Here is a 288,358-nt window from a genome sequence, read left to right as displayed (position 1 = left end):
AAAGCTGTCTTGTGCACATCCTCGTCCACGATCCGAATCTGGTGGTATCCTGATCGCAGATCAACCTTAGTGAAGTATTTTGCCCCTGCCAACCTGTCTGTTAGATCATCCATGTGCGGCAGAGGGTACCTGTTCCGGATAGTTATTTTATTCAGGGCTCTGTAGTCGACGCAGAGCCTGGATGAGCCGTCCTTCTTTGTGACAAAAAGCACCGGGGCCCCGTAAGGGGACTTGCTGGGCCTGATAAAACCTGCTTCAAGTAGTTCTCCTAGTTGCTTCTTCAGTTCTTGTAGTTGTGTGGCATCCATTCGGTAGGGTGGACGGGCTGGCGGCGAATGGCCAAGCACTAGTTCGATCTTGTGGTCCACTGCTCGTTTAGGTGGGAGCCCAGCAGGAAGCTGCGGCGGTACCACGTCCTTGAATTCTTCAACCACCTTGATGATGCGACTATCCCCGATAGTGCACTCTTCGTCTGAATCTGCTAGTGTTACCTTCATCACACAGCAGTGAACCTGGGCCCCTTGTTTGAGAGCCTTCTCTGCTTGCTTTGGCGAGATCCACATTGAGTCAGGGACTAGGTCATCCCAGCTAACTCGAGTCTTCCATTTTTCCGTTTTCGTCGGCGTCGGTGTCTTAGTCTGAGCTGCGTTCACCTGCCCTCGGGCTTGAGGCGGTACGTAAGGTTGTGGCTTAGGCGGAGCTTTTTCTTGAGTGATCTTGCGGGCAGGAGGCGTGTCCATAGGTCGGATGATTGGAACAATCACCCCCTTTCCATTCATATCCAGCATCAGTTGATTCATGCCCTTGGCGTACAATCCCATCACATAGGCGTCATACCAGGCCAAGCCAAACATCATGTCGTAAGAATCCATGGGTACGACGATGAAATCCACTTTGGCTCGCCATTCACCTACTTGGACCGCCACGTCGTATGCCATTGCGGTGTTCGAGTCTTCACCTTGTACGAAGCCTACTGAGATGCTGCGTCCTCCTCCGGGCTTGCAGGTTTTTACTCCTAATCGTTTGGCGCATGATGGTGAGATGAAGTTGTGACTCGCTCCCGAGTCGAGCATCGCCAATTGTGATTGCCCGTTGATAACCGTCTTGACATACATATTTGGGATTGGTTTGATACGAGCTGCCAGGCAGTGTAGGGAAGCTTTGATGGCTCCTACACGGACCGTCGGTAGACTCTTTGTTTCCGCTTTCAGACTCTTGCTCCGTGATTTCAGTGATCTGCACTTGTGACGTTCCTGTCCTGTCAGTGTTGGTCTCATTGGCCCAAGCGAAGTGAGCTCGAGACTGAGAGCCAGCTTTGTGACAATCATTATCCCAGTGAGGACCCCCACAGTTACGGCATGGGCGGGACGGGTTCGCCCTCCAAGGCAGCGTCCGCTGAAGAGCCCCTCCAGGTTGGTTCACTGAGAAGTTCCTACTACTCGACGAGCTGCTATAGCTGCTTGGCGCATTATTGCGAAAGTTCCCGTACAGTCGGGGCTGGTTTGACAAGCTGCCTGCGGGCTCACTTCTTTGAGGCCCTGCTGAAGACTGATTTTTGTTTGAGTTGGAAGGGGTATTCCCACTTCCCCCAGACTTCGTGTTGGTGGCCCCCTTTCGGCGCAAGTCGGAGTCCACTAGCCTTTCTGCCATGGCCAGCGCTGCCATGTAGTCGACCGGATTCTGCTTTTCGATCTCCCTACGGGCCCAGTCTTTGAGCCCATAGAGGAAACCATGGAGTCTCACTCTCTCCCAAGTCATCTGTTCCACTTTCAGCATGGACTGCCTGTATTTGGACACATACTCCTGCAGCTTGCTTTCGCCTTGGGTGATGGCCCTCCATTCGTCTAAGTGTCTGAAGTCTTCATTCTTCGGAACGAAGTAGTCCCGCATCTCAGACTTGAGGAGGGTCCATGACATGTAGGGGTTTTTTCTCTCTTCTAGAAGGAACCAACTGTAGTCATCCTTTGCTAAGAAATGAGACACCACGGATGTCCATAAGTGTTCTTCCATTTTGCTTGTGCGGTAGAAACTCTCTGTGTCTCGGATCCATTTCTCCAGTATCAGTGAGTCTCGTTGGCCCGAGTAGGGAGTGGGCTTGATAGGTTTGAAGCTTCCCATCCCATCACCCCCACTCGCGGGAGCTCCTGACGTGCTTGCCGGTCCTTTTCCCTTGTCTGCTGTGGCATTCTGAGCATTCAGCAGACTTACCTATACGAGCTGTTGGACTAGCGCGGCTTGAGACTCTAGTATGGCCTCCCACCTGTCCATTCTGTCATCGCGGGGAGGGTCGTTCCTCTCCCCATGAAATGAGTCTCCATCTGCGTGACTCATCGTGTTGGGTGACAAAGGCGCGGACTCAAACTCTAGCCCGGCTTCGCTGATAGGGTCTAGGCGTTGTAGTCTCCCTTGCGAACGTATCCACCTGGAATACTCCCAAGAGTCAATTACACCGTCCGCTGCGATTTCTTCTAATCTTGCAGCGGGTAGGGGAGTGCTGCTGGAGTCACTTTCGGCGGGTCTTTGTGCCCCTCTATTAGGCATAGACCAGCTTTGATTTTCTAGCTCTGATACCAAGTGTTACGGGACCCTGGAGAACGGCCCGTAAATGGGACTTAGGGGCCGCGCGCGTTCGCCGATCCTTCACCTGAACACAAGTTAGCCGACTTCACAACAAGTTGAGCAAGTATTTCAAAGGGACGCGCGAGACAAGATTGTAGAAACAAGCCCGTGACGGGCGCTTTGTATTGATTCAAAAAGTTGATTACAAAAGGGACGGAGGCCCCTCCGGCGCCTCTGAAGACTGGGTTGACCTAACTCCAACCTAGAAAGGGTAGATGGTTTTATGGACGTGAGGACTGCCACCCCGGCTCCGGTTGAACAACCGGCCCCCTCTTAGCTACCCGGCAGGATGCGCACGGTTCACCAAGAGTGGAGTACTACTCCCATATAAGTCCTTTAATTCGGGGCGCTCAGGCATACCACCCAAGCCCCATGGCCTTGAGGTAGAAATCCCTCTCAAGTAATCACCGTCGGTCCCGTCAAGGAGCCGCGGTTCCAAAAACTGATCAAAATGCCGAAACGGCCCCGCGGGTGCGTCCCGGGCCGTTTTGGACCACGGGACCCCCGGGGACCCGGCCGTGGCCCAGGCGGGGCTCTCACTTGCATAAAGTCTTTCGGGGGCTCCCGGAGTCGTGTTTTGTCCACGGGAGCGACGGGTCCACGAGTCGTCATTTTGGCCCGCGGGGAGCATGGCCGCGGAGAGGGCAATTCACCAAACGGGGCCTCGGTCCCCCTCAAGTGCCGTCCACGGAGGGAAGTTAGGTTAGCGGGAGTTAGGTTAGAAATGGGAACGTGGACCGCCGGGCCGCATGAGGGACAGCCCATGTGGGGGCGCTAGGGGCAAGGAGGGACCGCCGGCGCACGCGAAAAAGCTCCCTCTCACGAGGATCCCAACAGAACGGATGTATGTCATGATGTAAAAGAAGCAAAAGATTCACGAGTCGGTGGCGAAATGACCATCTCAACGGCTAACTTTTAAACTGCAAGCGCTCCCTTCGCACAAAGCACGGAGCTGCAGACTCTCTCTCTCTCTCTCTCTCTCTCTGCCTCTGCGAGAAAAGGGCTGTATTCTGTTGCAAAGATGCTGAAGGACTCTATGTGACCGCACTCTGCGACCACGTCGTCCATGCTTGCCAAACAAACATACAGGATTGCCATAATTGAGAGAGAGAGAGAGAGAGAGAGAGAGAGAGAGAGAGAGAGAGAGAGAGTGTACACACGCAATTATGACAATCATGTATGTTTGCTTGGCACACATGAGCGACCTATGTGGTGATGTAGAGTCCTTCATCATCTTTGCAAGAGAATACCTCGCTCTTCAAACTCAATGTCCTAAATTAAGAAGGTTTTACTTGCCCATGCCCTAGAGGACAACACACATTGACATATCCTACTCAGATTAATGCCGGTAAGCCTCACATCAATATGGTAATATTCATTCACGATTTGAGTGCTTCACTCAGTCCATGTGTGAAAACAACACAGAACGTGATCCCACAACAGATACCATGTGAGAAGAGTGCAGAAGTGTGGAAAAGGGGGGGGGGGGGGGGGGGGGATTTAAGGGGGGGAGGAGATGAAATGGACTATTAATTATTGTCTTCAGAAGGCCAAAGTGACCTATGAGAGCAAAAGGACATAAGGGGAGGCGCACAATCAAATGAGGGCTAATGAGGTGTAGAATGGAGAAATTCTCGCATGGTGATCATTCCATGAGCGAGAAATGAAATGAAATGAAATGCAATGTTATATTAACGTCTTCAAAAGGCCAAAGTGACCTATGAGACCTAAAAGTTACAATGTGGTGGATCTGATACAAAGTCCGAGTAACAAAGGTAACAAAATGAAATGAAAATGACAATGACTAAATGACTACTATGGAATCCTAAACTCCAAGGTGTGAACTAATCAGCTAGCTGGGATAGCTAAAATCACAAGAGATCCAGCATCGGCCGCTAGCGGATCTCATCAATCTCCTCCATGGTCAGTAGTCTGACCGGGCGTCGTGCATGTCAGGCCAAAGTGATCCGAATCCTCTGATGCAGCCTTCGTCAGTGTTGTGTAGTCCTCCGTAGTTGCTGGTGTCTGGATCTCCCCAGCTCGGTCGCCCGGTCGATCAGTGTGCCTCTGGCGTGAGGCGGCAAGCTCTGCTGTGGTAGTAACTCCTCCGGGTGTCCAGTGTATGCTCTAAAGAAGTCTGTGATCTGTCTCTGATGCTGGCTATCCTCTCCTCTCATCAGGCTCTCTCTGTGTCTGCGCAGCTCGAGCAAAAACAAACCCAAGTATCTTTGATCCTTGTACCGCATGACTCAGGAGAGTGGTCCAAAGCCCTCTCTGAACAAGCAGTGGAAGCGGCCTCGTATCTCGTAGTAGACGGGGCAGTGGCATGTGTAGTGCAACTCTGTCTCAGGCTCTATGTCACATAGGGGGCATGTCCTGGCCTTTGCTGGTACTCCGCTGTATCTCCTAGTCTCGATCCGCAGCTTGTGTGAAGATGTGCGTATCTGGCCAATAGCACATCGTACCCCATGAGACAAGTGGGTGTCCATGTACCTCGGCCTCGTCACAAAACCGTCCTCCATAAGCTGGAGAAGATGCTCTCTGTAGAAAGCCATCTTTGTGTCCAACTCCTGTGCTGGCTGTATCCATGTCCTCCTTGTGTCTAGCTGAGTCAGGTCCTGGCGGATGAGCCTGGTGATCTCGGACTGTGTAAGAGTCAGAGAGGGTGCATCCAGTGAGTACTGGAAAGGAGGCAATCTGTCTATGATGAACCCATGTGCCTGAAACCATGATGTCATCTCCCCATACCAGCATGCTGTATCTCCCTGCATGGCTAACTGTTGAGAGGACTCAAGTGCAAGGCGGGCATATCTGTCTCTGGGAAGTTCCCATACGCGGTGTATGAAGGAGACAGATCTGGTGAGCGCCTCAACCACTAGTGGGGGGGCAGCTAGCTCTTCTCGGACAATGGCACCTGGTACTAAAGCCTTGGCTCTAATGAGCCGCGAGATCATAGGGACCAAAGGCTTCTCCATGTCCCCCCATCCATCAGTGCGGCCTGTCCTCCCGTGATGATCCAATGAAGGTCCCCAAAATTCAAATCTCAGCTCCATAAAGCAATGTAGAAGCCACCAAAGTGTCAAAGAGCCAGAGCTTCGTCCGAGGCTCCTGAAACTGAACCTGTGAACACATCCTTTCCAATCTACCCAGTGCTTCCTGGGCTCTGGTCAATCTAGTCTCTGCTGCCCTCCTCAGTGAAAATGATGGCCCACTAAAAACCACTCCAAGGTAAGTATAACCATCTGTATACTCCACCGTCTCCTGGCCGTATGTGAATGCGGGCCCTGACCTCCTGATCCACGTTGGGGTGGTATTAAATACCATGACCTTGGTTTTACCAAGGTTGACGGACAAACCACTTTCCTGGGCAAACCTATGCAAAGCATCCAAGTGACGTTGCATCCCCTCCGGAGAGTCGCAGATCAACACAATATCATCAGCATATAACAATAGTAGAATCCATGTCCCTGCCAGTTGTGCACCTCTATCACCATCTCTCTCAATGTAGTCAGAAACCTCATCCACATACATACCAAATAGAGTAGGAGAGAGCGGGCAACCCTGCTTCACCCCAATAGTGGAGTGAACCGGTGTGGATAGACCCTCTGAGGTGCGTACATGCCCCGCTACTGACCTGTATAATGCCATGACCCTGCAAATGAGCTCTGTGGGTACTCCCATCTCCTATAATCTGCGCATCAATCTAGCTCTGGGTACTGTGTCAAATGCTTTGCGGAAATCCACAAAGCTACAATAGATCTGTCTCCCATGTGATCTTCCCTCCTCAATGATGGCTCTGAGTGTCAAGATATGGTCAAGAGTAGAAAAACCCCTCCTGAACCCTGCCTACCCGGCTGCGCGTATCCCCTTTCTCTCTGCCCATCTACTCAATTGCTGCTCAAGAATAGATGCGTACAACCGTGCCAATGTGTGTCCAATCATGATAGTGCGATAATTCCCAGGCTCCATAGGGTCTCCCGACTTGAAGATAGGTACAATAGTAGATAGGCTCCAAGTATCAGGCAAGCCCTCACACATGGCACGGTTAAACATCACTGCTAGAAGCTGTGCTAATAGATCTCTGGCATGCGTGAAATACTCAGCCACTAAGCCATCAGGATCATAAGCTCTCCCAGTCCTCATCCTGTCAATGGCCTTCCTCACCATCTCAGCGGTGAAAAAAGCACATGTGTGTGGGCATGGATCGGGGGGGTCAGGAAGGGAGGGCTCCTCAGGAACTGTGTATAGAGATGATGCGTATTGGCCCAAGGCCTCTGTGGAAGTAATGGTAGGGGGGGGGGAGTGCTCATGAAAGAGCCGCCATGCCTCCCGCGAGTCCTGACTCAAGAATAGCTGGTATAGATCCTGCTCTAGGCGAGCCAAAAATGCCCTCTTCTTCCGCCGCACTAGGCGTCGGAAGTCAATCTGTGACTGTCTGTGAGTGATGTCCCCCATAAGTACCTCCCTCTGAAGTTTGGCTCTAGTGTCCCGGCATTCCTCATCATACCAACTGTTCTAGGGCATGCTCCCCGAACGGCGTCTATGCTCAGACTGGGTATGTGGGTATGCCTCTGCTGCTGCACCATGTAGTGTCTGTGTCAATATAGTAATAAGCTCCTCCAGAGGTCACCCTGGCTCCTCTGTGCACAGGCGTCTGTAGATCCCATCTATGTATACAGAGTCCGTCTCCCGCGTGAAGGTGTAGCGAGTAGGGGCTACTGCCCGTGGCCTGTGTGCTATACTAAACTGAAAAGAGATGGTAAACGACACAAGAGCATGATCTACTACCACACCCACAGGTCTGGGTCCAACCGTGAGATCTTGGATATGAGAGATGAGGCTTGGTTGTGCCATGATATAATCCATTGTGATGACTCCATGTCTGTGTGGAAAGCATGTAAAACCCCCCGCAGCGGGAAATCTCTGTAGGCCATTCAAGATGGCCAATCCATGTGCAGTCCCCATGTCTATCAAGTGTCATCCATACTCAGTGTGTTCCCCATCCTGTGATAGTCTGGATAGGCCCGTCTCTGCAACATCTAGCTCTCTCAGCATCTCCTTTGGAGTATCATAAAATACTGTCTGATGATCGGCAGTCCTAGCATTGAAGTCCCCTAGAATGATGATGTCACCATCTCTAGAGAACTCCCAAATGTCATCATCCAAAATAGAGAAGGGGGACTGTCCTCTGGGTGGTACATAAACTGACGTGTTCGGGGGAAAGTAGCAAATAGCAATGTAAAGATATCTGCCTGTCTCTGCTCTCAATCTCACCCACATGTACCTAGCTTGCTCATCCCTGCGAGCTATATGTATCGATGGTTGCAACTCCTCCCTGAATAGCACTGCCACTCCTCCTGAGCCCCGCCCTCTATGCTCTGATCATGTCTCGTCTACAAGCTGTCTCCCATCTATATCCACTAATGTGAGGCATAGACTGCCCAGGGGCCTGATGTGTCTTAGAGTAGAAGACGATGTCTCTTCCCATAAAACTATCTTCAAAAGCACCCACATCAAGGCGCATAGATCCATTACAATTCCAAGTGGCAACTTTGAGTGTCGTCCCATAGGTCTCGCACCGTCATGTGGAGTGCCGCTCTACAATCACCACCCGACCATCTCTGTAGAAGGCTGTCTTTCCCTTCTCTCTCGCCGATTGAATCTCTAGCATTACCTCTCTCATATGCACAGGTTGTGTGAGAGTGAGGTCATCTCCAAGGAATATACCCGTTTTCTTAAGTGTAGGACGCCTCTTCAAGAAATCCTCCTTTGCCTCCATGGATGGGAAACGCATGATTAAAGCTCTCTCCTTGGAAGTCTCCCCATTTCCTTGCGTCTTCTTCCCTACCCTCCATGCCTTTGTATGAGTAGCCTCACTCCCCATCATGCGGAGAAGTTCTTCGACTTCCCTCTCTACATCATCTCGGTCTTTTAGACCGGTTACTCGTATATGCAAAGCTCTAGTTTTCCTTTGCTGCTCTTCTTCTAGAGTCATGTTGATGATTGTAGGAGTGGGGACAGATGTGGTTTCTTTCCCTTTCCCTTTCTTAGCTACTTCTATCCATTTCTCGGCTTCATCCGGCTTCTTCTGTGTCTTCGTGATCACATCCAACCACGAAGACGTCTTTGCCACATTCAGTTTCTCCTCCTCTTTGATCATCCGCACCTGCTCCCGGATGACCTTGATTTCCTCTATCACTGAGGGCTGGAATTCCCCTTCCTCTATTCCACTGCTTGCTCTATCAGCAAGCTCTCGCTTGAGGGCTGAGACCTCTTCTTTGAGTGCAGAGAGAGAAACTTTTTACGTCCATTAGAAGTTGAAATCGTCCTATGAGAGGCCTAGAGCCCATACCGCAGCAGTGTACATCATAGCCAGCGTCACCAAAGTGTCAAAAAGGCACCGCTTGGTGCGGGGCTCTTGAAGCGTGATGAGTGACATCTCCGCTCTAGAATGGCCAATGCTGCATATACTCTAGTGAGCCTGTCTATGGCAGCCCGAGCCATGGTGAAATGCCTCAATGGGCTGGCAAAGGTAACCCCCAGATACACATATGACTCTACCTCCTCCACTCTCCCTATAGTTGATGTGAAGAGTGAGTTGTGTCTGAATCCTCTGGATGTGTCAAAGATCATGACCTTCGTCTTACCAAAGTTCATTGTCATGCCCCACTGTGCATTGTGTACAAAAATCATCAAGAGTGCCGAGATAGCACTCTAGCCCCTCCTACGACTCAGAGATCAAGACAATGTCATCAGCTATGTATATGGAGTACCTGCTAGATCTTTTCCCTATCCTCCTACTCTTAAGTACGAAGTCAAAGATCTCGTCGATGTATAGTCTGAATAGTGTGGGTGAAAGGGGACACCCTTGCTTCACACTAATGGTGCTAGCAATGGTATCTCTGAAAGTCCTCCTGTGCATCTAACTCGCCCTGTTACCTACTCATACCTTGCATACATGGCCGGAAATCCACAAATCACCAATATAATCTCTCCTTTCGCGCCTTGGCCCCATCAATCAAGCATCGCAGGTTGAACATGTGATCTATGATAGAGAAGGCTCTTAGTCCCTAACCCTCTGCATATAAGCTCAACTTTGCCTCCAATACTAATCCGTAAATTTTGCCCATTGTGTGGCCAATCATGATGGTCCTGTAGTTCCTTGGATCCAGGGTGTCCCCATATTTGTGGAAAGGCACAATGGTGTGTCTCGTCCACTCCTTTGGGAATTCTTCCACCATAGCCCTATTGAAAATATGTGAAATCAATGGAGCTAAGGTGTCGGCTGCATAAATGAGGTGCTCACTCCGTAAACTTGCATGATCCATAGATCTCCGATGCTGTTGTCTATGGATGGTCTGCCCTACCATCTCTGCTGTGAAGAAAGTGGATGGCGTGGGTCGTGGCTCTGCTATGGGTGGCTGCCTGGGAATCTCCTAGAGGTGCTCTACATAGGCTTGCCATGCCTGGGAATTGGTCCCCAATGATGATGGTAGGGGGAGGCTCTTTGAGTGTGCGCCATGCTCATAAGTAGATGGTATAACTCAAGCTCTTGGGCCTCCTCAAACACTCGCCATTTTCGGCGAGTGAGGGCTCTCATCTAGTGTTTGGGATCTCTCTATGTGAGCTCCTCTAGTGCTCTCTGTGAAGGTAGCCTGCGATATAGCTCTCTACACTCATCATCATACCATCTGTTCTCATGAGTCCCAGGTGAGGTGTGCGGCTAGTGTGGGTGGTGTCTGGGAACCAACTGACGGCGGATGTGTGAAGGATGGATGATATCTGAGAGGTGAGGGTGGATAAGGGGGTATCAAGGTCACGAACATGCTCGCTGCTCACCCTCGCATTGTCGGGGGATATGCGTTCGAAACGTGAGCCAGGAAGGCACCGGGCCTGTGGCTGTGAGAGGTGTTTGAGAGAATAAGAACAACAGGTGCATATGGCTTTAGCAATCACCATAATCTTCAATTAATCAATTCAAGCTCTGAGTACAATGTAATCGGTCACCAAGGCGGCCAACACCAACACTTGGATTAATTGGTAAATAGGAGTTTAAGCTCCCTTTACGATTAATCGGATCGTTAACGACACTCGGGTTTCATAAAACAATTAATTAATCTTCAAACTGATGATGGTGAAGGAAACTTTTGCATGTCGCTTTACCTGCTTCAACTACCTTCAAGAGCTCTCTGCACTACTGTTCCTTTGATGTCTAACTTCTTTGAGTGCCTTCCTTAGCCTGCTCTTACGCTCCGTCCATTGCTCCAATTGTTCTCCACTTGCTTTACTAGCTTCACTCTCCACAATATATATATATATATATATAGAGAGAGAGAGAGAGAGAGAGCATGGTCAGCATGCCCTATATCTCCTTGATAATCCCTCTTCTCGAGCTCGAGAGAGAGAGAGACTTTAGCACCTTGCTTAGATCTGAGAACGAGAGAGGGAGTAGCTTTCTTCCAATAGCCTATGTCTGAGAGCAAGAGAGCAAGTGTCTTCTTCCAATAGCCTCTCCGACTCCTTTGCTCCCCCTTGTCTCCTTGCTTGAGCATGAGAGCGAGCAAGAGAACGACTTCTTGTTGCTTCGGTCGAGAGAGCCCGAGAGCCCGTGAGAGACTTCTCTCTTATGCCTCCTTCACCTTTGCTGTCTTTCCTCCCTTCCTTTTGATAACCGAGGAAGAGAGAGAGAGCCTTGCTTGCTCCTTCTTCGAGTCCTTCCTTTACTGTGTTGCCCGTGTATATCTTCCTCCCTTTCTTCGCTATCCCTTACTCTCTACAATTTCCCTTTTTCCCCTAACCCTTACTCGCCATGCCCCCCCTTTTCGTTGTCACGCCGCCGTGACAAGGCGCCAGAAGTCCCCCCTGGTGACGTGGCAGCCCGGATGACGACCTGCATAAAAACGAACGCCGTTTGAGCCAAATAGTGGCGCCACGGCTTGCTTATCAACATTTGCTTCTGCTCCAAAGTCATCCAAGCATCGTGGAGCCCACTGCGAGCGCAAACAACCCTGCGCTCCCTTCTGCCCGCTGCCGTCTCCCCATGCTTTTATTTTTCTTCTCCCTTTTTCACATTAAAGTGCCTTCCTCTTTATTCAATGGGTGGCCACCCTTTTGAGGTCATGGTCGGGTGACCTCTAACCCCTTTGCTTTGGGCGGGTGGCCCTTAAAGGGCACCCCATTTGGCATACATATCGACTAAATCATTGCCAAACACAACATCTTTCTCCAACAGCCCCTGTCAAACAATCTCATCAGGAATTCTCTCACCCTGTCGGGTAAATCCGCAATCATTGCATTCCAAGAGACGACATTCCGGACACAGAGATCATCAAGAACTTTTTGTGCTTTTGACTGGGCCAAGGCATAGCTCATTTTCTGTAACCCTTGATTTGACAATATTATCGTGAATTTAACTGCCCATATCAGCATCTCGTATAATGCCACATGCCTTTAAGATGCATGTATAGGTGATTCCCTTCGTCGGAAGGCATTCCCTTCGCATTCGGTTAGAACTTCACTGAGCTTCTTTGCCACAACCTTATCAACATCCGGCAGCCCTTAAATGACAATATCATCTCGAATTTCATTGCTCATATCAGTGTCTTGAATAATGCCAAAAATTCATCCAGCTCAGGAGTGCCAACAACTGACACCGGCCTAAAGCCGTATTATCTCATCAACCCGGACTCTATCTGACGAGCCGTAAATTCCTGTAGACTTCTCAAGCTACAGAGAACGCATACAAACCCTGCTAAGGCTACAAAATTACCAGAGGGCACATCGATCGAGGCGGCCGCGACCTGGCACGGAACTGGCCCCCGAGGAAACTTAAACTGGTAATAACTTGGCAATCAGAACTCCGATTGTTGATTTGAAAAGACCGACGCACTCCACAAAGTGAGTACTTCAAGACCATGCATTCACTTCCTTTCTATCCCCTCAGCTGCAGTTGCCCAATCCGGTACGGATTTGCATCAACTCAAACCTTAAACTGATATAACTTTCTCAACGTAGCTCTAATCGACAAGCCGTAAAGACAGGCCAATAGAGCACTTCAAGCACTGCAGTTCAAGACCATAAATTCCCATCTGTGCTCACTTTAAGCATACTCCTATTTAGCATCATCAAGGCATCTGTTGGCCCTTTAAAGCTGCATCTGGCATACATTAGTCGTAAAAACTTTCCCCGGCCTAAGGCAGGAATACCTACTACTTCTTTTGAGGATTGGTTCCGAGATCATGACAATCTAGGAGACCCTGAGCACGGAATCTTCAGTTGCAGCCAAGGTGGCCGGTGTGCCTTCAATACGCATTCTGGTTTGTGACACTCATACTCTTCCGAAGGTGATCCTTCTACCTAAGGTGAGTGGGGGATGGTTACGCCATAGGATGGAGTATTCGAGATTCCACAACCAATGCTTCATTTGCAGGCAAATGGGCCACTTAGAGAAGGCATGTGCTCGCAGGAGATCTCGACCCACAACGTATGCACAACCCCCCAAGGTTGAACATGCCAACAGACAGGTACCCAGGACACACAAGCTGGCACTTCGACAAAGGCCAGCGCGACAGGGACAGGCTCGTGACACTACCCCCCCCCCCCCCCCCCCCTTCCCCGCAGGTGGCCGACCTCCTCCAGCTTAGCAGCAACAGGTTCTGATAGGGAACCGTTTTGACCCTTTCCAACAAGAGCCCCCCTCTACCTCATCTCCACCACCTCCACCATCTCTCCCCCATCCACCTTCAGACTCCTCTGTTCCGCCCCTCCTCCTCCCTAGCCTCCCCCACCCCCACCCCCACCTCCTGTTCCTCCTCTCTCCCTAGTGGGGCCTTTAGACTATCACCCGACCCATCCCACACTCCTTCTCAGACAAGCAGGGTACTGGACACACATCTAAAGCAAGACGATCTCTTGGTAGTGCTTTCGCTACGAGTGGCATGGCTCGAGAGGGGCAGCCCTACCTGAGGACGTCACTTTTTGGTTCATACCTCTCCTTTTGCAACAGTCCCTCGTGGTTTGACCATCTTTGATATTTACAGACGATGGGACTTCTGTGACTATAGTCTCATACGCTTCCTTAGTGACCCTTCTCCTGACCTAGAGGAAGCTTGCCCTCTTTCTAGCAGCACTGAGGCTCTGGACACGATGGTAGGTTTCTCCTTTCCGCTATGTGGCAGGGATCATACAGAGTGACCTTGCACACAATTCTTGACTTGGAGGTATCCAGGGAGGGTTATGTATATCTATTGCGGACCCATGAGAGCACGCATTGTGGACAAACGTATTATTGTGCCAGGCAAGTCTCAGTTGATTACTATGCATGTTCAAGGTTGCCTCATGGGTTTCTTGAATATATATGCATCCAATGTAGCAAGTGCACGACGAGAGTTTTGGTCTCATATTGTAGAGTCTTTGCCGCATGCAGAGCAGTGGTGCGTTGCGGGAGACTTCAACTTGTTGGAGGACCCCTCTGATAGGATTGGAGGTGGCCATGCTACTGTGCACGAGGCTGAGTTAGCAGCTTGGGAGCATGTATGTATGGCATTGAGGTTTTCTGATGTTTGGTAGCACTTAGGCTTTGTGAGGCCCCCAGACAGCTTGTCTTTCTCTCGTTCTGACCGCAGAGTAGGAGTGAAGTGAATCTATCTCGGATAGATCACTTCTATGCCACTGAACACATCTGTGACATGGGGGGTTCTGTTTGCATCCTGATAGGGAGTTCTTTTTCCGACCATGCGCCGGTGATTGTCACTGTGACAGACAAACTAAGGAGGGGGGTGCGATGCTACGCATCCCTAACATAATCTTGTTGGATTCAGAGCTTAGAGAGCGAGTGCAGGCACTTTGGACAGAGAACTTGGACACGCTTGACACCCCTACCGGTACAGTGGTCTCTGGACTGGCTGAGCTTAGTCGCCTCTTCCTCCAAGAGTCTGCAGCTCGCTTGGCTGTAGCCAGGGAGGAGGAGAAGCGCCTGCGATGGGCCATTTTTTCCTTGTAGAGGATGCAGAAGCAGCATCCAGAAAGTCCTTGGTTGGAGGAGCAGACGCAGCAGGCTAGACACGAGTTGGCTAGCATTGAGGAGCGGCGTCATGAGTTTGCCTTCCATTGGCATGCATCTTAGTGGACCCAAGTGGGTGAGAGAGTTACTGGGAATTTCTTTCAGACGGTGGGGCCCCGCCATGCGCACACCAGTGTCAGCCACTTGAGAAGACCCGATGGGTCAATTGCTTCAGAGCCTGAGGATATCCGTGCAGTGCGACTGACTTTTACCGTGATCTGTTGTCAGTTGAGCCTTATTCAGAGCATCTAGATGCATACGGAGAGCAGGTTTGGGAACAGATGCCTTGCCTTCTTACTAAGGAGATGCGGCAGAAACTTGAGCTTCGCCTCCAGCTAGAAGAGCTCCATAAGGCCCTCAATGCACTCCCCCGAACGTTGTTGTCCAGGGGAGGATGGTTTGACTTCCAACTTTTGCTTGGATTACTGGGACTTGCTTGGTTTAGATCTTTGCAGCGCATTCTTGTACGTTTTGCACACAAGCGAGATGCTTGATAGCATGAGTGAGAACATGATTTACCTTATTCCCAAGGAGCCTAGAGGGAGGCTCCTTGTATGAGATTCGACAATGGCAACCCATCACTATTCTCAACTCTCCCTACAAAATTCTAGTAAAGGCAGAGACCTATGTGATGATACTGAGTCCTTCAACATCTTTGCAAGAGAATACCTCGCTACTCTTCAAACTCAATGTCCTAAATCATGAAGGTTTTACTTGCCCATGCCCTAGAGGACAACACACATTGACATATCCTATTCAGATTAATGCCGGTAAGCCTCACATCAATATGGTAATATTCATTCAATTCATAGGGGATTCTAAGGTATATTTGGATATGGAATTCAAAAAATTATGTTCACGATTTGAGTGCTTTACTCGGTCCATGTGTGAAAACAACACAGAATGTGATCCCACAACAGATACCATGTGAGAAGAGTGCAAAAGTGTGGAAAAGGGGGAATGGAAGGGGGGGGGGGAGATGAAATGGATTGTTATTTATTGTCTTCAAAAGGCTAAAGTGACCTATGAGAGCAAAAGGTTACATTTATGTCTGACTCTAGTACAATGCAAGAGATGAAAATAAAAATAAATAAGGGTACTTATACTCCTCATCATTGTCACCGGCATCATCAACAGCATCACTTATCACACCATCTCAAAACATAAGGGGAAGGTCACAATCAAATGAGGGCTAATAATGTGTAGAATGGAGAAATTCTCGCATGGTGATCATCCCATGAGCACGAGAGAGAGAGAGAGAGAGAGAGAGAGAGAGAGAGAGAGAGAGAGAGAAATGAAATGTTATATTAACGTCTTCAAAAGGCCAAAGTGACCTATGAGACCAAAAAAGTTACAATGTGGTGGATCTGATACAAAGTCAGAGTAACAAAAGTAACAAAATGACAAAATGAAAATACTATGCTATCGAATCCTAAACTGCTAGGTATGAACTAAGCAGCTAGCTAGGATATCTAAATCACAAGAGAGATCACAAAAGATCCAGCATCGGTCGTTGGCGGGTCTCATCAATCTCCTCCATGGTTAGTAGTCTGACCGGGCATCGTGCATGTCGGGCCAAAGTGATCCGGATCCTCTGATGCAGCCTCCGTCAATGCTGTGTGGTCCTCCGCAGTCGTGGGCGTCTGGATCTCCCCATCTCGGTCGCTCGATCGATCATTGTGCCTCTGGTGTGAGGCAACAAAATCTGCTGTGGTGGTAGCTCCTCTGGGTGTCCAGTGTGTGCTCTAAAGAAGTCTGTGATTTGTCTCTGAGACTGCCTAGCTTGTCCTCTCGTCAGGCTCTCTCTGTGTCTGCGCAGCTCGAGCAAAAACAAACACAGGCATCTTTGATCCTCGTACTGCATGACTTTGGAGAGTGGTCCAAATCCCTCTCTGAACAAGCAGTGGAAGCGGCCTCGTATCTCGTAGTAGACGGGGCAGTGGCATGTCTAGTGCAACTCTGTCTCAGGCTCCATGTCACACATGGGGAATGTCCTGACCTCTGCCAGTACTCCGTTGTATCTCCCAATCTCGATCTGCAGGCTGGTGTGAAGATGTGCGTATCTGGCCAATAGCACATCGTATCCCATGAGACAAGTGGGTGTCCATGTATTTGGGCCTCGTCACAAAACCGCCCTTCGTAAGCTAGAGAAAATGCTATCTGTAAAAAGCCATCTTCGTGCCCAGCTCCTGTACTCGTTGTATCCATGTCCTCCTCGTGTCTAGCTGAGTCAAGTCCTGGCGGATGAGCCTAGTGATTTCCGACTGTGTAAGAGTCAGAGAGGGCGCATCCAGTCAGTACTGGAAGGGGGGCGATCTGTCTATGCTGAACCCATGCACCTGAAACCATGATGTCATTTCCCCATACCAGCATGTTGTATCTCCCTGCATGGCTAACTGTCGAGAGGCCTCAAGTGCAAGGCGGGCATTCTATCTCTGGGAAGTTCCCACATGCGGTGTATGAAGGAGACAGTTCTGATGAGTGCCTCAACCACTAGTGGGGGGCAGCTAGCTCTGCTCGGATAATGGCACGTGGTATTGGAGCCTTGGCTCTAATGAGCAACGAGATCATAGAGATCAGAGGCTTCTCCATGTCTCCCCATCCATCAATGCGACCAGTCCTCCCGTGATGATCCAATGAAGGTCCCCATATCTCAGCTCCATAGAGCAATGCAGAAGCCACCAAAGTGTCAAAGAGCCAAAGCTTGGCCCGAGGTTCCTCAAACTGAACCTGTGAACACATCCTCTCCAATCTACCCAATGCTGCATGGGCTTTGGTCAATCTAGTCTCTACTGCTCTCCTCAATGAAAATGCTGGTCCACTAAAAACCACTCCAAGGTAAGTGTAAGAATTTGTATACTCCACTGTCTCCTGGCCGTATGTGAATGCGGGTGATGACCTCCTGATCCACTGGTGGGTGGTGTTAAATACCATGACCTTGGTTTTACCAAGGTTTACAGACAAACCACTTTCATGGGCAAACCTATGCAAAGCATCCAAGTGACGTTGCATCCCCTCTGGAGAGTTAGAGATCAACACAATATCATCATCATATAACAATAGTGGAATCCATGTCCCTGCCAGCTGTGCACCTCTATCACCATCTCTCTCAATGTAGTCAGAAACCTCATCCACATACATACCAAATTGAGTAGGAGAGAGCGGCCAGCCCTGCTTCATCCCAATAGTGGAGTAAACCGGTGTAGATAGACCCTCCAAGGTGTGTACATGCCCCACTACTGACCTGTATAATGCCATGACCCCCCAAATGAGCTCTGTGGGTACTCCCATCTCCTGTAATCTACCCATCAGTCTAGCTCTGGGTACTGTGTCAAATGCTTTGCGGAAGTAGACAAACCTACAATAGATCCGTCTCCCATGTAATCTGCCCTCCTCAATGATGGCTCTGAGTGTCAAGATATGGTCAAGAGTAGAAAAACCTCTCCTAAACCTTGCCTCCCTCTCTGCCCATCTACTCAGTTGCTGCTCAAGAATGGATGCGTACAACCGTGCCAATGTGTGTCCAATCATGATAGTGCGATAATTCCCAAGCTCCATAGCGTCTCCTGACTTGAAGATAGGTACAATAGTAGACAGGCTCCAAGTGTCAGGCAAGCCCTCACACATGACACGGTTAAACATAACTGCTAGAAGCTCTGCTAGTAGATCTCTGGCATGCATAAAATGCTCAGCCACTAAGCCATTATGATCATATGCTCTCCCAGTCCTCATCTTGTCAATGGCCTTCTTCACCATCTCAGCGGTGAAAAAAGCACATGTATGTGGGCATGGATCGGGGGGGTCGAAAAGGGGCGTTTATCCAGGAACTGTGTACAGAGATGATGCGTACTGGACCCAGGCCTCTGTAGAGGTAATGACAAGGGAGGGGGGGAGTGCTCAGGAAAGAGCCACCATGCCTCACGTGCATCCTGACTCAAAAATAGCTGCTATAGATCTTGTTCTAGGTGAGCCAAAAATGTCCTCTTCTTCCGCCACACTAGGCGTCGGAAGTCAATCTGTGACTGTCTGTGAGTGATGTCCCCCAAAAGCACCTCTCTCTGAAGTCTAGCTCTAGTCTAGTGGCATTCCTCATCATACTAGCTATTCTGGGGCATGCTCCAAGAACGACGTCTCTGCTCAGGAGTCAGGCTGGGTGTGGTGGTATGCCTTTGATGCTACACCATGTAATGTCTGCGTCAGTATAGTAGTAAGCTCCTCCAGAGGTCGCCCTGGCTCCTCTATGCACAGGCGTCTGTAGATCCCATCTATGTATACAGAGTACGTATCCCGCATGAAGGTGTAGCGAGTAGGGGTTGCTGCCCATAGCCTGTGTGCTACACTAAACTGGAAAGAGATGGTCAACGACACAAGAGCATGATCCACTGCCACACCAACAGGTCTGGGTCCAATCGTGAGATCCTGGATACTAGAGATGAGGCTCGGCTGTGTCATGACATAATCCACTGTGCTGGCTCCATGTCTCTATGGAAAGCATGTAAAACCCCCCGTAGTCGGAAATCTCTATAGGCCATTCAAGATGTCCAATCCATCTGCAGTCCCCATATCTATCAAATGTCGTCCATACTCATTATATTCCCCATCCTCTGACAGCCTGGATAGGCCCATCTCTGCAACATCTAGCTCTCTCAGCATCTCCTCTTAAGTATCATAAAATATTGTCTGATGATAGGCAGCCCTAGCATTGAAGTCCCCTAGAATGATGTCACCATCTCTAGGGAACTCCCATATGTTATCATCCAAAATAGAAAAGGGGGAATGTCCTCTGGGTGGTGCATATACTGACGTACTTGGGGTAAGTAGCAAATAGTGATGTAAAGATATCTGTCTATCTCTGCTCTCAATCTCACCCACATGTACCTAGCTTGCTCATCCCTCGGGCTATATGTATCAATGGCTGCAACTCCTCCCTGAATAACACTGCCACTCCTCCTGAGCCCTGGCCTCTGTGCTCTGAACATGTCTCCTTTCTACAAGCTATCTCTCATCTGTATCCACTAATGTGAGGCATAGACTGCCCAGGGGCCTGATGTGTCTTAGAGTAGAAGACGATGTCTCTTCCTGTAAAACTATCCTCAAAAGCACCCACATCAAGGCGCATAGATCCATTACAATTCTAGGTGGCAACTTTGAGTGTGGTCCCATAGGTCTCACACCGTCATGTGGAGCGCCGCTCGACAATCACCACCCGACCATCTCTGTAGAAGGCCTTCTTTCCCTTCTCCCCTGCCGCTTGAATCTCTGGCATTACCTCTCTCATATGCGCAAGCTGCGTAAGAGTGAGGTCATCTCCAAGGAATATGCTTGTTTTCTTTAGTGTAGGATGCCTCTTCAAGAAGTCCTTCTTTGCCTCCATGGATGAAAAACGCATGATTAAAGCTCTCTCCTTTGAAGTCTCCCCATTTCCTAGTGTCTTCTTCCCTACCCTCCATGCCTTTGTATGAGTGGCTGAAACCGGCCTGTTCAATCCAAAAAGGGCGGTAGACTTTACTTCAAACCTTGATTTAGCTTTCACCCATTATTAGTCGTCTATTATACCTGCGCTATAGTGACACAAGAGAGGGGAATGGGATACAGATGCTAGAATGCACCTGTGTGAAAAGACCGACACCAGATTGGCCCCTAACGTAGGCGCCCCTTTCGATATTTCTTTATTGTTCAAAAGAGAGAATAAACGTTGTGGTTCTTTCCAAGCTGCCCCGCACAACCTTGGCTGAATTTTGACTGTTCTGGCCTGATTTCGGCAACATAACTGTACTAGAACCCTTCACAGTCAGTGTTCCCACGCATTGACTGACCTTCCCGACGCATACGGGCACTTTGCAAAACCTGGCGAGAATCTGCAGCACGTTGAGTTCTCTGTTTTCAGCCCTGAAAATGCGCCAGATCACCTGTACAGCGGTCCCCTTGCGTCCCTGAACCTCCTAGGGGTATTAGGGTCCGTTTAGGGCCAAAACCCTAAACCTGCAAAAATACACAGCAGGCTGTAATTTACTGTTTTGGGCTCCGTTTCGTGTGCCGGTCGCATCCTTAGCAAGTCCTCGAGCTCCCGCACCTGTAGGGCTACTTGCCCTTTGAATCGGACGAGATTTATGGCGTGAAACCTCTCCGAATTCACCTGTACCTGCGGGGGGATTAGCCGCTAGCTAATCCAATACGTGTGCAAGAGGCTCTTGCCTCGGCAATCGCGCATGAACCCACACAACTGTACATTGGTCAAATGAAGAGCCCACTAGTGGGGCATAACATACTTCCAAAGGGGAGAGAGAGGGTAGTGCGTAGCGTGCAGGGCATCACTCCTGGCACCGCACTGTGCATAAGAGGGAAAGCAAGCACTCCATAGCTCTTAACCTGTGACAAAAACTGAAAATGAGCCTCTCCCAGCTTAAAAATCAGCGCCCATTTTTTTGCATGAGGAAAGTGCACCAGAATGTGCCACTTGGCGCATTTACAAGCATTTTCCCGTTTCGGGGTTGCCGCCTAAAAATCTCCCAACCGATTGCCCAGTTGACTTCACGGCAGAGTAAGAAAATGTTCCCCTTGTCATTCCGGAGGTAATGACGCAAACACATTTTCAGGTCTCAAAATAGCAGTTCCCTAAATTTTAGGAGATACTGCCATTGTATCTTTCTAGGTCATCCGACCCTCTTTGTCCACTGCGGCCACACCCAGAACTGAAATGTAGCCTCTGTAGCAAAGGATTCCACTTTGGCTAGTCAATGACCCCACTTTGGCTAACCATAGTCCTTGTCCAACCTTAGTGCTCTCTTGCCCTCAGGCCTGGACTCCCTCTGGACAGTTCCACACTAGCTATGCAATGCAGGGCAGTTAGATTTCCCGAGGGGTGTTTCCAAAAAGTGAAAGTAAATCAATAATAAGAAAGAAATCAGCAAAAAGGATAGATAGTAGTCACACGCTGGTGACATACCCCCCTCTTGAAATCTCAAACGTCCTCGTTTGCATCTATGTCGTACATGCTCCTAGTCAACACTGATGTATTCAACACCTGTCGACACATGTACGACACATACATGCTCATTGTCAACCCTGGTGTATTCAACACCTCGTCGACTCATGTATTGCCTGCGTGTGAACCCTGTCTCAATGACATAGTGGTAGCTGCGCACTCTGCCATTGCTTTGAGTCACTAACTTTCCAATGACAAAATGGTAGATGCACATTTTGCCACTGTCTTATAGTACACGTTGGATCCCATAACACTTTTGAGCATACCCAAACCGACAGTTTAAGAATGCAGTTACACATGTACTCTTTAATAGAAGCAACTACTGTATCCTTGAAAAATTGACAAGAAATACTCACTTCTATAGCACTAACCAAACTTTTAGACATTCCATAAGAGCAATTGCCAAACTGACAATCTGTACAGCTCTAACATTCATGTAACATGTATTTCATTTGAGCTCACTTTAAATACCATGTACATCATTTGTTTCAAAAGCCATTGTCACACTGACAATCCATGTAGCTATGAAACTCAAGGGGTCAAGGTAGGTTGCAAACCGAAGGCTTCAAGGTAAAGTGATAACACAGTTGGTGACTCTGCAAGTTCACCTTCTTCCATCCACTTAGCATCCATTGGTGGATAGTTTCTAAACTTTACCAAGTAACGCCTAGCAACCTTGCCTTTCACTTTCCTTTCTTTGTGTACCAAAACCTGTTCAGGGACCAAGATCTCGTCAAGTTCCTCGACTTCCGGTTGATCTTCAATTGGCATATCTTCTGGCACATCACCCACATAGGGTCTGAGAAGACTCACATGAAACGCATTGTGAATCTTCCAACTGTCAGGCAATTTCAGCCTGTATGCAACATCACTGATTATGTCGCACACTTGAAAAGGCCCATAGTAACGCATGCTGCGATTTGGAAACAGTCTTTCCTTGCCCTTCATCTTCTTTAACCTTGCCTTTTCAAAGCGTAAAAGCACCCAATCACCAAGTGAATATAATACTTCACGACGGTGACGATCAGCTGCTTTCTTTTGCTTTGCCTGAGTCTTTTCTAAGGCCACTTTGACCTTCTTGTACATTTCATCCATGTCCTGAACATACTTATCTGCTTCAAATATCTTGTCCTTTGTATGCACTATGGGAGGAACTTTCTTGCCACCTTCAACTATCTCAAAAGGTGCCTTGCCAGTTGATGAATGCACTGTATTATTGTATGCATACTCCACCAATGGCAAATACTGCTCCCACTTTCCTTTATGCTCTGACACATAGCACTTCAGCAGATGTAGGACAGTAGAATTTTCCTCTTCTGGCTGCCCATCTGTTTGAGTATGAAATGACGAAGAGAATTTGAGCGTGGTGCCCATATTCTCAAACAAGCCTCTCCAGAACAAACTTGTCATGCATGGATCACGGTCGCTAACAATCGACTGTGGCATGCCATGATACTTGAAAATATTGCTCATAAACAAACGTGCCATCTGATCTGGCTTTATCTTCTTCCTGACAGGAATAAAATGAGCCTGTTTGCTGAATCTGCAAATAATGGTCCAAATACCATCGTTTCCTGTCTGCGTTCTCGGAAGACCAAAGATAAAATCCATAGCAATACTTTCCCATGGTTTATCTGGAATAGGTAGTGGTTGCAATAATCCTGGTGCCTTTTGCCTGTCAAACTTGACCTTCTGGCAAATTAGGCATTCTCGCACAAAGGCATCCACATCCCTTCTCAATGTAGGCCAATAGAAGAATGTCTCAACCGCTTTAACTGTAGCATCGATGCCACGATGCCCTACATACGGTGGGACATGACTCTCTTCCATAACTTTGCGTCGCAATGGCTTTGTGACACACAATCTGCCATGCATCATCATGAACCCATCTTTAAGAAGATATTGTTCATGACGTTGTCCATGCATTAGCTGCTCGAAGACCCTTGCAAAATCTTCATCATTTTCATACTGTTCCCTCATATCATCAAGTTCATGATGATAAGGAATTGACACAGCTGAAATTTGTGGCTTCCTTGACAAGGCATCAGCCACAACGTTCTTCTTGCCTTCCACATGCACAATCTGAAAATGAAACATGGACAAGATATTTGCCCATCGCATATGCTTCTCAGATAACTTTGTCTGTGTCAAGAAGTATCGCAAGGTCTGATGGTCCGTTTGGACAACAAAGTCTGCACCTAGCAGGTAGTGTTTCCAACTTAAGAGCGCATGAATCACAGCCAGTAACTCTTTCTTATAGACCTGCATGGTCATCTCTGGCCCTTGCAAAATTCTGCTCTCATAGGCTACTACCCTGCCATCTTGCATTAGCACTGCACCAATGCTACTACCACAGGCGTCACACTGGACCACAAATGACTTCCTAATATCTGGCAACACAATGACTGGATCTGAAGTCATCTTTTCCTTTAAGAGATTAAAAGCTGAAATCTCTTTCTGTGTCCATCTAAAGGTGACTGCCTTCTTTTGAAGAGCATGTAAAGGTGAAGCAATCTCAGCGAAATTTCGGATAAACCTTCTGTAATAGGAACATAGTCCCAAGAAGCTTCGGACATCGTGCACTGTCTTCAAATCTGGCCATGACTTGATCGCTTCAACTTTTGCAGGATCCATTTTGACACCATCCTTTGAGACAATGTGTCCCAGAAAGTGAATCTCTTCCAGAAAAAACTCACTTTTGTTTGCATTGATGAGCAACCTATGACTGCGTAACTCTTTGAACGCAATGGCCAAGTGATGCCTATGCTCCTCTTCATTCTTTGAGTAGACTATCATGTCATCAAAGAATATACCAACAAACTGCTGGTGTGGACGGAAAATTCTGTCCATCATCCGATTAAACGTAGCAGGAGCATTTGTGAGACCAAAGGGCATCACTAAAAATTCGTAAAGGCCAAACGTTGTTCTAAAAGCAGTCTTGTGCACATCCTCTGATCTAATGCGGATCTGATGGTACCCACTCTTTAGATCTATCCTGCTAAACATAGCTGCTCCTTCTAATTTGTCCATAATATCATCAATTCTAGGTATAGGGAACCTATTCTTGATGGTATTCTTGTTCAGTGCACGGTAGTTGATGCACATACGCCATGAGCCATCCTTTTTCTGCACCAACAACACTGGAGAACAGAATGGAGATGAACTGGGCTGAATCAGCCCCTTTTCTAACAGCTCCTGTACGTGGCCCATTATCTCTTTCTGCTGAGTCGCACTAACCCTGTACGGAGGCTTATTTGGTGGGCTACTTCCTGGCACCAAATCTATCGCATGGTCCTCGGGTCTTTCTGGCGGTAATGGACACGGTAATGAATCGGAAAAACAGTCACTATACTGTTGTAAAAACATTGACCTTTCTTTATCTAGCACAGATAAATTTGACACTTCACGTGCAAAAACCAAGTACACAGAAAGATGCTTTTTCATTACAGAAGTAATAGCAGAAGCTGATACAGTGGGAATAGACTCCCCTTTAAGCTTTACATCCAGAATGTGAGTCTTTCCCCTGCTCTGTACAGTGATATTTTTGTTGTAGGCATCCATGATCCCTGTACACGAAACAACCAAGGAATACCTAACAACACATCACATCCGTCCAGTGGCATGATGTAAAATTATTCAGCATCTACATAGGACTGGATATGTAGGCGCAACTTTCCAATGATGGGTGTCACAGCCTCTGTATGGCCAGGACATGCCAAACCTGCCTCTGCTATATACCCGATCTCTTCAGGTCTGATTCCCAACTTCGAAGCCAATTCTGGGGAAATAAAGTTGGCTTTGGCACCTGGATCAAAGAAGATAAGCACTGTTTGATCCCTGACCTTTCCCCATGCTCTGCAAAGCTCACTTGCATCTGAATTTGGCTTGTCGCCCACCATATCTGGCACTAGACCAGCCATGGGCTTCTTTCCTTTCCTGTCCTTGTCATCAGAATCAGCTGGCCTTTTCTTTGTAGGACAATTGTAAGCAATGTGGCCAGGCTGCTCACATATAAAGCATTTGTTCTCTGTCCTCAAGACCTTCTTTTGCTCTTCTGACTTGCGAGGAAAACGTCTTTTCCATTTCTTTGCTGGTCCCTTTTCTGATTCAGCCGTAGCTTTATCTTTCCCTGCGTTGGCTGATTCCTGAGTCCCTTTAGGAGCCTCATTGGGAACGTGCTTCTTGGCTGAATTTTTCTTGCTTGATCCTGCCTTGATGCCAGTGTTAAATTCACAATCTTCTCCCTTGAGCAAACCATTTCCAGTGTTTGCTACCTCGATGAGCTGCATCAAAGTAGTGACTTTTGTCTTCGTACAGTACTTTCTCAATCCCTTAGGTGGGCCACAACAGTATTTTTCAATCTGTTCTGTCAATGGCACAAACCTATAGGAAGTTACTGGAAGTAGAGCTTTCCAAAACTTCCGATTGTAATCATCCAGATTCTTGCAAGTGGCAGCATTAAGCTGGTGCCATTCTGTCATGACATCTACTTCGAAGTCATCAGATAACCATGCTGCTGCAAAAATCTGCCTGAAGTAAATCCATGTGGACGGAGCTTGCCCTTGAAGCAATAAGGTTGTCCACCACTGTCCCGCATTCCCTGTCAAGAAAGTGGCTGCCTTGCGGACCTTTGAAGCCTCTATAAAGTTTCCCCCTGCATAAGCCTTGTCAAACTGCTGGAGGAATGAGAGAGCCTTCTTCCTGTCATCAAACCCTGTAAAGGTCGTGAAAGTCACACCTTTGCCACCTTCTTTGTACGGATTTGGCCTCTCCAACGGCGTTAAATTGTCATATGGAAGTGACTGAAACATGGGAACACTGTTAGGGTTCATTTGTGTTCCCTGACCGCTATTAACTTGACCTGGAAATGTCATATTTGGCTGCTGATTTGTAATTCCAGCCATACCAAAATTTGCCTGTGGCGTCCCAAATTGGCCCTGAGTGCTCTGAAACCCTAGGTGCATACCCATGACACTGTACATGGGGTTAGGCATCATCATTTGAGCACCCCCAAACACTGTTCCTGGTGTGTAAAACTGATTTCCAGGTGCATGACCAGCCATGCTCTGGAATACCGATCCACCTCCAAAATAGCCAGGGTGTACTGAAGGTGGTGGGAAGACCTGTTGCATAGCCTGTAGGTTTCTTCCCTGCCCATTAGAACCAGCTATAGGCTGCTGAAAGGTGGCGGGCTGAACTGGTACAGCTTGAAAGACTGGCATCTCAGCCACCTGTTCCTGCACCTTAGTCATAGGTTGTGGAGACTACATGTTCTCCGTCAAGTGTACAGGTGTTTCCATTGACTATGCGGTATGAATCACCTGTGCTCGAGCCTTAACAGGCTTTTGAATATGATCCAGTGACCCAACTTGCTGAGACGGAACAGGAGGTTGCAGAAAGGCTAAAAACCTCGGGTTCTGCATTACTTCTGTGAACATAGCCACAGCAGTAGCCAACTAGGTCCTGAATATATCATCATCCGTCTATGGTGGTCTTGAGGACTCACCCACTTCATGTGTCTATTGACCCTGTGAAGAGGAAACCTCTTCAGTCACATCATCTGGTCTGTCAGCCATAATTGCAATTCCCTGTGTCTGGTCAATGATCCCCTGTGTCTTCAAGCCCAAAACTGACCAAGGCTCACTTCTATGGGAAAAATTGATTTAATCCCATCGATGGAACCATGAAACCGGCCTGTTCAATCCAAAAAGGGCGGTAGACTTTACTTCAAACCTTGATTTAGCTTTCACCCATTATTAGTCGTCTATTATACATGCGCTATAGTGACACAAGAGAGGGGAATGGGATACAGATTCTAGAATGCACCTATATGAAAAGACCGACACCAGATTGGCCCCTAACTTAGGCGCCCCTTTCGGTATTTCTTTATTGTTCAAAAGAGGGAATAAACGTTGTGGTTCTTTCCAAGCTGCCCCGCACAACCTTGGTTGAATTTTGACTGTTCTGGCCTGATTTCGGCAGCATAATTGTACTAGAACCCTTCACAGTCAGTCTTCCCACGCATTGACTGACCTTCCCGACGCATACGGGCACTTTGCAAAACCTGGCGAGAATCTGCAGCACGCTGAATTCTCTGTTTTCAGCCCTGAAAAATGCGCCCGATCACCTGTACAGCGGTCCCCTTGCATCCCCGAACCTCCTGGGGGTATTAGGATCCGTTTAGGGCCAAAACCCTAAACCTGCAAAAATACACAGCAAGCTGTAATTTACTATTTTGGGCTCCGTTTCGCGTGCCGGTCGCATCCTTAGCAAGTCCTCGAGCTCCCGCACTTGTAGGGCTACTTGCCCTTTGAATCGGACGAGATTTATGGCGTGAAACCTCTCCGAATTCACCTGTACCTGCGGGGGGATTAGTCGCTAGCTAATCCAATACCTGTGCAAGAGGCTCTTGCCTCGGCAATCGCGCATGAACCCACACAACTGTACATTGGTCAAATGAAGAGCCCACTAGTGGGGCATAACATACTGCCAAAGGGGAGAGAGAGGGCAGTGCGTAGCATGCAGGGCATCACTTCTGGCACCGCACTGTGCATAAGAGGGAAAGCAAGCACTCCATAGCTCTTAACCTGTGACAAAAACTGAAAATGAGCCTCTCCCATGTTAAAAATCAGTGCCCATTTTTCTGCATGAGGAAAGTGCACCAGAATATGCCACTTGGCGCATTTACAAGCATTTTCCCGTTTCGGGGTTGCCGCCTAAAAATCTCCCAACCGGTTGCCCAGTCGACTTCACGGCAGAGTAAGAAAATGTTCCCCTTGTCATTCCGGAGGTAATGACGCAAACACATTTTCAGGTCCCAAAATAGCAGTTCCCTAAATTTTAGGAGATACTGCCATTGTATCTTTCTAGGTCATCCGACCCTCTTTGTACACTGCGGCCACACCCAGAACTGAAATGTAGCCTCTGTAGCAAAGGATTCCACTTTGGCTAGTCAATGACCCCACTTTGGCTAACCATAGTCCTTGTCCAACCTTAGTGCTCTCTTGCCCTCAGGCCTGGACTCCCTCTGGACAGTTGCACACTAGCTATGCAATGCAAGGCAGTTAGATTTCCCGAGGGGTGTTTCCAAAAAGTGAAAGTAAATCAATAATAAGAAAGAAATCAGCAAAAAGGATAGATAGTAGTCACACGCTGGTGACAGTGGCCTCAATACCACATTCTGTTTCTCCTCTTTGATCATCCGTACCTGCTCCTTTATGACCTTGATTTCCTCTATCACTACCGAGGACTTGAATTCGCCTTCCTCTAGTCCACTGCTTGCTCTATTAACCAGCTCTCGTTTGAGGGTTGAGACCTCTTCTTTGAGTGCTTGTGGATCCGCCTCAAGTGCTTGTAGCTCTGCCTGCAGGTCTTCTTTCTCCTTCTTCCATTACGCGCCCTCGTTGAGGAAAATTTGAAGAAGGTTGGCCTTCTCTTTCCACCATCCTACCGTATCTGCTTTCCATTCTTTCATCTCCCTTTCGATTTGTGTTATCCGCTTGTTTGTACGCATGAAGGTTGCCATTGTATGGGGCTTGCAAGCTGGTGAAGTGCTTATGACCTCCATTTGTATTCGAGTTATGCATACAAAGAGAGAGAGAGAGAGAGAGAGAGAGAGAGAGAGAGAGAGAGAGAGAGAGAGAGAGAGAGAGAGAGAGAGAGAGAGGGAGAGAGAGAAATGAAATGAGATGATATATTAACGTCTTCGAAAGGCCAAAATGACCTATGAGACCAAGCCGTTACAACATAGTGAATCTAATACCATGTCCAGAATAAAAAAGAACTGAAACAAAACACACTGTGTAGTACAATGAAAGAAGGGAGGAAGATATGGTGGAGATCCATCGTCATCTGCACTCTCGACGTCGAGAAAGTATGGCTCGAATCCTCTGTTGTAGTCTCCGTCGATGTTGTGTAGCTCCTCTCCTCAATCGCGGGCATCTAGATCTCCCTAGCTCCAATGCTTGGTCTATGAGAATGCCAGTAGCGGTAGTATGAGTGCGGACAGAGCTCTGCAATGGTGTCTGCTCCTCTAGCTGCTCCTCTGGGGGTCCAATATCTAGTGTAAAGAAATCTGTAATTTATCTCTGGGACCGTCTCTCTCCAGCTCTTCTCGATAAAGTGTCTCTATGCCTGTGTAACTCAAGTAGATATAGTCCAAGACATCTCTGATCCTCATAGTTGATGACCTTAGATAGAGGCCCAAAACCCTCTCTAAATAGACAATGAAAACGGCCTCGTATCTCATAGTACAGTGTGCAATGACATATGTAATGTAACTCTGTCTCTGGCTCTAGATGACATAAGCGGCATATCCTTCTACCTGCTGGTATCCCTGTGAATCTGCCAGTCTCAATCTCGAGCTGATGTGAGGATGTGCGTATCTAGTCAATGGCACAACGCAAGCCATGAGAAAGATGTGTGTCCATATAGCTAGGTCGAATCACAAACCCATCCCCAGTGAGGTGGAGAAGATGCTCTCTATAGAAATCCATCTTCACCCAACTCCTGTACCGGCTCTATCCATGTCCTCCTCGTGTCCAGCTTGATCGGATCCTGACGAATGACTCTAGTAATCTCTACCTGTGTCAGAGACATCAAGGGTGCCTATAGAGAGTACTGAAAAGGAGGCAACCTGTCCATGGTGAAGCCATGTGTCTGAAACCATGATGTCATTTGTGCATACCAGCATGATGTATCCCCCTGTAGAGCTAGCTGTCTAGAGGACTCTAGGGCCAGCTTGACATATCTGTCTCTGGTAGTATCCCATAGGCTGTGTACATAGGAGACTGATCTCGTAAGCGCTCATAGGGGGGGCAGCTAACTCTGCTCGAATAATATCATGTGGTACATACGCCTTGGCTCTAATCAACCAAGAGATCATAGATACCAAGGGCCTCTCCATACATCTCCAACCATCTTGACCTATAGAGGGCCCCAAACCTGCACCCCATATAGCATAGTAGATGCAACCAAAGTATCAAAGAGCCATAGCTTTGTCCTAGGTTCCTGAAACTGAACCTGCAAACACATCCTCTCTAGTCCTCCCAAAGCCGTATAAGCTCTAGTCAGTCTAGTCTCTGCTGCTCTTCTCAAAGAAAATCTCGGCCCAATGAAGACTGCCCCTAGGTAAGTGTACGCATCTGTATACTCCACAATCTCTTGACCATATGTGAAAGTAGGTGCTGATTTTTCGGCTTGGACGGCACATACTAGCAACACACAGAGAGGCCCTCCCCGCTGCAGCACGTCATTGGCAGGAGGAGGGTCTCACCGTCAAGTTCTTGGCAGACTTTTGGGAGAGGTTGTGGGACTCCAGACAACCGATGCGAGTCACCTTGTTTCAATGGCTGGTCGCACATAGAGCCACAGCAGTAGGGAACTGGCTAGTACATAGTGGTCTCTCGGCCACATGTGCAGCTTGTGACCATTGGGTGGAGAGTCAGCGTCACTGTCTTTGGGATTGTCCCTCGGCCCAGCAGGTGTGGCTACGAGTTCTTCGGCTGATGCCTGCTCTCTCCACGGCTCGACAATACACTTAGGGGGCAGCAGCTTGGTCCACCCTCACGGGCCCAACACTTCAGTTTGAGCTATCTTTCACCAGCAAGATGATAGTGATGCAAGGGGGACGTCCTACACTCCAGCCTACTACAGAGCTTACTCCACAGGAGTGGTGCAGTGAGAGAGAGGAGTGTTGGGAGCTTATCAGTGGCCTGAAACTTTGGTTCATCTGGCGGGCCCGTTGTTTCCGCATCTTTGAGGCTCGCCCGGTGCCACCAGCAGAGACTGTTCATGACTTTTGGCTAGAGCTGATCCATACTCTCAGAGGACAGCTTGAGGGACTACAGGGTAGCTCCGACCGCATGCGGGAGCGCCACGAGGCTTTCCTTCGACTTTGGCGCCCTGGGCCTTTCTACACCATAGTCCAGGGGGTGCTCAGATGGCACTACTGTCGACCTGTATGGCTCTTCCCTCCTCCCATCTCTTGATTTAGCCTCATTGTATATATGCTATTTTTTCATTGGGAGAGTCTCCCCATCATGCTTGTTGTAGCCCTCTCTTGCAGAGGAGGTTGTAGCCCTATGGGCAGTTTTCATTAACTAATAGAAAGATCTTTTTCTCCGAAAAAAAAAGTAGGTGTTGATTTCCTGATCCACTGTGGTGTGCTGTTAAACACCATAACCTTGGTTTTACCAAGGTTTACACACAATCCACTATCCTCTGAAAAATTGTGTAGTGCATCCAATGTCCCTGCATATCCTCTTGTGAGTCAGACATCAACACAATATCCTCATCATATAACAACAATGGGATCCATGTCTCTGCCAGCTGGGCACCTCTGTCACCCTCTCTATCAATGTAATCAGACACCTCATCAACATACATACCAAATAGAGTAGGGACAATGGGCAGCCCTGTTTCACTCCAATAGTAGAGTGAACTAAATCAGATACCCCTTTCTGAGTGTGTACATGTCTCATCACTGATCTCTACGAATCCATAATCCTCCATATCAACTCTATGGGCATCCCCATCTCCTGTAGTCTGCGCATCAATCGAGCTCTTGGTACCATGTCAAATGCTTTGCGGAAATCCACAAAGCTACAATAAATCCATCTCCCATGTGACCTGCCCTCCTCAATGATGGCTCTCAGTGTCAAAAGATGATCAAGTGTGAAGAAACCCCTCCCTTTGCTTGTACCCCCTCATCCTCTGCCCAAATACTCAAGCGCTGCTCAAGAATGGATGCATACAAACGTGCCAATGTGTGTCCAACCATAATAGTGTGGTAGTTCCCAGGCTCTGTAGGATCCCTAGCCTTGAAGATAGGCACAATAGTAGACAACCTCCAAGTCTCAGGTAACCCCTCACACACGGCACGATTGAACAACACTGCAAGAACCTCCATCAGCATATCCCTAGCATGTATAAAGTGCTCCGCTACTAGACCGTCATGATCATATGCCCTCTCGGTCCTCATCCTGTCAATGGCCCTCTTTACCATCCCAGTGGTAAAGAAGGTGCTCGTAGCTGGGCATGGCTCTGTAGGGTCTGGAAGGGGTTCCTGTCCGGGAACCGTATATAACAATGTCGCATACTGGCCCCACACATAAGGTGAAGTAATCACTGGGGGAGTGGAGTGCTCATGAAAGAGTCGCCATGACTCTCGTGAATCCCTAGGGACTCAAGAACATCTGATATAATTCTCGTTCCATCTAAGCCAGGTAATCTCACTTCTTCCGTTGCACAAGGCGCCGGGAAGCAATCAGAGACTCTCTGTAAGTGATGACTCCTAAAAGGAGATCCCTCTGAAGCTGGGCTCTCATCTCTCTGCACTCTTCATCGTAACAACTATTCTGGGGCATGCCCCCAGAATGTGGTCTCTTGCACGGCTAGGTGTGTGGGTATGCCACTGATGCAGCACCATGCAGTGTGTCAGTCAGTAAAGTGGTGCACTCCTCCACTGAGAGGCTTGTACCAGCTGTGCCTTTCCATAGACGGTCCCGGATCTCCTCTGTATAAACAGAATCAGTCTCTGGTGTAAACGTATAACGAGTGTGTGACCTGCCTCCTGATGTCTGGGTTGTACTATACTGGAATGAAACAAATAGTGTCAAGAGAGCATGATCTACTGCTACACCCACTGGCCTTGCTCCCACTGTGAAAGCCTCTGACTGTGAGGGATAAAGCTCGATTGTGTCATAACATAGTCCACTGTACTGGCCCGCACTGTCTTGGTGCATAACACAAAGGGGATTCAGAGCAGAGAATTACAGAAATTCAGAAAATTCAAAAATTCAAAAATTCAGAGCAGAAAATTCAGAAATTCACAGAAACTGCAGGGGGGGAATTTGTATGCGAAATGTATGCTTGATGCGGGAGAAAATGTATGCATAAGTGTGGAAAGTTCTGGAAACAGCTTCGTGTTTAGTGTGGCCGTCTTGTGATGGAGGTGATGAGCACAAACCCAACACTTTTCGAGAGCTCTAGCCCCTCCCACTTGAGTGGTTTGCATGCAATGGAATCACCAGCAATGAAGAAATCAACTTTTGTGGCTACCAGCAAGAGGTTAGCAAACATGGAAAAGGAGATGAAGGCGTATAAGAGAGAGATGGAAGATGGAGAAGACGGTCTTTCTTCAGTGGAAAATCAGCGAGGCCGAGCTTCAAATTGTGGAGAAAATGGAGCATCGGGCGGAAATTGAAGACCTCAAGAATCAGATTTCAGCCCTCAAGAGAGACCTAGCCGAGGCAAGAGCCAATGGTGGACTAGAAGAGGGAGAAATCCAGCCCTCATTGATAGAAGAACTTAAGGTAATTAAAGAGCAAATGCAAGCCATTAAGGAAGAGGAGAAACAACAGGAAGCAAAAATATTTTCATGGACAGATATGATTACCAAAACCCATAAGAAAGAGGAAGCGGAGAAGTGGATTTCGGTCGCAAAGAAGGGCAAAGGCAAGGAGGTATCAATCCCCACTCCCACCATCATCAACATGACACTTGAGGAGGAACAACGAAGACGTATGAGGGCTTTGCATGTGAGGTTTACCGGCCTCAACGATCGGGACAAAATTGATGAGGAAGTACACGAGCTCATGGTACTAATGGGGATGCAAAAAGCGACACACACAAGAGCATGGAGAGTTGGTAAGAAAAGTGGAGGAATGGGAGAAACATCGAGAGGAAGAGCTCTCATATTGCGCTTCCCCTCTATTGAGGAGAATAAGGAATTTTTGAGAAGGAGGCCCACTCTCAAAAAGACTAGTATCTTCCTTGGTGACGATCTCACCCTCTCACAACTTGCCCACATGCAGGAAGTCATGCCAGAGATTAGGGTCGCAAGAGAAAAAGGGAAGACAGCTTTTTAAGAGAAGGAAGAGTAGTCATTATGGAGAGACGCCCTACATGACGGTGCGAGCCCTATGGGACCACACTGAAGATGGCTACTTGGAATTGTAATGGGTCTATGAGGTTGGATGTTGGGGCCTTTGAGGACAATTTCTGAGACACGGACATTGTGTTCTTCTCGAAGACTCACCAAACGCCTGGACAGGTGATGCCACATGTGGGGGGATATAGATGGGAGATAGCCCACAGGACAGTCACGAGATCTGAGCATGGGAGTAGAGGTTCAGGAGGAGTAACAATGCTATTTAGAGAGGAGCTACAGCCACTACTACATATTGTACGGAGAGATGAGCATGCTACATACATGTGGGTGAGGTTGAGAGCTGACACAGGTCGATTTCTATACATTGCCATATGTTACTTCCCTCCTAGTATGCTAGTATATGCTGCATCCAAAGGGCAGTCGCCTTTCTCTATACTGGACGATGATATATGGGAGTTTTCTAGGGATGGTGATATCATCCTCCTAGGGACTTCAATGCCCAAACGGGCAACTCTCAGACAGTCTTCTACGACACTTCAAATGAGATACATAGAGAGCTGGATGTAGGGGAGTTGGGGCTTGACAGACGCTCACATGATAGAGAGCAGACGGAGTATGGGAGATACCTCACAGAGATGACGACTACACATGGGTTAGCCATACTTAACGGCTTACAGCGATTTCCTGGAGCAGCCGGCATCACATGTTTTCCACACAGACATGGAGCCACTCTTGCCTCAAGCAAGGCCCTTGCTTATCATTAAATTAAATCGAAGTGCCATGGTACTCAACCTAATCGTTTCGAGAAAATCTACTTACGGCAGCTGGGTTTTTATGGTTCCGAAGCTTACGCGACCTGCACTGAGCCCAGTCTCTGTCGCAAGGAGGGCAGCCTGTCGTGAAGAGCCACTGCCCAACGCACCCGTGCCCTGCTTACTCACTGTTGCAAACCCTAACTGCGCATTGGCATGCTGCAAACTTTTGACTTCTGCTACTCGCGCTTGTGCCTTGCTGCTGCCTCGCGTGAACTACTAGCACATTAGAGCACCACCACCCTACAACCTGCACAGCCCTCGCACTGCCCTAAACACGCCTGTTCCCTAGAGAGAGAGAGAGAGAGAGAGAGAGAGAGAGAGAGAGAGAGAGAATTTTTACGTCCATTAGAAGTTAAACGCTGGCTATGATGTGCGCTTGTGCTATGGTATGGGCTCTTGAAAGTGTGATGAGTGACATCTCCGCTCTAGAATGGCCAATGCTGCATATTCTCTAGTGATCAGTCTCCTGGCCGTATGTGAATGTAGGTGTTGATCTCCTGATCCACTGTGGGGTGGTATTAAACACCATAACCTTGGTTTTACCAAGGTTGACAGACAAACCACTTTCGTGGGCAAAAGTATGCAAAGCATCCAATTGACGTTGCATTCCCTCTGGGGATTCGGAGATCAACACAATATCATCCGCATATAACAAAAGTGGAATCCATGTCCCTGCCAGCTGTGCACCTTTATCCCCATCGCTCTCAATGAAGTCAGAAACCTCATCCACACACATACCGAAAAGAGTAGGAGAGAGCAGGCAACCCTGCTTCACCCCAATGGTAGAGTGAACCGGTATTGAGAGTCCCTCTGGGGTGCGTACATGCCTTACTACTAATCTGTACAATGCCATGATCCCCCAAATGAGCTCTGTGGGTACTCTCATTTCCTGTAATCTACGCATCAATCTAGCTTTGGGTACTATGTCAAAAGCTTTGCGGAAGTCCACAAAGCTACAATAGATCCGTCTCCCATGAGATTTGCCTTCCTCGATGATGGCCCTGAGTGTCAAGATGTGGTCAAGATTAGAGAAGCCTCTCCTGAACCCTGCCTGCCAAGTTGCACGCATTCCTTCCCTCTCTGCCCATCTACTCAGCTGTTTCTCAAGAATGGATGCATACAATTGTGCCAGTGTGTGCCCTATCATAATAGTGCGATAATTCCCAGGCTCCATGGGGTCTCCTAACTTGAAGATAGGTACTATCGTAGATAGGCTCCAAGTGTTCGGTAGGCCCTCACACATGGCACGGTTAAACATAACTGCTAGAAGCTCTGCTAGTAGGTCTTTGGCATGCATGAAATGCTCAGCGACTAAGCCATCATGATCATATGCTCTCCCAGTCCTCATCCTATCAATAGCTTTCTTCACCATCTCAGCGGTGAAAAAAGCACATGTGTGTCGGCATGGGTCGGGGGGGTTAGGGAGAGGCGGCTGTCCAGGTACTGTGTACAAATATGATGCGTACTGACCCCAAGTCTCTGTGGAGGAAATAGCAGGGGGGGGGGGACTGCTCATGAAAGAGCCGCAACGCCTCACGCGAGTCTTGACTCAAGAATAGCTGATATAGATCCTGTTCGAGTCGAGCCAAAAAAGCCCTCTTCTTCTGCCGTACCAGGCGTCAGAAGTAATTCTGTGAGTGACGTCCCCCAAAAGCACCTCCCTCTGAAGTCTGGCTCTAGTCTCGCGGCACTCCTCATCATACTAGCTGTTCTGAGGCATGCTCCCTGATCGGCGGCTCTGCTCAGGCTGGGTGTGTGGGTATGCTTCTGCTGCTGCCTCATGTAATGTCTGTGTCAATATAGTAGTTAGATCCTCCAGAGGTCGCCCCGGGTCCTCAGTGCATAGGCGTCTGTAGATCCCGTCCATGTATACAGAATCCGTCTCCCGTGTGAATGTGTAGCAAGTAGGGACTGCTACCCGTGGCCTGTGTGCTACACTGAACTGGAAAGAGATGGTCATTGACACCAGAGCATGATCTACTGCTACCCCGACCGGTCCTGGCCCAACTGTGAGATCCTGGATACTAGAGATGAGATTCGGTTGTGCCATGACATAGTCCACTGTGCTGGCTCCATGCCTTTGAGGGAAACATGTAAAACCTCCCGCAGCAGGAAATCTCTGTAGGCCGTTCAAGATAGCCAATCCATGTGCAGTGCCCATGTCTATCTGGTTTCGCCCATACTCGGTATATTCCACATCGTGTGATAGTCTGGAGAGGCCCGTCTCCACAACATCTAGCTCTCTTAGCATCTCTTCTGAAGTATCATAAAACACTGCCTGGTGATGGGCAGTCCTAGCATTGAAGTCCCCTAGGATGATAATGTCACCATCCCTATAGAACTCCCATACGTCATCATCTAGAATAGAGAAAGGGGACTGTCCTCTGGGTGATGCATAAACTGATGTACTCGGGGGAAAGTAGCAAATAGCTAGGTAGAGATATCTGCCTGTCTCTGCTTTCAATCTCACCCACATGTACCTAGCCTACTCATCCCTACGGGCTATATGTATCAGTGGCTGCAGATCCTCTCTAAATAACACTGCCACTCCCCCCGAGCCCCACCCTCTGTGTTCTGAGCGTGTCTCCTGTCTGTAAGCTGTCTCCCACCTGTATCCACTGATGTGAGGCATGGATTGCCCAGGGGCCTGGTGTGTCTCAGAGTAAAAGATGATGTCTCTTCCAGTAAAGCTATCCTCAAAAGCACCTATATCAAGACACATAGATCCATTACAGTTCCAAGCAGCCACTTTGAGTGTGGTCCCATAAGTCTCGCACCGTCATGTGGAGCGTCGCTCTAGTATTACCACTTTTCCATCTCGGTAGAAGGCAATCTTGCCTTTTCCCCTTGCCGCTCTAATCTCCGGCATTTCTTCCTGCATATGAGCGATCTGCGAGAGGGTGAGATCGTCCTCGAGAAAGATGCCAGTCTTTTTAAGAGTTGGTCTTTTCTTCAAGAAGGACTTCTTCGCTTCCATGTAGGGAAAATGGAGGATGAGTGCTCTTTCTTTTGAGGTTTCTCCACTGCTTCCATTTTTCTTTATGTTGCCCACTCTCCATGCCCTTGTGTGCGTCGGCTCATGAACCCCCATCAAGGCTGTGAGTTCTTTTACTTCTTCGTCCACATTGCCTTTGTCTTTAAGATCGCAAATTCTCACATGCAAAGCGCGCACCCGTCTCCTTTGCTCCTCCTCTAGAGTCTGATTAATGATAGTGGGTGTGGACGTGTGCGTTATCTCCTTGCCTTTTCCTTTCTTGGCCACCTTGATCCATTTCTCGGCTTCATCCGCCTTCTGTTGAGTTTTGGTAAGAACATCCACCCAAGAAGTCGTCATTTCTTTGTGTTGCTCTTCTCCCTCTTTGATGGCCCGTACTTGCTCCTTGATTGTATTGATTTCTTTGATTACTGAGGGTTGCAGTTCGCCCTCTTCCAGTGTGTTTCTTGATCGTGCTTTGGGGAGATCTTTCTTGAGCGACACAATCTCTTCCTCTTGAGTTGTCACTCGGTCTTCCAGCATACTTATCTTGCTCTCTTGGATCAGCATGCGTCCTTCGAGCATGTTTATTGTGCCAAAAAAATTGCGGTTCATCTTGGTAATGATCTCCGTCATTTCCTCTTTGCACTTTTGAATGGCATTCTCTAGGGGGTCGGCTTTATCATTTAGCTTCCTCATGCTTGATCACCGTACGCCAAGGAGGCACTAAACGTGCGTGTGCACCCACACTATCGGCGGGCGCGGTAGCTGGGCGAGTGGGAGAGCGTGGGGCGGTATGGCAGGGGAGGGGGAGCGATAGAGTGCAGACGGGAGAGAGAGAGAGAGAGAGGGAAGAAAAGGGGGGGGGGGGGGGGGGGGGGAGTATAAAAAAGAAAAGAAATAAAATGGTATACTAACGTCTTCGAAAGGCCAAATTGACCTATGAGACCGAGTGATATATACAACATAGCGAATCTGAAACCATGTCGAATTTTTTTTTTATAAAAAATTTACTTCCAACGCATAGAAGAAGGGGGGGGGGGGGGGGGGGGGACATCCTACGCGTTAAAAATTGGGGGGGGGGGGGGGGGGCACCCTACGCGTAGAGAAAGGGGGGGGGACATCCTACACATAGCATGCGGGGCTGCAAGCGAAACGAGGGGGGGTGGGCTTGCAGAGGCAGCGCGAGGGGAGGCGGCAGCGCAGGGGTTGCAGAGGCTCAGCAGCGCGCGGGGATGCAGGCGGGCACAACAGCGCGCGGGCAGGAGCAGGCGCGGGGGGGCAGTGAGCAAGACGAGGGGGGCGCAAGGGGGCAGCGAGCAGAGGAGAGAGAGAGAGAGAGAGAGAGAGAGAGAGAGAGAGAGAGAGAGAGAGAGAGAGAGAGAGAGAGAGAGAGAGAGAGAGAGAGAGAGAGAGAGAGAGAGAGAGAGAGAGAGAGAGAGAGAGAGAGAGAGAGAGAGAGAGAGAGAGATGAAATGAAATGAAATTAAATGTTATATTAACGTCTTCAAAAGGCCAAAATGACCTATGAGACCAAACTGATACAAAAGTGGTGAATCTGTTACAACGTCTGGGTACCTTAGTACTAAAGTACTAAGTGTGAAAAGTGTGAAAGTGTGAAAATAAATGTGAAAAACTAAATACAAAGTGTTGAATATGCTTCTTAGGAGCATTCTGGGTGTCTGGCTAGAATGCTTCTAATCATTTGTTGTAGTCTCCTCCAGTGAAGTGTGCTTCTGCATCTTGGTCGTGGTCGTCTCGATTTCCTAAGCTCAATCGATTTGTCAATTAGGGTGCCTTTGGTATGAAGTGGGTACTCCTTTGTGCTGGTTGCACGCCTCTTGCTTCTCCTTCCACTCCTGCTTCTCTCGATCCGAAGAAATCTGTGATCTGCCTCTGAGGCTGTAGTGCTCTTTGTCTTCTCATTAGATTATCCATGTGCCGATGTAGTTCTAGTAGGTACAAGCCTAAGCATCTTTGATATTGGTATTGCATGATTCTATCTAGAGGTCCAAAGCCTTCTTTAAAGAGGCAATGAAAATGCCCAGGTATCTCATAGTATACTGTGCAGTGGCATATATAGTGTAATTCTCTCTCCGGCTCCATTCTGCATAACTTGCAAATTCTACTCTCAGGTGGGATTCCCCTAATTATGCCAAATTCAATTTCCAACTGGTGTGAGGATGTACGAATCTGACCAATAGCACATCTCAAACCATGAGACAGGTGGGTATCCATGTAACTCGGGCGAATCACAAATCCATCTTCAAATAGTTGTAGGAAGTTTTCTTTGGAGTCGGCCATCTTCGTGCCCAATTCTTGTGTAGGGTCTACCCATGTCCTTTTAGTATCCAGCTGTATAAGATCCTGTCAGATGATTTTATTAATCTCCATTCGTGTATTGCCAATGATGGAGCCTCAAGAGAGTATTGGAAGGGGGGTAATCTTTCCATACTGAACCCGTGTCTCTGAAACCACGAGGACAGTTGCGCATACCAGCATGATGTATCCCCTTTCATTCCTCGAGAGGATTCGAGGGCCAGTGTAGTATATCGGCAATTATTTGTATCCCACAAACCATGTATAAAGGACACTGATCTGGTAAGAGCTTCAATTTCTATCGGAGGGGCCGCTAGTTCCGCTCGGGTAATCGCGTGTGGTACGGAGGCCTTGGCTCTAATCATTCAGGAAATCATAGATACCAAAGGTCTCTCCATTGACTTCCAATTATCCTGATCCACAGATGGTCCCCAAATTTGGACCCCATAAAGCACAGCCAAAGCCACCATAGTATCAAAGAGCCAAAGTTTTTTTCGTGGTTCCTGAAACTGCACTTGTGAACACATCCTCTCCAACCCTCCCAAGGCCGCAGAGGCTCTAGATAATCTAGCATCCGCTGCATTCTTAAGAGTAAACTTTGGTCCTGCAAATACCACACCAAGGTATGTGTATGCATCTGTATAATCTACTGTATCCTGGCCATATGCAAATGTAGGTGTCGATCTCCTAACCCACTGCGGTGTGGTGCTAAACACCATAACTTTGGTTTTACCCAAGTTTACCGACAGTCCACTATCCTCCGCGAATTTATGTAATGCATCTAGCTGCCTCTGCATTCCATCTGGTGATTCTGCTATCAATACAATATCATCTGCATACAACAACAAAGGGATCCATGACCCTGCAAGTTGAGCACCTCTGTCACCCTCTCTATCAATGTAATCTGATACCTCATCTATGTACATACCAAATAAAGTAGGGGACAGTGGGCATCCCTACTTTACTCCAAACGGTGGAATGAACAATGTCGGAATCCCCTTCTGGAGTACGTACATAACCAGTTAATGACCCGTATAAGGCCATGATCCCCCAAATAATCTCCTTGGGGACCCCTAACTCTTGCATCCTGCGCATCAATCTAGCCCTTGGTACTGTATCAAAAGCTTTCCGAAAATCCACAAAGCAACAATACATCCTTCTCTCGTTTGCTCTTCCTTCCTCAATAATGGCTCTGAGCGTAAGAATATGATTAAAGTGGAATAACTCCTTCTGAATCCAGCTTGTCCTGTTGCCCTTATGCCCTCATTCTCTGCCCATCTACTCAATTTTTGTTCAAGAATGGATGCGTACAATCCGGTCAAAGTGTGACCTACCATAATGGTACGGTAGTTCGCAGGTATCATAGGATCCCCTGACTTGAAAATAGGAACGATAGTAGATAATTTCCAAGATTCAGGTAATCCTTCACACATGACCCGATTAAACAGACGAGCAAGGACTTCTGAAAGTAGATCCCTGGCATGGATTAGATGTTCTGCTACTAAACCATCATGATCATATGCTCTTCTTGTCTTCATCTTATCAATGGCTTTTTCCACCATTTCCGTAGTAAAGAAAGTACTAGTAGTAGGGCATGGCTCTAGCGGATTTGGTAATGGAGGCTGTCCAAATACCATGTATAATGATGTTACATATTGACCTCAAATCTCGGGAGAAGTAATCGTCGGAGGCGGTGAGTGCTCGTGAAATAAGCGCTAGGCCTCATGTGAGTCCTCACTCAAGAAGAGCTTATATAAATCCTTCTCCACATTGGCTAAAAATGCCCTTTTCTTGCGACGTACTATACGCCGAAGAGCAATCCGAGACTGCTTATATGTGACGATCCCAAGTGTAAGCTCTTTCTGGACCTGGGTTCTCGTCTCTCTGCATTCCTCGTCATACCAACTGTTTTGAGGCATGTTCCCAGATCCTCTCTCTGATCAGGTTGAGTATGTGGGTATGCCTCTTGTGCTGCTCCATGTAGTATCTCTGTTAACTGAGAAGTAATCTCCTCTATAGTATATACTGGCTCATCTGCCCACATCCTATTATAGATCTTTTCCACATAGACTGAATCAGTCTCTGGCGTGAAAGTATACCTTGTGTGTGTCTTCTTCCTTTGTACTTGAGAGGCATTGTATTGGAAGGAGATTGATAAGGTCAAGAGAGCATGATCCACTGCAATCCCAACCGGTCTGGGTCCCACCTTAAAGTCCTCGATACTAGAAATAAATCTTGGTGAAGTCATGACATAATCCACTATACTGGCCCCATGCCTGTGCGGGAAGCATGTGAATCCGCCAGATAACGGGAAATTCTCTAGACCATTAAGTATGGCCAAACCATGTATAGTTGCCATTTCCATGAGATGTCTCCCATATTCAGTGTGTTCTTTATCCTATGAGTTTCTAGTAAGCCCCCTCTGTGATAAATCCACTTCTCTGAGCATTTCCTCAGAAGTATCATAGAATACTGCTTGAGAGTTGGCCGTTCTGGCATTAAAGTCTCCTAGGAGAACGATGTCTCCATCTCTAGAGAACTCCCATATGTCATTATTCAATATGGAGAAAGGGGACCGTCCTTTAGGTGAGGAGTAGACTGAGGTACTTGGAGGGAAGTAGCATATAGCGATATATAGAAATCTACCTGTCTCGGCTCTCATTCTCACCCACATATACCTTGCTTGCTCATCTTTCCTGATAATGTGTAGTAGTGGTTTCAGCTCCTCTTTAAATAAGATTTCTACTCCTCCTGAACCCTGACTACCCTGTAAAGATCTCTTGTCTGGTCGACCAGCTGTTTCCCATAAATAACCCTTCACATGTGGCATACGCTGTCCCAGTATCTGGTGTGTCTCTGAGTAGAAAACTATGTCTTTGTCCCTAAAGCTGTCTTCAAAGGCACCTACATCTAGCCTATATGATCCATTACAATTCCACGCCGCTATCCGGAGAGTCTCCCCATAGGTCTCGCACCGTCATGCTGAGCGCTTTTCCAGAACCACTACTTTCCCTCCTCTATAAAAGGAGATTTTCCCCTTTTCTCTTGCTGCCCTGATCTCTGGCATCAACTCTTGCATGTGTGCCACTTGTGCCAATGTAAGGTCATCTCCCAAGAAAATACCGGTTTTCTTAAGAGTTGGCCTCTTCTTTAGAAATTCTTTCCTTATTTCTATATTCGGGAAGCGGAGAATAAGTGCCCTATCCTTTACGTTTCCCTTCTCATCAATTCCTTTCTTGCCCACTCTCCATGCACTTGTGTGAGTAGGCTCTGTGATGCCCATGCGTTGTAGCAATTCCTTCACTTCTTCATCTACATTCTCTTTGTCTTTGACTCTTGTGACCCGCACATGCAGAGCCCGATTCTTCCTTTTCTGCTCTTCCTCAATGGTCATATTAATAACGATAGAAGTAGGTGTGGTCTCGAGCATCTGGGACTTCCCTTTCTTCGCATCCTCAATCCATTTCTCTGGTTCATCAACCTTTTCTTGTGTCTTAACAAGACGTTCCGCCCATGAAGATGCCGTTTTCGATTTCTGTTCGTCTCCTTCCCGTAGAGCTTTCATCTAATCTTTCATGTCCTCGAGCTCCTTCAGCACCGAAGGTTGGTCGTCTCCCTTCTCCTTAGTTGCAGATTTGCAAGCCACAAGTTCTCCTTTTAACTCCTCAATTATTGCATCTTTTTCCCCCATGTGCTTTTCCATATTTGTTCTCCATGCTTCAAAACTTGCTACTGCCTCATCGAGTTTCTTTTGCATAACGCATTCTATTACCTTTACTTCGGCCTTGATTAGGTTTCGTAATTCCATTTTCAAGATCTGAATCTCCTCATTCTCTATCCCCCGGATCTCTCTCCTTAGTTCTCTCATCATGTCTCCACACATGGATTTCCTGTAGCTCTCAGTGCTCGCGTGCATTTCCTTCCTGATGTCATCTCTCATATAGTTTAGCTCTAATTTGAGCATCACCTAGACCTTCTCCATCATTAGTTCATCATGTATCCCGGAGGTTTTCCCCACTCGTAAGGATCTTGGTGATAGTACAGTATCTCTGTTTCTTCGTTTAAATGTAGCTGTTTTTTTTTTGGGGTGGTGTAGCTATCTACACCCGGCCCTTCCCCTTCGGTAGGCGGATCCATCGAACCCGAGCCACAACTCTGGGGTAGGGTACTAGGGTACTAGGGTGAGGAACTAAGAATAGGGAAAACTTAAAAAATTTACCTTAAGGCTTAAAAATCTCTCTAAACTTGAACGTAAGAGCTTTGACTTCCTATGCGTAGATGAAGGGGGGGTGCCGGGGCGCGTAGGCTGGGACTTGCTACGCGTAGGGATGTTGGGACTTGCTATGCGTAGGACTCAATAGCAGCGTGTGCAGGTCTCAGGGAAGTGCGAGCAGGAGCCGACAGAGGCAGCGCGAGCAAGAGCATGAGGGCAGCGCGTGCGCAAGCATCAGGGCAGCGCGTTTTCGAGCAACAGGTCAGCGTGAGCATCACCAGGGTAGGCAGGTCACCACCGAGAGAGAGAGAGAGAGAGAGAGAGAGAGAGAGAGAGAGAGAGAGAGAGAGAGAGAGAGAGAGAGAGAGAGAGAGAGAGAGAGAGAGAGAGAGAGAGAGAGAGAGAGAGAGAGAGAGAGAGAGAGAGAGAGAGAGAGAGAGAGAGAGAGAGAGAGAGAGAGAGATCACCTGCTTTATTTTTACAAAGCTTTTGAGCTTTTGATTTCCAGCTTTTGGGGCTCTGCTTTTGGCATCCCTTGTACTCTTTAAATAAGTGGGTAGGCCCCTCACAACTCAGAGCATATGGATGCAGAGTCTGAGTGTGAGCACTTGCCCGCACTCTTGTACTTTGAACTCAGATTAATACAAAAAGAAAAACCGAAAGGGGAGCCAGTCTTTGGGGCCAATATCTCTAGGCACGGAACTCCGCCGGGCCAGTTTCGAATAAATTGTGAGCTGTGAACTGTTTTGAAGTGGTTATTTGGTGCTGTCGTAGTAGATTCTTGACTTCGAGTGTCGAGTGACATACAGATAGAGGAGGTGGGGTGCGATGCTATGCATCCTTGACAGGATCTTGCTAGATCCAGAGCTTAGAGAGCGAGTACATGCACTTTGGACAGAGAACTTGGACACGCATGACACCCCTGCTGGTAGAGTGGTCTCTGGACCTGGCTGAGCTTAGTCGTTTCTTCCTCCAAGAGTCTGCAGCTTGCTTGGCTGCAACTAGGAAGGAGGAGAAGCGCCTTCGACGGGGCATTGTTTTCTTGCAGAGGATGCAGGAGCAGCATCCAAGCAGTCCTTGGTTGGAGGAGCAGATGCACCAGGCTAGACATGAGTTTGCTAGTATTAAGGAGCAGCGTCATGAGCTTGCCTTCCATCGATAGGCATCTTAGTGGACCCAAGTGGGTGATAGAGTTACTAGGAAGTTCTTTGAGACGGTGGGGCCCCGCCATGCGCACACCAGTGTCAGCGAGTTGAGGAGACTCGACTGGTTAGTTGCTTTAGAGTCTGAGGATATCCGTGCAGTTGCGGCTGACTTTTACCATGATCTGTTGTTAGCTAAGCCTTAGTCAGAGTGTCAGATACATACAGAGAGCAGGTTTGGGCACAGATGCCTTGCCTTCTTACCGAGGAGATTCGGCAGAGACTTGAGCTTCCCCTTCAGCTAGAGGAGCTCCATGAGGCCCTCAAAGCACTCCCCCAAGGTAGTTGTCCAGGGGAGATTGGTTTGAATCCCAGATTTTTCTTGGAGTACTGGGACTTGCTTGGTTTAGATCTTTGCAGCGCATATCAATATGTTTTGCACACTGGTGAGATGCCTCACAGCATGAGTGAGGGCATGATATATCTTATTCCCAAGGAGGGAGGCTCCTTGGATGAGATTTGACAGTGGCAACCCATCACCATCCTCAACTCTACGTACAAAATTCTAGAAAAGGCTTTGAGCTTGAGGATTCAACCACTACTAGAGAGCATTATACATGAGACCCAGTCAGGTTGTCAAGGAGTGTAGTATCCTTGACAACATCTTCACTTTTTGGGAGGCATATGCCTTGGAGGAGAGGATTGGGTGATCCTTCTTCTTGATTTTGAGAAGGCTTACCACAGAGTTGACTAGGACTTCCTAGATGGCAGTCTACACAGGATGGGTTTATCATATGCTTGGATCAGAGGTGTGTTAGCTCTCTACAGGCGTGCACACAGTCAAGTGCTCTTGGCAGGGGGAAGAGGGGAACGCTTCATGCTCACGCGTTAGTTCAGACACGGTTGCCCTCTTGTCCCCTTCCTCTTTCTATTCTATGATGAGGCCATGAGCAGATTCTTGACATCTGAGCAGGTTGGTTTGCGTGGTCTCGAGCTACCTATTAGGGCAAAGGAGCTACTTGACGCTGAGTTTTCCGACGACTCAGCCTTGTACTTGGAGGGCCAGGAGGCCAATCTGCACAGGTGTGGGCAGGCTCTTGAGGCGTTTTGTTGTGCATCAGGAGCACTGATCTACTCGAGGAAGACAATAGCTTTCTGGGTTGGCAGTGCTCTTACTCTTGATTGGTTGCCAGGTGAGGGTTTTAAATGGATTCCCCAAGGGACTGCAATTTACTCGCAATTCATTATTTGGTTTGTCAAGTTGGCGTAGACTTGTCCCCTGGCGTAGACTTGCTCCCCTCCTCCTGTCCATTAGGAGGAAGTTGCTACATTGGAGCGCGACACGGCTCTCTTTGGCAGGCAGAGTTGTAGTGGCCAACCAAGTGGTGTTGGCTACTCTGTGGTACATCATGTCTTGTTTATCTTCTCGAGCTCTTGTATCAGCTAGCTAGAGGCTGATCAAGAACTTTCTTTGGTCACAGTCTGACACCCAGTTAGTCCAGGCCAAAGTAGCCTCGTAGTCATCACCTTACCATGTTCTCAGGGGGAGATGGGGATTGTCACGAGGACGTGGCAGCTATTAACTATGTCACGAGGACGTGGCACCTGCTAACCTTAGTTGTTGGTTTCTTTCCAATGATTTTCGTTTTATTTTTGAGACCCTCTTTTTGAAGTTCCAAATAGTCGGACATTGTATGGCCAATGTGAACGGTAGTTTCACCCGCAGATGGGAAGTTGGTCGGCACTAGAATTCGTATAGTAAGAGGATGTCTAGGCTCAGTGCAAGATCATGTAGATCCCCCCGTCGCACTTAGCAAGTTGGTGGATACTAGGAAGTTAACTAGATAAAGGCACAAAGTCAAGGTGGGACCACCAACAGAAAGTATCCAACAATTGGGCCACATTGCACTTTTGGATGCGTCCCAATGAGGATAGATGGTCAGATGACCAGTGGCCCAATGGAATCATTTCCTAAAATTTAAGGAACTGCTATTTGGGTAGTGAAATGTGTTCGCGTCATTACCTTCGGTACGACCAAGGAAACACTTAACAACTCTACCACGACGTCAATTGGGCAACCAGTCGGGAGATTCTTAGGCGGCAACCCCGAAACGGGCAAATGCTTGTAAATGCGCCAAGTGACACATTTCTGTGCACTTTCCTTGCAGCACGTTGAATTTACTGATTTTTGCCCTGTTCTCAGTCCCAAACAGCCCCCTAACAGTCCTCTACCAATGGGGCACTATTCTCTAAGGTTCTGGCGTCCGTATGGCTGCAAAACAGTCAATTTACAGCGTATGCACATCGCTGAAAACGCACCTGTACGGTGAGGTTATGACCCTCACCAGTGCCTGCTTTGGAGTAGCAACTAGATACCCCTGTTCCTGCTCAAGGAGGCTCTTGCCTTAGCAAAAAAGCATGAAACCACTCAGTTATACATCAGTCAAATGAAGAGCCCTCTTGTGGGGCATCACATAACTGCACATAGGGGGGGGGGGGGGGAGAGAGAGAGAGAGAGAGAGAGAGAGAGAGAGAGAGAGAGAGAGAGAGAGAGAGAGAGAGCAGTGTGTAGTGTGCAGGGCATCACTCCTAGCACCACATTGTACATGAGAGGGAAAGAAAGCACTCCATAGCTCTTAACCTGTGACAATTTGCAAATGAGGCCTCTCCCAGCATAAAATTCAGCGCCACTTCTTGATGGAGAAGGAAAGTGCACAAAAATGTGCCATTTGGCGCATTTACAAGTATTTGCCCGTTTCGGGGTTGCCGCCTAAAAATCTCCTGACTGGTTGCCGAGTTGACTTTGCGGTAGAGTTGTAAAGTGTTCCCCTGGTCATAGCGATTCATGGCCCAAAATAGCAGTTCCCTAAATTTTAGGAAATAATTCCATTGGGCTCCCACTGGTAATCTGACCATCTGTCCTCATTGGGACCGCATCCAAAAGTGCAATGTGGCCCAACTGTCAGATACTTTCTGTTGGTGATCCCACCTTGACTTTATGCCTTTATTGAGTTCACTTCCTAGTAACCACCAACTTGCTAAGTGCGACAGGGGGACCTACATGATCTTGCGTTGAGCCTACATATCCTCTTACTATACGAATTCCAGTGCAGACCAACTTCCCGTCTGCGGGTGAAACTACCGTTCACATTGGCCATACAATGTCCGACCATTTTCAACTTCAAAAAGAGGGTCTCAAAAATAAAACAAAAATCATTGGAAAGAAACCAACAACTAAGGTTAGCAGCTGCCATGTCCTCGTGACATACCCCCCTCTTGAAATAGAAAATGTCCTCGATTGCATACCATAAATACACGTCACTGATGATCTTGTGTTGTTAGCACTCATTTATCATCGCATGTATCCGCACGAAATGTCGTACACATAGATACAAATGACTTAATGAGACCTTCATACTTTTGTCATTCCATCTATTACACTGAATTCATATGTACATTTGATGTGCTAGCTCTATCATTACCCGTCCTTTGCACACGTTAAGTTGGGGCATAAGTAGCTTGTAACCCAAAGGCTTCAAGGTAAAGCTGCAATACATTTGGTGACTCTGACAGTTCATGCTCTTCCATCCACTTTGCATCCATAGGTGGATAGTTCTTGAACTTCACCAAATAGCGTCTTGCAACCTGTCCTTTAACTTTTCTATTCTTATGTGCCAAAACTTGCTCAGGTACCAGGATCTCATCAAGTTACTCAGCTTCTGGTTGATCCTCATATGGCATATCTTCTGGCACATCACCCACGAAGGGTCTTAGAAGACTCACGTGAAACGCATTATGAATCTTCCACGCATCAAGCAATTTCAGCCTACAAGCCACATCGTTGACCTTGTCAAGCACTTGAAAAGGCCCATAGTAACGCATACTGAGCTTAGGAAACAGCTTTCCTTGTCCTTCATCTTCTTTAACCTTGCCTTTTCGAACCTTAACAGAACCCAATCACCAGGTGATAACAGTGATAGCCGTTTTTCGGCTCTCCATAATTGCCATAGTAAGTTACTCCACCCTACCAAATTCACCCAAACGCTATGGCTATCCCTACCATTTCATTGTACATAGGCGTGTGTGAGTTAGGGGGCTTTTCCCATATCTTCTTAAAAACCCTCAGCTAGCTAGTCACTGGGCTAGTTGAGCCAAAAAAAAATAAAACTAAAAAAATAAAAGTATATTATGGCCTCTTTGTGTGTAAATATTTCATTGTATATATGGCCTAAATATAGGGATTTTTTATAATTATTTTGGTATTTTATTTAAATATTTCTACTTAGGTGTGTGTTTTATTAAACCTATGTACACCTTCTTTCATCCTCTTATACCATAATTATATTTTTTGCCAATATGTACATACTCTAACCTCATATTTTTCCTTTATACAAATCACTCCCACATTTTCACCCTCACCCTCGTGAAAACAAAAAATTGATTTCTACTCATTGGTTACGTTTATTATATTATTTACTTGCATACCTTTTCCTCTTTCACCCAAAATAATTCAAGGAGGGACCATATCATATGATTCCAATATCTTTCCATATCCATAACTCCTCCATATTTTTATTATTATTTTTACTCATTATTCTAACACCATGTGCTCATTGAGCTAAAGTCCATGAATAGTCTATACACTAGTCCCACCATGTATATATTTCTTTATTCACCAATAATCCTCCTCCATGCATGGGTCAAGGGCAACTTGGATGCTTTGTATTATAATATGACAAAGGAGGGGCTCACTCTTGGATGCATTGTACAAATTCAACAAAGGAGGGGGCCACTAAAAGACTTTTACAGGCATAAAAACAGGCTTTTTGGTGAGAATTTTGGCACCTATCTCCACTCCGAATTTGGAGCAGTGGTCAAAAGAGAAAATATCACCCACGCTCTGAATAATCACCTCAAAGTTTTTCATGATTTTTGGAGCTACCAGCGGTGAGCTATGATTTTTTGAGTGGACCCCAGTCTGCCCACTTTTCTCACAAGTAGCCCTTAGTCTTCTCTCACCCTTCCACACACCTACTCACTCTTACACATCCCTCCCTCTCCTTCCCTCACTCGAACCTGCAATTTCCATGGCTTCTCCCACCCTCTTCACCATTACCCTTCTCTCTCATCCCTATAGTTCTTTTATGAACCTCTACATACATACACCCTCTCCATGTCTCTCTCTATTGCTTCTATGTTACAATTTCATTTACCTCTCCTAAAAATATCTAAAATTCAGCATCTTAACCATGATAACTTCTGCAAATTGAGGATTTTTCATCAACAAATCCTCTTTTCATCGTGGTGGTCAATCGTGGTGGCGGCGTAAAGAAGCGAAGAAGAAGAAGAAGACCAACGGTCATTTTTTCCACAATCTACACAAGGGTGAGTTCAAGCTTCTTCAAAGCTTCACCATCTCAATGATTCTCTTTTAATTCACCCCTCTTCCTTCATAAAATCAACTCATCCTACCCATTGTAAATGTATCACTAACAATTCTAGTGATTATTACCACTAACAACTAACTTCTCTTGTAAAAATGCACCCACACTATCAACATATGGAGTAGGCAACCGCACAAGTAGAACAAATTCACTCACTCCCATGGAAGTTTCTCTCCTTTCACCACATCAATAATTCTCTTAATTGAGCCCACATCCATGTGACTCAAGAGAAAAGAGAGACCCCATTCTTATTTGAAATTCATAAAAATTCATAATCCTTGATCTTTCCTAATAAAATTGATTACGCTTAATCCTAATCAAGGCTTCTAAAACCTATAAATAGAACCCATTCCTCTTTGTAAAAGAGATCACTATACCATTGCACACTAGATTGAGCGTACCACACGCCAATTCTATCTTGGTTATAAAGAGAGAGTAAGCTTTCTATACACCATCACCTTGGTGCATAGAAAAGCTTGAGCTAGTTTGAGTGAGTGCGAGTAGAATATATTCTTCCTACCATTGTTGTATCTACCCCAACATCAATGAATTGGTAGTTTTGGGTGTAATTCATGTCCAAAGGCTCACGCTTCTCCTCCAATTTGGCTTGGCAAACTCATTCAGCTTCATAAGGTGACTTGTTTCATTGAAGGTTGTTGTTTTGTTGCTTGTGATTCATTGGCTATTGTTTGGCTACCATTGTAAGAGGGTGGATGGTGAGAGGGCTCCCATAACCCTAAGACAATGTGCTAGTGATGCTATAACCAAATCTTGTCACTTGATTCCACAAGCTCTAAGTTCATTTTTGTGCAAAATATAAAGTTGAAGCTAAGTTTTACACCATCTCTCTCTCTCTCTCGTGTTTTAGTGTGTGAGAGTGTTCCATTGGTGTTAGGGTTAGTGTAAATTCCTTGCTTGTTTGTGGGTTGCCCTAACGATTCTCCTCTTTTGCATCCTAGTTCGCTCTTAAACTAGGTGGTGCCCCTTGTGTAGTTGGGATTTGGCTGTGGGTTTGTTGTTTTGGTTTGTGTTGTGTTGTGTCCCAGTCCCATTGAGCAGCACGGGAGCTTTGAAGGGTGTCTAGAGGTTGCTCTTCTTGTTGCCCGCTGCGGACCGCCTCAATTTTGGTGCCCCCACTGAGGGACGGCTTGTGTATGTTTGTGAAGGCTCAACCTTTGTCATAATCAAGTAGCTTGAATGAATCACGAGAATTTGTATGATCCCTTCATTCCCATTGCAAGGCAAAAGGTACACATAATTGTTAGTACTAAGTTGCAATTTCAACGGGTAATTCGTAGGATTTTAGGTCCTCTTAGGTTAGCCGAGATAAACACTTCGGTAAATCCTTTTATTTTGCCTCTCATTAGGTACGATATTAGCTTGGACGTCTATATTTTTGTGTTATTTTAAGAATAAGGACATGCATAGGCCATGGATAATGGCCCGGGAATAGAGATTTTTCCCTTTCATTTTACTCCACACATTAGAATAAACGTTGCAATTAGTAGAAAGATCCATTTTCAACAACGAATGGTGTTCATGTTTGGTGCCCAAAGAGTAGGAGAAATTCTTGCATCACCAAACCATGTCATTCTACCTCTCATCAACTACCACACTTCTTTTGATGTACATGTGTTCATTTTATTTTAAAATGAAGTGCAGCCCAGCAAAATAGTGTGTATGTTTGTTTTTTCTTTGTCCAAGTTGTTACAAGAAACAAAAAACGATCATTTGTTCTAACAGGGAATGTGTGTGCAGTGAAAGTTCAATCCTTAGAGATCTAGCTCTATTACCAATTGAGTTGCAGGAGCAAGTAGTAAGGCGTCTCCCTCATAACAAGAGGGTGGTGAAGTTAAGACAAAAGGTCCTACGCGTGGATTCCATTTTCCTCTTGTTGTTGGGCACTAAGGAAGACCGCGCATTCATCCAACTAGTGTGTGCCCTAAGATTGGTAAATAGAGTGAAATTTGGCGTTTGGCGAGTGCATTTCACCATTGAAGAAGACTCTTCAGGAAACTTGCGGCCAGAGTTCATGCTTCATAGACTCACATTTGGTGAATTTTTCCCTCATTTGCATCTTATTAATAGTCTTCCTTTCGCTTTCAACAAAGGAGATAGGGAGCTATTTAGAGCTTGTCTTAATAAAGAGAGCATAGAGAAGATTGCAAATTTGTATAAATTCTCATCCTTCTCTACTTTCTATGACACTTTGTTCATAGAGACATTGTAAATCTCTTTATGCTTTTGAATGATTTAACCATAATCCTAAGGAGTTTTTGTCTAGGAATTTTGTAGCACAAGTGGAGTCTTTAAATCTTGCAAACTTGATTGGACTTGATGAGGATGTTCTTTATGAAATTGTGAGAAGGTTGCCTCACTCCGACTGTGTGGAACTCGAAGGAAAGGAGCTCCTAGTCAATTGCTACTTTCTCACAGCCTTCGACGAGCATGAAGATCTAGTTTTTATACAAACCGCTTGTGCGTTGGGAATTGTAGAGCAAGTGCAATTTATCACTTGGGACGTGGTTGCTCTTTTGGATCCAGAAAATGAAGTTCTAGAGATTTCTGTTTATCGCCTTAGCTTTGAAGAATTTCAACCCTTCTTAGAGCTCATCAATAGTCTACCTTTTTGTTTTGATCAAACAAATCGAGACCTCATTGAAGCTTGGATAGTTGAAGAAGAAAACCTAGAGTGGTATTTTCTTACTTCTTCATTTGCAGGCGAGTGGTTCTAAATATCTATTGTACCCCTTATTGTAACTCGTGTTGTAATCTTTCATAATAATGGAGAGCCAACGCCAAATGTCTGGATATCCTCTTTTCTTTGGAGAGCCTGGAGAGGATGCAGAATTATTTTTAGCAAATTTCAAGATGTCTTGCCGTATCAAGAGGATAGTAACCGATCAAGAACGTGTAGAAATTTTTGAGGTGGTCCTTACGAAAGATGCTAGTACTTGGTTTGACTCTTTTCCTGAGGAAGTTAAGGGGAATTACACAGAAGTTTTGAATCGTTTTAAGAGATACTTCTTTGATCCCCAAAACACTCAAAAACTATGGCAAGACATTGTTTCTCATAAGCAAAAAGACTTAGATGACTACTACTTGTACAAGCAAGAGTTTCTACGTCTTTGGGCTCTATGGATACGAAATGTTGCTAACCCTGGTGATGGTGCAGAATTTTTAAAGAAGGAGAGGTTCACAGCCGGACTCTTTCTTGACCTTAAGGTAAAAGTTGAGGCGGGTGCACCTGCTACTTTTGATGCAGCGGAAACTAGGGCTGCTGAGAAGTATAGGAAACTCAAGTGCTTAAGGGGAGAGGTTCCAATAGAAGGTCTTAGACCCAAAGGTAAGTCACAAGCATCAACATCTAGGGAGGTTCCCGAGGTAACGACTGAAGTGATTGAGAAGTTAAATGAATCTTTAAGCAGCCTGTCAATTCACCTTGCACAAGCTGTAGGTCCAAAGGGACAAGCAAAGAAGTCAGAAGAGAGAGAGCCACGAACTAGGAGAGTCTTGCAATGTTGGAATTGCGGTGAGTCTGGACATGGGATGTATAATTGTCCTTGGCCCCGTGGGGAGCCAGGGAGACCTAACTTGAATTACTCAGTGATGAATGCAGGTGAAGGAACTAGTCAGCAACCACGGCTTATACCAAGGCCAAATGGAGCAAGACCACCTCCACAAGGAGTGGAAGGAGTTCCACCTTTGCCAGACCCAAACGTGCATGTGGTAGAGGTGACAGATTCAAGAGAGGTTGACATGGAAGCAAATGGCATTAAGCGTGGCCGAGGGAAAGGTAAGGAGAAAGAAGGAGTTACATCACAAAGTGACCATGGACGAGAAAAGAAGGCAAAGGAGACCAAGGAGGCTAAGAGGACTCGACGTCGTATCAACCTCCAAGACTTCCCTCTTGGACATGGAATGGCTCCATACAGCCTGTTGGAAGACATGAGAGGTAAGGGTCCTGATATCTCACGGACTCAATTTCTTGCATTATGTCCACAAGTTAGGAGGGATTTAACAAGGGCAATTAGCACTAGGAGAAAGGTGAAAGAGAGTGTGCCTGTTGTAAAAATTGCACAAGCTGAAATGAATGAGGACATTACACCTGTGCTAGATTGTTACATAAAAGGGAGATTGGTTAGGAAAGGTCTAGTGGATGGGGGTGCACAAATTTGCATCATGACAGAGGGACTCATGCAAAAACTAGGCATGCACATCCATGAGACACCTGAAATTAAGATCAAGATGGCAAACAATAGCAAGGCTAGGCGCGTAGGCATTTGTAAAAATGTTTTTGTGGAGGCCTTTGGCATTAAGAAGGCAGTGGATTTCTATGTCATGTCTACCAAAGGAAATGGTTACCCATTTATCCTAGGGAGACCATGGCTAATGAAAATGCGAGCTTTGCAGGATTGGGAGAGTGGAAAGCTAATTTGCAGGGAAAGACAATCATAAGAAGGTTGTCTTTGACATGAAGGAGCAACGCCAAGAGGAGCTCCATGAAGAATCATCTCAAAGTGAGACGGAAGAAGGTTGGACCGATAGCACTTCAGAAGAAGAAAGTAGCGGCAGCATTACTGAAGAGGAGTCTTCCATCGAAGTCATGGGGGTAAGGTTTAAGCCAAGCAACCAAGAGACCTCTTGTCAAGGCTTGGAGGAGGTATGTCTTCAAGAGAACGAAGGTGTTCAAGATGAAGGGATGCTGGAAGGTATGCTATCAAAAACACTTACAAAGGATGAAAGAGAGGAGTTCAAATGTGTGCTAAGGAATTTTCTTAGGCTTTTTGCTAAAGACTACACCGACGTGCATGGGGTAGATGTTGTTCAACACAAGATTGAGTTAAAGCCTGAGGCCACACCTAAAGCTCAGAAGCTACGAAGGTTAGGAGTTATAAAGGAGCAGGCTCTACTCAAGGAGGTAAGAAAGCTTCTAGCAGCAGGTTTCATTTATCCAGTGGAGAATTCAGAGTGGGTCTCTCCTGTTGTTGTCACTCCTAAGAAAAATGGCAAGTGGAGGGTGTGTGTGGATTACCGTCCCCTCAATGAGGCAACAAAAAGAGATCACTTTCCCCTCCCATTCCAGGATGAGATACTAAATGAGGTAGCTGGTCATGAGAAGTACACTGTGTGCGATGGTTACTCAGGTTACTTTCAAATAGGGATTGCATTGGAGGATCAATTGAAAACAACCTTTATCACTCCTTGGGGTTGTTATGCTTTTAGAGTCATGCCATTTGGTCTGACAAATGCTCCTGCAACATTCCAACGTTTCATGAATATGGTGTTTCAAGCATTCTTTGGAAAGTCAATTAGGGTGTTCATTGATGATTTCTGTATTTATAGCTCATAATCATTGCATCTACAAAGGGTAGAAGAAGGTTTAAAGAAGCTCTACGACATGGGAGGTCAACTCAACCCCGACAAGTGCCATATAGGTGAGGATGAAGTAATCTTGCTTGGTCATAAAGTTTCTTACAAAGGCATTGAAGTGGATCCTTCAAAGGCAAAGGCTCTTATTGAGCTACCATCACCCAAGAGTCTTAAGGAGGTCATCTCATTCATTCAAAAGGTGAAGTATATGTCACGCTTCATTCACTTAGCCTCGAAGTTACTTCACCCTTTGCAAAAGTTGACACAACAAGTAGAATTTGCATGGTCTGATGAGCTTGAAGAGTACTTTTGTAACATTAAATCCATTTTGTCAGATCTACCAACACTCATGCCTCCTTGTTGGGAGTACACATTCTTTGTTAGCTCTAGTGCTGGGAAAGAAACAATTGGTGCAGTTTTGTTATAACAAGATCCCTATAGTACCAGGATGCGGCCCATCTACTTTGCTAGTAGGGTCGTGAATGCTTTAGAGAGAGGCTACACGGAGGCAGAACTCATGATGCTTTCTCTCATGTTTGCGATAAGGAAGTTTAGATCCTACTTGCTCCCAAAACCTTTTGTAATCCTCACCGCAGAGAATTTGTTCCCTTGGGTGTCATCTCAAATGAATCTTAGTACTAGGATCTCAAAGTGGATTATGGAGTTGCAAGAGTTTCAATACTCTTTCAAGGTAGAAGATAGTGTGCGTGCACAATTGGCAGGGATTCTCACTTATAGGGTGCATGAAAAGGAGATTAAGGTGCCTGAAGTAAAGACCCTACCATTGCCACCACCAAAAAGTGTTCCTAATGCTTTTACCTTGTTCTTTGATGGAGCTTTTCGTCGAGCCACAGGAAAAGCAGGGGGAGGGCTAGTGTTGCTCAACCCAAGTGGAGAGGTGGTCATGAAAGAGAAGTTCAATCTACCAAGTTCAGCTAGCAACAATGAAGCAGAATATGACACACTACTTCATGGTTTAAAAATATGCATTGGCCATGGTATACAACGTCTCATGGTAAAAGGGGATGCACTTCTCATTGTGAAGTAGATTTTAGGCATTTGGGCATGCAAAAATGAAAGACTAAGGGCCAAAGTTCATACCATCTGTAGGCTATTTAATCAATTTGAGGAGGTGCAATTATATCATATTCCTAGGAAACAAAATGAAGATGCTGATTTACTTGCACAACAAGCCGTTTCAAGTGTAGAGAAAGAAGTGCAAGTCATCATGGTGGCAGCTGCTGTGAAGCAACCGAGGTACTAGGGATTGGAGTCATTGGCTCCCATCATTGGCTACATTTTGGAGGGTGAGTTTCCACAAGACTTCACGAAGGCTCAGAAGAGGAGACTCATGAAGAAGGCAAGTTTCTATCTCTTCCTAGAAGGCTCCCTCTATCAAAGAGGGAAGGATCAAGTGTGCAGAAGAGTACCAACTATCGAGGAAATTCCAGCCATTCTAAAAGGTTTGCATGAAGAGGCATGTGGTGGTCATTTTGCCCAAGAATCAACTGTGAAGAAGATTTTGCTTGCAGGGTATGTTTGGACAAGCTTGCATGTGGATGTTCAACATTGGTGTAAAAGCTGTCACAATTGTCAGATAAATGGAAATAGAAGGTTGGTGCATGGCCCGAGGCAAATAGTGCTTGCAAATGGACCCTTTGAAAAGTGGGGCATTGATGCTATGGGTCCTCTGCCTAGGACAAAAAATGGTAAACTCTACATTCTAGTGGCTGTAGACTATATGACAAGGTGGGTGGAAGCTCAAAGTGTGGCAAGAGTGAATGAGAGGACAGTTACCAAGTTTGTGTACAATCACATTTGTTGCAGATTTGGCACACCTTTGGAGATTGTTTCTTATAATGGTCCAGGGTTTAGGAAGGGCTTGCTCATAGAAGTTTGTGAAGAGCTTCACATTCTACATCGTCATAGCACACCATACTACCCACAGTCAAATGGTTTGGTGGAGAAGGCTAATGGTGTCATTGCAGGAATCATTAGAAAGATGGTGCAAAACAAAAAAAAATTATGGGATGACTTCTTGGATGGTGCCTTGTGGGCATATCGAACCACATATAGGGAAGCCACGGAGTTCACACCATTTCACTTGGTCTATGGTCAAGAGGCTTTGCAGCCTATCGAGCTCAACATTCCAACAATGCGACTTCATGGCAAAGGAGCACAAGATGATCAAGAGGTATGGATGGATCGACTTCTTACGTTAGTGGAGCTTGAGTGGAAAAGAGAAGCAGCATATGAGTGCTACAAGAGGAAAACCACACAAGCGAAAGAAACGCATGACAAGAAACTGAAGGACAAAGGCATCAAGGAAGGAGAGCTTGTGCTAAGGTATGACAATCGACTTGACAATCGTTTTGATGCCAAGTTTGAAACTAGATGGCAAGGGCCATACATAGTCAAGAAGGCTTTCAATCCTAATTACTATCAGCTTATGGACTTGAATGGTAAAGAGCACTCCAGGAAGGTAAACGGGTATCGCTTGAAGCCCTATTTGAGTCGCCTTCTACCAAAGGATCTACCAAAGATCTTTCCAAAGGCCGCTGTCTCATGTAAGTATTGTTACATGAAGCATGAGTGTAACTCCAGCCAAAATTTTGAGGGGCCAAACAATGAAGATCTCGTCAAGGACTTTGAAGCACTCTCTTTGGAAAAGATGCTCTATGATGGTACATGAATATACCATCATCCTGGGGGAGGGCTAATGATAGCCGTTTTTCGTCTCTCCATAATTGCCATAGTAAGTTACTCCACCCTACCAAATTCACCCAAACGCTATGGCTATCCCTACCATTTCACTGTACATAGGCGTGTATGAGTTAGGGGGCTTTTCCCATATCTTCTTAAAAACCCTCAGCTAGCTAGTCACTGGGCTAGTTGAGCCAAAAAAATAAAAAAAATAAAAAAATAAAAAAATAAAACTATATTATGGACTCTTTGTGTGTAAATATTTCATTGTATATATGGCCTAAATATAGGGATTTTTTATAATTATTTTGGTATTTTATTTAAATATTTCTACTTAGGTGTGTGTTTTATTAAACCTATGTACACCTTCTTTCATCCTCTTATACCATAATTATATTTTTTGCCAATATGTACATACTCTAACCTCATATTTTTCCTTTATACAAATCACTCACACATTTTCACCCTCACCCTCGTGAAAACAAAAAATTGATTTTTACTATTTGGTTACGTTTATTATATTATTTACTTGCATACCTTTTCCTCTTTCACCCAAAATAATTCAAGGAGGGACCATATCATATGATTCCAATATCTTTACATATCCATAACTCCTCCATATTTTTATTATTATTTTTACTCATTATTCTAACACCATGTGCTCATTGAGCTAAAGTCCATGAATAGTCTATACACTAGTCCCACCATGTATATATTTCTTTATTCACCAATAATCCTCCTCCATGCATGGGTCAAGGGCAACTTGGATGCTTTGTATTATAATATGACAAAGGAGGGGCTCAATCTTGGATGCATTGTACAAATTCAACAAAGGAGGGGGCCACTAAAAGACTTTTGCAGGCATAAAAACAGGCTTTTTGGTGAGAATTTTGGCACCTATCTCCACTCCAAATTTGGAGCGGTGGTCAAAAGAGAAAATGTAGCCCACGCTCTGAATAATCACCTCAAAGTTTTTCATGATTTTTGGAGCTACTAGCGGTGAGCTATGATTTTTTGAGTGGACCCCAGTCTGCCCACTTTTCTCACAAGTAGCCCTTAGTCTTCTCTCACCCTTCCACACACCTACTCACTCTTACACACCCCTCCCTCTCCTTCCCTCACTCAAACCTGCAATTTCCATGGCTTCTCCCACCCTCTTCACCATTACCCTTCTCTCTCATTCCTATAGTTCTTTTATGAACCTCTACATACATACACCCTCTCCATGTCTCTCTCTATTGCTTCTATGTTACAATTTCATTTACCTCTCCTTAAAATATCTAAAATTCAACATCTTAACCATGATAATTTCTGCAAATTGAGGATTTTTCATCAACAAATCCTCTTTTCATCGTGGTGGTCAACCGTGGCGGCGGCGTAAAGAAGCGAAGAAGAAGAAGAAGATCAGCGGTCATTTTTTCCACAATCTACACAAGGGTGAGTTCAAGCTTCTTCAAAGCTTCACCATCTCAATGATTCTCTTTTAATTCACCCCTCTTCCTTCATAAAATCAACTCATCCTACCCATTGTAAATGTATCACTAACAATTCTAGTGATTATTACCACTAACAACTAACTTCTCTTGTAAAAATGCACCCACACTATCAACATATGGAGTAGGCAACCGCACAAGTAGAACAAATTCACTAACTCCCAATGAGGTTTCTCTCCTTTCACCACATCAATAATTCTCTTAATTGAGCCCACATCCATGTGACTAAAGAGAAAAGAGAGACCCCATTCTCATTTGAAATTCATAAAAATTCATAATCCTTGATCTTTCCTAATAAAATTGAGTAGTCTTAATCCTAATCAAAGCTTCTAAAACCTATAAATAGAACCCATTCCTCCTTGTAAAAGAGATCACTATACCATTGCACACTAGATTGAGTGTACCACATGCCAGTTCTATCTTGGTTTTAAAGAGAGAGTAAGCTTTCTATACACCATCACCTTGGTGCATAGAAAAGCTTGAGTAGAATATATTCTTCCTACCATTGTTGTATCTACCCCAACATCAATGAATTGGTAGTTTTGGATGCAATTCATGTCCAAAGGCTCACGCTTCTCCTCCAATTTGGCTTGGCAAACTCATTCAGCTTCATAAGGTGACTTGTTTCATTGAAGGTTGTTGTTTTGCTGCTTGTGATTCATTGGCTATTGTTTGGCTACCATTGTAAGAGGGTGGATGGTGAGAGGGCTCCCATAGCCCTAAGACAATGTGCTAGTGATGCTATAACCAAATCTTGTCACTTGATTCCGCAAGCTCTAAGTTCATTTTTGTGCAAAATATAAAGTTGAAACTATGTTTTACACCATCTCTCTCTCTCTCTCTCGTGTTTTAGTGTGTGAGAGTGTTCCATTGGTGTTAGGGTTAGTGTAAATTCCTTGCTTGTTTGTGGGTTGCCCTAACGATTCTCCTCTTTTGCATCCTAGTTCGCTCTTAAACTAGGTGGTGCCCCTTGTGTAGTTGGGATTTGGCTGTGGGTTTGCTGTTTTGGTTTGTGTTGTGTTGTGCCCCAGTCCCATTGAGCAGCACGGGAGCCTTGAAGGGTGTCTAGAGGTTGCTCTTCTTGTTGCCCGCCCCGGACTGCCTCAACAGCAATTCACGACAGTGATGATCAGCATTCATTTTCTGGTTTGCCCGAGTCTTCTCCAAGGCAACTTTAATTTTCTTATAAAGTTCATCCACGTTGTCAACATATCGATCTGCCTCAAAGATTTTTTCCTTTGTATGCAAAATGGGAGGAATCTTTTTGCCGCCTTCAACAATCTCAAAACTAGGCGAATGCACCGTATTATTGTACGCATATTCAAACATAGGAAAATACTGTTCCCACTTGCCCTTCTTATCTGACACATAGCATTTCAGCAGCTCTAAGACAGTAGAATTAGCCTCTTCTGACTGTCCATCAGTTTGTGGATGAAACGAAGACGAGAACTTGAGCGGAGTGCCTATGTTCTCAAACAATCCTCTCCAGAACAAACTGGTCATGTGAGGATCACGATGACTGACAATCGATTGTGGCATACCATGTTACTTAAACACATTGTACATGAACAAGCGTGCCATCTGATCAAATTCTATCTTCTTCCTGACACGGATTAAATAGGCTTGCTTGCTAAACGTGCAGATAATGGTCCATATACTATCATGCCCTGTTGGTGTTCTTGAAAGATCAAAGATAAAGTCCATAGCAATGCTTTCCCATGGCTTATCCGGAATCGGCAATGGTTGTAACAACCCTGGTGCTTTTTGCCTGTCAAACTCGACCTTTTGGCAAATTATCCATGATCGCACAAAGGCATCCACATCTCTCCTCAAGGTAGGCCAATAGAAGAATGTCTCTACCGCTGTTAGGAGTTTTTTTGAGCAAGGGATTGCGCATATGTTCATACCCATGCATGGTGCATCGAATAAAGGATTGACCATTTGTAGGACACCATGTACATAGTGCATCTATTTTCACTATTACCAGTATCAGCGTGTTTTTTCTACAATAAGGAGGAGTTGGTAGCACGTAAAACTTCTCGAGGAAGCTATCTACGGGCCGACGACATGAGGTAAGCAGGTGCGTCAGATGGCATCTAGTGGCGTCAGGAGGGCGAATGGGGTCAATACGTGCATGCAGAGAAGTATGGACACGACGTGGGTGTTTTCTTGTGATACTTATGCAGAAAGGTCATCATGAGAACCACTTTTTGGGGCCACTTCACGTGGTTGAGGGATGCATTATTTGGAAAAACTGAGTGCCAGGTGTGCGGATGATGCAAAAAGGTGACAACTATGCACTGCGAGGTAAGTTTTTGGCTTGTTCGGGGTTCGTTTGAGGTCATCTAAAAGGCCACGGGTGCCCAAATAATAAAGCTAAGTGTGGGAACTCAGAAAACAAAGAGAAGACCAAAAAAAACGTGGAGAAGAGAGGAGGAACAACCGCAAGTGTGTTTTTGCTGTTTTTGGAGCATTTTTTGGCCCTAAACTGCTCATCCGAGGTCGGATTTGAGCACTTTGACATTATAGATTGGGAATTTGGGCCGTTCCGAACGCAATGGCGGTGTCCATTTTGCCAAATTACTCATAGATTTTCTGCTGTTTTTCTGTGTAATCTTCTCCGGTGAGTGAAGCCTCTGCTTAACTTTGTGGTTGTATCTGGTGTATTTCCTCAATACTGTGTAAACTATTTGCCCCATTGGTGTTGGGCTGAGCTTCATTGAGTCTATACAACAGCAATTTTCCTCCTTTGAGCTGAATTGAGAGTGTGTGTGTGAGTGTGTATGTGTGAGTATTGAGTGGGCAAGTGGGAAATCTCTCTCTTCTCACTCCGTCTGTGTGTTTCCTGTCTCGGCCAGGCTGGTTGTGTAAGCCGAGTGGTGCCCCATAATGTGTGTGTGTATCATCCCAAGAGTATATGTCGGGTCATTATAGAGGCGTTGTGTGTGTTTCCATCCCGCTCACATTCTTTTGGCGCCCCCACGGAGGATCTTCTTCGAGTACCTTCTGCTTCGAGCTTCAAGCTTCGAGATTCGGGGCTACAGGTTACAGGTTATAGGTTACAGGGACAGGTACAGGTACAGGTATAGGTACAGGTGATTCACACAGGTATAGGTAGCTGGAGTACAGTGATATACTAGCAGTGGTGTCACTTGAAGTTGTTGTGGGGATGCATCACTTGGCGCCTGTTTGAGCGCATTGTCTGTTGGATTGTACGTTACTTGTGGAAACTGCCATGGTACGCCTTTGTGGAGCCATATTTGGTTTTATTTGGCAGTCCCAGCCATTTCTGAGACTTGGTCTGGAAGATAGTCATTTCTGAGACTTGATTATACGCGATTTGCATTAGCCTTCGTGTGAGGGTTGATAGCGTGATGTTTTTATTGAGCTGGGGGATTCTCAAATGTGGAGATCCTTTCGGTGATACAGGTAGCTGGAGCACCCTTTTCGTGACCTCACCATAGGCTATGTACTAGTGAGTCCTACTTGATGCTCGGGTTCTATTGTTGACAGTTTATGCATACATATACAGTCTATATTTTGGGTTCCTACTGCTCTATTTCTGGGGAAACTTTGCCAAAATTTTTCCAAGTTATGATGGCTGGTTTTTTGGTCTTTTGAGCCATTTATGCTGTTATGCTGCTGAAATTTTGGCAAAATCTGAGGTTAAGTCAGGTGTGCCTTCTTGGGAGCTTCATGGTTGGCTTTAATGGATGATCAAAATGGCCCTCAATTCACTCCATTTCATTTAACTCAAAGAATCCAGATAAATGTTCATGTGTCCAGGAAGATTTTTTTCCAGCAACGCATATTCTTTATGTTCGGGCCAAGAAGATTACGAGAGATCTTGGAATGTCCTTTGCCTGTTGTAATTCCAATGATCAACTATGAAAACTCATTTGATGTGCATGTGTTTGTCCTTATCTAAAGTTGAGCTCCATTGAAGTTTCTGGGGATTGGGTAGTCAAAAGTTTTGGGTTCTTGCACGTGTGTTCAAAGGGGTTCTCAAAGCATTGTAACTTGGGTAGCCATGGCTTTCTCTTATCCGGAGTTTCATGGAAGAAGTGATGAAGATGTGGAAGATTTTTTGGAAAAGATGGAGGTTGCCTGATTAACAACCAGATTCATGACCCTGCGCAGATGTTACGTCTTCTCCAAATTTGTTTCAAGAGTGATGCACGAGTCTGGTCCAAAACATTTGAAGAGGAGTTGCGTGCAGCGGATCCACCTGTAAGATTGAGTTGGGACAATCTAAGGCATGGGTTGGAAGTGGAGTTTGTAAAGATAGAAGTACAAGGTTTGGTGCAAAAGGAAGGTGAGCCAGTAGATGCGTACATACGTAAGTTCTCATTGGCATGGGAGCGGATGTGCAAGAGCTTAGCACCACAGGTACCCCCGCCTGACATGATGAAGAAGGACAGGTTCTTGGCTGGTCTTTGGGAGAATATACGTTGGAGAGTGGAGCTAAAGAAGCCTAGGACATATGAAGATGCTCTAGAGGTAGCAAGGAACAAAGAGTGGAAGTTGAGGAAAATGAGCCAGTTAAGGGTGGAGTCTTTGCCCATGAGGTCTGAATTTCAGCCTATAGAGTCTTTACAAGGTCGCATGTCAGGGGTTCATCATGAACCAGTGGTTCCTGTTACTACTCTGGTTATGCTAGCAGTGGTCACTACATTGGTGCAAGATGATGGGCTAAGGCAAGACATGAGGCAAGTGGTAGATTTGATGAAGAATCTCAGCCTAAACATGCTAGGTCAAGTGGGAAATAATCGAGGTTGAGGGAGGTTTGCAAATCAGCCAGGAGGTGAAAAAAGGCCTAGGAATGGTGTTGGACAAAGCAATGGTAGGTTCTGGAGGCAGACGCCCACATGTTACAATTGTGGAGAGTTGGGTCACATCAGCCCGCAATGTGATAAGCCACCAAGGATGGGGGGAGACATGTATCCATTGCCAAGACAGGTGTTAACTAGGTCAAATGATTATGGAATCGAAGTTAAGGGAGATGAAGGAACCAGTGGATTAACCCAAGAGGAAAAGGGAAATACAAACGTGCTAAGTGTAGTCACTCTGGAGAAGGCATCAAAGCTAGAGGATACATTAGTGATGCATATTGGGAAGAGGACCACAGAGGATAAGGAAGGAAGAAGTGCCCCAGGTCCTAGAAGGCATCAAAGCTCGAGGATACATTAGTGATGCATATTGGGAAGAGGACCACAGAGGATAAGCCATGAAGGCAAGGATATCAAGGCCAAGAGGAAAAGGAGAGCTCGTCGAAAGTTTTATGTTTCAGATTTTCCAGTAGGGGATGGGCAATTAAGCTATGACTTGAAGGAGGATCTGACAAGCAGGAAGACAGATGTTACTTTTGGGCAGCTTATAGAAATGGTGCTTAAGCTAAAGCGACAGTGGAAGAGGATGGTTAACCCAACGGAGAAAGAGCCAGAGAGAGGTTCAGTAAAGGTGTTGGCAATGGATGAGCTACCAGACATTTTTCCAATAGTAGATGTGTGGCATAAAAGGAAAAATTTGGGACAAGGTTATGTGGATGGCGGAGCCCAAATATGAGTCATAACACACTCATGCGTTGAGAAGATGGGTCTCACAGTGGCTAGGGTGTCAGGTTTTCGGATCAGATTGGCAAACCATCAAAAAGTAAAATGCTTGGGTGTTGTAAAGAGCTTAGAAGTGGAGGCATATGATGCAAAGGCAGTGGTTGATTTTCATGTGATGCCAGCAGGGTTGGGAGCATATCCTATTATACTGGGCAGACCATGGTTACGTACAGTGGGAGCTATTCAAGATTGGCGACATGGTACGATTAGCCTCTATGGAAAGACAGGTACCAAGAAGCTTTATAATATGGACACAAGGAAACGATTAGAGGAGCTTTATGAAGATGAGGATGAGTCTAGTGATGAAGACTCTTCCACGATGACAGATGAGGACAGTGATAGCACTACCAGCAGTGATGAGGATGGTGATGTTGCATTTCTTTTGATGGACAAAGAAATCCAGGAGTTTGGTTTAGTTGCATTTGCGAATGAGGTTGAAGATGAAAGTGAAGGGCCTTATGAAGTGATTGAAGGGCTGATGCAAACCAAGGTTGAGTTGTCAAAGAAGCAGGAATTGATGACACAAATGATCAGTGGAGACCTCTCAGCTATGGAGAAGGATATATATTTGCACATGCTCGCTAGTTTTCCTGATTTGTTCATTACTTCATATGAAGAGATCAGAGGGTTCAAGGGCGAAGAGATGCATATAGAGCTGAAAGAAGGTGCTAAGCCAGTGCGGCAAAGGCTAAGAAGGATGGGTCAAGAGCAAATGGAAGCCTTGCGAGAAGAGGTGGACAAGTTGTTGAAAGCAGGGTTCATAGTCCCTGTGGAGACCACAGAATGGGTGAGTCCAGTTGTAGTTAGTCCAAAGAAGGATGGGAAGTGGAGAATTTGTGTAGATTTTAAACCCTTAAACACAGCCACTAAGAAGAACCCATATCCTCTTCCATTCATCGATCAGATCTTGGATTCAGTGGCAGGTTATGAGAGGTACAGTGTGTGTGATGGTTTTTCAGGCTATTTTCAATTGAAGATTGCTCTTAAAGACCGCACAAAGACCACTTTATTACGCCATGGGGTTGCTATTGCTACACAGTATTGACATTTGGGTTGTCAAATGGACCTTCCTTCTATCAAGAGAGAGCAAATTGGGTGTTGGAACCATTCATTGGTAGTTGTGTTAAAGCTTTTATGGATGACTTCTGTGTTTATAGCAGTAGGGCTGAACACCATGAGAAGCTGCAGATGGTATTGGCTCGATATGATGAATGTGGAGGACAACTAAATCCAAAGAAATGTCATCTAGCATAGCCAAGGGTGAAGCTATTGGGCCATATGGTGTCAGAAAATGGCATTGAGGCTGATCCAGAAAAGGTTAAGTCTATTATTCTTCTTCCATCACCTACGAGTACGAAGCAATTGGCAACTTTTATACACAAAGTGAAGTACATGGCACGGTTTATTCCATTCTCTTCGTAGCTTCTTTATCCATTACAGCAAGTGGCAAAGCATGATCCATTGCAATGGGATGACAAGTGTGAAGAAGTGTTTCAAGAGGTGAAAGAGGTGTTAGGGGGGTTGTCAGCCATGCAGGCTCCTGATTGGGAGAAAGTGTTTTATGTAAATCCATCAGTAGGGGATGATGCCATTGGAGCCATGCTATTGCAAAAGGGGAAGGGCATCCATTATATGAGGCCAGTGTATTGTGCAAGCCGAGTGAATTTGGTAGCGGAGAGAAAGTTCTTGGAAGTAGAGCTACTAATGGCCAGTGTAATATTGGCTTGTCGACGATTTTGTCATTACTTGCTACCACGACCTTTTGTTTTCTTGATGAGTTATGCCTTTTTGCCACAGTTAATTAATGGTACTAACATGTCAAATGTGGTGAAGAAATGGGTAATTGAGTTGCAAGAGTTTGAGTTCTCTTTTCTAGTGGAAGATAGTACAAGGGCTACCCTAGCTGATTTGTTGACCTACAAGGAGAATCCCCTTATTGTTAAGGAAGAGGTGGTGAGAAAGGTAGTTGAAGAAGTGCCACAAATCAGCAATGCACATGTGTTGTTCTTTGATGGTTCATACAGAAAGAGCCATGATGCAGTGAGGCGGTCCGGGGTGGGCAACAAGAAGAGCAACCTCTAGACACCCTTCAAGGCTCCCGTGCTGCTCAATTGGGTTGGGGTTGGAAAAAAACAACAAACACACACACAAACCCGCAACCTAACCCTACACAAATTTGGGGCACCACCTAGTTTGGATGCGAACTAGGACGCGTAAAGAGAGAGAGAGAGAGAGAGAGAGAGAGAGAGAGAGAGAGAGAGAGAGAGAGAGAGAGAGAGAGAGAGAGAGAGAGAGATAGTGCTCGGGCTGCTTTGAAACGTATCCGCAATGATCAAGCAAACACAATTATATATGTAAGAAAGAGAGAGAAGGGGGAGGGGGTGTTTGTTGCACTAATACCTTCTTACAAATCTGTCATGACCAATCAAAGTGATATTAGTATTTGTTCATCATAGCTTGAGTAAATTACCCCACAACACATCACAAGAAAAGCCACCCCACTCATTGTCTTAAGGCCAGGGGAGTCCTCTCCACCCTGTCGCCCTCTTACAGTATGTGGGATTTATGGCTAAATTGATGACAACACTAGAGACAAGTTATAAAGAACTTAACCAAAAAACAAAAACACCAAGACACTTACACATCATTGTTGTCCATTACTTCACGTGGGAAGAGAGACAAAGTATCCAAGCTTAGTCCAAATCCACCCTCCTTTATTCAGCAAATGTTGAGCTTACACTAGTAGGAGAAATGATAGATTTCCTAGTCTCAATTGAGTGATCACTCTCTCTCTTACAATGGCATAGAGTTCCCTTGCTAATCTCCTATTACAACACATGCACATGCATAAGACAATGAGCTTCCACTCAAGAGCTCCTTCTAGAGAGGTTGAGCTTGGCTTCTCAAGCTATAGCATAGTGCTCTTGCTTATGGCTCCCCCTTTTGTGCTAGCTACACCCTCCTTTTATAGCAATTTTGAAGGCTAGGGTTACTCCTCTAACCATGGTTGGGTTAGATTTTCAGCAATTTATCTAATTTCTTTTGCTTGGAATTATCAAGAAGTTGGTGGGGAAAGAGAGAGGAGAGAAATGGAGGTGATAGGACTTTTCATAGTGGGTTAGTGTTAGTAGAGTTAGTATTAATTTACAAATGGAATTGGATATTTACAATGGGAGTATCCATGTAGGATACAAATAAGGAAGAAAAACTCTTAAGAGGTAAGAAAAGGTGGATTTCTTACAAGGTTGATGCTCCAAGTGTCTTGAGTAGGGCCAATTTTGACGCTTGTTGACGGTCCACTAGCTTTGACGGTACATTTTTTCTCCACTCTTGACCTTCCTTGAGAGACAAGGTAATTGAAGCTGAGTAATCAACCACCATGATGCTGTCTTTTAAGAGAAGAGGCTGAATTTTGTGGTTTTTTTATAGATATGGGTAATTTGGAGGAGGAAAAATGAGACTAAGTGGTCAATTTTGGAATGGAATTGTGTGTGGGAGGTATGAGTTCACCATGGTATCTCTTATTCTTCAAGGTTGAGGAGAAGGTGAGTAGGGTGCAGAGAGGAGTGGTGAGAGAGGTGGGGATGATGAGTGGAGAAGTGTGTGTGAAAGAGGAAAGTGATAAAGTGGAAGAGAGAGTGTGGCTGCATAGCATGGGAAAACTAGGGTCCATTAATAAAATCATAGCTCACAGTTCGTAGCTCAAAAAAATATGAAAAAATTTGAGGCAAAAGTTCAGCCCACGAACTACAACGTTTGTTTGTATCACCTTTTCAAATTCGGAGAGCAAGTGAACTTTAAAAATTCAACAAAACCGACCGTTTTTTTCCACTGCACAAAGGTCCTTGCGGGGTCCTTCTTTGGATGATTCTTTTGAATACCTCCAAGAGTGAGCCCTCCATAGTGCATGTATGCATGCCACCTACCCTTGACCTTATTTGGTAGGTCTATAATTGAAGATATTGTTGAGATTATGATATAAGTGAATAGTACAACTAAGAAAATCAAATATTGAGGGGTCTAAAAAATATGTACATGTCAAATATAAATAATATAAGTGGAAAAAATATAAAGGGGTCAAAAGAAATCTCTCTCATTATGAGGCTACCATAAAAAGATAAATATTTTTGGTGTTCTAATTTTTTAGAAAAAAAACAAAATAGATGTAGGAAGGGAAAAATCACAATAGTGAAAAAATATACACATAAATAAAACTAGTTTTTTTGGATTTTTGTTGGGGTGGAGTTACACCAAATATAAGAGAAGCTTACATGAAAATATTTCTATATGGAATAAAGAGTATGAAAAATGGTAAGAAAAAATTGTGGTAATGGTGAGGCAATGTACAGAGCATAAATAACACACACCTAGGTAGAAATATTTAAATAAATACCAAAATAATTATGAAAAAATCTTTTATTTAGGCCCTATATACAAAGAAATATTTACATACGCATGGGCCATAATATAATTATATTTTTTATATTTTTTAATTTTTTTGGCTGAACTAGCCCAATGACTAGCTAATTGAGGGTTTTTTAAGAAGATATGGGAAAAGTCCCGTGACTCACGCACGCCTATGTACAGTGAAATGGTAGGGATAGCCACAGTGTTTGGGTGATTTTGGTAGGGTGAGATAACTCACTGTGGCAATTACAAAGAGCCGAAAAACGGCTATCATTAGCCCTCCCCCTGGATGATGGTATATTCATGTACCATCATAAAGCATCTTTTCCAAAGAGAGTGCTTCAGAGTCCTTGACGAGATCTTCATTGTTTGGCCCCTCAGAATTTTGGCTGGAGTTACACTCATGCTTCATGTAACAATACTTACATGAGACAGCGGCCTTTGGACAGATCTTTGGTAGATCCTTTGGTAGAAGGCGACTCAAATAGGGCTTCAAGCGATACCCATTTACCTTCCTGGAGTGCTCTTTACCATTCAAGTCCATAAGCTGATAGTAACTAGAATTGAAAGCCTTCTTGACTATGTATGGCCCCTGCCATCTTGTTTCAAATTTGGCATCAAAACGATTATCGAGTCGATTGTCATACCTTAGCACAAGATCTCCTTCATTGATGCCTTTGTCTTTCAGTTTCTTGTCAAGCTTCTCCTTTGTCTGTGTGGCTTTCCTCTTATAGCACTCGTATGCTGCTTCTCTTTTCCACTCAAGCTCAGCTAAGGTAAGAAGTCGATCCATCCATGCTTCTTGATCATCTTGTGCTGATTTGCCATGAAGTCGCATTGTTGGAATGTTTAGCTCAATTGGCTGTAAAGCCTCTTGACCATAGACCAAGTGAAATGGTGTGAACTCCGTGGCTTCCCTATATGTGGTTCGATACGCCCACAAGGCACCATCCAAGAAGTCATCCCACAACATTGTCTTGTTTTTCACCACCTTTCTAATGATGCCTGCAATGACACCATTAGCTTTTTCTACCAAACCATTTGATTGGGGATAGTAGGGTGTACTGTGACGATGTAGAATGCGAAGTTCTTCACAGACTTTTGTGAGCAATCCCTTTCTAAACCCTGGACCATTATCAGAAACAATCTCCAAAGGTGTGCCAAATCTACAACAAATGTGAGTGTAGACGAATTTGCTCACTGTCCTCTCATTTACCTTTGCCACACTTTGTGCTTCCACCCACCTAGTCATATAGTCTACAGCCACTAGAATGTAGAGTTTACCATTTTTTGTCCTAGGCAGAGGACCCATAGCATCAATGCCCCACTTTTCAAAGGGTCCATTTGCAAGCACTATTTGCCTCGGGCCATGCACCAACCTTCTATTTCCATTTATCTGACAAGTGTGACAGCTTTTACACCAATGTTGAACATCCACATGCAAACTTGGCCAAACATACCCCGAAAGCAAAATCTTCTTCACAGTTAATTCTTGGGCAAAATGACCACCACATGCCTCTTCATGCAAACCTTTTAGAATGGCTGGAATTTCCTCGATAGTTGGTACTCATCTGCACACTTGATCCTTCCCTCTTTGATAGAGGGAGCCTTCTAGGAAGAGATACATGCTTGCCTTCTTCATGAGTCTCCTCTTCTGAGCTTTTGTGAAGTCTAGTGGAAACTCACCCTCCAAAATGTAACCAATGATGGGAGCCAATGACTCCAATCCCTGGTACCTCGGTTGCTTCACAGCAGCCGCCACCATGATGACCTGCACTTCTTTCTTTACACATGCAACGGCTTGTTGTGCAAGTAAATCAGCATCTTCATTTTGTTTCCTAGGAATATGATATAATTGCACCTCCTCAAATTGATTAAATAGCCTACAGATGGTATGAACTTTGACCCTTAGTCTTTCATTTTTGCATGCCCAAATGCCTAAAATCTGCTTCACAATGAGAAGTGCATCTCCTTTTACCATGAGACGTTGTATACCATGGCCAATGCATATTTTTAAACCATGAAGTAGTGTGTCATATTCTGCTTCATTGTTGCTAGCTGAACTTGGTAGATTGAACTTCTCTTTCATGACCACCTCTCCACTTGGGTTGAGCAACACTAGCCCTCCCCCTGCTTTTCCTGTGGCTCGACGAAAAGCTCCATCAAAGAACAAGGTAAAAGCATTAGGAATACTTTTTGGTGGTGGCAATGGTAGGCTCTTTACTTCAGGAACCTTAATCTCCTTTTCATGCACCCTATAAGTGAGAATCCCTGCCAATTGTGCACGCACACTATCTTCTACCTTGAAAGAGTATTGAAACTCTTGCAACTCCATAATCCACTTTGAGATCCTAGTACTAAGATTCATTTGAGATGACACCCAAGGGAACAAATTCTCTGCGGTGAGGATTACAAAAGGTTTTGGGAGCAAGTAGGATCTAAACTTCCTTATCGCAAACATGAGAGAAAGCATCATGAGTTCTGCCTCCGTGTAGCCTCTCTCTAAAGCATTCATGACCCTACTAGCAAAGTAGATGGGTCGCATCCTTGTACTGTAGGGATCTTGTTGTAGCAAAACTGCACCAATTGTTTCTTTCCCAGCACTAGAGCTAACAAAGAATGTGTACTCCCAACAAGGAGGCATGAGTGTTGGTAGCTCTGACAAAATGGCTTTAATGTTACAAAAATACTCTTCAAGCTCATCAGACCATGCAAATTCTACTTGTTGTGTCAACTTTTGCAAAGGATGAAGCAACTCCGAGGCTAAGTGAATGAAGCGTGACATATACTTCACCTTCTGAATGAAAGAGATGACCTCGTTAAGACTCTTCGGTGATGGGAGCTCAATAAGAGCCTTTGCCTTTGAAGGATCCACCTCAATGCCTTTATAGGAAACCTTGTGACCGAGCAAGATCACTTCATCCTCACCTATGTGGCACTTGTCGGGGTTGAGTTGACGTCCCATGTCTTAGAGCTTCTTTAAACCTTCTTCTACCCTTTGTAGATGCAATGATTTTGAGCTATAAATGCAGAAATCATCAATGAACACCCTAATTGACTTTCCAAAGAATGCTTGAAACACCATGTTCATGAAAGGTTGGAATGTTGCAGGAGCATTTGTCAGGCCAAATGGCATGACTCTAAAAGCATAACAACCCCAAGGAGTGATAAAGGTTGTTTTCAATTGATCTTCCAATGCGATACCTATTTGAAAGTAGCCTGAGTAGCCATCACACACAGTGTACTTCTCATGACCAGCTACCTCATTTAGTATCTCATCCTGAAATGGGAGGGGAAAGTGATCTCTTTTTGTTGCCTCATTGAGTGGACGGTAATCCACACACACCCTCCACTTGCCATTTTTCTTAGGAGTGACAACAACAGAAGAGACCCACTCTGAATTCTCCACTGGATAAATGAAACCTGCTGCTAGAAGCTTTCTTACCTCCTTGAGTAAAGCCTGCTCCTTGCTGACTCCTAGCCTTCGTAGCTTCTGAGCCTTAGGTGTGGCCTCTGGCTTTAAACAGCATCTACTCCACTCAATTTTGTGTTGAACAGCATCTACTCCACGCACATCGGTGTAGTCTTTAGCAAAAAGCCTAGGAAATTTCCTTAGCACACATTTGAACTCCTCTCTTTCATCCTTTGTAAGTGTTGTTGATAGAATACCTTCCAGCATCCCTTCATCTTGAACACCTTCGTTCTCTTGAGGACCTACCTCCTCCAAGCCTTGACAAGAGGTCTCTTGGTTGCTAGGATTAAACCTTACCCCCATGACTTCGATGGAAGATTCCTCTTCAGTAATGCTGCCGCTACTTTCTTCTTCTGAAGTGCTATCGGTCCAACCTTCTTCCGTCTCACTTTGAGATGATTCTTCATGGAGCTCCTCTTGGCGTTGCTCCTTCATGTCAAAGACAACCTTCTTATGATTGTCATTCCTACAAATTAATTTCCCACTCTCCCAATCCTGCAAAGCTCGCATTTTCATTAGCCATGGTCTTCCTAGGATAAATGGATAACCACTTCCCTTGGTTGAAATAACATAAAAATCCACTGCTTTCTTAATGCCAAAGGCCTCTACAAAGACATTTTTACAAATGCCTACACACCTAGCCTTGCTATTGTTTGCCATCTTGACTTTGATTTCAGGTGTCTCATGGATGTGCATGCCTAGTCTTTGCATGAGTCCCTCTGTCATGATGCAAATTTGTGCACCCCCATCCACTAGACCTTTCCTAACCAATCTTCCTTTGATGTAACAGTCTAGCACCGGTGTAATGTCCTCATTCATTTCAGCTTGTGCAATTTTTACAACAGGCACACTCTCTTTTACCTTTCTCCTAGTGCTAACTGCCCTTGTTAAATCCCTCCTAACTTGTGGACATAATGCAAGAAATTGAGGCCATGAAATATCAGGACCCTTACCTCTCATGTCTTCTAACAAGTCGTACGGATCCATACCATGTCCAAGAGGGAAGTCTTGGAGGTTGATACGACGTCGAGTCCTCTTGGTTTCCTTGGTTTCCTTTGCCTTCTTGCCTTGTCCATGGTCACTTTGTGATGTGACTCCTTCTTTCCCTTTACCTTTTCCTCGGCCACGCTTAATGCCATTGGCTTCCATGTCAACCTCATTTGAATTTGTCACCTCTACCACATGCACATTTGGATCTGGCAAAGGTGGAACTCCTTCTACCCCTTGTGGAGGTGGTCTCGGTCCATTTGGCCTTTGTAGAAGCCTTGGTTGTTGACCAGCTCCTTCTCCTGCATTCATCACTGGGTAATTCAAGTTAGGTCTCCCTGGCTCTCCACGGGGCCAAGGACAATTATACATCCCATGTCCAGACTCTCCGCAATTCCAACATTGCAAGACTCTCCTAGTTCGTGGCTCTCTCTCTCTTCTGACTTCTTTGCTTGTCCCTTTGGACCTACGGCTTGTGCAAGGTGAATTGACAAGCTTCTTAAAGATTCATTTAACTTCTCAATTACTTCCGCCGTTACCTCAGGAAGCTCTTTAGATGTTGATGCTTGTGACTTACCTTTGGGTCTAAGACCTTCTATTGGAACCTCCCCCCTTAAGCACTTGAGTTTCCTATATTTCTCAGCAGCCCTAGTTTCAGCTGCATCAAAGGTAGAAGGTGCACTCGCCTCAACTTTTACCTTAAGGTCAGAAAAGAGTCCAGCTATGAACCTCTCCTTCTTTAGAAATTCTGCACCATCACCAGGGTTAGCAACATTTCGTATCCATAGAGCCCAAAGACGTAGGAACTCTTGCTTGTACAAGTAGTAGTCATCTAAGTCTTTTTGCTTATGAGAAACAATGTCTTGCCATAATTTCTGGGTGTTTTGGGGATCAAAGAAGTATTTCTTGAAACGATTCAAAACTTCTGTGTAATTCCCCTTAACTTCCTCAGGCAAAGAGTCAAACCAAGTACTAGCATCTTTCCTAAGGACCACCTCAAACATTTCTACACGTTCTTGATCGGTTACTATCCTCTTGATACGACAAGACATCTTGAAATTTGCTAAAAATAATTCTGCATCCTCTCCGGGCTCTCCAAAGAAAAGAGGATATCCAGACATTTGGCGTTGGCTCTCCATTATTATGAAAGATTACAACATGAGTTACAATAAGGGATACAATAGAGATTTAGAGCCACTCGCCTGCAAATGAAGAAGTAAGAAAATACCACTCTAGGTTTTCTTCTTCAGCTATCCAAGCTTCAATGAGGTCTCGATTTGTTTGATCAAAACAAAAAGGTAGACTATTGATGAGCTCTAAGAAGGGTTGAAATTCTTCAAAGCTAAGGCGATAAACAGAAATCTCTAGAACTTCATTTTCTGGATCCAAAAGAGCAACCACGTCCCAAGTGATAAATTGCACTTGCTTTACAATTCCCAACGCACAAGCGGTTTGTATAAAAACTAGATCTTCATGCTCGTCGAAGGTCGTGAGAAAGTAGCAATTGACTAAGAGCTCCTTTCCTTCGAGTTCCACACAGTTGGAGTGAGGCAACCTTCTCACAATTTCATAAAGAACATCCTCATCAAGTCCAATCAAGTTTGCAAGATTTAAAGACTCCACTTGTGCTACAAAATTCCTAGACAAAAACTCCTTAGGATTATGGTTAAATCATTCAAAAGCATAAAGAGATTTACAATGTCTCTATGAACAAAGTGTCATAGAAAGTAGAGAAGGATGAGAATTTATACAAATTTGCAATCTTCTCTATGCTCTCTTTATTAAGACAAGCTCTGAATAGCTCCCTATCTCCTTTGTTGAAAGCGAAAGGAAGACTATTAATAAGACGCAAATGAGGGAAAAATTCACCAAATGTGAGTCTATGAAGCATGAACTCTGGCCGCAAGTTTCCTGAAGAGTCTTCCTCAATGGTGAAATGCACTCGCCAAACGCCAAATTTCACTCTATTTACCAATCTTAAGGCACACACTAGTTGGATGAATGCGCGGTCTTCCTTAGTGCCCAACAACAAGAGGAAAATGGAATCCACACGTAGGACCTTCCGTCTTAACTTCACCACCCTCTTGTTATGAGAGAGACGCCTTACTACTTGCTCCTGCAACTCAATTAGTAATACAGCTAGATCTCTAAGGATTGAACTTTCACTGCACACACATTCCGAGTTAGAACAAATGATCGTTTTTTTTGTTTCTTGTAACAACTTGGACAAAGAAAAAACAAACATACACACTATTTTGCCGGGCTGCACTTCATTTTAAAATAAAATGAACACATGTACATCAAAAGAAGTGTGGTAGTTGATGAGAGGTAGAATGACAGGGTTTGGTGATGCAAGAATTTCTCCTACTCTTTGGGCACCAAACATGAACACCATTCGTTGTTGAAAATGGATCTTTCTACTAATTGCAACGTTTATTCTAATGTGTGGATTAAAATGAAAGGGAAAAACCTCTATTCCTGGGCCATTATCCATGGCCTATGCATGTCCTAATGCTTAAAATAACACAAAAATATAGACGTCCAAGCTAATATCGTACCTAATGAGAGGCAAAATAAAAGGATTCACCGAAGTGTTTATCTCGGCTAACCTAAGAGGACCTAAAATTCTACGAATTACTCGCTGAAATTGCAACTTAGTACTAACAATTATGTGTACCTTTTGCCTTACAATGGGAATGAAGGGATCATACAAATTCTCGTGATTCATGCAAGCTACTTGATTATGCTAAAGGTTGAGCCTTCACAAAACATACACAAGCCTGTCCTCAGTGGGGGCACCAATTTGAGGCGGTCCGGGGCGGGCAACAAGAAGAGCAACCTCTAGACACCCTTCAAGGCTCCCGTGCTGCTCAATTGGGTTGGGGTTGGAAAAAAACAACAAACACACACACAAACCCGCAACCTAACCCTACACAAATTTGGGGCACCACCTAGTTTGGATGCGAACTAGGACGCGTAAAGAGAGAGAGAGAGAGACAGAGAGAGAGAGAGAGAGAGAGAGAGAGAGAGAGAGTGCTCGGGCTGCTTTGAAACGTATCGGCAATGATCAAGCAAACACAATTATATATGTAAGAAAGAGAGAGAAGGGGGAGGGGATGTTTGTTGCACTAATACCTTCTTACAAATCTGTCATGACCAATCAAAGTGATATTAGTATTTGTTCATCTTAGCTTGAGTAAATTACCCCACAACACATCACAAGAAAAGCCACCCCACTCACTGTCTTAAGGCCAGGGGAGTCCTCTCCACCCTGTCGCCCTCTTACAGTATGTGGGATTTATGGCTAAATTGATGACAACACTAGAGACAAGCTATAAAGAACTTAACCAAAAAAAAAAAACACCAAGACACTTACACATCATTGTTGTCCATTACTTCACGTGGGAAGAGAGACAAAGTATCCAAGCTTAGTCCAAATCCACCCTCCTTGATTCAGCAAATGTTGAGCTTACACTAGTAGGAGAAATGATAGATTTCCTACTCTCAATTGAGTGATCACTCTCTCTCTTACAATGGCATAGAGTTCCCTTGCTAATCTCCTATTACAACACATGCACATGCATAAGACAATGAGCTTCCACTCAAGAGCTCCTTCTAGAGAGGTTGAGCTTGGCTTCTCAAGCTATAGCATAGTGCTCTTGCTTATGGCTCCCCCTTTTGTGCTAGCTACACCCTCCTTTTATAGCAATTTTGAAGGCTAGGGTTACTCCTCTAACCATGGTTGGGTTAGATTTTCAGCAATTTATCTAATTTCTTTTGCTTGGAATTATCAAGAAGTTGGTGGGGAAAGAGAGAGGAGAGAAATGGAGGTGATAGGACTTTTCATAGTGGGTTAGTGTTAGTAGAGTTAGTATTAATTTACAAATGGAATTGGATATTTACAATGGGAGTATCCATGTAGGATACAAATAAGGAAGAAAAACTCTTAAGAGGTAAGAAAAGGTGGATTTCTTACAAGGTTGATGCTCCAAGTGTCTTGAGTAGGGCCAATTTTGACGCTTGTTGACGGTCCACTAGCTTTGATGGTACATTTTTTCTCCACTCTTGACCTTCCTTGAGACACAAGGTAATTGAAGCTGAGTAATCAACCACCATGATGCTGTCTTTTAAGAGAAGAGGCTGAATTTTGTGGTTTTTTTATAGATATGGGTAATTTGGAGGAGGAAAAATGAGACTAAGTGGTCAATTTTGGAATGGAATTGTGTGTGGGAGGTATGAGTTCACCATGGTTTCTCTTATTCTTCAAGGTTGAGGAGAAGGTGAGTAGGGTGCAGAGAGGAGTGGTGAGAGAGGTGGGGATGATGAGTGGAGAAGTGTGTGTGAAAGAGGAAAGTGATAAAGTGGAAGAGAGAGTGTGGCTGCATAGCATGGGAAAACTGGGGTCCACTAATAAAATCATAGCTCACAGTTCGTAGCACAAAAAAATATGAAAAAATTTGAGGCAAAAGTTCAGCCCACGAGCTACAACTTTTGTTTGTATCACCTTTTCAAATTAGGAGAGCAAGTGAACTTTAAAAATTCAACAAAACCGACCGTTTTTTTCCACTGCACAAGGTCCTTGTGGGGTCTTTCTTTGGATGATTCTTTTGAATACCTCCAAGAGTGAGCCCTCCATAGTGCATGTATGCATGCCACCTACCCTTGACCTTATTTGGTAGGTCTATAATTGAAGATATTGTTGAGATTATGATATAAGTGAATAGTACAACTAAGAAAATCAAATATTGAGGGGTCTAAAAAATATGTACATGTCAAATATAAATAATATAAGTGGAAAAAATATAAAGGGGTCAAAAGAAATCTCTCTCATTATGAGGCTACCATAAAAAGATAAATATTTTTGGTGTTCTAATTTTTTAGAAAAAAAAACAAAATAGATGTAGGAAGGGAAAAATCAAAATAGTGAAAAAATATACACATAAATAAAACTAGTTTTTTTGGATTTTTGTTGGGGTGGAGTTACACCAAATATAAGAGAAGCTTACATGAAAATATTTCTATATGGAATAAAGAGTATGAAAAATGGTAAGAAAAAATTGTGGTAATGGTGAGGCAATGTACAGAGCATAAATAACACACACCTAGGTAGAAATATTTAAATAAATACCAAAATAATTATGAAAAAATCTTTTATTTAGGCCCTATATACAAAGAAATATTTACATACGCATGGGCCATAATATACTTATATTTTTTATATTTTTTAATTTTTTTGGCTGAACTAGCCCAATGACTAGCTAATTGAGGGTTTTTAAAGAAGATATGGGAAAAGTCCCGTGACTCACGCACGCCTATGTACAGTGAAATGGTAGGGATAGCCACAGTGTTTGGGTGATTTTGGTAGGGTGAGGTAACTCACTGTGGCAATTACAAAGAGTCGAAAAACGGCTATCAGCAGCTTCAGGGGGTATAGCACTTTATGATCCAGAGGGGAAGCTAGTATGCAAGAGAGGGTTCAAATTGGATGCTCATAGTAACAATGAGGCTGAATATGCTACTCTGGAAGCCGGATTACACATTTGTTTGAAGCATGGGGTTCCAAGGTTGAGCATGAAAGGTGATGCCTTGTTAGTGGTGAAGCAAGTGCTGGGTGTCTGGAAGAGCAAGAACACCTCATTGAAGGAAATGTGCTTCAGAATTAAAGGCCTGTTAAAAAAGTTTGAAGCATGGAGTATCAAACACATTGAACGTGCTCTAAATGGAGAGGCACATGAAGCAGCTCAAGGCATGATTGGGGAGATATTTGTGTTGAGGACCACTTTACCTCTTTATCATGGCCGGGAAAGTTTGGCTCAAGAAGAGTAGTTTTTGCTAACAGGAATCATTCCAAAGGAGATTCGGAAGTCTAAGAAGTATGGTTTTGTGCGTAGAGCATACATGTACAAATTGATTGGTGATGTCTTATACATGAAAGGGGATGATCTCGTGTTGAGACGTGTACCTTGGCGAGAGGAGCTTTATAGAGTGTTGGAAGAGAATCATGAAGGCGCATGTGGTGGCCATTTTGCTCTAAAGATCACCTTGCATAAGATTTTGCAAGAGGGGTATGTATGGCCTAGTTTGCACAAGGATGTTCACCATTGGTGTAGGTCTTGCAATAGGTGTCAAGCATTTGGGAAGAGAGTGTTGAAGCCAGAGCTACGAAAAACCATTATGGTGTTTGATGTGTTTGAAAGGTGGGGGATTGATGCAATAGGCCCATTACCTATCACAAGCAGGGGCAAAAGCTATATCTTGACGACAGTGGACTATCTCTCTAGATGGGCAGAGGCTATAGCAGTAAAACAGATCACTGCAAAGGATGTGGCAAAATTTGTGTATGATGAAATATGTTGCAAGTTTGGGGTGCCATTAGAGCTACTTTCAGATAAGGGGCCAGGATTTAGAGCTAAACTGCTAGACTTCTTATGCACAAAGATGAAGATTAGGCACCAGCATACCACTCCTTATTACCCGCAGTGTAAAGGATTAAATGAAAGATTCAATGGTGAGTTGGTACAAATTCTTTCTAAAGTGACAGAGCACCAAGGAAAGAATTGGGATTTGGAATTGCCTAGTGCATTATGGGCTTAGCGTACTTCGGTGAAGACAGGTAGAGGGTTTACTCCATTTCATTTGGTGTATGGAAAGGAAGCACTATTGCCTATGGAGGTAGAGTTGCCTGCGGTCAAGATGTTAGAGAAGTTGCTTGGGCCGCCTAGTGATGCATTCAAAGAGAGGCTCTTGCAGTTACAAGAGGTTCAGTTGGATAGGATGAGCGCATTGGAGCATTATGGGCAGATGCAGGATAAGGCTTTGGCAAAGATAAATGAAAAGGTCAAAATTAAGGGTATCAAGAAACATGACTTGGTTTTGCGCTACAACAGTAAGCTGGATAACACCTTCCAAAAGAAGTTTCAAATTAAGTGGGAAGGCCCTTTCAAGGTAGTGGAGTGTTTTCCAAATGGCACATATCAGCTGGCTAACCTAGATGGTGTTGTACATAAGTCAAGGGTAAATGGATTGTGTCTTAAATTCTATCATGCTAGACTGATGATGGTGGAGCAAGATGAGTTGTCTGTGGAGCAAGCAATGTTGGTGAAGGATGAGGAGACCTGTGATGCAGCGAGTCTCATATCTCTCTTTGCTTCTGCTGATCATGAATGATCTAGCAGGCTAGCGGATGGGCAAATTATGTCAGGAGTTTTTTTGAGCAAGGGATTGCGCATATGCTCATACCCATGCATGGTGCATCGAATAAAGGATTGCCCATTTTCCTTAGCCAGGTGGTTACGTGGGGCCCACATGTGTACAGGTAGGACACCATGTACATAGTGCATCGATTTTCACTATTACAAGTACCAGCGTGTTTTTTCTACAATAAGGAGGAGTTGGTAGCGTGTAAAACTTCTCGAAGAAGCTATCTGCGGGCCGACAACATGAGGTAAGCAGGTGCGTCAGATGGCATCTAGTGGCGTCAGGAGGGCGAATGGGGTCAATACGTGCACGCGGAGAAGTATGGACACGATGTGGGTGTTTTCTTGTGATACTTATGCAGAAATGTCATCATGAGAACCACTTTTTGGGGCCACTTCACGTGGTTGCGGGATGCATTATTTGGAAAAACTGAGTGCCAGGTGTGCGGATGATGCAAAAAGGTGACAACTATGCACTGCGAGGTCAGTTTTTGGCATGTTCGGGGTCCGTTTGAGGTCATCTAAAAGGCCACGGGTGCCCAAACAATAAAGCTAAGTGTGGGAACTGAAAAAATAGAGAGAAAACCAGAAAAAACGTGGAGAAGAGAGGAGGAACAGCCGCAAGTGTGTTTTTGCTATTTTTGGAGCATTTTTTGGCCCTAAATTGCTCATCCGAGGTCGGATTTGAGCACTTTGACATTGTAGATTGGGAATTTGGGCCGTTCCGGACGCAATGGCGCTGTCCATTTTGCCAAATTCCTCACAGATTTTCTACTGTTTTTTTGTGTAATCTTCTCCGGTGAGTGAAGCCTCTGCTTAACTTTGTGGTTGTATCTGGTGTATTTCCTCAATACTGTGTAAACTATTTGCCCCATTGGTGGTGGGCTGAGCTTCATTGAGTCTAAACAACAGCAATTTGCCTCCTTTGAGCTGAACTGAGAGTGTGTGTGTGAGTGTGTATGTGTCAGTATTGAGTGGGCAAGTGGGAAATCTCTCTCTTCTCACTCCGTCTGTGTGTTTCCTGTCTCGGCCAGGCTGGTTGTGTAAGCCGAGTGGTGCCCCATAATGTGTGTGTGTATCATCCCAAGAGTGTGTGTCGGGTCATTATAGAGGCGTTGTGTGTGTTTCCATCCCGCTCACACCGCTTTAACTGTTGCATCAATACCACGATGCCCTGCATACAGTGGGACATGACTCTCCTCCATGACCTTATGTCACAATGGCCTAGTGACACAAAGTCTACCATGCATCATCATAAAACCATCTCTGAGGAGGTAGTGCTCATCATGTTGCCCCTCTTGCAAATGTTCAAAGATCCTTGCAAAATCTTCATCAGTAGCATACTGTTTCTTCATGTCATCTAGCTCATGATGATAAGGATTTGACACAGCTGAAATTTGTGGCTTCCTTGATAACGCATCAACCACAACCTTCTTCTTGCCTTCCACATGCATAATCTGGAAGTGGAACATAGAAAGAATGTTTTGCCAATTGCATATGCTTTTCGGATAACTTTGACTGTGTCAAAAAGTATCGCAAGGTCTGATGATCTATTTGGACAACAAAATCAGCACCTAAGACGTAGTGCTTCCAGCTAGAAAGCGCATGAATCACGTCCAAGAGCTCTTTCTCACAGGCTTGCATAGTCTTCTCTGGCCCTTGCAAAATTCGGCTTTCATAAGCTACTACCTGTCCATCTTGCATTAGCACTGCTCCGATGCTACTGCCACACGCATCACACTAGACCACAAATGACTTCCTGAGATCTGGCAAAACAATTACTGGATCTGAAGCCAACTTTATCTCATCAGAGTTAGCTATGAAGCTGGGCATCAAAGCTGAAGAGATGGGGTACACAGCACAGGCAGGGTTGGCATGTCCTGGAGACTCAGAGTGTGTTAGTCGCATTATTGGAAAGCTGCGTTTGTATATTCAGTCACATGTGGACACAGAAGAGTTCTATATCATGCCATTGGAAAGGTGCGATGCACTACTTGGGATTCCCTGGATGTTCAAAGTACATGGCATGCTGGATGTCTTCGGCAAGACGATCACCCTTCAGAATAGGGGCAAAACTCATGTTTTGGATGTAAAGCTCAAAGGGGAGTCTGTCCCTATTGTATCTGCTTATGCTATCACTTCTGTAATAAAGAATCATCTTTTTGTATACTTGATTTTTGCACGTTATGTCTCAGATAATGATCAGTCAAATTTATATGTGTTAGATAAAGAAAGGTCAGCATTTTTGCAAAAGTTTAGTGACTGTTTTTTTGATTCGTTACCGTCGCAATTGCCGCCAGAGAGACCTGAGGACCATCGGATAGATTTGGTGCCAGGGTTTAGCCCACCAAATAGACCTCCCTACAGGGTTAGTGCGGCGCAACAGAAAGAGATTATGGGCCAGGTTGAGGAGTTATTAGAGAAGGGGCTGATTCAGCCTACTTCTTCACCCTTTTGCTCCCCAGTGCTCCTAGTGCAGAAGAAGGATGGCTCATGGCGCATGTGTATTGATTACCGTGCGTTGAATAAGAATACCATCAAGAATAGGTTTCCTACTCCTAGAATTGATGATATTCTCGATCGTTAAGAGGGTGCTGCAATTTTCAGCAGGATAGACCTTAAGAGTGGGTATCGTCAGATTCGTATAAGGCCAGAGGATGTGCACAAGACTGCATTTAGAACGACATTTCGTCTTTATGAGTTTCTAGTGATGCCGTTTGGGCTAACAAATGATCTTGCCACGTTCAACAGAATGATGGACCGGAGTTTTCGCTCGCATCAACAGTTTGTTGGGACGTTCTTTGATACATGAACCTTGAAACCGGTCCATGGGGCGGTAGGCTTTGGCTTTCACCCAAAATTCTTTTCTTTAGACACACACAGAGAGAACGTGCAAAGGAAACTTGCGACAGGAATTAACACTTCAACACACACACGGCTCGGAAGCTTAAATGCTCCGAGCAGATGCCAACAACCTGTAGGCCCCAAAATTGGTGCCCCTTTCGGTGTTTCTTTATACTTTGAGAGGGTAAATTACAAAGTAGAGTCCTGGGAATCCTTTACTTGTATCCCTCAAGATACCACCAGTTTGGTCAAATTTCGGTAGCATAACAGCCCAGAAACTTGCGCGAAACCAATTCCCCTACTGGAACTCACTTCCACTGGCATAAACCCTCTGATTCCTGCTCAAAAACAGTAAATTCAGCATACTGTATTTATTGGTTTTTGCCCTGTTTTCAGCCCCAAACAATCCCCTAACTGTCCTCTGCCAGTGGGGCACTATTTACAAAGGTTCTGGCATCTGTATGGCTGAAAAACAGTCAATTTACAGTGCATACACAGCGCTGAAAACACACCTGTACGGTGAGGTTATGACTCTCACCTGTGCCTGCTTTGGAGTAACAGCTAGCTACCCCTGTTCCTACTGAAGGAGGCTCTTGCCTCAGCACAAAAGCATGAAACCACACAACTGTACATCAGTCAAATGAAGAGCCCTCTTATGAGGCATCACATAACTGTACGTAGGAGGGGGGGAGAGAGAGAGAGAGAGAGAGAGAGAGAGAGAGAGAGAGAGAGAGAGAGAGAGAGAGAGAGAGAGAGAGAGAGAGAGAGAGCAGTGTGTAGTGTGTAGGGCATCACTCCTAGCACCACACTATACATGAGAGGGAAAGAAAGCACTCCATAGCTCTTAACCTGTGACAATTTGCAAATGAGGCCTCTCCCAGCATAAAATTCAGTGCCACTTCTTGATGGAGAATTTACTATTCTTGGGCAAGAATCAGAGGGTTTATGCCAGTGGAAGTGAGTTCCAGCAAGGAAATTGGTTTCGTGCAAGTTTCAGGGCTGTTATGCTGCTGAAATTTGGCCAAACAGGTGGTATCTTGCGGGATACAAGTAAAAGATTCCCAAAATTCTACTTTGTAATTTACCCTCTCAAATCATAAAGAAATACCGAAAGGAGCGTCAATTTTGAGGCCTACATGTTGTCGGTGTTTGCTCAGAGCATTCTAGCTTTCAAGCCGTGTGTGTGCTTAAGTGTTAATTCCCATCGCAGGTTTCCTTTGCACGTTCTCTCTGTGTGTGACTAAAGTAAAAATTTTGGGTGAAATCGGAAAGCCTACCGTCCCACGGGCCGGTTTCAGGGATCATAGACCCAGCATAGCAGAGCAGAGCCCTTCTTCGAGTCAAACGGCTACGGTCTAGGGGAGGAGCCCGGGAAGGAGTTGATGCTTCATCGGGTTCAAGCTCGAGTCCCTCATGTAGGAGGCCCTTGGAGCCCTTCCATCAGGTGGATCTTTACAGAGATGCGCAGAGTTGGTCTGAGTAGGAGGTTGGAGGATCGGTTTGTTGCGAGCCTGCTTCGGTCTTGGGAGTAGCTTAGAGCAGCACTAGCCCACTTGCATAGAGGAGCGCTTGAGGAAGCCCCTTGTTTGGAACCCCATGGTTATCACTCAGAGAGGCCACCTAGTTGGTAGTAGGCCTCATGCTTCTTGGGTCCCATGGCAAAGGGCCTAGCCTGCACTCTCAGCGACTAGCTTCAGTTTTCAGGTTTGTCAAAGGAGACACAGAGCATCAAGCTACAAGGCATGAGAGGGGTGCAAAGCATGTGCCAGGACATTACCGAGGCTTTACCAGCTGATTGGCTCACCCCTCTAGAGACGGCAGCTGCGAAATGGATTGGGGCCTTTACGCAACTGCAGGTCCTCATCACAGTTCGTGCTTGCTCGGAGTCAGTACCCACTATGTTCTTTGAGATCCAGGGAGAGGGTCGCCTACACAGATTTTCAGTAGAGGCTTCAGAAGTTGCAGAGTTCTCTTTTCAGAGGATACGAGTAGTTGGCATTTGTGGGAAGACGTGTCATAGATCAAGACCCAGCAGATCTTGACACAGGCCACTGGCGGCTTTGGGCTTGGGAGAGCTGCCCTCTGACACAAGTGCAGTGGGACCTTGGGGATTGGTTTTGGAGAGACCCCTTCTCTTCAGCCGATCACCTTGGGATTCCCTTCTTTTAGTACACTGTTCGACTAGGGCGACACATACTGGCAGCACGGAGAGAGGCTCGTTCTGTTGCAGCACTTCATTGGCAGGAGGAGGGTCTCACAACTGAGTTCTTGTCAGGTTTTTGGGAGCGGTTGTGGGACTCCAAATAGCTGAGACGAGTCACTTTGTTCCAGTGGCTAGTTGCACACAGAGCTACAACAGTGGTGAGCTAGTTAGTATATAGTCGCTTTTCGGCAGCTGTGCAGCTTGTGACCATCCTTTGGAGAGTCAGCATCACTGTCTATGGGAATAACCCATGGCACAACAGGTTTGGCTTTGGGTTCTTTGAATGATGCCAACTCTTTCCACAATGCGACAGTACACTTGGGGTGATGCAACTTGGTCCCCCTCACGGGCACCGCGCTCCATTTTGAGCTAGCCTCCACCAACAGGATGATAGTGATCCTGGGGGGTTGACCCACACTTGAGCCTGCTACAAATATTACCCCCCAAGAGTGTTGCAATGAGAGAGAGGTGTGTTGGGAGCTCATCTGTGGCTTGATACTCTGGTTCATTTGGCGGGCCTATTGCTTCCGCATCTTCGAGGCTCGCCCTGTCCCACCAGCGGAGACTGTTCATGCAGTAACCACAAGCCCACCCAAGCCTTTAGCACTGAGACCTTCACTTCACTTTCTGCACCAGACTCCACTAGACCAGACCAGGGCGGGTGACTAGACCACCTCCTGCTTAGACCTGTACGAGAGAGGACTAGACCCAACCTACTCTGGCTAGACCTGGACGAGAGAGGACTAGACCCAGCCTACTCTGGCTAGACCTGGAAGAGAGTGGATGAGAGGGGACTCGACAAGGACGAGTGATTAGACTAGCTGGTCTAGTATTGAGCTTGACAAACCAAGCTGGTCTAAGCTAGTCCAGACCAACACAGGCAAGATCTTAAACGAGCTAGCTCCTCAACCTTTAGGCACAGTGGAGTGAAACTTCAGTTGAGGTCCCACCGGGCGTGCCAAAAATGAGAGCACCTGTAGCGGAGCTAATGTGTCGTGCCCTCTATAGTGGGTGCTCCTCAGTGAAATATGCGTGACGTCTCACTCCATAGAATGCAAACACAGAAGACAATGCACAACAGAGCAATAAAAGTAAGACTCAGTAGAACCGGAACATGAACAGCATGAACGTCGACAAACTCAAAGAAACCGATACAGACTCTGGCATGGCAGCACACTCAGCTCCAACCCAGATCTCATAGGTACAGTGCGGGTGTCAAAGCTCAATTGTGCAGGGATGGTGCAGACGTGCTATCCATAACTGAAGATAATGGACTCTAGATAACTGACCACACAAAAGTAGCTAAAAATCCCAAACAGCATGCGGATATATACAAAAATGAAGAGCCACCAACGGCTGCAAAATATCCACTCCAGCTAAGCCTATCTCTGAACTGAGGTGGTGCGTTGGCCACAGTGTCGACTGGACCACCACCCATATCCATGCCACGTGTCACAGTCACCAACCGTCCAGTGTGAAACCGGCCAACTGTGACTAATGGCTATCCTGTGCCCGTGACACTGTAGCCTTGCTACACTGCCAGAAACTTGACAAGAACTCGGCTGTGAGACTCTCCTTTTGCTAGTGTAGTGCTGCAGTAGGGCGAGCCTCTCTCTTCGTGGTGCTAGTATGTGACGCCTCAAGCGAGCAGTGTACTGGAAAAATGTAGTCTCTGGGTGACTGAATGAAGAGAAAGGATCTGATTAGAACCACTCTCCCGGGTCCCACTACACTCGTTTCAGAGGGCGGCTCTCCCCGGCCCAAAGCCGCCAGCGTCTTGTCTCAAGATCTGCTGGGTCAAGATCTATGACACATGTCCTCTCACCGATGCTCACAACTCAGATCCTCTAAAAACAGCACTCTACAACTAGTGGAGCCTCAAGGAGACCCTCTCCCTCAACCTCAAAGAACATGTGGGGTACTGACTCCGAGCAAGCTCAAACTGCAATGAGGATCTCCAACCTAGTGAAGGGCCCCATCCATCTGGGAGTTGTTGCCTCTAAAGGGCTAAGCCACTCAGTTGGTATAGACTCTGTAATATCCTCACACATGTTCTGCGCGTCCCTCATGCCTCGTAACTGTATGCTTTGAACCTCCTCGGGCAAGCCTGAAAACTGAAGCCAATCGCCGAGAGTGTGGGATGGATCCTCTGCCATGGGGCCCCAAGGGACGCGAGGTCTGCTACCAGCCGGGTGGCCTCTCTGTGTCCTAACCATAGTTACCCGGAACGCGGAATGGGAACGGCGACGGGATCCCCGCGGAACGAGGGAGCGGCTAGGGGTCCGGAACAGGAACGGCGCGGAACGGGAGGTATAAAAAACACCCAAATAGTGCATTTTTTAGCTCCTTGTGTTTAAATACAAGGAGTATTAGAGTGATTTGACTTTAATACTCACAAAAAAATCGTTTTGAAGACCATTCAACCTTGCTATGACTAGATGATGAGAGAGAGAGAGGGAGAGACTCGAGAGAGTGAGAGGGAGAGGGAGAGATTTGAGAGAGTGGGAGGGAGAGGAAGAGAGCTTGAAGGCCTAAAGCGTTGAGCCTTGAGAAAGAGTGTCTTGAGAGGGAGAGATCTTGAGAGTGTGAGAGGGAGAGAGCTTGAGCCTTGAGGATTAGCTTGTGGAGAGAAAGGGGGAGGGGGTACATTTTATGAGTCCTTGAGGCCTTGCACACTTCAAAAAGAAGCCCAAACATTTACTTCAATTTTTTCAATTTTTGCCAAATTTATTTGTAGCCATTGGCCGTTCCAGGGGAATTTCGGAACGTTCCGGAACGGCCGTTCCGGTTTGCACTGGCCACCCGAAACGTCAGACGTTCCGGGACGTTTCGGAACGTTCGAGAAGGGAACTGCCCCCCGGAACGCCTTAACGGGGGCTAGGGGGAGTTCCCCGGTAACTATGGTCCTAACCATGGGGTTTCAAACAAGAGGCTTTCTCAAGCATTCCTTCATGCAAGTGGGCAGATGCTGCTCTAGGCCACTCCTCAACTGCTCCCAGGACCTAAGTAGGCTCGCGGCAAATCGGTCCTCCAACCTCCTTCTCAGACCAACTTTGCGCATCTCTATAAAAAAAATCCACCTAGTGGACGGGCTCCAAGGGACGTCCGCGTGAGGGACTCAAGCTCGAATCCGGTGAAGCAAAAGCTCCCTCCAGGGCTCCTCCCCTGGAAGTAGTCCTCTAACCACAAGCGTCCCAAGAGGGTTCCGCTCTGATGTGCTGGGTTAGTGATCCCCAACCCCCCTGCGAAACTAGTAAGGCGATGACTTGCCATGCCACTTTGGCCCGGGCTAGCTGGGTGTTGTGCCTTGACTAGCCTCTCCAACTGGCTGATATAGGAGCTCGAGAAATGCAGCAAGACGTGATGTACCACATAGTAGCCAATGGAACCTGATTGGCCACTACAACTCTGTCTACCAAAGAGAGTTGTGCCGAACTCCAATGGAGTAGTTTCCTCCTAATGGACATGATGAGGGGAGCAATCTGCTGCTCTAACGACAAATCCAAGCCAACCTGACAACCCAGATAGCTTACAAAAGACCCTGGGGGGATCCACCTGAAACCCTCACCTGGCGACCAATCAAGCATAGGAGCACTGCCTACCCAGAAAGCCACTGTCTTTCTCCAGTTGGTCAGTAATCTTGATGCACAACAAAACACCTCAAGACCCTACTCACACGTGTGCAAATTGGCCTCGTGGCCCTCCAAGTACATGGCTGAGTCGTCAACAAACACAACATCAAGTAGCTCGTCTCCCCTAATGAGGAGATCTAGACCACACAAGCCAAGCTCCTGTAAAGCCTAAAATTTTCTCATCATCTCAGCATAGAAGAGAAAGAGGAAGGGGAGCAAGAAAGGTGTAACAAACTTGGACACTTCAAGTCAAGATTCTACCGTAACACAGCAGAGATTCACTTCAAAACAGTTCACAATCCACACTTGATTCGCAACGGCCCGGCGTGGTTCCGTGCCTAGAGATATTGGCCCCAAAGACTCGGGGCCCTTTCGATGTTTCTTTTTGTATTAATCTATGTTCAAGTACAAGAGAGTGGGTAGGTGCTCCCTCTCAGACTCTATGTCCAGATGCTCTGAGAAGTGAGGCCCTGCCCACTTATGTATTGGTTACAAGGGAGCCCAAAAGCAGAGCCCCAAAATCAAAATCTTGAAAGATTTTTAAAATAAAGCAATAGTTCCAAAAATCCTTGCTAAACCTGCCAGCGTAAAATCAACCAGCGTAAAAGCAGATTTTCCGTACGCTTTGCCACGTCAACAAATCAGCCCAAAAAGCGGGACCTTCCGTACGGCCTGTCAACGGAAATGGCACCGTAACATCCAGAAATCCGTATTGTGGCCACGTCAGTCTGCCACGTGTCAATCCGGGTGTGTACCCTGCTATCGGCCAATGTAATGCCACGTCACCGGTTTGTGACATAGCCCCCTCTTGAAAGCATTGTAATCGCCCTCGATTACGCCTGCAAAACTAACAGAGGCCATAAATTGTCTTAGCAGACACTGACTGTTAGTACCGATGCACTAGGAACAACACATCTAGCACATCTCCTAATCAACAGTCACATCACAAGACATCACATGACAAATCACATTCAAATTCATTCCAAATCTCAGACCATGATTAATCGGCAACGTATTTAGCAATCGCATCTAGATCCAATCGGGACCTCTCAGATGTCTGATTAACTAATCCATATTGCAATCATTTCTATAGAGATTTATGAGACCGAAATGCTGCAGTCATTTCGTCTATCAGTTCCTGCACTTAAACAAGTCAAGTACAAATCAATCGATATCATTCTCATTATCGGGAATTCCAGTTCATAAAGTCATACAGCAGAATATTGTCAGCTCAACAGTATCCCTAAAGCCCAAAGGGACATTAGTGACTATATCAAATCAAAATATCGGGGCAATCTGTCGATAAATGAGTGGATTGACTCCCCTCTTGTGCATACCCGATGCACTAGATTCGCCCATGCTGAAATCGGGGTTCTATCGGAGTAGACTATGCTAAACCGCATGCTTCAAGGTAAAGTTTCACAATCTGAGGAGTATCTACTTGCCCATCTGTCTGCGTGTGGAAAGATGACGAGAACTGCAACCGTGTGCCAATGTTCTCCCAAATTATAAATAGCCTTCCAAAACAAACTCGTGAATCGAGAATCTCTATTGGAGATAAATGTCTCAGGCATACCATGTAATCTGAATATTTGGGCAATGAACAGTCTCGCTAAGTTATCCGGCTTGACTGTTTTCTTCACTGGAATGAAATGAGCTTTCTTGCTAAAATTGTCAATAATAGTCCACATACCATCGTTCCCACTCTGTGTCTTCGGGAGATCAAAAATGAAATCCATAGCAATACTTTCCCAGGGGCGGGTGGGAATGGCTAAAGGCTATAAAAATCCCTGTGCTTTATGCCTGTCATACTTGACCTTCTGGAATACCAAGCAACTTCGTACAAAATCGTCCACGTCCTTCTTGAGTCTCGGCCAAAAGAAGTATCGCTCCACACCTTTCAAGGTAATATCAATGCTGCCGTGACCCATAAATGGTGGACAGTGGCATTCGGTTAGAACCTTTTCCCTCAACGGCTGTGTAACGCACAACATCGTTTTCTTCATTAAGTAGCCATCCCAAATGGAATATCCCGCTACTACCTCCCCATTTTGTATTCGACTCAATACATCTGCAAAATCTGGATCTGTGGCGTACTGATCGATCATGTCCTCGAAGCTTCTATGATGTATCGTGGAAATGGCCAAGACCAACGGCTTCCGGGACAAAGCATCTGCCACCAAGTTCTTCTGTCCCTGCCATGGACAATCTGGAAGTGAAACTGTGACAAGATGTTAGCCCACCCCATCTGCTTTTCCGATAGCTACTTCTGTGACAAGAAGTAGCGTAAACTCTGATGATCACTAAAGACCGTAAAATCGGCCCGAGTAGGTAATGTCGCCACTGAGTAAGAGCATGGATAACCTCCAAAGCTTTCTCATATATCTGTGCTATCAATTCCGACGTGAAAACAATCGGCTCTAATAGGCAATGACATGGCCTTCTTGCACTAAGACCGCACCTAGACTATGACCACAACCATCACAATATACTTCGAATGACTTCTACAAATCCGGCAAAGTCAAAAAGGCCCCGTAGTCAATTTCTCTTTCAAAGTCTAAAAATCAGTCACCTCTGTGGGTCTCCACGAGAAAGGGACTCCTTTCTGTGTCAAGATATGCAAATGAGAAGCAACCTCTGCAAACTTTCTAATGAACCGCCGGTAGTAAGAACATAAGCCCAAGAAGCTTCTAACTTCATGGATATTCTTCAAATTGGGACAATCACGAATATTCTCAATCTTGGCCGGGTCCATATGCACTCCTCTGCTGAGACGATGTGTCCCAAAAAGTGTATCTCTGATAAGAAAAATTCACTTCTTTGCATTGATCACCAACTTGTGATCCCTCAATGCTTGAAAGACCTGTAGCAGATGTTCTCTATGTTCTACCTCATCCATGGAGAAGACAATAATGTCATCAAAGAAAGTGCCAACAAAAGATCTGTACTCTCTGAAAATCCTGTTCATCATTCGGTTAAAGGTTGCTGGAGCATTGGTAAGGCCAAAAGGCATCACCAAAAATTCAAATAAACCGAAGGTCGTCCAAAAAGCTGTCTTGTAGACATCTCCCGGCGCGATTTGGATCTGATGATATTCATTCTTCAAATCGATCCTGCTGAAACATGAGGATCCCTGTAATCGGTCAAGAATATCATCGATCCTCGGAATTGGAAATCTGTTCTTGATGGTGATTTTATTGAGAGCTCTATAATCAATGCACATTCTCCAAGATCCGTATTTCTTCAAAACCAACAACACCGGAGAGCAGTAAGATGAAGTAGTCGGCTGGATAAGACCCTTTTCCAAGAGGTCTTTCACTTGGTTCATAATCTCTTCATTCTGGGCTCGGCTCACACGATAAGGTGGCCGGTTCGGTGGTGTGCTTCTAGGTATCAGATCAATAGTATGATCCTCCGAACGAGCTGGTGGCAACTCGCCTGGCAGGCCCTCAGAAAAGCAATCGGCATGAGTGTGGAGAAAATCTTGACATTCTTATCAAGGTCAAAACATATTCAACCTTTAATCATCATTCAGTTCTCTCCAGAAAGTTGAGTAAAGAAACTGAATTTCATCAAGTACAATCTCTGCGTCCTTCATTTGTCAAAGTTGCTTTCTCAGCCCAATAGTCAACCACGGCATTGTTCTTGTGGTACCAAGGGATTTCAAGGAGGACGTCATAACCTCCTAAGGGCATTATGTAGAAGTCCTCGTGTCCTAAATACCCCTGACATTGCAAACGACGTTTGCCAATGATCAGTGTAATGGAAACATCCTGTCCGGGTCCGCCTGTGGCCTCAGCCTGTTGAGCGTAATTCCAAATCGAGCCCCCAATTCAAGTGAAAAGAAGTTGTCCTTGGCTCCTCCATCAAAGAAAATGAGGGCTTCCTCATCTTTCACTTTGCCTAAGTGCGGCAAAGTTTTGTACTTTCGTTCATTTGATTCGGTTCGGGCCCCACGCAATGTGGTACTAATTTTGTTTTCATTTTCCTTTTTTGCCACTGCTCTAGAACTCTCTAGCCTCAATCTGTTCTTACTGTGACTTTTTGGGGCACTTTGCGGATATGTGTCCAAATTCCCCGCAACCAAAACACTTCCCCTCTTTGAGATAGATAGCCCTTTCTCTAAGAGTCTGTCGGGGACGTGTATCTTTCTTTTCTTTGTCTTGGGAACTCTTTCTCTTTCTACTTTCATTGTGAGAGGTTTGTTGGGTTCTCTAAGTCAAGATCTCATCGTAGGGTAAGTCAGATAGCCCGAGTGTATGGCAAAACCCCGTTTCACATAGCCCATCAATTCTTGAATAGAAATTAACTTCTGTTCCAAGCAGTAGTCTCGGATCTGTGTAAGAAGTCCGCAGTAAAACCACTCAATTTGCTTCTTAAACAAGACCTTCGTAAATGAAGAGGTTGGTAGAAAAGAGTTCCAAAATCTCTCACAATAAGCGTCCAAAGAATCTCCCTTGGTCATCCGAAAATGTTCCAAGCGGCTCGTATATCTCGTTTGAACTCTCGAGTCAGCCAAGAAGAACTAAAGAGCCTTTTGAATTTCAGCCATTTAACTGGCGCTTCCGTTCTCATTAGAAGTGTGGACCACCTTGTTAGAGCATTTCCCTTGAAGAAAGAGGTAGCTCTCCGAATCTTGGAGTGCTCTAAGTAATGCCCTCCAGAGAAAGCTATGTCAAACTGTTGTATGAAGGTCAAAGCCCTCGAAGCATCTCAGAATCCAGAAAAAGTGTCAAACTTAACTGACTGTCCACCTTCTTTAAATTCTCTAGCTTTCTTGCTTTTATCTTCGAGGAAGTCATACTGGTTGGCTCTGTAGGTAGAAGTGCTTCTTTTCAAGAGTGCTTGTCCATGTCTTTCTGCGAGTACAGGTTCTACTTTTCTGCACTTGTCTGTCTTTTCGGCTTTCCTCCCTACCTGAGAGGAGAAGCAATGGCCACACGCCATCTTGAGTAAATCTTATCAATCGGGTAATTCTTCAGGTGTTTCGCCAATCTCGGGTCCCTGGAGTACTTAATCAATCTGTTCATATGAAAATCTGTAGTTGACAATGTACTCCGTTCTGGCACACTTGCTCGAATTACTTTTTGCCCAAATCTCCATTCTTTTCTTCAGTTCCCATGCCGAATCTTCAACTTTTCTTTGCCTTCCCACTGAGAAGTGTCATCTCTGTCAGATTCTCCACAAAAACCCATGTGTAATCTGGGATTCTCTATGGCTTTATGCCTATAAGACAGAGAATGAAGACGGGAGTGCGCCCGATGCGCGATGTATGAAGGGTGGGAGTGGCTAATAAGTCCGGGGTTGGGACATGAAGATTCTTTCCCAAAAGCTGTGTGCTGCAAAAAGGATCGGATCCTCCGTAGAAGAAGAATCTTTTTGTGCTCTGATACCACTGTAACAAACTTGGACACTCCAAGTCAAGGATCTACCCCGACACAGCAGAGAATCACTTCAAAACAGTTCACATCTCACACTTGATTCGACACTGCCCGGCGTAGTTCCATGCCTAGAGATATTGGCCCCAAGGATTGGCGGCCCTTTCTGTATTTATTTTTGTATTAATCTGTGTTCAAAGTACAAGAGAGTGACAACTGCTAACTTTAGTTGTTGGTTTCTTTCCAATGGGTTTTGTTTTATTTTTGAGATCCTCTTTTTGAAGTAGCAAACGGTCGGACATTGTATGGCCAATGTGAACGGTAGTTTCACGCGCAGACGGGAAGTGGTCGGCACTGGAATTCATATAATAAGAGGATGTCTAAGCTCAAAGCAAGATCATGTAGGTCCCTGTAAAGCCTAGGGAACTGGACATAGGATCCTCCTCCCTACCGCCCCTTATATAGGCTAGCTCCTAGCACTTGCCCTAAGCGGATCCCCAGTCCGCATTGGTCCAGCCGGCCCTTGGCCTAGGTCCATGACCCCCTAGGTTGGGCCTTGCCCCGTAGGACCCGTGTCCTGACATTACTCCCCCCTTTGGAAGAGTTTTCGTCCTTGAAAACACAAGTGGTGATATCTTCATAAGAACACTAATGTTTTCCACCGTGGCATCCCACATAGATCCAACGGTTTATTTGAGCGGAACCCGGTTCAGTAGGAGGTTCAATGAAACCAAGAGTAACATCTTGATTTTCTACATTGTTGTCCATTTGTAACCATCTGATGGTACCGGTTCCTATCAAACGTAGTGTGTAGACTCCATTTATAACGTAGTGTGTAGACTCCATTTATAACGCTCATGAGCATGGTATACGAGTTTATCACAACACAGGTGTACCAAAAAGAGTACCTCTTGTCACTTTCCCTGAAAGTAACTTGACTTGGTCCCACTTTTCATCATCAGTAAACAACCCCACCTTAACTAGTGTTCAAGGTTGAGAACCTGACTTATTCATGAAGAGACTACCTAGTCGCAACATGTGTTAACTGATAGTAAGTAAAGTCCAAAAAGAGCAATAAATGCTTATGAATTGGATTGCTTGGTGCTAATGTACGCACTTTTCATATCCTGTAGCCCAAGATTACACTTTGTAATCTGTCAATCCCCTTGGATACTGACAGTGCTGAGGTGTGTTTCCCCCACGATTTACAAACAGTCTTCCCAGACGACTGGTAAACGGGGAATCACAATATCGTATAACATTGTTGAGGAATCAACAATGTCTGGAATAACCATCATGGTTATCTTGAGAAATCCACAAACACCCAAACCAAGCCATGACCTCTATTGGTGATTAGTGGACTCAAAAGTAATCTCATAGAGATAGTGCACATAGAGTGAAAAATGCTTCATAAGCAACAACCTAAGGAATATGCATGCCGTTCCAAATCAGCATTTGCTAAACACTAGGGCCCATAACACCTAGTGTGCATGCATTTAGTAAAAACTAATCCGAATCTGTATATCCATAATGATCCTTGCCAATACTTATGGCAAATGTGATGCGCATAGCACACATTAAAGAGGAATGTAAATAGTTCGGAAAGAAACTAAATACTTTCAGTTGCAATCTTTTTGCAAGCCTTGCGGAAACATCTGAACCATAATAGAAGGTGAAACTGTGATCACTTCTAGGTACAAACAATGAAACTTTTTCATTAACAATTTAGAGCCTTGCTATATGTATGAACAACCATCTGTCATGTTGTTTAGCAGTACTTGTACCTTAACAAGTCATTCTAAGTATCCGACAATTTCTGCCCACGAAATTGCTCCTGATACGTCGTGCTAAAAATGGTCTAGAAAACAGATGTGACCAGCACCTAGGGACTTTGTCGTGACATAGAATTTAAATAATGGCGCCAGTGTCAGTCCAGAGACTCATATTCTCCACATGTGGAATATGTCTCAACTAAGGATGTCTGAAAAAGAACATCCTACAAGTACAATATGTGCTTGTGTGTGGAGGTAGCTCTAAACACTTTACGACAAGAGTGAGAGGGACCCTCATTATCTTGCTCCACACTGGCTAAACCGAACTCTTGGAGTTCCTAGACCATGTTGTATCCCATGTGACAACATGTGCCAAATTTAACCCTACAAGTAGGTTCATAACAGCATAAGGCAGAAAAAGAGATTGGACACTTGGCCCAAAATACTTTATGCCGTCATGCCCTTGGCATGGCTCTGTAACATTCAAGCGTACTTATATGTCTTGAAAAACCAAGCAAAGCATATTGTAAAAGAAATAACACCAAATCAATAGATGCGTACCTGGAGATTTGAACATAATGTTCACTTACCCATATTCAAACGGAGAGGAGCACGTCTCCTACCTGAAAAAACAAACAACATTGCATTAGGAACCATGGGTGTTGCCCTCGCAATCCAACCCCTTTGGTTAAAAACTACATAGTCAAACCCTTTGGTAAGACCCTTTGTAGAAACTGCGCAACTAGCAGGTAACGGTAACCAATCATAATTGACCGTGTACATAATGTTCGGAATCAACTTGAAAAGTTGAGTTTGTTCGCTACCGCATAGTAGATTGCAAAATTCTTTCCTTGAAAGTCTAACTGGGAGAGATCAAACTGTGATCCTCAATGCAGATCAAGCTGTGATCCTTAATGCTAGTACGGGGTGATGTAACAATCACCCGTCGGGTCTTACCCCAAAAAGTATATCCATAGACACGCCGTAGTGACAGCAAGAAATCCATATAAGTCAGATGTCTAGCTCGTCTTAACAACCATGCTGTCTCAACTGTGTGCTGTCTCTAGACTCCATGGTATAGATCAGCTGATGTAAGTGCAAGAGTGTCAAAAACTCAGCATGAGTGTCGCGTTGAAAACAAGTAGTGCAAAAATGACACCCTAAACATCCGTGATGACAAGACTCTTGCATGTCCATTACCGTCGATGTGTATTCTCCTGGGTAGATCTGTTCGAGCTGGAGAACAATCGCCCAAGGAATACCAACAGTTGGGTTTTACCCAAGATCTGACAATGACTCTTAGCTAGTGTGTGTGGCTCATAGCCCTTGTTGCAATTAGTGTTCAATCGAGGAACCGATGAAGAATAATTTAGATGGCGTCTTGCCGAATTTCTAGGTAAGAATTAGAGTACCTTGTCTCAGGCTGACGCACCAGCAAAAACATGTATCAAAAACTTGTTATAAAATGTTTACTATTCCCTTAAAGAGAGAGAGAGAGAGAGAGAGAGAGAGAGAGAGAGAGAGAGAGAGAGAGTAGAAGAGTCTGGGCTGAGGAACTTTCCGTAAGGTTTTAGAGTGTGTATCCAAGTTGTGTGCCCTGACGCATTGTATGCCTGACTTGCAGCTTATCGTATAAGCAGTCCACAGTTTGCTGGTATGACTCTTTCGTCGATAGAGGCAATAGAAAAACCTAAAACTCAGTCCGACTCACCTATCTTGTAGGGGTCGTGATTGTATGAGGATGACTTGGTATTGGCACTTTGCCTGGGAATCAAGTGCAAATTTTAGGTTCCTTTTAGTGGTGTTGTGAGTTGACCGCAACTAGTAAGTATGTTAAACAATCCATTACTCAGCTTGTCCTTGACAGAGGGGCTGGGTAAGGGTAAAAACATATTTTATACCCCCTGGTTAGCATGCCGTGCATACAAAAGTGGAAGCTCTTTGGTTACCGTGATGGCCTTAAACATAAAAGGCAATGCATAAATGCCTCAACACTTGATTGCTACTGCTATTGACGCCAAGTCACTCGTAGCACAAGTGGAAGCCTTGCTTCTCGTAAAATTGATCAAGCATTAGCTTTGTACAACAACCCATACTGTCCATTGTAAATGTGCAACTCATAATGTGTTTGAGTGATCATGTAAATTGGTCCTACCAAAAAATCATGATACCAAACAAGAAATGGGCATAACACGACCCAATGAAAAAAAACATACAGTACTTTGAAAAAGGATAAGCATAACAGGTTCAAAAAACATAGAACTACTGTGCCTTGCACGAAAACTGGAGGCTTTTGCGAATCACGAACTCATGCATCCTACTTAAGTATGTCGGACATGTGGATACTGCTTTTTTTTATGTGTACCTAAGCAATAAAAGCATAATTTTTGACGCTTTGCCCGTTGGAAGTCTGATTTTGAGAGTCGTTTCCTGACCACATTGGTCACGACCAAATCTGTATCGACCACCGAGTTTTCTTGTACCTTCTGGACCTCTTTGGACATAACTGTTGGGCAGACAACCCCTTGGGTTGCTGGCGAGTGAGAAGCTGATTCTGGTAACATATTGTAAATTAATCGTGTGAGGTTGTCCACTTGCGTAACCAATATTTGTACCCTTACAGCTAGCTTGCAAAATCGGGCATCAAAAGCTTGCCAGTCTTGTCAAGTGACAAACTCCCTGGGATCCGACAAGTTACTATCATCCTCGAGAACATCAAAGACGCTCTGAGGAGGAGGTGTAGATACTCGCGGAGAGAAAGATAGATGACCTGTGTATGCATCGTCCATTCTGGTTGCCATGTGGGTACCCTCCGTGAGAGTATCCGGCCACATGGCATCCACCGGTGAAGCAGACTCCAGGTATTCGAAGTCAAACATGTGATTATCATCAAGTTCCGCACTCATGGTGTATCCGTGTTGTGCGAAAAAAAAAAGAAAGGAGTACCTTGGAGTGTGAGAAAGTTTGTAGCCGTATCAAACACAGAGGACGGTGATGAGCCTACTAACTATCGCTCGACTGCTCAATTTACGATGACCTGGAAGGCGTCTAAAAAACTGAGCTTCCCAATAAACTCCCTGGCAGTGGATGGAGGCTGGCAAGTTGCAAGTCACCGTATGTGGACTTGATGAAGGAATTTGCAATTGGTGGAATGCCAATTTTTGGTCCACAAGTGCCGGTCTTCAAGGCCCGTGGAGTGTCAAAAATAGCAAGTGAACATGCGTTCAAATGCACTGGAGATAATTGTAAAATCTGCACGTGCGATAAATCTGCAAAAAATAGAGACCGTGCCGACCACAGAACCCTTGGCGGTATGCCGAGCCGTGCCCGGCTTCACAATAGGGAGAGGGGTTTACCCGCTGTAGCGTGTGGGGACCGCCCCTTGAAGAAAAAAACGTTGGCCTTTAACCCCAAATAATTGGGCGCCCCTGGTGTGTGAAAAAAAAACCGTCTGTAGCGCCATGGCTTGCTTTGCAGGCAACGTGGGATGCAAGAAATTCTCAGCCCTTCGCGGCTGTTGGTTTAAACCACCCGCCATAGAGACGGAATTTGTCCAGCAGGCCCGCACGCTTCTGTCACGCCAGAGAGCGGGGGTTTTGGCGCAGGTGCAAACCTCGACCCTCCTCCTTGCAAGCGGAGTTGCCCACCGAAATTGCCTCGTCGAGAGCTGTCAAGGAGAGAGCTCCACAGCCTTGCCCTCATGCACATGCAAAAAGTTCTCCACGCCTTCCCTAAATTTAGATGGCTTTGATACCAATGTAAAGCCTAGGGAACTGGACATTGGATCCTCCTCCCTACCGCCCCTTATATAGGCTAGCTCCTAGCACTTGCCCTAAGCGGATCCCCAGTCCGCACTGGTCTAGCCGGCCCTTGGCTAGGTCCCTGACCCCCTAGGTTGGGCCTTGCCCCTGGGCCTTGCCCCATAGGACCCGTGTCCTGACAGTCCCCCCATTGCACTTAGCAAGTTGGTGGATACTAGGAAGTGAACTCAATAAAGACATAAAGTCAAGGTGGGACTACCAACAGAAAGTATCCGACAGTTGGGCCACATTGCACTTTTGGATGTGGTCCCAATGAGGATAGATGGTCAGATGACCACTGGGAGCCCAACGGAATGATTTCCTAAAATTTAGGGAACTGCTATTTTGGGCCGTGGAATGTTTTCGCGTCGTTGCCTCTGATATGACTAGGGGAACATTTTACAACTCTGTCGCGAAGTCAACTGAGCAACTAGTGGGGAGATTTTTAAGCGGTAAACCTAAAACGAGAAAATGCTTGTAAATGCGCCAAGTGGCACATTTCTGTGCACTTGCCTAATGCAAAGAAGAGGTAGCGCTGAATTTATAACTGGGAAGCTCATTTTGAGTTTTCCTGCCACAGGTTAAGAGCTATGGAGTGCTTCCTTTCCCTCTATGTACAGTGTGGTGCCAAGAGTGATGCCCTGCACGCTACACACTGCTCTCTCTCTCTCTCCCTTACGTGCAGCTATGTGATGCCCCACAAGAGGGATTTTCATTTGACTGATGTATAGTTGTGTGGGTTCATGCGGGATTGCCGAGGCAAGAGCCTCTTGCACAGGTACTGGTTAGCTAGTGGCTAATCCCCCGTAGGTACAGGTGAATTCTGAGAGGTTTCACGTGAGAAATCTTGTCCGATTCAAATGGCAAGTAGCCCTACAGGTGCGGGAGCTCAAGGACTTGCTACAGATGCAGCCGGCACGCGAAATGGAGCCCAAAACAGGGAATTATAGCCTGCTGTGTATTTTTGCAGGTTTAGGGTTTCGGCCCTAAACGGTCCCTAATACCCGCAGGAGGTTCGGGGACACAAGAGGACCGCTGTAGAGGTGATCTGGTGCATTTTCGGGGCAAAAAGCAGAGAATTCAGCGTGCTGCAGATTCTCTCCAGGTTTTGCAAAGTGTCTGTATGCATCGGGAAAGTCATCTATTGTGTGGGGATATTGACTGTGAAGCGTCCTAGTATAGTTATGCTGCCAAAATCGGGCCAGAACAGGTGTTTCTCAGCCTGGATTATGCGGGGCAACTCGTAGGAGATCACAGGTTTTATTCCCTTTGTTAAAGAATATAGAAATACTGAAAGGGGCGCCAATTTTGGGGCCTACAGGTTGTCAGTGTCTGCTTCGGGCATTCTAGCTTCCGACCCGTGTGTATATTCAAGTGTTAATTCCTGTTGCAGGTTCTCTTTGCAAAGTGCTCTGTGTGTGTGTGTCTAAAGTAAAGAATTTCGGGTGAAAGCCAACGCCTACCGCCCCACGGGCCAGTTTCATGGTTCCATTGCCAAGATTTGAACCCGAGTCGTCTGGGTGAAAGCCAGATATCCTACCCGGACTAGACGACAATGGAAAGGGCATTATGGAAGAGGGTTCCTCTTCAAAGGACAGACAGGAAATACCTATGGTTTTCGAGATTGGCGAGAACTCATGGCCACGTCAGTATGTACCTCCTATTAATGTGAATGTCCCTCTAGTAGTACATGGCTTTATGACTCAGCAACTTGAGGATGATGCGTTCAGGACTCAGTTAGTTGCCATGGTGAATGTCTTTTCGTAGCTGGTGCAAAATCTAAGGTTTATGGAGTTCTTGCAAGCGCCACCAATGCAACAGCCAAATAGGCAACCTACACCGCGTATGGAGCTTGTTAAGACTCAAGCCCAAGTACTTAATGCGACTCAACAGGATAGGGAACACTCACATGTTGTGGAGTCAGGGGCTCCAAAACAGGTTCCTCCCATGCTTGAACAGATGGTTGTTCCACAGGTTATGCCAGTTCAACCCGCCACCTTTCAGAGCTAGCATGCTGTCTTGAATGGACAGGGAACTCGATACCAGGCAGTGCACCCAGTTTTTCCACCACCCACGATATCCGTGGGTATTTCGGGGGTGGATCAGTGTTCCAAAGTATGGCTGGTTATGCGCCTGGAAGTCAGCCATACATGCCAGGAACAATGTTTGGGGTTATGCAAGGCATCATGCCAAACCCCATGTATGGAAGTATCGGCATGCAGCAAGGTTTTCACTCCAACCAGGGCCAGTTTGGGGTGCCACATGGTCACTTTGGCATGGCTGGTTTTTCTGGACAGCAGCCAGATATCGCACCTCTGACGCAAAATGTGAACGGCCAAGATGTGTCGATCATTCCTACTACAGTACCCATGTTATAGACCATTCCTTATGACAACTTCGAGGCACTAGAGAAGCCAAATGCTTACAAAGAAGGTGGTGCAGCTGTAAAGTTCAATACCTTCAGTGGTTTCGAGGATAAGACAAAGGCTCTCACTTTCCTCCAGCAGTTTGATACAGTTTATGCAGGAGGGAATTTTACAAAGGCCTCGAAGGTCAGGAAAGCTACCACTTTCTTAAAGAACAATGCGCTTACATGATTGACGACATTGTTAATGCAAGGACAGGTACCCACCACTTGGGTTTACTTCAAGCAATGTTTGCATCTGCTTAGCTGTCAAATGCATTTGAAGCCGACGTCATGACAGATTGGCACCAACTTACTTCAGCTTTGTGCAAGAGCTTGCTGGAGTACAATAGGAGATTTTGTAAAGTGTTACTCTCAGTGACCTCCTACAGATTTGTGCCATTGACAGAGCAGATAGAGAAGTACTGTTGTGGGCTGCCTAAAGGGCTTCGCAATTATTGTATGAAGAACAGAGTGGAACACCTCACTCAGTTAATGGAAGTTGCGAACACTAGTCTTGCCTTGTTGATAGGAGAGGACAGTGGGTTTCCAAGCAACGAGAAAGGAGGGCAGCAAAAGAAAAATTCAACGAAGAAGCCCTTTGTGAAAACGGCTCTTGAAGCATTACATGGGTCGGAAAAGGCCACCAAGGACAAGGATTAAGCTGGGACTTCTGGAGCGCAGGCAAAGAAACAGAAAAGGAAGCCTTTTGTGTGCAAGTCGCTCGAGAAAAAGAAGGTCCTAATGGCTGAAAATAAATGCTTTATATGCGAGCAGCCTGGTCACTTTTCTACCAATTGTCCACAAAGGAAAAGACCAGCTGACTCAAGTGATAAAGAAGACCAGAAAGGCAAGACGCCTGAACCTACGGCAGGTTTGGTTCCAGACATGGTGGGTGATAGGCCCAATACGGATGCCAGTGAGTTATGCAGGACATGGGGTAAAGTTAGGGATCAGACGGCACTCGTCTTCTCTGATCCAGGTGCCAAAGCCAACTTTATCTCACCAGAGTTAGCTATGAAGCTGGACATCAGAGCTGAAGAGTTGGGGTACACAACACATGCAGGGTTGGCATGTCCTGGCGACTCCGAGTGTGTTACTCCCATCATTGGAAAGTTGCGTCTGCATATTCAGTCGTATGTGGACACAGAAGAGTTCTACATCATGCCGCTGGAAGGATGTAATGCCTTGTTGGGGATCCCGTGGATGTTCCGAGTGCATGGAGTCTTGGATGCCTACAACAAAAAGATCACTGTACAGCATAGGGGCAAAACTCACATCTTGGATATAAAGCTTAAAGGAGAGTCAGTCCCTATTGTATCTGCTTTTGCTATCACTTCTGTAATCAAGAATCATCTTTCTGTGTACTTGATTTTTGCACGTGATGTCTCAGATAGTGATCAATCAAATTTATCTGTGTTAGATAATGAAAGGTCTGCATTTTTGCAAAAGTTTAGTGACTGTTTTTCTGATTCATTACCGTCGCAATTGCCGCCAGAGAGACCTGAGGACCATCGGATAGATTTGGTACCAGGGTGTAGCCCACCAAATAGACCTCCCTACAGGGTTAGTGTGGCGCAGCAGAAAGAGATTATGGGCCAGGTTGAGGAGTTATTAGAGAAGGGGCTGATTCAGCCTAGTTCTTCACCCTTTTTCTCCCCAATGCTCCTAGTGCAGAAGAAGGATGGCTCATGGTGCATGTGTATTGATTACCGTGTGATGAATAAGAATACCATCAAGAATAGGTTTCCTATTCCTTGAATTGATGATATTCTCGATCATTTAGAGGGTGCTACAATTTTCAGTAGTATAGACCTTAAGAGTGGGTACCATCGTTTTATATAAGGCCAGAGGATGTGCACAAGACTGCGCTTAGAATGACATTTGGTCTTTATGAGTTTCTAGTGATGCCGTTTGGGCTAACAAATGCTCCTGCCATGTTCAACAGAATGATGGACCGGATTTTCCGCTCGCATCAACAGTTTGTTGTGACGTTCTTCGATGACATGATAGTCTATTCGAAGAATGAAGAGGAGCATAGGCGTCACTTGACCATTGTGTTCGAAGAGCTGCGCAGTCACAGGTGACTTGTCAATCCTAAGAAAAGTGAATTCTTCCTAGAAGAGATCCACTTTCTTGGCCACATAGTCTCAAAGGATGGTGTCAGAATGGATCCCGCAAAGCTCGAAGCTAATAAGACATGGTCAGACTTGAGGACTGTGTACGTTGTTAGAAGCTTCTTGGGATTGTGTTCCTACTGTAGAAGGTTTATAAGAAATTTTGCAGAGATAGCATCGCCTCTTCATGCTTTGCAAAAGACGGAGGTCACTTTCAGATGGACCCAAAAAGAGATTTCAGCTTTTAGTCTCTTAAAGGAAAAGTTGACTTCAGATCTAGTAATTGTTTTGCCAGATCTCAGGAAGTCATTTGTGGTCTAGTGTGATGCGTGTGGAAGTAGCATCGGAGCAGTGCTAGTGCAAGATGGACGGGTAGTAGCTTAAGCCGAATTTTGCAAGGGCCAAAGAGGACTATGCAAGTTTATGAGAAAGAGCTCTTGGCCATGATTCATGCGCTTTCTAGCTGGCAGCACTACCTCTTAGGTGCTGATTTTGTTGCCCAAACAGATCATCAGACCTTGCGATACTTCTTGACCCAGTCAAAGTTATCCGAAAAGCATATGCGATGGGCAAACATTCTTTCTATGTTCCAGTTCCAGATTATGCATGTGGAAGGCAAGAAGAATGTTGTGGCTGATGCGTTATCAAGAAAGCCACAAATTTCAGTTGTGTCAATTCCTTATCATCATGAGTTGGATGACACGAAGGAACAATATACTACTGATGAAGATTTTGCAAGGATCTTTGAACAGTTACAAGAGGGGCAACATCACGAGCACTACCTCCTCAGAGATGGTTTTATGATGATGCATGGCAGACTTTGTGTCACTAGGCCACTGCGACATAAGGTCATGGAAGAGAGTCATGTCCCACTGTATGCAGGGCATCGTGGCATTGATGCAACAGTTAAAGCAGTAGAGACATTATTCTATTGGCCTACCTTGAGGAGAGATGTGGATGCCTTTGTGCAAGCATGCATAGTTTGCCAAAAGGTCAAGTTTGACAGGCAAAAGGCACCAGGGTTGTTACAAACACTGCCGATTCCAGATAAACCATGGGAAAGCATTGATATGGACTTTATCTTTGATCTTCCAAGAACGCCAACAGGGAATGATGGTATATGGACCATTATCTGCAGGTTCAGCAGCAAGCCCATTTTATCCATGTCAGAAACAAGATAAAATCTGATCAGATAGCACGCTTGTTCATGTACAATGTGTTTAAGTACCATGGTATGCCACAATCGATTATCAGTGATCATGATCCTCGCATGACCAGTTTGTTCTAGAGAGGATTGTTTGAGAACATGGGCACTACGCTCAAGTTCTCGTCTTCGTTTCATCCACAAACTGATGGACAGTCACAAGAGGCTAATTCTACTTTCTTAGATCTGCTGAAATGCTATGTGTCAGATAATAAAGGCAAGTGCGAACAGTATTTGCCTATGCTTGAGTATGCGTACAATAATACGGTGCATTTCTCTACTGGCAAACCACCTTTTGAGATTGTTGAAGGCGGCAAAAAAGTTCCTCCCATTTTGCATACAAAGGACAAGATCTTTGAGGCAGATCGATATGTTGAGAACATGGATGAGATGTATAAGAAAATTAAAGTTGCTTTGGAGAAGCCTCAGGCAAAACAGAAAAAGGCTGCTGATCGTCACCGTCGTGAATTGCTGTTATCACCTGGTGATTGGGTTCTATTAAGGTTCGGAAAGGCAAGGTTAAAGAAAATGAAGGGCAAGGAACGGCTATTTTCAAAGCTCAGTATGCGTTACTATGGGCCTTTTCAAGTGCTTGACAAGATCAACGATGTGGCTTATAGGCTGAAATTGCCTGATGCGTGGAAGATTCATAATGCGTTTCACGTGAGTCTTCTAAGATCCTTCGTAAGTGATATGCCAGAAGATATGTCAGATGAGGATCAGCCAGAAGTTGAGGAACTTGATGAGATCCTGGTACCTCAACAAGTTTTGGCACATAAGGACAGAAAAGTTAAAGGACAAGTTGCAAGACACTATTTGGTGAGTCACGGGGACGTGGCAGCTCTTAACCATGTCACGAAGACGTGGCAACTACTAGCTTTAGTTGTTGGTTTCTTTCCAATGGTTTTGTTTTATTTTTGAGATCCTCTTTTTGAAATAGCAAACGGTTGGACATTGTATGGCCAATGTGAACGGTAGTTTCACCAGCAGACGGGAAGTGGTCGACACTGGAATTTCTATAGTAAAAGGATGTCTAGGCAAAGAGCAAGATCATGTAGGTCCCCCCGTCGCACTTAGCAAGTTGGTGGATACTAGGAAGTGAACTCAATAAAGGCATAAAGTCAAGGTGGAACTACCAACAGAAAGTATCCGACAGTTGGGCCACATTGCACTTTTGGATGCGGTCCCAATGAAGATAGATGGTCAGATGACCACTGGGAGCCCAAAAAAATCATTTCCTAAAATTTAGGGAACTGCTATTTTGGGTCGTGAAATGTGTTCACGTCATTGCCTCTGGTATGACTAGGGGAACATTTTACAACTCTGCCGCGAAGTCAACTGGGCAACCAGTCGGGAGATTTTAAGCGGCAAACCCGAAACGGGAAAATGATTGTAAATGCGCCAAGTGGCACATTTCTGTGCACTTGCCTAATGTAAAGAAGAGGTAGCGCTGAATTTATAGCTGGGAGGCTCATTTTGAGTTTTCCTGCCACAGGTTAAGAGCTATGGAGTGCTTCCTTTCCCTCTATGTACAGTGTGGTGCCAGGAGTGATGCCCTGCACGCTACACACTGCTCTCTCTTTCCCCCTTACGTGCAGTTATGTGATGCCCCACAAGAGGGCTTTTCACTTGACTGATATACAATTGTGTGGGTTCATGCACGACTGCCGAGGCAAGAGCTTCTTGCAGAGGTACTGGGTTAGCTAGTGGCTAATCCCTCGCAGGTACAGGTGAATTTTGAGAGGTTTCACGTGAGAAATCTCGTCCGATTCAAAGGGCAAGTAGCCCTACAGGTGCGGGAGCTCGAGGACTTGCTACAGATGCGACCGGCACGTGAAACGGAGCCCAAAACAGGGAATTACAGCCTGCTGTGTATTTTTGCAGGTTCAGGGTTTCAGCCCTAAACGGTCCCTAATACCCTTAGGAGTTTCGGGGATGCAAGGGGACCGCTGTAGCGATGATCTGGCGCATTTTCGGGGCAGAAAACAGAGAATTCAGCGTGTTGCAGATTCTCGCCAGGTTTTGCAAAGTGTCCGTATGTGTCGGGAAAGTCATCTATTGTGTGGGGATACTGACTGTGAAGCGTCCTAGTACAGTTAGGCTGTCAAAATCGGGCCGGAACAAGTGTTTCTCAGCCTGGATAATGCGGGGCAGCTCGTAGGTAGGAGATCACAAGTTTTCTTCCCTATGTTAAAGAATAAAGAAATACCGAAAGGGGCGTCAATTTTGGGGCCTACAGGTTGTTGACGTCTGCTCGGGGCATTCTAGCTTCTGAGCTGTGTGTATATTCGAGTGTCAATTCCCGTCGCAGGTTCTCTTTGCAAAGTGCTCTGTGTGTGTGTCTAAAGTAAAGAATTTCGGGTGAAAGCCAACGCCTACCGCCCCACGGGCCGGTTTCAGAAACTGGGGGCCACCTAATCCCTGCACATTCCATGAGACAATCTTCATGGAGCCAATGAGAAAAACCCGATGTTGCAATAGCAACCAACCTCGCTATCTTTGAGGCCGGTTTGGATGGAGAGTAATCTGCATCCGAGTGACCTCGAGATAGTCGTGACTGTAGAGTCTGTCCAACCTACGCCGAAGAGGAGCGTGTCATCCATCGGGCTACCTCCTCTGTCCAGGAGTCTTCATGTATGTAGACAGAGCAGGGTGTACTTTGCGAGTCAACAAAAAAGTATACCACAATGTGCCTACATCCTGCTCTATCCGGTGGTGTCACAGAAAACTTGGCCAAAGGCCATAGAGTCTGTATCAAATCTATCACCCCTAAGTCTCCCATATGATTAGAGAACACGAGGGCCTGAGCCTATAGCAAGTCCATCACTGAGTCCAAAGTCTACGCAATTTTGTCCCTGCCACACAATGGGAACGAGGAAAAAAATAACCGCTGTGTCCAGGTCTTCTGACCCTCTAGCTACTAGAAACATTACGTGACAGAGTAACAAGGAACGAGCGGAGTGGGCCCCTCCCATTCCCGAAACGCGTTCCCAGGCGGATGGAGGTATTTGAAGCAAAGGATGCCGCCATGAAAGCCAACAAACTAGAGAAAGAAGCGGCCAAGCTGAAGCGCCCCGCAATCGATTGGTGATGATAGTAATGCGGCGACAGCAAAGACGGGGGCAACATCATTCTAATCGGCATTTTTAAATCCTAATACTACTCGGGTCTCCACTCCCAAACCTCACCAACGCACCCTACATGCCACTTGGGATCCAAAAAGGAAGGAGGATGTGGATGCAAGTGTTGCACGCTTTTTCTATCATGATCACATCCCCTTCATAAAGGCTCGGTAAGACGTACTACCTAGTACCATTTTCTCATGATCAATCATATTGATTCTCATTCTCATCTAAACACTCCTAATACCTAGGTGCTACCTCTTGTGTGTAGGTCGGAGTACTGCAAGACTGTGTACGAGGATTGGAGAGTATGGGTGTGATCTGCAATGGAAGAGTTAAAGGATTTAGCTCGGATCTAGTACTCCGCACACAAACACAAGGTTGCTTTATTTCACTTGAAAGAACTAAAATGAACTGAATGAAAGTGAGAGACATGAGAATGAGAGAGAGAGAGAGAGAGAGAGAGAGAGAGAGAGAGAGAGAGAGAGAGAGAGAGAGAGAGAGAGAGAGAAGAGAGAACACCGAATGTCAGGTCCCAAACCCTCAAGGTCCCCCTTGCTTTGTTGCCAGAGCAAGTACTTTCTTTATTCTTGTACAATGCCGATACAATGACTAAATACTGAGATGCTGATGCTAATGGGTACTGATGCTACTAATCCTGGGTACTATAGAGATGCATCCATAACTTGGCTCTTTCTTGGTTTGTTCACAAAAAACGCGAGCTCGCTACTGCTGCCTTCGTCCCATCCCCTGCGCACGCTCTTGCACCCCCCCCCCCCTCTCCCTCACCATCGCTCCCTCGCGTTTCCCCGCCCTGCATTGTTCGCTGCCTACCAGCACGCAGCCAGCCCAACGCCCCCACCCCATCCCACTGCTCGTCTGCCCCTCGCGTTCCCACCTCAGTCCGCCACCCGTCCCTTGCGTTCCCGCCTGCACACACACACACACACACACACACACACACACACACACACACACACACACACACACCACCCCTTTTCTTAGCTCGCAGGAGTCTGTCCTTGCAGCCTTCTAGGAGCTTCGCATCACTTTCTTCTTCCTCGACTCAACAACAGACACAGAATGGCGGCTTCTACTCCACCTCAGAGAGAATCCATTGAATCCCCCTCGCCCGGCACTGCGGAGCCGACCCTTCGACTTTCTCTTTCGCCAGCAAAGCAAGCGAGCTTGATGGCCAAAGTGGAGCGCTTGCAAGCCACTTCGGTTATCTGTAAGATCATTGGCACTCAGCCCAACTGGGGCGAGGTTCGGGATTTACTACAGGCCCCTCTTCTCTCCAATGTGGGCAAGATCACCAATGTCCAGATCCTTGGGAGAGGGTACTACCAGGTAGAGTTCGAGTCTGCAGATATGACGGCCAAGGGGATTTCGATGAGCCCACTTGGCATCCGAGCAGCACGAGCTTACTTCCGACGTGGCATCGCGGTTTTGACCTTACTACAGATGTGCTAGAGGAGGAGACACACTTGTCGATTTTGGTCTGTTTCCCAGGCTTGAGACGAGAGTACCTCCCCCTCCTACACAGGACTGGTTCCATGTTCAGGACAGTTCTAGAATCTCCACACACTGCAGCTTCAGTTGTGGCCACGGCCAAAGGTTTACCTACTGTGCGGGTTCTCGTTCGTGACACGCACTCCCTCCCCAAGGTGGTACTGCTGCCTAGGGTGAGTGGGGGATGGGAGTGGGGGATGGATCAGACAGAGTGTGGAGTATTCGGGTCTCCCAAACCAGTGATTCATTTGTAGACAGATGGGCCATTTGGCAAAAGCCTGTCCTCGTAGGAGACCTCAATCCACAACGCATGTGCAGCTTCCCAAGGCTGAGCATGCCAAGCAGCCAAATACACAGGACGCACAGGCTGGTACATCGACAGAGACCAGTGATCAGACAGCTGACGTGTAAGGTGCAGCTGACGTGTAAGGTGCAGTTGAACTTTGCTCAAGATGAGTGCTCTGAACTGTGTTCAAGGGTTCTTTTTACTTACGGAAGAGAGAGCCTTCTGTTCCTTTAGTGAGAGAGTGCAATGGACACAAACAAAGTGATGAACACTGTGAATGAAGGTGCATGAGACTGAGAGATAGAGAGAGAAGAATAAGACACTAGGCAAGTTGTCAAACCCTCCTCCAAAGGCCCTTCTTTCGATGGAGAGAGAAGTCTATTCTATTGATTGCACAATCTGATACAAGATACTGATGCAATTTGCAAGGCTATGATGCAATGTGAGTCTAAGTTTGTAGAAGACGAAACGACTGGAAATACTAACTGTTGGGGGTGCGAGATCTGTTGCTGTTGATGCTGCTGAAAACGCTGATTTCATGCTACTGAAAACGCTGATTCTTGCTGTCCAAAACGCTGAACTGCTGTCTCTTAATTGCTGGTTTTTATGGCTGAAAAAACGCTGGTCTGCTCTCTCTTAAAAAGCTGGATGGCTGGCTGGAAAACGCTGGTGCGCAGAGGGTTGCAGAAGCGCTGTCTAAGGTTGCTGAAAATCGCCAAGTTATGGGCTGGAAACGCTGGCTATGGTGCTTGAAAAACGCTGAAGTGGAGGGCCTTCAAAACGTTGGGCTTCTTGCTGAAAAACGCCAGGCTTTGATGGTTCTTGCTTGAGAAGTTGCCTGTTGAGCAAGTGCTCCTGCTGCCTCTTCTGCTGCGGAGTGCTAGGCCTGGTTTCCTTATATATCATCTTACAAAATTTTCCCTACCCAGTTTCCCAACAAAAGTCACTTAATAAATAAGTGAAACATGGCTAAAATAGGGAAAATAGGTTTAATGCACTTGAAAAATGCTCTTGATGGATTCTGATGGAAATCTGATGATCATGTTGTGTGCAACCAGAGGATATGCATTTAATCTAAGTGTCTGGACATGCACGGTCTGCGAACAGACTCACAAAAGTGCCAGATCACTTTCTATTCTAGACTGACTTGACTAAACTGAACCATGTTCATGCTGTAGCTTGTCCACGGACACATAGGGTTGGATGTGTCACGTGACATGACGGTTGGCAGCAGGTGTCTGGCCGCCGCCGACAAGGAAGGGCCCGCCCCACGGCTCTTCTGCAGTTCAGCAGCACTGGGTTCCGACTCGGAACTGTTTTGACCCCCTTCAGGAGGACCTGCCTGAGGAGGCCCCGTCCACTTCAGTTTCTCCACCACCACCTCCTCCTTCCTCAAGACGCTGGTGCTCCGCTTCCCCTGCCTCCCCCCCCCCCCCCCCCCTCCACCTTCGCCTCCCGCCCCTCCTCTCTCCCCGATGGGGCCCACAGCCTCATCTCCCGACCCTTCTTCCACTTCTCCTCAGACGCAAGGTACTGGATACGCTTCTGCCGCGAGGCGTTCTCTTGGTAGTGTTTTCGCTACGAGCCGTGCGGCTCGAGAGCGACAGTCCCACCTGAGGCCGCCTTTTTTGGTGCACACTTCTCCCTTTGCAGCAGTACCTAGAGGTCTGACCAGCTTCGACATTCGCAGACGCTGGGACTTCTTTGACTACAGCTTCACTCGGTTTCTGGGTGACTCTTCTCCTAACTTGGAGAAGGCCAGCTTTCGAGTCCAAATCCTCTTTCTTGCAGCTAGAGGCATTGAGGCCCTGGACACAGCGGTGTGTTTCTTCTTTCTGATGTATGGTAGGGATCACACAGAGTGGACCCAGCACACACTCCTTGACTGGCTCCAGATTCAGGCGACTGAGTTCTCACACCACAGAGGGGACTTAGTGGTGACAGATCCGGTGCAGACACTTTGTCCTCTTGCCAAGTTCAGACACCGTTTTCTACCAAAAATTGAGTTTCCCAAAAATTAAAAGTGGTATATTAGTCCTTTAGCTATTTTTTCAATTTGCAATTGGTAATTTTTACAATCATTCTCTGTACATGCTTGTGGTGTTTGATAGACCTTGGAGTGTTGTGACAGCATGGGAGTAAGTAATTAAATACCCATCTAAGGATTTTGCAAATGATAAATTTACTAGCCAATTGTGTGTCCTTGGAGGACTTGGTAGAATCAAGTTTAAGCTAACTTAGGAGAGGAAATTCTTGACAATTGAATCTGGTTGGTATTGGATCAAGTGGTCAGGTATTTTATTCCTTTAGACTGTGTAAGTTTTTATGTACCTTAGAGCAAGCCAAGTACTAAAATAGGGGTTTAACAAAGAAGATGAGAGCAAAGTGTTGTTCGAAGAGAGTGTCAATCAAGGGGGACAACTAGAGGCTATAGTTGAAGAAGTGTCTTAACACTTATTCTGATTCAACCTCATAAATGTCTTCCTACTCCATTCCTCATCCTCTTCCTACTCCATTCCACTAGCGTGACGCCTCCAGATGAAGTGGGTTGCATGCACATTGTGGTGCATTTGTTTGCTGACACTCAGTGCCCTCCTTGTTATATATTTGCACATGAGGATTCTTGGACAGAATATGTAGCCCTTCGGACTGCACCTTCAGCTTGGGCCTGGGCGGGATAGCCACTTCTTGCGCGCTTGTCTAGAGGTTGTTCGGATGCGGATTACTCCCCATCCAAACCGGCCTCAAAGATAGCAAGGTTGGCTGCTGCGGCAGCATCTGTTTTCTCTCACTGACTCCATGAGGATCATCTCATGGAATTTGCAGGGATTGGGAGGGCCCCAGTTTCAACGTCAGAGGGGTCGGCTGCGTCAGGAGCTGCAGAGATGCCTTTTGGGTGGTGAGATTGACATTCTTATGCTATAGGAGCATCATCTTTGTGAGAGCCGCATTCGGTGATGTGGTCAGATTTTTCATGGTTGCTATGAGATGTTTTGGTTAGCTGCTTTTGGACCTAAGGCATCCAGGGTGGGGTATGTATGACCATTGAGGACTCTTTGCAATAGGCCATTGTGGGCAGAGCGATTACTGTGCCAGGAAGGGCCCAGTGGATTACTATGCAAGTTCAAGGTTTCCTCATGGGCTTCTTGAACATCTACGCACCCAATATGGCGAGCGCACGTGCAAAGTTTTGAGATCGCATTGTAGAGTCTCTGCCGCAAGCAAAGCAATGGTGCATTGGGGGAGACTCCAACATGTTGGAGGACCCAGCTGACAAGATTAGAGGTAGCCATACTACTGTGCATGGAGATGAGTTTGCAGCTTAGGGAGAGGTTATGTATGACTGCGGGTTTTAGATGTGTGGTAGCATTCTAGCTTTGTGAGGCCACTTGATAGCCTGGCCTTCTCTCGTTCGGATCGTAGAGTAGGAGGAGTGAATCTATCTCAGATAGATCGCTTCTACACTAGTGATCACTTCTGTGAATTGGGTGGGACTGTTGGTATTTTGGTTGGGACTTCCTTTTCGAATCATACACCAGTGATCCTCATAGTGACTGATAGGCAGAGAAGGGGGAGCACGATGCTACACATCCCTGAGAGGGTCTTGCTCAACTCTGTGCTCAGAGAGCGAGTGGAGGCTCTTTGGACAAAGAGCTTAGACATGCAGGATTCTCCTTGTGAGTGGCCTCAGGACTTGCTCAGCTTAGTTGAATCTTTCTTCAGGAGTCTTCGGCTCACCTGGCCGCAGCGAGAGAGGAGGAGCAGTGTCTCTGACGAGGCATTGCTTCTCCTCAGAGGATGCAAGAGCAGCATCCAGACAGTCCTTGCTTGGAGGAGCAGTTGCAGCCAGGAGCTCGTCAGCACAGAGGAGAGGCACCATGAGTTTGCTTTCCATCGACAGGCATCTCAGTGGACCTAGGTGGGTGACAGAGTGACAGGCGCTTTCTTTGAGGCACTGGGACCCCGGCATATGCATGCCAAGGTCAGTCAGTTGAGGAGGCCTGACGAGTCAGTTGCTTTAGAGCCAGAGGATATGCGTGCAGTTTCTACTGACTTCTACCGAGATCTACTATCTCCAGAGCCTCGGTCAGAGCGTCAGGATGCATGCAGAGAGCAGGTGTGGGCACAGATGCCTTGTCTTGTGTGACTGAGGAGATGCTCTAGAGGCTTGAGCTTCCTCTTTAGCTAGAGGAGCTACACGCAGCTCTTAGCGCACTCCCCCATGGTAGCTGTCCTGGTGAGGATGGTTTGACTCCCAACTTTTTCTTGGAGTACTGGGACTTGCTTGGCTCACATCTCTGCAGCACTTTTCAGTACATCCTACACACAGGAGAGATGATTTACAGCATGAGTGAGGGTTTGATTTACCTCATTCCCAAGGAGAGTGGCTCCTTGGATGAGATTCAACAGTGGCGACCCATCACCATCCTCAACTCATCCAACAAAATTCTTGCCAAGGCTCTCAATTTGAGGATTCAGCCACTTCTAGAGAGCATTATGCATGGGACACAGACAAGTTTTGTCAAGGAGCGTAGTATCCTTGACAACATCTTTACTTTTTGGGAGGCCTCTGCCCTCGCGCGGCTTTGTGGTGAGGATCTGGTGATACTTCTGCTCGATTTTGAAAAGGCCTACGATAGAATTGACTAGGATTTTTTGGAGGGCACTCTACGCAAGATTGGCTTCTCAAATGCTTGGATCAGAGGTGTGTCAGCTCTGTACAGATGGGCACACAATCAGGTTGTTTTGTCAGGAGGTAGAGGTGATTGTTTCATGCTTACACGTTCGGTCAGACAAGGCTGCCCTCTTGCCCCCTTCCTCCTCCTATTCTATGCTGAGACGATGAGCAAGTTTTGGTTTCATAGTAGATTAGCTTACGTGGCTTAGCATTCCCTATTCGGGGAGATGAGCTATTGGATGCTGACTTCGCAGACGACTCACCCTTGTACTTAGATGGCCAGGAGGCCAACATTCACAAGTGTGAGCGCCTAGGCTCTTGAGAACTTTTGTTGTACATCAGGTAGCACTGATCAACTGGAGAAAGACAGTGGCTTTCTCGGTTGGTAGTGCTCCTACGCGTAATTGGATGCCAGGTGAGGGTTTCAGATGGATTCCCCCAAGGAGTGCAGTTCGATACTTGGGCTGTCAAGTTGGCTTAAACTTGTCTCGCGACCAGCAGATTGCTTCCCTCCTCCTGTCCATTAGGAGGAAGTTGTTACATTGGAGCTCCGCATGATGGTTCGGTTCCGAACCTGGAGAGTTGCATCATTCTTGTCATGCCAAGGCATGCCCAAGGGAACGTCGCAATTGCCCAACTTCATGATGTGGAAATCAGCTTCTCCATGATAATCTTGAATAGTCACTGGAAGAGCACTAAAGAGCTGTACCACTTATGAGTTTTCCCTGTGGCTAGCTTAGCTTCAATTTCTCAAGGCGTATGCCATAAATATCAGGAACTAGTCCAATAGCGGGTCTAGCTCTCTTAGGAGGAGGTGGCGTTGGGATTCTGTCGACCGCTGGTGCGGGTATTTTGGCGTTTGGGACAATTAGAATGATTATGCCCTGTTTGAAAGCATCCAAAGCATCGGCCTTCTTGTAGTAAGGTGTCTCGTTGTTGAGGTGTCAAATGAAGCCTTTGCGGTTGATTTTCACGACTCTCGAGAATTTGTTCGTTGTTGCCGAGAGTTGTGGTTAGTGGCCAGAGATTATTTTGTGGTAAACTCTAGCTTTCCCTTCATCAATTTGTAGCCGACCGCGGCATGGTCCATAAGTTCATGCATGGTAGAGACTTGCTTGGACAGACAATATTCCTGCAATGGTGATGGTAGTCCAATGGTGTATCGCTCACATTGGGCCTCGAAGGAAACAGATCTAAAGGAAATCGGAAGGTATATGTCGAGAAACCTTTGGTTATATTCGTCCATGGTTTCGGTGGCAAGAATTTTCAAGTTGCCCCACTCTGCCAAAATCCGGATTCAAACATAGAAGTCATGTAATTGCGTGCAAAAACTTTCTTGAAAGCTTGCCAGATCCTTGGAGCATGCGGTTGTGTCGCTATTGAACTCCAACATTGCATAGCATTATCTTTAAGAAATCCCACTGCTCGAGAAATCTTGGATTCTTCTGTATAATTCCCCAAATCATAGATGTTGTCGAATTGCTGTAGGAACTGCAATGCTTTCTTGCGATCTTTCACCCTGGAAAAAGTGAAAAATTTGATTGTCGTGCCGCCATCTTTAAAATCTTTGGGTTGGTTAGGCGCATATCCCAGGTATGGATAATAAGGGTATCCATATGGGCTCCAACCATTGTAGCCTGGTGGCGGTGGGGGCAAAGGTGGTTGCACTGGGTCAGATGGCTGCACCATATTCCTGAAAACTCCCCCGATCGGAACAGACGGCTGAGAAGATTTCCGGTTGGAAGCTCTCGTACTTTCTAATGCCGGAGGAGGAGGTACCACCTTGGGCATCAGAGGAGGTAGCATTCAGTTCAAAAATTGTTGAAAACTTTGCAGCATCGGAAGATTCTGCTGAGGATGCCGCGAAAGAATGTCGTTAAGCTTGTTGAGCAGAAACTGCAAATATTCTGCTAAATCCATGAATTCCTCGTCTTGGGTTCTTTATGGCTTATGCCCTGTAAGACAGAGCGATGAAGACGGGAGCGCGCCCGATGCGCGATGAAGTAAGGGTGGGAGTGGCTAGTAAGTCCGGGGTTGGAGGCCGGAGATACCTCCAAAAAAATACCAATAGCTCTGTCTGCTCTTTTGTAGGACTGGTATTCTTTTAGAAAAGCACACGCCGGGCACCACGTGCCAATAGAAAAGAACAGACTGAACAAACTTTTAGCACTTCAATAACAACTGAACTGAGAGAGAGAGAGAGATAGAGAGAGAGAGAGAGAGAGAGAGAGAGAGAGAGAGAGAGAGAGAGAGAGAGAGAGAGAGAGAGAGAGAGAGAGAGACGACACGTGACACGGAGTGATGAAATTCCATCCCAGAGAGTATTGGCCCCAAACCTTGGCGCCCCTTTTGTATTTCTTTATATTGCATCAAGACTGTACAAGCCGGTACTCCAGACTCTGCACCTTCTCTAGGAAGCATGCCACAGAATGAGACCTTAAGCACATATTTAAAGGCCCTAGGCCCCAAAAGCAGTTTTACATGAAAAACCTTGAAACTCAAAAGCTTCTGGTCCAAAAGCAATGCCAAAAAGCTACCACTATAAATCATGGAAGTTCATACAACAGCCAGCGCAAAATGTGTAAATCCATACAATCTTCCACGTCATCATGTCAACGCAATTTTTGAAGATCTGTCACGTCATCAGTTTGCACAAGACTTTTGTGTGTGTGTGAGAGTCCAACTTTATTTGAATCCTTTATGTCACTTGGGGCCCCATCGAACGGGGTCCCCATAAGTTGGTAGGACTTCTTCTTCTGTTACTTGGTCTTCTTAGGGTTTAGGCCCCTCGGCCGGCATCTGCAAGTTGGCTCCCTTCTACAGGGCTTTGACACGTCAGTAGTTTGTTACAGTACTGATGGGTTCTATGTTGACAATGATGACAACGACGACGAGGTACCGATGGGTTCTATGTCGATGACGATGACGACCACGACGAGGTACTGATGGGGTTCTGTGTCGATGACGACGACGAGGTACTAAGGGGTTTTATGTTGACAATGTTCATGTGAGATAGTGAAAGAAGAGAAGAAAGTCCCACCCATTTTGCAGACTAAGGACAAGATATCTGAGGCCGACAAGTATGTGCAAGACATGGATGAAACATACTGAAGATAAAGATAGCTCTCAAGAAGACTCAGGCTAAGATGTTAAACATCACTGCCGTGAACTTGTATTTTCACTTGGTGCTTAGATACTTTTGTGCTTTGAAAAGGCCAAGTTACAACAAAGGAAAGGCAAGGAGAGTATGTTTCCAAAGCTCAATATGCGGTATTATGGTAATTTTCAGATTGTCACAAGACGGGCACCACGTGCCAATAGAAAAGAACAGACTGAACAATTTTAAGCACTTCAAAGAACAACTGGAAGAGAGAGAGAGACAACACGCGATACGGAGTGGCGGAATTCCACCCCAGAGAGTATTGGCCCCAAACCTTGCCGCCCCATTCAGTGTTTCTTTATATTGCATCAACACAGTACAAGCAAGTACTACAGACTCTGCACCTTCTCCAGGAAGCATGCCAGAGAATGAGCCCTAGCCTCATATTTAAAGGCCCTTGGCGTGAAAAGCAGTTACAGTAAAAAGACTTTAAAACTCAAAAGCTTCTGGTCCAAAAGCAAAGCCAAAAATCTGTCAGCGCAATTTACGGAAAACCGTACAGGCTACCACGTCATCAGCTTTTGCGTGTGTGTGTACAAGTCCTGATTTATTTTAATCTTTGTCACTTGGGGCCCCATCGGACGGGGTCCCCATAAGTTGGTAGGACTTCTTCTTCTATTACTTGTTTTTCTTAGGGTTTAGGCCCCTCGGCCAGCATTTGCAAGCTGGCTCCATTCTTTAGGCTTTGACACGTTAACAATTTGTTACATCTCCCCTTCTTGAAAGACAGTGATCGTCCGCGACATATCTGCAAAACAACTCAAGTTAGCTCAAACATTTCCGAGGGACATTCCGAGGGACAATCAGTTTTCTCTTTTTATTAAGGAGTTAGCTTCTCCTTTCTGCTCTTTTGATCAAGGAGTTAGCTTCTCCTTTCGGCTGTTTTGATCAAGGAGTTAGCTTCTCCTTTCGTCCAAATCGGAACTCTTGATATTCCAGCATAGTAAAACTAGCCATCACACCCAGACCGTACTCATCTTCCACGGGTGTCTTGATGCACTAACATTACATACCCAGGCAATCTCATCCAATTAGGAATATCTAGTGGTTGGCACATCATCCAATGCAACACAAATGCTCACATATGCATGTTACAAGACATAGAAACGTAAAGCCACCGATGAAAACTCCCCCCGTAAATAACCATCCAAGTCCGCGCCATGAGCTGTTCAACGACCCCCTCATCACTCATCCCGCAAATAACCTATAAAGATCCGGGCCATGATATTTAGAGGCCTTTTACAACCAAACACCCCCCAGACCGTAGCCTGCATCGTTTGGAGGTGTTGAGAGTAAACACTACTCAGACTTCTTAATACTTCACCCACATAACTATCCAGGTCCGGGCCATGAGTGACAACAACAATCCTCCCCCTGTAAATAACCACAAGCATCCGGGCCATGAGTAACAACAACAATACTCCCCCCGTAAATAACCACAAGGGTCCGGGCCATGAGTAAAAACAACACTCTTCAATCATTCAATACTCCCCCCGCAAATAACCACAAGGGTCTGGGCCATGAGTATGAACAAGCATTCTCAAACATCATTTCTCACTACTCCACCCGGGAGTAAAATCACCAACCATTGAAACCAATATTAAAACCAAAGTCAAAAATTTCAAATCGGCACCATGACAAGTTCAGAACATATACCATCCATTTCAAACAAAGTTTCAAACAATACTTTCTCAAACAAAGTTCAAAAGTATCTAACTATAAAACAACTAGAGAGTTCATCCAGGGTTTTGTTCGGACAACTGAACTTTGAGACGACTGACTTGACCTTCTGCATCACGGTGATGGTTCGGTTCCGAACCTAGAGAGTCGCATCATTCTTCTCATGTCAAGGCATGCCTAATAGGATGTCACAATTGCCCAACTTCATGATGTGGAAATCAGCTTTTCCATGATAATCTTGAATAGTCACCGGAAGAGCACCAATGAGCGGTACGACTTTCTCAGTTTTCCCCGTGGCTAGCTCAGCTTCAATTTCTCCACCCTCTGCATCATAATCAAAGTGGATCTGCTTTAAGAATCCTGGATGGATGAAGTTCTTTGTAGCTCCGGGGTCAAAGAAAATAAGGGCTTTGAAGCCATTGACTTTGCCATATGTTCGACACAATTCATTTGTACTTTCAAGGCATATGACATAGACGTCACGTACTAATCCAATAGCCGGTTTAGCTCGTTTGGCGAGAGATGGTCCTGGGTTTCTGTCGACCGTCGACGTGGGAATCGGCTCCATGAGTCTGTCAGTGCGTTGGGGACAACCAAAATATTTATGTCCTTTTTGAAAGCATCCAAAACATCGGCCTTCTTGTAGTAAGGTGTCTCGTTGTTGAGGTGTAAAACTAGGCCTTTGTGGTTGACTTTCACGAGACTCTCGAGAATTTGTTCTTTGTTGGCGAGAGTTGTGGTTAGTGGCCGAAGATTCTTCTGTGGTAAACTCTAGCTTTCCCTTCATCAGTTTGTAGCTGACTGCGGCATGGTCCATAAGTTCTTGCATGGTGGAGGCTTGCTTGGATAGACAATATTCCTGCAATGGTGATGGTAGTCCAATGGTATATCGCTCGCAATGGGCCTCCAAGGGAACATATCTAAAGAAGGACATTGGAAGGTACACGTCGAGAAACCGTTGGTTATATTCGTCTATGGTTTCAATGGCAAGCATTTTCAAGTTGCCCTACTCTCCCAAAATCCGGACTTCAAACATAGAGGTCATGTAACTACGTGCAAAAATTGTCTTGAAAGCTTGCCAGGTCCTTGGAGCATGCGGTTGTGTCGCAATTGAATTCCACCATTGCATAGCATTATCTTTAAGAAATCCCGCTTTCGAGAAATCTTGGATTCTTCTGTATAGTTCCCTAAAGCATAGATGTTGTCGAATTGCTGTAGGAACTGCAATGCTTTCTTGTGATCTTTCAGCCCGAAAAAAGTGAAAAATTTGACTGTCGTGTCACCATCTTTGAAATCTTTGGGTTGGTTAGGCGCATATCCCGGGTATGGATAATAAGGGTATCCATATGGGCTCCAACCATTGTAGCCTGCTGGGGGTGGTGGTGGTGGTGGTGGAGGTGGGGGCAATGGCGGTGCCAAAGGCGGTTATACTGGATCAGGGTCAGATGGCTGCACCATATTCCTGAAAACTTCCCCGATCGGAACAGACGGTTGAGAAGGTTGCCGGTGGCAGCTCTCGTACTTTCTGGTGCCGAAGGAGGAGATACCACCTGGGGCATCAGAGGAGATAACGTGTAGTTCAAGGATTGTTGAAAAGTTTGCAGCATTGAAAGATTCTACTGAGGATGCCGCAAAAGAATGTCGTGGAGTTCGTTGAGTAAAAACTACATATATTCTGCTAAATCCATGAATTCCAAGTCTTGGGTTCTTTATGGCTTATGCCCTATAAGACACAACGATGAAGACGGGAGCGGGCCCGATGCGTGATGAAGTAAGCGTGGGAGTGGCTAATAAGTCCGGGTTTGAGGGCAAAAATACCTGAAATAAAAATTCCGATAGCTCTATATGCTCTTTTGTAGGACCGGTATGCTTTCAGAAAAGCACATGCGTGATGCTCTGATACCACTGTCACAAGGCGGAAACCACGTGCCAATAGAAAAGAACAGATTGAACATACTTTTAGCACTTCAATAACAACTGAATTGAAATAGAGAGAGACGACACGTGACACAGAGTGGCCGAATTCCACCCCAGAGAGTATTGGCCCCAAACCTTGGCATCCCTTTCGGTATTTCTTTATATTGCATCAACACAGTACAAGCCGATACTCCAGACTCTGCACCTTCACCAGGAAGCATGCCAGAGAATGAGTCCTAGCCTCATATTTAAAGGCCCTTGGCCTAAAAAGGAGTTATAGTAAAAAGCCTTTAAAACTCAAAATCTTCTGGTCCAAAAGCAAAGCCAAAAAGCTACCAGCCCAATTTACGAAAATCCGTATAGCGTGCCACGTCATCATACCCAAGCAATCTCATCGAATTAGGAGTATTCAGTGGTTGGCACATCACAATGCAACACAAATGCTCACATATGCATGTTACAAGACATAGAAACATAAAGCCGCCGATGAACACTCCCCCCGTAAAAAACCATCCAGGTCCGGGCCATGAGCTGTTCAACGACTCCTTCATAACTCCTCCCGCAAATATCCTATAAAGGTGCGGACCATGAGACATAGAGGCCTTTAAAAAACCAAACGCTCCCCAGAGACCGCAGCATGCGTCGTTTGAAGGTGCTGAGAGTAATCAGTGCTTAGACAGTAATCACTTCTTGCATGGTGGAGGCTTGCTTGGATAGACAATATTCCTGCAATGGTGATGGTAGTCCACTGGTGTATCGCTCGCATTGGGCCTCCAAGGGAACAAATCTAAAGAAGGACACTGGAAGGTACACGTCAAGAAACCTTTGGTTATATTCGTCCATGGTTTCAAGTATTTTCAAGTTGCCCCACTCTACCAAAATCCGGACTTCAAACATAGAAGTCATGTAAGTACGTGTAAAAACTGTCTTGAAAGCTTGCCAGGTCCTTGGAGCATGCGGTTATGTCGCGATTGAACTCCACCATTGCATAGCATTATCTTTAAGAAATCCCACTGCTCGAGAAATCTTGGATTCTTCTATATAGTTTCCTAAAGCATAGATGTTGTCGAATTGTTGTAGGAATTGCAATGCTTTCTTGCGATCTTTCACCCCGGAAAAAGTGAAAAATTTGACTGTCGTGCCACCATCTTTGAAATCTTTGGATCGGTTACGCGCATATCCCAAGTATGGATAATAAGGGTATCCATATGGGCTCCAACCATTGGAGCCTGGTGGGGGTGGTGGTGGTGGAGGTGGGGGCAATGGCCGTGCTAAAGGCGGTTATACTAGATCAGGGTCAGATGGCTACACCATAATCCTGCAAACTCCCCCGATCGGAAAAGACGGCTGAGAAGGTTGCCGGTTGGAAGCTCTCGTACTTTCTGGTGCCGGAGGAGGAGATACCACTAGGGCATCAGAGGGGGTAACATGTAGTTCAAAAATTGTTAAAAACTTTGCAACATCGGAAGATTCTGCTGAGGATGCCGCGAAAGAATGTCGTGGAGTTCGTTGAGTAAAAACTACAAATATTCTGCTGAATCCATGAATTCCAAGCCTTGGGTTCTTTATGGCTTATGCCCTATAAGACACAACGATGAAGACGGGAGCGTGCCCGATGCGCGATGAAGTAAGGATGAGAGTGGCTAATAAGTCCGGGTTGGAGGGCGAAGATACCTCAAATAAAAATTCCGATAGCTCTGTCTGCTCTTTTGGAGGATCGGTATGCTTTCACAAAAGCACACGCCTGATGCTCTGATACCACTGTCACAAGGCGAGAACCACGTGTAATAGAAAAGAACAGACTGAACATACTTTTAGCACTTCAATAACAACTGAACTGAAATAGAGAGAGACAATACGTGACACGGAGTGGCGGAATTCCACCCCAGAGAGTATTGGCCCCAAACCTTGGCGCCCCTTTCGGTATTTCTTTATATTGCATCAACACAGTACAAGCCGGTACTCCAGACTCTGCACCTTCTCCAGGAAGCATGCCAGAGATTGAGCCCTAGCCTCATATTTAAAGGCCCTTGGCCTGAAAAGAACTTACAGTAAAAAGCCTTTAAAACTCAAAAGCTTCTAGTCCAAAAGCAAAGACAAAAAGCTGCCAATGCAATTTACGAAAATCGTACAGCCTGCCACATCATCAGTCAGTGCAAAACGTAGAAATCCGTACAGCCTGCCACATCATCATGCCAGTGCAATTTTTGGAAATTTGCAAAGATACCTCAAATAAAAATTCCGATAGCTCTGTCTTCTCTTTTGTAGGACCGGTATGCTTTCAAAAAAGCACATACGTGATGGTCCGATACAACTGTCACAAGGCGGGAACCACGTGCCAATAGAAAAGAACAGACTTGCCATCCTTTTAGCACTTCAATAACAGCTGAACTGAAATAGAGAGAGACGACACGTGACACGGAGTGGCGGAATTCACCCCAAAGCCCCCAAACCTTGGCGCCCCTTTCGGTATTTCTTTATATTGCATCAACACAGTACAAGCCGGTACTCCAGACTCTGCACCTTCTCCAAGAAGCATGCCAGAGAATGATCCCTAGCCTCATATTTAAAGGCCCTTGGCCTGACAAGCAGTTACAGTAAAAAGCCTTTAAAACTCAAAAGCTTCTGGTCCAAAAGCAAAGCCAAAAAGCTATCAACGCAATTTACAAAAAACCGTACAACCTGCCACGTCATCATGCCAACACAATTTTTGAAAATCTGGTTCGTCATCAGTTTTTGCGCGTGTGTGTACAGGTCCTACTTTATTTTAATCTTTGTCACTTGGGGCCCTATCGGAGGGGGTTCCCATAAGTTTGTAGGACTTCTTCTTCTGTTACTTGTTCTTCTTAGGGTTTAGGCCCCTCGTCCAACATTTGAAAGTTGGCTCCATTCTTTAGGCTTTAACACGTCAGCATTTTGTTACATCTCCCCTTCTTGAAAGAGAGTAATCGTCCGCGATTACAGCATATCTGCAAAACAACTCAAGTTAGCTCAAAAAGTTCCGAGGGACATTCCAAGGGACAATCAGTTTGCATTTTTTATTAAGGAGTTAGCTTCTCCTTTTTGCTCTTTTGATCAAGGAGTTAGCTTCTCCTTTCGGCTGTTTTGATCAAGGAGTTAGCTTCTCCTTTCTGCTCTTTTGATCAAGGAGTTAGCTTCTCCTTTCATCCAGATCGGAACTCTTGATATTCGGGCGTAGTAAAATTAGCCATCACACCCAGACTGTATTGATCTTCCACAGATATCTTGATGCACTAAAATTACATACCCATGCAATCTCATCCAATTAGGAATATTCAATGGTTGGCACATCACAATGCACCACAAATGCTCACATATGCATGTTACAAGACATAGAAACATAAAGCCGCCGATGAACACCCCCCCCCGTAAATAACCATCCAGGTTTGGGCCATGAGCTGTTCAACGACTCCCTCATCACTCCTCCTGCAAATAACCTATAAAGGTCCGGACCATGAGATATAGAGGCATTTTACAACCAAACGCCCCCCAGACCGCAGCCTGCGTCGTTTGGAGGTGCTGAGAGTAACCACTGCTCAGACTTCTTAATACTCCCCCCGCATAACCATCCAGGTCCGGGCCATGAGTAACAACAACAATACTCCCCCTGTAAATAACCACAAGGGTCCGGGCCATGAGTAAAAACGGCACTCTTCAATCATTCAATACTCCCCCCGCAAATAACCACAAGGGTCCTGGCCATGAGTATGAACAAGCATTCTCAAACATCATTTCACACTACTCCACCCGGGAGTAAAATCACCAATCATTTGAAACCAGTATTAAAACCAGATTCAAACATTTCAAATCGGCACCAAGACAGGTTCAAAATAGATACCATCCATTTCAAACAAAGTTTCAAACAATACTTTCTCAAACAAAGTTCAAAAGTGACACTCAGATTGCCCGAGCCAAGGTGGCTTGGTCGGTCATCACACTTCCTTGTTCTCAGGGAGGGCTTGGGATGATTGATCCAGCACAGCAGAGCAGAGCCCTTCTTGGGAAGCTCGTCGTCAGAGGACTTCTTCCAGGTCAGGAGCCCTGGAAGGAGTTCTTGCTACAGAGGCTTCGTGCCAGGGTGCCTCAGTCAGGAGGCCCTTGGCAACCTTCGACCAGATGGATCTTTATAGAGTTGCGCCGAGTTGGTTTGAGCAGGAGACTGGAGGACCGATTCGCTGGAGCTCTTACGGCGTGGCCTAGAGCAGAAACAACCGACGTGCACGGAGGAGCGCCTATGGCAGCCCCTCGTCTGGAACCCCATGGTTAGCACTCAGAGAGGCCACTTGGTTGGGAGTCGGCCTCATGTTTCTTGGGGTCCCATGGCAGCAGGTCCAGCGCGCTCTCTAGGTGGCTGGCTTGAGTTCACAGGTTTGTCAGAGGAGGTGCAGGATGTCCAGCTACAGGGCATGAGAGGGGTGCAGAGCATGTGTCAGGACATCTCAGAGTCAGTTCCAGTTGAGTGGCTCACGCCTCTCGAGCCAGTAGCACCCCGGTGGATGGGAGCCTTCACACGACTGGAGGTTCTCATTTCAGTCAGGGCTTGCTCAGAGACTGTCCCAGCCCTGTTCTTCGAGCTTCAGAGTGGGGGGACGATTACAGCGAGTTGCAGTAGAGGCCCCGTAGGTAGCAGAGTGCTGTTTCCAGAGGATCCGAGTTGTGGGCATCTGTGGGAGGACTTGCGTCATAGACCCTGACCCAGGAGCTCTTGAGACTGGACACTGGAGGCTATGGGCTTGGGAGTGTTGTCCACTGGCACAAGTACAGTGGGATCCTGGTGAGTGGCTATGGAGAAATCCTTTCTCTTCTGCAGATCGCCCAAGAGTCCCCTTCTTTCAGTACACTGTGCGGCTTGGACGTCACATACTTGCAGCACAGAGAGAGGCCCGCCCCGCTGCAGCACGTCATTGGTAGGAGGAGGGGCTCACAGTCGAGTTCTTGGCAGCTTTTTGGCAGAGGCTGTGGGACTCCAGACAACCGAGGCGTGTCACTTTGTTCCAGTGGCTGGTTGCACACAGAGCCACAGGAGTAGGGAGCTGGCTTGTGCATAGTGGTCTCTCAGCCGCATGTGCAGCCTGTGACCAGTTGGTGGAGAGTCAGCGTCACTGTCTTTGGGACTGTCCTTCGGCCCAGCAGGTGTGGCTAAGAGTTCTTTGGCTGATGCCTGCCCTCTCCACGGCTCGACAGTACACTTGGCCCGTAGACATGGGGGGCTGATGTCCACCCTCACGGGCCCAACACTTCAGTTTGAGCTATCTTCGACCAGCAGGATGATAGTGATGCAGGGGGGGCGACCTACACTCCAGCCTGCTACAGAGCTTACTCCACAGGAGTGGTGTAGTGAGAGAGAGGAGTGTTGGGAGCTCATCAGTGACCTAGATCTCTGGTTCATCTGGCGGGCCCGCTGTTTCCGCATCTTTGAGGCTCGCCTTGTGCCACCAGCAGAGACTTTTTGTAACTTTTGGCTAGAGCTGATCCATACTCTCAAAGGACAGCTTGAGGGACTACAGGGCAGCTCCGACCGCATGCGGGAGCGCCGCGAGGCTTTCCTTAGACTCTAGCGCCCTGGGCCGTTTTACACCATTGTCCAGGGGGTGCTCAGATGGCACTACTGTCCACCTGTGTGGCTCTTCCCACCTCCCATCTCTTGATTTAGCCTCATTGTATATATGCTGTTTTTTCATTGGGAGAGTCTCCCCATCATGCTTGTTGTAGCCCTCTCTTGCAGAGGTGGATGTAGCCCTATGGGCAGTTTTTAGTAACTAATAGAAGGATATTTTTCTCGAAAAAAAAAAAACAAAGTTCAAAAGTATCTAACTATAAAACAACTAGAGAGTTCATTCAGGGTTTTGGTCGCACAACTGAACTTTGAAGACGACTGGCTTGCCCTTCTGCATCACGGTGATGGTTCGGTTCCAAACCTGGAGAGTCGCATCATTCTTGTCATGCCAAGGCATGCCTAATAGAACATCACAATTGCCAAACTTCATGATGTGGAAGTCAGCTTTTCAATGATAATCTTGAATAGTCACTGGAAGAGCACCAATGAGCGATACGACTTTCTGAGTTTGCCCCGTGGCTAGCTCAGCTTCAATTTCTTCACCCTCTACATCATAATCAAAGTGCATCTGCTTTAAGAATCCCGGATGGATGAAGTTCTCTGTAGCCCCAGGGTCAAAGAAACTAAGGGCTTTGAAGCCATTGACTTTGCCATATGTTCGACACAATTCATTTGTACTTTCAAGGAGTATGCCTTAGATGTCACGTACTAATCCAATAGCCGGTTTAGCTCGTTTGGCTAGAGATGGTCTTGGTTTCCTGTCGACCGTCGACATGGGAGTCGGCTCCATGGGTCTGTCAGTACGTTGGGGACAACCAAAATAGTTATGTCCTGTTTGCAAGCATCCAAAACATCTGCCTTCTTGTAGTAAGGTTTCTCGTTGTTGAGGTGTCAAATGTTGCCTTTGTGGTTGACTTTCACGAGACTCTCGAGAATTTGTTCTTTGTTGGAGAGAGTTGTGGTTAGTGACCGAAGATTCTTTTATGGTAAACTCTAGCTTTCCTTTCATCAAATTGTAGCCGACTGCTGCATGGTCCATAAGTTCTTGCATGGTGGAGACTTGCTTGGATAGACAATATTCCTGCAATGGTGATGGTAGTCCAACGGTGTATCGCTCGCATTGGGCCTCCAAGGGAACAGATCTAAAGAAGAACACCGGAAGGTACACGTCGAGAAACCTTTGGTTATATTCGTCCATGGTTTCAATGGCAAGCATTTTCAAGTTGTCCTACTATGCCAAAATCTGGACTTCAAACATAGAAGTCATGTAACTACGTGCAAAAATTGTCTTGAAATCTTGCCAGGTCCTTGAGACTTGTTACAATACAAGATTTGTGTTCCTCTAGAACTCATTGTTGCAATGAAGATGGAAAGCTTCATGCACCAATATTATGCCCTTAACTATCTTACCAAAGAATTAACTTGTCGCTGGCCTGAGTCCCAAGACCTCAAACACCTTTGAAGGTTGAGAGAGCTAGCACGGAATGAGGGTAGGGAAGAGGAAGAAGAATTAACATACAAGAAATACATAGACTCCTCACTTGATATTACTCTTATTGCTTAGCATACCATAATAGCATAGTAATGGAGATGAAGGAGATGGAAAACATGCACTTTGGATCATGGCTCTTGGTTGGATTTGCATTCCATAGACAAGAACTGTTGGTCTAGGCTCTCAACTTCTCAAACTTGGAGAAGGAGATGGTATTCTTTCACAACACACTATGAGAATGAATGTTTGTGTGAGTGAATGACAGAGGGTATATGTGCAAGCACACCCCCTCCTTGCTTGGGTCGACCCCCCTCTTCTAGATCTTCCTTGACTGTGATTGGACCTCCTCAAGCCTAGCCAATCACATGCTTTGTGCATATCAAACAACAAGGGTAGCATTAGGACAAGTGTCCTTCATATCCGTTTGAGAGAGATGGCTTGAATAATGCTTGAAAAATTAATTAAACAAACTAATATTGGATCTTTTTAGAGGCCAACCAACATGCTTTAGGCTCTACATGAGGGCAGCATATGTACGTGCTTGACATGTGTCCTTGTTTCCTCTTAGGTCTTAGGCTTGCCTTGAGTGAGTGTGTGTGTGTGTTATCTCTCATGCCCCTAGCTTTAGGGCTCGTCCCCCCTTCTTGTAGGGATCATGGTTGCCTTGCATTCCTCAAGCACCTTGGCCTTCAAGCATGACAAGCATCTCAAGCACCTTAGTCATCAATCGTGACAAGCACCTCAAGCACCTTGTTAGTCAAGCACCTCAAGCACCTTAGTCATCTCAAGCACCTCAAGCACATGCCTAGTTTGTCTAAGGTTTAAAATATCCTAAGGTCCTAGGTTTAAGGACTTTTAACACTAACCTTTGGAGGTCTTCAATGAAGCTAATCCTAAGGTCTTTTAAGCTCCATTATCTGGTCATTTCTCTTTAATAGACCATCTCCCTTTTGGACCCGTTGCCTTCTCTCCCTATGGTCCCGTGCTGACATAGTTCTAAAAGCACATGTCTATTTTCTAACTCCTGTTCCCGTTTATTTCCCCGCATTAAATGATCAGTTCAGTGTGAGAAAATCATTTGGGTTAGTTAGATATTAGATGTTATGACATTAACTCTCTCTTGAAATCATAGTCGCCCTCGACTATGAGGTACAGAAGATAAAGATTTAGTCATTAGTCTATGTTTCTTAGCGGGTAGAGGATCTCTTTTTACCCTATGAAATCTTTCCAAAAAATCACTAATCCATTTGGTGCTTGGGATACTTAGCTGTTGCCTACTCTAGAGTCCATATCATAATCCCAAAGTAGAGTGACAAATTTTACTTGGTTTTTTGAGAGACGTCATCATCACAAACATGATTCTAAGCATGCATACTACTTAAATTAGTACACAATAAAAAAGGGATACTTAGTCTTATAAGACAAAAACATTGATCATTTAAAAGAAACATTTACATTTTATTACTCTAGTGTAGCATCATAATCATTGACAAGGTTCATACTCTCCTTAAATTGTGTTCCGTGCATCCATCTAGCATCTTCAAAAGGATAATTTTTGAATTAAATAAGATATCATCGGGTAATCTTATTATGCCGTAGTACCTTGTCCTCATGTCAAAGGATAGCTTAGGGTTGTAGAACCTCCTCTTGATCTTTGATCTCTGGGAGGTCTTCAATAATTGGGTTTGTTGGTGGCTCTCCTTTGTAATGCTTGAGTATGTTCACATGAAAAGCATTGTGTATGAGCCAATGGTTGGGCAACTTGAATTAATAGGCCATCTCATTGATTGGTCTTAAAATTTGAAAAGGACCATAGTTTCTTTTTGCTAATTTAGCATAATACTTTTTATGGCCCGTAGGATTTTTGCACGTAGTTTGCCTTAATCAAGACTTAAGTAAGACCCAATCATTTTCTTTGAATGTTAAGGCCCTTATGTGCTTGTTAGCATCATCTGTTTTCCTTTGTTGGGAGGTGGATATAGCCTCCTTAGTCTCTTGGAAATATTCTTCTAGGTCTCGGCTATACTCATTGGTAGAAAATACCTTCCCTTGTACCTTAAGTACAAAGGGACTTTTAGGTCTTCCCTCTATGATTTTAAAAGGTGTCTTTCCTATATTAGTATGGACAATGTTATTGTACGCATACTCTACAAGTGGTAGATACTTCTCCCATTGTGAGCATTGATCTACTTCTATAACATAAGTCTTTAATAGATTGAGAATTATAAGGTTAGCTATCTCACTTTGGCCATCCGTTTGTGGGTGATAGGTCGAAGAGAAATTCAACCTTGTACCTAGATTTTCAAAGAGACATTTCCAAAAATTAGTGGTCATTCTAGGATCTCTATCCGACATGATGGATGTTGGCAATCCATGGTGTTTGAAAATTTGAGATATGAAGAGGATTGCCATTTGGTGTGCCTTAATAGTCTTTTTGACAGGAATATAGTGTGCTTGCTTGCTAATTAACCTGTCGACTATTGTCCATATTCCCATGGATAGACTTGGGTAATCCAAAGATAAAATCCATGGATATACTCTCCCATGGAAAATTAGGGATTGGTAATGGCTGGAGTAATCCAAGTTGCTTTCCTCTATCATACTTGGTCTTTTGGCATACCACACATTTTGAAACATAATCTTGTATGTCCACTTTCATGGTGGGACAATAAAAATACATCTCTACTCCTCGAAGAGTAGTTTGAATCCATTTATGCCCCACATACGGAGGAGCATGGGATTCATACATCACAAGGGAGTGAGTAACACATAGCCTGTAGCCATGGAGAAGATAACCATCCTGCAAGGTGAATGGTTCCTCTTTCTTCCCTAAGGCAAGGACTGACATTATGTCTTTAAAATCAGGGTCTGTAGTGTACTCATTTATCATGGATGACATATCATTGTGAGTTGCTATAGACACCACATTTTCCCTCGCTCATCATGATAGTGCATCGGCCACTTGATTATGCTTACCAGCAATATGAGAAATATGAAAATTGAATTGTGAAAGAAAATTTTCCACCTCATTTGTTTTTCGGAAAGCTTGGTTTGCGTCATGGAGTACTTAAGACTTTGGTGATCTGTTCGTAGGATAAATGGAGTCCCCAATAGATAGTGCTTCCATGTGTCGAGGGCATGTAAGACATCTAGTAGCTCCTTTTCTTAAATGCTGCAGTCTCCACAAGCATCACATTGGACCTCAAATGGTTTTGAGAGATCCGGTAGTGTAAGTTGAGAGGTAAGCTTTTCTTTAAGATTCTCAAAAGAACTTTGCTCTTTAGTAGTCCATATGTACTTAACATTTTCCTTGGTCAAGTCATATAGTGGTCATGCTATTTAGGAGAATTCAGCTATGAAGCGTCTACAGTATGCACACATACCAACAAAGATTCATAGCTCATGTAGATTCCTTGGATTAGGCCATCCTTTTATTACCTCAAGCTTGGTTGGATCCATATGGATACCATCTTGAGAGATAATATGACCTATGTATTGAATCTCTTTGAGGAAAAATTCACTCTTCTTTTGGTTAATGAAAAGTTTATTCTCCCTCAAAGCTTGAAAAACTACCTAGAGATGTTGTTTATGCTCCTCCAAATATTTGGAGTAGATGATAATGTCGTCGAAGAACACTCTAGTGAACTTGCACTAGGGTCTAAAGATTTTCTCCATTAGGTGGTTGAACGTGGCTGGAGCATTTGTCAAACCAAAAGGCATGACAAGATATCATAAAGACCAAATGTTGGACGGAACATAGTTACGATATCTTCATTCACTATCGTTATTTGATGATAGCCACTTTTAAAGTCAAACCTACTGAAGTAGGCCAAACCTTGTAGCTTATCAAACAGACCTTCTACCCGCGGTATGGGAAATCTATTTTTGATAGTGATATGATTTAGTGCTCGATAGTCCGCACACATGTGGTATGTACCATCTTTATTTTGCACTAAAAGGACTAGTGAACAAAAGGGAGAGGAGATAGGCCTCACCATCCCCTTGTCTACTAGCTCATGCACTTGCCTTATAATCTCCTCTTGTTGAGCTTGAGAAAATCTATAAGGAGGTTTATTAGGCTGTGAGCTCCCAGGTAGAAGCTCTATCTTATGATCTTCATCCCTTCGTTTTGAAGGTAAATCCATATGGATGTCATCGATAAATACATCTTGGAATCCATAAGAAAATTAGACAAGTCTAATTCTTCTTGATTCCTACCACTTTGTTTTGTTAAAACAGTAGTATCATTCAGAGACTCTTTGACAAAAATCATGTACGAGGAAACCAAGCTTTTCATTGACTTGTCAAAACCAGGTGAAGTTAAAAGTGGTATAGTACAACCGGACTCATTACCATCTATATACATGCTCTTTTCCCTGTAGGTGAAGTAGATTATCCTTTCAGGGAACTTCATGTTGGTAGCCATGCAGTTGAACCATGGTGCCCCTAGGATAACATCCTCATGTTGGAGAGGAGAGATTAAAAAGTCTTCTTTGTCGACGTAGCTTTGGACATGAAGCCTCAACTTCCCAATCAAGGGAGTAACGTGTTGGAATTAGGGTTGCAGAGAAACGCACACATCTTGGAGAAAATGAAGGAAGCTCAAGGCACACAATAGAGAGTGTGTTACTTAGTGTGCAATGGAAAGATAGATAGCCCTAGAGTGATGGGCGTATGTACAATGCTTGGGGAAAGAAAACCTCCTAAAGAAGGAAAAAATGTCCCAGTGGTCCTAGTGTGTTCACACACATCACTACCACATGTATATGGTAACAAATCTCCCGTGGAGTGATGTGGTGAACAAGAGCTGGCACATGAGTAAAGGGAAGTGCCATGCCGTGAGGACATGATCATTCCACAAAGGGGAGTAAGCCCAAAGCTTTGCGGAAAGCTTCAAGATTCTCAGAGACAATGACTTTGTGAAAAGATCTGCAAGGTTGTCCTGTGTTGGCACATAAGCCAAGCTGATCTCTCCTGCTAAGAGCCTCTCCCTGACATAGTGGTAATGCACCTCAATGCGAGCATGAAAAACTGGGTTCCTTGCAACTGCCAATGCGCTCTGACTGTCAGTGTAGATAGTGTTGGCAGTGTCCTGTCCAACACCCAAATCAGCCATAAGGCGTTTGAGCCATACACACTCAACCGTAGCTGTGAAGACTGCCCGGTACTCAGCCTCACAACTCGAAGTGGCCACAGTAGGTTGCTTCTTGCTCAACCATGATATACATGAATTGCCAAGCATGAAACAAAAACCACTTGTGGACACTCGCGTGTCAAAACAATCAGCCCAATCCGAGTCCGAAAAAGCATGTAAGTTTGGCGGCAATGATCCCCCCTTGGGATAAAACAAGCCAAGATGTAAAGTTCCACTAAGGTAGTGAAAAATCCTCTTGACAGCCTGCCAATGCTTAGACCTTGGGCTATACATAAATCTGCTGACCTGTGAGACTACAAAGTGAATATCTGGCCTTGTGTTGCATACATAAATGAGGCAGCCAACAATAGTTTGGTAAAGAGTGACATCATCACGATCGCCAGCATCATGTAGACTCAACTTCAAACATGTTTCCATGGGAGTGGCAATAGGTTTTCAATCCTCAAGTCCAAACTTACATAGCAATGTCTTTATGTAACTTTTCTGACACAAGGCAATACCACCATCACACTGCTTAAACTGTATACCCAAGTAATGATGCAACAGCCCCAAATCTTTCATCTTGAAAGTAGCATTCAAATCAGCCTTAAATTCAACAATATGTCTCTCATTTGGTCCAGTGATCAGCAAATCATCGACATAAAGAACCACAATGAGAAGTACATCACCCTCACGCTTTACATACAATGTGCTTTCTGTTGGACTGTTACAAAAGCCTCGTTTAACCAAATGAGTGTTAGCTTTCTCAACCAAGCACGAGGAGATTGCTTCAACCCATACAAAGACTTCTTACATTTGCACACTTTGTCCTCTTGTCCTTTTATGACAAAACACTGAGACTGAGTTACATAAACTTCCTCAAATATGTCACCATTCAAGAAAGCAGTAACAATGTCTGATTGATGTACAGTCCAACCAAAATGAGCTACCAATGCACATAGAAAACGCACAGTAGTCATACGACAAATGGGAGCAAAAGTCTCTTCATAATCTATGCCTTTTTGCTGTGCATAACCCTTTGCAACAAGTCGAGCCTTATGGCGATCGATCTCACCATCCGGCTTGCATTTCAACTTGTAAACCCACTTTGTACCAATGGCCTTTTTGCCAGGAGGAAAATCACATAAAGTCCATGTGTCATTTTCTATAAGTGCATCATATTTTGATTGCATGGCAATCATCAAATTTTCTGAATTCTGTGCTTCATCAAAAGACAGAGGCTCCTCAACATCATGTAAGCTAGACATAGCCAAAGCATAACAATCTGATGCATAAGATGCATGGCGAGATCCTGAAGAAGTACAATTAGACAAAGGTGCATCCAATTTATTGTCATGCAAGGTCAAACCGCTTGTCGTTCCGGTGTCGTATGACCATTTGATGCGATTTTGGCGAAATGTAGTCATGATCATTAAGGCTGAAATTTGACATCTTCAGATTAGCTTCATATCTTCCATGCTTGACAACCTTATCATGATACTTCGGCGTTTGCTTCCAGAACTTGAATCCGACACTTGTGAGCGAGTTTTTAATTTTGATGTTTTATTAACGAAAATCAAACACAATAAATTAAAATTACTTATTAACTGGCAAAAATTATCCAAAATTATTATACTCACCCCTAAGCATATATTTTCTCTAGAAGCATCCCAATGCTCCGGATTTTGTCATTACAACTCATTATTATGCTGGTCGGATGATACAAAAATGCTAAAATTTCCAGGTTTTGATCAAATATGTTCGAATTTGAACTCTAAATAATGAAAAAACACACACATTATGTACATATATACACGTTGGACCCCTTAATGGCCCTGACTGTTGCTAGATTCATCAATTACTCCCCTCTTCCTTGTCTGAGTCGTCACGGACGAAGGTTGGGTGCATGTGCATGGGTTTTGGAATCTGTGTCTATGCATGGCCGTGTAATGTGGCCCTATTCTGATGTTTGAGACAATGCGTTGGGTAACAAGGTGCTGTGCAAGATGCGGGGACTAAATGTAGTCTTCAGTGGCTTTTGATGGCGAGGGTGGCTGTTTATGGAACAGAAGAGCTTGCAGTCGAATTGATCTTTCCTTGATTGTTGGTGTTGTGATGGCAACTATTTTTGGAATCCATTTGTATGCGGTTTGTTCCATCTTTACAAATTCTACTTTAGTTTTCACAGGTTTCCAGTGCCATTTTGGAGGTTAAGGCTTCTTGTTTTGAGTTTTGGGTTTGGTTTCGAGTTCTGTCACCGAATCTTTAGTTTTCTCCAGTTTTGGTTGCCATTTCCACTTTGGAGTAACTTTTGAAGGTCTTTGAGATGATGTTGCTGCCGTCTGGAGTTTGTCCTTAGGTAGCCATATCTTGCTCGGTGTGTTGGTCAGCAATCTTTTCTTTATCCATACTTTCCGAATAACCTTTTGTGGTGTTTTTGGCTGATTAGCCGGTTGCTTTTTGTTGATGGGGATGCTCGGCCATGAGTGATCTGTTTTGGCAAATGGAGTCATGTACACATTAGAGTCGTGTGTGTACCTTAACACTAGGTTGGTAACGTAACAGGACATAAAAGTGTCCTTTCAGGGTTTTGAAAAAAAACTCCAAAACAATAGTAGATCCACTCATTTTTTAAAATCCTTTCATGAGGTTATAGTTCAAGGCCTACTACACATGGAAAAAATAAGAAACTTATAAAATTTCTCATCTTTTGGTCACACCAAGCCTCCAAAGTTGATGGACCAGTACATTTTCATCAAAACAGTCATTTCTTACGTTTTGTTGCATAAAAATAAGATTATGGATTTTTGTAGGACTTGAGATAAATTCCCTAGTTAACTTCAATGCGTTGGTGATCAGAACATATGATTGCTTCTCACTCACTATTTTTTGTTTTGCCAAAAGAAATAGGTACAAAAAAGTTGAATTTTTACCATTCTGCAAACCTATCATCAAAGTTTCTATAGCCACGCTCAATACAAATAATATATGCATGTTTTCTTAGTTCCCTATTGTCCTTTAGGTTCATAAGGAGCCATGGAGCATGTCAAAAGAATAATACATCTCTTACCAAGGGGAATCTTGGGGACAAAGATGAAGTACTAAATACAGCAAACATGAAAAAACTGGGTTCAACATTATGAGTTGTAGAATCCCATAGAAACTATTCAATATCTAGCCAAATTTGATCCTTATGACTAGATATGGTTACTACCTACAAAATGCATGTAGTTGTCCCAAGAAACTAACAATATTGAAAAAGCTATACTTGATATACTAGAATGTTTTGTTTTCTTCTATAATTGAAAAAATCAACCATCGTTGTCTACTATGCAAAATAGGGTATTAGGTGCCCCAAAACTCAAGGAATATTAGCTTTATGTTACAATATGCGACATAGAAAATCAAAACTACATTTGGATATCATGAAAGCTACCAAAAAAATCATAGAAGAGCTAAAATTGGCTAAAAAACAGGATTTGACAATTTTTATAATTTGGTCATAACTTACAACTTTAACATTTATTTCTCCCTAGAAGCATCATGACATGTTGAGGACTACTAAAGATAGTTCTCTAGCATTATAGACCTTACAAACATGAATTTTAGAGTGGTATAGTTGCAAAAAGTTGAAAAAAGCCAAAAACAGGATCCATTTTTTCACACAGTTTAGGTTGTGAAATGTTGTGCAAGGACAAGGTTAAACATGGAATTGATATTCCAAAAAAATGTGGAGTTTTTTTTAGCTCATGAGACAACTTTCTAGACAGATAGCACCTCAAAATCCATTTTGAAATTCTTGACATAATTCAAGGAAAATGGTCACTTAACAGGACATAAAAGTGTCATAGGACATAAAAGTGTCCCATTACCAACCTAGTGTTAACGCATGTTCTGACCATTCAGTGACTGCATTGTACGTTCTCATCCATGGAACTCCCAAGAATATTGATTCTCTGATTTCTCCGTCTTTCATTACGAAAAATTGATGAGGACAACTATTTCCATCAAGATTGATTGGTAAGTTTACTATCCCCAATGTTGGCATTGTTGCATCGTTTGCTGCTTGTAGATCACACGTGGATTGCATGAGGGGTTCATCTGTAAGCATCCTGTAAGTGGAGAAGTTGACCGCATTGACTCTTGCTCCTGTGTCAATCAATGCTTGTTGATATCTGCCATGCGGGAGTCTGACGTTGATGCAAACATCGATTCCTGTTTCCCATTGCTCATCTGTTTGAATTATAGACAAAGGAATTTTAGCCGTGTTTGCTGGTTGAGGAAGTCTTTGTTGTTGTAAGGTTTGTTTTCGCTTTAAAATCCTGACTTTGGCCTCCTTCTGCGCTTGAGCTTTTGTCTCCGTTGCTTTGTTCTTGCGCTCCTTCGCAGCGTGTATTTTGGAAAGCATCTCTGTGGTTAGTTGTATGTTGTATTTCTTTAGTCTGCAGCCACTAATCTAGTTAGGCATTTCCTCTCCCTCTAATGTCGCAAGTTTAATGGCACCGCTAGATGATATGTCATGAATCACATAGGGTCCATTTTCTCGCTTTTTGAGTTTCCGGGAATGTTGTTTCAGGGTATACATTAAGACGTAATCCCCAGTAGAAAATTCCTTGGTGATAACATGTTGATTAAAGAATGATTTCATGTTTCTTTTTTGCACGTAGATTAATGCAACGGCTCTCAATCTAGTTTCATCCAGTTTTTCCAGGACATCTATCTGATTGGATAATTCATGGCCCGTCCATTCTAATTGTTTAGCGAATCGAAGCGTGGGGATAAGGAATTCAAGTGGCAAAATCGCTTGAATTCCATAAACCATGTTGAACGGAGTCGTTTCGATTAACGTTTTGTAAGCTACTCTATATGCCCATAAAGCTGAATGCAGCTTTTGATCCCAGTCCCAGTCAGCTCTCGATTCGCCGACAATTTTGGTGAGAATTGTCACCAAAATTTTATTCGTACTTTTTGCTTGGCCGTTCGCTTGTGGGTGATAGGGAGCGGACTTCCTTTGAATTACCATGAATTCATCCTATAGGAATTCAATCACCTCATTGATGAAGTGAGTTCTTCTATCGCTCACTAGCTCAATTGGTAAGCCATATCTGGTGAAAATGTTCTCATACAAAAAGTATGCTGTCGTTTTTGCATCATTTTTGGTTGTTGCTTTAGCTTCCACCCATTTTGTTAGATAATCTGTTGCCACAATAATGTATTGAGCGTGCGTTTTATATCCCGGAGGCGCTATCGGTCCTACAAAATCTATTCCCCATTTCGCAAACACTCTTGCCCCCATCATTGGCCTTAAGGGCATATCATCTCGTGCTCTAGGAATTTATGTTTTTTGGCATTCGTCACATCGTTTCACAAACTCTTCAGCGTCCATGAATAGTGTAGGCTACCATATGCCTGCAACAAGAATTGCTTTGGCCGTTTTGTCAGCTGAGAAATGTCCACTAGCTTGTCCACCATGTGCTTGCTCTAAGATAGGAATGTATTCCTCTTCAGTTTCCCACATTCTCAATTGATTGTCTTTTCCCCTCTTGTAAAGAGTGTCCTCAATCAGTATATAGTTTTCTGCCTCTTTCATGATCGTTCTGATTCGTGATCTACTCATCCCCTCAGGTAGTATTCTGGTGGTGAGGTATTCAACAATGTAGTTACTCCATCAGGGTGCTACAGATAATCTGAATAGAGTTGCATGCTCTATTGGCTTTTGAAGCGTGCATTTAACGCAAGGTAGATTAGTGGCAAATCAAAAACTTTAGATTAGCACACTATACAAATTGATGGCGTCATCCACCCATGCGCTCTCAAGGTAGATCTTAGATGGCAATTTAGACAACTAGAGCAAGTGAATACAAGGGACTAATAATCCTTACACAAGGATGTGTTGTGTGCGTCAAGTGTGCACACCATTCTACCAAAATACTCATGAAAAGGCCTCCTTATATAGTTGTAAGGGAGCCTCTAAACGCCCATGTGCAGCCGCCCTTAGATAGCCAATTCCAAGTAGGACTCTCCCATGCGCCCATGTGTAGCCGCTTTTGGGTAGACAAGTCCTCCTAGAAATCGGCCATCGGCCAAAGACCACTGGCCGCCGACCACCGACCAAAGACCATGGACCACCAGCCACCGGCCACCGGATGGCCATTTTCCGATTGTCTTCCGGCCGTCGTCCGGACAAGATATTTCGGCGAAAAGGAATATTCCGACAAAGGAAAAAAAAGTCTCGGGGGCTTCCGTCCATGAGGCCCCCAAAGTTGCCCCTGAATTTGCTCCGTACCACCCACGATCACAAATAGAGATCTCATCAGCGTGCATAGCTGGAATCCACCAAATATATGTGCACCATTGGCTTCTCCTCATATAGGGGCCTTACAAATTGTGCAGCATATATTGTGGCAGCAAAACTTAGAGAGGTGGGCATTGCAAGTATACCAACACTCATCAATCTCTGATACATCTATGCATGCCCATTGTGAATCCGTGTTGTTTGTACATGAGCTTGGTTTAGGTACAATTCCCATTCACTCGATTCAACACACAGCCTAAGGATTTGATCAGATCTCTGTTTGTATAGCCTGCCCGCCAACATTACCAATGATCTGGATGCTGCAATGGTAGATGGTTGTCTTGTCACATTCAATGACCCGATAGTCAGCAAAGGAATTACATCCTTGCTCCATCTTGGAACCATTTCTACGTTGAAAAGATATGCATCTGGCAAATCATCATCAACTCCTACAGGGTTTTCTCCATGCATCATTCTAGATAAATGATCCGCTCTTTGGTGTGTAGTTCCTTTCTTGACTAATATTGTGAAGTCAAACTCAAGCAGTATGATGAACCATCGAACAATTCTTCCCGTACTGCAAGGTTTGTTTACTAAGTACAACAGTGCTTGGTGATCAACGAAGAATACAAATTTATTGGAAAATAAGTAGTGTCTAAACCTTTTCACCGCATAGACCATACCCAATCCCTCCCTCTCAGTTGTTGTGTAATTCTTCTCTGCATTATTCAGTTGTCTACTGGAGTAACTTATTGGAAAATCCGTGTTGCTCTCTCCAGGTTGTGCAAGTATGCATCCTATGGCATACGCTGATGCATCTACCTGGATGTGAAATATCTTTTCCCAATCCGGAGCCTTCAAAATTGGAGCGGAAATTAATCTCTGCTTCAATGTTTGAAAAGCTTTCTCGCACTCATCCGTCCACTCAAATTTAGTTATCAGTGCGTAAAGTGGTTTTGCAATTATAGCGTATGAGTAGATAAATCTGCGATAATATCCACAATGACCCATAAATGCCTTTACCTCTTTCACCTTTACTGGTCGTGGTAGATAAAAAATGACGCTAATCTTCTCCATGTCTGTCGAAATACTGTTTTTGGACACTATATATCCCAATATTTTGCCATGTCTTACGATGAAGACGCATTTCTCTGGATTCAGGCAAATCCGATATAGTCTGCATTTTTCGAACACCTTGGTCAAGTGCTCTATGTGCTCCAATCTTACAAGAGAGTGAACACACAGGTCATCCATGTAAATTTCTAAGAACTGTCTTAGATATTCTTTAAAAGCATGACCCATCAGCCTTTGAAATGTGGCTGGTGCATTGGTTAAGCTAAAAGCCATTACCCGGAATGCAAAAATACCCCATTCAGTTGCGAAAGCCGTTTTGTGCTGATCCTCTGGTTTTATCGCGAGTTGGTTGTAACTCGAAAAGCCATCTAAGAAACTATAAGCATCTTTTCCTGCCACCCTTTCTATTACATGATCATTAATGGGTAGGGGATAGTTGTCCCAAATTGTAGCAGCGTTTACTTTCTTGAGAGTGACGCACACTCTTAACTTTCCATTTTTCTTCGGGACCACCACAATCGGTGAAACCCAATCGGTGTGCTCAATTTCGTAAATAAACTCTACCTCCTTAAGTTTATCTATCTCCTCCTTGATCTTTTTCACAAACGTTTCATTGTAAGTATAGGGACGTTGTCTACTGGGTTTGGCGTCATTCTTAAGGGGTATTGTGTGTTGACAGATACTTGGATCCACCCCCTTAAGATCTTTGTATGACCATGCAAACACATCTCCGTACTTTTTAAGAGTAGCTACCAAAAGCTTTTCCTCTTCTTCAGTAAGATCCGTGGCAATATATGCAGGTTTTGGATCTTCTCCTGGCTCCGCTAGATCTATTTGTTTAGCTTTTTCAGGACTGTCGTACGATGTACCCGGTTCCTTCAATTCCCTCATTGGTTGTTGCACTATGATTTTCCTATCTTGTATGGTATACTTCTTATAATGGGACGGTGCATCCATCTTGTCAGAATTTGTGTCCTCATTTGTTTCAAAGCCAGTCGTCCATATGTCTCTGAGGGTTCACTTGAGCTTATTGTACTCCGTTTTCCTCTCTGTTTTGGTCATTCCAGACCCTGTTTCCCCCCTTGTTTTGGTCTTAGTTGTTTGCTTTTCGTGTCTGTTCTTCTTGTTGTTTTTCCACGGTTTAGTTTTGATAAACCGGCCAGTGACCTCATCTTTGACACAATCATCATCTTTGACAAGCTTTAGTTATCCCATCCTGTCATTGACAAGAGGCATCGAATTATGCTTATTGGCCCTTGATTTTCTCGTTCTCTTGGATTTATACCGCTCCTGTCGACTAGGTTTTTGGTTAGGAAACTTGTAAAACCTGTCCTGCCTTGACCTGTATTTCCGATTCGTCTATGATGCACTTGATCTTTCATCATCAACCTCTATCAGTTGGATTTCATCGTCCAGTGATGGAAGGTCACCGCTTAGTGAATCCGTGAATTCCTCCTCTGTTCGATTCCTATCGTTCACTACAGATTTCTCATCAATTATTCTTTTACACTCGGTCTCACGTGGTGGATCTTCTTGTTCCTTGCTCTCCGGTCCTGACTCAAGGATGACACTAGCCATTTGCAACGTTACTAGGTCGTATCTTCTTCGTCACAAAATTTTGTAGGTGTGCACTCGTTAACACATACGTCCAAGGTTGACAATATTTGAGTCCACCCGAATGGCTCAAAAAAATGTTCAGGGAAGGGTTTTGGGAGATAAGCTTCGTCTTCAACGGATCTTTCCAAAACGCATTCCTCTTTGATTATGTCTCCACAATCAGAGGCGCCACACATCCAGACATACGCTTTCGTTTGCATCCATGCAGGTGTTTCTTTTTCATTTACAGTGGTTGAATTAAATTCTTGCATTGGTGTTTTTGCAATGTCTCTATAGCTGTGATCCTTCATGTTGATTTTCATTATTAGCTCTTCATGCCTTAGGTAGATTTGGTCGTAACCCCAATCTTGTATCATTTTGAGTTGACGCATAAATGGTCGTCCCAAAATAATGTTAAAGTTGTTCGTTTTCTCGAAATCCGCCACAACAAAGGTGTGCTCATAATTAATTCCACACGAAGTTACAACTATTTGGTCCAGGATTCCCAATGGTCTCTCTACATACCCATCTGCGAGTTGCAGTTTCATTCTCGTTTTTCTGAGAGTTGGACGGCCCCATTTCTCCAAGATTTTCTTTGTAGCAATCGCCACTCCCGCTCTACTGTCCAGGATAGCTATCGTCTTTATATCCTGATATTCAACAGGTAAGGTTGTGTTACCCTCCTCGCCTTCACAATAATCTCCGACCTTGTTTATTGGCACTGGTTGGGCTTTGGGTTTACCTTCCCGTTTGTTTTCTTCTCCCGTAGGGTTTGTCGGAAGGGGAATCTTTACTCCTTTCTGCTTCAAATGTTTCCCCATGTCTTCCCATAAGTGTGGTCTGACTCTCAAGAGTTCGGACAACGTGATTGTGCATATTATAGGTGTCGACAACATCTCTTGAAGACTTTTTGAGTCAACCATATGTGGAATAGTTCTCATCTGTAATGGAACTAACCTTATCTCAGATTGTGCCTCATGTTCACCTATAAATGAAGGTAGGGTTTTCAAGGATTGGGCTTTGCTTTCCACAGAAATCTTCGTTCTCGCATCCCCATACAGCGATTGTATATCGGCTGGATAAAATCCGTTATCGAGGTTAATCTCAGGAATTGGAGTAGACTGTAACGTCGCGCTTCCGTTCTTTCTGTTTCTAATGGTTTCCCATAAGTGTTGTGGACATTGTTCTTCAACTTCTAGAAATGGCATTATCGTCATTGACTTACGTCATCAGTCGTGTTCGGCACCGCCCGATGATCCAGTGACAATATTGTTTCAGGCCTGGGTTCGTTTACTTGTTTTGGTTCATCGATTCTTAATTTTTCTTGCTCTTTATCAATCAACACTTCTTGTTCTGGGGTCCTAACCACCTTAGGTTCCATCAACGCCTGGGCTGTCTCAATGAGGTGTTTACACATTTCCAAACGCTTCGTGTCCACTTCTGGATGAGGATAAGTTAACCATCTCTACTCTAAAGTTTGGTTTGTTTTTAGCCTTGCTTCGTACGCTTGTAATAGAGCATCTAACGGATCTAGCACTTTCTCAACCAAGACTGATCTCCCTGAGGACGCTTTCCTCGGCTTGTTGTTAACCTCAGAAGTTTTACTCTCTCTCTCTTGTTTCAGTTGCTTCTTCGTTTCATGCAATTCATTTTGCATGGCAATTTGGGTGCTCAATCTTCTTGGTTTGATCCTGTCTCGTTTCGCCTTCCAGTATTTTTGATGGGTTCTTACGGATAAACTCTCATTTTCTGTGGGTATCGGCAACTCGATCTTTTCCTCCAAAGGCTCGTTTCTCCTTAAGTCCTTGGCTTGGGCTCTGGTTATCGCATTGATTTCGATCATGTGATCGGTTTCTGATCCGCTGCTTGCACTTGGTATCACCCCCACAATATTCATAGTCGCTTTTTCCTTGTTGTCTGGATTCTTTGGGCAATCTGGCAATATGTGATTCACACCACATCCGTCACAAAACCCAAAAATTTTCACTTTTTCGCCTTTGAAAGGGCAGTTACGTTCCCAATGACCCGTACTTCCACAGCTATAGCACTATTCAATTGATGTTTGATTTTGAGGAGGTGGTCCCATAGGTTGTCCTGCTCTATTAGGATATCCTCTTGGTTTGTAATTCTGGTTCGCAATGAACATTAATGTTCTTTCGTCTACCAAATATTGATCTCTTGAAGGTTGTGCTACATATGATGGTGGTGCCATATCCTCGCTATTTCCCCACGGTTGATAGGCTTTGTCTGCGTATATTTGTGATTCAGGTTCTGTTGTGTAAGGCTCATTCGGTTCCTTGTAACAAGAAACTTGAAGTGTACTATTTGTTCCTTGTGATGCTTCACAAGGTTGAGCATACCTAATCATGGCCCTATTTTCCTGTGGTAATGGAGGTTGTTGACCCAACACAGGTTGAGGTCTGTCTGCTCTTGCTACTAGATTCATATTTGGTCCAACTTGATATCTTGGAGAAGGTGGTTGGGATGGTCCTGCTGGAGGCCCATCCGGTCTTTCCCTCACATAGTTTTTGTTATAAAAACACTCTTCCGTGCTATGATTCGTCCATTTTTGTTCTATGGCGCACCATTTCAGTACTCGTCCATTCGCAACTGGTGCTTTCGGCTGTTGTGTGCACCACGGCGTCAGATGATCCCCCCGCATATGTCACACTTCCTCGTTTGAGATTGTCTCAACCCCGGATTTGATCTCATATGTTGCTGCATTCTCTTCGTTACCTCCTCTATCAATTGATCAATTGTCGGCATCAAGGACGCCTGAGCATCTTTCTTGGTAGAGGGTTCGCTTTTAATCGATGAAGAGCCACTGGTTATTGAATCAGTATCCTCTAACACTTCCACATATGCTTTGCAGTTATCGACAAGATATAACGCTTCCCTTGTAACATGTTGAAACATGCTACAGGCTTTCAAGTGAAGGTCCTTTTTCAAGGTTTCGTTCCTAAGTCCTTCAATGAAGAGCACAAACAATCTCTCGTCCTACGGTAATTCCCTCCTCGGGCACCTCTCAATGTATTGCTTGAATCTCAAGGTTGCTTCCTTCACTTTTTCATTCTCCCTTTGTTTAAAAGCGTATATCTTCGATATAGTATTATGCTTTATTCCCCGTTTTGAGAATTCTTCTGCAAACTCGCGCAATACATGTTCAATATTCGGACAAGTTTCAGGGTTTAAAGGTTGAAACCTTGTTAAGACCGTCCCTTCCAATGTCAGCCTGAATTTCTCGTATTGAGTATGGAAATCAGTGGTCAGTTCTGCTCTTAAGACTTTCTTGAAGAGCGATACATGGGCATATGGGTCCCCCAATCCGCTATACTTCTTCGGCATGAACTTCGCTACTTGGGATGGCCTGATCTGTCTATGGTCTGCGGTCAATCTCATTGCTCCCGTGTCTCGACTTAATCGTTCTCGTGCATCATGGAGGTCATAGGTTGCTCTCGTTGGCTCCCCCGCCCCAAATCTACTACTAGGAGGCAAATGTGATGGGGTGGCTGCAAATGTCGGACCTAAAGCCGTATGTGTAGAGATAGGAACTGCACTACCTCGATTCGTAGCCATTGATTCTCTGGAATGTAAAGTTCCCATGGGGCTTGGCATCGAATAATGAGGTCGACTGAAAGAATCAGCTACATGAGTCCTCCCTCCACCTGTGGTCAACGGTTCTGGCATGACAGTTGTAGGTGCTGGTCTTAGTGGTCTTGGAGTGACATAATACTGATGAAGTGGTCCTCCAAAGTACTTATATCCTTCCAATTCTTTTTTATCGATTGCTGCATATTGTCTTCCATACTTGTCGTATGCTGCAATTTTCGTTTCCGCTCTCTGTGTGTAAGTGAAGACATAAAGTCTTTTCCGCTCAGTCATCTCCCCGACGTAGGGTTCCTCGCATCTATAATAGAGATATTGCTCTCCATTATTATACTTGTATAACCCCAAGTAGACATTATCCGTGTTGATTCTCAACGTTTCGTTTTCTCGCCTTAATCTCGTATTAGGTAAGCTCATTGTTGGTGCCTTTTCCTCATGTTCCTCGTCTATTTTGGCTTTTGTGCCCATCAATCCCCACTTGTCTACAATGTTAGGATTCAGGACTACCGAGTACATGATACCCTCGTCATCTAGGTACCTGTCTCCACTATATCTCACAGGCACTAAGTCCTTGAACTCACTTGGTCTATCTTCTATTTTCACACAGTAGCGGTCCATACCATCTTGGTATATTTTGACACCTTGCTTGTTGTCATATTGATACTTGATGAACAATAGCTTTAGTGTGGCCGAGGGGTCTGATGGTCCTGCTGCCATGTTTTCTCTTCCGTTTAGTTTTATTTGTCCCAAGTGTTCTGTGAAATACTCGGAAGATCTCTCTGAACAAGTATCGGAGATGCCTTCTTCGAGGGTTGGCTCTAACGGTCGCACTATCCCTTGGTTTACACTCTCTTCCGTTGATGCAACACTTGTTTGATCCGCTAAATTTAGGTGTCTAGTAATGATTTGTTTTTCCGATCTCAAAAACATGAAGAAAGTGGGATTTACTGACTGGACCCAAACCTCTTACCTGGAGATGGAATGATCTTCCAATTCCTGCGACTGCATGGGTGGTTACTTGATCGGTCTCTGTAAATGAATACACTGGATGGCTATGAGATCACTGTATCATTCCAACTGTCAGCAGATTCAACACTTCAAAATGATCTCAACACAATTTTGCTTGCAGATTATTGACAGTATGTCCAATTTGAGTTTTGACAACTCCTGGTATCTTAAATAGTCTAGGTCTATGAACAAGTCAAAAATGAGCTAGATCTAGGCCAGAGGTACACCGATCGCGATCGTAGTTCTAAGTCCAAATCAAATGAAACTTCACCAGCTTGTTCACTAGGCTATTTTAAGACTACCTGCCAGACACTTTTGTATTTGGACTAAAAAAAGTCAAGTTTTTACCAATTCTTGGTTGGAAGTGCCTGTTTTTCCAAGTTTATTAGTTTGAATTGATTTTGATGTTTGATTTGGGATTTGAGAGATACCTGGGGTTTTCCTATGTACATGCTATCCCTCTGTATGGTTCCTTCCCAGTTTTGATGTGTTTTGGTCTACTGAAAGTCAATTTCTAAGCCAGTTTAGCAATTTTTGACTTGGATCTGTATTCAGATGGTTTGACAAGTATTTTGAGGTTTCTGGCTCTAGTTCCTTTAGACTTTTATGTTTGTATATACCTGGGGATCCCACAGATGAAATGTGGCACTTAGGTACACCAATCGCGATCGTACTTCTGAGCCCAAATCAGACCAAATTTGGCATGCTTGTAGACACTGATGTTTTAAGGCTATCCCCAAAGTCTTTTTGCATTTGGATCACCAAAAGCCAAGATTTTGCACTTTCTGGGTCTGTCAGGCTAGTTTTACCCAAGTGGCCTGATTTCCTTGGTTTTTGATGTTTTTAGGTGTGGTTGCTTTAGACAAAGTTGTTTAGAATCTTATCAGGAAGGCACATGTCAAATCTTGTACAATTCTGACATTGAGGTACACCGATCTCAATCGTAGTACCTGGGCCAAATCTGATGAAATTTTGTCTGCTCCCTCTGACAAGTGTTTCCTAGTGTTTTGTGCTTCCACTTTGTGATTTGAATCAATATCAATCCTGTTTGGTCAGATTCTCAAAATTTCAGAGTCTTATGGCTTTTTTGGCCAAAGTTATGGTTTTTCTGGTTTTTTGGCTTTGACTTTTGCCCCAAATCTGACCAGAATGTGATTTACTTATCCTACTCCTAAGTACAGAAATGAAAGAACATAAGAAAATGAATCAAAAAAAACAAACACGATGGATTTCGGGTGAGATTTCAGTACTCAATCGAATTAGAGAAATTGAAGAGCAAAAATGCTTTAACACACTCATTCAGAGCTTCCTAAATCTCCTAAGAGAGGATCTAGCCGGTCCACTGGCTCTAGACTCCAGTAAGCTCTAAACCCTTGTCTAGAAACCTAAATGAGGTGTTAAATGGATTTGTGGATTGATCTTTTTTAAGGAGTCTAACTGCGCACTCGGTCACTCATCACCTAAGGTGCATTCCCCGGCAATGGCGCCAATGTTTGCGGGTCGCCGCGACGGACGTCCATAGCATAGCTCTCAAGCATCAACATATTTATCAATACAAGGGAAGCAACTCGGATGAGGCATGGAAACTCACTAGGGTGTCATTCCTAATGAAGTGAACTCGAAGAGATGCAGCTACTAACTCTACAAGAAAATCAAACGCATTACCGCCAAGTAATCTACCTATGTCCTCCTACACAGCTCTCCAGTCATCACGCCAGTTTACCATGCAAATCATATCGGAATCGCACGAAACTTGAAGGGAAGCTACAGGGGATTATCAGGAACATATTCTATCACTGTCACTGCATTCAGGAGAGGTACAACGATCGCGATCGTTCATCCCAAAGTCAGCAAAAACAGCGAACAGATGATCCTAATGGGTCGTTTTAGGGTCCCTGAAGCCTCTCCTAGGGTCAAAACAACATAAAACACGCATATAGACACTCAAAACAGCGATTTAAGGCCTCAAACTCGTTGTTGAAAACCTACAACGAATCTTGAATGATTACACTTGAATGGAAGAGCAAGATGAGAGGAACACAACGCAATAAAAAAATCTGAATTTGGATTACCGTAGCTGCAATGGCGAAGATTACAAGTTTGAACAAGAAGGAGCTCTCAAACGTACATTGTCTTCTTAGTTCTCCATTAAAAAGATTATCTTCAAACTTACAAAAAATGACCTTTATAGATTAGGTCTTTATTGTCCGGCCATAAGCTCCTAAACTTCTAATTGGCTCTCTAATATACAATTGCTTCCATAAGAATAATCATACATCCTTTGACAAATTCTCAGCTTAGATATGCTTCCTTACAAAAGAATTTTACAATGGTTTCTCAGAAAAATATGATCCTTCTCTGGAAACGGCCGCTTGTTGCTTTGTCCGCCAAACAGACGGAGTTTGCATGGGTCCACAAACATCACTATGCACAAGCTGCAACCTGCATGTGGCCCAAACTGAAACATCCTTTGGAAACTTAGAACGCTGCATCTTACCCAAAATACAGCCTTCATGATCATGTTTGACAGGTGCTTCAAGAGGCGGCAAAGAAGAACCCATATCAGATTTCTACAAATGCAGCAAACTGGCAAAATTCAGATGACCAAAACGTGCATGCCAAAGTTTTGCATCTGAAATAGCCCTTGAATCTGCAACAACATTTGCAAAATTTTATCCACACTTGTCATACAAAGTGAGCCCATGGCACAAAAGGCCAGATGCAACAATTTCATCACCAAGACTAACATCATGAACTGCACATCTGTCATCCACAAATTTGACTACAAGTCCAAGTCTAGCAAGTGCGGATACAGACAAGAGATTCTTCTTGATCCCAGGTACATAAAGTGCATCAACAAGTGTGAAGGAACTGCCATTTGTAGCAGTAAGCACAATCTTTCCAACTCCCTGAACCGGATAAGTTGCATTGTTGGCACAACTGACTGAATTCCCATGAGGGATAGACTCGAGAGAAGTAAACAATTCACGATGTGAGGTAATATGCTTTGTAGCACCACTGTCGAAATACCACACATGTGAATCTGCAGCAACTGACAAGCATGCATCATGGACAACTGGATTGTAAGCGCACTATGCACTAAAAGTCCATTCTTCATCAACATCAGCAACACAGTCTCCTTTTACAGAAGACTATTCAATGGCTGCATTTGTAGTGGAACCACCCTCTTTCTTCTTTAGCCTCTTTCGCCTTCAACTTAGGACACGACTTGATCAAGTGATCATTAGCTTTACAATAATGGAAATGCGTCTTCTTTTTGCCCTTATCACCAAAATTTCCAGATGAATTGCTGCCAGGCAGAAGCATTAGGAATAGAAGTTTTGCCACTTGCAGCAGAACCATAAGAAGTGGCTGCATTGCTATTACCACCCTTTCTTGGAGAAGCAATAAAAGCCTGTTCAACTACACACTGTCTAGTCCTGTTTTTTCTAGAAAGTGACTCTTGCGACAGCAATGTGCATAATGCATCAAACTTGACAACTTCTGGATTTCCTTGGGTCGTAAGTCTCCAGGTACTAGCAAAAGTCTGGTAAGAATCTGGTAAGGCATCAAGAACAGTCTGCACAAGGGAACTGTCTGAGATAACTTCACCTGCAAAAATAAGTTTCTCATTGATATCCTTGACACTAGCAAGGAAAGTTTCCATATCATCTTTCTCATGCATAATCTTTGACTCGAGCTCTTTACACAGCAAAGCAATTTTAGCCTCATTGCACCAACCAAAATATCCTAAGCATGTTTTGCAAATTTTGCTGAACGGATGTGAGGAACAATGGTGCACTTCATAGACAATGCAATCAACGCATGAGCATGCGCATCCTTTACATCCCAACGAGCTTGTTCCGCCGTAGGCAAAACAACTCTAATAGCAGCAATCCTTGCATCAAGACTTGCAACATCCTCAACATCGCCTACATCTTCAGAACCAGGATGTACATCAATGACCTGCACAATGTTCCAGACGCTCTTTGACACAAGAACATGTTGCATCATATAAGCCCACATAGGGTAGTTGTCCCCATCCAACGTGTCCTCAACAACAAACATCTTGAACACATTTGTGTTGTTGTCAGCCATGGTAAATGTTGCACTTGATGTGAAAACTACCCAAAAATAGGAGAAACAAAGTGGGAACAACACGTGCTATACAACACAAATCTTAGAAGACTATGAGGCACCTGTTATGTAGAAAATGGCACTGATAGAAATTCTGCACAAAATGACGAAATAGCCTGTACAGTACTGTCTGTAGTGGAAACGGAGGTCGAAATGAGCCCGAATCAGAAATTTGAGCAGACTGAGCTCTTCGAGCAATCCCGAAATTTTTGTGGACCTGCAGACACTTGCCAAAGCTCACTGAAATCGGAGAAAGTGAGTAGGCGTGTGCTGGAGCAGCTGGCAACTTAGCCCTGGAGGACGCAACCTGCTCTGATACCAATTGTTGGAATTAGGGTTGCAGGGAAACGCACATAGCTTGGAGAAGACAAAGGAAGCTCAAGGCACAGAACAGAGAGTGTGTTACTTAGTGTGCAATGCAAATATAGATAGCCCTAGAGTGATGGGCGTATATACAATGCTCGGGGGAAAAAAACCTCCTAAAGAGGGAAAAAATGCCCCGCCGGTCCTAGTGTGTTCACACACATCACTACCAATGTATATGGTAACATAACGGAGGCTTATTGTCCCTTGAAATCCCCATCAACAATTACAATATCTCCCTTCTCGAAAGCTTGTATGCCCAACTCCGTTGATATGAAGTTGTGAGTAGAGCCAGAATCAAATAGGATGAAGGCATGATCATACTCCCTCACCTTCCTCCAAGCATATGAAAGGGATGATCCTTTGCAATGAGCATCCTCTTTTGGAGCTTCATCCTTGGAAGCTTTAGGAGTCTCATTGTGGGAATTTCTTTTGTCCTTGCTCCCCACACTTACAGTATTTGTGATATTTGCAAAAAGCCTCTAGCTCTTCAGGAGAGAGTTTGTTTTTACCTTTGTAAACTCCTTTTTCCTTGGTCTTGTTGTTGTTGTTGTTGGAATTGCCTTGGGAAGAACTTTGAGTAGTGTTCTTCCCTCTCAAATCAGTCCGATATTTGTTTTACATGGGTTTGGCATTCCTTTTAGACACTTGTTGGAAATTAATGTGAGAATCAACCATAGTGTGGTGGATGACTTCGGTGATAGAACCAAGACGTTGTGAGTTGACATGCTCATCCATTTTTTAAGGTAATCCTGCACAAAATTGTTGCTTTTGCTCGGTGAAGTCTATCTGTTGAAAGACTGTAGCTTTGAGATGTAAATCCCAAAACATATCCATTGCAGATGGTATCTCCTAGGAAATCAACTTCTTCTTGCGCAAAACTATATTTTGCATAAGATAGAACCAAACATGTTTTGCTTAGGAGATTGTGAAATGGCTTAAGGTGTTGAATATGTAATTCTATATTTTTAAAGTATATCAAGATGTCATCTAGATATACTAAGCATAAATATTTTATTGGTCCAAAAATAATTTATACTCTAAAAGGTTAAAGAGAATACTCTTCACTCTTTACGGCGAGGCAAAGTAAGAAAAGTATTCCCTACAACATGAGACTAGCTTTCAACCTCAACCACAACAGCTGCACCTACAACATGTATAAGTGCTCCAATCCTTCAGGATAATTCACTCCCAAAAGATATAGTAGTCAAGCAACAATCAATAGGAGAGTAGCTATCCAAAGGTAACCCTTTTACCCCTGAAGAAATTCAAAGGCTTAGGGATTGCTAGCTTTGAAGCTGAAATATCTGCCAGCAAAAGAGAGGGTCAAACACAAAAGAATCAGTAACAGTGGCTGAGCAGAAAAAGGATCAACCACCCAATGAAGAATCCATAAAGCTACAAATAGTTACTAAAAACAAAGAAACCAATACGGCTGATGAAAGGAAAATAGTAAATGCCAATAATGTGGCTATTCCTATAGTAGGTTTACTAATCAAATCAAAAGGCCTCCAACCTATTTCAATCATAAAGTTACAAGTAGTTACTAAAAACAAAGAAACCAATACGGCTGATGAAAGGAAAATAGTAAATGCCAATAATGTGGCTATTCCTATAGTAGGTTTACTAATCAAATCGAAAGGCCTCCAACCTATTTCAATAGATGCACTAATGGATATAGGAGCAGGAGTTGGCAGCTTTGCAAAGAAATCCCTATTTTCGCAAACAATGATCCAATAATATCTAGAAGCTAAACAAATGGTCTACGGTAATGGTTCCAAAGCCATCATTAGAGAATTTGTATACACATGGATACAACTAGATGTTGCTTAGCTCCCTATTAGATTATCCCTACATTCTAATAATATGTGTTATGATATAGTAATAGGTTTTGACCTAGTATCAAAATTATCCCCTAGTATATTTTCAAAAAATAATTTTACTTTTTCATACATTGGAAAAACATATAGTATCCCTATTAAGAAAAAAGCCAGCTATGCAATCAAAAGCTCTCTACTATCTATTAACTATTGTGATAACAGATTTAGAGAATGGTTCTCCAATGAAAAAGTAAAATAAAAAACCAAATTGAAGTCATCAAGGAAGAAATTTTGACATGAACCTCCGACAACCCATTAGCTTTCTGGGCTCAAGAGAAATACATGATTACTCTTCCAACTATCCCCGAAGAAAACATTAATAAGGCTTCACACCCATGTATGTTTATCAAAGACACAAAGCTTTGTAGAAAGGAACTTAATGAGATTTTATAGAAAGGAATAATTGAACCATACAATGAAAATTGGGCCTGCAAAGCCTTCTACATTAACAATCACAACGAATAGAAAAGAGGAAAAAAGAGGTTAGTGATTGACTATAAACCTCTTAACAAAATTCCTGGTAGCAATAAAGCTCCCAATTCCTTTTCAAGAAGACCTAATTTGGTAAATTCATGGTGCAAAAGTATTCACCAAATTCGATCGCAAAAGCGGATTGTGGCAATTTAAGGTACATCCCAAATATAGGTATAAAACAGCCTTTGTAGTTCCTCATGGTATGTTCCAATGGATTTCTATGCCAATCGGATTAGCAAATGCTCCATCATAACACTAGTCCTGTAATTGGACTCTTAAGTGTGTCATGTTTTCCTATCAAGCTTTGGCAATTTATTTGTCAAGCTAGAAAGAAGTTTCTTACACCTTGCTTTTACCATATGCTAGTTCTGAGGGAAAGAAAACACTAGATTTTTCCCCATGTCAAAATACAATCCCTATGGGGAGAATTATGGTATGTTCTCATGAATTTTAGTAAAATTTCAACCTGTTTTGCCACAAAAATATCTTAAAATTCTTATATCTTTTTGTAGAGATGGATTTTTTAATGGTTATAAAAGCCAAGTGTTAGTACTTAGTGTTACAAAACAGTGGAATTTCCTTCAAAGATTAGTTTCCAAGTCACATACAAATTATAAGCATAATTTCATGCTTGAGCATGTGCTAAATAAGAGCATAATTTTGGTCTTCCAAAGTTCCCCTCAAGAAATTGGGGCTATTTTAATGCAATTTGACAACTACAAATGACTTTAAATGTTGAAACCAAGGAGCTACGTTTTTTTTTTGCTCTCTAACTCAGTTAAATCTCGTTGATTGAACTCTATCTTGAATTTTTTATTGTGCAAAAACCCTTGAAAATCTTGAGTTCTCCATAATAACATTGAAACCAAAGTTTTAGGCACCCCAGTTGTGTATGTACCATGTACTTTGATACATTTAGCTGATCTATGTGAAAAGTTTTATATTCTTAAAGGTTTTGAATGCTTATGTCTATCAAGAATGAAAATATCAAAGCTTTCTCTTGCGCAGTTTTAAATATTTAAAAGGATTCAATACTTGTTGCATACCAAAGCCCTTTTACTTTCCACCTTAAGTCCTCAATGGAAAGGGTAAGCAGTGTATCACTTTCTAAACTCACCAATACATTAAAAAATAAATCTTTTTGTATAATGATATGCTTGGAATGGCCATATCAAACATGTAGAACTTTCCATTATTTTATTGTGGGATGGGTTTCTAACGTCACTCCTACCTTATTGCAGACATAACGAGAACCACGAACATAATTGTCAATCCATGGGACGACACTGACTCAGCTAGTGCATAGAGGCTACAAGAGAAAGTCAATCGGAAACCAATAGACAACTCGCATCTAACACAAGCTACACTCAAATGACCAAAGTCATCAAAAGCTAGTCACTAATCGACAAACATGACTGTTATAGCATCAAATGACATCCGAATGTTGCAAAACTTATAGGACAATTATATAAGACCTAAGCACACATGTTTATGGTCTCAAACCTCACATTTTATGAAGTGAAAAAAATGCGATTATTAACAGCAGTGAGTTTTTGACATAGTCGTTTTTGACCCCCAGGTATTTCATTGACGTAATCACGATCGTGTGATTACGTAATAACTCTAGTATTTACACAAGAAAATCACGTGATCACGTTAATAGTTAACGTGATCTTGATGGTGACTTGTAGAAACCAATAGAGACGGTAGGCGCGTCGAGCTTTTTCATTTTCCCGGCGGGTCCCTCCCAGCTATAGGGCCCAAGGGTTTCCTGGTGGGTCCCTCTGGGCTACAGGGTTTTCCCGACAGGTCCGCCGGGAAAATGAAAAATCCCGGCGGACCCGACTGTATATAGTAAACCTCTTCTTACTTTGGCATTTTATCTAGGCAAATCCTTGGGGAGTGTATCCGAGCACCGGGTATAGTCATCTCCTTGTGAATTGACCTAAGGTTACAGAGTCACATGTCCTATTTTTTGGGCCGAACGTGATTCTTAATTTGGTAACAACTTCTAAAAATATTTAAACCCTTCACCGAACATAAAGGTACAAAACCAAAACAATTGAGAATTTGGAGAGTCATTCTCATTGTTGTGACAAAGCCATTGGTCCATAAAAGGGTTGAAGTTGGTTTAGAAGATGAGCATATTTAAATAATGAGTTGATAGCCAAGGATTGGATGCCTTGTACTAGTGTATTGGGTATATAAAGATCCTTGAAGTCTTGCATTTTTCACCATCATAGATTTGAATTGATATACATTTCCACTTCACAATATGAGAGCGATAATCCTTAATTGGTGAAATTAGCTTTTATATATTGAATTGGATGCATAAGGGGGCTACAATCTTTGATTGGGTACAAGTAGTCCTCAATTGTGTAATTGTATTGAAGATTTCATTGCCTTGTTCTATGCGCTGGTTTATATAGAGAGTGAATTATGTATTGTAGAAGATTGTTAGTGCATGAGATGGTCAATCATCGACATTATTTCTTTCATGTGTGTTTTGCAAATAATTATCATCATTTCAATGTAAATGTTGATGATTCTTTGTAGCATGTGAAAATAGTTGTGTCTTATTGTTTTCAGATTGCAGAGGATGTATAGCTAGTCATTATATTTATAATTTCATTGACAATTTCATATTATTTTTGTATCTATAATGCCATGTAGAGAGTGCATTGCAATGTGTATGTTCACTCAAAACATATATGGTCGATATGTGGAATTGACTAGAGTGCATTGCAAATCTCATATTGTGTAGATTTGATTGCTTTCTTAGTGATTGTTTTTCTAATATATATTGAAAAGTTTTTTTATTTATTTTAATTGAACATCTAGTTCTTATGTCTGTAGTATTAAATTGAAAGTAATGGAGAAAAATGTCGGCACAAGTGATACAAAGAAGGCAAAGAATTAGAAAGCCCCTAGCAAACATGGGTTTTGAATCTCAAATCAAAAAAATTATCTCCCATATTTGGCATGACAAACAGACTTAGTATTGGAGTATAGCTTGGCGTAAACAAGTTGAAGGTTTAGCTGGACAATTTCTTCAGAATCCTTACAAAGTTGTCATTGGTTCATAAGCTCTAAAAGACAATCATTCAATTCTACAGATTGTAGAAGTTGTTTTTGAGAATGAGAAATACTCAAAATTGCTAGATTTACTGAAGCGAATGATGGATGGAAGTAAAATGATCATATTTATGGAAACAAAAAAAGGTTGTGATCAAGTTACTAGACAACTTTCAATGGATGAATTTACAGCTGTATCTATCCATGGTGATAAGAGTCAAGCTGAACCAGATTGGCTTCTTTCTTAATTTAGATCTAGCAATAGCCCTATAATGACAACAACAGATGTTGCAACTCAGGGTTTGGATGTGAAGGACATATAGCACAAGAAAGCAAAACGACAACAAAGACCGCATCGACATTGACAATGAGGTGACGACATGAATTCGGAGGGGGGAAGTGTTGACCCATGGGTCAACAACATGACATAGCTCAAGTTCCATACCAAAGTATTATTTTCGATAGTTATGAAATGTTGCAGATTATGGTTAAAAACATCATTTATAATGAGTAGTTATTCTAGTTGTAGAAGCGGGGTGCAATGGCACTTCTAGATTGTAAATACAAAGACATTTGACCACTTGAACTAGATTTTAATTTAACCTATGGTAGCCTTAGTATATAAGGTATCTATGTCATTTTGTAAAGAGAACTTAATCATAATCAAAGTTTTAAGTTGTCAACAACCGTGTGTAAGAGAGAAAGAGAGAGAGTGTGAGCTTCATCCTGATGCTACTTCTTGCTTGCTCATCACATTGGATATTCAATTGCAACATCACGATTGGCTCAGAGAGAGCTACACAACAATGTCAAGTATTCCTTGCAAACCGGAGCACGTGTGCTAATGCATCTACGAGCTATTTGTGGTTGTAAGTGTATCAAATGATGTCTGTTTTTTGCATGCAAGTAGTCATTATAATTGTGGAGACACTAGGTAGCTCCCACAACAAAGGTAGTCATTGATATCTCTGTCGCTCTCTCTCTCATGACCCCCTCTCTTCTCTTGACGTACCTACAAAGATGGTCATCTCTCTCTCTCTCTCTCTCTCTCTCTATATATATATATATATATATATATGTGTGTGTGTGTGTGTGTGTGTGTGTGTGTGTGTGGCTCAACAAAAAACACCCATTGGGCCCGATTAGGGCCCTTTATATATTAAGCTACAGCCCGTCGGGCTTTAGCGTTTCCCAATGGGCCCGTAGGGAAAACAAAAGCCCAACGGGCTTTTTGTGGGTTTCCAGGTTGCTTTGAACCGGCTTGTTTGTGATCATGTTAACTGTGATTATGTAAATATGTCAGAAGACATTGTGATCACCCCGAATGCATCTAAATGCTTTTCCCAATACCCCACCTATGCTTAATTCGTGATTTCTTAACTTGAATTCCTCCTTATGGTGAGATTATGCCATCGGTTAGCAATGCCAAAAGCTACAATTTACCATCATATGTTTATATCAATGCATAGAGATCTTACCTGCAGTTGCAACACAACAAACGACACTTAAATCCTCTCGTCCTTTCTTGACAAAACCGTGAGGCTATGTTACATAAACTTCCTCAAATATGTCACCATTCAAGAAAGCAGTAACAATGTATGGCTGATGTGCATCCCAACCAAAATGATCTGCCAATGCACATAGAAAATGCACAGTAGTCATACAATAAGTGGGAGAAAACGTCTCTTCATATTCTAAGTCTTTTTGTTGTGCATAACCTTTTGCAACAACTTCAGACTTATAGATATTAATCGCACCATCCGGCTTGCGTTTCAACTTGTAAACCCACTTCGTACCAATGGACTTCTTGCCAGGAGGCAAATCACATAAAGTCCATGCGTCATTTTTTGTAAGTGCATCATATTTGATTGCATGGTAGCCATCCAATTTTTTGAATTATGTGCTTCATCAAACGATAGAGGTTCCTCAACATCATGTAAGCTAGACACAGCCAAAGCATAACACTCTGATGCATAAGATGCATGGCAAGAACGTGATCTAGTACAACTAGACTAAGGTGCATCCAATTTACTGTCATGCAAAGTATGCACCAGCCATTTAGGCATACCTCTAGCCTGTTCCTTCTCAACCCTTTCCTCATCAAGTACATCATGTACATCTACATCAGTAATAGGTTGATCTATAACATTTTTAGAAACCCACATAGGTTGAAAATTTGCCTCATTGGAATTTACATTCAAACTTCCACCACTCAAAAGAGGCAACAAAGTGTCATAAATATCATGTGAGCTTACATGACTAACTCTGGTACATGACAACAAGGGCTGAACAGAATCTTCCACAAATACAACATCCTGTGAGACCAAGATACACTTTGTTTGTGGATAATACAACTTGTAACCTTTACTTTCATCACAATAACCAACAAAAATACATTTGACAACCTAATCATCCAATTTCCAGTACTATGTTTGCGGCACCAAAGCATATGCCAAAAACCCAAAAATAGGCATGTGCTCAATAGAAGGCTTTCTATCATGACATGCTTCATATGGAGTCATAGACTGCAAAGTTTTTGTAGGACACATGTTTAGTACATAAGTGGCACATATGATGGCCTCAAGACAAAACGAATGCAGCAAAGCTTGAATTTTGACCATACATCGACCTGTTTTTCCTCTCAGCAACACCATTTTGTTGAGGTGTATAAGGCACTGTACATTGGTGTTTTATCCCACGACTAGCCAAAAATACATTAAATTCATGAGACATATACTCCTCCCCTTGATTGAAATGAAGGGTGCCCATAGTACATTTCGAGACATTTCCAGTCATAGACAAATTTTCTTGAAGCACAAAAACACTTTGCACTTAGCTTTAAGCGGCTATACCCATGCATGCCTGGAGCAATCATCAATTGAAGTCACAAAGTACAGGTAATTTCCCAAGGAAGGAGTTTGCATAGGCCCACAAACATCACTATGCACAAGTTGCAATCTACATGTGGCCCTATTTGAATCCTTAGGAAACTTGGAACACTGCATCTTACCCAAAATAAAACCTTCACAAACATGTTTGACAGATGCTTCAAGAGGTGGCAAAGAAGCAACCATATCATATTTTTGCAAACGCAATAAATTGGCAAGATTCAGATGCCCAAAACGTGCATGCCAAAGTTTTGCAACTGAAATAGCCTTAGAATCCACAACTGCATTTGCAAAATTTTGCCCACACTTGTTATACAAAGTGAGCTTATACAGCCCACGGCATAATATACCAGATGCAACATATCATCACCAAAATTGAGATCATGTACTGTACATATGTCATCCACAAATTTGACTACAAGACCAAGTCTAGCAAGTGCAGATATAGATAAAATATTCTTCTTGATCCCAGGTACATACAATGCATCAACAAGTTTCAAAGAACTTTGATTGGAGTAGTAAGCACAATCTTTCCAAGTCCCTTTACCAGATAAGAGGCATTGTTGGCACAAGTGACTGAATTCCTATAAGGGAAATCCTCGAGAGAGGTAAACAAGTCACGATGAGAGGTAATGTGCTTTGTAGCACCACTATCAAAGTACCACACTTGAGCATATGCAGCAATTGACAAACATGCATCATGGATAGAAGGATCATAAGTGCACTCTGCACTAAAATCCCATCCTGCATCAACGTCAGCATCACAACATCCTTTCAGAGAAGACTCAACAATAGCTACATTTATAGTGGAAACAACATTAGTAGTGGAACCAACCTCTTTCTTCTTAGCCTCTTTGATCTTCAAATTAGGACACTGCTTGATCAAATGATCATTACCTTTACGATAATGCCGACGCATCTTCTTTTTACCCTTATCACATAATAAATTGCTGATAGAATAAGAATTAGGAATAGGTGATTTACCACTCATAAAAGATCCATGAGAAGTGGCTACATTGCTGTTACCACCTTTTCTTTGGGCGTCAATAAATGCATGTTCAACAATGCATCAAATTTGACAACTTTAGGATTTCCTTGAGTCATAAGTCTCCAAGTATTAGCAAAAGCCTAGTAAGAATCTAGCAAGGCATTAAGAACACTCTTCATAAGGGAACTATCTAAAATGACTTCACCTAGAGAAATAAGTTTCTCATTGGTATCCTTGACACCAACAAGGAAAGTATCCATGTCATCTTCCTCATGCATAATCTTTGACTCCAGGTCTTTACGCAAAAAATGCAATGTTTGCCTCATTGCGACTTGCATAAAGACCAGCCAGAATATCCCAAGCCTATTTTGCAATTTCGCTGAACAAATGTGGGGAGTAATAGTGCGCTTCAAAGACAATGCAATCAATGCATGAGCCTACACATCTTTTACATCCCAACGAGCTTGCTCAGCCGTTAGGCAAAACAACTCTAACAACAACAATCCTTGCAGTAAGACCTGCAACATCCTCAAGATTGCCCATATCCTCAAAACCACGACGTACATCAATGCCTTACACAATGTTCCAAACGCCCTTCCACACAAGAGCATGTTACATCATATAAGCCCATATAGGGTAATTGTCCCCATCCAATGTGTCCTCAACACAGCAAAGATCTTGAACACATCTGTGTTGTTGTCAGCCATGGTAAATGTTGCACTTGATGTGAAAACTCTCTGAAAAGAGGAGAAAGAAAGCAGGAACAACACGTGCTATATAGCACAAACCATAGAAGACTAGGGACCTGTTATGCAAAAAATGACACTCACAGCAAATTTGCACAAAATGACAAAATAGCCTACGTATTACTACCTGTAGTGGAAACGGAGGCCAAAATGAGTGCAAATCAAAAAATTGAGCAGATCGAGCTGTATGAGCTCTCCCAAATTATTTGTCAACCTCTGCATGCTCAACAAAGCTCAAAGAAATTGAAGTAAGTGAGCAAGCGTGTGTTGATCTGTTGGTGGTGACTAAGCCCAAGAGGATGCAACCTACTCTGATATCCATTGTTGGAAGTAGGGCTATAGAAAAATACACACAGCTTAGAGAAGACAAAGGAAGCTCAAGGCACACAACATAGAGTATATTACTTAGTGTGAAATGGAAAGATAAGTTAGTCGTCGAGTGATGGGCGTATATACAATGCACAATGAAAAAAACCTCCTAGTGAGGGAAAAAATGTCCCGAGAGTCCTAAGTGTGTTCACACACATCACTACGGCATGTATATGGTAACAACTTTATCTTCCTTCCCTTAAATGACAAAACCGCGAGGCTACGTCACATAAACTTTCTTAAATATGGCACCATTCAAAAAAGTAGTAGCAATGTCTGGCTTATGTACATCCCAACCAAAATAATCTTCGAATGCACATAGAAAATGCACAATAGTCATACAACAAAGGTGAGTGAAATACTCTTCATAATTTATGCCTTTTTGTCATGCATAAACCTTTGCAACAAGTCAAGCCTTATAGTGATCAATCTCACCATCCGGCTTGCGTTTCAACTTGTAAACCTACTTTGTACCAATGGCCTTTTTGCCAAGAGGCAAATCACATAAAGTCCATGTGTCATTTTCAATAAGTGCATCATATTCTGAGAGGATGGCAGCCATCCAATTTTTTGATTTGTGCTTCATCAAAAGATAGAGGTTCCTCAACATCACATAAGCTAGACACAGCTAAAGCATAACAATCCGACGCTTAAGATGCATGGCGAGAACTTGAATGAGTACAACCAGATGAAGGTGCATCCAATTTACTATCACACAAAGTATGCACCAGTCATTTTGGCATACCTCTAGCCTTCTCATTTCAACCCTTTCCTCATCAAGTACATTATGTACATCTCCACCAGTAATAGGCTCATCTATAACATTTTCAAAAACCCCCATAGGCTATACATTTGCTTCATTGGAATTTACATTCCAACTTCCACCAATAAAAAGAGGAAACAAAAGTGTCATAAATGTCATGTGAGCTTACATTATTGTCTCTAGTACATAAAAGCAAGGGTTGAAGAGAATCTTCCACAAACACAATATCTTGTGAGACTAAGATACGCTTTGTTTGCAGATGAAACAACCTTTAACCTTTGATTTCAACACTATAACCAACAAAAAATACATTTGACAGTCTTATCATCCAATTTTCTACGCTACGTTTGTGGCACCAAAGCATAAACCAAACAACTAAAAATGCGCATGTGCTCAATAGAAGGATTTCTATCATGTGATGCTTCATACGGATTCATAGATTGAAAACCTTTTGTAGGACATGTGTTAAGTACATAAGTGGCACACATGATGGCCTCAAGCTAAAATGAATGCGGAAAAGCTTGACTTTTGGCCATACATCGTGCCATTTTTGTAAGTGATCTGTTTTTCCTCTCAGCAACACCATTTTGCTGAGGTGTATATGGCACTGTACGTTGGTGTTTTATCCCATGACTAGCCATAAATGCATTAAATTCATGAGACATATATTCCCCCCCGTCGATCGGAAAGGAGAGTGCCCATAGTACATTTTGAGACATTTTCAACCATAGCCAAAAATTGTTGAAGCACTTAAAACACTTCAGACTTTGCTTTAAGTGGATACGAGTAATCATTAATCAAATTCACGAAGTACAAGTAATTCCTCAAGGACGGAGTTTGCACGGGCCCACAAACATCACCGTGCAGTACAAGCTACAACCTGCATATGGCCCTAGCTGAAACATCCTTTGAAAACTTTAAGTGCTTCATCATACCCAAAATATAGCCTTCACAAACATGTTTGGTAGGTGCATCAAGAGGCGGCAAAGAAGCAACCATATCAGATTACTGTAAATGTAGCAAACTAGCAAAACTCAAATGCCCAAAACCTGCATGCCAAAGTTTTTCATATGAAGATCGACAACATCATTTGCAAAATTTTGTGCACACTTGTCATACAAAGTGAGCTTATACAAACCATGGTATAAAATGTCAGATGCAACAATTTCATCACCAAAACTGAGATCATGTACCGTATATTTGTCATCCACAAATTTGACTACAAGACCAAGTTTAGCAAGTGCAGATATAGACATAATATTATTTTTGATCCCAGGTACATACAATGCATCAACAAGTGTGAAAGAACTACCATTTTCAATAGTAAGCACAATCTTTCCAACTCCTTGAACCGGATAAGAGGCATCATTAGCACAAGTGACTGAATTCCCATGAGGGATAGACTCAAGAGATGTAAACAAATCACAATGTGAGGTAATGTGATTTGTAACACCATTGTTAAAATAGCACACATGTGAATCTGCAGCAACTAGCATGCATGCATCATAGACAACAGGATCATAAGTACACTCTCTGCACTAAAAGACCATTGTGCATCCACATCAACATCACAGTCTCCTTTCATTGAAGAATCTACAATAGCTGCACTTGTATTGGACCTTATAGTTGATCCAACCTCTCTCTTCTTAGCCTCTTTTGCCTTCAATTTCAGACACTTCTTGATCAAGTGACCATTAGCTTTACAATAATGGCAATGCGTCTTCTTTTTTCCCTTATCACCAGAATTCCCAAACGAAGTGATTCCAGCAGAAGCATTAGGAACAAAATATTTTCCACTTGCAAAAGAACCATGAGAAGTGGTTACATTGCTATTACCACCTTTTATTTTAGAAGAAATAAAAGCTTGCTCAAGTGCACGTTGTTTAGCCTTTTTTTTGTGGAAAATGACTCTTACAATAGCAATGTGCATAATGCATCAAACTTGACAACTTCTAGATTTCCTTGGGTCATAAGTCTCCAAGTACTCGCAAAAGTTTGGTACGATGTGCATCTTTTACATCCCAATGAGCTTGCTCAGTCATAGGAAAAATAGCTCTGGCAGCAACAATCCTTCCACCAAAACCTACAACATCCTCAACATTGTTTGCATCCTTAGAACCATGACGTTCATCAATGCCTTGCACAATATTTCAAATGACCTTTGACACAAGAACATGTTGCATCATATAAGCCCACATAGGGTAATTATCCCCATCCAATCTATCCTCAGCAGCAAACATCTTGAACACATATGTGTTGTTGTCAGCCATGGAAGATGATGCACCTAATGTAAAAACTGTCTGAAAAGAGGAGAAACGAAGTGGGAACAACACGTGTTATGTAGCACAAATAGTAGAAGACTGTAAGGATTGTTATGCAAAAAATGGCACTCACAAAAATTCCGCACAAAATGACAGAATAGCCTATGCAGTATTGGTTGTAGTGAAAACGGAGGTCGAAATGAGCCCAAATAAAAATTTTGAGTAAACCAAGTTGTACGAGCTCTCCCCAAGTATTTGTCGACCTGTTGATGCACACCAAAGCTCACAGAAATTGGAGAAAGTGAGCAGGTGTGTGCTAGAGCTATTGGCAACTAAGCCCGAGAGGATGCAACCTGCTCTAGAGAGTATTACTTAGTGTACAATGGAAAGATTAGATAGCCCCAGAGTGATGGGCGTATATAAAATGCACGAGGGAAAAAACCTCCTAGTGAGGGAAAAAATGTCTGACAGTCCTAAGTGTGTTTACACACATCACTACCACATGTATATAGTAACGGATGCTAATTTGGTTTTTGAATGTTTCATATTCACAAAGATAGATTATGAGCTAAAAAAAATTTTAAATTTTTTGGGCTATTGATTTCGGCTCTAACATTGTGTTTGACAAGGATTTCCCAACCTAAATTGTCCCTAAAAATGTGTGCTATTTTTTACCATTTTCCATAAAATTGGCCATAGACCACCCTAGTGGTTGGGACCCGACATGCGATGTCATCTCTCTTTTCTCGCTTTAACTCTCTCTTCATTATGTTCAGTTTACTTTCTCTTTTGAATTGAAGTGAAGTACCCTTGTGTTTGTGCAAAGTACTAGATCGGAGTGAAATCCTTAAACACTTATGTTGCACAGGTTCTTTGTCAAATTGGGTTCTTGGTTCTGCTTGGGTTCTTGGTGGTTCTTCCCTTGAGTTCACAAATCCAAGCACGCACATAGATCTGATTCCTATGTGAGGTGCAACGGAAGTGTTTAAGGATTCATCTCGGATCTATTACTCTACAGAAACACAAGGTTACTTTACTTCACTTGAAAGAGAAACTGAACTGAAGACAATGAAGGGAGGGAGGGAGAGAGAGAGAGAGAGAGAGAGAGAGAGAGAGAGAGAGAGAGAGAGATGACACTGCATGTCGAGTCCCACCCACCTCAAGGGTTCCCTTGCTCTGTTTCCAGAGCAAGTACTTGTTTTATTACTTGCACAAATGCTTATACAATGATCCTAGATGCTGAGATGCTGATGGGTACTTGGTGTAGATTCTTGGTACTATTGAGATACTTGGCCTAAAATTGTTGGATACCTAGTCAGACTTGTCAAGGTACAAGTGTTGTTAAACAACTTTAACGGATGGTTGTTTATGTATGTAGAAAGGCTTTGCTGTTGATGAACAACAAAGGCTTTATTGTTGATGAACATGTTTCATTGACACCTAGTGTACGCTTTGTCGTACGTGTTGAAGCTGGGAACTTGCCTGTGCACTATGTGCAAGCCTCAAAAGGATGCAAACACACAACTAGAAGAGACTAGCAAGCTCAAAGGGGTAGAGGTGTGTCACTCACTGCTCAATGCTTATGTCGTGAAGGATCCTATGCTGTAAAGAAGAAGGAGCCACCATCAATGCTGCACTCAACCGCCTCACCGTCGTCGATACTGCTGCAATGCTCTCTCTCTCTCTCTCTCTCTCTCTCTCTCTCTCTCTCTCTCTCTCTCTCTCTCTCTCTCTCTCTCAAGCATACACACACACACCATCGCCTCACCGTCGTTGCAATGCTCTCTCCCTCTCTCTCTCTCTCTCTCTCTCTCTCTCTCTCTCACACACACACACACACACACACACACACACACACACACACACACACACACACACCTGTGAGCACACAAAGGAGAAGGAGACAGAGATGGAGCAAGAGCACTCCTTAGCTTACACCTCAGAGAATGAGGACTTTTAGGTCAAATGGACCTTTTATAAGAGTTTGACTTATTCACACATGGGTGTCCACAGTGGTCGATCGTTGCAAAACTACATTAAAAATAAGATAAATGGTGCACCTCTCATTGGTGATCACCTACACACCTATTGGACCAACAAGCCTGGTCCATGACTCAATTAAATAAATAATTTGCATCCATCAAAGGTGATAGGGTGTCCGTAAGGGTTAACATGCCCCCCTTTCTGATGTAGATTCTGTCCTTGGAAGCTATTGAGATGAAGCCCATTTGTCAAGGTGGAAGAGCAAGTTAGTGCTTGAAGAAGGTAAAGGACTTTTGATTGAATGTCCTTTACCTTCTTCAATCACAGAAAAATCAACCAAAAGTGGCACACTAACTGCATTCTCATACATAATTAAAAAGAATATGCAGTTGTAGGCAGACAAATTGACTAGTAATAGAATATTAAACAATTTGTCAGCAATAAACATTAAATTGTAATATAATCAAACTCATAAACAGTTGTAAAGGTAAAAAACTAAACAAGTCTGGGCCGCTAATTTAACGGTCGAAAGGCACTAGGGGTCAACTATTAATACCATGGGCAAGCTTCTCAATTTTGTCTAGTCAATTAAGTTGTTTAATCGCGAGAGCCAAGTATTTCATATCTGAGGGGGGGCTGACTAGAGGCTATACCTAGAAGACATTGTAGTTGAGCTACGATAAAAGAAATTGCTCATGAAATCATCACCCGACTTATTTCCTTTTCTTTGACCCCCCAAAGTCTTTTCACATTCATTCAATTTTGATGTGTGTGCTTATTTTTTATGCCTTGGGTTTTCTGCTTTTCAAGGAAAAGCGCCCACACTGGGAACCTCTAGGGCTCTAGTACCATAGGCGATACATGTGAGTGAAGTACCAAATCAAGCTGGGATTTCTCTTCTAGCTTAAGATTTTTCATTGTGACACTTTTGGTTTTTTTTGTTTGTTTGTTTTCAACGTTTCAATTTTGTAACTTTGCGGGGTCATATAACACTGTTACCCTCCCCAGGCTCATCACACTAGTAAACTCTCTTTATAATACTTAAGATAAAGGTCAATAGGGACTAAGCCCACTAGAAGCCCTAGTACATTGTACACAATGCTGCCTAAATTGGATGAAGAACCTAAAGTAACCATTGATTATTAGGAAGGCATTCCCCATGATATTGAAGATATCTAACGCCTAACTTGGTCAAACTAGCTTAGTCAGACTCCTTGATTCTGAAACCTAGACAAGGGATTATGATAGAAAATTATATAGAATCTAATGTTTAATCTAAGAAAATGTGCGGAATATTGTGCTACCAATCACATATAAAGCAGAAAAACATGGAGGAAAAACAAAGGCAAGAGCAATACTAATGGTCAAGAAACACCTGTTTGTGTTGATGATCGCGCTTGATTTGAAGAGTGAACGAGAGAAAGATTCCATGAAGGTCCAAATCCTAACAACAGCAACACCTTCCTCTACACACTAGGAAACACAAAGAATACCTCTAGAAGGCACATTAGTGGGAAGAGGCACCAACCCTTATTGAACACAATCAAACAACAAGGAGCCCTAACCTAACTATTTGTACCCCCTGTTAGCAGCAAGCTAACTCGAATATCATTTTTTGGAGCTCTCATTGTAAAAACACTTATTATTTTTGATAAACTGGGAATATTGTAACTCCTATTTTTCGGATAAACTTTGTAATTGATGAGTCGGGGATACAAGCTTCCAGATTGTACCAACCTGTCTTTACCCATCTTTAGCTAGAGCTCCCAGATTATTAGTTTTGACCACCAAAACCCTTGGCTAAGGTATAAATGCCAATTTTTGTAAGTTATTTTCAAGGTTTGGATAATGAAATACATAGCGTGAGCTAACGGCGCTCACTTCTCTCCTTCTCGTGTTTCCTACTCCCTCCTCGGTTGTCACATCGCAGTCGCGTCTGTTGTGTTGCAACCGTAAGTAAGAGCTCTACACATTGATGTACGCATTTCATGGTATTTCGCAGCTTTTGGCGTCACCGACCGCATCCTAATTTCATCATAAGTATGGATTTACACTTCAAAATAAAAAACTAAGCATAGGTGGGGTATTGGGACATTATTGATAAGCATTTAGATGCATTCTGGGTCAAAAACAATTAGGTCAAAAATCCACTGCTGTTAATAATCGTGATTTTTGCACTTGACCTAAAGTGGGATTTGAAGCCATAAGCATGTGTGCTTAGGTCTTATAAACTTTTCCTAGAAGTTTTGTTACATTTGGATGTCATTTGATGCTGTAACGAATGTGATTTGTTTGTCGATGAGCGATTGGCTTTTGGTGATTTCAGTCACTTGAGTGCAGCTTGAGTTAGATGCGAGTTGTTTGTTTTTTTTTTTGAGATTGACAACTCTTGTAGCCTCTATGCACTAGTTGATTCATTTTTGTCCCATGGATTGACAATTTAATCGTGGTTCTCGATAAATATGCAATAAGATAGGAGTGAGGTTAGACACCTGTCCCAAATTTGGCGCCACTGTCGGGGATCGAAGAGACCTAAACTAGGGAAAAACACGAGCGTCTTGTGAAGTTATCCTTTAAATTCCTCTAGAATCTCATAGAGTAGAAACTTTCTTTTAGAAACCGCATAGCTTAAGATTGTCGTCTTTTGCTGTGTAGAGGTAGCTTGGAAGTAATTATACTTACTGAGTGCCTTCAGGATTATTGGATTGTAGAATTAGACTAGGGTTTTGAGAATGGTTGATGGACGAGACAAGTCTTAAGATCAAGGCTCAGAAAACCATAAAAAACAAGAAAACGAGTGTTTATGGACACTTTTCACAACCCCACTACAGTAGAACCTAGGAGTAGGGTAAGTAGAACCCGAGGTGGATTTAAGAACATTGCTCTCTCTGAAAGAATCAACTCTGAGTTGTTATTTGAAGTTGCAAAATTTCAGGTCTATGGCCATAAATAGCACGAAAAGACTGCCAACCACTCAATCCGACTTGGGAGTATGCTTCAAAGTTGTATGAACCAGTGGGTAAGCTCAAGGAAACATTGAGGTAAAAATTTCAAGAGTTTGCAAAAACTTAGATTATTTACTTTTTCTTGATATTTTAGGCCAAATTGAGTTTTGACTTGACTCAGAGGCTTAGAATAGCTCATGAAAAGACTGTCCATTGAAAAAGTGCAAAAAATTGTTCATTTTGGGCCTAAAGTAAATAATCGTGATTATTTACTTTCACATAAAATATGAAGAAGGTTGATACCAGCGACTCATTGCATGTGTACAAAAAACTTTTATAAAGGCACATAGAATTTGGATCACCAAATTGACCAAAAACTGGGTAAAAGTTAAAGTCTATACCGACTTTCAGGAACTTGAGTGTAAATTGGAGAAATTTTTGTTCAAAATCAATGAAATTTGATTCATAGGCTTATATTGATATGATAGACATGTGTTTATGCTCAGTTGACCAAAAAGATGCAAACATTTATCAGAAGTAAATAATCATGATTATTTACATCTGATCCATTTTTTAACTTTTTTAACCAAGTTAGCATACCACTAGCTTTACCATGTTATAATAAGCCCACAAATCAAATTTGGTAAGATTTGGATCATTGGATTGAAAATTGTGACCAAATTTGCAAAGTGAGTCTGCAGATACAAAATTGATGACCATTTGAACCAAAAATTGTCCAAACTTGATGAAACTTGTCTAAAGTGCTTAAGTTGAGATACTTAACAGATCTGTGTCAAGACTGAGATAAAAACTTGCAAAAAGATAGCATACCACAAGGTCAAGCATATCAAGTAGACTACACAAATCAATTTTGGTGAAATTTGGATCACAAAAGTGAGACTTAAGCCAGATTCTTGAAATCAAAGTCTGCGGACACAAAATAGTTGCTAAACTTAAATAGATTTTTTTCAAACTTAGTGAAACTTGTCCAAGGACCTTAATAGATTGTACACTTGGTAAATCAAGCCAAAGAGTATAAAAAACTGAGAAAAGTAAATAATCGTGATTATTTATCACTGCTATATAGGGATACCAATTTTGACTTTTGAACTTGTACAGTGTTAGACCATCATTATACAAGGCCATAGGAAATTTTGGGTTCAATCGGATCCAAATTGATTCATGTTCACTCAGTTTTCAGGTTGCAAATTAGTCCATTGACTTTTTGTAAAATTAGGGTTTGAAAGTCTCAACTGCTCACTCAATTAGCTTGATTTGAAGTGATACACATAGACCAATCACAATAGCTAGCAAAAACTATACAGTCTTTGTGAAAGAATTGTTAAAATTGATAGAGGAATCAAGTTGCAGACAAGGAATTCACAACTTGACAGAAGTTGCAATCAAGTCAAGTGGAAGAAATTGACAACAAGTCAATCCAACAGTAAGTACTCTATCCAGGGCTTCACAAGTTTTTATGAACCTTAGATCTGGTCGTATACTAGGAAACCAAGGCATATTTGGAGAAACCACCAGTAGAGTATCCACCGAAGAGAGTGTTAATCAAGGCAAGCACTTGGACACTATCCTCGAAGAAGTCTCATATACTTTTTTGGAATCAAGATGTGAAATGTCTTCCTATTTGACTCACTCAAAAACCGGAATGACAGTGCGTTATAAGCATATAATCTCTTTTTATAAGACTAATGGCCATGGAGCTCAGGTTTACCTGGATCCTAACAACGAGCACGCTATTCATATTGATGACCATGGTATTCAGTAAGAAGAGGAAATCAGGGAAAACAAACAAGGAAAAAATGTACATGGATAGAAACGGAACTCAATATTTACAAGTCAAAAACCCTGACGTGATAGACAAATGGGGGTTAGAAGTAAACACCATAATTCTAGATATGGCAGCTAAAGAAGGACCACCAACTTTAGAATTCGAGGGATACGAACAAGTTGATTTGAAGCCTTTGAAACGGCTTAGTACGGATAATCCTAGGATTGGAGTCTATTGTTGGGAGGATAGAAATGTAAAAGATATTCTATGGACTTTGCATGACAAATCAGGACAACTAACACCCATGGAGATCATCTATATCTTCAAGATCAAATATAAGGATTCAACAGATCTACCAACCTACCTGTTTAGGGATTGTTATAACAACAACTTTGTTATAATGACTCATGAGGAGGTGGAACAAACCAAATACCAAGGGTATTCCATAAGGGATAGGATATTGGGCCAAGGACTTGAAACTATTCCAAGAGAAGAACACCGTGAGAGATCTTCCGAGAGTAATGTTAAGAAACCAAAAACCATCTCATTACGAAGAAAACCGGGTGACACTAAAGCCAGTCAAGGGCTACATGAGTCACTATTTCCAACAGACTAGTTTGAAGGACTCGGAACGGGACCAACTGCTAGGAGATCGGGATTTTAACCAAATAGACATGTCAGACCAGCTGATTTTTAGAAATGGGTTAGAAAATGCAATGGATCTGGAGATCCCTATGACCACTTAGCAAGCTTTAAGCAAGTGCTAAGAGCAAAACGTATATTCGATTTCCATACTCAATTCAAGGAGTTTGGAATGACATTAGAAGGAAAAGCATTGACATGGTTTCAAAACATTCCAGTAAGGTCAATCATGGACTTGAACACCTTAGCTCAAGGATTTGTAGCTGCTTGTTCCAAAACGGGGATCAAACACAATACGGTACCTAAAATCTACAGCTTTAAACAGAAACAAGATGAGTCTGTTAGGGATTGTGCAACTCGAATGAAACAATACATTGCCAGATGCCCAGAGCTAGAGATACCTGCAGAAGAATAACTAGTATCATTGTTTCTAGAGGGATTGCTAAACAAAGAACTTCATGCTATAATGTATAGCAAGAAGTATACAACCCTAGAAGAGTGTGTGTCAAATTCTTTTGATTTAGGAGAAAATTATGATATTTTCAACGAAGAAGATGTCCCTAAGGATAATCAAAGTGAGAAAACAACATCCACTACACTAGCACAAGTGGGAACGGCTGCTGCAACACCACTTTTATCCATAAAGACCATATTAGGTATTTTGGTAAAAATCTCACATTATGGGAATCTCCAAATCGACCGAATTCATGTAATTTGGGAATTTTCCACTTAAAGTGGGAAAAATTGAGGTGTGTGGCTAGTAAATAAAGTGAAAATCTCATAGGATTGTGGTGTTGATAAACACCAAAAGTCAAGAGGATGTACAACACATGGATTTGAATAATAACTATAAATTACATAAAACAAAGGAAGATACAAAAAAGATTTTGTTTACAAATTGACTAGTATAGTCACAATAGAAGCTCCACATAATTCTACTCCACATTTGATACCATATCTCAAATTTGATCCAAGTGTGGCTGATGTGCAAGAGTGAGGCCTTCTTTGGCTTTTAGAGCATGTCTTTCTGGAATCTTTATTCTAGAAAATGGTCCTTCTTTGTTGGGTCTCCAGGACCAAACAATTGCATCTATAGTTTCCCACACTTGTGGGTCCTTATAGTTGACAGCCCAATAACCCTTCCAACAATTACTGTAAGCTTGAGTATCTGTCATCCCACTTTTTCTCGCGCAAGGTGCCCAATATTGAATCAAGAGTTTTCTGTAGTTTGGTGATGTAGGCTCATTATCAATGTCATATAAAGCCATTGCAAGCCACACTGGATAGATTTCTGTGTCACTCGGAACAAGCATAAGAAAGTCACCTTGGTGCACATCAGACATAGGGTCAAACTCTTCCCTTGGCCTATCTCGTTGAGGCCCACAAAAATGATCGTTCAACTCTTCAAGGCCTAGGAATCTTTCTGCTCCTTGTTGCAAATTCATTGTAGTGCTTTGTAGGCGAGAATATTCTTGAGTTTTTGGCCAAAACATTTCATACAAGACTCCCTCTGATATGATTACTTTTCCAATCTCTTCAATTACCTTACTCCAATAATCTATCACGGGTCTATAATATCGCGGAATACTTGAACCATTCCCTAAATTTTTCCAAAATTTTATATAGTTCTTTAGCCCCAAAATGACTTCTTCATGGGCCTTGACATACTCCGCCATTTGTACTAGAGGTGGATCTCCATGTGGTAACATTGGCTTGCCTTCTGTGTCCGTTTTCCAAATTCGAATACTTCCAATCCAACTTGATACACCTACATGTGCCTTATATTGCATCATTGGTGTCTCATCTTGCATAAAGAACCTGAACTGAAGCGGTTTGGAATGTCCAACAAGTATGTCTTGTCCATCACAATATTGCTTGAAATCGGGGATCTTTGTGAGAAAAAATGGAGCTGGAGATGAAGATGAGCTGTTTCGTAATGTATCCATCAAATGTGGCAAAGTATAGGTTTGTGTAACTCTCAACTTCTCTGAAAACCTACTAAACATGGCGTCTATGTCCTCATGTGTATGCCCAACCATTAAAAATCCTAGCTGGATGGTTTTGAAAACACCCCTTGCAACAAGCATTGACAAATAGGCAAATAAGTATCGATTTCTGTTTTCCCCTGCACAATTATCCAATTGTAGCAACAAGTTCTCTGGCAATCTGCAAAATGTTGACCCCAATTCCTCTTCTGCAATTTCTGACGACTGCACAATGGGCTCTTTTCCATCACTCAAGTTATGGTAGTCCAAAGCATCCCTTGAGTTCAAAGCATGTAGTAGTGAAATATTGCTCCTTGGAAGTCCATTTGTTACTAGATCACCAAGAGGATGCTTATCTATCCTCTCGAGGTTATGTAAACAATTAGCAATTGAGCCAATTGTAAGATTTGGATCAACTGGCCACAAACCATTCAAGACAAAGTGCCCGTAATGACCTTCTCCATGTCCATGAGTGATCATGCCAATCAATGCCACCTGCAGATTATATCCTGAATCCACACCCTTGGGAACAATGCGTAATCTAGGAATGGCAGTCTTCTTTTGATCCATCTTATCATGGATTATGCATACATATTTTTGTGGTTGAGTTTCTGAATACGTGCGCCATGCATAATATAGGCTTCTGCAACTCTTTTGTTGTGCCATGTGAACTTCTCTCTCCCTCAAGAGAAGAGCTCTCTCTTCAAGAGAAGGTTTAGCTTCTAACCTTGCCTTGATTGAGCTACAAATATTGCACTTAGAGAACTCACTCGTCTTTGTTAAAGTGACATGTGGGTACTCTTTGTTCCAAATTCTAACAAAAGAAGATTGGGATAGCTTCTTCTCATAGCCCATTTGGTCAAGTGTCGTGTTGATTTCACATAAAATATCCACTTGTTTGTATGTTGATGGAATCACCAATTGAGTCTCTCTTGAGCCATCTAGCAGTGTTCTACTTCTATGTGGCATCTTCTCAGAGTTGTTTTCCACAAACTCATTTAGTAGTGCTCTTGCTAAACTAGTATGTTGAAGTCCCCTTCTCAATGTACATGTGTTTCCATGTACATATTGGCGCACACCATTTTCAAAGTTCTCCTTGTATCGATAAAATGATGTCTTTGGTATTCCATGTAGCTCATACCATGCTCTACAACAAACAATAGAGCCATTTAGCCTGAATTGGTATCGTGACTTCTCATCTTTCTGATAACATATAGAAAGAACATCATAAACATAATTAGTGCGTGATTTTTGAGACTCTCCCCAAAATTGTTGTCGTAACCTTGTCACCATATCACGATCTGCAAATTGGTAGCATTTTTGTGCACAACAATCAATGCATGATACCCTTTGAATTGATTTGTTTGAAAGGTAAAAAGTCGAAGCTGGTGCTGCTTTTGATTTTTGAGTCCTGTTCATGAAAGTGTATCGTCTCTTCCTTGACAACTGGACAACATTACTCCCATCAAGTTTTTTTCCAACATTGCCATCGTTGGATACATCCTCATATGTAGCATGCATGCCATCAACAGGAACAAAGCGTTGTAATGGGCTCTCACTCAACATTGTTGTCTGCTTGATGGGCCACTTTAGCAAAGTGATGCTACCCACTTCAACCACATCATCAATGCTTGCATTTTCTCTTTCAATACCCACACCCACACAATCAGGACCACGTTCCTGAAAGTTGACATAATCATGTGGAAATACATATAAGATGGTCCCTTCATTCATGGTTTGCATCATTGTGTCATCTTTTAAAAGGACCCTCTGATTTCTCCAAGACTCTCGAATCATTGCTTCAAATTCTGGGCTTGTCATAGGTATTGCATCTGTAACTAGAGGATCAGAATGATCATGTTCTTCATCACCATTGTAGCTTTCGTGTGGATCAATTAAGTTCCCATTTAATACAAAAGATTGCAAAAGAAGATTTGACCATCGAACAACACTCCATAATGAGCCTTGGAGAGATGAAGTATCCATTGTAGGAAAAGGTAGGACCACATCCTTCAAGCATTCCTCCACTAGTATGGAGACATTTCCCAGCCCTATCTTTGTACCACCACAAGTGGAATCTGGATATGTTCTACACACACAACCAATACCAACGATTTCATTGTCAAGTATCATATGTACTTTCTCCCCAGATTCGAAGTCCATCCTGTAAGTAAAAAGATTACATTGTTAAATCCATAGTTATAGAAAAATACTCTTCAAACAAAAAATCATGCTACAACATGAAAAAGGTTTGCATAGGTTGGACAAGTGGTGAACCTTGAGACCAAATCCTCCTTGCTATATTAATGGAAGCAAGGTTGGACAAGTGGTGGACCTTGAAACCAAAGCCTCTTTGCTATATGAGAGCATAGGTTGGACAAGTGGTGGACCTAGTTGTAATACCCACTGCCACCTATCAACTACTATAGGACTATGCTTTCCAATGTCCAAGTATCCCTTGAGTCTTTCAAGGTTGAACACGTGGTGGACCTTGAAACAAAAATCCCCTTTCTATATCAGAGCATAGCTTGGACAAGTGGTGGACCTAGTTATAATGCCCAATATCCAAGGTGAAATACCTTAGGACTTTGCTACCTTGCTTGCCAATGTTTACGTAGCCCCTCATTTCTTTAATGGAAGTAAGGTTGGACAAGTGGTGGACCTTGAAACCAAAGCCTCTTTGCTATATTAGAGCATAGGTTGGACCTAGTTTTAATACCCACTGCCGCCTATCAACTACTATAGGACTATGCTTTCCAATGTCCAAGTATCCCGTGAGTCTTTCAAGGTTGAACACGTGGTGGACCTTGAAACGAAAATCCCCTTTCTATATTAGAAAGGTTGAACACATGGTGGACCTTGAAACGAAAATCCCCTTTCTTTATCAGAGCATAGCTTGGACAAGTGGTGGACCTAGTTATAATGCCCAATATCCAAGGTGAAACACCTTAGGACCTTGCTACCTTGCTTGCCAATGTTTACGTAGCCCCTCATTTCTTTAATGGAAGCAAGGTTGGACAAGTGGTGGACCTTGAAAGCAAAGCCTCTTTGCTATATGAGAGCATAGGTTGGACCTAGTTGTAATACCCACTGCCACCTATCAACTACTATAGGACTATGCTTTCCAATGTCCAAGTATCCCTTGAGTCTTGCAAGGTTGAACACGTGGTGGACCTTGAAACCAAAATCCCCTTTCTATATCAGAGCATAGCTTGGACAAGTGGTGGACCTTGTTATAATGCCCAATATCCAAGGTGAAATACCTTAGGACTTTGCTACCTTGCTTGCCAATGTTTACGTAGCCCCTCATTTCTTTAATGGAAGTAAGGTTGGACAAGTGGTGGACCTTGAAAGCAAAGCCTCTTTGCTATATGAGAGCATAGGTTGGACCTAGTTGTAATACCCACTGCCACCTATCAACTACTATAGGACTATGCTTTCCAATGTCCAAGTATCCCTTGAGTCTTGCAAGGTTGAACACGTGGTGGACCTTGAAACGAAAATCCCCTTTCTATATTAGAAAGGTTGAACACATGGTGGACCTTGAAACGAAAATCCCCTTTCTTTATCAGAGCATAGCTTGGACAAGTGGTGGACCTAGTTATAATGCCCAATATCCAAGGTGAAACACCTTAGGACCTTGCTACCTTGCTTGCCAATGTTTACGTAGCCCCTCATTTCTTTAATGGAAGCAAGGTTGGACAAGTGGTGGACCTTGAAAGCAAAGCCTCTTTGCTATATGAGAGCATAGGTTGGACCTAGTTGTAATACCCACTGCCACCTATCAACTACTATAGGACTATGCTTTCCAATGTCCAAGTATCCCTTGAGTCTTGCAAGGTTGAACACGTGGTGGACCTTGAAACCAAAATCCCCTTTCTATATCAGAGCATAGCTTGGACAAGTGGTGGACCTTGTTATAATGCCCAATATCCAAGGTGAAATACCTTAGGACTTTGCTACCTTGCTTGCCAATGTTTACGTAGCCCCTCATTTCTTTAATGGAAGTAAGGTTGGACAAGTGGTGGACCTTGAAACCAAAGCCTCTTTGCTATATTAGAGCATAGGTTGGACCTAGTTTTAATACCCACTGCCACCTATCAACTACTATAGGACTATGCTTTCCAATGTCCAAGTATCCCTTGAGTCTTTCAAGGTTGAACACGTGGTGGACCTTGAAACGAAAATCCCCTTTCTATATTAGAAAGGTTGAACACATGGTGGACCTTGAAACGAAAATCCCCTTTCTTTATCAGAGCATAGCTTGGACAAGTGGTGGACCTAGTTATAATGCCCAATATCCAAGGTGAAACACCTTAGGACCTTGCTACCTTGCTTGCCAATGTTTACGTAGCCCCTCATTTCTTTAATGGAAGCAAGGTTGGACAAGTGGTGGACCTTGAAAGCAAAGCCTCTTTGCTATATGAGAGCATAGGTTGGACCTAGTTGTAATACCCACTGCCACCTATCAACTACTATAGGACTATGCTTTCCAATGTCCAAGTATGCCTTGAGTCTTGCAAGGTTGAACACATGGTGGACCTTGAAACCAAAATCCCCTTTCTATATCAGAGCATAGCTTGGACAATTGGTGGACCTAGTTATAATGCCCTTCCTTTCTTTAATGGAAGAAAGGTTGGAAAAGTGGTGAATCTTGAAACCCAAACCCTTTGGCTATATATAGAGGATATCTTGGACAAGTGGTGGGCTTAGTTGTAGTATCCAATGTCCAAGGTCCAAGGTGAACTACGTAAAGACCTTACTTCCAAAAACAAAGTCGTACAAGTGGTTCTCCTTGAAACCAAAACCTCCTTAGTGTATTAGAACATAGCTTGGAAAAGTGGTGGACTTAGTTGTAATGGTGAATGTCCAAAGCAAACTATTATAGGACCTTGCTTCCCAAATCAAGTTTGGACAAGTGGTGGATCTTGAAACCAAAACCCCCTTACTCTATTAGAGCATAGCTTAGATAAGTGGTGGACCTAGCTGCCATGGAAAATGTTCAATCTGAACTGCTGCAGGACCTTGCTATTAAATGTCTAAGTAGAGCTAGCTTCTTTAATGGAATCAAGGTTGGGAAAGTGGTGCATCTTGAAACCAAAAGCCCTTTATTGTATTAGAGCATAGCTTGGACAAGTGAGGGACCTAGTTTTAATGTGTGATGTCCAAAGAAAAGTATTACAAGACCTTGGTTTCCAATATTTGAATTGGTCAAGTGGTTAAAACTAAGTATAAAACTTTGACCATTTTCTTCTCGAATTGCCAAAAAGCTAGTTTTAGACACCCCTAAATGAAAATGGTTTAGGGTGGCCTTAAACAATGTTTTTTCAAAGACTTGAACAAAAGGGTTGCCGAAGAGTAATGACAATTTATTGTGGCTTGAAGTGCCTGAGTATGTGAAAACAAGCCTAGGTTTTCCACGAGGCAAAAGGTGACATAATAAGAACATTGGAAACTTAGGATTGACCATGTGGCCTAAACTTTGGCAAGTGAAGTGCTGGCCAAGTTTTGTGGCACAGTGTGCACTTGGTCCTATATCTGTTGACCACTTGGCTAAATCTAGGACCATAAGGCCAAACCTTTGGCACCTTAAATATAGTATGGGACATAATCTAGAACTGCTATAGTAAATTAGTAGTATAGCTAATATGTTAATATTTGTATTATATTTAAGTATATGCTAATATAATTTATGTTCAAAATTTCACTAACGAAGAATGTTCCCATTTAGCACTCCAGATGCGGGGTCTTAGGGCAATGCCACAATGGGGTGACAAGGCAGCGCTTCCACGTGAGGTTTGGGGGTAGCGCTCTTGATGGGGATGTGAATATAGCGCTCTCGATGGCGGGGCTTGGGAGGTTGATTTTGGGATATTGTTCTGGGCGGGGTCCTGGGGCATGTTTTTCATATTTTCAACCATGATTTCTTTAATTTTGGCCATGTGAATTGGTTAATTTTTTATATTGCTTTTGTTTTTTTTAATCCTATGATAAAACATGGACTTGTAGCATACGTGGCATTCTAATAAACCCTATCAAGATTAGGCACACAGAGAGCGCACGAGCAACGCACACAGAGAAAGCAGGCAAGTAGCAAACACACAGAAAGCGCACACGGATCGCACACAGTTGGAGTATACGCGCGCGTAGAGGAGCAAGCTTGGCATCGTACACAACACACAGGTGGAGTGCACAGGATTGAAAGTTCGCGCACAAGATAAAGAAACAATAGCGTACACAACGCTTTCCAGAAGGGCAGGATTGGGCAGTCTTCTCAGGAGACATTGCACACCTCACGAATAGAGAAAAAACAGGTATTTCTCTCTCTCTCACTCTCTGTCTTTCTCCATATAGAGAAGATGGTTCTCTGTAACTCTTCTTGCACACACACTCTCTCGTCAAAAGACAGAGATACATAGTTTAAAAGTATCCCCGCACACATACACATATTCCCACACATTGTCTTCCTCTCTTCCACATACATAACCACAGTGAAATCTGTTATCTTGCTGTCTCTCTCTTGAAAATACATGCACATATTCCCACACATCGTCTTCCTCACTTCCACATACATAACCACAATGAAATCTGTTATCTTGTTGTCTCTCTCTTGAAAATACGTGCACATATTCCCATACATCGTCTTCCTCTCTTCCACATACATAAACACAGTGAAATCTGTTATCTTTCTCTCTCCTCTCTCTAAAAAACAGGTATTTATCTCTCTCTCTCTCTCTATCTATCTATCTCTGTATCTTGCTATCTCTCTCTTGAAAATACATGCTCATGTATGTGTGCGTCTGTGTTATCTATGTGTATGTATGTATATTTGTGTTATTTCATTGTAATACTCATACATAATGCAGATACACAATTACTCTTAATTACGATATGCACACATAGTATATATACATACATAAATATCACAAATAACTAGCACATTGTAATACTAGTAAAATTGAATGGAAGACTTACTTGCGTGATCTGTTAAAGTCGATTCTTGTAGCGAGTTCTGGATGTATGCTGAGCTGATTTTCCTCTAATCCATTTGTAGATATGATTGTAACTTCTGTTTCTCAAAAATAGTAGTGTTGTTTAGTGATACACCTAATGGACATAAATGGTTTAAACTAGGACATGTAGACCAAAAATACGTGTATTTATTTGGATGAATATATACACTTTTTGGTGACCCTTACCACAAGTGGTGGACCTTGAGACCAGTGGACTATAAGGACCTCCAAACAATACCTTGTACACTCAATCCTTCTTGGTATCTAGGTTGGACAAGTGGTGGACCTTGTTCAAATTCTCTAACCACTCTCTCTAACATGGTGACATAATTTAGGTGTGATAAGTTCATATCTATGCAAACTAATATCAGTTTAGGCTTGTTAATTTGAATTTGTTTGAATTTATGTACAATATAATGATTTGAAGTTTGCATATTTGAATTTTGGTGGTATAATGATATCTTTTTGTGGTAAACTTGAATTTAAAATCAATTTCGCGTGGAATATTTTAAATTTAAGTAGTAAAATTTAAATTTTTATAAAAAAGTTTGAATTTTAAAATTTGGGCGGGATATTTTAAAATTTAGGCGGGATATTTAAGATTTGGGAGGGATATTTTAAATTTAGGCGGGAAGGTTTTGAATTTATAGCAAGATCTCCCTTACATAAGAGAGTATAGGTTGGACAAGTGGTGGACCTTCAAGCTAGAGCATCCATGCTACTGGACATGATAGGTAGGGAATCTAGTTGAATATTGTATGTATAATATATATGTAATAGATCTAGCTTGGACAAGTGGTGGACCTTGGAACAAAACCCCATGTAAAACATATCATGCACATTCCAAGTGGTCAAAAAAAATATCATTTAAGATATAGCCTTATAGGTTGGACAAGTGGTGGACCTTAACACCCAGATATTCTTCATATAATGACATAGAGTGGAAAACTGGTGAATCTTGAGACCAAACCATGCTACTAGCGATAATAGCTTGGACAAGTGGTGGACCTTGAAAGTAAACCCCCCATCTACGAAATATCGTGGGTTTAAGGCATTTCGATGGAGCCTAGCATCTTGGAGACATCGTGCATCTTGCTTCTCTTCATGTTTCAATGGAGCCTATCTTGGACAAATGGTGGAGCATCCTTCTCTCCATGTTTCAATGGACCCTAGCTTGGACAAGTGGTGGACCTTTGCTTCTCTCTATTATTCAATAGAGTTAGCTTGGACAAGTGGTGGACCTTGGAACCAAACCCCCATGTAAAACCTATCATGGTCACTCCAAGTGGTGAGAAAGAATAACCTTTAAGATATAGCCTTATAGGTTGGATAAGTGGTGGACCTTAACACCCTAATATTCTTAATATAATGACATAGAGTGAAAAAGTGGTGAATCTTGAGACAAAACCACTCATGCTACTAGCACTAATAGCTTGGACAAGTGGTGGACCTTGAACGTAAACCCCCCATGTTTCAATAGAGTTAACTTCGACAAATGGTGGAGCATCCTTCTCTCCATGTTTCAATGGAGCCTAGCTTAGACAAGTGGTGGACCTTTGCTTCTCTCTATGATTCAATAGAGTTAGCTTGGACAAGTGGTGGACCTTGGAACCAAAGCCCCATGTAAAACCTATCATGGTCACTCCAAGTGGTGATAAAGAATAACCTTTAAGATGTAGCCTTATAGGTTGGACAAGTGGTGGACCTTAACACGCGCATATTCTTAATATAATGACATAGAGTGGAAAAATGGTAAATCTTGAGACAAAACCAATCATGCTACTAGTAATAATAGCTTGGACAAGTGGTGGACCTTGAATGTAAACCCCTCATCTACGACATATCGTGGGTTAAATGTTTTTCCATGGAGCCTAGCATCTTGGAGACATGGTGCACCTTGATTCTCCTCATGTTTCAATGGAGCCTACCTTGGACAAATGGTGGAGCATCCTTCTCTCCATGTTTCAATGGACCCTAGCTTAGACAAGGGGTGGACCTTTGCTTCTCTCTATGTTTCAATAGAGTTAGCTTGGACAAGTGGTGTACCTTGGAACCAAACCCCCATGTAAAACCTATCATGGTCACTCCAAGTAGTTAGAAAGAATAACCTTTAAGATGTAGCCTTATAGGTTGGACAAGTGGTGGACCTTAACACCCACATATTCTTAATAAAAGTGGTGAATCTTGAGACCAAACCACTCAGGCTACTAGCAATAATAGCTTGGACAAGTGGTGGACCTTGAATGTAAACCCCTCATCTACAAAATATCGTGGGTTTAATGTATTTTGATGGAGCCTACCATCTTGGAGACATGGTGCAGCTTGCTTCTCGTCATGTTTCATTGGAGCCTATCTTGGACAAATGGTGGAGCATCCTTCTCTCCATGTTTCAATGGACCCTAGCTTGGACAAGTGGTGGACCTTTGTTTCTCTCTATGTTTCAATAGAGTTAGCTTGGACAAGTAGTGGACCTTGGAACCAAACCCCCATGTAAAACCTATCATGGTCACTCCAAGTGGTAATAAAGAATAACCTTTAAGATGTAGCCTTATAGGTTGGAAAAGTGGTGGACCTTAAAACGCGCATATTCTTCATATAATGACATAGAGTGGAAAAGTGGTGAATCTTGAGACCAAACCACTCAGGCTACTACCAATAATAGCTTGGACAAGTGTTGGACCTTGAATGTAAACCCCTCATCTACGACATATCGTGGGTTTAATGTTTTTCGATGGAGCCTAGCATCATGGAGACATCGTGCACCTTGATTCTCCTCATGTTTCAATGGAGCCTACCTTGGACAAATGGTGGAGCATCCTTCTCTCCATGTTTCAATGGACCCTAGCTTAGACAAGGGGTGGACCTTTGCTTCTCTCTATGTTTCAATAGAGTTAGCTTGGACAAGTGGTGGACCTTCGAACCAAACCCCCATGTAAAACCTATGATGGTCACTCCAAGTAGTAAGAAAGAATAACCTTTAAGATGAAGCTTTATAGGTTGGACAAGTGGTGGACCTTAACACCCACATATTCTTAATAAAAGTGGTGAATCTTGAGACCAAACCACTCAGGCTACTAGCAATAATAGCTTGGACAAGTGGTGGACCTTGAATGTAAACCCCTCATCTACGAAATATCGTGGGTTTAATGTATTTCGATGGAGCCTAGCATCTTGGAGACATGGTGCAACTTGCTTCTCGTCATGTTCCAATGGAGCCTATCTTGGACAAATGGTGGAGCATCCTTCTCTCCATGTTTCAATGGACCCTAACTTGGACAAGTGGTGGACCTTTGTTTCTCTCTATGTTTCAATAGAGTTAGCTTGGACAAGTGGTGGACCTTGGAACCAAACCCCCATGTAAAACCTATCATGGTCACTCCAAGTGGTAATAAAGAATAACCTTTAAGATGTAGCCTTATAGGTTGGACAAGTGGTGGACCTTAACACGCGCATATTCTTAATATAATGACATAGAGTGGAAAAGTGGTGAATCTTGAGACCAAACCACTCAGGCTACTACCAATAATAGCTTGGACAAGTGTTGGACCTTGAATGTAAACCCCTCATCTACGACATATCATGGGTTTAATGTTTTTTGATGGAGCCTAGCATCTTGGAGACATGGTGCACCTTGCTTCTCCTCATGTTTCAATGGAGCCAACCTTGGACAAATGGTGGAGCATCCTTCTCTCCATGTTTCAATGGACCCTAGCTTAGACAAGGGGTTGACCTTTGCTTCTCTCTATGTTTCAATAGAGTTAGCCTGGACAAGTGGTGGACCTCGGAACAAAACCCCCATGTAAAACCTATCATGGTCACTCCAAGTAGTAAGAAAGAATAACCTTTAAGATGTAGCCTTATAGGTTGGACAAGTGGTGGACCTTAACACCCGCATATTCTTAATAAAAGTGGTGAATCTTGAGACCAAACCACTCAGGCTACTAGCAATAATAGCTTGGACAAGTGGTGGACCTTGAATGTAAACCCCTCATCTACAAAATATCGTGGGTTTAATGTATTTCGATGGAGCCTAGCATCTTGGAGACATGGTGCAGCTTGCTTCTCGTCATGTTTCAATGGAGCCTATCTTGGACAAATGGTGGAGCATCCTTCTCTCCATGTTTCAATGGACCCTAGCTTGGACAAGTGTTGGACCTTTGTTTCTCTCTATGTTTTAGTAGAGTTAGCTTGGACAAGTGGTGGACCTTGGAACCAAAACCCCATGTAAAACCTATCATGGTCACTCCAAGCGGTAATAAAGAATAACCTTTAAGATGTAGTCCTATAGGTCGGACAAGTGGTGGACCTCAACACGCGCATATTCTTAATATAATGACATAGAGTGGAAAAGTGGTGAATCTTGAGACCAAACCACTCATGCTACTACCAATAATAGCTTGGACAAGTGTTGGACCTTGAATGTAAACCCCTCATCTACGACATATCGTGGGTTTAATGTATTTCGATTCAGCCTAGCATCTTGGAGAGATGGTGCAGCTTGCTTCTCGTCATGTTTCAATGGAGCCTATCCACGACAAATGGTGGAGCATCCTTCTCTCCATGTTTCAATGGACCCTAGCTTGGACAAGTGGTGGACCTTTGTTTCTCTCTATGTTTTAGTAGAGTTAGCTTGGACAAGTGGTGGACCTTGGAACCAAACCCCCATGTAAAACCTATCATGGTCACTCCAAGTGGTAATAAAGAATAACCTTTAAGATGTAGCCTTATAGGTTGGACAAGTGGTGGACCTTAACACGCGCATATTCTTAATATAATGACATAGAGTGGAAACGTGGTGAATCTTGAGACCAAACCACTCAGGCTACTGCCAATAATAGCTTGGACAAGTGTTGGACCTTGAATGTAAACCCCTCATCTACGACATATCGTGGGTTTAATGTTTTTCGATGGAACCTAGCATTTTTGAGACATGGTGCACCTTGCTTCTCCTCATGTTTCAATGGAGCCTACCTTGGACAAATGGTGGAGCATCCTTCTCTCCATGTTTCAATGGACCCTAGCTTAGACAAGGGGTGGACCTTTGCTTCTCTCTATGTTTCAATAGAGTTAGCTTGGACAAGTGGTGGACCTTGGAACCAAACCCCCATGTAAAACCTATCATGGTCACTCCAAGTAGTAAGAAAGAATAACCTTTAAGATGTAGCCTTATAGGTTGGACAAGTGGTGGACCTTAACACCCACATATTCTTAATAAAAGTGGTGAATCTTGAGACCAAACCACTCATGCTACTAGCAATAATGGGTAGGGATAACCATTAAGATATAGTCTTTCAAGGGGTGAGAAAGAATAACCATTAAGATATAGTCTTATAGGTTGGACAAGTGGTGGACCTTAACACCCAAATATTCTTAATATAATGACAGAGAGTGGAAAAGTGGTGAATCTTGAGAGAAAACCACTCATGCTACTAGCGATAATAGGTTGGACAAATTGTTGATCTTGAATGTAAACTGCCCATGTACAAAATAACGTGGGTTTAAGGTATTTCGATGGAGGCTAGCATCTTGGAGATATGGTGCAGCTTGCTTCTCGTCATGTTTCAATGGAGTCTATCTTGGACAAATGGTGGAGCATCCTTCTCTCCATGTTTCAATAGACCCTAGCTTAGACAAGTGGTGGACCTTTGCTTCTCTCTATGTTTCAATAGAGTTAGCTTGGACAAGTGGTGGACCTTGGAACCAAACCCCCATGTAAAACCTTTCATGGTCATTCCAAGTGGTTAGAAAGAATAACCATTAAGATATAGTCTTATAGGTTCGACAAGTGGTGGACCTTAATACCCAAATATTCTTAATATAATGACACAGAGTGAAAAAGTGGTGAATCTTGAGACCAAACCCCTCATGCTACTAGCGTTAATAGGTTGGACAACTGGTGGACCTTGAATGTAAACCTTCCATGTTTCAATAGAGTTAGCTTCGACAAATGGTGGAGCATCCTTCTCTCCATGTTTCAATGGAGCCTAGCTTGGACAAGTGGTGGACCTTTTGCTTCTCTCTATGAGAAGAATAAAGTTAGCTTGAATAAGTGGTGGACCTGGGAACCAGACCCCTATGTAAAACATATCATGGACATTTCAAGTGGTGAGAAAGAATACCCTTTAAGATATACTCTTATAGGTTGGACAAGTGGTCGACCTTAACACCTAGATCTTCTTTATATAATGACATAGAGTGGAAAAGTGGTGAATCTTGAGACCAAACCACTCATGCTACTAGGGATAATAGCTTGGAAAAGTGACTGACCTTGACGTTAAACCCCACATGTAAACAATATCGTGGGTTTAAGGTATTTCAATGGATCCTAGCATCTTGGAGACATGGTGCAACTTGCTTCTTTTCATGTTTCAATGGAGCCTATCTTGGACAATGGTGGGCATCCTTCTCTAAATGTTTCAGTGGAGCCTAGCTTGGACAAGTGGTGGACCTTTGCTTCTCTCTATGTTTCAATAGAGTTAGCTTGGACAAGTGGTGGACCTTGAACCAAACCCCCATGTAAAACCTATCATGGTCACTCCAAGTGGTGAGAAATAATACCTTTAAGATGTAGCCTTATAGGTTGGACAAGTGGTCGACCTTAAAACCTAGATCTTCATAATATAACGACATAGAGTGGAAAAGTGGTAAATCTTGAGACCAAACCACTCATGCTACTAAGAATAATAGCTTGGACAAGTGGTGGACCTTGAATGTAAACCCCCCATCTACGAAATATCGTGGGTTTAATGTATTTCGATGGAGCCTAGCATCTTGGAGACATGGTGCAGACCCTTCATGTTTCAATGGAGCCTATCTTGGACAAATGGTGGAGCATCCTTCTCTCCATGTTTCAATGGACCCTAGCTTGGACAAGTGGTGGACCTTTTCTTCTCTCTATGTTTCAATAGAGTTAGCTTGGACAAGTGGTGGACCTTGGAACCAAACCCCCATGTAAAACCTATCATGGTCACTCCAAGTGGTAAGAAAGAATAACCTTTAAGATATAGCCTTATAGGTTGGACAAGTGGTGGACCTTAACACCCAGATATTCTTAATATAATGACATAGAGTGGAAAATGGTGAATCTTGAGACCAAACCACTCATGCTACTAGAATAATAGGTTGGACAAGTGGTGGACCTTGAATGTAAACCCCCCATGTACGAAATATCATGGGTTTAAGGTATTTCAATGGAGCCTAGCATCTTGGAGACATGGTCCAGATTTCTTCTCTTCATGCTTCAATGGAGCCTACCTTGGACAAATGGTGGAGCATCCTTCTCTCCATGTTTCAATGGACCCTAGCTTAGACAAGGGGTGGACCTTTGCTTATCTCTATGTTTCAATAGAGTTAGCTTGGACAAGTGGTGGACCTTGGAACCAAACCCTCATGTAAAACCTATCATGGTCACTCCAAGTAGTAAGAAAACCTTTAAGATGTAGCCTTATAGGTTGGACAAGTGGTGGACCTTAACACCCACATATTCTTAATAAAAGTGGTGAATCTTGAGACCAAACCACTCAGGCTACTAGCAATAATAGCTTGGACAAGTGGTGGACCTTGAATGTAAACCCCTCATCTACGAAATATCGTGGGTTTAATGTATTTCGATAAGGCCTAGCATCTTGGAGACATGGTGCAGCTTGCTTCTCGTCATGTTTCAATGGAGCCTATCTTGGACAAATGGTGGAGCATCCTTCTCTCCATGTTTCAATGGACCCTAGCTTGGACAAGTGGTGGACCTTTGATTCTCTCTATGTTTCAATAGAGTTAGCTTGGACAAGTGGTGGACCTTGGAACCAAACCCCATGTAAAACCTATCATGGTCACTCCAAGTGGTAATAAAGAATAACCTTTAAGATGTAGCCTTATAGGTTGGACAAGTGGTGGACCTTAACACGCGCATATTCTTAATATAATGACATAGAGTGGAAAAGTGGTGAATCTTGAGACCAAACCACTCAGGCTACTAGCAATAATAGCTTGGACAAGTGTTGGACCTTGAATGTAAACCCCTCATCTACGACATATCGTGGGTTTAATGTTTTTCGATGGAGCCTAGCATCTTGGAGACATGGTGCACCTTGCTTCTCCTCATGTTTCAATGGAGCCTACCTTGGACAAATGGTGGAGCATCCTTCTCTCCATGTTTCAATGGACCCTAGCTTAGACAAGGGGTGGACCTTTGCTTCTCTCTATGTTTCAATAGAGTTAGCTTGGACAAGTGGTGGACCTTGGAACCAAACCCCCATGTAAAACCTATCATGGTCACTCCAAGTAGTAAGAAAGAATAACCTTTAAGATGTAGCCTTATAGGTTGGACAAGTGGTGGACCTTAACACCCACATATTCTTAATAAAAGTGGTGAATCTTGAGACCAAACCACTCAGGCTACTAGCAATAATAGCTTGGACAAGTGGTGGACCTTGAATGTAAACCCCTCATCTACGAAATATCGTGGGTTTAATGTCTTTCGATGGAGCCTAGCATCTTGGAGACATGGTGCAGCTTGCTTCTCGTCATGTTTGAATGGAGCCTATCTTGGACAAATGGTGGAGCATCCTTCTCTCCATGTTTCAATGGACCCTAGCTTGGACAAGTGGTGGACCTTTGTTTCTCTCTATGTTTCAATAGAGTTAGCTTGGACAAGTGGTGGACCTTGGAACCAAACCCCCATGTAAAACCTATCATGGTCACTCCAAGTGGTAATAAAGAATAACCTTTAAGATGTAGCCTTATAGGTTGGACAAGTGGTGGACCTTAACACGCGCATATTCTTAATATAATGACATAGAGTGGAAAAGTGGTGAATCTTGAGACCAAACCACTCAGGCTACTACCAATAATAGCTTGGACAAGTGTTGGACCTTGAATGTAAACCCCTCATCTACGACATATCGTGGGTTTAATATTTTTCGATGGAGCCTAGCATCTTGGAGACATGGTGCACCTTGCTTCTCCTCATGTTTCAATGGAGCCTACCTTGGACAAATGGTGGAGCATCCTTCTCTCCATGTTTCAATGGACCCTAGATTAGACAAGGGGTGGACCTTTGCTTCTCTCTATGTTTCAATAGAGGTAGCTTGGACAAGTGGTGGACCTTGGAACCAAACCCCCATGTAAAACCTATCATGGTCACTCCAAGTAGTAAGAAAGAATAACCTTTAAGATGTAGCCTTATAGGTTGGACAAGTGGTGGACCTTAACACCCACATATTCTTAATAAAAGTGGTGAATCTTGAGACCAAACCACTCAGGCTACTAGCAATAATAGCTAGGGATAACGATTAAGATATAGTCTTTCAAGGGGTGAGAAAGAATAACCATTAAGATATAGTCTTATAGGTTGGACAAGTGGTGGACCTTAACACCCAAATATTCTTAATATAATGACAGAGAGTGGAAAAGTGGTGAATCTTGAGAGAAAACCACTCATGCTACTAGCGATAATAGGTTGGACAAATTGTTGATCTTGAATGTAAACTCCCCATGTACAAAATAACGTGGGTTTAAGGTATTTCGATGGAGGCTAGCATCTTGGAGACATGGTGTAGCTTGCTTCTCTTCATGTTTCAATGGAGTCTATCTTGGACAAATGGTGGAGCATCCTTCTCTCCATGTTTCAATAGACCCTAGCTTAGACAAGTGGTGGACCTTTGCTTCTCTCTATGTTTCAATAGAGTTAGCTTGGAAAAGTGGTGGATTTTGGAACCAAACCCCCATGTAAAACCTTTCATGGTCACTCCAAGTGGTCAGAAAGAATAACCATTAAGATATAGTCTTATAGGTTGGACAAGTGGTGGACCTTAATACCCAAATATTCTTAATATAATGACACAGAGTGAAAAAGTGGTGAATCTTGAGACCAAACCCCTCATGCTACTAGCGTTAATAGGTTGGACAACTGGTGGACCTTGAATGTAAACCTTCCATGTTTCAATAGAGTTAGCTTCGACAAATGGTGGAGCATCCTTCTCTCCATGTTTCAATGGAGCCTAGCTTGGACAAGTGGTGGACCTTTTGCTTCTCTCTATGAGAAGAATAAAGTTAGCTTGGATAAGTGGTGGACCTTGGAACCAAACCCCTATGTAAAACATATCATGGACATTTCAAGTGGTGAGAAAGAATACCCTTTAAGATATACCTTATAGGTTGGACAAGTGGTCGACCTTAACACCTAGATCTTCTTTATATAATGACATAGAGTGGAAAAGTGGTGAATCTTGAGACCAAACCACTCATGCTACTAGGGATAATAGCTTGGAAAAGTGACTGACCTTGACGTTAAACCCCACATGTAAACAATATCGTGGGTTTAAGGTATTTCAATGGATCCTAGAATCTTGGAGACATGGTGCAACTTGCTTCTTTTCATGTTTCAATGAAGCCTATCTTCCACCAATGGGGGATCATCCTTCTCTAAATGTCTCAGTGGAGCCTAGCTTGGACAAGTGGTGGACCTTTGCTTCTCTCTATGTTTCCATAGAGTTAGCTTGGACAAGTGGTGGACCTTGAAACCAAACCCCCATGCAAAACATATCATGGTCATCCCAAGTGGTGAGAAATAATACCCTTTAAGATCTAGCCTTATAGGTTGGACAAGTGGTCGACCTTAAAACCTAGATCTTCATAATATAACGACATAGAGTGGAAAAGTGGTAAATCTTGAGACCAAACCACTCATGCTACTAAGAATAATAGGTTGGACAAGTGGTGGACCTTGAATGTAAACCCCCCATGTACGAAATATCATGGGTTTAAGGTATTTCAATGGAGCCTAGCATCTTGGAGACATGGTGCAGACCCTTCATGTTTCAATGGAGCCTATCTTGGACAAATGGTGGAGCATCCTTCTCTCCATGTTTCAATGGAGCCTAGCTTGGACAAGTGGTGGACCTTTGCTTCTCTCTATGTTTCAATAGAGTTAGCTTGGACAAGTGGTGGGCCTTGGAACCAAACTCCCATGTAAAACCTATCTTGGTGACTCCAAGTGGTGAGAAAGAATAAAGTTTAAGATATAGCCTTATAGGTTGGACAAGTGGTGGACCTTAGCACCCAGATATTCTTAATAGAATGACATAGAGTGGAAAAATGGTGAATCTTGAGACCAAACCACTCATGCTACTAGAGATAATAGGTTGGACAAGTGGTGGACCTTGAATGTAAACCCCCCATGTACAAAATATCATGGGTTTGAGGTATTTCAATGGAGCCTAGCATCTTGGAGACATGGTGTAGCTTGCTTCTCTTCATGTTTCAATGGAGCGTATCTTGGACAAATGGTGGAGCATCCTTCTCTCCATGTTTCAATGGACCCTAGCTTGGACAAGTGGTGGACCTTTGATTCTCTCTATGTTTCAATAGAGTTAGCTTGGACAAGTGGTGGACCTTGAAACAAAACCCCCATGTAAAACCTATGCTGGTCACTCCAAGTGGTGAGAAAGAATAACCCTTAAGATATAGCCTTATAGGTTGGACAAGTGGTGGACCTTAACACCCAAATATTCTTAATATAATGACAGAGTGAAAAAGTGGTGAATCTTGAGACCAAACCACTCATGCTACTAGCGTTAATAGGTTGGACAAGTGGTGGACCTTGAATGTAAACCCCCCATGTTTCAATAGAGTTAGCTTCGACAAATGGTAGAGGATCCTTCTCTCCATGTTTCAATGGAGCCTAGCTTGGACAAGTGGTGGACCTTTGTTTCTCTCTATGTTTCAATAGAGTTAGCTTGGACAAGTGGTGGACCTTGGAGCCAAACCCCCATGTAAAACATATCATGGACATTTCAAGTGGTGAGAAAGAATACCCTTTAAGATATACCCTTATAGGTTGGACAAGTGGTCGACCTTAACACCCAGATCTTCTTAACGTAATGACATAGAGTGGAAAAGTGGTGAATCTTGAGACCAAACCACTCATGCTACTAGAGATAATAGGTTGGACAAGTGGTGGACCTTGAATGTAAACTCCCCATGTACAAAATATCGTGGGTTTAAGGTATTTCAATGGATCTTAGCATCTTGGAGACATGGTGCAGCTTGCTTCTCTTCATGTTTCAATGGAGCCTATCTTGGACAAATGGTGGAGCATCCTTCTCTCCATGTTTCAATGGACCCTAGCTTAGACAAGTGGTGGACCTTTGCTTCTCTCTATGTTTCAATAGAGTTAGTTGGACAAGTGGTGGAACTTGGAACCAAACCCCCATGTAAAACCTATCATGGTCATTCCAAGTGGTGAGAAAGAATACCCTTTAAGATATAGCCTTATAGGTTGGACAAGTGATGGACCTTAACACCCAGATCTTCTTAATATAATGACATAGAGTGGAAAAGTGGTGAATCTTGACATCAAACCACTCATGCTACTAGTGATAATAGGTTGGACAAGTGGTGGACCTTGAATGTAAACCCCCCATGTACGAAATATCATGGGTTTAAGATATTTCAATGGAGCCTAGCATTTTGGAGACATGGTGCAGCTTGCTTCTCTTCATGTTTCAATCAAACCTGGCTTGGAAAAATGGTGGAGCATCCTTCTCTCCATGTTTCAATGGAGCCTAGCTTGGACAAGCGGTGGACCTTTGATTCTCTCTATGTTTCAATAGAGTATTCCAAGTGGTGGTAAATAATACCATTTAAGATGTAGCCTTATAGGTTGGACAAGTGGTGGACCTTAACACCCAGATCTTCTTAATATAATGACATAGAGTGGAAAAGTGGTGAATCTTGAGACCAAACCACTCATGCTACTAGGGATAATAGGTTGGACAAGTGGTGGACCTTGAATTTAAACCCCACATATACAAAATATCATGGGTTTAAGGTATTTCAATGGAGCCTAGCATCTCAAAGACATGGTGCATCTTGCTTCTCTTCATGTTTCAATGGAGCCTATTTTGGACAAATGGTGGAGCATCCTTCTCTCCATGTTTCAATGGACCCTAGATTGAACAAGTGGTGGACCTTTGCTTCTCTCTATGTTTCAATATAGTTAGCCTATATTAGACAATTAGTAGACCTCGAATCTCTCCATGTTGTCTAGAGCTGAGCTTGGACAAGTGGTGGACCTTACTTCTCCCTTCCCTTAGTTTACTAGCTTAAATGATCACTATGTATACTTGCTTAGATCTAGCTTGAACAAGTGGTGGAACTTGTATTCACACAAACTTAATCCATTACAAAAAAGTATATGTTAAAATAACATTTGGTTTTTTTTGTTTCAGGAAAGATGGCTCCAAAAAAACAGGTTGCAAGGGTTGCTGTCTCAGTTGACTATACTTGCAATGATCTTAGGAAATGGTATTTGGACATACATGGTATAGAGGGTGCACAATTTCATAAGGTGCATCTATTTATTGCCAAAAAGGAGAATGACAGCTTGTTTGAAGATGTTGGACAAGTTGTGGAAGCATCTGTCTCTGTAGTTGATAGTCATCCAGAGGTGGAATGCATTGACATTCTAGTTCCAATGAATCTAGAATTTCAACTATCTCCAGGAGCATATGCATTGGAGCGCATGTCTAGAAACAAAGAAGAGACAATGTTTTCTCGAGGATGGAAGTTTGCAGAATCAAATCCAAATATCACAGCAGATCAACTTCAAAGCTCCATCATTGCCACACTACAACGAAAAAAGGTGAAAGCTTCACGACCACCATCCACAAAGAAGCAAGCAAAAGTGCAGAAAGTAGAAGCTAAGCGAACTAGCTCCATTTTGGATGTAGACAAGGCATCTTTGGCATCCTCATCAACAGAGGGTTCAATGTCAAAGATGAGAATTGTGGATCCAGATGTTTTAGAAGCTGAGGCCATGAAAGGACAAGAAAAAGATACAGGTGGAATGAATAAGTACATAAATTATTTTCCTTTCCAATATAGGGAATTTGATATCCCTATTCAAAATTGTTGGCTTGCTCCTGATCACTATAATGCACGTATTATGGATAAAAAACACGCTGAAAGTGTGTTATTTGGATTTTCACGGAGTACGACCAAGCCTGCAGCATGTGCATATTTGATGCCTGTTCGAAATGCAAAATCAAAGAAGGGGACTCCTTTGGCAGTAGAAGAGGTAGAGGAGCAAAAAATTAAAGATTATCATTATTGGATTCTTGATGGGCAGCATTCAATCTATGCTGCAAAAGTTTTGCTTCACAATGAACAAAACAACAAAGAGATCTTTGAAAGACTGATTAGCGTGTATAAATTTAGAAAGGCTCGCATTGTTGTGAATGCTCCTCCATTTGTTGCAACTGCTATATCTGCCATTGCAAATGAGGAGGCTCAGGCATTGTATGTCAAGCAACCTTACAGCCAAATATTGAGACATTTACGGAGTCAATGGATCTTCTCAGGACGACCACCAAAGGCAGCAAGTGGAATTGCAGAGGGACATGCATCTCGTGCCGGATGGGATGTAAGTTATTTTCTTTGTCTTTTTGATAGTGTTTAATTAACAAATCTTGCTCAATAGTTTAATTATTTCTCTATTTCTTTTTAGGCTTTTCTTCGATTGGCAAGAATGAGTGCAGCAGCAAGTTGGATTGCTAAACAGGCACACATGGTCACGTACTCTGATTTAGTTTATGATTGCTGGATAGAAATCATTGAAAATCTAGAAGAGGAGAATAAGAAACCCCCAACAACTGTATTTAGATACCTTTGTGGCCTTGAGGAATCAGAGGTAAAGACTATTCAAGAAGAGATTAGAGATGAGAAGATTTTACTGTCAAAGAGTGCAAAGGATGGTGATGCAACTGACATGTATGATCGAATCAAGCAGTTGAAGCAAGACAAATTGATTCAAGATGCACTTCTTGAAGGCTTCAACAATTTGAATGAGTCTTCACCATGTAAAGACTGGGAGGAGGTGGTCAAAATGTATAACATCAATGATGTTGTTTATAAAAAATTTTAATGCTATGCGAGGAATGGATCAGATCTAGTTTGACGCGTGGAACAAAGAAAATGGCTTTTCCAGATGGAGCAATAAAATACATGCAATGGGCAATTCACCTTCAAAAGGAGAAAACTGAGCCTAGAGATTTGCCATGGTCAATCTATGTGGTGAGCCTACAAATGGAAGGCAATCTCTACTTGATGCGCCACTTCAATAATAAAGTGCCTATTGGCTTATGTGTTTTAGATATGACAAAAAACGTTGGAGGCAATTTGAAGTGGAGTGAGGAGACATTTAACAATGCTTTGGATGGGATCTTGGCTATTGCTGGAGGGTCAACAGATCCTGGATTTGTCTTTCTTGCATTTGTGGATTTCACTAACTTCACAAAATTGCAATGTGCCTTTCACGCCATGGGAGATAATCTGAGCTACCATTGTTGTGGTGCATTGCATCACTTTCCATCAGCTCCTTGCAAAGGAGCAATTCAATTCCTAACAGTTATTGCCTTCTTGGGACAAGGCAATGCATTTGAAGACCTGAGAAGAAGATCAGAGGAACATCCCATGCCAATTGATTGTTCTCTTCTTCAAGTAGCAGATAACGATATGTCAGATTTGCAATATTTGGAGGCCAAAAAAAGAGCTTTGGTCAAGCACTACATTCGTACATATTGTTTTGAAGACCGCAAGCTTGTTGATGTTTTTGGTGATGGCTCCTTGGTTGCACAAGAAGGAATACAACAGAAAAAAGAAGTTATCTGCTTAATTGATAGTGTGGAGGAGGCAAAAAGCGTGGAGACCATGCTGCTAGACTTTGTTAAGTCTCATGAAGATATAGAAAAATGGGCTGGACTTCAACAATCCACTTCGCAATCAGGCGACATTGTGCCTGTTACAGAGGAGTGCTCTCCACAAAGAGAAGAAGAACAACAACAACACCATCCTCTGTCAATGGAGGACTTTTTGGAAATGGAGACACGTATGTTTTGAGTTTCTTGTGCATGTTAGTGTTTCTTGTTACTGATTTGATACTCTTAATGTTAGATTTTGCTTTATATAGTATTGATTGAGTTTGTATTTTTTATCTCAAGCATTCAAGGTTTGAATGTAAATAGTAAATTACTTGAGTTTTTGAATGGTGGATCTGTAGACTAAAACTATAACATTTAATACTCACAAAGACTTAATTACTTAAGAGCTTGAACTCAATAAGTTTTGGACCTTTTATCAATACCCCCTTGATATGATACATTAGATCGTAGCATGGTTAAATGGTGATGCTTCATAAATTGAACCTAGCTTAGACAGGTGCTGGAGCCTAAATTTAAACTAACCTTGCTAGAAGGGAGCTTATGTTTGGACTTTGAGAACTAGCATAAGTAATCAATTAGAGCATAGATTAGACATGTGGTGGTGGCCGGCCTTAGAGACCAAAATCTTAATGAGCTTGGAAAGGTATTTAAGTACTGCAATTTACTTAGTTTTAGTACTCATTAAATGCATAGCTTGACAAAAGGTGGACCTTACATGGATCCTAATTTCAAGAGGTGTGGTAGACCTTCAAAACAAGCTCATATAGCTTGGACATGTGGTAGACCTTGCATGAAGACTAGTTTAGACAAGTGTGGTACACCTTGTAACCAACACCCATTTGTTATATTAGCTTGGACAAGTGGTGGACCTTGCTTTTATGTTTCAATGGAGCATATTTTGGACAGGTGGTAGACCTTGTTTCTCTCCATGCTTCAATGGAGAGAAACTTTAGCTTGGACAAGTGGTGGACCTTGTTTTTATGTTTTAAAGGAGCATATTTCGGACAAGTGGTAGACATAGTTTCTCTCCATGGTTCAATGGAACCCACCTTAGACAAGTGAAGTACCTTGAAACCAAACCCCCATAATACAACCTACTAAATAGGTTGGAAAATTGGTGGGATATGAAACCATCCATGATAGAGCATAGTATAGGTGAAAACGTAGTGGTCCTTATATCAATTACCCATGCATAGCTTGGACAAGTGGTGGACCTTGATTCTCTCTATGTTTCAATGGATCCTATCTTGGACTAGAGATATATCTTACTTAGTTCCATGCTTCAATGGATTGTAGCTTGGATAAGGAGTGGAACTTCAAACAAAACTCCACAGCATAGCATATATTAACAATTCATGGGTTTTATAGAGATTGTCTTGCCTATTTTGGAGAGTTGGTACACCTTTATTCTCCATTCTTCAATGGATCTGAGGTTGGACAAGCGGAGCTGGAGAAGTGGTCAACCTTAAAATGAAACCTCCCATGCTACAACCCATCATAGATCGTATATGTAGTGGACCTTGAAACTCTTTTATGTCCCTAGCTTAGAGAAGCATTGCACTCTTGATTATCTCCATACATGAAGGCAAGGTTGGACAAGTGGTGGACCTTCAAACCAGAATCTCTATGCAATAATAGGCAAGTGGGGAGCTTGTTTTCTCCATGTTCCAATGGAGCCTAGCTTAGACAAACAATGGAGCTTGCTTCTCTCCATGTTTCAATGGATCCTAGCTTAGAAAAGTGGTGGAGCTTTGCTTCTCTCCATGTTCCAATGGACCATAGCTTAGACAAGTGGTAGACCTTGAAAAACACCCCCCGTATACAACATATTATGGGGTTTTCATGTTTCAATGGCTCCTAGCTTGGACAAATGGTAGAGCTTGCTTCTCTTTATGTTTCAATGGATCCAATCTTAGCCAAGGGGTGGACCTTGAAACAAGAATCCCCCCCCCCCCATGTACAACGTATTATGGGTTTTGAAAGCACTGGGAGAAAATAATAGCTTTGATAAGTGGTGGACCTTGCTTCTCTCCATGCTTCAATGGAGCCGAGGTTGGACACATGTTGGAGAGAAGATGGTTGCCCATGAAATAAGACCATGCATGCTATAATCAATCATATGTTGTACACATGGTGGACCTTGCAATTGTTTTATATGCCTAACTTGGACAAGTGGAGGACCCTTGATTACCTCCAGATATCAACAACAAGCCAAGTTTGGACAAGTGTAGTACCACCAAACCAGAATCTATATGCTACAATAGAGTATAGGTAGGGCACGCGATGAACCTTGATATCAAACCATCCATGCTACTAGAGATGATAGGTTTCACATGTGGTGGAACCTTGTATCAATGTTCTATGTGTAGTTTTTGACTAGTGATAGACCTTGAAACTAATCCCTCTAGGCTACAAGAAAAAAGAGATGGATGAGGAGGCTAGACTACTTTTGTTGCATCAATGCATCCCATGTTACCACATATACTATAGGGTTCTTGGATAAGTGTTGGATCTTGTGTCAATGCTCCATGTCTAGCTTGGACAAGTGGTGGACCTTGGTTCTCTCTATGCTTCAAATGGGCAATAGATTGGAGACACAGTGGCCTTGTTTTTCCAATGATTTTATTTTTTGGAAAACTTGGAGGCACCATGTAAGAGGCACTCTAAGTCTTCCATACAATGGACCTATTGGACTATAAAATAATGATATATTTATTTGATATTGTCATTATTTTATGCATAATATTTTCTTCTTTTTGTAGACACAAAGGAGTTAAGTGATATAAAAACTAGATGTATTTCACACTATGATTGGCATGAAGATCCTTTTGGGACACCAACTTTTCCTATTCCCAAAGATGTAATTTTCCATATTAACGGTGTGGATTTTGAAGTGCGACTTTCATGTATTGAAGGAGCTGGTTATGGGCTATTTGTGCATACTACCCTAGAAAGTGGTTTGACTATTCTAAACTATGGAGGGCATAAGTATAGATTTCAAGACTGGAAAAAGATATGCAAAATATTTCCAAGAGCTTATAAATATTCTCTTCTAGAGGATCCAAACATAGAAGAAGAGGAAGATCAATCATACATTATTGGTTGTGTAGAAGAAGGAAACGTGTCGGGCTATATAAATAGTTCTCACAGTACAAATGTCTGTCCCAACGTATGTTGAGATGTCGAGCTCTACACCTTGAGCTGGCATCCACTACGGGTCTTGGCCGCTTACGACATTTACTCACTGGCGCGTTAGGTGACCGACACGGAGGATCTCTGCCAGTGATTCTACAGCTGGACTACACTTATAGTGCCAGCCTAGTACGCTTCTAGCGAGTTCACACTTAGTGACCACATGTACATATGTGCTACTTTTCAGCTTTAGCACTTAGTCATTTTGTACTCTCTTTTCTGTGAAGAAGAAGAAGAAGCTTTCCATCTCTGTGTGCTTTGTGCTTGTCTTGTGTAGCTCTCTTGCATCCTCATTCTTTACATGGTATCAGAGCCTGGTGCAGGCAAGAGAGGCTAAGACAGCAAGAGCATCACAATCCCTTCGTTCGCAATGCACAAGTTTCTGAACAGGTCTCCAAAGTGCAGTATACAGAGATTTACTGTACAAGTACAGTGGTTGTGAAACGCTTGATTGTGGACACTCGTTGAGTGTAGAAAGCGTTACAGGAACCACGATAGCAGGTTCAACAGATTTGCAGGTTTTTGCAGATTGCAGCTATTTTGTCTTAGTGCTTCAAGATGTCTGACGGTTTCAGTCAGATTGTTACTGAGAAGCTTGAGAAAAATAACTACCCTGCATGGAAGTTCAGAATAACAAATTTCCTAAAAGGAAAAGGTTATTGGGACTATGTAGAAGGAGACAATGAAAAGGAACCAGAGATTCCCGAGGCAAATGCTACAGCAGAACAAAGGAAAGCTTTGAGGGACTGGCAACAAGGCCAGAGCAAAGTGATGTATTGGCTATCTATGAGCATCACAGATGGCATGATGGGCTATCTACAGGATGCTGAAATCCACGCCATTGCATGGAGAAACTTAGGCAGAGTGTTCGAGGTGAACACCAAGGCCAGGAAGCTTCAACTAAAGTCGGAGCTAACTCAGGTTAAGAGGAACAACCTCTCAATCAATGATTATGCCTTAAAGATCAAGAGTATCATTGAGGCTCTTGGATCTATTAAAGTCTCAGTGGAAGACGATGACATTGTCCGTGCATGCTTGGATGGTCTAGGAGATGAGTATGTACATTTTAGGTCTTCCATGAATACAAGAGACGACATCCCCGTGTTCCAAGATTTGATTTCTATGCTTATTCTTGAGGAGAAGAACCTTGACACATCTTCTTCTCATGGAAAAAATAATTCTGAACAGGCCTTCTATTCTAACTCCAACAGAGGTAGAGGTAGAGGTCGTGGTCGAGGCCCAAGGGGTTGCAGGGGCCAATTTTTGGAAGGTCAATCAAATCAAAACAATACAGGTGGCAGGGGAAACCAGTCTCAAGGCAGGGGGAGTCAAAGAGGTCGTGGTGCAGGATCAAGCAGGCAGCAACATACTCCAGATAGTAGAGAATGTTGGACTTGTGGTGAAAGAGGTCACATGTCACGTGACTGTCCAAAGGGAAAAGCAAGTAGAAAGAGAGAACAGGGCAACTATGCATCTACTAGCAGAGATGCAGATGACAGTAAAAACGAGCGCATGTTTGTTATGCAGCATGTAATGAATACAATGACTGCAGAGAATTCCACCCAAGATGATGTTTGGTATGTGGATTCAGGTGCCTCTAATCACATGACGTCTCATGGAGAGTGGTTTAGAGATATGCGCAAACCAGATGTGTCAGGCTATGTGCAGACAGGAGATGATACAGCTCACCCCATTGCTCATGTAGGGGACATACCTCTAAATACGAAGAGTGGGAAATCAAAGTACTTAGCAGATGTACTTCATGTCCCAAACATTACAAAGAATCTTGTTTCTGTTGGACAAATGGTTGAGCAGGGTTTGCAGGTTCGCTTCAATCCAAATGGCTGTTATGTAGAAGATTTCCAGAATGGCTGCAAGCTGATCACAGAGGGAAAATGTGTGGGCAGAATGTTTACGCTGAATGTAGACATGCCTGAGGTAAAAGCTGCATTATTTGCACAGGGCACAGGTGTTGTGGCTGATGTTGACATTTGGCACAAACGCATTGGCCATGTCAATGAGCAGAGATTGCGCAGCATGCAATCAAAACAGATTGTAAAAGGTTTGCCCAAATTCAAGGTGGATGGTATGCATAAAGTGTGTGCAGCATGCCAGTTTGGAAAACAGTCAAAGGGCTCATTTCCACATGAGCGCAATGTATGTAAAAGGCCACTTGAGGTGGTGCACACAGATGTTTGGGGTCCAACCGATACTGCAAGTATACATGGTTGCAGGTATTATGTCTCTTTCATTGATGACCATACAAGGAAAGTATGGGTCTACTTCATGCGTAACAAAAGTGAAGTGTTTGGTCACTTTCAAGACTTCAAAGTCATGATTGAGAAGGAGACAGATATGCAAATCAAGACATTGAGGTCAGATGGAGGGGGAGAGTACTTCTCCAATGATTTTTCAGATTTTCTACGAATGCATGGTATACACAGGCAGTTTACATGCAGATATACTCCACAGCAGAATGGGGTCGCAAAAAGGAAAAACAGGCACATTGCAGAGGTTGCACGTGCATTGATGAATGAGAAGAACATGCCTCATCATTTCTGGGCTGAAGCTATAAATACAGCTGTGTACATTATGAACAGGACACCTACAGCTGCGGTGCATGATGTAACACCTGAGGAAAAGTTTACAGGTACAAAGCCTGATTTGGCACACTTGAAAGTGTCTGGCTGCATAGCTTACATGCATGTACCAGATGAGTTGCGTAGGAAATTGGATCCTAAAGCAGAGAAATGTATTCTTGTGGGATATTCCCTTGAACAAAAGGGGTACAGGTGCTACAATCCTACTACACGAGAATTACGAGTGAGCAGAGATGTAGTCTTTGATGAGATGAGCAGCTGGTACAGTAATGCACATGGCACTATTGGGGCTGATGTAAAAGATGATATGGTTGTACAAAATGTGAGGCCACAGTCACAGGTTTTGAGTGGACCACAAGAGTCCTCTTCTCGTGGCTCTGTTGAGAAACCATGGAATGGTAGACTACGTACGCAGGTTACTCCACCAATAGGTACAGGGAATGTATCACGAAAAGGAAAGGAAAAGGTTGATGAACCTCCCTTTATGGTTGATGCATCATCAGGTTTTTCACATGTAGACATGGATTCAGATGGTTCTGAACAAAGTCTTGATGAGGAATTTGGAATTCCGACTGTCAGGACACCTGGTGTAAGGAAAGTACAAGAAGATGCTAGAGGGCAAAGGAGTGACCAAGGACCGCGCAGATCTAATAGAGTCAGAAATCCAGTTCAGAAATTGACTTATGATGGGTATCTAGCGCATCACCAAGCCTACATGCCTAAGGTGATACAGGATGTGGAGCCCACATGTTTTGAGGATGCAGTTGGAAATGTGCATTGGGATGATGCAATGAATGAAGAGATGGCTGCATTGGAAGCAAATGACACATGGGAGTTGGTGCCATTGCCAAGTGGCAAGAAAGCTATTGGCTGTAAATGGGTGTATAAAACCAAGCATAAGGCTGATGGTAACATTGAGCGTCACAAGGCAAGGCTGGTCGCAAAGGGTTATGCACAGACGTATGGCATAGACTATGAGGAGACCTTTGCTCCAGTGGCAAAGATGACGACTGTGAGAGTTGTCATAGCAGTGGCTGCATCTAGAGGATGTATTATGCATCAAATGGACGTAAAGAATGCCTTCTTGAATGGTGAGTTGCAAGAGGAAGTGTATATGGATCAGCCACCTGGTTATGTCGATCCAGGTTACCCAGATTATGTATGCAAACTTCTCAAAGCTTTGTATGGTTTGAAGCAGGGCTCTAGAGCATGGTATGACAGGATTGCCAAGTATCTTGTCAGTAATGGTTTTAGGAGAGCTCATGCTGATCATTCACTCTATGTACGTGAGAGTGATGTGGGGATTGTGGTCATTACCATATATGTAGATGACCTTATTATTGTTGGTGACAATGCTATGGAGATTGACCATGTGAAGGGTCTTCTCAAACAGGAGTTTGAAATGAAAGATTTGGGCGAGTTGCGCTACTTTCTTGGCATTGAGGTGATCAGGACTCCAGAGGGTGTATGGCTGTCACAGAGACAATATGCTTTGGACATGTTGTCAAAGTATGGTATGGCTGATTGTAAGCCGATTTCCATTCCCTTGGATGTGAATGCAAAGCTGAGTGCAGAGAAGGGTGATGTTGTTGAGGATGTCAATATGTACAGGAAGATGGTGGGTAGTCTAATCTACTTGACTATCACAAGGCCAGACTTGAGCTACACAGTAGGCTTGGAGAGTCAGTTCATGCAGCTTCCGAGGAAGCCACATTTGGATGGAGTACGACGCACACTTAGGTATGTGCAAGGGACTCTTGACTACGCATTGTTCTATGCAGCAGATGCACCATTAGCATTGTATGGGTATACAGATGCAGATTGGGCAAGTAGCATTGTTGATAGGAGATCTACGAGTGGCTTCATGTTCTCTTTTGGGAGTGCTGCTGTTACTTGGAGCAGCAAAAAGCAGCCTACGGTTGCTTTATCGAGCACAGAGGCCGAGTACAGAGGTGCAGCAGTTGCGGCGTGCGAGGTAGCTTGGCTACGCACATTACTTGAGGACTTGGGAGTGCAGGTGGACCAGCAGATTGTCATTCATTATGACAACCTCAGCAGCATGCACTTGGCTAGGAACCCAGTGTTCCATGCTAGGACCAAACACATAGAGGTCCATTACCACTACGTTCGAGAGCGAGTGTTGGCGGGCGACATCGACTTGGTCTACGTCAGCACAGAGGAGTAGATAGCGGATATCTTTACCAAGGCCCTCGGAGCTGAGAAGCTTCGACGTTTTTGGACTATGCTTGGACTCTGCGACATGCAGAGCTCGAGGGGGAGTATTGAGATGTCGAGCTCTACACCTTGAGCTGGCATCCACTACGGGTCTTGGCCGCTTACGGCATTTACTCACTGGCGCGTTAGGTGACCGACACGGAGGATCTCTGCCAGTGATTCTACAGCTGGACTACACTTATAGTGCCAGCCTAGTACGCTTCTAGCAAGTTCACACTTAGTGACCACATGTACATATGTGCTACTTTTCAGCTTTAGCACTTAGTCATTTTGTACTCTCTTTTCTGTGAAGAAGAAGAACAAACTTTCCATCTCTGTGTGCTTTGTGCTTGTCTTGTGTAGCTCTCTTGCATCCTCATTCTTTACAACGTACGCTATACATTTGATCCAAATTTGCCACCTTGGCATAAATGCACCTCCTCACACATCAAGTCAGAAGAATATGGCCATGTATGCATTGAGACTATTTGTCAAGTTGAAGCAGGAGAAGAGTTGTTTGCTGACTATAACTTTACTTGACATTGTAAAGTATTGTACATGGATGGAAATCTCAAGTACATGCATCATTTTCATTTTTCATGGATGAAATCTCAAGTGAATATAACATTTGATTATTGTTTAGTTTATGCTCAACGAGAATCTAGAGTGCTCTTATGCTTTGTGTGTTGTCTAACATATTTGACTACCTTGGCCATAGAATCTTGATTCTACTCTAGATTTGTGATAAATCTTACCAAAATTTAATCAATGTCTAGGTTGGACAAGTGGTGGGGCTTCAAACATTACTGTCTTAAACAAGTGGAGTTATCTTACTTGAATAAGTGGTGGCCTTTGAATCCAAATCTAAGCCAAATCTCTAATTATTTTCTTGTAGTCTAGGTTGGACATTTGGTGGACCTTGTATCCATGTTTCCGCAACAAGGGTGGCTTTTAGTTTTGACTTTAAGTACTCATCTTTAATAAAGTGTAGGATGGAAAATGTTGAGTTAGTAGATTGTATTTTAGACAAGTGGTGTTTGGTGTACGAATGCTGAAAATGGTTGCAAGGATTCTAACAACGACTTTACCTTAAATAAATTTCTTACTAGGAGTTCTACATATAAATATGGTGAATAAAATTCTAGTGGTTTTGAGATACCATTTGTGTGTGTGTTTTCTTAGATTCACAAACTGGGATGGATAATGCTCCTATGGTTCAGTCAACAACTATAGAATCCATAGATTCTATGGTTTCTAAAGTGCCCAAGATGGATGATATTTCTATACTAGAGTCTAGTGTTGTGCAACTTGAGCAAGCTTCCAATAATGAGAACCAAGAAATCGATGCTTCAAAAATGCAACATACATCAAAAGAGACTGAAAAGTCCACTCACGAGCTATTGCCAATTGGTACTACGTCATGTAGCGTAGATGTTGAGAAATCCATGCTTACCATTATATTGGATTTAAATGGTCTATTGTTGAAACGTTCCCCTCAACCATCCTCACACCACAACTCAGTGCAAATGGATTCAAAAAGATATATTATACTCAGGCCAGGTTGCATCCAATTCTTGAAGACTATTTTACAAAGGTTTAATGTTGCAATTTGGTCGACAGCTACTAGGAATAATGTGTATCAAATCCTTGCAGCACTAAACAACTTAGCTGAGGATACATTGCCTTTCTTTGCAATTTGGTCGCAAGATGTTTGCTACACCGCTCAAACTCAAAAATTGTTTAGACCCGACAATCCAAACATTGAGGCAATGTTCAAGCCTCTAGCCAAAATTGCCATGGGGTTTGAATGTGATCCACAAAGAACAGTGCTTATTGATGACTCTCCTTACAAGGGATGTATTTCACCAGCAAACAATTGCATTTTTCCACCACAATTTGATGCTGAGAAGATGGTTGACAATATGCTCTTGGAGGAGCTACTACCATACTTGATTCAGCTTGATGAGAGAAGGGATGTGCGTGATTTAAATGCTTCTAATCGTTATGGACAACCTATAGTGACAAATGATAGTGAATACAAACAATTCATGGAGTATTGGAAGCAGAAAAATGATGTTTGGTAAGCTAAGGTGTTCTTTACAAGAAGAATACCACCTGCAAAAGGTGACAGAGATGAAACTATCATTGAAGATGCAAGTGACACAAGCCACCGCAATGAAATGAGAAGAGCCCAAATACAAGAGATCTTGGCAAAGGAGCGTACACCCATTGAAAGCATGAAGGCGTCACAATTGACCACTTTAGCTAGGCAATTGGGTTGTAACACAAAAGGAGTTTTGAAGGCAACCACAGCAAAGGCTTATATAAATAAGGTGAAAGCTGAGAACAATCTTCTAAGGCTGGATAGAAAGCAACCCTAAGGTACTAGTGACATGTCATATATTCTTGATACACATGCTTGAACACTCATGTGCATGGTATCTAACAAATCTTTCTTTTTATTCCTTCTTGCAGGATCTTACAAAGGATACTAATAGATGGAGCTCAATCAATAGAGATTTTGATATTTTTGCTCAAAATAATGAAGCAGTCACCTACATTTTTTGTTTATCAATTTCTTGAGAGACTTTATTTTAGTTTGTAATCATCAAATGAAATGAAAAGTATCCTTCTTATTAAGATTGTTGATCTTTTTCTTGTTCAAACCTTTCAATTGTGATTTATAGTTTTGTTAGCATGAGATTGTGCTTTTTTAGTTTGAAAAAAACTGTCAAAGATCCAAGTCTTTTTGGCTTTACTTAAGTTATTAATTGTGAAAGATCCAAGTCTTTTTGCTTTACTTAAGTTATTGATTGCCTATGTAATAGTCCTTAAAACAATATCGGATGGCTTTCTTGCTCCCATGTCTCACATTGGTCTTTAGGTAAGACAAGTGGTGACCTTGAAAGTATGGTCTCATATCTCGATCAAGTGAAGAGACATGAAGCTTAAATATCACTACTATGTATCTAGTGTTAAACTCCATCGAGACAAAGACTAGATAGCCAAATTGCAGTCGAGTTTAAGTGAAAAATCCATTTGAGCTAAGGTAAAACTTATAGTGCCTCATTTTTCTAGGATTCTACCCCATCAAGGAAGTTAGAATCTAGCACAAACCAATTAAGACTCTTTTGGAGCGTAGATAGGACAATTCGTGGAACTTATGAAACTTATTATTGAGTTAGAGTCTAGTTTAGATAAGCAAAAGATCTTCAAACCAGCACTTGACTTTCTTACTATTCAATATTCAAAGTCCCTTGAGGCTAACAAATTACATACCCACTTGTAACCTAACTAATGAGTAATTATATAGATCTAAGCAAGTATATATAATGAGTCTTCAAACTAATAATCCAAGGGAAGAGAGTAGCAAGGTCCACTACTTGTCCAAGCTCAGCTCTAGACAACATAGAAAGATGCTAGTTCTACTAATTGTCTAATTATAGGCATAGAGAAATGATAGAAGGTTGACCACTTGTCCAACCTATCATCTCTAGTAAGATGGGAGGTTTGGCCTTAAGATTCACCATGTAACCAACCTATACATCATTGTATTATAAAGAGTAAAAAAGCAAAGCTCCACCACTTGTCCAAGCTAGTTCTAAAATCCACATGGAGATAAACAAGCTCCACCATTTGTCGAATCTCTCTTCCATTAAAACATGAAAAAACTCATCTATGTTGTACAGGGGGACTTTTTTCCAAGGTCCACCACTTGTCCAAGCTAGGATCCCTAGTAGCACGAGTGGTTTGGTCTCAAGATACACCACTTGTACACTCTATGTCATTATATTAATAAGAACTATGTATTAAGGTCCACCACTTGTCCAACCTATAAGGTTATATCTTAAATGGTATCCTTTCTCACCACTTGAAATGCCCATGATATGTTTTACACGGGGGTTTCATTCCAAGGTCCACCACTTGTCCAAGCTAACTCTATTCAAGCATAGAGAAAAGCAAAGGTCCACCACTTGTCCAAGCTAACTCTATTCAAACATAGAGAGAAGCAAAGGTTCACCACTTGTCAAAGCTAGGCTCCGTTGAAGTATGGAGAGAAGTAACCTCCATCATTTTTCCAAGATAGGTGCCATTCAAACATGGAAAGAATCAAGATCTACCATGTCTCCGAGATTCTAGGCTCCATTGAAACACCCTAAAACCATGATATTTTGTACATGGGGTGTTTACATTCAAGGTCTACCACTTCTCTAACGTATTATACCTAGTAGCATGAGTGATTTGGTCTTAAGATTCACCACTTATCCACTCTATGTCATTATATTAAGAATAACTGGGTGTTAAGGTCCACCACTTGTCCAACCTATAAGGGTATATCTTAAATGGTATCCTTCACCACTTGTCAAGGTCCATCACCACTTTTCCAACCTATAAGGTTATATCTTGAATGATATTTTTCCTCATCACTTGTAATGTCCATGCTATGTTTTACAAAGGGGTTTTGTTCTAAGACCCACCACTTGTCCAAGCTAACTCCATTAAAACATAGAGAGAAGCAAAGGTCCACCACTTGTCCAAGATAGGCTCCATTGAAACATGGAGAGAAGGATGATCCACCATTTCTCCAAGATAGGTTCCATTGAAACATTGAGAGAAGCAATCTCCACCATGTCTCCAAGCTAGGCTCCATTGAAATACCCTAAACCCATAATTTTGTACATGAGGGGTTTACATTCAAGGTCCACCACTTGTCCAACCTATTATCCCTAGTAGCAAGAGTGCTTTGGTCTCAAGATGCACCACTTGTACACTCTATGTCATTATATTAAGAAGAAATATGTGTTAAAGTCCACCACTTGTCCAGCCTATAAGGTTATATTTTAAATAGTATCCTTTCTCACCACTTGAAATGCCCATGATATGTTTTACATGGGGGTTTCATTCCAAGGTCCACCACTTGTCCAAGCTAACTCTATTAAAACATATAGAGAAAGAAAGGTCCACCACTTGTCCAAGCTAGGCTCATTGAAACATGGAGAGAAGGAACCTCCATTGTTTCTCCTAGATAGGCTCCATTGAAACATGGAGAGAAATAAGCTCCACCATGTCTCCAAGTTGCTAGGCTCCATTGAAATACCCAATACCCATAATTTTTTGTACATGGGGGTTTACATTCAAGGTTCACCACTTGTCCAACCTATTATCCCTGGTAGGTTTGGTCTCATGATTCACCACTTGTCCACTCTATGTCATTATATTAAGAGGAATTAGGTGTTAAGGTCCACCACTTGTCCAACCTATAATGTTATAGCTTGAATGGTATTTTTTCTCACCACTTGTAATGCCCATGACATGATTTACATGGGGGTTTTGTTCCAAGGTACACCACTTGTCCAAGATAAATCTATTGAAACATAGAGAGAAACAAAGGTCCACCACTTTTCCAAGCTAGGCTGCATTGAAACATGGACCTTAATACCAAATTATTTCTAGGAGCATGAGTGATATTTTGTACATGGGGCGTTTACATTCAAGGTCCACCACTTGTCCAACCTATTTCCCTAGTAGGTTTGGTCCCAATTTCACCACTTATCCACTCTATGTCATTATATTAAGAATAATTGGGTGTTAAGGTCCACCACTTGTCCAACCTATAAGGTTATATATTGAATGGTATTTTTTCTCACCACTTGTAATGCCCATGATATGTTTTACATGGGGTTTTTGTTCCAAGGTCCACCACTTTTCCAAGATAACTCTATTCAAACATAGAGAGAAACAAAGGTCCACCACTTGTCCAAGCTAGGCTCCATTGAAACATGGAGAGAATGATGCTGCACCATTTTTCCAAGATAGGCTGGATTGAAACATGGAGAGAAGCAAGCTTTACCATGTTTCCAAGCTAGGCTCCATTGAAACACTCTAGGGGGTTTTATTTCAAGGGCCACCACTTGTTTAACCTATTATCCCTAGTAGCATGAGTGGTTTGGTTTCAAGATTCACCACTTGTACACTCTATGTCATTATATTGTGTTAAGGTCCACCACTTGTCCAACCTATAAGGTTATATCTTAAATGGTATCCTTTCTCGCCACTTGAAATGCCCATGATATGTTTTACATGGGAGTTTCATTCCAAGATCCACCACTTGTCCAAGCTAACCATATTCATACATAGAGAGAAACAAAGGTCCACGACTTGTCCAAGCTAGGCTCCATTGAAACATGGAGAGAAGGAACCTCCACCATTTCTCCTAGATAGGCTCCAGTAAAACATGGAGAGAAGTAAGTTCCACCATGTCTCCAAGATGCTAGGCTCCATTGAAATACGCAAACCCCATGATATTTTGTACATGGGTGATTTACATTCAAGGTCAACCATTTCTCCAACCTATTATCCCTAGTAGGTTTGGTCTCACAATTCACCACTTTTCCACTATATGTCATTATAATAAGAGGAATTGGGTGCTAAGGTCCACCACTTGTCCAGCCTATAAGGTTATACCTTGAATGGTATTTTTTCTCACCACTTGTAATGCCCATGACATGCTTTACATGGGGGTTTTGTTCCAAGGTTCACCACTTGTCCAAGCAAATTCTATTGAAACATAGAGAGAAACAAAGGTCCACCACTTTTCCAAGCTAGGCTCCATTGAAACATGTACCTTAATACCAAATTATTCCTAGTAGCATGAGTAATATTTTGTACATGGGGGGTTTGCATTCAAGGTCCACCACTTGTCCAACGTACTTTTCCTAGTAGGTTTGGTCGCAAGATTCACCACTTGTCCACTCTATGTCATTATATTAATAATAATTGGGTGTTAAGGTCCACCACTTTTCCAACCTATAAGGTTATATATTGAATGGTATTTTTTCTCACCACTTGTAATGTCCATGATATGTTTTACATGGGGATTTTGTTCCAAGGTCCACCACTTGTCCAAGCTAAATCTGTTCAAACTTAGAGAGAAACAAACGTGTACCACTTGTCCAAGGTAGGCTCCATTGAAACATGGAGAGAATGATGCTCCACCATTTATCCAAGATAGACTCCATTGAAACATGGAGAGAAGTAAGCTCCACCATGTTTCCAAGATGCTAGAGTCCATTGAAATACCCAAAACCCCTGATACTTTGTACATGGAGTGTTTACATTCAAGGTCCACCACTTGTCCAACCTATTATCCCTAGTAGCATGAGTGGCTTGGTCTCAGGATTCACCACTTGTCCACTCTATATCATTATATTAAGAAAAATTGGGTTTCCATATCTAAATGGATCTTTGCTTGGATAAGTGGTAGACCTTGAGACCTAAATACCCATTCTACACTAGAGCATTGGTTAAGCCTTATACACTTCAAGCATACCTTTAACAACAAGTAGTAGTTATTAGTTGACTTAAGTCTAGTTGAACTCCATGGTATTGAGACTAAGAGAGAGTGTAGCATAAAAAAGAGTCAGGATTTTAATTTGACTTTCTTTCTATTAATGAGTAGATCATAGATGGATTTTGGTATCTAATAAAACCTTAGGGTAGACAATGTAAAACTCATGTCTATTGTTGTGTTTGCATTAAGTGTTCTTGTTCTTGAATTTCAGAACCATTACAGAAAAATGGATTGGCTATATGCTGGCATAAATTGAAGAAAACTATTGAATTACCCATCCAACCTCCTCCAAGACCTTGTCCAAGGAATGAATCACCTCCTTATCACCTACCACTTGCTTTCAAGGACATCAAAAGAGTACTTATCTTGGATCTAGAGGGGTTACTTCTCAAGAAAGTTGAAATGAAACATGGAGATTCTATGCCATCTTGGGCTCAACACATGCGACTTGTGGAGGACAAAGATGAAGTTTATCATGTGGTGCGACCAGACGCACAAAGTTTTTTGGATTTTTGTGCTGAATACTTTGAGCTATGGATATGGAGTTGCTATAACTTAACAAGGGTGCAACGCATCACACAAAAGTGTTTTCCTGAGAAGTATACCAAGTTCAAGGTGTTTATGAGTAACAAAAATTGCCAAAATCCAAATATCATGTTAGGATTTACAAGGGTTTATCACAAAAATCTGAGTGATATTTGGAAGATATTTGAGGATTTGGATGCAAACAATACCTTAATTTATGATGACACTCCATATAGGGTGATGTGGAACATGCCAGGGACATATCTTATATTTCCAAAGATGTGGAGGCAAACTTCCGAGCAACTTCAAAACTTCTTGTAGAGAACCATAATTCCATGGTTGGTAGGATGGTTGTATGCAAGAGATAAGAGAGTCTATACATACAACACAATTGTAAATCAGTATAGTGATTCTGAGACAAATTATGTCCTTGGTGTGTACTTGTCAACACGAAAGCATTGAATAAATATGGCTATAAGATGCTTTTTTTATTCTAGTGTGTATCTTTCAACATTTGTATAATTTGATATAGTCTTTTTTGTTTTTTAAAAGGTGTGTCAATTTTATGAACACTTGAATGGAGTGCACCCTACTCTAAGGGGACTTCAATGTACTATTGGAGTGCATCCTATTGTAAGGGGACTATGATGTATTGCTAGAGTGCACCCAAATTTTTGGGGACTCATTTTTTATTTGATTGGGGCCTATGTTGGGTCATATAGTAAAAGAAATTCATTTTTTGTCAATTCATATCGAGGTTGCATTTATTTGGAACTATGAAAGAATTGATGTTTGATGTCAAAATAAAACTTGTAAGTGTGGATCAGAGAATTCATGGACTTTAAATATGTGAGAGGGATCTTTTTCTTGGGCACAAATGTTTGCTTCAAGAATTTTGTCATTACATACTTTATGTGAAAGAGTTTTAGAACCTAAAAGACTTTGAAAACAAAACTATGGAATCTAAGTGCATGTATTCTTGAATGGCTTGAAAGTTGATGTATACATGCATGTCGCCTTGATGAAGATTTAGATCTGACAAGATGGAAAGATATAATTCTTGGACGTTACCTTTGTCAATTTGGTAATAACATATTTAACTTTCTTTTAATATGGGTGGAAAATATATTATTATGTGCATTTGGAACCTAATTGCTTGACCTTCAAACCAAAATTCCTATATTATTTTTTCATATACTTTTTTGTACTGAATTAAGATTGTGGATGCAAGGTCCACCACTTGTTCAAGCTAGATCTAAGAAAGTATATATACTGAGTCTTCAAACTAGTAAACCAAGGGAAGAGAGAAGCAGGGTCCATCACTTGTCCAAGCTCATCTCTAGACAACATAGAGAGATGTTATGTCTACTAATTGTCCAATATATTCATGGAGAAATGATAGAAGGTTGATCCACTTGTCCAACCTATCATCTCTAGTAAAATGGAAGGTTTGGCCTTAAGATTCACCATGTAACCAACATATACTTCATTGTATTATGAAGAGTAGAAAAGAAAAGCTCCACCACTTGTCTAAGGTAGTTCCAAAATCAACATGGAGAGAAGAAAGCTTCACCATTTGTCCAAGATAGGCTCCATTAAAACATGGAAAACCTCATATATGTTGTACATGGAAGCTTTTTTCCAAGGTCCACCACTTGTCCAAGCTAGGATCCATTAAAACATGGATAGAAACAAGGCTCCACAACTCGTCCAACCTTTATAGCTGCAAAGTGTACCGGTTGTCTAAACTAGGCATGGGAAAATAATAGAAGGTCCACCACTTATCCAATATATTATCTCTAATAGCATGGGAGGTTTGGTCTCAAGATTTAGGAATTGGCTGACCTGTATTTCATTGTATTATGATGAATTTGGTTTTAAAGTCAACTACTTATCCAAGCTATAAGTTTATATCTTGAATGGTATTCCTTCCCATCACTTAGAAAACCAATGATATGTTGTACATGGGAGGGTTTGTTACAAGGTCCACCACTTGTCCAAGCTAGTTTCCTTGAAACATGGATGAAGACAAGCTCCACCATTTGTTAAAGCTAGACTCCATTGAAATCTAGAAAATCCATTCTATGTTGTACATGGGGTTTTTGTTTTAAGGTCCAACACTTGTCCAAGCTAAGATCCATTGAAACATGGAGTAGAGAAACACTCCACCACTTGTCCAAGCTAGGCAACATTGATAGTAGTTGGTTTATTTTGAAGATCCACCACGTGTCTAAGCTAACTCTATTGAAACATAGAGAGAAGCAAAGGTCCACCAACTGTTCAAGCTAGGCTCCATTGAAACATGGACAGAAGCAAGCTCCACCATTTCTCCAAGATAGACTCCATTGAAACATGGAGAGAATCAAAGGTCCACCATTTCTCCAAGCCAAGATCTAGTTGTCCAACCTATAAGGTTATATCTTAAATGGTAATCTTTCTAATCACTTGGAATACCCATGATATGTTTTACATGGCGGTTTTGTTCCAAGATCACCACTTGTCCAAGCTAACTCTATTGAAACATAGAGAGAAGCAAAGGTCCACCACTTGTCCAAGCTAGTCTCCATTGAAACAAGGAGAGAAGCAAGCTCCATCATTTCTCCAAGATAGGCTAGCATGGATAAGTGCACCTTGAAACCAACCTTCCTATGAGGCAATAGAGCATATGCTACATATTTTATGTATGCCCCATGCCTCAAATTAAGAAGTTATAGATTAGAAGTGGACCTTGCTTAAATGTCACATGCAATAAATTAAGGAAAAATAGCCAAGTGGATTGTATTCCTCAATGGATCCTTGCTTTCACAAGTTGTGAACCTTGAGTCACTTTTACATTAACTTGGACAAGTGGTGGACCTAGAAACCAAGCTCTCCATGTTGAGATAAGTTGTAGGTAGGACAGTAGAACATAGACAACGATAATGGATGCAATATACTCCTCTCCTAATAATCCAATTGATTGAAACCATGATATTTTAGTTGTTTTCATTGTGTATTGTATGTGCATAAAGTGGAATGAGACCTTAAGAAAACTCAAATTTTTGACAAAATCTCTATATTTTATACATGATATATTGAAAGTTGTCCAACTTGGGAATTGGGATTTTCCCACTTTACCTAATATGGTCTTCATAGAAGACATGCTCAAAAGGATGAGTGACATGATGAATAACATGCAAAAAGCACATATAAGGGGACCACGACAAGGGATACCTCAACAAGGACAACCACTTCGGCCACAAAAATGGTGTGCAATCGAGGCTAAATGGACCAACCATGAGACCAATGACTGTTATTACCGACTAAAGTATGATGGGAATGTTCAGTACATGCCAATGCGGCCACAAGGACAACCCATGTACATATATCAACCTAACATGGACCCAACTCAAAGACCACTGATGGGTATGGAAAGAACTCATCTTGTGTTGGATCAAGAACCTCCATATTTGAGACATAATGCAGTGCCTGTAAAGTACATGCATATAGATGGAGTCATAGATGAACAAGCACTAGTGCCTGCTACACCCTATGATGTTGAGCCTAGTCCATCTACAATAATGGTAGAACGAGATTGGTATAATTCACATCCACCACCAATGGAAGAACCTGTGACTTATGCTACACCAGAGCTTGCACCAATGTACTATGTAGCTAATCAAGGTGTCAGACCTTCTATGGGATCCATGATTAAGCCAAGACCTCCTATGGGATCCATGATTAAGCCAAGAACTGAAAACTGTCATAACTGTGGTGGTGCAAATGATCATTGGAAAAATGAATGTCCAGAGCTTGACAAGAACCTCAAGCCAGTTGAATCTTATTGCATATAATGTTGCAAAAAGGGAGGACACTTCCCGGAAGATTTTCCAAAAAATCCTTTAAACAAGGATAAAACAGTAGTGAACGTAGTCCAAGTGATACCTCAGCTCATCTAAGAGTGAACCGATTGTTCTAACCAAGGTAATCACCAGAGCCCAAGCGAAGAAAAAGAAACATAACTCCTCTGATGATTCAAAAAATACAAAAATTTCCTCTCAAAAGACCAAAAGAAGCAGAAACAAAAGGTATGAGATGAGAAAACAAAAACAAAGGGCTCAAATTGAGGAGAAAGCAAAGAAGCTATTCCAGGACAAGGTGAAAGAAACTGGAAGCGAAATCAAGAAAACCACCGTGAAATCTGGAGGATCAATTTTGATTGACAAAAATGTTGAGCCTATTAATGTAGCCTTGGAATCTTACTAAGCGGGTCTTAAAGCAGGCCAAAACGTGAAAAACAAATGAAAAAACTATCCTTCTTCATACATGAAAGCAGCTAAGCTTGAAGCTTATCAAAATTTGGTAAGAATCACGTAAGAGCTGATGGAAAAACAAAAACCCAAGCTTGAGAATATGGAAAAACCTGAGGAGCTTGTGGTAAGAGCCAATAAAGAAAAATCCCGAAATGATAGTAGAGCCCCATCTTGAAACAAAAGAGCCAGAACTTAAAGTGCCGGACGACGAAGATGCCTTAGACAGAATTCCACTCGTGGAAGAAGACTAGCCAGGACACTTATGGAAAAACTTTAGAGAGATCAATGATGGGAGCCTAACTCTGAAGTCAGCTCCTATAAAGGAAGTTTGGTTAGACAATCTACCTCCTGATATGGACATGGATTTACAATCCTTGTATGGGGATTGCGGATCCGAAGCTTTAGGGATGTCTAAACCATTGACCTTGAAAACACTACCCTCTTACTTGGGAGATAACAACGATGAATCCATAGCGTGTAAAACCACTCAAGTAAAAAGAGCGGAAGAGACCCTAAAAGTAGACAACATCCATTCAATCATGTCTACACCTATCCAATGCACTCTTACTTTAGGAGAACTATTGAAAATCAGGCCATATCTATGGAATGATCTACAAAAAACTATAGAGAAGGTGGGAATAACGGAGCTAATTGCAAAAAAATGGGAAAATTGAAACACGAAATGGGAAACAAAGAGACTCAATCTGTTCCAATGAACAAAGTTGGAGAATACTAAAAAGGGGAAGAAGGAAATACAACCCTTCCAGTGAGATATAATGACATAGAGACTATGGAAATATTGGATAGTGGGGGAGGCATAGCCATATCCACGAAAGCAATATAGGAATCCTGGGGACAACTAGCCATTAGACAAACTCAAATGAAATTGCAATTGGCTGATGGACACATTCAAGACCATTAGGATTGCTTGAAAAAGTTATAGCTAGTTTCTGTGGGATTGAATATCAACATACTTTTGCCATAGTAGACTTTGGAATGAAACTCAATTATGAAATCATATTGGGAAGACCTTTCATGGGACAAGTACAACTCATTCAAGATTGAGGAAACAATTATCTGTACTTGAAGCAAGTGGAATCAATAATAAGGGCTAATCTAAAAGATCACACTTATAGACATGTCATGAAAACTTCACATACAAGAATTTGATTCAATCTATTCAGCTGAAACTAAGCTTCCATCTTGGTTGAACAAAGACACTCCTATTTGGATGTGTGGAGCTTCAAAAAACGGGAGCTTGAAGAGAGAAGAATGTATCTTAGAAAGGGATTTCACAGATGAAGCGTATGTACCTGAACCCTTTCTAGAGCATCTGTTTGAGCCATTTGAGTGGACTCAAATTTTAGCAGCAATGGATGTACGTGTAAATACGTCTATGCCTACTCAATTTTTCAATGAGGACGGCTATGACATAATTCCCATACTAATGATCTCAACCCTCCACATTGAAGAAAAAATTCCAGAATCCAAGTACTTGATGAAAGCTCAACAAGTCTTTTCAGACCTCTACTATGATTCAACAGATGAGTTAGAAGAACATGCAACTACCTCAAATGATTAGAGGTCGGAAAAAGAACATGTGAGAGCTAAGCTACTCATGAAAGGAGGGGAGGAAAAGTTTTTTGACTTTCCTAAGCAGAAACCGAGAAGACATAAATGGTATAGACGAGAAAGAGACACTACAAATTTGAAAGCTAGACCTATGTCATTAGTCTCTAGTAGAACACAGTTCCTGATGCAGATAGATGCACAAGATTGTGTCAAGGAAAAAATCACTGGTAGATATCCTTCAAATGAAAATCCAAAAATGTCAAAAACATCAAAAAAATGAGAAAAGAAACTCAAAAAAAACCTAAAAACCAGGACAAGGATTCAACCATGACATGAGTCGAACGAAAAAAGAAATATCAAGAGTTGAGAAAAGATCTAAAGGAGATATATACAATTGAAATGAAACCCCTGAAGAAGATGGTAAATATGTAATGAGTGTTTCATCCATTACAAGAAATATACTCTCCAAGATTGAAAAATCATAGTTGAACAACTTGTTAGAGAACTACAAAAACAGGGCGAGTCCTAGGAAGGGCCAAAAAACGCAAAAAAGATAGATCTGGCCAAACCAGGAGAAGAGCATAGACCAGCCTACATTGAAAATGACCTTACAGAAGAAGAAGAAGCGCTTTTGTTAATCTTACTAAAAAAATGCCGAAATATCTTTGCTTGGTCTTACAAGGATCTCAAGGGTGTTGATCTAAAAATCTGTCAACATACCATACCCATGAGAGATGATGCGAAACCAAGTAGACAAAGGCCGTACACATACAATGAAACATTTTCAGGAAGATTAAAGAAGAGACTGAAAAGCTAAAGGAGGGTGGATTCATCTATGAAATAAAACACACAGATTGGGTTTCTCCAATTGTGGTAGTGCCCAAGAAAAATGGAAAATTACGAGTGTGTGTCAACCTCAAGAAAGTGAATGCATCTACCATTAGAGACAACTTTCCTCTTCCAATCACTGAGCATGTTTTAGAATGAGTTGCAGGAAAAGAAGCTTACAACTTTTTAGATGGCTTTTCAAGATACAATCAACTTTTGGTTGACCCAAAATATCAGCATAAAACTACCTTTGCAACGAAATGGGATATTTTTGTCTATCGGGTTATGCCTTTTGGGTTAACTAATGCCCCTTCCACCTTTCAAAGATTGATGAGCCATGCCTGCAAAAAATATCTTAGGAAATTCTTGGAAGTACATATGGATGATCTATGCGTACATTCATCAATCCGGCCTGATCATTTTGAACACCTCAAAAAGGTGTTTGAAAATTATAGACTTTATAGGATTTGATTAAATCCTGAGAACTGCACATTCATGGGTAGATAAGGAAAAATTCCATGACATATAGTGTCTAAAAATGGCATAGCTACTGATATGGAAAAAATTCATATTATTGCTGATTTGTCTAGATCGACAACAATCAAGGGGGTTCAAGCCTTTATGGGGCATTGTGGATATTATAGATGTTTCATTTACATGTATGCTATAATTGCAAAACCCATGTATAGCTTGATTACACACTTTGAATGGACTGAGGCATGTGAAGAATCATTCATGAAGCTTAAGCAAGCTCTCACTTCAGCTCCAATACTGAAAGCACCAAATTGGAATAAGCTATTCCACATACATGTAGATGCTTCCAATTTTGCCATCGGGTGTATACTAGCTCAACCAGGAGACAGAAAATTTGATTTTTCTATTTCTTATGTTAGCCGGCAGTTGAACATGGCAGAAAAAAATTATACCACCACCAAAAGGGAAGGACTAGGAATGATCTATGCCGTTAAAAAGTATAGACATTACCTATTAGCGAACGAATTTATGTTCTTTGTGGACCACCAAGCCTTATTGTACTTGGTCAACAAGCCATGCAACATAGGAAGAATAGTGAGATGGTTCATCAATCTTCTAGAATTTGATTTCACTATAATTGAAAAAAAGGGCACTACACATCAAAGAGCAGATCATTTGTCAAGGATTGTTTCAGGGGAACCATCTAAAGGAGTAGACGATGATTTACCAGATGCATATCTGTTCTCCGTGGAAATGATACCTCGATGGTCAAAAAATATGGTATCATTGATGACCACAGCTCAAGTGGATTTGCAAATATCACTTCCTATTACAATTGGATTAATTGAGCAATCGGCTATGTATCAATTGCTACCTGGAAGGTTGTACAAAAGAAATCAGAATGGAATATTGCTTTTATGCATTGATCTTGAGGAGAAAACCCAATACCTAAGTCAAGCACATATTACCATAGTAGGACTTCACTTTGCAGAAGATCAAACTGTGCGACGGATCTTGAGACTTGGAGTATTTTGGGCCAACTATGAGGAGTGATGTTCATTCTTTTGTGAAAAATTGTCCTCAATGTAAAAAAAAAAACACCCATACCTCATGTAACATTGTTCCAAATGTCGCCTGTTCCTAAGTGGAGTAACTATCTAGTTACTTAATTATCAAGCCGAACATTTCCTGAGGATATGAGTAAACGCCGTCAAAGAGCAATTGAAACTGAAGCAAGAGATTATGCTCTTATTGGAAACCAATTGTATCAAAGAGGTAAGGATCAACATCTGTGTCTTTGTGCAAATGAAGACGAGTATATTCTAATTATAGAACAAGCAGATGTTGGATTAGCTGGAGGTCACTTTTCAAATGATACCACTACAAGAGCAATCTTAATGGCAGGCATAAGGTGGCCAACACTTTTTGCAGATGCCAAAGAATAAAGGTGTGATGCTTGTCAACGAGAAAAAATGCCAACACGTGTAGATAGCATGCCCTTAAGACCAATGATGGGAGGTAGAGCTTTCGCAAAATGGGGTATAGTTTTGTTGGGCTAATATAGCCACCTGCTTATAAAACCCAAGCTCAATATATCATTGTAGCTACAGACTATTTGACCAAGTGGGCTGAGGCTAAAGCAACCCAAAAGAATGATGCCAGAACCACCACCACATTCTTATATGAGTATGTTCACAAGATATGGACTGCCAATTAAAATAGTCAGTGATAGGGGAACTCATTTCCTCAATGAGATAATTGAGTATCTACTTAATGAATTCACGATCATCCATAAGAAATCATCTCCCTATCATCCACAAGCAAATGGACAAGCTGAGCATACAAATAAAATTCTTATCTCGGTATTGACTAAAGTGGTTAGTTCAGGAAGGACAGACTGGGAAATGAATCTCCATGCACCTCTATGGGCTTATCGAGTTTCATTCAAAACAACTTTAAATGCTACACCCTTTTAACTTTGTTTATGGTCTTGATGCCATACTGCCAATAGAGTTTCTATTGTCGACACTAAGGGTAGCTAAGGATCTTGAGTGGACTGGACATGAATTGTCAAAGAGACTTGAAGATTTAGAAAAACTAGATGAGCAAAGGCTAACTGTTGTAGCTCACATCTATGCACAAAAGCGAAAACAAAAACATTTTTTTGATTCCCATCTAATTACAAAAATTTTCAAAAAAGGGGACTTAATTTTAATCTATTCCCTCAGGTTTAAGAAGAAGGGAAATGGACCGTTTATTATTGAAGATGTATCTCCGAGTGGAGCAGTTAAGTTTTCCACCCTAGATGATGAACTAATGGCTAATTGGATTAGGGAATGTCATTTAAAGAAGTACAATTTGTCATAACCAATGAATTGCTAGAAAGAATGCATGAAGCTAAGCAAAGGAAGATAAAACGACAGCAGATTATTGATGAAGCACAAGAAGAAGCTTGACTTCGAGTACTCAAAAGGAAATCTGCTCTCAAGAATCAACAAATACCTATTCCCATAAACACTCTGGAAATAGATAACAGACAATGGGAATTGCCAAAAGATGTCATATCAACAGATGATGAATGGCTAGATGGAATTGCCCTTCACATCAAAGTACAACTCAACAATCATAGCACAAATTCATTGGTCGATACAGAAGCTCGAGTAAATGCAGTGAGTTATTCCACATACAAGAAAGCAACCAATCAGTCTTTAACAGCAGGAATAGAGACTATCAAAGGATGCAGCAAGAACCCAATACCAACTTTGGGAGTATTCAACTTGAATGTGATAGTACATGGATGGTCATGTTCTCATCGTTTGTATGCTTATCAGATGAACACATAAATGAGACAATGATTCTTGGAATCTCATGGATGCAAACGTACAAGGCAGTACCAGATTGGGATACCAATTAGCTCAAGCTATCACCTAAAGGTGGACAACTTGTTGTTCCAATTGCACCAAGCAAAGAGGAATGGAAAAGAAGTTACCAGTAGAGCAAACCACGAAGCAATCAATCTTCCCCATCCTATTAACAAGTAAATGCTCCAAGTAGCATGCAAGGAGTCATGAAAATTTGGGTATCAAAAGCACACCTTAAGGACAAGTCAATTCAAATCTGGGTGTCCAAAACATCATTGATAGTACCAAAGAAGGTTCCAAGGTTCAAAACATAGAGATGAGCATCTTTGAGCAAGGAACCTAACAAAAAATGGATTTTGAAGAAAAAGGAGCACTTATCTTCTCCACAAACTATAAAACCAATCAAGCAATGGAAAGTTAAGTCTCAGAAGACTCAACCACACCCTACTGACCAAGACAAACCAAGATAACAATGGTGGCTAAAAGCCCGACAACAGTCAAAAGTGATACCAACAACTCAGGAAATCAGCATGCGAAAGCATCCTGATGGTACAATCAAGCAAAGAGTACACAAGCTACAAGATTTTCTCTTTGGAAGAAAGCATCAAAAAACCTCAACATCAGAAACCCTTGAGTTAATTACTCAAGAACCAACTCTTTCTTACCATATACATGTGGTAGTAATGTGTGTGAACACACTAGGACCGCCGAGGCATTTTTTCCCTCTTTAGGAGGCTTTTCCCCCCGAGCATTGTATATAGGCACATCACTCTAGGGATATCTATCTTTCCATTACACAATAAGTAACACACTCTCTACTGTGTGCCTTGATCTTCCTTTGTCTTCTCCAAGCTGTGTGTGTTTCTCTGCAACCCTAATTTCAACAATTGGTATAAGGGTTCAGTCGCTAGTAGCTCCAGCACACGCCTACTCTTCTAGGGTTGTATGCTTCTTCCTATACAATATAGCATGAAGTTATTTGTTTAGCAGTCCCTCTAGAAACAATGATACTAGTCGTTCTTCTGCAGGTATCTCTAGCTCTAGGCATCTGGCAATGTATTGATTCATTTCAGTTGCACAATCCCTAACAGACTCACCTTGTTTCTGTTTAAAGCTATAGATTTGAGCTACAGTATTGTGTTTGATCCCCGTTTTGGAACAAGAAGCTACAAATCCTTGAGCTAATGTGTTCAAGTCCATGATTGCCCTTGGTGGAATGTTTTGGAATCATGTTAATGCTTTTTCTTCTATGTTATTCCAGACCCCTCAAATTGAGTATGGAAATCAAATATGCTTTCTTCTCTTAGCACTTGGTTAAATCTTGCTAAGTGGTCGTACGGATCCCCCAATCTACTGTATTTTTTGACCCATTTTTGAAAATCAGATGGTTTGACACGACTATTTGGTTCAACTCCCGATCTCCTGGCAGTTGGTCCTATTTCGAGTCCTTCAAACCAGTCTATTGGAACTACTAGCTCATGTAGCCCTGGACTGGCTTTAGTGTCACCCGGTTTTCTTTGTGATGAGGTGGTTTCTGGTTTCTTAACATTACTCTTAGAAGATCAGATGGTCTTTGAAAATCAGATGGTCTGACATGTCTATTTGGTTCAACTCCCGGTTTCCTGGTAGTTCGTCCTGTTCTGAGTCCTTCAAACCAGTCTATTGGAAATAATGACTCATGTAGCCCTGGACTGGCTTTAGTGTCACCTGGTTTTCTTTGTGATGAGGTGGTTTCTCATTTCTTAACATTACTCTTAGAAGATCTCTCATGGTGTTCATCTCTTGGAATTGTTTCTGGTCCCTAGCCTAATATCCAATCCCTTATGAAATACCCTTGATATTTGGTTTGTTCCACCTCCTCAGGGGTCATCATAACAAAGTTGTTGTTATAACAATCCCTAACAGATAGGTTGGTAGATGTGATGATCCCTTATCTTTGATCTTGAAGATATAAATGATCTTCATGGGTGTTAGTTGTCCCGATTTGGCATGCGAAGTCCATAGAAGATCTTTTACATTTCTATCCTCCCAACAATAGACTCCAATCCTAGGATTATCTGTACTAAGACGTTTCAAAGGCTTCAAATCAACTTGATCGTATCCCTCAAATTCTAAAGTTGGTGGTCCTTCTTTTGCTGCCATATCTAGAATTATGGTGTTTACTTCTAACCTCCATTTGTCTATCAGATCAGGGTTTTCAACTTGTAAATACTGAGTTCCATTTCTATCCATGTACATCTTTCCTTGTTTGTTTGCCCTAATATCCTCTTCGAACTCAATACCATGGTCGCCAATGCGAATAGCATACTCTTAGTTAGGATCCAGGTAAACCTATGCTCCATGGCGATTAGTCTTATACAATGAGAGTATATGATTGTAGCGCATTGTCGTTCCGAATTCTGAGTGAGTCGAATAGGAAGACATTTTAGATGTTGAATCTAAAAAAGTGTCTGAGACTTCTTCAAGAATAGTGTGCAAGGAATTGCCTTGATTCACGCTTTCTTCGGTGGATACTCTACTGGAGGTTTCTCCAAATCTGCCTTGATTTCCTAGTATATGACCAGATGTAAGGTTCATAAACACTTGTGAAGCCCTGGATAGAGTACTTATCGTCGGATTGACTTGTTGTCAATGTCCACTTGACTTGATTGCAACTTCTGTCAAGCTGTCGATTCCTTGGCTACAACCTAATTTTTGTATCAATTTTGATCAAGTTATCTATTCTTTAACAAAAACTGTGTAATTTTTGCTAAATATTGTGATTGGTCTATGTATATCACTTCAATTCGAGCTATGGGATTTAGCAATTGATATTTTCATACTCGACTTTGGCAAATAATAAAAGATTATTTTGCAACCTGGAAGCTGAGTGAACATGTACCAATTTGGATCCGATTGAACCCAAAATTGCCCAGTGGCCTTGTATTATGCTGGTCTAGCATTGTACAAGTCCAAAAGTCAAAATTGGTATCTCTCTGAAGTGGTAGTAAATAATCGTGATTATTGAATTTTGTCAAATTTTTGCACTTTTTGGCTTGGTTTGCCAAGTATACCACCTGTTAAGGTTCTTGGGCAAGTTTGGACAAAATCTGTTCAAGTTTATCAACTGTTTCGTGTCCTTAGACTCTGATTTCAAGAATATGGCTTAAGCCTCACCAAATTTTACCAAAACTGATTTGTGTGGTCTACTTGATATGCTTGACCTTGTGGTATGATCAAATGTGCAAAATTGTCAATTTTTGAAGCAGATGTAAATAATCGCAATTATTTACTCTAGCTAGCTTTTTGCAAGTTTTTGTCCCAATCTTGATACAGATCTGTTAAGCACCTCAACTTAAGGTCTCTAGCCAAGTTTCATCAAGTGGACAATTTCTGGTCAAATGGTCAGCAGTTTCGTGTCTGCAGACTGACTTTGCAAATTTGGTCACAATTTTCAATCCAATGATCCAAATCTTACCAAATTTGATTTGTGGACTTATTACAACATGCTAAAACTAGTGGTACGCTAACTTGGTCAAAAAAGTTGAAAAATGGTGCAGATGTAAATAATCACAATTATTTACCTCCGGTAAATTTTCACATCGTTTTGGTCAACTGAGCATGTACACATATCTATCACATCAATATAAGCCTATGAATCAAATTTCATTGAGTTTGGATATTTTGTTCCCTAATTTACACTCAACTTCTCGAAACTCAGTACAAACTTTAGTTTTCACCCAGTTTTTTGTTACCATATACATGTGGTAGTGATGTGTGTGAACACACTAGGATTGCCAGGGCATTTTTTCCCTCTTTAGGAGGTTTTTTTCCCTGAGCATTGTATATACGCCCATCACTCTAGGGCTATCTATCTTTCCATTTGCACACTAAGTAACACACTCTCTATTGTGTGTCTTGAGCTTCCTTCGTCTTCTCCAAGCTTTGTGCGTTTTTTTGCAACCCTAATTCCAACAATTGGTATGAGCACTCAGTCACCAGTAGCTCCAGCACATGCCTACTCACTTTCTTTGATTTTTGTGAGCTTTGGCAAGCGTTCGCAGGTCGGCATAAATTTTGGGTGAGCTCGAAGAGCCTAGTCTTCTCAGATTTCTGATTCGGGCTCATTTTGGCCTCCGTTTCCACTACAGGTAGCAGTACTGCATAGGCTATTTTGTCATTTTGTGCAAAATTTTTGTCAGTGCCATTTTCTACATAACAGGTGCCTTACAATCTACTACCGCTTGTGCTATATAGCATGTGTTGTTTCCGCTTTGTTTCTCCTATTTTCAAACAGTTTTCACATCAAGTGCAGCATTTACCATGGCTGACAACAACACAGATGTGTTCAAGATGTTTGCTGCCGAGGACAGATTGGATGGGGACAATTACCCTATGTGGGCTTACATGATGCAACATGTTCTTGTGTCAAAGTGCGTCTAGAATATTATGTAGGGCATTGATGTACGTCCTAGTTCTGAGGATGCAGGCGATGTTGAGGATGTTGCAGGTCTTGCTGCAATAATAGCTGCTATTAGAGTTGTTTTGCCTACGGTAGAACAATCTCGTTGGGATGTAAAGGATGCGCAGGCTCATGCATTGATTGTATTGTCTATGAAGCGCACCATTTTTCCTCACATTCGTTCAGCAAAATCTGCAAAATAGGCTTGGGATATTCTAGCAGGTCTTTATGCAAGCCGCAATGAGGCTAAAATTGCTTTGATGCTTAAAGAGCTAGAATCAAAGATTATGCATGAGGAAGAGGATATGGACACTTTCCTTGCTAGTGTCAAGGATATCATTGAGCAACTTATTTCTGCAGGTGAAGTCATTTCAGACAGTTCCCTTGTGCAGACTTTTCTTGATGCCTTACCAGATTCATACCAGACTTTTGCTAGTACTTGGAGACTAATGACCCAAGGAAATCCTGAAGTTGTCAAGTTTGATGCATTATGCACATTGCTATTGCAAGAGTCACTTTCCAAAAAAAATAGGACTAGGCAACATGCAGTTGAACAGGCTTTTATTGGTTCTCAAGGAAAGGGTGGTAACATCAATACAACCACTTCTTATGGTCTGCTGCGAGTGGCAGAACTTTTGTTCCTAATGCTTCTGATGGCAGCAATTCATTTGGAAATTTTGGTGATAAGGGAAAAAAGAAGATGTGTTGCCATTATTGTAAAGCTAATGATCACTTGATCAAGCAATGTCCCAAGTTGAAGGCCAAAGAGGCTAAGAAGAAAGAGGGTGGTTCCATTGCAAATACTTGTTCCACTACAAATGCAACCACTGTTGAGTCTTCTATGAAAGGAGACTGTGATGCTGATGTTAATGCAGAATGGGATTTTAGTGCAGAGTGCACTTACAATCCTGCTGTCCATGATGCATGTTTGTCAATTGCTGCAGATTCACATGTGTGGTATTTTGACAATGGTGCTACAAAGCACATTACTCACATTGTGAATTTTTCACCTCTCTTGAGTCTGTCCCTCATGGGATTGTGCTTATTGCTGCAAATGACAGTTCTTTTACACTTGTTGATGCACTTTATCTACCTGGGATCAAGAAGAGTTTTTTGTATGTATCTACACTTGCTAGACTTGGACTTGTAGTCAAATTTGTGGATGGCAGATGTACAATTTATGATCTTAGTTTTGGTGATGAAATTGCTGAATCTGGCCTTTTGTGCCGTGGGCTGTAGAAGCTCACTTTGTATGACAAATGTGGAAAAAATTTTGCAAATGCAGTTGCAGATTCAAGGGCTATTTCAAATGCAAAACTTTGGCATGCACGTTTTGGGCATCTGAATTTTTCCAGTTTGCTGCATTTGCAAAAATCTGATATGGTTGCTTCTTTGCCGCCTCTTGAAGCATCTATCAAGCATGTTTTTGTAGGCTGTATTTTGGGTAAAATGCAGTGTTCTAAGTTTCCAAAGGATGGTTCAGTTAGGGCCACATGCAGGTTGCAGCTTGTACTTAGTGATGTTTGTGGGCCCATGGAAACTCCATCCTTGGGCAATTACCTGTACTTCGTGACTTTCATTGATGATTACTCTAGGCATGCATGGGTATTTCCGCTTAAAGTGAAGTCCAAAGTTTTGATGTGCTTCAAACAATTTCTGGCTATGGATGAAAATGTCACGAAATGTACTATGGGCACCCTCCATTCCGATCGAGGGGGGGAGTATATGTCTCATGAATTTAATGCATTTCTGGCTAGTCGTGGGATAAAACACCAATGTACAGTACCTTATACACCTCAGCAAAATGGTGTAGCTGAGAGGAAAAACAGGTCACTTATGAAAATGGAACGATGGATGGTCCAGAGTTGAGCTTTACCACATTCATTTTGGCTCGAGACTGTCTTGTGTTCCACTTATGTACTTAACAGGTGTCCTTGAAAGCCTTGCAGTCTATGACTCCATATGAAGCATGGCATGATAGAAAGCCATCTATTGAGCACATGCGTGTTTTTGGATGTTTGGCTTATGGTTTAGTGTCGCAAGTGCAACACAAAAAATTGGATGATAAGGCTGTCAAATGTATTTTTGTTGGTTATAGTACTGAAAGCAAAGGTTACAAGTTGTATCATCCACAAACAAAGAGTATTTTGGTTTCACGGGATGTAGTGTTTGTGGAAGATTCTGTTCAGCCCTTGCTGTCATGTACTAGAGACAGTAATGTAAGCTCACAGGACATTAATGACACTTTGCTGCCTCTTTTTAGTGGTGGAAGTTCGAATGTAAACTCCAATGAGGCAAATGTAGAGCCTATGGGGGTTTTCAAAAATGTTATAGATCAGCCTATTACTGGTGCAAATGTACATGATGTACTTGATGAGGAAAGGGATGAAAATGAGCAGGCTAGAGGTATGCCAAAATGGTTGGTGCACACTTTGCATAACAGTAAATTGATGCACCTTTGTCTAGTTGTACTCGTTCAGGCTCTCGCCATGCATCTTATGCATCATATTGTTATGCTTTGGCTGTGTCTAGCTTACATGATGTTGAGGAACGTCTCTTTTTATGTAGCACAAAATTCAAAAAATTGGATGGCTGCCATGCAATTAGAATATGATGCACTTATAGAAAATGACACATGGACTTTATGCAATTTTCCTCCTGGAAAAAAGGCCATTGATACAAAGTGGGTTTACAAGTTGAAACACAAGCCGGATGGTGATATCGATCGCCATAAGGCTCGACTTGTTGCAAAGGGTTATGCACAACAAAAAGACATAGATTATGAAGAGAATTTTGCTCCAACTTGTCGTATGACTACTGTGCGTTTTCTATGTGCATTGGAAGCTCATTTTGGTTGGTGATGTACATCAATCAGACATTGTTACTGCTTTCTTGAACGGTGACATATTTGAGTAAGTTTATGTAACGCATCCCGCGGTTTTGTCAAGAAAGGACAAGAGGACAAAGTGTGCAAAGGTAACAAGGCTTTGTATGGGTTGAAGCAATCTTCTCATGCTTGGTATGAGAAAGCTGACACTCATTTGGTCAAACAAGGCTTTTGTAAACAGTCCAATAGAAAGCAAATTGTATGTAAAGCGTGAGGGTGATGTACTTCTCATTGTGGTTCTTTATGTAGATGATTTGCTGATCACTGGACCAAATGAGAGACATATTGCTGAATTTAAGGCTGATTTGAATGCTACTTTCAAGATGAAAGATTTGGGGCTGTTGCATCATTACTTGGGCATACAGTTTAAGCAGTGTGATGGTGGTATTGCCTTATGTGAGAAAAGTTACATATAGACATTGCTATGTAAGTTTGGACTTGAGGATTGCAAACCTATTGCCACTCCCATGGAAACAAGTTTAAAATTGAGTCTACATGATGCTCGTGATCCTACAGATGTCACTCTTTACCAAAATGTTGTTGGATGCCTCATTTATGTATGCAACACGAGGCCAGATATTCAGTTGACAGTCTCACAGGTCAGTAGATTTATGCATAGTCCCAGGGTCTAAGCATTGGCAAGCTGTCAAGAGGATTTTTCACTACCTTAGTGGCACTTTACGCCTTGGCTTGTTTTATCCCAAGGGGGGATCATTGCTGCCAGAGACTTACATGCTTTTTTGGACTCAAATTGGGCTAGTTGTGTTGACACCTGAGTGTGGACCCACAGGTGGTTTTTGTTTCATGCTTGGAAGTTCATGTATATCATGGTTGAGCAAGAAGCAACCTACTGTGGGAACTTCGAGTTGTGAGGCTGAGTACAGGACAGTCTTCACAGCTACGGTTGAGTGTGTATGGGTCAGACGCCCTATGGCTGATTTGGGTGTTGGACAGGACACTGGCAACACTATTTATGCTGACACTCAGAGCGCATTGGCAGTTTCGAGGAACCCAATTTTTCATGCTCACACAAAGCACATTGAGGTGCATTAACACTATGTCAGGGAGAGACTCTTAGCAGGAGAGATCAGCTTGGCTTATGTGCCAACACAAGACAACCTTGCAGATCTTTTCACAAAGGCATTGTCTCGTAAGAAGCTTGAAGCTTTCTGCAAATCTTTGGGCTTACTCCCCTTTGTGGACTGATCATGTCCTCAGGGCATGATACTTCCCTTTACTCATGTGCCAGCTCTCGTTCACCGCATCACTCCAGGGGGGATTTGTTACCATATACATGTGGTAGTGATGTGTGTGAACACACTAGGACCCCTGGGGCATTTTTTCCTCTTTAGGAGGTTTTTTCCCCCGAGCATTGTATATATGTCCATCAATCTAGGGCTAAGTAACACACTCTCTATTGTGTGCCTTGAGCTTTCTTTGTCTTCTCCAAGCTGTGTGCGTTTCTCTGCAACCCTAATTCCAATAGTCTTGCACAACATGATGGTTTGAACTGCATTAATATTCAAATCATGGTAGAGCTACCAAGGCTTTGCATAGACATAATTGTTCAACCCATGCACACAGTCGTCTCGGAGTACGCCATCTAGGAGGGGTGGAAGGGAACTAAGTAATTAAGGGCAATGTTTGAAGTGAGAGGAAAAAGTTGATGTTAACGTGTGATTTTTGTAAAATTACCTAATAATACCCTTATAAATCATCAAGAAGGAAAATTTAACTGATAATATCTCCCCGATGAGTATAAATAGTGTATATACTATCAAAAAATAGTCCTTTTTGGTTATTTTTCATCCGTTTTCTTGATATTGAGACTTATTAATGGAGAAATCCAACAAAAAACAATAAGGTTGTGTTTTCCAATGGATTTTCACTTTGCTTTTCTAGCGCATTTTGTTTTTTTCTTTGATTCTTTAATAAAGAAGTCAAAATTTAATAATAAATAGCAAATGAGCTCAGATGGAAAAATTGAATATACCTTGATAATCAGAAGAACAAGGCGGACAGGTACAAAAAAATTCAATCAAATCAGTAGATGGAAGCGAGAAGCCTAAATTAGGCGGCTTGACCTACTTTTGCAAATTTTTTGCAGAATGAGCTACAGGAATCCGATTGGGGAAATTTTTGACTCTAACATAGATTTCATGGCCTAGTAGAACTAATAGAGGAATTTGGGAAAAAATGGGTCGGGAAGTCCGAGTATAGATACCCAAGGTAGGCTAAAATCAACTCATTTCCACTTGTTGCCTTTGGAGAGAGAGTTTTTCGACTTCTTTGCATGCATTTTCTGGAGTCCATAATTGCCTATTTTCAGTGTCATCTCACACGAGACATGAGAGTTCTATACTTATCAATGATCCATTCTGTACGGTCGGTAGCTAGTCTACACCCCTAGAAAAAACCCTAGAATTCGAGCAGTGCACAGAGACGCACGACCAAAAATCGACCATAGCAGTCTGTCAGCTCAACCAAATTAGATGAGACTTGAACTATAGCATGCCCCAACATAATAGAACACTTCTATATCAACAGTTGACCATTCGGTAAGGGTCGAGGGGTCCCAAGTAGAAAAGCTAGGTTTTTGGCAGATGCCAGAATTGGATTTGACTTCACAGACAGCTTATATACGAGGTATATATACAATGTATATGGTTGGTTTCATAAAATCAATCAAGCGAAGCTCTCAGAAAGCAGAAATAGCTCGAAGGCTACAAAGCATCAAATTGACATACGAGGTCAAAATGACTCCAAATGGGCCAAAATTGGATGAGTTGCTTCAGAACTATGTAGCGGACAAGTCCATAGCCTCAAATATAACTAACCAACTCCACAAGCCATGTAGTCACAAAAAACTGTGATTTCAAAGACAAAGCACGAAGTGATGCCGGCAAGGCGAAATTTTACCAAATTCAATTATGGACTTGTTTTAGGTACATAGAATATGTTTAGGTCAAAATTCTCAAGTTTTGGAAGAAAACATTGACTGCTATAGATAATCACGATTATTAGTCACTTTCAACTTATGTGGCCTTTTCATCTTGTTATATATAGCCAGCTCATAAATGGGCTTGTCTTTTTGTTTTGAGAGAGAGAGAGAGAGAGAGAGAGAGAGAGAGAGAGCAGCATACCTTGCACTCCTTGCTCTTGTCTCTTTGTGCTTGACAAATTAGCTTTTTTATGCACGTGCTATTTTTATTAAGGGCATGCCTCCAAAGGAAGGCTAAAAAGAAGCATTTTTAAATAGCTTCAAAAAGTCTTAAAATTGTTTACAACATTTGGTAGGCACCATGTCTATATCACTCCCTGCTAGCAACAATGCCAATCAATACAAACTTGGACAACCCACCACTATTCATGTGTGTTGTAAGTCCCTCAATTGCCTACCACGGTTAATAATGACCACTTTTAAAGAAAACAGAGTTAAATACCCTTGGGTAATACAACATGGAATTTGAGGAGATGGGTCGACAAGCGCATGGATTAGAAATTTAAAACCATGAGATTATTTTCATGGGGCTCTCTCTCTCTCTCTCTCTCTCTCTCTCTCTCTCTCTCTCTCTCTCTCTCTCTCTCTCTCTCTCTCTCTCTCTCGCTCTCGCTCGCTCGCTCTCTCTCTCTCTCTCTCTCTCTCTCTCGCTCGGTTTTTGTGTTCTCTAGATAAAGTTTGCTCAGTGCTTGGTAAGACTCCTATAGGTTCAATTCTTGAGGTTGACACCCTCAAAGAGTTTATGTGCCCCATATGAGTCGCTTCCCTGAGTATTAGCATTATATTAGTGCCAGATAGCTATGCTACAGATGTTTGTTCGCAACCTGTTTACACTGGCACCGTTGCTAGGGACAGTGATCCTTAGGTGGTGAGTGACCTAGTCATAGATTTTTACTTAGAGACATTTGATTTTTCATTTCCATTCCATTTACACTTTGACAGTCAAGTAGCTAACACGATGTTTAGTGCTTGTTAGAGGATAGAATTCGAAGACTTCTAGGTCTATCCTTTAGAGATATTGGGAGTTGTGAGTGAGATATGAGAGCATTCCGTTCTGTATATTTTTTAATGCTTTGAAAGTATTGCTCCATATTTTGTTTTTCGTCCAGTTTCACACCAATTGGTGGCTTAGCCATAGGATTCATTTTAGTACTTAGGAGTAGGTTAGGTAACATTTACAACCATCAAATTGGAAAAAGGGATCATGAAAAAAACAATCAAAACCATAATTTGGTAGTCAAGACCATAAATTTTGAAATTTGAAAAATTTCATGGTCAAAACTCAAAAGCTGATACAAACCCAAAAATAAGTGCAAAAAGGGGTAAATCAAGCAAGGAAGAGCTGATCTGGAAATGTTCAAGCCAAAAGATGCAGGAACATGGATCGTGATCCATGACCCTTTGAGACTCTTTAGGCAAAAATTGATATTAAAGGATCCTGCGAGGTTCATGCCACTAGATATACACTTTTGGTGAAAATTTGACACATAAAACTCATCCAAATCAAGAAATTGAGAAAAAAGCACAGAAACCTTGGAAATAGGCAAAAAATTGGGACTTAAAAAAATACCCAATTAAAAAATAAATGGAAATTTAATATCTACAGGGTGTAGGTACACAATTGACCAAATTTCATGTTCATATGGGATGTAACATGGATCGTGATCCATGATCCGCTATGACATTTGAAGTTGATATTTGAGCAATGAGTACCTGACATCAATTCGGGAAACGTTTGTAAAAAGTACAATAGAAAAAAACAACTAAAACTTGACCAAATTACCAAAATACCATTCGCAAATAAAAAATTGCAAGGCGAACACAAAAATTGGCTTTTGACAAAGAAAAATTTTCCAAATCCAAAAATAAGTGGTGGGGTAGACTCCATAGATTGCAGCTAATCACCAAACCAAGTTTGGGGTTCAGATCTGAAGGAACATGGATCGTGAACCATGTCTCGCTGCTAGATTCTTGGGCAAAGACCATATAGCCTTGTGGTAGAGACCAATACAAACAACTCATCCAAAAGCAAGGGTACCAAAAAACTTCAAGAAGAGGGTCAAAACAAGGCAAGAGTCATTCAAGGCCAAAAACCGCCAAAGAAACCTAGAAAGTGACTTTTGGGTGATCTAAATGAAATCAAGCCACATAAAAATCACATAGCAGGGATCAAGAGACTTTGAGACATCTGTGTGCCAAGTTTTAGTAGATTCTGACATTGGAGTACTGTTGAGATAGGCATGTCCTTCTTTAGCGATTATGGGAAACACCTCTACATGTGCATACTATTTGCTATTGGCATTTGTCCTATGAGTTGTAGGCTTCTAAGAAGGGCTACATGGAGAGTTATCAGCCGGATAGCCACTCAAGCTTTCTGCATAAATAAAGCCCAAGCCTATGTTGTACATACACTATGCAAAAAGTATTACTAGCCTTTTTGTGTATTGAACCCCCCTTTTCAAAAGTGTGTGTTCTTCTCTCTCTAACTATTTGAGCTATGGCTACCTTCACCTTCAAACCACGTTGAGCCGAGTGCTTCCAAACCCAACACCATTAGCTTAGCAATCCAGCACACAATCACAACAAGAAAACAAAACATCCCCCCCTACATCCTTGATTGAGCACCTACGAAGATTTTCCCCCCTCCATCAATACCAACAATTGGTATCAAATTGAAGGAATTGAGCTCTAATCGACGAGAATCCACCGATACATGCAGCTCGACAGCGGATACAATATCCTATTGGGCCAATTGCAGTAGTTTGCCACTCGTTCACTCATAGGCTATGCTTGTCAGCATCCCCAACTACATCCATAGAAACCTTTAGAGCTTGGGGTGGATATTTAGAGAGTTGGGTATGTGATCTTGAAGGCATTCTGTAGAAAATTGGGCACCGAGTTGCAGTCGCGGACAATTGTGTGTATGAATTGAAAGGCTTACAGAACCAAGCAAGGAGCTGCAAGGCTTAACAAGAACAAAAGTTTTGAAAGCTTAAAAACCTTGAAAGCAAGGTCGGGTATTGAGGAGTAGAAGCTAAAAGGGAGTTGCTTGTGTGTTGGCTACACACACACACACACACACACACACACACACACACACACTTCAATTGCAGTAGACAGTGGACAGCGCTACTCCATTCGGGCAAACCAAATTGAGTAAGAGATTGATTTCTTTACACACACACAAGCAAGCTAATTAACACACATCTACCACAAAAATTATATTGCAGTGCTATCTTCACACACACACAAAACACACACACACACACACACACACACACACACACAAGCACTTCATCAACAAATTAGCCTCGATCAACCCCCACAAATCGAATCACGAGGCCAAAACGATTCACTCTGCATCCTCAACTCATACCGAGCACCAGGACGCATTCCCAAGCAATTGGACGGCTTCTTCTTGTTCTTTGCAATCGACAGAGCTCGCAGGTTCTTTCTTTTATATAAGCTTTATGATAACAAAACCCTGTTCCCACACCGCCCCAAATAAATCCTTTCTCGTGTGGTAAAGATCTTCCACAAAAGCCCTTAACTGATTACCGAGTAGCTCATCAAAGAGGGAATTCAAATTCAAAGTGCTCATGGCTAAAAGCTTCACTTGTCAACTCAAGGCACACAACCGAGCTTCAAAGTTTTCTTGAAACCTTTTTGATTTCATGCATTCTCTCAAAACTTCAATTGTTTCAAAAGCTATCAAAGCATCGCACTAGCTTATTTTGCATTTGTACAAAAACATTGCGTACTTTTCGTTTCATTATGCATTTTATTTTCTCTTGCACTCAAGGCATGATAACAAAGCCTTGCCTTTCATTATGTCTGCCAAAACTATCTACAAGAGATGTGAGAGGACTAGACATTGCCCCTGTTATATCTGGAGGTAAGACCTTCCTCGAAAGAGGCCCGGTGCTGACATCATTCGCATGTTGTTATGTATGATAAATATCTTTGTCAAGAAGTGAACCAAAGGTGAAGCTATCGTTGACTAAATATGCAAAGGTTACAGCGGTGGAAACAACAAACCATATCAGATGATGAAGACAACTAGGAGCAAGGGGAGGTGATACTAAGAGTAAACACTGACATTTATAGATATGATGAAGACAACTAGGAGCAAGGGGAGGTGATACTAAGAGTAAACACTGACATTTATAGATATGATGAAGACAACTAGGAGCAAGGCGAGGTGATACTAAGAGTAAACACTGACATTTATAGATATCGTTATCCTTCGCCTTTGATGTTTAAGGGGAGGAATCCTTAAAGTCTCTGTGACACCATGTCTGTTTGAGACCATGATTTAATCTGTGTGACTTCCATAGTCTGTGTGACTACCCCAGTATGTGTGACTTCTTGCATGTGTGGCATTGAGCCTATGTGGTGGCATTGAGTCTTGACACGGCTTCCTTCAGTATAGTCCATGCCTAAGGGGAGGATTGTTGAGATATGCATGCCCTTCTTCAGTGACTATGGGAAACATCTCTACATGTGCATACTATTTGCTATTGGCATTTGTCCTATGAGTTGTAAGATTCTAAGGAGGGATACATGGAGAGTTATTAGCCGGATAGCCACTCCAACTTTATGCATAAATATAGCTCAAGCCTATGATGTACATACACTATGAAAAAAGTATTACTAGTATTTTTGTGTATTGAACCCCCCTTTTCAAAATTGTGTGTTCTTCTCTCTCTAACTGTTTGAGCTATGGTTGCCTTCACCTTCAAGCCACCTTGAGCCTATTGCTTCAAAACCCAACAGGTACATGGATCACGATCCATGACCCCCTATCACAAAGTGCACTCAGAGACTGGTGCCATAACTAACACTAGTCCCTAGGATCTAGTGGTCTCTACAAAATTTAATTTGGATTTGATTTGTGTATATTACCAGCGAAATAGAATTTTGTGTCGAAAGTGTGATCAAATTTTGATTCGAGCAGATTGTGACTAACCAAGCGGCTGTAAATTTATAGCCACTAAGTGATTTTTGTACAAGTTGTGGAAACCAGAGTTGGCAACTCAATTTTTTATTGTTTGGAATGGTGAATGCACCGTAAAAGGTAACAGGTCAAGGTTTTGCAAGCGTAATTTTCTTGATGTATTTAAAATCATACAAGTTTTATCAAAATAGAAACCCTTTTGCTAACGAACACTTGAGTCACATTTTTACAAAGGGAAAAGTGAACCAAGGAACTTTCTCAACCTTAGAGCCAATTTTGGAGAAAAGTCTTTCAAATACTTCTTTAGAGAGATCTCACACCTACATGGTCAAGGGATTCACTAGTGTGAGTTTCAAGAAGGGAATCATTATGGGAGCGATACCATTAGACATTGCACAAACCATGAAACTTTTCCATATACAATACGAGTTTGAAAATGGATAGGGTTTTAAAATCTATATAGATGGTATGGATTGTTATTGGGTGAAAATAGAAGAGAGACCTAGTGAGCTTAATCTCCTAGTGTCTATGGATTACAGTGGTGATCAATACCTTGATGATAAAGGAAATATGTATTTAATTGTTCATAATCCCTTTACTGTGGACAAGTGGGATTAACAGGCACAAAATAAAAAGTTGATGTTGAACCTGAGGAGAAGCCACCAAAGCTGGACATTCCTAATGCCAATCTTAGGTGATTAAATGTGGCTACTTGCATCAATACAGACAATACGCATGTTGGATTATACAAGTATGAAAATTGAGAGAAAATGCTCTATTACAGGTGTGAGGAGCCCAATGCGAGGGAGTTAACATATGCAGGGAGGCATTGTAGCAATGTCCTAATCACAACCCACACAAAATTATCAATACGTGGATTGGAAATCCGGCTAGTGCTTGGAGGCATGAGCATCATAGGATGCATCAAAATAGATGATTCAAGGGATCCTTCTACCTATCATAGAGTAGAAGCCATGGAAGGGGCTACCTTTAATCAACCACACAAACCTACTTACTAATCACTTTTCACACAATCATGTGATTGAAATTAACCTCTTACATCAATCACCCTAATCACACAACAACACAAGCATGCAATCAACATACCTACTGGGCATTAGTATGGCTACTCCGGTTCATCCCATCAATGCAACACATATGCACACACACACACACACTAACCACACTCATTGTAGAGAGAGAGAAAGAGAAGGAAGGCATAGCCCTCACAGACCATGGCCAATGGTGTGGATAGAAGAGATTAACTCAAAAAGGGATTAGAGATCTAACATCACACTAATACAATCTCACTCCACATAATCAAAACAAAGCATATTAATAAGAAAGAAACTATAATTGATTATTAGAAATCAAGAGCTACATGTGCATGGAAGCCATAGCCTCATGACCATCCACTCTACAATGAAGAAGCTCACCCAAGAATGACTTCTCATTTAGCATAGGGCTCTTTTATAGTTTTGGGCTTTAAGCCCTTCAACTATGGGATAAAGTTGAGCCCTTATACACTGAATAGGAGATATTGTGCATAATAGCACATCCCTAGCTTGGTGAATAATCGGTGTAGCATGTGTTAGCCACTGCTAACATTCCCCCCCTCCTGATTTGGCATGCATCCACATGTGCCACTGAAGAAAATCATGTTAGAAGTGATAGAAATCACACCCATGGAGGAATGTTGAGCTGCAAAACATAAGACGAGTCATGAGTATCAAAGGCTAACAAGGATTAATAAAACATGAAGTACAATGAACAATCATGAAAAGTGTTTTTTTGCTTCCAAAAGATGGGTCAATCATAGTCAAAAAGTAAACAGCATAAAGCAAAAAAACACCTAAACTATATGAAGATTAAACCACAAAAAATTTTAGATTTATGTGTGTATAACACAAAAAAGCCCATCCTGCATCAACATCAACATCACAGTCTCCTTTCACAAAAGACTTAACAATGGCTGCATTTGTAGTGGAACCACCCTCTTTCTTCTTAGCCTCTTTGGACTTCAACTTAGGATACTTCTTGATCAAGTGATCATTAGCTTTACAATAATGGAAACGCATCTTCTTTTTGCCCTTATCACCAGAATTGCCAGACCATGTGGTGCCAGCAGAAGCATTGGGAACAGAAGTTTTGCCGCTCGCAGCAGAACCATAAGAAGTGGCTGCATTGCTGTTACCACCCTTTCTTTGAGAAGCAATAAAAGCCTGTTCAACTGTACGCTGTCTAGTCCTGTTCTTTTTGGAAAGTGACTCTTGCAACACCAATGTGCACAATGCATCAAACTTGACAACTTCAGGATTTCCTTGGGTCATAAGTCTCCAAGTACTAGCAAAAGTCTGGTAAGAATCTGGCAAGGCATCAAGAGCAGTCTGCACAAGGTAACTGTCTGAAATGAGTTCACCTGCAGAAATAAGTTGCTCATTGATATCCTCGACACCAGCAAGGAAAGTGTCCATGTTATCTTCCTCATTCATAATCTTCGATTCCAGCTCTTTATGCAACAAAGCAATTTTGTCTCATTGCGGCTTGCATAAAGACCCGCCAGAATATCCCAAGCCTGTTTTGCAGATTTTACTAAGTGAATGTGTATGGTGTGCTATACAGACAACACAATCAACACATGAGCATACACATCCTTTACATCCCAACGAGCTTGTTCTGTCGTAGGCAAAACAACTCTAATAGCAGCAATCCTTGCAGCAAGATCTACAACATCCTCAATATCGCCTACATCCTCAGAGCTAGGACATACATCAATGCCCTGCACAATATTCTAGACTCCCTTTGACACAAGAACATGTTGCATCATGTAAGCTCACATAGGGTAATTGCCCCCATCTAACTTGTCCTCAGCAGCAAACATCTTGAACACATCTATGTTGTTGTCAGCCGTGGAAAATGTTTGCACTTGATGTGAAACTACCCAAAATGAGAAGAAACTGAGTGAGACTAGGATGTGCTATATACCACAATCCGCAATAGACTGTATAGGACCTGCTATGCAGAAAAAGACACTGACAAACATTCTGCACTAAGTGACAAAATTACATGTGCAGACCTGCCTGTAGTGGAAATGGAGGTCGAAATGAGCCCGAATCAGAAATCTGAGCAGACTAAGCTCTACGATCTTGCCCAAAATTTTTGTCGACCTGCAAACGCTCGCCAAAGCTCACTGAAATCGGAGAAAGTGAGCAGGCGTGTACTGGAGCTGCTGGTGACTAAGCTCGGGAGGACGCAACCTTCTCGGATAGCAATTGTTGAAATTAGGATTGCAGAGAAACGCACACAACTTGGAGTAGATTAAGGAAGCTCAAGGCACACAACTGAGAGTGTATTACTTAGTCTACAATGGAAAGATAGATAGCCCTAGAGTGATGGACCTATATACAAAGCACGGGGGACAAAACCTCCTAAAGAGGGAAAAAAATGCCACAGTGGTCCTAATGTGTTCACACACATCAATACCACATGTATATGGTAACAAAGGAAAATGCCTTTGTGAACAAATTCATAAGGTTTTTTTATGTTGGCACATAAGCTAAGACGATCTCTCCAATTGAGAGCCTCTCCCTAACATAGCGATAATGCACCTCAATGTTTTTTGTGTGAGCATGAAAGTCTAAGTTCCTTGCAACTGTCAATGCACTCTAATTATCAATGTAGATGAGAGTGCCAACCAACTCCTAGATCAGTCATAAGGCATCTAAGCCACACACACTCAACAATAGCTATGAAAGTTTCCTTGTACTCAACCTCACAACTATAAGTGGCCACATTAGATTGCTTCTTGCTCTCAACCATGATATGCATGAAAAGCATGTAAATCTGAGTCAAGAAAAGCATATAAATATGTTGCAATGAACCCCCCTTGGCATAAATTAACCCAAGATATATGATGCCACTCAAATAGCAAAAGACCCTCTTAAGTACTTGTCAATTCTTCGATCCTAGGCTATGCATAAAGTTTCTCACTTTTTTGTGAGACTACAAAATGTATATCTAGCATTGTAATGCATACATAATGAGTGAGAGGGCAACATATGCAGGATCTTAGGCATCATGTAGACTTGACTTCAAAGTTTTTTTCACGTTTTACATACAAAGTGCTCTTACTTGGAATATAAAAGCCACATACAATCAAACGCTTATCCATTTTCTCATACCAAGCACTATAAGACTTATTTCACCATACAATGCTTTATTACATATGCACACTTTCTTTTCCTTTCCTTTCTTGACAAAACCACAAGGTTGCATTCTCATGGCCTTCACTGTTAAAAATACCCTCTATATTACATGTGTTCAAGCATTATTTAAACAACCCCTCTTCACAAACATATTTTCATGAATTAAATGACCCCTCTTTCTTTATAACCTATGGATTTTTTTTTCCAAAAGTGATTTTTAAAACCCTTACTATCGATGTAAACCTACAAATTTTTTGAAATTAAAAAACCCTCCTGATGAACTCACGTGATACAATTACATATTTTAGAGTGGACTCCCTGGGGGCTAGATTACATACACTTCCTCATACAATTCACCATTCAAGAAAATCATTTTAATATGTGACTCATGTACATCCCATCAAAATAAGTTTTCAATGCACAAATGAAATATACAATAGTCATACAAAAAGGGGGAGCAAAAGTTTCTTCACAATCAATGCCCTTTCATTGAGCATAGCCATTTGCAACTAGCCTTGCCTTTTAGCAATCAATACTACCATCGGCTCGTGTTTTAGCTTATAAACCCACTTTGTATAGATGGCATTCTTGCCAAGAGGCAAGCCAGATAAAGACCAAGCATTGTTCTTCACAAGTGCATCATATTCATCTTGTATAGTAGCCATCCAATCCTCTAAATATTGTGCTTCATCAAACATAAGACATTCATCCTTGTCACACATACTTGACGCGGCCAAAGCATAACAATATGATACACAAGAAGCATGATGAGCACTCAATTGAGTACAACTAGACAAAGCTGCATCTAATTTACTATCGCACAAAGTATGCACAAGCCATTTTGGCATACCTCTAGCTTCCTCATTTTTAGCCATGTCCTCATCAAATGCATCATGGATATCTGCATTAGAAATATACTAATTTATAGCATCACTTAAAACCTGCATAGGCTGAATATTTGCCTCATTTGGAATTACATTTGTATTCCCATCATTCATAAGAGTCAACAAGGTATTACTAATGTCTTGTGAGGGTACACTTGTCTCTTTAGTACATGAAAAAAAGGCTTAAAGTGCATCTTCCACAAAAACAACATCTCAAGAAATCAAGAGATGTTTTGATAGGAAATGATATAGCTTATAACCCTTGCTCTCAAATTTGTAGTGCGCCAATAAAGATGCATTTATTAGCCTTATCATCCATTTTTTTGCATTGTTTTTGTCGCACTAGAGCATAAGCCAAGCAACCAAAAACCACAATGGATTGCATCTTATCGTGCCATGCCTTATATGGAGTCATAGATTGCAAAGTAGCTTGATAAAACACCTCTTTAGTATGTAGATAGCACACAAGACAACCTCTAGTCCGAAAGCGCGGGGATAATGGGTTTGCCAGGTGAGCTGGGTTAGCATCAGTCTGCTTACCTTGCTTTTGATAAGAGACCAGATACACCACACAATGCAAAATACTTAAATAACACATGGAAGACAAACTTTAGCATTAAGTCTCTTCCTCCTTCCTGCTTATGCTCCCCTTGATGCTCCTGCTCCCCTTGATGCCTTCCTTTATGCTCCCTTCATGCTCTTGCCCTCGGTAAGAGTGTTAGAGGTCAAGCTTCTGAAACTTGAAGGTTTTGGGAGAAAGAGCGTGTCATAATAATCAATATCTAATTCTCCTAAATGATTTTCTCATATTAAACTGATCATTTAATGTGGGGAAGTGCCCGGGGAGAAATAGCTAGAATATTGGTTAAGCTAGCAGACCGGCCACAATAGGGATCCAAAGGAGGGAAAATAGGGATCCAAAGGGGGGGCCAGCTGCAAAAGAGCCATGTGCAACAATGGGCTAAAAAGACCCTAAGGTTCAGCCCATTAAGACTTCCAAAATGCTAAGGTTCCAAAATTCAAAGGTTGTGTCCAAAGGGTTAAAGCTTAGGGGGAATTGGATGCTTTTTGTGCTCTCCAAAGTCAATACATATCCCTACATGGGAGGGGGCGAGCCCTTCTTCTAGGGGATGAGAGAGAAAGCCACACACACACACACACAAGCCCCCTTTACACAAAGGGAATGAGGGACACATGTCAGCTCCCTAGGCCAGATGCCCACAATGTATGCCCAATTTCTATTGGATGGCCTTGGCGGTGGACCAATGAGAATTAGGCTAGAGTAAATCTAGTTTAATTAATTTAAAACGACTTAATAAAAGAACCAATGAGAATTAGGTCTCCTAGAAGACTATTGGACAGTCTCCCAAGGGGTCCAATGAGCATTCAGGAGCCCAATGGCTTGCCTGATTCCTATTGGCCAGGAGGCAAAGGGGTCCAATGAGAGTTTAGTTTAATTATTAAATTACCTAAAGCTCTCACAAAAGGGGAAAGGGGGACACATGTCAAAAGGCTATCACTTATGCTGCTTAATAGTCATTGGCTTGACTTGGGGAGGGCCAATGAGGCTGGAGCAAGAGCAAATAGCAAGAGGGCTCGCCCAAGAGAGAGAGGGGGCTAATTTTTGCAAGGCATTATCACACACACACACTCACACACAGTCTATGTGTGAAGCAAATAAGACTATCTCTTCCCAAGCTTTAATGAAGAGCTCATCACCTACTCCAAGCTTGTGAGATAGAAGCCTACATCAACACTCTCTTGGCATGTGGATGAAAATCCAACCAAGAGCCAAGCTTCAAAGGATGCTCATCTCCTCTACCAAGCTAATTACTAAGCTAAGCTATGCTAATATGAGTGATTATGTGAGGAGATGTACATCTTTCTCGTAAGATACTCCTTCTTCCTCTCAATCTACTCTCATACCCTGCTAGCTCTCACCATCTTCGAAGGTCTGTGAGGTCTTGGGTCTGAGAACGGGGATAATTAAATTTGTGTTTACTAAGTGTTTTGCTTAGTGCATGAAGCTTTCATCTTCATTGCACTAGCTAGTCTTGAACACTACAAGAGGCTATTCATATTAGCGACGCTCACACAGCGACGCTCAGAAAAAAAAATCCCGGCGTCGCTATGAGCGTCGCAAATTTACAAGTAAATTTGCGATGCTAATAGCGACGCCGACTGGGCTAAAAAAATAACAGAGAGCGCCCAAAAACTCAGATCTCAGATCTGAGTTTTTCGGCGCCCTCAAGCAAGGAGCAGGTAACGCTCTCCCTCTCTCTCTCTCTCTCTCTCTCTCTCTCTCTCTCTCTCTCTCTCTCTTTCTTCTCCACACACACACACACACACACACACACACACACGAGGAGAGGAAGGAGAGCCAGGTATGCTCCTTCCCTCTCCTCACTCTCATGTTCCCTTCCCCTCTTTCTCTCTCCCTCTCTCTCTCTCACACACACACACATACACACACACACATAGTGTTTTTGAGAGTTCGAGAGAGAGAGAGTACAAACATAAACAAAAACGCACACACACATACATAAACAAAGAATTCACACACACATTGAGAGAGGAAAAGAGAGAGAGAGAGAGCATGCATAAACAAAAAACGCACAAATTGAGAGAGGAAAAGAGAGAGAGAACATGCATAAACAAAAAACGCACACATTGAGAGAGGAAAAGAGAGAGAAAACATGCATAAACAAAAAAACGCACACACATTGAGAGAGAAAGAGAGAGAAACTAATTTAATGTCGTAGGAAACTAATTAAAATTAAAAGACCTAAAGATCTAGCCGACGAGGAGTTGAACTCAAGACCTATTATTCAAGAGGGAAATGGCATAACCAATCTATCATACTTGGCATGGGTGATAGAAAGGTTATACCATTTATCTCTTTTTATTGGCACACACATCCACACACGCGCGCACACACAAGAAGAAGAGAGTTATAACGTCGTAGGAAACTATCCTAAAAGACGTTAAAGATTATGTTAGATGTAGACTTACGTTAAATTAGATTTAGGTTTATTTAAGTTAAATTAGATTAGATTTAGGTTTATTTTTAAATAGATTTACGTTTATTTACGCTAGATTTATATTTACGTTATATTAGAATAGATTTAGGTCTCCATAGACTGCGATGCCTGCATGAAGCAGGTGAAGAAAGCCCTCAATGGAATATAGGGTATTGCTGCCTTCACTCACTTATAAGATTTGTATCGTCATTATGAGTAGTGACGAGGATGTGGGACCGTCCAACCGAAACACCTATCTCTCAACGAGGGTCTTATGTCCTTGTAATCAATGCAAGCATGCTGTGCGACGGACAAGACGTGTTTCTTTGCAGCACGTTCGCGAATTTGGCGAGTTCGATCCATCTATTATAGATCGAGTTGTTGCCAAGTATAACTCGTCGGACTCTGACGCTGGCCAACAAGTAGCAATCTTGCAACCCAATAGACGTGTTCGCAGGCGCTTTGGTCAAGCAGCATATGTGAGGCCACAAGATGTAGCCTCTGACAGCTCGGGGGATGATCATGCAGAGCACATTCCCAACGAGGCAATGTTTGAGCCCGAGATTGATGAAATGATCGAGACGATCATGGATTCAGAAAGGCTTATCTATGATGATATGAAAAGTGAAGCCGATACGCCATTGTATAATGGAGCACGTATGTCTAGATTGAAAGCACTCCTAGTTCTTCTCAACATGCAGGCAAAGTTTGGATGGAGTGACACTAGCGTCACAGCGCTTTTCAGGTGATCTATTACAATTAGTTTACTTTAATAAAACTCTAAATGTATAATGATCTGATAGATTTTTACACGACTGTATCGTATTTTTATGTTGTGTAGATTGCTTAAAGAGCACATACTACCAGCTGACAATGTGATGCCAGATTCCCGAGATGAAGCAAGAAAGATTTTGCAAAACTTGGGGATGGATTACAATTCTATCCACGCTTGTCCTAATGACTGCATTCTTTTCAGAGGGGAATACATAGACATGGAGAAGTGTCCGAATGTGATTCCGAAAGATATCGAGTAGATCTCCACGGGACAAAAATTCCACAAAAGGTTTTGGGACATTTTCCTCTGCTTCCTCGCATCAAGCATTTCTTCGAATGTAAGTCCATGGCCGCCCTAGCATCATGGCATGAGGAGAATAAATCTTCGGATGGTGTGCTACGAATTCCTACAGATTGCGGAGCCTGTAAACATATAGATGGAACATGGTCGGATTTTGCCAAGGAAGCTCGAAATTTGCGCTTAGGCCTCGCTATGGATGGCGTAAATCCATTTGGTCAAAGATCAACATCTTACAGTGTATGGCCCGTTGTCATCGTCAACTACAACATTCCCCCGTGCTTGACTACGAAGAAGGGGCACCTATGGCTAAGCTTGATTGTGCCAGGGCGATATAAAGTGGGGAATATGGATGTGTATCTTCGTCCACTATTGGAAGAGCTACAACAATTGTGGATTGGCATAGAGGTGGTGGATATGAGCCGACACACAGGACGACGGAATGCTTTGATCAGAGGCATTCTAATGTGGAACATGCATGACTATCCCGGGCTAACAGAATGCTCAGGTGATCTATTGACACTCCTCACTCAGACACTGTAAATCTTGTTTTTCCCCATAGTTGATCTATTATCATGTGTATACATGCAGGGCTTCAAACAAGCGGATACAGAGCATGTGTCACATGTGGACCTAGACTGAATGCACGTAGGGCGCCCTCACTGAAGAAGCAAATCTACGAAGGTCATCAAGCGTATCTTCCAGAGAATCATGTGTTACGCGACGGCGTTTTGGGAAGAGAGCCACCAAGGATGTCTGCACAAGCATGGTTAGAGCAGAAGGAGATGTGCGATGACGGATTGCCTCCAGGGATGAAGAGACTATCTCTATGGTATGAGTTACCATACTGGCCCCGACTCATGATCAATTACTTGCTCGATCCAATGCACATATTCAAGAATGTGGGTAATCTACTATGGGACCATCTGACCGGCAAGAAAGATACTTTGGGAGCCAGAGTTGACCTTAGAAATGTGGATCGTATGGAGCAATATTGGCCGCAAACAGCGTCTGATGGATCGATAAAACTCCCTAAAGCACCATGGATTTTCACAGGAGCCCAAGAACGCAAAGTAAAAGAGACCATTTGATCTTTGCGGACCCCCACTGGCGTAATGCACTCGCTCCGAACGTGTTTTACTAAAGAAGGAAAGCTTACCGGTTTGAAGTCACACGATTGGCATAAAATGTGTCAGGTATGTTTATAGTGGACTTTAATATCATTGCATAAAATGTGGACTTTAATATCATTGCTGCACATACTTTACAGTTTATTTTACCGGTTGCCATTGAGGGATGTTTGTCTCTCGACATCCGTAACACAATCTACAAACTTGCAAAGCTGGTGCAATGGATCTCACAAAAGGAGATCAACGTAGACTCCATACCATTCTCCAAACTAAATGCTGCGGAGCTTGTGTGCATGTTTGAGAAACATTTTCCTACTACCATGCTAACCATTCAGGTGCATCTTCTTGTTCACATAGTTGATGAGGTGAAAATAGCTGGCACAGTTCATTCCAGATGGATGTTCTTCTTAGAACGTTTCATGAAAACGCTTAAGGAATATATGCATCAAAAGGCACGTCCGGAGGGTAGCATGGCAGAAGGTTGGTTGGTATCAGAGTCCCTAGTGTACATTGGAGAGTGGCTAGACGGATTTGATAAAGCCCGGGACACACTATGGTGAACCATAGATGATGAGCGCATATCTGGGATTGTCATGTGCAATCTCGGTGTTGAGAAGAAGATGACGGAAGATCTAGAGGCTAAAATCAATTGATTTTGCATGCTTCACAATCCAGTGATGCAAAAGTGGATTTCACAATATGAGGATGCAAAGCAAGAGTGACAAAGGGCACGAATCGAGTGGAGACGGGAAGAATGCGAAGAAAGAAGCGCGCGAGAATCCCGACAAGTGGAAGCAACAAAAGGATGCAGCCAGAGCGCGAGTAGAGGCAGGGAACTCGCACCACTTGGGGAGTGGTGGATGGGCATCATTTGAGGCCGATTTTATAAGTGTTTTTGCATTGCTCTTTATGTTCGATAGTTTAGGGTTTATGAGTTTTTTAATTCTAACATAATGAAATCTTTGTATGTTTTGACAGTGGTTGATGACAGGACGTGATCCCACACCGTACGAGCGTGAGTACGCAGGCAGGAAGGGCTTAAACGCCCTGATGGACATTCTCAGTTCTCGCGGCGGCATGGTTAGTATTAGGGTTTACTCTTTTCTATTTTTTGTATTGTTTTATAAATGTCGCTATATATTTATACTTACTGAAAGCTGTCTTATTGTCTTTTTTTGCAGAATCTGACAGATACGCCGCTTGGACGCGATGAGACGTCTGACTAGACGACGTCAGTTTAGCCGTAGCTAGATAGCATTAGTTTAGGGTTTCTCATAGCTTATGTATCATGAGACGGATTTTATATGTCTTTTTGAACCATGTATATTATTACATTTGTCACCGCAGTTCATTTTGCCAATCAATTCTTTATGCCTATGATGTTGTACACTTGTCATTATTACATTTGCCAATCAATTCATTTTGCCTATGATGTGTACAATTGTCAATTTTACGCTTGTCAATTTTGCAAACAATGCGTCTTGTGGGTGACTATTTTGGGTCTATTATCTACCCTTGCACTTTTTTTAAAAAGTGAATCAAGTACAATATGGTTGATGGGTGGCAGGGCATTCAATGCCCTGTCACCAAAAAAAAATTCTCTCGGGCGTCGCTATAACCGTCACTATTTATGGCTCTGTAGCGTCGCTATGAGTGTTGCTATAGACTTCTGTGTAAACGTCGCTATAATCGTCGCTATGAGCGTCTCTATATAGCGACGCATATAGCGACGCCTATAGCGACGCATATAGCGACGCTCTCGTAGCGACGCTATTAGCGACGGTTTTAGCGACGCCGGGGGTTATAAAAACCCAGTGTATTTCCATCGCTAACAGCGTCACAAGAGCACACAACCTCTTGTAGTGGAAGGAACACAAAGAATTGTATTGTACAATGTCTCTCTTGATGGGAGAAACCATAATACAAAGCCTTTTGGAGGGGGGACTGGCTCCATGCAAAACTAGTCCTCAGCTGTTGTCAATAGCTTAATTTCTCTCTCTTTTGAAAGTATTGTTGATGCTATCTAACTAGGCGTTATGCTTTTTGTTGCTCTCTCCACCCAAGCACTCTTGTAATTCTCATTCGAAATCTATTCTAATGAAATGCCCACTATGTTCATGCTAATTTCCGCTACACACAAGTTATTAGGCCATTAAATGTTACATTGGTATCAAAGCACAAGGTTTCTCTTTTCTTGCTCAAGAAGGGAGGTCCTCAAGCTAGCTATAAATGGTTGGTATTATTAATTGCATGTGAGTAAGTAGAATAGGGATTTTTCAACCTTGCAGTGCGCTTGCCTTTGTGCAATTAACGGGGCATCACCGTCGAGAGCTATGGTCTTAATAGTGGAGTCCTACGGGGCTTGCCTACGGCTTAACCACTATTGAGCTATTAGAAGCTTGACAGGAGCCGGTGCTGTTTTGGTGTCGAAAGACCCTCTCTTCTATTCCTTGCAATTAATGGTATTCGAGCTGCGGGTACAGTAGCTTGAGTTCTTTTTCTAAAGGGGTAAAGAGGAGTAGCAACTAGGGCTTGAAGTGCCAAAGTACACCTAAAAAGTTTACACCAAAAAGTTGTTAGAATGGCTGACAATAGTAAAGAGAGTGAAATTAATGTTGATAACTTTGATTTTGCTCATGAGCAAGCTACTAATGATGCTTCAATGCTTGTTAACTATCTTGTTTCTAGGCTTCAACAAGACATGGGAAATCCATCTCTCCAAAGTGAAGTGCAACGGCAGCTCCGTGCTCACGGTATTCTCCAAGCTCATCACCATGATGAGAGAACACCTAGGAAGACTCCTTGTGAGACTACCAAAAGAGGTCTCTCTCCGATTCGGGAAGAAGAAGAGAATCCATATGAAGGGCTCAAGAATTTAATTCTTGATGATGCATCTCCTTCCCAAAGGAGAACTCAAGAGCCTCCACCGAAGGAACAAGAAAGAAGCGAGTCTCCCACCACCTTGGCGGAGATGGATCCACGAAGACGGCGGGCTAAACGATCTCCATCACCACCAAAGCAGAGAATACCATCACACTCTTCTCCACGCCATAATTCAAAGAGGGATGATAAAAAGCAAGAGAAGAAAAAGGCGAGAAAGAGGACACCCTCTTCTCCATCTTCTTCATCCTCTTCCTCTTATGAAAGTGATGGTAAAGACGACGAAGATCAAGACAAGAAAAAGGAGAGAAAGAGGTCACCCTCTTCTCCACCTTCTTCAATTTCTTCACCTTTTGAAGAAAGTGATGGTGCAACCTTTGAACCATCAAAAAGAAGAGGCCATAGGAAATCCTATGCCGCATGGAAGAGGTCGTTCAAGTTGAAGAAATTCAAAGAGGGACGGAAGAGCATCTCTTTCCTTACCTATGATGGTACCTTTGGTGCTACGGACAAAGTCTTGGCCTTTATCCAACAATTCGATGTGGCGTTTGGAGATGAGGGCTTCACGGAGTCCTCCAAGCTACGCCATGTAGCTATGCACTTTCAAAATTCCGCCAGACAATGGTGGTCTAGCCTACAAGCCAACGGTGAAGCTCCACAAACATGGAAAGCTTTAAGAGCTTCCATTATGAAGCAGTTTTTGGCCACCGATGCCAAAGACAAAGTACTCACCGAATGGCGAAGCTTAAAGCTCTCTCCCAATGAATCCATCCACAAATATGTAGACAAGTTTTGGGACCTACAACTCAAAGCCACTGTCTTCAAAAAGTTGGATTTTGGAGAGCAAAAGCAACAATTTGTGCGGGCTTAACCGAAGAAATGGCGGAGTATGTCAACTCCCAAAGGCCACGTACCATATCGGCGGTAATACACCATACTATGGTGGCCTCTCGAATCAATTTCCGAACAGGGGCTAAAAGAAATAATAAGCCCCTAGAAAACAAGGGTTCCAATGAGCCTAAGGGGAAGGACAATGTCCAAAAGTCTCCTAATGGCAACTCCAACAAAGCTAAAGAGAAGGGAGTTTACAAAGGTAAGAATAAACTCTCTCATGAAGAGCTTGAGTGTTATCGTAAGGATAACCGGTGTTTCAAGTGCGACGAACAAGGGCATGCGTACCGCGCTTGTCCCCAAAAGAACAACCGCCAAGACCCTCCTAGAGCTTCCTTGGTTGAAATCCAAGAGGAGGAGACTCACCAAACTCACCACAAAGGATCTCCTCTATGCCATGCTTGGGGAAAGGTAAGAGAACATGATGCTTTTATTCTCTTTGACCCTGGTTCTACTCACAATTTTATATCTATGGAGTTAGCCACCAAGCTAGGCATACAATCCTACGAGATGGGAGATGTCCTACCCGCAGATAGTGCCTTCAAGGGGCAAGAAGCTTCAGTCACTCCCTTCATCGGGAAATTGAGGCTTCATGTCCAAGGCTATGTGGACAAAGAGGACTTATTTATCTCTCCTCTCAAGCATGAGGATGTAATCCTAGGGGCACCATGGTTTGACCGCCTGGCTGCCGATGTTAAATTTCCTGAAAGGAGCATCTCCTTTAAGTTCAGGGAAAAAGACATGTATATAGATGCTAAGGAAATGGGTAACACTATTCCCATTGTACATACACCAGCTTTCAACAAGTCAATAAAGAGCTCTATTTCTGTGTACATGATTTTTGTTAAAGATTCTCAAAATGAACCTAATGCTAGCAAAAGAAAATAAAACCAACCAAAAGGAATTAGAGTTATGCAATTTTCTCAAGGGGTTTCAAGATGTTTTTTTTGACGACATCCCTTGTGAGCTACCTCCTAAACGAGGTAATGATGACCATGCAATTGAACTTCTTCCAGGAAGTTCACCGCCTAACAAACCTCCTTATAGAGTTTCTCAAGCTCAACAAGAGGAGATTATGCGGCAAGTGCATGAGTTAGTTGAGAAGGGCATGGTTAGGCCTAGCTCATCTCCATTTTTCTCACCTGTGCTATTAGTGCAAAAGAAAGACTACACATATCGCATGTGTGTCGACTATAGAGCACTAAATAGGATCACTATCAAGAATAGGTTTCCCGTTCCATGGGTAGAAGACCTATTTGATAAGCTACAAGGATCGACCTACGTCAGTAGATTTGACCTAAAAAGTGGCTATCATCAAATAAGGATAGTTGATCAAGACATTGTAAAGACCGCATTTCGCACCACATTTGGTCTTTACTAATACATTGTCATGCCTTTTGGCTTGACCAATGCACCACCCACATTCAACCGCTTGATGGAGAAGCTATTCAGGCCTCATCGAACCTTCACTGGAGTGTTCTTTGATGATATTATCATCTACTCTAATTCATTGGAGGAACACAAGCATCACCTCCAGGTAATATTTCAGGTTTTGAGAGAGAATAAACTTTATGTTAATCGAAAGAAAAGTGAATTTTTCTTGCAAGAGATTCAGTATTTAGGTCATATTATCTCTCAAGATGGCATCCAAATGGATCCATCAAAGTTAGAAGTAATAAAAGGATGGCCTAAACCAAGGAATCTTCATGAACTAAGAAGCTTTATAGGTATGTGTGCATACTATAGACGCTTCATAGAAAAGTTCTCACAAATTGCGGGACCATTACATGACCTAACAAAGAAAAGCGTTAGGTATACATGGTCTGCTAAGGAGAACAATGCTTTCGAAAAGATTAAAGAAAAGCTTATCTCTCAACCTGTGCTTACACTACCGGATCTCTCAAAACCATTTGAGGTCCAATGTGATGCTTGTGGTGATTGCCTTGGAGCTGTTTTGCTCCAAGAAGGGCATGCCATAGGCTATGAGAGTCGAAGGCTCGACCCTGTTGAGCAAGCTCTAGGAATATATGAAAAGGAACTCCTTCCAGTTCTACATGCCTTAGACTCATGGAGGCACTATTTATTGGGGACTCCTTTCATTCTGGGAACGGATCACCAAAGTCTTAAGTACTTCATGACGCAGACCAAGCTCTTCGACAAAAAAATGAGGTGGGAAAAGTCCGTTTCGCAATTTCATTTTCATATTGCTCACATTGCTGGCAAGCATAATCAAGTAGCTCATGGACTCTCAAGACGACCGAGAGTCAATGAGGTTTCCATAGCAACTCACAATGATCTATCTTCAATGATAGATGAGTATGCTATTGATCCCGATTATAGAGATGTGATTTCAACCCTTGCATTAGGGAAGAAATAAGAACCATTTACCTTACAAGATGGTTATCTTCTCTATGGCAATAGACTATGTGTTACTAACTCACTACGTGAGAAAGTAATGTATGAATCTCATGCTCCACCTTATGAAGGGCATAGGGGGATTCAGTCTACCTTAAAGGGAATTGAAACCTATTTCTATTGGCCTACCATGAAAGTGAACATACAAGAGTATGTTTCTAAATGTGTGGTATGCCAAAAGACAAAATTTGATAGAGGGAAGCAACTTGGATTGCTTCAACCCTTGCCAAGCATAATCAAGTAGCTGATGGACTCTCAAGACGGCCGAGAGTCAATGAGGTTTCCATAGCAACTCACAATGATCTATCTTCAATGATAGATGAGTATGCTATTGATCCCGATTATAGAGATGTGATTTCAACCCTTGCATTAGGGAAGAAATAAGAACCATTTACCTTACAAGATGGTTATCTTCTCTATGGCAATAGACTATGTGTTACTAACTCACTACGTGAGAAAGTAATGTATGAATCTCATGCTCCACCTTATGAAGGGCATAGGGGGATTCAGTCTACCTTAAAGGGAATTGAAACATATTTCTATTGGCCTACCATGAAAGTGAACATACAAGAGTATGTTTCTAAATGTGTGGTATGCCAAAGACAAAATTTGATAGAGGGAAGCAACTTGGATTGCTTCAACCCTTGCCAATCCCTAATTCACCATGGGAGAGCATATCCATGGATTTTATCTTTGGATTGCCTAAGTCTATCCATGGGAATACGGGAATATGGACGATAGTAGACAGGTTCAGTAAACAAGCTCATTTTATACCTGTCAAAAAGACTATCAAAGCCCATCAAATGGCAACCCTCTTCATTTCACAAATTTTCAAGTACCATGGCTTGCCAATGTCCATAGTGTCGGATAGAGATCCTAGAATGACCAGTAATTTCTGGAAGGGTCTCTTTGAGAATTTAGGGACAAGGCTAAACTTCTCTTCGGCCTATCATCCACAAACGGATGGCCAAAGTGAAATAGCTAACCTAACAATTCTCGATCTACTAAAAGCCTATGTAACGGAAGTAGATCAAAGATCTCAATGGGAGAAGTACTTACCCTTAGTGGAGTATGCTTACAATAAGACTGTACATACTTCCACGGGAAAAGCACCTTTCGAGGTAATTGAGGGAAGATCAAAAAGTCCCTTGCTACTTAAGGTACATGGGAAGATCTTTGCTGCAGATGAGTATAGCCGAGACCTACAAGAATCTTTTCAAAAGATTAAGGATGCTATCTTTATCTCACAGCAAAGGCAAAAGACTGCTGCTGACAAGCACAGAAGAGCCCAAGCCTTTAAAGAAAATGATTGGGTCTTGTTAAAGTTTCCCAAGGCTCGATTAAGGCACATGACGGGCAAGAATCATACGGGCCACCAAAAGTACTACGCTAAACTAGCAAAAAGGTACTATGGTCCCTTCTAGATTCTTAGGCCAATCAATGAGATGGCCTATCAACTCAAGTTGCCCAATCATTGGCTCATACACAATGCTTTCCATGTGAGCCTATTAAAGCCTTACAAAGAAGAGCCACCTCAAGAACCAACTATTGAAGCCCACCAGAGATCGAGGATCAAGAGGAGGTGCTGCAGCCCAAGTCCATTCTCCGACATGAAGACAAGGTACTAACAGGCGGTAAGACTATCCAACGATATCTTATTAAGTTTAAGAATTATCCTTTTGAAGATGCTAGATGGATGCAAGGCATACAATTAAAGGATAACCTAAACCTTGTTAATGCTTCCCAAGAGTAAGCAAATGTACAAAATGTTAAAAATGAACAAAGTTTTTTTTGTCTTATAAGACTCTCTTTTTCTTTATTGTGCACAAAAATGAAGTAGTATGCATGCTTAGATCAAGTTTGCGGAGACAACGTCTCCCAAACACCAAGTAGAGCTTGTCACTCTACTATGGAAGATTGATAGGACTAATGTGCAGACATGCTTGCGGCAGCCTCAGGCTCTCAAGCGCCAAATGGACTAATCATCCATTGTGGAATGATGTCGTAGGGTAACATAGGGATCCTCTACCCGCTAAGAAAAGGACTCATGAATATGCTTTATCTTCTCTACACCATAGTCGAGGACGACTATGATTTCAAGAGAGAGGTAATGTCATAATAATCAATATCTAATTCTCCTAAATGATTTTCTCATATTAAACTGATCATTTAATGTGGGGAAGTGCCCGGGGAGAAAAAGCTAGAATATTGGTTAAGCTAGCAGACCGGCCACAGTAGGGATCCAAAGGAGGGAAAATAGGGATCCAAAGGGGGGGCCAGCTGCAAAAGAGCCATGTGCAACAATGGGCTAAAAAGACCCTAAGGTTCAGCCCATTAAGACTTCCAAAATGCTAAGGTTCCAAAATTCAAAGGTTGTGTCCAAAGGGTTAAAGCTTAGGGGGAATTGGATGCTTTGTGTGCTCTCCAAAGTCAACACATATCCCTACATGGGAGGGGGCGAACCCTTCTTCTAGGGGATGAGAGAGAAAGCCACACACACACACACACACAAGCCCCCTTTACACAAAGGGAATGAGGGACACATGTCAGCTCCCTAGGCCAGATGCCCACAATGTATGCCCAATTTCTATTGGATGGCCTTGGAGGTGGAACAATGAGAATTAGGCTAGAGTAAATCTAGTTTAATTAATTTAAAACGACTTAATAAAAGAACCAATGAGAATTAGGTCTCCTAGAAGACTATTGGACAGTCTCCCAAGGGGTCCAATGAGCATTCAGGAGCCCAATGGCTTGCCTGATTCCTATTGGCCAGGAGGCAAAGGGGTCCAATGAGAGTTTAGTTTAATTATTAAATTACCTAAAGCTCTCACAAAAGGGGAAAGGGGGACACATGTCAAAAGGCTATCACTTATGCTGCTTAATAGTCATTGGCTTGACTTGGGGAGGGCCAATGAGGCTGGAGCAAGAGAAAATAGCAAGAGGGCTTGCCCAAGAGAGAGAGGGGGCTGATTTTTGCAAGGCATTATCACACACACACTCACACACAGTCTATGTGTGAAGCAAATAAGACTATCTCTTCCCAAGCTTTAATGGAGAGCTCATCACCTACTCCAAGCTTGTGAGATAGAAGCCTACATCAACACTCTCTTGGCATGTGAATGCAAATCCAACCAAGAGCCAAGCTTCAAAGGATGCTCATCTCCTCTACCAAGCTAATTACTAAGCTAAGCTATGCTAATATGAGTGATTATATGAGGAGATGTATATCTTTCTCGTAAGATACTCCTTCTTCCTCTCAATCTACTCTCATACCCTGCTAGCTCTCACCATCTTCGAAGGTGTGTGAGGTCTTGGGTCTGAGAACAGGAATAATTAAAGTTGTGTTTACTAAGTGTTTTGCTTAGTGCATGAAGCTTTCATCTTCATTGCACTAGCTAGTCTTGAAGGAACACAAAGAATTGTATTGTACAATGTCTCTCTTGATGGGAGAAACCATAATACAAAGCCTTTTGGCTGGGGGACCGGCTCCATGCAAATCCAGTCCTCAACTGTTGTCAATAGCTTAAGTTCTCTCTCTTTGAAAGTATTGTTGATGCTATCTAACTAGGTGTTATGCTTTTTGTTGCTCTCTCCACCCAAGCACTCTTGTAATTCTCATTAGGAATATATTCTAATGAAATGCCCACTATGTTCATGCTAATTTCCGCTACACACAAGTTATTAGGCCATTAAATGTTACAGAGCGAGAGCTTTGAAATCTATAGCTTTTGAATATGAGGGCAAGAGAGAGCAAGATCACCTCATTGCTTCCCCGCTTTGATCCTCTTGACAAGGTCGAGAGAGTATGAGAATATTTACTTGCTTTTGATCCGTCTCTTCTTTGAGAGCAAGAGATTTCAAGAAGGAGAGAGATCTAGAGGGATTGGAGCTTTCCCCAAGCCCTCCTCAATGGGCCTACTTCCCAAAAGAGAGAGAGAGAGAGAGAGCTTGCAATCGCAGGATCCTCTCCTTTGAATGCTTCCCTAAGTAGACAAAGAGAGAGAAGTTTTTTCCTCCATTCTTATCTAGTGTTCTTCAAAATCTCCTTCCCTACACAAGCTTTCCGCGATATTCTTGCAATCTTTAATGCTTCCCTTAATGCCAAAAGAGAGAGAGAGCCCTCTTAATCAAAGAGGCGAGAGAGCAAGACACCCACGAGCTTAAGAACCTGTCTTGGACGACCATCCCTTGGGCGGCCATGCTCTTGAGCTCCTCAAGTGAATGACATGTTGACCAAGGCAATGCTCAAGCAGCGCATTTTTTCCTCATAGCTCCGCTTGCCCTAGCCAACATGGACATATACTGCAACCAAAGAACAGGGCGTGGTCCTGCTAAGGCTTGCATGATCATGCAAAGAGGTGCCGTGGCGTTGTTGAAGGCAACCTCGAGACAGGCCGTGTGCAGGGACGCTTAGCAAGAGGAGAGGCTGACATCGACCTGGCAGGGTAAAGTGCAGGAGGATCATGATCAGGAGAGGAGCAAATTTTTCTTCTATTGCGTGGACCATTTCTACTTGTAGCCGGCGGGGGGAAGCAATCGATTCATGAGCCAAAGCCGCCATAGTTTTTGGTCTGCAGAGGGCGTCGTTTTTCATTAGGCTGCCCGCTTTCAGTAAAATTTTAAGGCCTATTAACCCAGGGAGGTCCCCTTTTTCATTTTTCATTAAGAATATGGAATGCATGCATGCAAGATTTTTAAAGTATTGACGAACGATGGCTTCTCTGAGTAGCGATGGCTTTGAGTAGCTATGCCGAGGCTCTGAGTAGATGATGGTGAGTGAAGCGGACGCGGTTAGGTGATCGAGCAGGTTTTTTTGTTGTTGTTTCGATTTGCTTGCTGCGCAAGTCATGTGCATGATAGGGTAGGCTTTATCGCTTTTGTTTAAGCCCAGGTGCCTCGTGAGCTGCTTTTGCTTGAGTTCCAGCAAGGCAGTACTCCCCCCCCCCCCACACCCCCCCCTGCTTTGGTGATTATTAACTTTTGCTTGCAATTATTATCTTGTTGGGAAGACGATTATTAACACTGCTAGCAATTATTTGCCTTAATAAGAGCCTACCTTGTAAGAGAATGTGCATGTGGAGAATTAGCGAGTAAGCTCTGCGCGAGACCCTGAGATGAGCAACATGCACGGTGTGGTAAGCAGCAAAGCAGTGCATTCCCCCCCCCCCAAACATAATGCAGTGAATATTATATTTGGTGATTATTATTAGTGATTATTACCCTGTGTGTGACTTATGTTGGCGAGGACTGTCGCTGCGCCATGGCGAGCTCCTCTAAGCTGTCCTATGCCGAAGATGTGTGTCAGGCAAGGAACAACACGACGCTCTCAAGGCTATCGAACCGACCAGCATCCTTGTGAAATCGAGCGCCGATGATAGCGATCAAAGCTCCCTTACTAATCTAAGTAAGGAGGAACTAAAACAAAGAAAGACGCAGGTGGAAAAAGACTTAGCAGCAATCCTGTGTGCACTGTCATTGAACAAAAGGTCGCATGAAGATTCGGCATCGTAGGAGGATGCTTCTGAAGTGGCCAAAGGGGACAGAGCTTTCCTAACACATAAGAAGGTGGTCCCGCAGCGTGTCGAGGTGAAAGATGCCGTTCCGGTGGTTGTTCCCCCTGCCATAGTGAAAAAGCAATTGGCGGAGGTAGAAAATTTCACTCTGGTTTTCGGGTTTATGGGGAGAGTTTCCAATAGAATTGAGCTCTGTAATTGTCTTAGCAGTCCACTGGTGTTGAATCAACATGGATCGGTAATATTCACCCAATATATAGCAAAAGGATTCGTGTCAGTTCAGTTCAAGGACAGTGCAATGGTTGAGAAGGTTTTGGCAAAAATCCCACTGTTCTTCAATCGTGCGCCTGTGTGCATGCTCCCTTGGGACCCTCTGTTTGAATCTAACGAGGCATTCAAGGATCTCTGCCCAGTATGGGTGGAGTTTGGCAACCTCCCAGTATGGCTTAGGAAGAATTTGAAGGACCTCGCAGCCTCGCTTGGTGATCCATTGTTTGTCCCATATGTCTGAGCCTTGTTTGTCCCATCTGTCTGAGCCTCGAGAAGTGAAGAAAGAGAAGGCAGTCAATTGCTGGGCCATCCAAGAACACCATCTGGATGCCCGGTGCAAGAGAAAATAGGCTATAGGAAAAAAACTTATCTTTTATGGGGAAGGAAGCGACGATTTCAATGGTGTCTTGTTCATTGCTGACAGAGAGTTGGAGCCAAAGGTGGTTCTTAACCACCCCTCTGGAAGAGTCCTTGGTGTTAGAATCAGATGGGACAATCAACCTATTACCATAGTAAATGTTTACGACCCCTATAATGCAAAGGATAGAGCTAAACTGTGGATGCAGCTTAGGGATACTCCAATCTAAGGGGAGTGGCTGATGGTTGGAGATTTCAATATGGTCGAGAAAAGCAAGGACAAAACAGGCTCTGCCAGTCTACTGGCTGGCTCAGAAAAGTCTAAATGGCTTAGCTTATATGAGAAGTGGGCTTTGATTGACTTGTGGGAAGTGGGCCCATGGAACAACATGCCTGGATTCACCTACACAATCCTTTAGTATGCCTGAATTCACCTACACAAGCCTTCAGTATTTCCGCACTGCCTCTCGACTGGATAGATGCTACTGCTCTCATCAAGCTGACTGGATCTCATCGACGGTAGAGATGAAGGTAATCTAAAAAAAAAGCCTCTCTGATCACATGTCATTACACTTACAACTAAATAAAGAAAAAGGGGGGAGGCAATCCCCAAGAGGGGAGAAAAAGCTTCTTGTTACAGGGACACACCTGTTCAAAGACCCTCTCTTCAGAAGCATCACCAAGAAAGCGTTGGCATTAGGAAGAGGACGGTGTCTAGGAGGGCCTCTTTGTTTGCCATGAGATTATGGAGGTGATTAACATTTTGATGAATAGATGTATGCCATGTGTGCAAGAATGGTGGGTGTGTAAGAGAGGTGTAAGGATCGTCAAAGGATGCACTTTTCTCTCCAAAAAGGGGGTGGACAACTTTATGATTTTTGGCCCTCCATAACTCCTACATATGATCTCCAATTTGAGCGGAGATTATATATCTAGAATCTATACGCCAAGATCTTTCCATAGGTATGCTACATGATATACTTTTTCTCGTTAGATTTTAAATTTCATTTTGGGGGAAAATTTTGAATTCAAATAAACTAGCTATTTTGCCTATTTAAACTGAAAAGCCTTTCTTTGATTGCTTTCTTAATACTAAAGGTTTGACTCCCTTAAATTGCCAAATAAAGAGGCCCTCCTAGACTCCATTCTCTTCCTAATGGAAAGCTCAAGAAAGATGTGGGAATGAATAAACCTAGTGCTTGGAATGTATTTGTTCGGAGTATACAAAAAGCTATCAAAAATTCGGGTCCTCGGGTAAAAAAATCCAATGAGGCACATATCAAACATCTCACAGAGGAGGTAGCGCAATTAGCCTCTAGGAAGGCTGCCAGGGCTGGCTACCGAAGATGAGCACAAGTGATGGCTTGAAGCTAAATCTCACCTGGCCAACGAACAACTGGAGGAAATCAAGAAGGGGAGATTGCTAGATCTAGGGAAAGTTTCCTGCAACTAGAGCCTTCTAACCAAGCACATTTTTTTAGGGCTCTGAAGGTGAGGAAAAGTCGAGGCCGCGTGCAAGTGATCGATGATGAGAAAGGGAATACAATTCAAAACCAAGATGAGATGGCTGCACTTATGCTCAAGTATCTGAGCCAGATTATCAGCCAGCCAGAGACCGAATCTCAGTTAGTGGAAGAAGCCCGGGCGTCTTTACTTGGAAGTGTTGAAAAGAAGGTTCTCCAAGAGGAAGCCAACCGCATGGAAAAGGCGTTCTCTGAGCAAGAATGCTCAGGGCACTAAAAGCTCTTGGCAATGAAAAGTCCCCAGCTGGGATGGACGGACGTCTGAATTCTTCAAAGAAATTTGGGATGATCTCAACGGTCCAGTCACACGGATGGCCAATCAAGTAGTTTCCGAAGAGTCGTTGGATGCAAGTGTAAAGAGAGGGCTTATCAAGCCCATCCCCAAACAGATTTGTTGCTCTCAACTTAAACATTGGCGTCCCATTATGATGATGTCTGTAGCATACAAAATTATTTCCAAGGCGATAGCTCTCAGAATTGGCCCCCTGCTGAGTCGGATCATCTCTCCCCATCAACACGGGTTCATTAAAGGGAGATCTATATATGACAATATCTTGGCAGCAATGGTAGGAATAGAGTATGCATACTTCTCCAAGCAAGAGTGCATCTTGCTGCAGCTGGACCTTGACAAAGCCTATGATAGGATAGAATGGTCCTATATAGAAGAAGTCATGGGAGCTCTAGGCTTTGGGCCTCGCCTTTGTAGCCTCATACGCACAATAGGTGGTGGCAGCCAATCAGAGCTCCTGTTTAATGACACAATTGTGGGATCTTTTGAGGTTAAAAGGTCTATTAAGCAAGGATGTCCCCTGGCCCCCTTGCTATTTGCCATCAGGTCGCATCCTCTCATTACAATGCTCAAAGCTAGTGCCGCGCGGGGAGAGATTCAAGGTCTGGCATTGCCGGGCAACGACCAGCTACTAGCCAAAATGTTCGCAGATGATTCGCTCCTATTCTTGAATGCGTGCCGTCAAGTTGTCAGGAGAGCTCTGGAGATTGTGCAAACATTTGTTGTGGCCTCAGGATCCAAGTGCAATATAGAGAAGTCAAGACTAATCTCCCTGTTGGAGAACGAGTCTTTTGATCCTGCAGTCTGGACACGAGAGATTATCTCAAAAGGGAGTATATTTAGACACTTGGGAGCCGCCGTATGGGTGGACTTAACCCACAGGCAAAGATTTCAATGGGTCATGGGAAAAATAAGCGCCAAAATGAGAAGGTGGGAGTTTGTTCTCCTACCTTTCCAAAGCCGGATTAGAGTGATCAATGCTTTTATGATCCCGTATATTTCTTTCTTCAGCCCCGTGCTCAAGATGCCTAAGTGTAACTGGAAAGAATTCTTAAAACCAATGAAAAGGTTTCTTCGGAAGAACAACACAAAAACCTCCTGGCCATGGCAATGGGCTAGATCGGAGGTAGTTGCTCGCCCGGTAGACCAAGGAGGGCTCGACATTCTTAACCCTGTATCCCATGCCGAGGCCCTTTGTGCCAAATTTATGGTCTCACTGACTAAACAAGACCAAGCTTGGGCTATCATGACCAAGGAAATGATTGATGCAGCAAAACTGGGATTGAAAGGGGGAAACTGGAAGGGGGTTGTGATGTATGACAAACTTCTTGCCCCAAAGTGGTCTTATCTTAGATCTGGTGGACTCTCAGGGGAGCTGATAAGGAAGTGTAAAAGTGCGACTGAGGTTTTGGAATGGGGGGAAGTGACTAAATACTTTAAGAACTCCATATTGCAATGGTCCCCTTGGCTCTCTAAAATAGTGGGGAGGCCCCAAATCCCCTAAAGCCATTTACCATGCATTGATGCACGAGGTTGATTGGTGTAGCCTCCTCAACAAATTGTGTAAGAGGAACTGGACGGAAAAACGGTGGGAGGGATTCATGGAGAACATCTAGAAGCCAAGATGGCCTCAGTATATGAATATATTTCTGTGGAAAGTGATCTGGGGTGCTCTGCTAATGGGCGTAAAGATACAAGAAAGAGGCATCGGGTCCGATCGTTGCTCGGGGTGCAGAATAGCCACTGAAGACCTAGCCCACCTGTTCATGGGATTCCACGCAATCAGGGGCATGGCTGGGAAAATATGCAAGTGGATTCAAAGGACATGGAAAATTAAGTTCTTCAAGAATGATCTGTTCTTTGGTAGTAACGGGATGGGAAGTCCTGCTCTTCTCATTTGCACTCAAATAATCAGGTACTACTTCTTCCACCATATTTGGCAAGCAAGGAACCGCCGTGTGTTTGAGGGGGATCTAGCTATGGCAAGATTTTGTGAGATCACGCAAGAGAGCAGATTGGTAATCCACATGATCGGATGCAAACAAGCCTCAGAGGACTGGTCTAGAACATTACATAACATCTTGTAATAAGTAAAGTCGAGGAGTAGGAATGGTTTCTCTGCCAAGCAAATAACTTGTAATCCTTTGACCCTCAAGTCTCGGTTTGAGCTCGAGGATTGGTGTCTGTTCTTAATACTATCCACTCACAATTGTGAGTTTTGCAAAAAAAATAATAAAAAATGGCATGCAACGGAAACGTGTGCACTCTACGCACTCAAAGCACATAGGCAGCATGGCTTGTGACATTTAACCAAGGGAGGGTCCCCTTTGTCATTTTTCATTAAGAATATGGCATGCAGCAGAAACGTGCGCACTCTACGCACTCAAAGCACATAGGCAGCATGGCTTGTGACATTTAACCGAGGGAGGGTCCCTTTTTTCATTTTTTATTAAGAATATGGCATGCAACTCAAAGCACATAGGCATCATGGCTTGTGACATTTATCATAAGCATCAAATCTTGTTAAAAAATTTGTTTGTGAATGTCAAAGGTTGGTTTGACGACCACAATCAAGCACTGAGTACAAAAAAATTTTGATCAGAAGCATGGATTCTCCTCAATACCTCGATAGAGCATGCTCATCAGAGGTTAAGTTTTGATGCAAAGGCAAGGCCAAACAACAATGCTTGAAACTCTCAAGGAGATTGGCATGGCGTGCTGCTAGACTTCAGGAGTTTCTCGACATGGCCGACTATTTGACATCGTTCCTAGAAGTTGGCGATGAATTATAAACATCAATTGCAAATACTTTTATAATTCTCAATATTTGTGCTATTCGTAGTTGTATGTTGGTAGTAGAATTTGTTGGCAATAAACACAAAAACACTTATGTGAAGCAAGGCTTCAATTTTTGGCATCTTGTGTCGAGGCTTCCAAGAGGGGAGACTTTACCTCGGACCTGAGCAAGAGTGTCAGTATGACACTGTTACCATATACATGTGGTAGTGATGTGTGTGAACATACTAGGACCGCCGGGGCATTTTTTCCCTCTTTAGGAAGTTTTTTCCCTCGTGCATTGTATATACGTTCATCACTCTAGGGCTATCTATCTTTCCATTGCACACTAAGTTACACACTCTCTATTGTGTGCCTTGAGCTTCCTTCGTCTTCTCCAAGCTGTGTGCGTTTCTCTGCAACCCTAATTCCAACAATTGGTATCAGAGCAGGTCACGTCCTCCCGGGCTTAGTCACCAGCTGCTCCAGCACACACCGATTTCAGTGAGCTTTGGCAAGCGTTCGCAGGTTGACAAATACTTTGGGTAAGCTCGAAGAGCTTGGTCTGCTCAGATTTTTGATTTGGACTCATTTCGGCCTCCGTTTCCACTACAGGTAGTACTGCACAGGCTATTTCGTCATTTTGTGCAGAATTTTTGTCAGTGCCGTTTTCTGCATAACAGGTGCCTTATAGTCTTCTATGGTTTGTGCTATATAGCACAGGTTGTTCCCGCTCCGTTTCTTCAGGTGCAGCATTTACCATGGCTGACAACAACAACACAGATGTGTTCAAGATGTTTGCTTCTGCTGAGGACAGGTTGGATGGGGACAACTACCATATGTGGGCTTATACGATGCAACATGATCTTGTGTCAAAGGGTGTCTGGAACATTGTGCAGGGCATTGATGTACGTCCTGGTTCTGAGGATGTAGGCGATGTTGAGGATGTTGCAGGTCTTGCTGCAAGGATTGCAACTGTTAGAGTTGTTTTGCCTACGACAAAACAAGCTCGTTGGGATGTTAAGGATGTGCAGGCTCATGTATTGATTGCGTTGTCTGTGAAGCGCACCATTGTTCCTCACATCCGTTCAGCAAAATCTGCAAAACAGGCTTGGGATATTCTAGCAGGTCTTTATGCAAGCCGCAATAAGGCTAAAATTGCTTTGTTTGCATAAAGAGCTGGAGTCAAAGATTATGCATGAGGAAGATGATATGGACACTTTCCTTGCTAGTGTCAAGGATATCAATGAGCAGCTTATTTCTGCAGGTGAAGTCATTTCAGACTGTTCCCTTGTGCAGACTCTTCTTGATGCCTTACCAGATTCTCACCAGACTTTTGCTAGTACTTGGAGACTGATGACCCAAGGAAATCCTGAAGTTGTCAAGTTTGATGCATTATGCACATTTCTGTTGCAAGAGTCACTTTCTAGAAAAAACAGGACTAGGCAGTGTGCAGTTGAACAGGCTTTTATTGCTTCTCAAAGAAAGGGTGGTAACAGTAATGCAGCCACTTCTTATGGTTCTGCTGCGAGTGGCAAAAATTATGTTCCTAATGCTTTTGCTGGCAGCACTTTGTCTGGCAATTCTGGTGATCAGGGCAAAAAGAAGATGCGTTGCCATTATTGTAAAGCCAATGATCACTTGATCAAGTCGTGTCCTAAGTTGAAGGCAAAAGAGGCTAAGAAGAAAGAGGGTGGTTCCACTGCAAATGCTGGTTCCACTACAAATGCAGTCATTGTTGAGTCTTCTATGAAAGGAGACTGTGTTGCTGATGTTGATGCAGAATGGGCTTTTAGCGCAGAGTGCACTTACAATCCTGCTGTCCATGATGCATGCTTGTTAGTTGCTGCAGATTCACATGTGTGGTATTTCGACAGTGGTGCTACAAAGCACATTACCTCACATCGTGAAATGTTTACCTCTCTCGAGTCTGTCCCTCATGGGAATTCAGTCACTTGTGCCAACAACGCCTCTTATTCAGTTCAGGGAGTTGGAAAGATTGTGCTCACTGCTGCTAATGGCAGTTCCTTCACACTTGTTGAGGCACTTTATGTACCTGGGATCAAGAAGAATCTCTTGTCTGTATCCGCACTTGCTAGACTTGGACTTGTAGTCAAATTTGTGGATGACAGATGTACAGTTCATGATCTCAGTTTTGGTGATGAAATTGTTGCATCTGGGCTTTTGTGCCGTGGGCTGTATAAGATCACTTTGTATGACAAGTGTGGAAAACATTTTGCAAATGTTGTTGCAGATTCAAGGGCTATTTCAGATGCAAAACTTTGGCATGCACGTTTTGGTCATCTGAATTTTTCCAGTTTGCTGCGTTTGCAGAAATCTGATATGGTTGCTTCTTTGCCGCCTCTTGAAGCACCTGTCAAACATGTTTGTGAAGGCTGTATTTTGGGTAAGATGCAGCGTTCTAAATTTCCAAAGGATGGTTCAGTTCGGGCCACATGCAGATTGCAGCTTGTGCATAGTGATGTTTGTGGGCCCATGCAAACTCCGTCCTTGGGCAATTACCTGTACTTCGTGACTTTCATTGATGATTACTCCAGGCATGCATGGGTATTTCCTTAAAGCGAAGTCGAATTTTTTATGTGCTTCAAACAATTTCTAGCTATGGTTGAAAATGTCTCAAAATGTACTATGGGCACCCTCCGTTCCGATCGAGGGGGGGAGTATATGTCTCATGAATTTAAGGCATTTCTGGCTAGTCGTGGGATAAAACACCAATGTGAAGTGCCTTGTACACCTCATCAAAATGGTGTTGCTGAGATGAAACACAGGTGACTGACGGAAATGGCACGATGTATGGTCAAAAGGCAAGCTTTGCCGCATTCTTTTTGGCTTGAGGCCATCATGTGTGCCACTTATGTACTTAACAGGTGTCCTACAAAAGCTTTGCAGTCTATTACTCCATATGAAGCATGGCATGATAGAAAGCCTTCTATTGAGCACATGAGTGTGTTAGGCTGTTTGGCATATGCTTTGGAGCCACAAGTGCAGCGCAGAAAATTGGATGATAAGGCTGTCAAATGTATTTTTGTTGGTTATAGTGCTGAAAGCAAAGGCTACACGCTGTATCATCCGCAAACAAAACGTATTCTGGTTTCACAGGATGTAGTGTTTGTGAAAGATTCTGTTCAGTCCTTGCTGTCATGTACTAGAGCGAGTAATGTAAGCTCACATGACATTTATGACACTTTGTTGCCTCTTTTCAGTGGTGGAAATACGAACGTAAGTTCCAATGAGGCAAATGTACAGCCTATGGGGGTTTCTGAAAATGTTCTAGATCAGCCTATTACTGATGCAGATGTACATGATGTACTTGATGAGGAAAGGGCTGAAAATGAGCAGGCTAGAGGTATCCCAAAATGGTTGGTGCACACTTTGCGTGACAATAAATTGGATGCACCTTTGTCTAGTCGTACTCGTTCAGGCTCTCGCCATGCATCTTATGCATCAGATTGTTATGCTTTGGCTGTGTCTAGTTTACATGATGTTGAGGAGCCTCTGTCTTTTGATGAAGCACAGAATCAGAAAATTGGCCGGATGGCTGCCATGCAATGAGAATATGATGCACTTATAGAAAATGACACATGGACTTTATGTGATTTGCCTCCTGGAAAAAAGGCCATTGGTACGAAGTGGGTTTACAAGTTGAAATGCAAGCCGGATGGTGAGATCGATCGCCATAAGGCTTGACTTGTTGCAAAGGGTTATGCACAGCAAAAAGGCATTGATTATGAAAAGACTTTCATTCCCACTTGTCGTATGACTACTGTGCGTTTTCTATGTGCATTGGCAGCTCATTTTGGTTGGGATGTACATCAATCAGACATTGTTACTGCTTTCTTGAATGGTGACATATTTGAGGAAGTTTATGTAACGCAGCCTCGCGGTTTTGTCATAAAAGGACAAGAGGACAAAGTGTGCATATGTAAGAAGGCTTTGTATGGGTTGAAGCAATATCCTCGTGCTTGGTATGAGAAAGTTGACACTCATTTGGTTAAATGAGGCTTTCGTAATAGTCCAACAGAAAGCACATTGTATGTAAAGCGTGAGGGTGATGTACTTCTCATTGTGGTTCTTTATGTTGATGATTTGCTGATCACTGGACCAAATCAGAGACATATTGCTGAATTTAAGGCTGATTTGAATGCTACTTTCAAGATGAAAGATTTGGGGTTGTTGCATCATTACTTGGGTATATAGTTTAAGCAGTGTGATGGTGGTATTGCCTTGTGTCAGAAAAGATACATAGAGACATTGCTATGTAAGTTTGGACTTGAGGATTGCAAACCTATTGCCACTCCCATGGAAACAGGTTTGAAGTTGAGTCTACATGATGCTGGCGATCCTGCTGATGTCACTCTTTACCAAACTGCTGTTGGCTGCCTCATTTATGTATGCAACACGAGGCCGGATATTCAGTTTGCAGTCTCATAGGTCATCAGATTTATGCATAGCCCAGGGTCTAAGCATTGGCAGGCTGTCAAGAGGATTTTCCGCTACCTTAGTGGCACTTTACATCTTGGCTTGTTTTATCCCAAGGGGGGATCATTGCCTCTAGACTTACATGCTTTTTCGGACTCAGATTGGGCTGGTTGTTTTGACACTCTTGTGTCCACAAGTGGTTTTTGTTTCATGCTTGGCAGTTCATGTATATCATGGTTGAGCAAGAAGCAACCTACTGTGGCCACTTCGAGTTGTGAGGCTGAGTACATGGCAGTCTTCACAGCTACGGTTGAGTGTGTATGGCTCAGACGCCTTATGGCTGATTTGGGTGTTGGACAGGACACTGCCAACACTATCTACACTGACAGCCAGAGCGCATTGGAAGTTGCGAGGAACCCAGTTTTTCATGCTCGCACAAAGCACATTGAGGTGCATTACCACTATGTCAGGGAGAGGCTCTCTGTAGGAGAGATCAGCTTGGCTTATGTGCCAACACAGGACAACCTTGCAGATCTTTTCACAAAGGCATTGTCTCGTGAGAAGCTTGAAGCTTTCCGCAAAGCTTTGGGCTTACTACCCTTTGTGGACTGATCCTGTCCTCAGGGCATGGCACTTCCCTTTACTCATGTGCCAGCTCTCGTTCACCGCATGACTTGAGGGGGGATTTGTTACATATACATGTGGTAGTGATGTGTGTGAATACACTAGGACCGCCAGGGCATTTTTTCCCTCTTTAGGAGGTTTTTTCCCCCATGCATTGTATATACGCCCATCACTCTAGGGCTATCTATCTTTCCATTTCACACTAAGTTACACACTCTCTATTGTGTGCCTTGAGCTTCCTTTGTCTTCTCCAAGTTGTGTGCGTTTCTCTGCAACCCTAATTCCAACAGACACAACCCAAGACGACATACATGGTACACATGACAACTCTCACTTTATTTGCATACAGTGCTATGAGCCGGATTCCGGCACAACCAAAAAAATTAGGCATCGGATTCAACTTTACAGGGTTTTGGTTGGTAATGTTTGACTCGGGCTAGGGCTAGAGCATGTGCTTTACAATGCACAAATCAGACATTAATCGCTCATCTTATATGTGCTACAACTCTCTCTACGGCTTTGGGATTTCATGAGCATGGTAAACTGATGGAAAATATGTGTTGTGCTCGGCACTTCTTTGGTCAGAATGTGGGCTTAAGTGTTGAACCTCACAATGATTTGGTCAATTCATATGCCAATTGTCGTGTTTAGCAATGCTTTGGTCGATATGTATGTCAAATGTGGTCTCTTTGAACACGTTAATTGCAAGATTTTCACCAAGTTATTGGAGACAAATGATGTATTTTTCAAGATTTCGATCAATATGTATCCCAAATGTTATTCTTGGTAATGCCTTAGTCGGTATACATGCTAGATAAGGTGCATTTTAGAGAACAACAAGTGCTTGAGGAGATTTGGTTGTGGTATATGTCCATGTTGGCTAGGGCAAGTGGAGCTATAGGAGAAAAATTTTGTGCTTAAGCATTACCTTGGTCAACATGTGGTTCACATGAGGAGCTCATGGGCATGGAGGAGGATGGCCATCCATGAAGCCATCCATCCCAAAAGGCTTAGGGGGTTTATGGCACCCATAAGGGCATAAAACTGAAGGAGTACGAGCGGAAGTGTGATGCGAGAGAGAGTGAGAGAAGAAGAGCACAACGATATGGTGAACTCGCTCTACTGTAATGTGTAGAGCATAGTGAGTTCTTATTAGGTTTTTTACAAAAGAATATGTGTACATACCTGGCGGCCCGCCCACTTACCTGGGCGACCACATTGGGCTTTATACCCCAACAACCTCCCACTTAAAGTCCAATGTCGTACTTTAAGTGTGAGAGAAGCTACTATACAAGCTAATATACAAGAGATGTAGAGAAGTGATGTACTACCCTACACCTAACTGCTTGCGAAAATGCGCAAAGCTCTATGAGGGAAGTCCTTTTGTAAGTAGATCAGCAGGATTTTCTGTGGTGTGAACTTTGACAAGCTGAAGTTTCTTATCCTCGAGCATTTCCCTGATGAAATGATACTTCACATCCACATGCTTTGTCTTTGAGTGATAAACTGGATTGCGAGCCAATTGTATAGCACTTTGACTATCACAATATAACACAGGCATCTCTTCTTTGATTCCCAAATCTATTACTAGTCGATTAAGCCAAATTGATTCTTTGCATGCCTTTGATGCTGCAACATATTCAGCCTCTGTAGTAGACTGAGTAACACAATCTTGTAATCTAGAACGCCATGATACTGCTCCACCAGCCAATGTAAAGACATACCCTGACGTAGACCTTCGGTTGTCTAAGTCACCTGCATAATCTGAGTCTGTAAACCCCTTTACACTTAGCTCATTACTCCCATAGCATATACGCATACTCTTTGTAGCTTTCAGGTATCTCAATATTCCTTTCACTGCCTCCCAATGTTTCTTGCCTGGGTTTGACATGTATCGACTTACTACTCCCAATGCAAATGCAATGTCTGGGCGAGTAGCAATCATTGCATACATTAAACTACCCACTACAGACGCATATGGAATCTTATCCATTTCAGCCTGTTCTTCCTCAGACACAGGACAATCTTGTTTGCTAAGTTTCACATATGGTGGCAATGGAACACTCAATGCCTTTCCCTTCTCCATATTGAAACGTTGCAAAACCTTGTCAATATACTCTGTTTGAGATAACCAAATCAACTTCTTTGATCTGTCTCTCTCAATGCGCATACCAAGTATATGACTTGCCTCACCCATGTCTTTCATGTCAAACGATTTTGCCATCTTTGACTTCAAAGCTGAAATTTCTTCCAAGTGCTTGCCAGCAATCAACATGTCATCCACATACAAAATAAGGATCAGCCAACTGCCATCCTTAGCCTTCTTTGTATATAGACAGTGATCGAACTCATTACGTTTGTAGACTTGAGAAAGCATAAACTTGTGGAACTTATGGTACCATGCCCTCGGTGATTGTTTTAAGCCATAAAGACTCTTTAAAAACTGGCATACCAAATCTTCCTTGCCTTTCTCAACAAACCCTTCTGGCTGCTGCATGTAAATTTCCACATCTAAATCACCATGCAAGAACGCTGTCTTGACATCCATTTGGTGCAACACCAAATCTAATATGGCAACCAATGCAAGAAAGAATCTCAATGTAGTCATCTTGACCACCGGAGAGAAGACCTCATCAAAGTCAATGCCTTGTTCTTGCTTAAAGCCCTTGGCAACAAGCCTTGCTTTGTACTTTGGCTGACTATCATGAGCACTGATCTTATACCCGTAAACCCATTTACAAGGTAGAGCCTTTTTGCCCTGTGGTAATTTAACTAGCTTCCATGTCTGTTTTTTATGCAGAGCTGTCATCTCTGATTGCATGGCCAATTGCCAATTCCCGGAGTCCTTCTTAGCACATGCAGTCGTAAGCCGAAACCCCAAATTTGCAGAGTCGGATATGCACCCGTCGAGACCACGTAGTCGAAAATGTCTTGCGCAGAACTTTGTCGAAGCCGAACGGTGGCCGAGATGACCTTAGAATGAAATTCTGAGAACACCGAGCCCTTCGGGCTCGCCCACAAGATTTGGGGCCGTGTCTTCGCCTGTCGAATCTCACTCCAATCTGAGCAGGTGACTCTGGCTACCTGCAAATGCTGCCCCGAGCCTCGATCTGAGCTCTGATACCAGTTGAAGGAGTACGAGCGGAAGTGTGACGCGAGAGAGAGTGCGAGAAAAAGAGCACGACGATATGGTGAACTCGCTCTACTGTAATGTGTAGAGCATAGTGAGTTCTTATTAGGTTTTTTACAAAAGAATATGTGTACATACCTGGCGGCCCACCCACTTACCTCGGAGACCACATTGGGCTTTATACCCCAACAAAAACAGTTGGGCACCCAAGATAACTTAAAACTTGAAGGGTATTTTGTGTGAAGGGAGTAAAAATAAGGAGGGTGTGGTGTCGATAGTGAGCAGGCAGCACTAGGGAGCTTGGATGGCTCACACAAGCCCGGGTAGTGCTCGGATGAGCTCGTGCATGAAGAGAGAGTTGTTCAATGGACAAGGGTGCAACTCTCTAGTCCTATTCCCGACAGATTCCATGCAAGTCAAAAGTCTTCATTGCCACATCATCAAAGCCGCGCCGTAAGCTATGACTAATGGTGGAAGGAAAAAAAGGGAGAATGAGAGGATGAGAAAAGTGTGGTTGGGGGGTGGGGGGGGGATGAAGCATAGCAGATAATGGAGGAGTAGGTACAAAGGAGTGGAGGGAAATGGGGTCTTGAGCTAGCAGCTCGCTCTCTCACCTTTGATTAAGAGGCTCTCTCTCTCGGCATTAAGAGAAGCATCAAGGATGACATGAAGATCGGGGGAAAGCTTGTGTGGGGAAGGGTATTTTGAAGCACAATGTATAAGAACAGACAAAAAGTCTCTTCTCTCTCTATCAATTTAGGGAAGTAATCAAAGGAGAGGAGCTCAAGCCAGCTCTCTCTCTCTCTCTCTCTCTCTCTCTCTCTCTCTCTCTCTCTCTCTCTCTCTCTCTCTCTCTCTCTCTCTCTCTCTCTCTCTCTCTCTCTCTCTCTCTCTCTCTCTCTCTCTCTCTCTCTCTCTCTCTCTCTCTCTCTCTCTCTCTCTCTCTCTCTCTCTCTCTCTCTCTCTCTCTCTCTCTCAGGAAGCAAGCCATCGAGCAGGTCTTGGCGAAGGCTCCAATATATCTCAATCTCTCTCCCTCTCGAGAGCTCTTGCTTTCAAAGAAGAGGCTTATCAAAAGCAAGGTAAAAAGCTCATACTCTCTCTCAGCCTTGTCAATAGGATTGAAGAGGGGAAGCAATGAGACAATCTTCATCTCTCCCGCCCTCATATTCAAAAGATATAGCTCTCAAATCTCTTGCTCTTTCTCCCATAGCCTTCACGTTTCATAAGCTCGACCTCTAACACTCTCCTCGAGGGCAAGAACGTGAAGGGATCATAAAGGAAGGCATCAAGGGGAGCACGAGCAACAAGGGGAGCATAAGCAGGCAGGAGGAAGAGAAGTAATGCACAAGTTTGCCTTAGGGAGTGTTATCAAGGCCGCTAATAACTAATCTTTGTAATCAAAGACATGTAATCAAATTCCATGTCGTCTAACCTTTATCAATAAAAATACTTCAAGGTGTCATTTTTAAGTCTTCCAAGTGTTATTTAGGTATTTTGCCTTGTGTGGTGCTTGTAGTCTCTTATTTTTCCCACAGCGAGAAACCTCGTGCTAACTCGGCTCACCTCGCAAAGCCATATTCCCCAACATCTTTGGTGAACACGATGCAAAATTGAGCCTGGGCGGGAAAATTTTGCAGAGAAAGATGACTACATTGCAAAGGGCGATGATGTAACAAATGATGCATCCATTTGCTACTTACATGCAACAATAGGAGACTGCACAACAACAATATAATTTACATGAGTGTATTAAAAAATCTTTACAAGCAATTACTAAAAAATTACAGTAGTTCAAAGGTCGACATGTTTCAAAATTTTGTCAAATTTATGAACAATCTATGGAGAATAACGGGATTGATGATCATGAAATAGTTGAAGGGTTTTACTTGATTATGGTGTGAGACCTTAGGGCTTGAATTGGGGAGATAGAGACTACACAAGGAGCAAGCTGGTAGGGTGTTAAAAAGGCATTACAGGAGGATTATTTCCTTGAAGATTCTCAGAGGGTAACTAAACCAAGTTTAGTTACTTTTTGAGAATTGTGAAGATAGAGACTACACAAGCAACAAACTGACAGGGTTATAAAAGGCATTACAGGGGGAGTATTTCCTTGAAGATTCTCAGAGGGTAACTAAACAAAGTTTTATGAAATGGATCCAATAGAAAAACAAGAACTTATCTGCATGAGAACTGCTATTTGAATTTGAAAAGAAATTTGAGCAACTATCTAGAGGAGAGCAACGATCATTGAAATCAGAACATGTAGAGCTATTTGTCCAAGTTATTGATCCATGGCTTCAAAAGAGCTTGATGCAACTACTTGAAGATTCAACATGTGAATTGGGCTTAACATTTGATTGGAAGCTGGTTTTTGAAGTAGTCAACATGATTGTGAAGTGGTAGATGACAGTGGATAAATTGATTGTGGTCAATCCTATGGAGACAATGGATGAAGAAATTAAGGAGAATTCAGACTCTAGGAAACAAGAATTAGAGAAGCTGATTCTTGATGAGGTGATCAAAGGTGTACAAGAATTAAACTTGAATTTAAAAGCAATTAAACTTGAAGGATTAAGTGCAAAGGGTTCCACTTTAGAGCCCATGAAATGTCCTCCATGCAGGGATTGTGATGACTACTATATGTGGTAAAGATCATGAACGCAAAGACTGTGAAGATTTTGATGAATCTTATAGGAAAAATGATATTGTTTGGAAAAACAGGAAGATTCATCTAAGGGAAATAGGTGAGCTTGTTTGCTTTGAATTTTGGAAGGGGTAGTATGAAAAATTTAGTGGAGGAAATACAACATAATGTTGCTCTTATAGAAGCAACTACATATGGGTGCAGGTATACAATAAGGCAGATAATGAAGGTGCAAGAGCTAAAGGTGATTTGTGCCCTTATGCTTTGAAGATAGAGGAACATGAAAGGTGACTCATGGAAAATTATGCCAGGGTTGGAAATTGCATTTGAGAAACTACAGGGTAGGTTGATCCAATGGATACTATTTTAGTATATGGATTTATTGCCAAGTATCAAGCTAAAGAAGCCTTAGTAGAAGAGAAGACTAAAAGAGATGAGGATACTGCAGGAAAACTAAAAAGAGCTACCAAATCTAGCAGTAAGCAAGATGAGGGCCTACTCCCAAACCTACTCTCGACGTGGTTATGGAAGAGGCATCAAAAGATAAGAAGCAAGATAATCCCAAGGGACCTTCTTATAAGTTGAAATCTGACATTGAGTTCGCTACATATCTAAAGAAGGATTTTGAAGAGTGCATGCTCAATAGAAACGTGGATCTCAGATTGGGTAAAATATTGGGAATTGCCAAGCATGAGTTTCATGAAAATATTATTGACATTATCTAGCAGTAAAGCAAGATGAGGGCCTACTCCCAAAATCTACTCCCGACGTGGTTATGGAAGAGGCATCAAAAGATAAGAAGCAAGATAAGCCCAAGGGACTTTCTTATAAGCTGCAATCTGACATTGAGTTTGCCACATATCTAAAGAAGGATTTTGAAGAGCGCATTCTCAATAGCAGGTGGAGCTCACATTGGGTGAAATCTTCGGAATTGCCAAGCGTGAGTTTCATGAAAAGATTATTGACATTATCAAGAGGAGACGTTAGACACCAAGTGAGCAAGAACCTGATGCAATTAAGAGATAAATGATTCATAACATTGATTCAATTTTGGATGCTTTTAAAGAGGCATTTGAAGATGAAAAGTCAAATATTGTGGTGGTCTCAAATCCAATTATACTTGAGGTAACACATGTTCATTTTAATGAAGATGGAGATGAGGAAATTGTGCCTAGGAGTCACTTTTCTAGGGCTCATTGGGCCAGAGCAACGACAAAAACCATTCTGAAGCTTGGGGAGATTGAAGATCCAGTCTTAGCACATGTGGACGATGGGTCAAAAATTAATCTTATTGCAAAGGCTTGCATCAGATGGGGAAGTGGGCTATTGATGTGGACCACGGTTGGTGGATTCGAGCTACCAACATGCTTCCAAGAAATCTTTATGGTGCACGTGCGAATGTTAAGGTAACTATTGGAGATGTTTGCGATGCACAAAATATTTTTATAGGGAAGCATTCCTCCTATCCACTTATATTGGGGCATCCATACATTACGGCTTTTTGCATGGAAACAAAGGTGTTAGATGTTGGCTTAGCCTATGCAAGGATAGTAAAAGGGCTGTTCAATTTTTGATTGTATGTGTTGATCATGCCAGAAAAAAAGATAGTGTTAGCAGTAAGCTAAGGATACTATTTTTTAGAGCTCTCATTGTGAAAACACTTATTATTTTGATAAATCGGGAATATTGTAACTCTTATTTTCCGGATAAACTTTATAATTGATGAGCTGGGGCTACAAGCTTCCAGATTGTATCAACCTGTCAGTATCCATCTTTAGTTAGAGCTCCCAGATTATTAGTTTTGACCACCAAAAACCTTGGCTAAGGTATAAAAGCCAATTTTTGTAAGTTATTTTGAAGTTTTGGATAATAAAATACATAGCGTGAGCTAACGGCGCTCACTTCTCTCCTTCTCGCGCTTCCTACTCCCTCCCCGGTTGTCACATTGCAATCGTGTTTATTGCATTGCAACCGCAGGTAAGGGCTCTACTCATTGAAGTAAACAGTTCACGATATTTTGTAGCTTTTAACGTCACCGACCCGCGGCCTAATTTCATCATAAGTAGGAATTTTCACTTCCAAATTAAACTAAGCATAGGCACGGTATTGGAGCATCATTGCTAAGCATTTAGGTGCATTCTGGATCAAAAACGACTAGGTCAAACATCCACTACTGTTAATAATCGTGATTTTTGCACTTGACCTAAAGTGGGATTTGAGACCATAAACGTGTGTGCTTGGGTCTTGTAAACTTATCCTAGAAGTTTCATTACATTTGGATGTCATTTGTTGAAACGGATGTGATTTGTTTGCCGATGAGCGATTGGCTTTTGGGTGATTTCAGTCACTTGAGTGTAACTTGAGTTAGATGCGAGTTGTTTGTTTTTTTACGAGAGATTGATAACCTCTTGTAGCCTCTATGCACTAGTCAAGTCAGCTTCATCCCATGGACTGACAATTTAATCATGGTTCTCGTTAAATCTGCAATAAGATAGGAGTGAGGGTAGACACCCGTCCCACATTTGGTGCCGATGTGGGGGATTGAAGAGACCTAAACTAGGGAAAAACACAAGCATCTTGTGAAGTTATGCTTTCACTTCCTCTAGGATCTCCTAGAGTAAAAACTTTCTTTTTAGAAACCGCATAGTAAGATTGTTGTCTTGTGCTGTGTAGAGGTAGCTTGGAAGTATCGTACTTGCGGAGTGCCTTTAGGATTGTAGAATTGTAGAACTAGATTAGGATTTTGAGAATGATTGATAGACGGGACAAGTCTTAAGATCAATGCTCAAAAAACCATAAAAAATAATAAAACGAGTGTTTGTGAACACTTTCCACAACCCCATTGCATGAGAACCTAGGAGTAGGGTAAGTAGCATCTCAGGTGGATTTCAGAACATTGCTCTCTCTGAAAGAATCATTGTGAGTTGTTATTTGAAGTTGCAAAATTTTAGGTCTATGGCTAAATAGCAAGAAAAGACTCCAAACCACTCAATCCGACTGGAGAGTATGCTTAAAAGTTGTATGAACCAGTGGGTAAGCTCAAGGACACAATGAGGTAAAAATTTCAAGAGTTTGCAAAAACTCAGGTTATTTACTTTTTCTTGACATTTTAGGCCAAATTAAGTTTTGACTTGATTCATAGGCTTAAAATAACTCTTGAAAAGACTATCCTTTTAAAAATGTGCAAAAACATGTTCATTTTGAGCCTGAAGTAAAAAATCGTGACTATTTACTTTCAGCTCAAAATTGACCAAGGTTGATACCAGTGACTCATTGCATGTGTACAAACAACTTTTGTAAAGGCACATAGAATTTGGATCACTGAACTGGTAAAAAATGTTGGAATTAGGGTTGCAGAGAAACGCACACAGCTTGGAGCAGACGAAGGAAGCTCAAGGCACACAATAGAGAGTGTGTTACTTAGTGTGCAAATGGAAAGATAGAGATCCCTAAAGTGATGGGCGTATATACAATGCTCGGGGGGAGAAACCTCCTAGACAGGGAAAAACTGTCCCCCGGTGGTCCTAGTGTGTTCACACACATCACTACCACATGCATATGGTAACAAATCCCTCCTGGAGTGATGCTGTGAATGAGACCTGGCACATGAGTAAAGGGAAGTGCCATGCCCTAAGGACATGATCAGTCCACAAAGAAGAGTAAGCCCAAAGCTTTGCGGAAAGCTTCAAGCTTCTCACGAGACAATGCCTTTGTGAAAAGATCTGCAAGGTTGTCCTGTGTTGTCACATAAGCCAAGCTGATCTCTCCTATTGAGAGCCTCTCCTTGACATAGTGGTAATGCACCTCAGTGTGCTTTGTGCGAGCATGAAAAACTGGGTTCCTTGCAACTACCAATGCGCTCTGACTGACAATGTAGATAGTGTTGGTAGTGTCCTGTCAAACACCCAAATCAGTCATAAGGCGTTTGAGCCATACACACTCAATCGTAGCTGTGAAGACTGCCCTGTACTCAGCCTCACAACTCGAAGTGGCCACAGTAGGTTGCTTCTTGCTCAACCATGATATACATGAACTACCAAGCATGAAACAAAAACCACTTGTGGACACTCGCGTGTCAAAACAACCAGCCCAATCTGAGTCCACAAAAGAATGTAAGTCTGGCGGCAATGATCCCCCCTTGGGATAAAACAAGCCAATATGTAAAGTGCCACTAAGGTAGCGGAAAATCCTCTTGACAGCTTGCCAATGCTTAGACCCTGGGCTATGCATAAATCTGCTAACCTGTGAGACTGCAAACTGAATATCCGGCCTCATGTTGCATACATAAATGAGGCAACCAACAACAGCTTGATAAAGAGTGACATCAGCAGGATCGCCAGCATCATGTAGACTCAACTTCAAACCTGTTTCCATGGGAGTGGCAATAGGTTTGCAATCCTCAAGTCCAAACTTACATAGCAATGTCTCTATGTAGCTTTTCTGACACAAGGCAATACCACCATCACACTGCTTAAACTGTATACCCAAGTAATGATGCAACAGCCCCAAATCTTTCATCTTGAAAGTGGCATTCAAAGCAACCTTAAATTCAACAATATGTCTCTCATTTGTTCCAGTGATCAGCAAATCATGGACATAAAGAACCACAATGAGAAGTACATCACCCTCATGCTTTACATACAATGTTCTTTCTGTTGGAGTGCTACGAAAGCCTTGTTTGACCAAATGAGTGTCAGCTTTCTCATAGCAAGCACGAGGAGATTGCTTCAACCCATACAAAGCCTTCTTACATATGCACACTTTGTTCTCTTGTCTTTTTATGACAAAACTGCGAGGATGTGTTACATAAACTTCCTCAAATATGTCACCATTCAAGAAAGCAGTACCAATGTCTGATTGTACATCTAAACCAAAATAAGCTGCCAATTCACATAGAAAATGCATAGTAGTCATACAACAAGTGGGAGCAAAAGTCTCTTCATAATCTATGCCTTTTTGTTGTGCATAACCCTTTGCAACAAGTTGAGCCTTATGGCGATCGATCCCACCATCCGGCTTGCGTTTCAACTTGTAAACCCACTTCGTACCAATGGCCTTTTTGCCAGGAGGCAAATCACATAAAGTCCATGTTTCATTTTCTATAAGTGCATCGTATTCTGATTGCATGGCAGCCATCCAATTTTTTGAATTCTGAGCTTCATCAAAAGACAAAGGCTCCTCAACATCATGTAAGCTAGACATAGCCAAAGCATAACAATCTGATGCATAAGATGCATGGCAAGAGCCTGAACAAGTACAACTAGACAAAGGTGTATCCAATTTACTATCACGCAAAGTGTGCACCAGCCATTTTGGCATACCTCTAGCCTGCTCATTTTCAGCCCTTTCCTCATCAAGTACATCATGTACATCTGCATCAGTAATAGGCTCATCTATAACATTTTCAGAAACCCCCATAGGCTGTACATTTGCCTCATTGGAACTTACATTTGTATTTCCCCCAGTGAAAAGAGGCAACAAAGTGTCATAAATGTCCTATGAGCTTACATTATTGTCTCTAGTACATGACAGCAAGGGTTGAACATAATCTTCCACAAACACTACATCCCATGAAACCAAAATACATTTTGTTTGCGGATGATACAACTTGTAACCTTTGCTTTTAGCACTATAACAAAAAAGAAACATTTGACAGCCTTATCATCCAATTTTCTACGCTGTGTTTGTGGCACCAAAACATATGCCAAACAACCAAAAACACGCATGTGCTCAATAGAAGGCTTTCTATCATGCCATTCTTCATATGGACTAATAGACTGCAAAGCTTTTGTAGGACACCTGTTTAGTCTGTTTAGTACATAAGTGGCACACATGATGGCCTCAAGCCTAAAAGAATGCGGCAAAGCTTGACTTTTGACCACACATCGTGCCATTTTCATAAGTGGCCTGTTTTTCCTCTTAGCAACACTATTTTGCTGAGGTGTATAAGGCACTTTACATTGGTGTTTTATCCCACGACTATGCAGAAATGCATTGAATTCATGAGACATATACTCCCCCCCTCGATCGGAATGGAGGGTGCCCATAGTACATTTCGAGACATTTTCAGCCATAGCCAGAAATTGTTTGAAGCACATAAAAACTTTGGACTTCTCTTTAAGCGGAAATACCCATGCATGCCTGAAGTAATCATCAATGAAAGTTACGAAGTAAAGGTAATTGCCCAAGGACGGAGTTTGCATGGGCCCACAAACATCACTATGCACAAGCTGCAACCTGCATGTGGCCCAAACTGAACCATCCTTTGGAAACTTAGAACGCTGCATCTTACCCAAAATACAGCCTTCACAAACATGTTTGACAGGTGCTTCAAGAGGTGGCAAAGAAGCAACCATATCAAATTTTTGCGAACGCAGCAAACTGGCAAAATTCATAATGTGCCTGCCAAAGTTTTGCATTTGAAATAACCCTTGAATCTGCAACAGCATTTGCAAAATTTTGTCCACACTTGGCACACAAAGTGAGCTTATACAGCCCACGGCACAAAAGGCTAGATGCAACAACTTCATCACCAAAACTGAGATCATGAACTGTACATCTGTCATCCACAAATTTGACTACAAGTCCAAGTGTAGCAAGTGCAGATACAGATAAGAGATTCTTCTTGATCCCAGGTACATAAAGTGCATCAACAAGTGTGAAGGAACTGCCATTAGCAGCAATAAGCATAATCTTTCCAACTCCCTAAACCGGATAAGAGGCATTGTTGGCACAAGTGATTGAATTCCCATGAGGGACAGACTTGAGAGAGGTGAACAATTCACGATGTGAGGTAATGTGCTTTGTAGCACCACTGTCGAAATACCACACATGTGAATTTGCAGCAACTGACAAGCATGCATCATGGACAACAGGATTGTAAGTGCACTCTGCACTAAAAGCCCATTGTACATCGACATTAGCATCACAGTCTCCTTTCATAGAAGACTCAACAATGGCTGCACTTGTAGTGGAACCACCCTCTTTCTTCTTAGCCTCTTTGGACTTCAACTTAGGACACTTCTTGATCAAGTGATCATTAGCTTTACAATAATGGCAACGCATCTTTTTTTTGCCCTTATCACCAGAATTTCTAGATGAAGTGTTGCCAACAGAAGCATTAGGAACAAAAGTTTTGCCACTCGCAGCAGAACCATAAGAAGTGGCTGCATTGCTGTTACCACCCTTTCTTTGAGAAACAATAAAAGCCTGTTCAACTGCATGCTATCTAGTCCTATTTTTTCTAGAAAGCGACTCTTGCAACAGCAATGTGCATAATGCATCAACTGACAACTTCTGGATTTCCTTGGGTCATAAGTCTCCAAGTACTAGCAAAAGTCTAGTAAGAATGTGGTAAGGCATCAAGAATAGTCTGCACAAGGGAACTGTCTGAAATAACTTCACCTGCAGAAATAAGTTGCTCATTGATATCCTTGATACTAGCAAGGAAAGTGTCCATATCATCTTCCTCATGCATTCGACTCCAGCTCTTTACGCAAAAAAGCAATTTTAGCCTCATTGCGAATTGCATAAAGACTAGCCAATATATCCCAAGCCTGTTTTACAAATTTTACTGAATAGACAACACAATTAATTCATGAGCCTATGCATTCTTTACATCCCAACGAGCTTGTTTTGCCATAGGCAAACAACTCTAATAGTAGTAATCCTTGCAGCAAGGCCTGCAACATCCTCAACATCACCTACATCCTCAGAACTAGGACGTGCATCAATGCCCTGCACAATATTCTAGACTCCCTTTGACACAAGAACGTATTGCATCATATAAGCCCACATGGGGTAATTGTCCCCATCCAATGTGTCCTCAACAGCAAACATCTTGAAGACATTTGTGTTGTTGTCAGCCATGGTAAATGCTGCACTTGATGTGAAAACTGCCTGAAAATAGGAGAAACGGAGCGGGAACAACATGTGCTATATAGCACAAACCGTAGAAGACTATAAGGCACCTGTTATGAAATAATTGGCACTGAAAAAAATTCTGCACAAAATGACAAAATTGTCTGTGCAAACCTGCCTGTAGTGGAAACGGAGGCCGAAATGAGCACGAATCAGAAATCTGAGCAGACTGAGCTCTGCGAGTTCTCCCAAAATATTTGTCGACCTGCGAATGCTCGCCAAACCTCACTGTAATCGGAGAAAGTGAGCAGGCGTGTGTTGGAGCAAGTGGCGACTAAGCCCGAGAGGACGTAACTTGCTCTGATACCAATTGTTGGAATTAGGGTTGCAGAGAAACGCACACAGCTTGGAGAAGACGAAGGAAGCTCAAGGCACACAATAGAGAGTGTGTTACTTAGTGTGCAAATGGAAAGATAGATAGCCCTAGAGTGATGGGTGTATATACAATGCTCAACGGAGAAAACCTCCTAAAGAGGGAAACAATGCCCCGACGGTCCTAGTGTGTTCACACACATCACTACCACATGTATATGGTAACAAAAAAATGGGTAAAAACTAAAGTTTGTATTGACTTTAGAGAAGTTGAGTATAAATTGGGGAAAAATTGTCTAAACTCAATGAAATTTGATTCATAGGCTTATATTGATGTGATAGACATGTGTACATGCTCAGTTGACCAAAAAGATATAAAAATTTACGAGAAGTAAATAATTGCGATTATTTACATCTACACCATTTTTCAACTTTTTTGACCAAGTTAGCATACCACTAGTTTTACCATGTTGTAATAAGCCCACAAACCAAATTTGGTAAGATTTGGATCATTGGATTGAAAATTATGATCAAATTTGCAAAGTCAGTCTACGGACACGAAACTGATGACTATTTGACTAGAAATTGTCCACTTGATGAAACTTGGCTAGAGACCTTAAGTTAAGGTGCTTAACAGATTTGTATCAAGATTG

Source organism: Adiantum capillus-veneris, chromosome 24 (genome assembly GCF_014529385.1).
Source record: "Adiantum capillus-veneris isolate H3 chromosome 24, ASM1452938v2, whole genome shotgun sequence".
NCBI classification, from domain to species: Eukaryota; Viridiplantae; Streptophyta; class Polypodiopsida; order Polypodiales; family Pteridaceae; genus Adiantum; species Adiantum capillus-veneris.
The sequence above is the reverse complement of the archived record's forward strand: the minus strand, read 5'-3'. Positions refer to the sequence as shown.